At 42.0% G+C, this 274,744-nt stretch overlaps 5 protein-coding genes and 1 long non-coding RNA gene across 15 annotated transcripts; 3 read left to right on the top strand and 3 right to left on the bottom strand.

The window, feature by feature from the left end:
• Nucleotides 1–51,002: 51,002 nt before the first annotated feature.
• On the bottom strand, nt 51,003–52,984 carry POU4F2 (POU class 4 homeobox 2). 2 transcript variants are annotated; one of them, XM_040064981.2, is made up of 2 exons: nt 52,688–52,984; nt 51,003–52,231 (listed from the first exon to the last, which is right to left on the bottom strand). In XM_040064981.2, exons 1-2 carry the CDS (start codon nt 52,982–52,984, stop codon nt 51,290–51,292), a joined length of 1,239 nt encoding a protein of 412 aa, XP_039920915.1. In that variant the 3' UTR covers nt 51,003–51,289. The 2 variants fall into 2 exon arrangements, with proteins under 2 accessions (XP_039920915.1, XP_039920916.1); XM_040064982.2 differs by having other exon boundaries at nt 51,003–52,241; nt 52,692–52,717.
• A 7,839-nt stretch (nt 52,985–60,823) lies between these two features.
• Nucleotides 60,824–73,613, top strand: LOC120753159 (uncharacterized). Of its 3 annotated transcripts, XR_005700992.1 has the most exons (4): nt 60,916–60,959; nt 63,841–63,992; nt 67,667–67,826; nt 72,613–73,613. It is a non-coding gene; the product is annotated as an uncharacterized LOC120753159 (long non-coding RNA). The 3 variants fall into 3 exon arrangements; XR_005700990.1 differs by lacking the exon at nt 63,841–63,992 and having other exon boundaries at nt 60,824–60,959; XR_005700991.1 differs by lacking the exons at nt 63,841–63,992; nt 72,613–73,613 and adding an exon at nt 71,574–72,437 and having other exon boundaries at nt 60,824–60,959.
• A 7,057-nt stretch (nt 73,614–80,670) lies between these two features.
• SLC10A7 (solute carrier family 10 member 7) lies at nt 80,671–222,128 on the top strand. Of its 4 annotated transcripts, XM_040065448.2 has the most exons (12): nt 80,671–80,793; nt 84,136–84,218; nt 88,268–88,404; nt 92,613–92,688; nt 127,798–127,836; nt 173,766–173,801; nt 183,860–183,943; nt 194,620–194,785; nt 197,692–197,743; nt 199,303–199,376; nt 215,148–215,293; nt 218,564–222,128. In XM_040065448.2, the coding sequence occupies exons 1-12, from the start codon at nt 80,694–80,696 to the stop codon at nt 218,606–218,608; spliced, it is 1,038 nt and encodes a 345-aa protein (XP_039921382.1). In that variant the 5' UTR covers nt 80,671–80,693; the 3' UTR covers nt 218,609–222,128. The 4 variants fall into 4 exon arrangements, 3 of the variants coding, with proteins under 3 accessions (XP_039921382.1, XP_058276757.1, XP_039921383.1); XM_058420774.1 differs by lacking the exons at nt 215,148–215,293; nt 218,564–222,128 and adding an exon at nt 200,524–201,059; XR_005701074.2 differs by lacking the exons at nt 88,268–88,404; nt 194,620–194,785; nt 197,692–197,743; ... (1 more) ...; nt 215,148–215,293; nt 218,564–222,128 and having other exon boundaries at nt 183,860–183,923.
• Nucleotides 222,129–228,131: 6,003 nt separating this feature from the next.
• Nucleotides 228,132–231,512, top strand: LOC120753126 (acrosin-like). The gene is made up of 5 exons (XM_040065067.2): nt 228,132–228,244; nt 229,211–229,417; nt 229,746–230,011; nt 230,225–230,370; nt 230,831–231,512. Exons 2-5 carry the CDS (start codon nt 229,257–229,259, stop codon nt 231,479–231,481), a joined length of 1,224 nt encoding a protein of 407 aa, XP_039921001.1. The 5' UTR covers nt 228,132–228,244; nt 229,211–229,256; the 3' UTR covers nt 231,482–231,512.
• Nucleotides 231,513–237,880: 6,368 nt separating this feature from the next.
• On the bottom strand, nt 237,881–246,565 carry REELD1 (reeler domain containing 1). Its single transcript, XM_040065396.1, has 7 exons — nt 246,541–246,565; nt 245,176–245,396; nt 244,152–244,374; nt 242,306–242,457; nt 241,313–241,580; nt 240,365–240,388; nt 237,881–238,432 (listed from the first exon to the last, which is right to left on the bottom strand). Exons 2-7 carry the CDS (start codon nt 245,393–245,395, stop codon nt 237,994–237,996), a joined length of 1,326 nt encoding a protein of 441 aa, XP_039921330.1. The 5' UTR covers nt 245,396; nt 246,541–246,565; the 3' UTR covers nt 237,881–237,993.
• A 6,691-nt stretch (nt 246,566–253,256) lies between these two features.
• Nucleotides 253,257–259,439, bottom strand: LSM6 (LSM6 homolog, U6 small nuclear RNA and mRNA degradation associated). 4 transcript variants are annotated; one of them, XM_040063959.2, is made up of 4 exons: nt 259,419–259,439; nt 258,131–258,243; nt 255,030–255,143; nt 253,257–253,520 (listed from the first exon to the last, which is right to left on the bottom strand). In XM_040063959.2, exons 2-4 carry the CDS (start codon nt 258,222–258,224, stop codon nt 253,486–253,488), a joined length of 243 nt encoding a protein of 80 aa, XP_039919893.1. In that variant the 5' UTR covers nt 258,225–258,243; nt 259,419–259,439; the 3' UTR covers nt 253,257–253,485. The 4 variants fall into 4 exon arrangements, with proteins under 4 accessions (XP_039919893.1, XP_039919889.1, XP_039919890.1 ...); XM_040063955.2 differs by lacking the exon at nt 259,419–259,439 and adding an exon at nt 259,155–259,212; XM_040063956.2 differs by lacking the exon at nt 259,419–259,439 and adding an exon at nt 258,973–259,043.
• Between the last annotated feature and the right edge of the window lie 15,305 nt (nt 259,440–274,744).

Genomic DNA, 274,744 nt, shown 5'->3' with positions numbered 1-274,744 from the left:
GCTACACACGACATTATACTCCAATCAATACCCTCCCACTGGCTGCCCCACTGCCCACAAATAAATACATTGCAGTTCAAGAATGCAGTAATTGAGTTGGGGCAGTGAAACTGCAGCTCGCAGTCAAGATCTTTCTCTGAAGATACAAATGTAATGTTTGTTGCTCTGATAAAGAAATCAAATCCCTGTATTGACAGCTGTCAACAATTTGCGAATGGATGAAGTCAGCAATGGGTCCATTTTAACCTTGTATTGAAGTGACAATAAGAGTTTATTTTCAGAGTGGATTTTTTTTTTTCCTCATTTGAATAAGAGATCTAGAGGTTTTGCACCCAGGTGTATAGATTTTATAAGGGCATTTTGAACTCGGTTCTTCAGTTACACCTACAAAATATATAAATACACACATCATTGTGTGCATGCAACAATATATCTCATATTTACAGCTGCTTGATTATTATTTCTTTTTAGTTTTGTAGGCTACAATTACTCAGGCTATTTCTAATTTCATTTAGGTCTTCCTGTGGTTTTTAAGCATCAACTTAGAGTTTACAATTCATTCCACAATAGTACCTTGTGCAGTAGATCTAGGCCTTACATTTCAATCATTGGAACCTTATATTTAAGTTCTGTGTTTAGATTCTTGCAACATTTCTCTTTCAAATTAAATCCCTTATTCCCTTAGCTATCTGGAATTGATAATCACAATCTGCAGCATAAAGTAATACTGTGCAAACAGCAGTAAAATTCTTTCTTCATATCAGTTTTGTTACCACAGAATCAAAACAGCAGGACACTGTTACACTCTTCTTTGTTGGACTGAAGACATCACTGTCAGTTTTTTGGAAGTACTAGAAGAAGGTTCCAACGCAAGACATGACATCTCTCCATCCCTTTCAGTTACAGAGAGCACTGAGTATCAGTTCAGGAACTGAGATTCCTTGCAGCGCAAGTTTGAAAACATTTTTTGGATGCAGATAAATTGCGTGCTGTGACATCTGATATTTGCAGAAAGAGGCAGCCATCCCTATTGATGCTCTTCATTGTCGTAGTGATACTGTGGCAATTTCAGCATGGCATTTCTTCAGATGCAGTTTGTTCAAGTGCTTCTTACCTGCATAATTGTAGAACATGCTGTTATCTTGCCAGGCTGAGCCTTGAACCCTCGAGTCAGGCTTTATGTATGTGGAATAACTTAACCTACTGCTTGTGGCTCTCACCATTTAACAGCCTGTCTATATCTGGGTAAGAACAGTGAAAGCTGAGTGGAATCAGTAAGGCCAATGCAGCAACAAATATTTTGCATCTTTTGAAATTGTAAGCCAAATAACAACAAACTGCTACTTTGTTGCTTCTTTCCAGATGTATTTTAATATTTTAAGCTTATTAGTAAAATTACCATCAATGTTAACTCATCTAATTTGCTTCCCAATATATTGTAAAGCACCTCTCAGTCACCTTCTTTGGGTATACTCCCTGGGCTTCTTTTGATACATGTTTAATGGTACTGTTAGAAAGAAATTTGTCCTCAGTAAGGTCTGTCAGGGGAAAATAATTGTCTTCTGATGGAAAGATTTGGAATCTTCACCACTTGTGAAGATGCAAGTGCCTCAGACTTAGGAGTTGAATATGGTAAGACATGGAGACAGGGGTTTTCCTTTTTATAGATACTTGGATAGGACAATCAAACCTACATTTAGCTCCCACATAGGTATGATCTGCTGTTTAAAATAGTCTGGTTCTAACACTTGTCTCTGTGGACTCTGGGACTTTGATTCTTTTCAACACAGAAGTGTACAAGTTCAGTCTTACTTTGACTAGATGCCAGTTAGAAGGATCAGAAGCAGGCTAGGGAAAAAGCAGAGAGCAGTTGGCACTCTTTGTGTTTCTCAGTGCCAAAGCCTGTGGGGTTAATTTGAAGATGCCCAAATCACCTTGGCAGAATCATCTCCAGTCTTTTCCAGAACTGTGGAATTTAATGAGCCAGGACAATAAGCATAGGATCATAGAAAAAACAGTAATGGAAAGGACTTCAGGAAATCATCTTCTCCAGCCCCTATACATGAGCAAAAATACAAAGTATTTTTGTAATTTCGGTGAGGAGTTTGTCTTGTCTGTTCTTAGAAAAATCTGGCAATTGATTTTCCACAGCATCCAGAGGCAATCTGTTCTACAGGATAAAATTATGCAGAAAAAAGGAGTGAACCAGGAAGTTTTTCATTTGTCGAAACTTGTCTGTAATTGAAACTCTGTGTCTGTTCTTCAAATTCATCCCTTCCATGTTTGCAGTAAACTCAGAGACTGGAATTATCTGGCGCATACTAGCATTTAGAAGAAAATTTTCTGGTGATTTCTGAAGAGGATGGTTGTAACGATTACTTAGCCTAAGTATAAATTATATATGATGGAATGTAATTCCTCGTTATGAGCACGACTGATGGAAGGAGGTAGAGAGCAGATGCAAGGGTCCTGTTTCCCCTTTTGCTTATCTTCCAGTTCTAGTGCCCAGTAGGACTAGTCCGTATCACTCAGCTGAGCACAGTAGGTTGGTATCCACTGCAAAAGGGCAGGAAGAACCAGGGCTTCATGTCCAAGACATAAACCAGTGCAGGGGGGAGGGTTGCTGCATATTCTTAAATGGTCTCCCTAAGTGCTGTGAAGCTTTGTTATTCAGAGTCTCGTGCATAATTCAGGACTCTCCTCCTTACATAAGTTTCTGAAGCAAGGAAGCAGCTAGATTTCTCCATTCATTTTACTGAGTTAATCCACTCATACTTCAACTCTTCCTAGAGATGCAACTGATCTTAAATAAAATGCTTTAGATCCTTATTTATGATTGAGGATTTTTTTTTTCCTATAAACACAAATAGAAGAACTGAACAGACTCTTTATCTGTTCTAGATTAGACGTTTTGATACTTCAAAAACCCAGACTGATTTTTCTTTAGTTTCAGAGTTCACTATTTCAATCCCTATCCTAAAAAATAAAATACAATACTACTGCATGCCTTCACAACTTTGAATTATCATAAATCTATACCAAGTCCTGTTTGCCAGTTTTCTGCAATGAAAAATCAAAATACTTACAAGCCAGATAGCTCACCTTTTCAACCCTTGTCAAATTCTTTTATTTCCTTTTCATTAATTCTGGGTGTGATTTTGTTGGGGGGGGGGGGGGGGGGGGGGGTTGGGTTTTGTTTTGTTTGTTTTTTGTTGGGGTTTTTTGGGGTTGTGTGGTGTGGGTTTTTTTGGTTTGGTTTTTTGTGGGTTTTTGGGTGTGGTTTTTTGTTTGTTTGTTTGTTTGTTGTTTGTTTTTGGGGTTTTTTTGCCCATTCCATAGCAACTTAATTAAGGGTTTGGGATATTTTCTCATCTTGGAATCTATTTTAGAACTATCTGCCATAGCTCCCTTGCTCCAATTTCTCAACTCAAATTAATTTCTAAATGTTGCTCCTTTTTCTATCCTAGCTAAGAGCTAACAATAGCTGCCTTCATTAGTAAAAGTTTCCTACAGAGACGCTTCAACCTAAGTTAGAAGCTGGCAAGGCTCTTGTTTGCTTAGGACTCATTCATGGAAAAGAAAATCTGAGGCTGTGTTTGTCTTCTGCAGAAGTTATAACTAAGGGAAGAGAGTACAAAAAGCATCAATCTTCAACTAGATCAAATGATCAATAAACCCCACTCAAATCGCATCCAGCAAACATTCTGCTCAAGGAGACTCTGCTTCAGAAAAATGACTTCATCATAGCTGAACAGAAAGTGTATCCTGTGGAAATAGTTATGGCCAGGCAGCGAGCTGATCTTCCGTACATCCTTTCACTCCATGTGAAATAGAAGTGTGTTTGATTTTCTTCTACCAATTTCAGTTGTCTCACTGTGCTCTGAAATCACCAGATTGATTAATGGAGCTTCTCTGGAGAAAAAGGTTGTTTCTCTCCCCTACTTACATGTACGCTGTGCGCTGCAGAGGCGCACACTGGTTTGGTTGTTATATTGCGTTTGGGGACGTGTGTCCTTAATGGAAAAAAAAGAAGAAAATCGTCAGACTTAAAATGAAATATATTCTCCATTATTGATTTCCATAAACTTGAGCTTCTTGTTCAAGTTTTCATAACCATTGAGTCTCCAGTGCCTCTCTATCTGTAAACATTTTCAAGTATTTGTCTCTGAGGATGCATGTGTGGGATCTGCTCATGTCTGACATAAACAGTTTCAGTTAAGGGGAAAACATTTTTTTCCCCTGACCTTATGAATACTGTGTACACAGAACTTTGTGGTCTAGATACTAAGGAGGCTGTTGCATTTCATTTTACTAGACTGAGGTTTCCTATGTGCCTGAGAATCTCAGTTTCAATGGATAAAGCAAGGGCTTAAGAGCTTCTCAAGTAATCGTGACTTAGAAGACTGTAGGATTGTGCTCTTACAGCACCTCTTACCTTGTTTTCCTGGAAACAGATGAAAAAAGTTTTCCTCCATCAGTGTTGTTTTAATTGTGATTCTGACATGTCTGCAGCTGATAAGTTTGGTTGCTGCAGGAGTTAGCCAAAACTTTATATTTTTTTTCATATTTTCAATAATAGTTTTGATTTTAAAAGGGATTATTCACAGACACACTCCCCAGTAAACTCATTTTATTTTTAACTTTTATTAATCCTAGCTCTTCATAGATCTTTCCTTATTCCAAAGTTGTCTCCACTGGCTGATTTTGGTGGAGTGCTCTACCCTGTACCTCCTGACTGCATGGAAACACATATAACACACCACATCTCTGCGTGGTGTAACTCCAGTGTGCGCTTCTCTGTATTGGCACAGTGTGAGACAGAAGTGAGCAACACTCCCCTGTTGCAAAGGCACTCTTTATCCTCGTTTTCCTGTCATATGAGCAGCACTGTAAGCAGAAATACTTGATACTACAAAGCGCGTTCCTTAAATCAGTTTTAACTGAAACTGCAGCCGCTAATGGTAATTTTTTATGTACTGCATGTCACTACAAGGAAACTGAGAAGGTTTCTGAACCTTCAACAGCAGTCTCTCTGTAAATGGGAGATTCTTTTCAATTTAACCTTAAGGTAATTCAGAATTTCATGGCTTTATTATGCTCACTAGGGGGATAATTGCTGTTATCATTTAACTGCATTTATACACAAATCCCTTACACAAGCTCAGTCTCGTTTACATCAATGCAGTTATATACATGAGGAACTGCAAACTTTTACCTAAAAACTTGGTCTGTCTTGATGACCAGAGAAAACCATGAAACAATTTAACATGTACTTACAACCAATTCATGGTATCCTTTTGAAAAATTACAATTTTTATTAATCACTATGAAAAGTAAGATGTTTAATAGAAAATTGTTTCTTATGAACAGAGTTCTGTGTCAGAGAGCAAAGTGTAAGAGATTTAACATGACAGTATTGTTCTGAGGGGAATTTTGGTGTTTTGAGGTCAATTCTTGGAGTAATTTATATAGAAAAAATAGCTTAATACTCTTCTTGCCCCTAATTAAAAGAAATTGGTATTCCTTCACACAGGTGCTTTATTTAGCAGGATGTGAAACATGAGAAAAGGTGCAATAATTTCATTGTAAGCTGAAGAAAAAGGTCCAGCTACATGAGCCTTTACAAGTTGCTTTGTCTTACTCAAATGACACTTAAAGAACAGTTAATTTCCATTCAGCAGTGACTCTCCATCATTTAATTGGAAATATTCTATACTAAGAAATTGTCTTTCAGTAAGAACCACAGATTATTGCTTTCAGTTCTGGGGTTCTCAGCACAGGGACTTGTTGAAGGGAGTCCAGAGGAGGGTCACAAACATGACCAGACGGTTGGGGCACTTCCCGTGAGGAAGGGCTGAGAGAGAACTGGGTTTGTTCAGCCTGGAAAAGTGAAAGCTCCTGGGAGACCTCGTTGCACTCTTTCAGCACTTGAAGGGACCCTCTAAGAAAGACAGGGACAAATTGTTTAGCAGGACCTGCTGTGACAAGTGGCAATGGTTTTAAATGGAAATAACATAGATTTAGACTGGATATAAATAAGGAGGTTTTTACAATAAAAGTGGTGAAACTCTGGGACAGGTTGCCCAGAGAGGTGGTGGATGCCCCAATCCTAGAAACATCAAAGGTCAAGTTGGATGGGCCTCTGAGCAAACTTGATCCGGTTGAAGAAATCCCTGCTCATTGGACTGGATGAATTTTAAAGGTCCCTTCCAGCCCAAACCGTTGTGTGACTCTGAGTACTGAATTTAGTACATCCCACTGGGGGACCGTGTCTTTTGGCTTTGCTTCCTCTACGTTTGAAATTGTGATCAGCTTCGTGATGGAGTCCAGCCTGAGCAGGGCATGACCCTTACTGTAGGCAGGAGTGAAAAAAAAATAATTTCCACCCCCCTAGAGTCCTGGAGAGCAATGCTACGCAGGGTGCGCTCACAAAAAGAGCACTCCTTCCCTTCTAGCATTTTACACCGAGACACCAAGGCAAAGCTGGTGTTTGAAATGCCCTCTGATGACTGACTGCGGTCATTTTGTTCGCAAGAGGTGACGTGGGGCCGGAGAGCGCCCGCGGCTGCGGGCAGGGGACGTGGGTGCCGTGCGCGGGGCCGGGCTTGTGTTGAGCCTCTAGAGGGTGCGCTTTGATCCCTCTCCATCGCACAAGGATCTGCCGGGACAGAGGCGGCGAGCGCTGATGCAGCAGCATCACCCAGCAGCACGCTCTGCCCAGGCGAGGCTCCCAGCTGATGTCATAAACCATTCCAGCTCCTGCGTGCCCGGCGCGGGAGATGGAGCCTGCCTCTTTATTTTTTCCGTCGCTGAATGGGGGGGGTTAGATATTCGATCAGCATTCAGATTTATGCTTCAGACGCTCACGAAAAGAGGATGCTCTCCTCGGCGCGCCTGTCAGCGGTGATGCGTGCGTGCAGGTTTTTGTGGTTTTGGAGGTTTTTCCTGAAAATGTTAAGGCAAGCGTCCTGCCACGTAAACAGATCTGGGGAGATCTGGAGGGTTAAGAGACTTGCAGTATAAGGTTTTACTTTACCCTTTGACTTCCTAATAAATCCTTTCTTCTTCTTCTTCTTCTTCTTCTTCTTCTTTTTTTTTTTTTTTTTTTTTTTTTCTTTAATGTGAAAGGTGTCTTCAGGAACATAGCTTATCATCTTCCTGTGATAGATGTCAGCCTTAAAATGTAGTGTAAATTTGCTGGGAGAAAATCGTATTCACGATCCAGTAATATAGTTGCATTCGAGACAGAATAAAAGGCTTATATTGCTACATTTGATTCAAAACAATGGCTTAATTGGCCAGGAAAATGTAGTTATCAAATGATAAAGATATGAAGTCAAGGGCAAGATATGCCTGAAAACAAGCTTTTTCCTGCCTAAAATTAGGCAAAGTTAATAGGTTAAATTTTGTTTATTGAATAAGAGAACCCAAAGTTGATTGATATAGTAATTTCAGTGTTTGCTATGGCAAATATTTAGCTCATTATCAGTTTTAATAGCATTTTGCAGAACAAGCCTTTTCTTGACATGCAGAAAATACTATTAAATTTCCTTGCATAGATACATTGTTATGACATGCAATAACTACTTGAATATAAAGGGGATTAATAATTTAAAAGGTGTTAACAAATTAGGGCCATCATTAAAAATAGACTTTGAACCATTTTGTAGAAAAATCAGATTGAGGTAATGCTCTGCTCTTATGATAAAGAATTACAGCATTAATTCTGCAAAGTGAACTTATTGCTCCTATTCGTCTCCAAAACCCTGGAGCATTAAAAGACAGGAAGAATGAAATGATCACTGCGTTTTTTCAGGCACAACAGCTCTAATATTTCCATCACAGTTTCACAGCTCAGCTTGCATGGTTGTGCTAGAGAAAAAAAAAAAAAAAAAAACCACAACAACAAAAAAACCCATGAACGTCATGCTTCCCTTTGTTTTGTTTTTGCTGGTCTTATGGAATCGGGTCGAATTTTTTCAGACAGTTTATATTAATATACTGAGAATTTTGCTTGTACAGCATCTGTGCAGAGTATAAAGCAAACATTTCTTTTGTATAGAAGCTGTTCTTTTCTTGATTTTTAAACGTAATCCCCATGTTCCTTTTGCATTTTGTTTTTCCTTTCTTGCAACAATTGATGACCAGAGGCATTTCAAGGTTGAATTCTTGTTGCTTTGCAAATTATTAATTTGTTTTCTTTCCAGCTTGAGATAAACAGAAATAAGATCGCTTTTGAAGCCTTTTCTTCGTTGTTTCAGATTGCATCCATGAAACATGCAGAAAAACGGACCCAATTTTTTTTTTTTTTTCTTCAAGTGTATTAGGAAATACATTTGTGATTCTTTCTCATGTGAGTAATCCCTGCCCATATAGTTTCACTGCGGTGAGGGTCAGGTGTGGACCCTTATTTTGGAAATAGCTCTGTCAGAAGATTTAAATAAGATTTAAAAGGCTAACCTTTAATCAGTGCTCATTTGCTTGTTGTTTACTTTCAGATGCAAGTTGGAGAAGGGAAAAAAAAAATTATGGGATTTAAGTGGTGAATTTCACATTTGAAGGACAGAGATACCAGGAGTTCTTAGGAAGCAAAACATTTGTTCTGCCCCTCTCTCTTATTCCCACTTGCCATGGCAGTCTTCTCCCTTCATAATAATATTTCCTTCTCATTCCCCTTCCTGTGTTTTCCCTCCCCTTCCCCTTGCACTTTCTGAGACCACAGAACCCAGATGGTGCCCTCACTGTTGCCAGACCCTGGGGGAACTGCTTCTGTTATACCCACCTCTCAGTAGCTGTACTAAGAAGCACGCCAAAAGTCCAGTGCTGAGATATGTTTCATTTTGATATTATTTCCTTTCCAGTGAATTTGTTCGTCTGCACCAATTTTTATCCCTAATCTCAAGTCTCTGATACTGGCAGTGGTGCAACATCGAATGTAAATAAAACAATGAGTTTCTAAACATCTGGTTGTGATTTTAGCAGAGTCAGATGTTGTTAAAGCACCAATCAATAAATGGTTAAAACATTGTTTATATAGCACCTCTATTCCTGCTAATACTGAAAAATTCATAACATCAGGACATTTTCCAGGCAGACGTGTGTGTTTTGGTGCATTCAAGAAGTACATCTCCTTTTATATATCAATATAACAGTGTTTGGGGTTTTTTAATTACATGGAATGAAGAAATGGATGGAGAAAGTAGAATATGTGGCATTGGAGGAAAGATTCATGTTCTGATAAAATATAAAACAAGAGTAGCTGTGGTAGAGATACAGTTATCAAGGGCCATCAATGATAACAAATTATTAGCATGTTACTAGCCAGTGGAAGATCAAGGACAGTATTATCTGCTCTGTGACAGAGTGGAGAAACTCTTAATAGATGACCTAGGGGAGACCAGTGTGCTTTAATGCTTTTTTGGCTTCAGTCTTCACTGAAAAGGTCAGCTGGGATCACGTGGCAAACAGAGTTTATGAGTGCTACAAGAAAAAAAAAAAAAAAAAAAAAAAAAAAAAAAAAATCAGCAAGGTCCTAGGCTAGAATAAGAGAAAGTAGGCTAGAGAGTACTTAGAGGAGAGTACAAATCAGATGGGCTGCAGAAACTTGATCCTACAACCCTTAAAAAACTGGCTGGAACAATCTCGAGGTCATTAGCCCTTTGTGCAAAATGATGGAGTTCAAGTCAGGTTCCAGAGTAGTGGAAAAAGACAAACCTTATGCCTGTTTTTAGAAAGGAGAAAAGGAGGAGCCACCATGGAATTTCAGATAGATCAACTTAAGATCCAGTCTTGGAAAAATGCCAAAATCTACAATCAGATGTTTAATAGATATCTAGAAGAAAAAAAAGGAAATCTGCAACAGCCAAAATGGGTTTGCTAGTGCTAATTGTGTCAAGCCAAAATAATCACCAAGCAGCAGGACTTGCAGGTAAAGAAGTTAAAATAAGGAGAATATATCTGATATAATCTGTCTGGAGCTTTTGATATAGTGTTACATGCAACATTTATAAGCAAGAAAGGAAGCCTGAACTGTATGAATCTACTATCAAGTGGGTGAATAATGATTATTAAAAAAAACCCTCTGACAAATAAAAGCTATCTGTGGCTGTTGTTAGAAATGGAAAGCTGTTTAGCTTGCTATTCTACAAGGACCTGAGTCTGTACTGGGTAGTATTTCCATTCCTTATCTGGAGACTGGAAGAGTAAGTATGCTTTACCTTGGAAGAGAACACAAACTAGGGAAGGAACATAAACATTCTGTTCATGGTGGTGCAGTTCTAGAGGATCTTGGCAAACTGAGAAACACACATAATGTTTTCCACTTTATGTGTGTGTCTGTGTGAGTATAGATAATAAGGAATAATCAAAGACAGAATTACAAAAAGGGAGCATGTATCAGTTCTGTAGAGGGTGGGAAAAAATCAGGACTAGCAGCAAGTCACAAGCTGAACCTGAATGAACAGTGTTCAGCTGTTGTGAAATCTGCAGACATCTTCCTGGGGTATTAAAAAATGATGACTCCTCAAGTAATCCTTCCGCTCTACTCCACACCAGTGAGGTCTCAGCTTAGTATCATAGCAGTGCTGGCTTTCGTGCTTTATGGAGTATGCAGAACAGCTGGAGAAGGTGCAGGAAGAATGAGAAGGAGCTAAAAATCATGACCAAAAGAAAATATTGATTTAATGGTAGTTTGAGCTTCTGTGTCTATAGAAAAGACTCAGGGAATAACAAAATTGCAGCTTTGAGCATTGCAGAATTTGAAGAGGGGTGTAAAATAAAAAATTATCTTTTCTCTTTGTCCATGATAGGTTGAACTAAAAGTAATGGGTTGAAAAATTGCGGTTAATTGAAGGATGCTTCTGATTAGCCACTGGAAAAAGCTTTACAACATTATAGGAACTTTTTTTTCAGTGGTTTATGAGTTGTCATTATGATGAGGGTGATTTATATATCTATTTGACATTCATATCAGAATACAGGCAGCAGCATTTCCCAACATGCTGTCATTCTGGAGATAAGCCTGTGAAATGCCCATGACAGGATCTCATGGCCTAGAAAAGAGAAAAAGGAATGATTTTCTGTGAACAAAAACCTCCATTTTGTTTGGCAGTAAAGACTTGTTTGCTAAAAAAGGGTGGGTAATAAATTTCATTTCTGTACATCTCATTATGCCCATCTGTGAAGTCAGCTTTAAGATGTTGGTTTTTTAGTAAATCAGCTTTCCAAAACACTTGTTTTGGAATTGAATAGGATATTGAAAGATATTCCTTGCCTACCCCAGTTCATCTCCTCATCCTTTGCTTTCTGGAAGTTCTCCAACTCTTTCTTCTCTTCTTATACACACTCCTCCTCTACAGAAACCATTCCAAGACTACCAATATATCAAAATTTTCTATCCCATTGATTCTTATGGCAACAATATTCATTTTTTCTGGTTGCTGGAAAGCCTGGAATATTCAGGTTTAATGTGAGGGAGGGCTATGAAGACTGAGAGTGAAATCCACATATCAGAGCAAAGCTCACAGCTGCAGTTTGGACTCTTCCCTCCTTCCATTGCCTGTTTCTTCTCTCTCTGGCTAAAATAACAAACCAGCATTTTTCATCTCCGCTTTCCAGCCCAGGACCATTTCACCTCTTCCCATTACTGGAGTCTTAGAACCTGTGGTAATTAGCATTCAAAGATGACCGCATGCTGCAAGTGAATTGCCTGTTCCACCACTAGCTGGGGTCAGCCAAGAGATCCATTTTCCCATTCAACATTTTGTGTGCACTCACAAGATTGTTTCTCTTGCTTCCAAGTCTTCCAGTGAAGTATGATGTTCATTAAATTTTATTTTTTCGATTTAAAAGTGTTTCCTTGTAAACTCAAGGTTAACCATAGGTAGCTAACAAGTGAGATGAATTTGACAGAAATTCTATTGCATCTGTAGAGTTTTCTTCTTCTACTCAATATTAAGGAATCTGTAACCTAAGAAAGGGCTTTTCAAGGGAAAACAAGCAAATAGAAAATTGGGGCATGGGGTGTATATTTGTAAGATATTAAATATTTGAGTATTTTTCCATGTCTTTTGGCCTCTGGAAACTGCAAATATTTATAGATTTGAAATTCAGACAACTATTTGAAAAATGAATTGTATGCAGTGCCTTATGGTTAAACTGTATCTATCATTTCAGTTTCCTACAAGCATTTAAATTATTTGCTTACATTTTGGAGGAAGAAGAGAAAGAGAAAAGGGCTACAGACTGATGGAAGTTTTTTCAGAGTCTGACTTAATAAATGTGACAATCAAATATGGGGATTTTTGGAAACAGAGATAAGCGACGCTAGCCTGAAGGCTGAACTTAATGTCAAAGAGGGTGTTCATGCAAAGCAAAACAGTGTATCTAGTAAACTAGAGAAATATCATCTTTGGAGGAAAAAATCTCTAAAGATTTTATGCCACTTTTAACAGGCAATAGCAAAAAAGCCCTAGCTGTACCTCAGGATATGATCAGTCTTTTTGAACTGCATTTGTTCAGTGCTTTTTTGTTCTTCAGTGCTGTCTGCAAGCATTCCCTGTCTCAGTCACAAGGCTCAGAGTTTGGCAGTTTTATTTCTTTGTTATATTTTCATCATGTGAGATAAAAAGTCACGGATGAGTGATATAATGGAAACAAATGTTACCTGTGTCTGAGCAGCAGAAAAAAAGCCCTCAGTTGCACTGAATCCGTGCTCTTATTCTTTCATAAAATTGTTTGAAATTTTTTGAAAATGATAGGTGATTTTTTTTTTTCCCTTCTCTGCTCAGCCAAACTGCCTCTCTAGCAGAAGGGGAGTTCAGTAACCACCTTAGGAAAAGCATTTCTCAGGATTGCTGAGGTTGAGACTGTTGTAGGCGTGAGCTGCTCAGACTCTGTAGGGGGGGATGAAGGCTGCATTACTCTCGAGTAGCCCCTGGAGGTTAGCTCAGAGCAGCAGTACAGCTTTGGAGGGAGCTGTCAGCCCTCTGGGCTACAGGGATGTGCTCTTTTTAATAAGTACATTGCACAAGACAGTACCTAGGAGGTAAAGGGCATTAAAGGGCATTTTTTCACAAGAAAGTCTTTTTTTTAAAATAATGATTAATAAGTCCAAAGCTGCACAGTTAATTTGTGAAAAATACAGTGTGTTCAAAATACCAAGCAGTCCTAGATGTTCTACATGTGAATAGAGCCTAAACAAAGTACATTCTACAGAGGGGAAGTTTGGTTCTTCCCTTGCTCAGAGATTTGAATTTAAGCTCTATTTGTTTTCACCAGCTGTGAAGAAGGGGGTTAGTAATATGAAGATCATTTAATGCTATAGTGTCTCTTCAGGTAACCAATATTTAATTTGGTTAGTCAGACTATTCATTTTGAGGGTGGAGGAACTGGGAGAACTCCTTGTTTAAAAATAGGGAATACAAATAGGTATGCATTTGCTAGATACCACAATGCCTTGTTTCTTCAATACAATTGCTTTTCAGAATGTGGCATGTAGCAGAATTTGAGGGTATTGTATGGAATTTATACTTCCTTGTTTTTTGTTTTTTTTTTTCTTGTACATGGTTGTGGCAAACATTTCATATATATCATGTTTTTTTTCATGTTTATCTACTTCATTTAGTTACTGAAAGGTTAGTCTTTTTTTCTTGGACACATATTAAGTAAACACATCAAAAAGTTGCTCAAATATTAAAATGGAGCCTTATGTCATTGACACATTGAGCAAAACTCACATATTCACAGCCCGCAATTAAGTGAGCTAGATCAGCCAATACTTTAAATATGAAATGACATGGCAAAGAGTATCTTGGATTTTCTTTTACATATTTTTCATTAATCTAAAATCTTAACATCTGGTGTTCATAGACATGATTCACTGACTTGCTCACTGAATTTGAGCAATTGTAATCAAAACATCACTGATGAACTAGTCTAAAATGAAACTGCGAGATTGCCTAGATTTTTATTTCCAAATAAATGCATGTCTGCCAGAAATGAAGGATGAGGTTCTGTTTGTCCTAAAATTATTATGGGTGGGAGATTATACGGACATATATGGTAGTGATGAACAGAGATCAGAGAGACCGGAACATCAAGGGGAAGGAGAAATGGGAATTAAGAGATCAAAGACTGTAGAGGAACTGGAGGGAGAGTTGGCTTTGTCTTCACTGCCAAAAAAGGTGTGTTTTTTGTGTGAAAAAAATAACAGTAGCTGTAGTTATTTTGCTGTGGAAGACAACAAAACCCTTGTAGCTTTTACTGTGATCTGGAGGAACAAGTTCAACTGCAGAAGTGAATTGTAACACCTGTCCTTTGTCTACATTTTACTTAACAGTAAGGTAATTTTTAATGACTGAATGGGGAAAAAATTACTCTGTCTTTGCTCTATTTCATTGAACACTATTCAGAGAGGAAAAGCATAACAATAAAGAGCAGCCTAAATTGGACAAAAGTCTGATTTTCATAGTAAGCAACATTTGTCACCACAAGAAGGACGCAGACTGCAAGAAAAGCACAGGGAGAGTAATATCTGGAGAGGATAAGGCACTGAGGGTGTGCACTATGAGACAGGAAATTATTTCACTCCATGCCACTGATCTGCTTTGCAAATATTGACTCACCTTTTCTCTCTGATGCATCTTTTTCTCTTGTTTCTTAAATGATCACAGAAAAGCACAGCTATTCATTAATTCTTCTCTTAATCTTTCATTATTCAAGGAAAGAGCTCACTGAAACCTAAGGTCATATCTCTTCAATACTGACTATTTATAATTAGGCAGTGAAAACCATACCTAAATATTTAAAGCAGTTTGAGATGTTGATTACCCAGAACTCCCAATTGAAATATACACTTTATTTGTAAGAAGCCTAGGGAGAGAAGGAGATGTGTGTGATTTTGGAAGTTTTGAAAGTGTATGTTAAAAAATTGTCTGACCGAAATGATCCAGGTACAGTTGATTCTGATTCTGAACAGCAGTATTATTCCAGGACCATTCTTTAATATCTTGCACTTCTTGGATTTCAGTCAAAGACGTGGAATTAAATGCTTAAATGGAGCAATCCAGTTTTAGAGATGCTCTCCATAAATTATAGCTTTTCATATACTTTCTCATATAAAATTAATTGAGACTTTTAGGAAACCTGTCTATGATTTCCTCCACCTCCTCAGTAGCAGACAAGACTTTGACAGAAAGCTTTGTATAAAGAAGAACCTGTGAGAGCACAGTTATACTGGATCATGTCCTAAGTTTCCTTTATCATAGAAGTTTCTGTGGAAGGAATTTGCACAATAAGAATATCTTTATGACAGTAAATCCACCAGAAGTAGAATTTATCACGCTTGAGTTACATTGGAAACAGTTGTTTCAGTTTGGGGAAGTATTTTAGCTCTGTTAAATTTTCATCTACAGATGTGTACTGGGAGGCAACATATCTACTGCCATAGGATATGGTGTATAATTCTCATTTCTAGTATCTGAAAATGATTAAGATAAAAATATCCTTATCCCTGATGTTTAAAAGCAATAGTAATACAGCTAAGCTGTAATAACTTTGTCTTCTGTTCTTCAGGACAGACCTCCAAGTAGCATCCTCTTGAATTCACAGCAAAAGAATAAGTTTTTTAATAGAGTTAATTTTCCTCTAGGATTATGTGCTTATGTCTACTGCCTAGCTTATCAAGGGACTTGATTCTTTGTTTAGTATAAGTAGCATTGGGATCACAATAAAAGAGAAGGCTGGTCTCCTTTGCTGTCTGCAGACTAGATTGCCTTAAGAGACATTGAGACCAGTAGAGAAAAAAGAAATTACACTGATCCAATAGATATACTGCTGAGAGGTTTCTATTATATTCTTACCTCAGACATTGTACCACCATTAAATTCACACTTTCAGGCCCTGGGAATCAGGTCAGCATGACAGAGAAGTTTGGCTAAAATGAATCTGCTATATTAGTTTTTGTGAAAATGATTAAGCTCCGCAGGTTCAAGATCAGGACTATTTTTCAAGCAGTCATTGTTTCAAAGCTAGGCAAATAAACCCTGATAGAAAAGAGAAAATCATAGGGAGTCAGAGCAAGATGAAATTGAGTATCAGAGTAAACAAACTACCTGAATACATGATCTCGAGTAGGAAAACAACAAAGTAATTCATTTGGCACAGTTTAAAATCAGCTGGCAGGCAAAAAAAAAAAAAAAAAAAAAAAAGTATTTTAAGTAGACTGCCCATCAAATAAGCATAATTACAATCAAAATTCTTACAACGTTCTCAAAATTCCTAAAGGCAATCAGCTCTACTCAAATTAGTAACTTGGATAAATCACCATTAATTAGCTAATATAAGCCAGCAGGTGGTTTTGAGCCCAGAGAGATTCCCTGGTTATTTAAATTATGTATACTATACTACACCAAAGATATGATAAGTGAAAGGGGAACAACAGGCACAAGTCTGCTAAAAACATCAACAAAACAACAAAAACACTCTTTAGGGAGGACATCTATCTAAGATCTTCTCCAACTCCTACACCCTACCCAAAGCAATACAAGACATCTTTGACCCTCAGCTCCAATAGAGTCATCCAGGAATGTTCTGTATGGTTCCTATTTCAGCTCTGAAATATATGCAGGAAACAAAATCCACAGTGGAAGCTTGCTTGGAAAGGTTAATTCTGAAGAGTTTGTGATTACTGGAAGGACGGAGAGGGCAGTGACGGTGTTGTACAGAAATGTACCACTGAAACCACACTGATAGGCTTATCACACACACGTTTATCCCAAAAACGGCAGAAGAAAATCAGATTTTTTTTTTTTTTTTTAAATACTGGTACCAATAGCATCATGAAATCCAGATATTCTTTCAGAAAGCTGACTCAAACCTGCCTACAAAACTATTGTCTTTCAATAACTCCTACTTGCATGGTGTGTTGTCCTAAAAATCTCAGGGATTGCCATAAAAATCTGTCATAATTTACTGCCACGCTTATGCTTGGTGGTCGTCCACAATCAAGGCTCAACTGTATTTTAGAGTCTCTGATTGAATAAAATGGCACTGTGTAGGAAGGAACAGCAAGATCAATTCAGATATTTGTATTTATCTCACTGAAATCTGGACAGTGATGCAGTAACAGTACTTGAAAGATTAAAACCCCTGCCAGGTTTTACTGAATGATCTGCAGGTCTGGTAGTAATACTTAATCCCAAAGCGTGCTCTGGATTCACCTGTGCCTTTCCCATCAATCAGCTCAGTGTAATGTTCTGTTTACAAAGAACTGAGATTGTGTATCACACTGTACTCCTGCCCCTGTGTCTGGCAGAAGCTCTGTATTGCTGGCCTTTTCTTTAGGCTGGGTGATGTATTTTGATGAACTTCTTTTCTTACTTTCAAGCAGGTTTCTGGTCTATCCCACTTTTTTCCAATGTAAATGATAAATGTAATATAAACCCATTATCCAATAACTATTTAGCATTTTCATTCAAACACAAGTTTCAGTAAATTGAGCCTGTTCAATATGACAAAGAATATAAGAGGAAAGAGGTTTTTCATTGCCGTATTACTTACCTAAGTCCCTCCCACCTCAGCAATAAATACATAGGAATTGGGCTTATTCCCACATTAGTGGGGAGTCAAGGCAGTTCCTGAGTTACTTGAAAAAGCCTCAAGACATGTTAGCAAAGTATGTAAAAATGGTAACAACCATAGCTAGTTGTGTAGGTAAAATTAATTCCATATGCACACAGAAGGGATATCACCAGTTTTTTAAAAAATGTGTCTTACATTGTGTTTTAAACTACCTTAAAAATTCTGGTTTTCACAGTATAGAAGTATACAGCTGTTTGGGGGGAAAAAAAAAACACCCTCAGACTTGTTGTTCGACACAGGCAACAGTGCCCTTTGATATCTTTTTTTGGACTTTGTAATAAAGCTGTAACTACCGCTGTTCCCAAATATTTTATTTATAAAAACTGTCCTCTCACAGGGCGGCTGCAGATGATCTGCAAGCTGAAGACCAGTCTGCAAACTCCTCTCACTCTAGGAAACGGTGCTCCTGTTTGTAAATATCAGTGCTAGTCTTGGGATTTTTGACAACTGGTGTGCTCCCAATTTCAGTATGCTAAAACCACAGAAAAAAACGTCTGAATGTCTTTACATTAGCACCACAGGCAGAATTGGTGTTACTCTTGCAAGAAAAAATAGTCATTTGATATCTTGGAGGGATCAGCACTCACAAACCATCATTTGTTAGTAGCTTTTGAATGGAATGTTCAGAAAATGTCAAGTTTGATAGAATGAGTTTTAGTCATCAAAAAGATGAAATTGAGAGAGTGATGAAAAGCCCTGGTAGTGTTTAGCAGTGGTCATTTAAGGCTTGTTTCCTGCATGGGACAATTGGAAGAGCTTCTCTCTAAGTTTTTTATGCAAGCCCTTCTCAAATCTCCATGATTAGAGATCATGCTTTTCTAATACTAATGTGAGGTATGGAAAAAAGATTGTAGTAAGCTGGATCAAAGGCCTGATTGTCCTGGTGTCTGTCCAGCAGTGGCTAATAGATTAGGGAAAAATATAAATCCAGGAAATTTGTAAGGAAGACCTCTGTGAGATATTCCTTCCGTATCTTCAGCAACAAGTCAGAGACTCCTTGAAGAAGTTGAATCTAGATCCCATTATATTTAATAGGCTTTCCTGTATTTGTCCATGGACTTCTCCAGTGCATTTCTGTGTACATAACTGGCAGCCAAGGCACTCCATTGAATTTGGCAGCTAAAATGCAGCTTCCTTGGATCTGCCCTTAGCCCCTTAGCCCGTGGTTTTGCAGCTTCAGTTGTGACTTTTGCTCTGTAAGAAAGTTACCGTTTCTCACTCCTTTTCCTCATGGCACTCATGAAAACAGATGCATCGCTTTATATCCTGCCATCAGTCATCTTTCTACCAAGCTGAAGGTTCCAATCTCCCTGTGCATAAAGACATTTTACATACGTGCATCAATTTGCATTTATCAACACTGAATTTTATCTGACGCTTTATTGCTCAGTCATAAACTCTTTTTGGAGTTCTTTAAAGTTTTGATTTTGATCACCCTGTATAACTTTTTTGTCAGGAGTAGGTTGTGTCCCTTTGCTGTTCACTAAAATTTTGAGTCGTTGTTGGGGTTTATTTAAACGTTTGCGGTACAAATTCTGCCTGAGATCCCTGCTGAATTCACTACTGATGTTTCTTCATAATGAAAATCAATCCATCAATTCTTATCTTTATTTTCTACCTTTAACTAGATGTTAACCCAGGGAAGATATCTGAAGCATTCTGAGAATCTAATCAACCAGGTAATAGCTATCCAGATCTCTTGTATTCCTCAAAAGAAAATAACCTCAGGAGACCTCTACAAAAGCCATCTTGATTTCTTTTCCTCTTTATAACATTTTAATTTACTTATTTAGGATTGTAACCTTTATCACAGTTGTAGCTAATTTGCCTGGTATGAAAGTCAGATTTTTACTGGTCTCTTCTCCCATGGCACATTCTTGGTTTTAATTAATGTCTTGTTTAGCACTTCATGTCACTCTTGTACTGAGGCTGATCTAAGCAATACCTTTGTACGTGTCCTCTAAACCTCTTGAGCAAATACTACTTTCTTGCCTGATTGATTTCTCAGCTTGTTCTAATCCAGCTCTAACAGTGTTTTGGTTTGGGACTGTTCCTCTCTTATCTAGAAAATAAAAATGCTGATCTCTGCTGGAGGTCTTCCTTATCGGTAAGGAAGATTCCAAGAATACATTTCACCTTTCTGCTGTTATCTTTTATTCCTTGATCTCTCGTTCAACTTTTTTGTGTGTGTGTTTGTTTTTCTGAGGAAAAAAAAGAAGAAACATGTAATTGTGCTTTTTCCCACTATTTCATCCTTAGGGACACAAATAGAAATAGGAAAACAATGCAATCTGTGGAGATGTGATACCTGATATCAGTACTCTGATATTTTTATGTGGTCATCATAAAATAAAGCACTGGGTTAAGTTGTACTTTTATGCCCATACTGTGAAAACTTCCAGCTGTTGTATTTTAGAAAATTCTCTCTGATATCTTGGCACCATGAAAGTTCACATTAGAGTTCACTTTAAAGCCAGGGAGTCATCAGCTGTTCACACGGGCAGTGAGGGGGTCAAGTTGGTATTTGTGGGGTGTAGCAGAGAGCAGCTTTCTGTATCAGTGGCAGATGAGCAGGATACAGGGTAGTTGCAAATCAGCTCCATCCTCCTGGGCTATCCAGGGGAAATTCTGGCAGGCACGTCAACCTACAGAGGCCCTGATCCTGCTTTTGATTGAGAGCTGTATATTAGAGACTTCTTTCTTGCATTTTCAAAGTTCAGGGGAAGCTTCCCCAGTCATCACTGTCAGAATTCGACATCATGTGGTTACTGAACTTTTAGTCACTTACTGGTTTTCCCTGTATTGTCTTGTTCATTAGGGTTTGGTGTTTTTGGTGGTTTTTTTTTTTTTTTTGGGGGCGGGGGGGTGGAATCTGTATTGTTAATGACCATTTCCACTCTTTTTCCTTCATCATCTTTTCACAATTTTGCTGTCTTCAGGGTTTTCTTTCATCTTTTCCCTGCAGTGCTTTCCTGATAGGAGCTTCACTCCTTGTACTCTCCTCACAGCACTGGTTAAATGATCAGAGATGAAGTTTGATTTGATAGATAAGTGCCATTATTTGAATTTAGAGATAACATGCTAATTGAAATGGGAGTCGAAAAAGAGGCTTTTTCAAGGATAGTGCTTTGTCTGCAGAATCAGGCGAATACCATTGCCTTAGATATTGGGAGAACATTCAAACCTCTTTGAGGAAACAAATGGAGGGAACAGTTCAGTGAAAGTGTTCTGGAAGGCTTTGGGTACTTGAGAGAAAGGGAGAGACAGAAATAGTTTGGAATGCATAAATATGATGAAACAGTAGAAAGCACCAGCACTTTAAGAAGGAAAGAATTCTATCTCCTGGAAGTTTTACCTGGTAGCCCAAAAAGTAGGGGCAGGGATTTGAAAGAACCAGAAAAATTCCATTTGTGATCCTTTGCGGCTCACATTTACCAGGTCTTCAGTTTGTGCAGGAGTCCTGAAAGGTTCTAGGCTCACTGGTTTGTTTTGGAAATTTCAGAAGATGCAATGTGTGCTCTGTGGTATCTTGTGTGAGCTTTTCAAGGTTAGCTTCAAAGCTGGCATATTACATTTTTGCCAGGTTGTATTTTCTCACAAGTGTATGATGTATGCTTGAGTTAAGATGTCATGATTTATTTAAATGTTTGCAAAAAAAAAAAAAAACCACAAAAAATTCACATTCTTTTTTCAACAGCTTAACTTTTAACCCTTTATTTCACAGTGTCCTAAGACTGCTGTTACTTCTATTTACTTTCTCCGTATAGTGAAAACCCACACTTATAAAAAAAATACATAAAAGTACGTAGGTATAAATGTACACTTTGATTGATATTATACCTCCTGTGGTTAATAAAGTGCCTTGGGAAGTTTTACAAAGTCAAGATTTAGTCTAGACCTGAACCAGTAGTTTGGCTTATATTAGGTTGTTTGTTTACACTTACTTTTGGTGAATAGGTAAATATATTATATACAAAATCCATAATTAGCATTGTCTTACTAAATTTAGTTGTCCATTAACAGATCCAGAACTCTTCAAAATAAATCTCTTTTTTCATAATTTAAACTTCTCTACTAAAACTACTTCTTAGGATGCCAGTCGCTGTTGTCTTTATTGAATTATAAATATTTTGTGTGAGAGATTTAACTTCAGATGAGGTTATAAAAAAGTACTTTGCTTTGTTAAAGCATTATTTAAAAGCTCGTGGGGAACTGAATTGTAACTATTTCTATCTGTGACATGTTATTATTATAAAGTCAGAAAACAAATTTCATACTAAACTTGCCTTTTCACATAATTGTTAATTGTGAAGCTACTTTGCCATCACAAATAATAATTTGACTGTAAAGATAAAAAGGAAATGTGTATTTGAGATGTCTATAATTTTGATATAGGTGAAGTTAGTGATCTCTAAACTAACAGTGTCCTAGAAGACAGAGTGATTCCTCTTTCTGAATGCTATTTTATACCAATCTTGAAAGAAAAGTACAAATAATGGATGCAAGATTGAGATCTTTAGTGTCAGCAGAAAAGCAGAAGAGAATATTCCTTTTTTTGAAGTGGTATTGCTTCTCGCCCCTGCACTCAGGAAGGAGTGAAGCCATACGGAACGAAATACTCATCACAATGGTCTGACTCGTTTGCATATGGATAAGGTGCACAAATTAATACTTAGGTTTGGAGTAGTATTTGAAAAGTAATCTGAAAGTTATTTTATTAGCATGTTAAGCAATTCTATTAACAAATAACAAAAAAGTGCAGTTTAAAGTTCTTACCGAGAAGTAGAACGCACAAAAACTAACATTGACTTCTCTGTTCTTTCAAGTAAACAAACTTGCAGATAGGCTCAAAATGTTTAATTTAATTACTATTAAAATTGAAGTCAATGACTAGAAAGGGAATCTAAAGCAAACGTGCACTGCAGCTTACCCTAAAGGAAGAAATATTGAGCCAATGAAAGCAACCTATAGAGAATGGGAAATAACAGGCATGTGCTGGCATATTAGGAATGTCTCTCCATAGATGTGCAAGTTTTATTTCACATTGTCCTCACCCTTCTCAATAAGAATGACTGATAGCTTCACTTTGTGATTTCCCAGCTTTTAAGAGTCTATTTTTATTTATTTTTTATGACCAACCTTGCACTTGTTAAATGTAATTTTTGCTTTATGTAACATAGAAAAAAGCACATCTGCAGTATGCTGTCCCATGAATTAACAAGAATGACTGGACATAAGACAAGAAATCCTTTAAAAACATATGTTCACATTAAATATCCAGGCTAGCTCAGTAAAGGAGGTCTTATGGGGTCATTTTTGATGCAATGCAAGTAAACCATTTCTGCTCTTCTGAAATAGTTTCTTTCAGGTTTATATTGAGCTTGTATAACGACACATTACATAAATAAGGGCTTAGTTTGTACATTAGTCTTTTACATCTTGGATTCTTACTAAATCCTTGTTTTTACTAACTTGATGCTTAAGAGATATTGATTTCTGCCACACATGCCTGTGGTGTTTATTTTGATATGTCTGGGATTTAAAAACAAAATTAACACGCATAATCAGTTTTCTTAGAATTAAAAGGGGTGCTTTGGTACCTTTGGTTACACTCCTCTGAAGAAAAAGGAGAGCAGAAGAGATGTGATAAAAAAAAGGGATCGATTTATTCAATCACTAGGTATAAAAACATTAGCCCTGGGAAAGACCCTTCCTCTAAGAGCTTTAGCTGCCCAGTCTCACTTGTGTGGCACAAAATAATTTGCATTTTTAGAGAAAATTCATGTCTTCTGTGAGCTCTAGTGAAACGTGAATAAATTGCTTTCTTTTCCTCTTTTTCTGATTTTATAAAGCTGAATCCATTAGGGGCTGAGTCAAACTGTAATGAAAGGAAGGCAACAACTGAGATGATGGAAACCCTGGATTAGATTTCTTAGTAGTCCAAGCCCAGCTGTCATGGCCTACGTGTCAAGTTAGTGCTCTTTGGGGAGGCCTGGCAGTACATGTGAATATTTTTTTTTTTTTTTTAACTGCTACGTTACAACAGGTCTCTAAAGCAGCTAGGAATTAAACGGAGATTCAGAGATTAAGAATTAAATGGAGCTACAGCACACAGTCCACCAGGGAGGCTTGCAGTGGGGCAAGTAAACCTTCCCAGGGTTATTGCCTACCGCCATGCCTGCCTGTGACCTGGAGACTCTGAAACCCCCAAGCAGGGCTGTCTTATTCCAATTTATAGTAATGCTTTTTGTCTATTGCACCTTGTGAGCTTTGCTGTGAGGTAGGACTGTGGTTTGATCAGAACACAGAGATCCCAGCATGGATTTTAAGCCAGTTACTGTTTTTATTAGGAAGACCCGGTATCAAAGTAGCAAACATTCATCTGAGTATAGACTGATGTTAAATTATCAAATCACTGACACCAAGAGTTTTCTACCTAGTGCTTGGAATTTATCCAGCTTCTAAAGAGACTCTCCCATCCTCCCATGAAGGGACATAGTGGCACAGTCAAGGGGTCATCTGGTCTGTAATAGATTCAAACACCTGAAATCATCTCAAGTTCACCATTCACTTTGTGAATTTGGGGAAATTGTCATATTTTCAAACCTAAAATAATTTCGTAACAGATTTCCTCAACTGTGGGAACAGTTAATTTAAAAAAAAAAAAAAAAATCTGCCAGAATCATTTTCAGACTTGTGCCCTGGGGAAAAATCCCTTCCTTATTTCTCAGCTGGTGGCTTTGCATGATTTCTGTCATCTTAGGAAAGCATTTCAAACCAGCAGCAGCTGGTGTCTGCCTGCACTTTGACTGGTGCCTTTTTGAGGAGCAGAACTGAGCAGAACACAGGGTTATTCCCTGTTTCCTTTTCTCCCTTTGCATTGTGGTAGTGGAAAAAAATCCAAAAGCAGCTAGGTCACCCCTTGCTGCTCTCCTTCCCTTGCACCTAGAAGTCCATGCCTCCCCTCAGCTCTGTTAAGTGTCTGCCACCCTGGGAGCACCTGCTGGTGACTCTCGTCACGGTGGCAGGGTGGCACCTTTTACTTCATGAAGACATTTTGGTTGCCAGCCGCACGTTTCTAGTCTCTGCTGTTCCTAGAGCAAAACAATGTGACTGGTATGGCATAATTCAAAGTGAATTTAAGATTTCTGAAGTCAAATGTTTTCTAAAAAGATCTGTTTTGAAGCAATTTGGCAAAGCTGACATAACCATGCTAACTTCACTGAAGCTGCATTGGCTGAATCACTTGAGAATTAGGCCCAGACTAGCCAGAGCATTTATTTTTAAATTCCGGCTTCTACTGGCTTTTTCTTAAAAGTCTCTGTAGTTCTATAACTTTCTGAAGTAGCTCACAAGTCTTGTGCTACTGCTAATAAAACAGAGGATCCATTTCCATTTTTCAGTGTAATCTTTTTTTCATGCGAATCTATTTCTCATCAAAAGAAGCGGGTGACTGGCGTGAAAGCTGGAGCTCTCTACTTATCTGTAAAGACAAGCAGTGGCCTTTCAAGTTGTCACATGTTGTCTGGAAGAACGTGGCCATAAACTCAAAAACTAGGAGGGAGAAACTAAACACCCTGTGTTGCTGTGGCCAGCAAAAGTATTGTTCCCAATGCTTGGTGAAGAGAATTAGGTCTGATCTCTGATTCTGTGTTCTCAATCTGTTGGTAAAATCAGCAACAGCAGCTGAGACAAAGAAGATTCTCCCAAGTGCCCATGGGAAAGGTGTGTCCCATAGCACACCAGTGTCAGCACATGTCAATGCAAGGACCCTGCATAAACCAGAACCTTTATTTCCAGCAGCTGTTTTTGTTGGTTATTTTGGGAAGATAAGTACGAGCATTTTGCTTCAGTCTTAGAGGGGAGCAATATTCTCCCTGGACGAGCTCAGTCACAAGAAAATTGATACTTTCATAAGGGATTCCATAGCTTCTTTTTAAAGAACATCATCTCCCAGACACTTCCCTACATCTCCTCAGCCAGAGAGCATGCTCTCATGCCTCAGGTGCCTTAGAAGATGTAAAGCTAAATTCAGGTAAGGAGAAAAAAAATCTCCGTGGCATAACTTTTTTTCTTTGTAGCAGATGCCTTGCTGGGATTTCTCTGCTTTGCTAGCTTCTACTTCTGTACCCAGATGATAGTTTTGGCTAAGCTCTTGGAAGAGTTTCCCAGGGGAAAAAACCCTGCATTATAGAGACCTCAGATGACAAAAAGTTTGCAAGCCACCAGGCAGAGTCGTCACTGGAGATGCTGAAAATCTCAGCCATGAAAAAGTGCACTTACAAATGTAATTATAGAAGAGCAGGTAAACTTTTAGAGACCAGAAAACAGCAGAGCCAAACCAGAACATAAAGAATGAGAGCTGCAGAACAAGAAACTCTAAACAAAATTACATGGGATGCTCATGTCAAAATATAGAGATAAAGCAAAAAGAACTAAAATCGGAGATATTTTAAGTCAGAGCAGTCTGATACTGTATTTTAACCTCAGTATGATGATGGCATACAGTTAAGCAAGAGGACATGTTTAAGTGATCTGTGTTTCCCAGCTTTCCTCCCCTGGGACACCTTTAAGGAACCTGAATTTCAGAGAAAGGGGTGCTAACCACTCTGTGACAGTCAGGTCCTTTGAAGACACATCAAGCCGCATATTCAGAAATAAATATTACGCACTGCCAGTGAGCAGCTCCTCTGCTCAGTATTTTGCTCAATGGGTAGAAGATGGTGTTCACAAAAGGCAGGTATGTGCTGTCTTGCTATGCTGTCTTGCAGGTTTTAATTGTGTCTTTATACCAAGTACTTAACAGATAAAATGCATGATGTCTGAGTAAAAGAAAAAGGACAAGGTTTTTTGTGCAGTCGTACACAAAAGTTGCACAGTAAATGCAAAAAGTAGATTCTCCAGCTGAGTATTTAAATTTACAGTACAAGGACTGTAATGAATTTGGGGAAGACAGCAAGAAATTTTCAGTGTAGTGGCTTTGTTATGAATTGCTGTCAGAACTGTCACTGTGCCTGAAATCTCTTTTCACAGCTACTGTACTGTGTTTATTTACTGAGCACCCAATATACCTGGCTTTACTCTTTTTTTTTTTTTTAATTGAAGTAGCCATGATAATTCTGCACACAAATTAGGAACAAACATGCCGCTTCTGTTATGATCAATGTGTTGTCAGAAACATCAGCCCGCTTACTGCTTCTTTGTCCTTTGCAATGAGAGTAGATTTCATTCATAATTCTAAGGATGTGTGTTAAAACTTTGATGCATATATCATTGAGATAGACCCATTTCTGTAAAAGTCTGTAGGAATGCCTCTAAAAATACTGGCAGACGTTCTTTGAGATAATAAAACGCCACTTCTGTGAGCAAGGTAAGGGTTTCCTTTCATATGGATTTCTGAGTAGATTTCAGGCTTAATCTTTAGTGATAGCTGATGTTGGTAGAGGTAGAGGTAATAGAAGTGTTTTTCTCCTCCTTGTACATTCTCTCCTCACCAGCTCCTCAGGGTAGCCAAGAGTGAGTTTGGCTTCTACCACGAGAGTAGACAGACGCCCTTTGCTCAGAAGTTTGCTTTCCCAGCAGGTCCCCCCAGGGCTTGTCCTGTCTTTAGGAGACAGCAAGTAGGTTCCATTCTGCATCTGGATGGGGGCTAAAGAAAAGAAACCCTTCTCTAGGCCATTTGGGAATTCTGCTTTGCACTGTGGAAACTTTGATTAACCAGCTGGGCAGATGCTCACCTACTCTGTGTTGCTGGAAAACTTTGACTGGGAATGTTTCAAGACACTGAATGGCAAATACAAAGTAGAGCCAGAGACAAGATGCTGTAGTGAATTTTTAAGCTAATAGTTTGGATTTAATGTAGAATTTGTTGACAGTAAAGGTAAAACTATAAGCTAAAAATTGGCAGTGATTTGTTTAGGTTTCTTCATGTTTAAGTGATCTTCTTGATGATTGTTTTCCAAAGCTGATTTTTCTGTGTCACCAGTATTTATGTAGAATTTTTGTGATCTCTAACTTCCGGATACACAAAAGGCACAGTGTCATATTTTGGCCGTAAGAAAAATCCCTGGTTTTCCATCTGCAGTCAGCAGTTTGGCCTGATAGAGCTGGTATTTAAAACTGATACTCAACAAATGGTTTGTGCAAAAGGTGTCACAGATGAATGTATAACAATGCACAGGACTGAAAAATGGAACATCAAGAGAGATTTCCATTGTTGTACAAATGACTGGAACATGCACAAACTATGTAAGAGATGAAGATTAACTTTTCTGAAAATTGTTGAATATGAATAAGTAAACAATGGAAGTTATTAGTCAGGGGAAAACTCATATTCCTGTTAGGTTTTCTCACCCAACCCAGAAAAACCTTTCACTTCCCTTATAGTCCCATAGTCTGTGTAGGCTCTTCAAAAGCTTATAAAATAAATTCTGCTTCTCATTCATAAACTTGCCCATCTGTGAAGCCTTTATTCAAAGGAACCTACCTGCTCAAGTGCTTGCCGTAGTTCATTAAAGGCTCCCATTTGTACTCATAAAGACTCATTCATTGCCCTGAATAATATATATGGTGTACTGAAAGAGAACCAACTCCTGCTTTTCCAATCTAAATTAAACAACTTTGTCTAATAAAAGAAGCACTGTCTCACTTCCAGCTAGGCCATAAGTCCTAAGGGTCTTGTGGGTGCATATTTATTATTTATTTATTTTTGCCACATTGTCCTTCAAGGATCTGAAAGCTGAGACAACCGAGCCGCCTAAATTGTTTCATTCTCTGCCTGCTTAGAAAGACAGAGGCAAGCACGGGGACAACTGTACTAGAGCAAATACTCATCCGTAAACTTATTCTGAAATGCAATTGGATGTTCTTCTGTCTTTTTCTCACTCCCACCTTCCAACCATCCTAATCGTGAGAGTCCATCTCTGTTATGTGAGGCTTTTCCGAATGCCCGTGATTAGTAACTGCTGTGATTCATTAGCCTGTGTTGTTGGCGTTGTTTCCCCAATGGGAGCATTTGCTATCTAGGGATAGCCCATGATTGCTCTGCCTCCTGGAACAGTAAGATGCTTTCAATCTAATGCGCTGTCCATGTTTTAGCATAAAATAATATTAAGGCGTCCACATAATGGAAGCGTCTGAAGATCCATTTTATTAAGCACTGAAAGAAAATGTGTGTGTGTTTGCATGTGCAAGGGAAGCATAATCAGCAAACCTATTTCGCCAGAAACGTTGTTTCTGCGAGGGTTTCATGTAAAGACACAGCTGTTTTGAGGTGCAGTTCTTTGTGTGTGAGCATGAAAAAATACTCCATAGCCAATATCTTACCTGGCGCAATTAACTTACTCAAATTACATACAGCCTATTCGAAGAAGGAAAAATAGGAAACAGAGGTAGGTTTATTGTACTTATTCCATTTTGCGGGTATTTATTTTAAATGCAATCTACCTTCAAGTACAGAGCTGCACTGCTCTTAAAAGATTACTGCTTCAAGTTACTCCACATACCTTAACATAGCATGGACCCTTTTTACATTATACGATCAACTTTTTGACAGTGCAGGGCCAGCACAGCTAATGGAATAATAGCCTGCAGGGTCCAGCTAAATGATATACGAATATAATCAACCTTTGTGATGACTATTCAAAAGTAATCCCTTTAGCTTTCAACTGCAACATATATTTCAACCAGGCAAAGCCATATGAAGAAAATCTCTGCAGACTCCACTGATACAATATGGCCTTCATATCCCTACAGTGTGTTTGCTGCTCACAGTGAGTTTTAAATTTAAGGTAATGGCTACTGTATATTCATGTGAGCATAGAACAATACCTTTGATTTGTTGGAGAAATGTTACATTAGCTACCAAGGGCCCTATTCAGTAAACTTTGACACAACCCTTATATATGGTTTACTGCTTATTCTAAATGGAATATGCCTGATAGAAATGCTTTGCATGTCCAAATTGTACAAATTCATTAATCTTTATATTAATAAAACCTCCAAGTACAACTGCCTCCATTCCAAGTGAACAGAGTCAGGATACACGGATAAACAGGTAGGCCCAACATGCTTTTAAAAGGCATTTCATGAATTTTCATTTATCAAGACAGAAAAATACGTTGGAAAACCATCTAGAAGTATGGGATGAGCATGTTGTTGGCAGCCGTATTATTTTCTGCTCTATCTCTATTCTGACAACATAAATAAAACATCATTCTTCAGGTTATGTAACTCAAAGCAGCTGACCTTTAAAAATGCAAGAAAATTTGAAAATACAATAATGGGTTATATCTCATCAGCTGTGTTACAGAGCTGTGTTACCAACATGGTAATGCACTGACATGGTCTTGCTTTCTCTCCCTTTTGTGACAAAAAATGCGGTGTTGGCTACTGGTGGATCTGAATACATGGAAGTAATTCTGTTAAAGGAAAATAGGTGTAATAAACACACTATGTTGCCTTACATTACTACTTTCATGTGTACACTACAGTCAGAGTTCAGTCCCATTAGCAGGAGTTGCAAACTGGGCTTGTTTGTGTACGTGCACCTGAGTCCGTGTGAGAACATAAAACCGTATCTTGTTTGAGGTGATGTGTTGGAGGATTCTGCTTAAGCAGGGGAGCTAGAGAGGAGGAGGAGGAGAGGCTATGTGCTTTCCCTCTATTTGTTTGCCATGGCACTTCTTGAGCCCACAGAAAATTACTGCATCCTCAGCATCCTGCAGCAGGGAGTTCCAGTGATGAGGTGGCAGTGCACGAAGAAGCCCTTGCTTTGTGTCCAAGCCCATCACCTCCCCCTTTCAGTAGCCCCTACCTCATTTTTTTTAAATTTGGAAAACACAATGAAAAAATGGTTTCTGGGTCACCTTGTACATGCTACGCTCATTCTTACTTTTGTCATATCTTTAAAAAAATTTCTTTTTTTTTTTTTTTCCTTTCAAACTAGTTTCAGTTGCCTGAAACAATAGTCCTCTTATTACTTCATCACTTCATGGAGTTTTCAGTGTAATTCTTGTTTAGTAAAGCCCAACAGTCTTTGAATAATGCAAACCTTGGATTTGAATGCTTTCCCATCACATGGGCATGCAGTCTCAGGTGTTATCTCTTTCATTTTATTTATAATCTTTTGAGACAATAGTGCCTAAAATTCCTGTCCTCTCTGGAGTTAGTTGTAGCTTCAGCTTTTGTGAGTGTGGCCTTCTTTCTTTTGTATGGCTTTTCACTAATCATATAATGTAAAGGACTTGCAGCCCTGCATTGTTTTCTCCAAAAAAATCATGAAATAATGAGATTTTTAGCATTCTTTGGATAGACACATAGAAACAGAAGGAACAGAGATGCCAATTCTAGCTGCACTGAAAATCCAACCAGACAATTTTAATTCTATTTTATCAACAGCAGTGATAATCTGTCAGGGACATCCTATTATGATTAATTATATTTGCATTCTATTAATACATATTAATGTTATCTCCACATTTTGCGCAATAAGATAGAAGGAGAATGCTTGATGGTGTGATCTGTGGTGGTATATATGTATTATCATTATGACTATGAGATGCTTTTATTGTTTCCAAATAGCATAGGCCAAACAAATGCCAAGAAAACATTTATGGCTCAGTATTCCATCAGTTATCTTTGATATGCTTAATATGTGCTGGGAGGGCAGAACTGTTAATCAGCCAATAATAGCCTGGTGTCCAAGTGTGAAGACAAAAGGCCAAAAGGTGCACGAGAAAAGCAATTTCTGCTGTAACTCCCCATCTGTCATGTGCACATCCCCACCATCTCTTGCACGTGTCAGTGTCTGTAGCTCTCAGAGACAGGCTTTTCTGCGTGTTTGCCTGGAAATACAGATGTTACTCTACCCAGCCACATTTTGAGCTTGAGTCACCCACTTTGCACCACTTTTCCACCGAAGTGCATCCACTGGAAAGAGCAGTAACACTGCACTGGTGTGAAGCTGGGGTGGTACGATGCAGTTCTGACCCCTGTGAGCACTTCTGGACTGCCTGAGGCTCTGGGTTCCTTCCCACTCACTGAGTTCCTAAACCAAACCGAGTCGTGCAGGTTTTATTAGATTTTTTTCATTTAAGACATGGTCTGCTAGGAAAAGAATTCCCATTCATTTATTTTAGGCCTGGCTTCAGAATGTGTCACCTGGAATAACTCCATTGTTAAACACAGAGCAAGCCACTAACACACACACTGCCCTCATACAAAATGAGACTCCATATGAGAATGCTAATTCTCAGATATTCTTCATAGATTTACTTGTCCTGTTCTTACCTGCATACAACTATGGATAAATCCTAGTTAGCAACTATACTTAATAAAAGCCCATGAAATGACAAAACATAATTTTTATTGAGTCATGAGTGGTCCAGTAGTTTTAATATGTTCCAGACATTGCACCAGCAGAGACACTGCTTCAAATATTTTTTTTTACCCCCACCAAAACTGGATGATTTATTTTGGCCGTGAGCTAATTTATGATGCCTGCAAACACCATTGATATTGCTGTGGCTGAGAGCTGAAGTCCAGTTTTAGGCATCAGAGTAGAAAGAGGTAGTGACAAATTGAGGAGGATACAGTTAAGAAAACATGAGTTTCTTTCAAATGTTGAAGAGATTGTGTTTGCTTAGCCTCCAAAAGGGAAGACGAGAGAGAGGAAAATAATCTCTCAGGCTATAAGGAGCTATTCTGAAATCCATTGCTCTTCATATCTGCAAAAGGTAGAACAAGAGAAAAATCAGTTTAATTTGCAATAAATATTTATCTTAAGTATTAGGGAAGAAACTGAGCAACAAGGCTGTGAAGCACTGAAACAGAAAGATTAGGGTTGTTGTGAAACAGCCTCCATCAGAAGCCTTGGAGAATAGAAGTCAGGGATGGACTAGATATCTAAGTGCTCTTTCTTCATTTGAGGAGGTGAAGCAGATCAGTAGTTCCCAAAATAAGGAACAATGCCCTAGGGATGGTGTGGGTGGAACAAGGCAGAGGGAGATGTGTTGCTGGAGAGTTCCTGGGAACAGAGCAGAAAGTGCAGCCAGGAGGTGGGAGTTTGGAAACTCTGGAAACAGAGTGAGGAAGGAATGAGACAGCATCACTGGAGCAAATGAACTCTGGCTGTCAAGAACTGCAGAGTCCAGCCATGGCCTCCCAGCCACCTGTTCCCTGGATCACATCCCATGAGGAAGACCCCATTGAGCTCTTGCTTCTTGCACTGCTCAACTCCTCCCCTGCATGGTGTTCCTCCTGCCTGGCATCTTTCAGTGCTGTCTTGGCCATCATCTTTTCCCAAATGCATCTCCCTTGTTGGCTCCCCAGCTGGTCCCACTCAGACGTGTCCTGTTGGAGAGCTGCTGCACAGGAGTGCAAGAAATGTGAACAGAAACTCCTGTCAGTTCTGCATTTCTAGGATTATGTCTTATGTGACTTACCTCTGTGTTTTTTTGGATTTCTTTCTCTCATTACTTTTTATGGTCATGTGTTTCAATTAAATCATCGAGGCCTTTTAACCATTGAAGGTGTTGTAAGTCTAAAACACTCATGCACTTTTTTCTTCTTCTTCTTCTTTTTTTTAACAGAACATGGTAAAGAAGCAAGTGCCTCAAAGCCACTGTGAGCCTCCGTCCAAGACACCAGTTCTAGATCTTCCTGGTACAGTATTTGCTCTTAATCCACAGACTTTATACCAATCTGCCAATTTTTACAAAATGTCATTGCTATCAATACTTACCCTTATTTTGACAGGCAATTACACATCATCTTTGTCTTACTATGTCTAAATTATATTTTTCCTGCTCATAAATGAATGAATTCACACTTCCCTCAGTTCTTTTACACATATTCCCAGTTTTGGAATTTAGTTGCCTTTGATCGTGTAATTACTTTTAATTTACAGAAATAAGCCTTTGAGACAGAAACAAATCTGATTAATCAGATGCCAACCCCATTTATAAAACATGTAGATATCAATGCATATACATAAACTTCTGACATTTTAATATTTTTCTATTTGCTGTTTTTTATTCTAGAGGATGCCTGCTTATTGACAGAGAAGCTGATGTAAAATGAGTACGGGATGATCCTTGAAGAGTAGTGCAACAAAGTAGGAATTTCAGCAAGGGTTTTGTCATTAAAGTGCTATTATCAAAAAATGCATCTATCATTGAAGTAATTTTAAGAAAAGACAAAGAGTAGTAGAACAGAAAGGTTTTGCTTTGTGTCCCCATTGCTTCATGTCTTCTGAAGTGTCAAGATCCTCCTGTTAAGATAATAAACATGAATGGGAATCCAGGATGCTCTGTGCCTTGTAAGATCAGGCTCCAAGTGTTCCCTTTCAGAAAAACTTATTCATAGAGCTGCCAGTGATTTTAGCATGTCTGTAGTGGTTGGGGTTCAGCTGTAGCTGAAATAGAATAGATCCTGCCTGGGTGGAACACTGTAGTGCAATTTTGATCCAACCTTTACCACAGGTTGGACTCAAAACACAACCACGTTTGTTTAAAATCCGTCTAGATGCAATCCAGTGCCGTGTGCTGTGGGATAACCCTGCCTGGAGGTGGGACCAAGTGTGGTCCCTCCCAACCTGACCCGTTCTGTGACTCTGTGCTTCGCACCATCAGGTAAACTAAAATTCTGCTTAGGTTCTTTCTGGTGAATAATCTGAAGCACTGATTTGGGGCTCTGTGTTAAAAAATTGTGTCCCATTTTGAGCTGATGAAACTCCTGACAGCGGGTTCCACACGTGACCCACTGACATCTGTGGTCTTCACACTCCTCAGAGGACTCAGAGTCCTCAGAGCCTGCTGCTATCACTGTTGGCTTGGGGAAGAGTTAGAAGACAGAAGATGGAAGTTACCCCTTTGCAAAATATATGGAACCTTTGAATTTTATTTAGGAAAATTGGTGATTCATAATTTCACATATTAGAAAACCCCTTCTTTTAAACTAAACAAAGCTTTATCCCTCCTGATAGCCAACCATCCCTTTCTTTAAATGGAGGTTTCCAGACTCAGAGTTTGTAGCGAGGTCCATTAGACCTATAACCAGGTTTTATGATGGTGTTTGAGCAAGCATTAGCTTTTGCCAGAGTAATAACTCAATTCACAGTTTTCTTCAGGATTGTAATCCAAGTATTTGGTTGGCATGTGACAGTGGAGTTTCTCCCTGTTAAAGAATAGTAATAATGTATCATTAACCAACTCTTATTAGACTGTTTTTGATCCAAAATGCTGTATATGTGCAATTTAAATACAAATAGCTCAATAATTTTATTCTTTTGTTTATAGGTCTTCGTTGTCTGAACACCATGCTTATTATAACAATGTTAATTTAGAAGGCTTTTGCAAGGCTGAAAAGTTGTATAGAAATATTCTCACATGCAATTATGCACGCACAAAGGCAACAAATCTCTTTGCTGAGTGTTGAAATGAGGTAAACATTTTATGGAAATCAGAAAGAGAAACAGGACTACGAATTAAATATAAACAACATCTGTATTGTTTACCTCTTAAGTTTCCCCTGAATATTTGAATAGTATTGATATGAAATAAGAAAAAACATTAGAAAACCAGCACAATTTTGCAAATAATATCTTAAAATCCTGTTAACCTACAAGCTCTTCTGATCTTTGTGTAGCATGACTGCTAATTTTAGATATTTGGATATTTCTTTTATCAAAATACTGTCGAAAGAAATGACATAATTGAATTTGGCCCTCATATTAAAAAAAAAAAAAAAAAGTACATAAAATAGCAATAACTACACCAATATTCTAGAAAAGACAATTATCAATTTATCAATGGCAAGTTTCTAAATTCTTAATGGCTTTTAATCCCATGTACATTTCTGCAGAAACTGAACATTTTGTTTATGTGTCTCAAAAATTATTGCATAGTTATGTCAAATAGCATCCATGATTTTCACTATTTTTTGCCAATCTGTACTCATTACTACATGATAACTCAGATATGTTTGTGAAAAATGGTCATGAATTAATCCCCTAGAGCATTAACTCTCCCATACTTTTTAACACTTTTACATCACGCAGCTTCATAAAAATAAGGGGAAAACTATCATCCTATAGCAAGGTAAGTGTGAGTTCTGTTCATGAAAGTCAGGAAGCTTTGGGAGCAAATTATGTTTTTTGTGCTAAATATACCTGTCTCCCATCCCAGTAACAATTTGCCTGATGAGTAACTCTCGGTCTGGCAGAATGCAGAGTTCAGCCCCTCACAGACATTTTCAGTGGGAAAACGAAGGCTCTTCCCCCTCCAAACGAATGGTGCCGGGAGGTTGGCAGGATGTTCCGTACATCATCGTTTGGACAGGATCCTGGAGTGAAGCTCTCAGCTGCTGGAAGCAGTCAGAGCTCCACGGGTCACGGCAGCCATGGTGAACACCTCACACAGCCCGGCTGAAAACGCGGTGCTCACTGTACTCGGCTGAAGTATCGACCCAGTGCTGGTGCAGAAGAAAAATCACCACTCTCTGCATTAGCAGTGCTCTCCCAGCATCACTTCCCTCGGCTGATCTCTTGTCAGACACAGCCCTGCTCGTAAGATCTGCGGGGATCAGAGCTCACATTGGTGTAATGGAACTTCTGTCCTTTGTCTCTTTTCATGAGAGGTGCTTTCATTCCTTTAAGGAGCTCCTCTTATGGAACACAGTTAATCTCCACCCCAGCTCCTTCTTTATCCTCGCAATTCTTCCTCCAAGTTTCACCAGAAAGCACCTGATCCCTTGACCCTTAATTTGCAATCAGGACGGAGGAGTCGTGAGAGAGTATGGGTTGCAGTTCCCACCTTTCTCTGTGCTCTAGGAAATCACAGGCAGAGTTGACTCTAACAAAGTTAGGAAAGCAGGCAGATGGATTTAGCCTATAATGCCAGTCCATTTCAAACCACAGACTTGTCAGACATATAGCAGATGAATATCTGAATAGTTCTGAAGTGTAGTGTCTCTAAAATCTACATTTTGTGGGTGCCTAGGATATGTTAGGCTGGCAATTAAGATTTCTTTTTGAGTCAGGCTTTAGTAGGTTTTGCTCTGGATCTATCCAATGGTATTGACTAACAATTTGTAGCAGAGAGGAAGGTTGTACCTCAGAATGGATTCTGTTTATAATTATGAAAAGCGTGTTTTCTGACCATTAATAGGGTGCATCTTTTTAATTATGATGATGTATAAGGTATTTCACCTGTGATGCCATTTAGAAAATTAATGTTTGAGTCGGAGAAAGGTCATTGCCATTCTGGAAGGAATCCATTCATCTCTAAATAGGCCATCCGAATATAGACTAAGAAATACTCTATATATAATTACCTGGAAATAGATGGAATAAATAAGATTGATGATAGGTATTACTAAAGCCAGATGTTAGTTTCCTGCTAGGAAAAAGTAGATTGAAACTGGAAGAAGCAATAATGTGCATGTGAAAATACAAGAAATAGGTTAAAGTCTTGAGTCCTTCTGTGAGGTTCAGCTATGACTCTTGAGGTGAGAACTCAGCCCTCAGAAGTGGTGTGCATCAAGGACTTTATCCTGAGATTCAGGCAGGTATTTCTGAAGACAGCTCCTACAAAGAAGAGAATGGGGACTTCTTTTTTTCTTTTTTTTTTTAACAAACATGTGTCCTGTTTGACAACATAACCTCATAATATCTTATATTTGCCACACAAATGCTTACAAGTCAGTATGTGCTGTCTTTGAAGAAAAACATATTAGTGGGTATTCCCATGTGTGAGTCCTCTTTTGACACAGGCCTGGAGTCTCTAGGAGCTGAGGAGGATCCGAGAGGGAACAAGTCTCAAGTAGTCCCAGCAGCTGCTCATTCTCCAGCACAGTTCTGCAGCTTGGTCTGCTGCAGCATGGGAGGTGTGGGACAGAAAACCAGTGCACAGCAGATTTTCAGTAGCACATGGATGAGCCAGAGACTGGACCTCCTAAGAGAAGTGTCTGGGAGTGGCAGTAGCTCCTACCCAGCTCCAAACCCAGCTAGGATTGAGATCTCCTACACCAGACAGACAGATGAGAGGTAGCCCTTGTCTCTGGGAGGCAGCTTTTGTAACTGGCACATGCAGCCCTTCATTTGGGACATACTTATCCATACACAGTGCTAAGTAGGCTTTGAAAGGCTGCTGCCTCCTGCACTGAGCTGTGCTATCCCTGGCAACATTGCTCCTGGTCTTCCCTGGACTGTCAGAAAACATTGTCCCATCTGGCCACAAGTTCACAGTTTGCAATTGTAGTGACTTAAATCTGGACTTAATCATAGCAATGCCTCTAAAAACATCTTCAAGGAGCCCTCTCTGAAGCCTGGTGGTCACTGTTATTCTTTGCTGTTTGCTTTCATAAGAGTTGTCTGCCTCCTGGCTCCTCAGTGTCACTTGGCTGAGGGAATTAGACACTCTCATCCCACACAAGCACTGGGAAAAGGTTTCCTTGGCATTGCTGGCTGCTTGCAGTACAGATTAAACCAAAATTTATTTACGATAAGAGAAGTTCAGGATGACCTGCTTTCCATTTCCTAGTTGCTTCTCTCTCACAGCAACCCCTTTGACTTTAACATTCTGAATTGCAATGAGCTTTCACATCTGCTGAGCCTTGATACCCTCAGAGGAGCTCTGTGATATTAGAATATTTTGATGAATTAGGGCTTTGCTTTTACTTCACCTCTACAAACTTCTGTTCTTGGAGGGCAGCATCACTGACACATTCAGGTTCTGCACTGCTTTTGGTAGAAACATGTACATTTGCTCGAGACTGAGCTTCCACACACCTTGGAGCAACCACCTTGGAGCAGGTGATGTTTAATCAGTGTTCCTGGGTGGGCTCACTCATATAAGTCATGTTCTGGGGTTTTTATCTCCTTCTTCCTGACTAGAAAATTCAGGATCGTAGAACCTGCCTAGAAAACAACTTTCTGAAATTATCTGTACCACAAACTTCATAGTTTATACAAAGTAAATTAAAAAAAAAAAGAAAAAAAGGCTGTAAGGGTGAGGAAAATAAAAGATTAAAAAACCTAAACTAATATATTTGCAAGAAATGTGCTTGCCTTAGTCACCCTCTCTGTTTCTGCCAGATCCCACATCCCACTGCAGGGAGCTGGGGTATTTCCATCAGTGAGACAATGCACTTTGCCTTGAAAGCTGCTGGGTTTAATCTCACCATCAGATGCTGTGATTCATTTCTGCACTCCCTGTTGTACGTTTCTTAATATCAGACAAGAGTGAAATATCTTCAGGACTGTGAGACTGGAGTTAACTATTTTTTCAAAGGAAAAAGGTGCTGAAAATATACAGTGGCCTTCATCAGCTGAAAGGGTCTGTGGAACCAAACCCAAACTCAGGAGCCTGTCATCGTGTTGACTACATGAGCCAGGAAGAGGCTTTTGCGCCTCTAAAACAGAGTCAGTTTGTTTCAGGGTCATCTCAGGTCAGAGCTGTGTTGAAGGAAGACAAGAGGAAGCTATTCTACTTTTTCCTCTGATTTCTGAGCCTTTGAAGACTGTTCCTGTGACAGCTCTCCTGTAACAGAAGGACAGGTCAGCTCTTGACTTCCGAAGCAAAGGCTCCAATGTCTTCACAGGTATTACAAGCTGAAGTAAAAACCTGCATGTGGCAGCCCCAAATTATGGGTCACCATACCTTTGCTTCCTGATCTCTGTACTGGGGCCTTTTGAATTTCTACCTGGAAATCATCTTCGACACCATTAAAACACAAGTATTCGTAACAGCGCTTTGAGCTGCAGAGGTTTATTTCATAGTGTGACATGTTCCTGTCATCATTAGCTGGTTTTTGGTTTGGTTTTTTTTTTGCCTCCCTGCATGATGATCATTCATCTGGGAAAGGTATTTTCCATGTTTTGTCTGGTGTGCCATGGCCAGTCCTTGGTTAGGAGCTTGATCCTCTTCTTTCACCATTTTCCACATACAGCGTTTCATCATTAAATAGAAATAAATCTTTTTTCATGTAGGTGGGTATTCGCAGCAGAACTAAGTCAGAATCTTACCCCCCAGCTAAAGGGATTTGGGTGGACACACAAATACAAATTACAGTAAATCTGATGGGTTTGAGCCTACTGTATCTTTTCCTCATTTGCACTTTTCATTAGACTCGTCTTTTTTTCCTACTTCACCTTAATTCACAGTCTTCCCTCTGTCTCCACAATTCCAATGCTTCATAGCTTTCCTTTGTTTTATCCTTGCTGCTGAATGAAGACGTGGTACAGGTGAGAAGTAAAAGTTGAGGAGCTCTTTCAAATTAAACTTTGCTGAAAACATCTTACCTGTAAAAATTGCATTACAGCCTCAAGAGAAACAAAGGTGCTTAAGCCTGGAATGTCACTGATCTCTGGACACTGGCCTGCTGCTAGATGCCTTCCAAACTCTGCCATTCCACAACTTGACTGGACCTCCCACAACTGCCCCTTCAGGCCTGGCTGTGGATTGTGCATGTCTGTGTATTGGAACAACCCCAAGTGGCAGTGCTTTTACCCAGGATCATCCACAACAGCTTCCCCGTTAATTCCCTCTGTCTGGGAGCACCCCGATGTCTCCTTAATAAGGGTTAGCATTATTTATAGCCATTTACAGGTGTGCTGCTAAAAGCTGGAACTGTAAATCACCTCAGATGTTGTTCCATGATGAAGTGCCTCTACATTAAATTGTCCCAACGTGACCGAATGGCGCACAGTGGAAGAACTTGCCACAAAAATGTAATATTGTAATGGACACATAAATACGTATATTTAGTTAAGATTTGTAATTGAAATTTTTATTCTTATGGCAGTTTTGTACTCCAGGAGGATTTTCTGCATCAGAAAAGCGGGGTACTTCCAACCAGGGGGTGTCAGCAGGGCAATGAAATGACTTATATATGTGACACTGTCATCAGCTGGCTTTGCAGAGGTGTTTGGCGCAAAAAAATACCAGGTTGCGTGTGTGCATCTTAGTTATAGCTCACTGCCTAGGGTGTAAGGTGGCAAGCAATGTTGTTTTACAGTGTATCAGAGTGATTCCGCCTCAGTGGAAAGAAGATTGAGGTATGATGAAATGCCAGCCAAAAGTGCCTATAGGTATCTCAAAATAAAGAACTACACATGTTCTGAGATGTTGGTTTATCGTATTTGCCCATAATCTGAGCCCAGTGCTTTCCCAGATCAAGGCAAGGCTTGCAATTTTGAAGTGAGAGGAAAGGTGGAGCAACATCTTCTTCCTGGAAAGCCTGGATGGAAAATTAACCACATTCTGTGTAATATTTCTCCTATAATTGCAGGTGGTTTTCCTCCTTTGGATGTCAGGTACCATTATGTGAGAAAAACTGCTGATTTTTCCCTGTTCAATCAGGAACAGTTCAAAGATTGTCATGCCTAAAACATGCACCTGGTTGAGATCTCACTGAGATCTGACACAAAGCCCAAGGAATCAGCTCAGCCAGCTGATAATTTCCTCTGGGCAAGAAGACTTGGCTCACGAACACCCAGAGGGGCAAAGAAGGGAAGTGATCTGGAGGGCTGAAGGGAGAGTTGGTGTCAGCACCACCCAGGGATTCAATTTGGAGGTGTATGAGTCAAACAGTCTTCTCTAAAGTTGAAAAATGAACAGCCCCAGCAATTCCTCTGTTGCTATTCAAGGAGTAACTTTTTTTTTTTTTTTTAATTTAACCTTTTGGATTTTCCCTGCTCAATTTTTAACATGTCAGAGCTCTCTTAATGGGAAGCCCAAGACATTCTAAAACTGTTGCTGAGGATGTTTAAAATGTTAAAATGAGTTGTCCTGCTTCCATGTGGGTAGCAGGGCTGTTTGTGTTCGGGTGCGTCCATGGACAGGAGGAGCCACGTAATAAATGCCAGCCTCGGCCATCAGAGCTGCATTCGGGCTGCTGCTGCACTGGGAGGATGAGGATTGTTGGAACAGAAGCTGTCTGGGAGGCAGGAAAGGGTGAAGGAGGTGCCCCAGGTGCTGAAATGTCCACACGAGCAGCATCTCTTCCTCAGCTGGCTCAGTCGTGGATGGGACCTGGCTTCCTGGGGAAACCACACTCCACATGGCTGTCCCTGTCTGTTGGTGCCTCTGTTTGTACCTCCCCAGCCTCAAACCAGTTTAAAAAGTGTTTCAAGCCTACTTCAGGCCAATGGAACAGATGGGGAAGGGGTTTAGCTGTGGATATATCCCCACGGGTTTTTGTGCGGCAGAGAGGACAACAGAGGTGACAGACCTCATGTGTGTCCCACACAAGGGAAAAGGCAGGAAACCACATGGGCTGAAAGCCCCAGGCAAGAGGATTTATTAATGCCACATCCTCTGATGTCAGCCGGAGTTTGTGCCTTATTTGACACCAGAGAGCCCAACATAAAGGTCCAAATTCAGGGGAGTCAGCTTTCACCTCCCCTCTGCAGTACACCTGAGGCTGAGCTTTAAGAAAAACCTGCTGTGCTTCTGAGGGAAATGGGTATTTCATGAGTATCTCATGCTGCCAGTGTCCTCCTGGGAGTGAGATATTTAAGGGAGGTACTGGTTCAGTTTTTTGGAGGTGTTGTCAGATGGGGCAGGGTTGATCCCAGGTCTAAAGAGCCCTCTTAGGACTTGAGAAACTTCTTTCCATTTCCTCATCCATCCTGAACTTCTCTGTTTTCCTCTGCTATAACGTTGGATAGCAGCACATCCCTACTTCCTTATGGAGATCAGTATGCTGCCATCAGGGAAGGGTAACACACTGAGTTGCCATCATGACCCCAAAAGAATTGTAGAGCTCTAGAGAGATGCATCCTAATAAACATCCTAAAAAACAATGCAATGGAATGCAGCTTTACATACACTGGCACTCACCCCCAGCCTGGTACTTCCTTTTCCTGCATGAGCTCTTCCACACTTTGCCACTGCTCCTGCCATTGGAGCCTATGACATGTGGAAAAGAGGACTCCTGCAGCACATGCTGGAGTTTGGACCGTGTGTTTTCCTTCAGAGAGCACCTCTGCCTCAGCACTGGAAACCTTGTCAGCGCTGTGTTTTGCAGAAATAAATAAATAAAGGAGCAAACGAAAATGTCATCTACATAAATATGCCACAATAAGTTTAGTCTCTGGATCAAAGTGCTGAAAGCGACACAGCTTTGAAACAGAAAGGTAGGAATCAAAATTACACATCCCCGTGCATCAGCCCGGGTGCCAGCTGTTTAACTGAGCCGTGCGTGCTGCGGCTGATTAAATGAAAACATTTTAGCAGCTGTCTAAAAGAAGGAAAACCCTCTCCCCACCTTCCCAGGGCTGCCTCCTGCTCCATCCCCATGGGCTGCCTGGGAGAGCAGTCCTGTGGCTCCATCCCAAGCCTGAGCTGTCCCTGTTCATTAGCACCTGTTTGGGGCCACTGGGATGCAGGGCTGTTGTGCAACTATCCAAAGGACAGGCAGTAGAGTCCTTGGAGAGGCCGGAACCTCATCGAGTCATGGCGCCATTGCCTGGCAAACCTGCATGGGGGCAAGAACCCCTTAGCTGTCTGGCTCTAATCCAAACTATTCCACAAGCTGGAAGTACTGCTGGGTCAGGGAGACAAAGCAGCTCAGCTGGGTGCGGGAAGAGGCTCTGGTCTTCGTATCCAGGGCAAACACATACCGACCTCCCCAGCAGGAAAGAGGCTTTACAGAAGAGAGAAAGCTTTAGGTAAGTGGTGGGTGGTCTCTGGTGGCTGCATCCCTGGCAGTCTGCAGAACCGGCTGGGAGCCGTTCTCCAGCCTGGGACCAAGCAGCGCTGCGTGACGGCTGATTCCCTTCCTGTGTTCCCCTGCCTCCCCAAAACAGCGTGGGCACCACCGAACAGCCTGCTTGGAGCAGACGCTGCCCCCAGCCCGTGGCCCGGCATCGCTGGGGCTGTTCACTGCCTCCAGCCAGCATAGAGCAGGCAGAGCTGTCTGTTGGGCAGCCTGGTGCCTGCCCTGCTTCCTTCCCTGGTGCAGGCACCGCCAGGAGACGCTGACCTGTGCTGCTGTCCCAGGCTCCAGCGGGGCTGCACTGGGTGGCCTCAAGGATCCCTCAGTTTCACTGGGAGGGTGGTAAGATTTTTGTAGCAAAAATTTGGGAGGGTCACAGTCATTTTTAAAGATGCTGCATGTTAAGACTCTATTCTTTAAGAATTTGTGTTTTTAAAAAAGAAGAGCAATCAGGAAAAAATTTACAGCTCAGCAGCTGTAAAAACTGTTTCAAAAGGTGACACCTTTTGCTTTTTTTTTTTATGTAACATCTGCAGTGTCTGTATGTTTGTGTGTACCTGTGGGGTGGAGGTTTTTATTATGCCCAGGTTTTCACAAGCCCTGCTCATCACACTCTTCTTGGCCCAGGGGCTCCCTGCTGCTGCCCAGTGGGCATTGCCACATGTGTCACTGCCAGAAGCCCCCTGAAAAGGGTGTCCAGGGTGAGAATGGGACATGGTTCATTTGCTGCTGCCACATCCAGGAGTCCTGCCCACAAAACATGGCAAGAAACTGGACTGCTTTTTAATTTGGTAAAAGCTGCAGCCTCTGCTGCTATAAAATGTTGGCGTGGTCACAACATGAGGCCCGTCCATGGGTTTCCCTCCCCATCTGCCATAGGCAAGCCTGTGTTTGACCTGGTTTGCAATGGCTCTGTTCAATACAGACAAAGCTATCTCCCTGTAACTGTCCTCCCTAAAAAATGTACGTTCTCAAAGTTTATCCCGCCGACTCCCATGCTGTTTCCTCCAAAATAATGTGGCGCCACAGGCAAGAGAAAAGCTATGAGTGAGTGAAAAGATGGGTAAGAAATGACTTCCCATCACACAGCCAGCCTTGCTCAAATCCATCAGGCCACCCACACATGCCCACAACATACCCTGAGAGGACTCTGTCCCCAAATGCCACACTCAGACAGAGTGAACAGAGGCCAGCCTGCTCAGGGCAATGTGCCGCCGTGCTGCAGCTCCTGTGAGCTCCTGGTGACGATCACTAAGGGCACATCTGCAAGGGCAGCTCATCCTCGGGCTGCCTGGTGGCTCTTTGTGCCACCCACGGTGGTGTTTTCGCTCACTGCCTTGAGGGTATTCTTCTCTTCCTCTGCCCGGAGAGCTTTGGGGACCAGTATAGAAGTGGTGGCTCTAGAACAGGTCATCTCCAGGCTCTAGGACTAGGACGCCTCATGCTAGAGGTGCAGAAGTTGTGTCCGGCTGGTCAGGAGCAGCCATCCATCATGTGAGGGCCAGGGCTGGATGTGCCGCACTCTGCTGTGATGGGGAGCACCTCTGGGCCCCACTGCCCGAGAGCTGGGCAGGGCTGGATCACACATGCGGCTGCTTACACACCCCACTTCTAGGAAAAACACCTCGGCTGTCCGTGTGTCCCGGTGACGTGGGGTGAAGGAGACACCCCTTTGACAGACGCCTGTGTGATAGGCCACTTGGAGCCCCTGCGAAGGGGTCGTGGGGCTGCAGCGGGGTCTGAAAGGCTGCTGATACCTGCAGCAGTCCCCCCCACGGCAGCCCCTCTGCCCTGGCCCTCGCCCTGCACGCCCTGGGGGTTCCGGGGGCCGAGGGGACTCTGGTGGGTGGTGAGGCCCTCGTGAATTGCCGGTGCCCTCCGGCCGCCGGGGCAGCGCGCACCCCTCACAGAGCCTCGGGGCTGGCACTGCGGGGCTCCTGTCCTCATCCCCGGGGGCGTTGCACGCCTGTCACCGCCGCCTCCTCCCCGTTATTTACATCCGTCTTTAGCAGTCTAATTACCCGCTTTATTGCTTTTGCCCGGGGGAAGCCCGGGGACGGCGGCGCAGGGGGGGGATCCTCCCCGCCAGCCCCCGCAGTGCCCGGGGGAGGGGGGGACACGGAGCTCAGCCGGGGCTGTCCCCACAAGCGCCTGGTTTCGGCAGGGATTGGGGCGGGGAGGGGCCCGGAGCTCCCCGGAGGGCGCTGCCCCACAGCCCGCCCTCGAGGGGCGGCTGCGGCGTGTTGCACAGACGCCATCTCCTCCAGCGGAGGGCAAGGGAAAAAATTTTTTTAAAAAAGGGGACAGGATAGATGGATTTTCAGAAAAGCAGCGGAGGTAATTTATTGGCCTTTATGCTCTTCCGATGGAGTGGGGGAGAGGCGGCGGAGTCACGTCTGCGCATCGTTAGCCGGGTTTACTCCGCCTCGGCCCAGACACGCTCCCCCGGCCCCGCCGTGAGGGGACACCGTGAGGGGACACACTCCGCGAGGGGACAGACACCGCTGAGGGGACAGACACCGCTGAGGGGACACCGCGCCGGGGATGCTGCTCCCCCGGCCCCGGGGCCTGCCCCAGCCTCTCCCCGCTCATCCAGGTTGTCCGCGGCGCACTCGCTCCTCCAAACTCATCTAAATTACATCAATAACAGAGCGCACTCTTTAATGAGCTCTCAACTTTAAAGACTTGAAGGATATTAACAAGCCGCTTGACAAATGGTGCTTAGAAGCACATTAAAGACGCTGCTAATGGAGCGCATAATGACGGCTAATTTTCGATCAGATATAAATTAGAGCCCCAACAGTTATTTGCCTTAAGGACTTTATGTAAATGATCCTGTTCTGTATAAACGGGGAGGCGAGCCCGGCCCGGCCCCGCCGCGCCGCCGAGCGATGCCGCAGCCCGACGGGGCGCGCAGCCCCCGGCCCCGCGGCCGCGCAAACTCCGCGGGCCCGCCCCGCCACCCGCGCACGGCGGCACCGCTCCGCACGCCCCAGGGCCGCCAGGGCTTCCCGGGACGGGGGGAGGAGGAGGAGGAGGAGGCGGCCCAAGGCTTGTCCCGCTGGGGCTGGTGACGGGGGCAGGGGGCGGCTGTGCCGCTTGCTGGGACCCAGACAAGCGCGGCCCGCGGAGGGCTGGAGCCCATCTGCGGAGCCGGATCCCGCACACGCACACGCTCCCGGGGTGTCCCAGCTGCCGCCCGGAGCGCTGCGAGCGCCTCTTTTTTCCCTTCGTTGTTTTCATTCAGGGGTCGCGGCAGGTTTGGGGGCAGGGTCTTGGTTGGTTTGTTCGTTTAGGTCGGTTTCTTTCTATTTCTTGCTTTTAATTTTTTTCCCCCCTTTTTTTTTGCCAACAAGTGCCAGCCGAGGGCCCGGCCCCGGGCCAGGGAAGGCGTGACCTACCCCGCGCAGCTCCTGCCCGCCCACCCCCGGCCATGCCCGGCCTCCGGGACGCTCCCGCACGGAGGAGCCGTGTCAGCAGGTCAGCAGCTCCCCGCCCTGGGAAGGGGGTCCCGGCTGTCTGGGGGAACGCGCGGGTTTTCCTGGGGGAGATTTTTTGCCTGGTGGGCTGTGATTCTTTCCCTATCCCCCACCGCCCCGCCCTGCTGACCTGCGGGGTGTCCTCGTCTTCCCTCCAAGCCCCTCCTTTACCTTTGCGGGGCGCGCTGAGCCGGGGCAGGTTCCCCTCGTGCGCCGCCGGGCTCCCTCCTCCGGGAGGGCTCGGGGGTCTCACCTGCCAAAATAACAACAACCATAAAGGAGGGAGGGGAACGCGGTCCCTTCATCCTCCCGCACGGTCACCGCGCCGGCATCACAAATCAGCCGGGCCGTCCCGGGAGCGGGCGCTGCTGGGGATTCATCCGAGAGAGGATTTGGGGAGGGAGAACGACGAGCCGCCCCATCCTCAGCGGGGCAGGGACCGGCGGGCAGGGGCGGGAAGGGGAGCGGGAGTTGCGCGGGAGTTGCGCGGAGGGCCCCGCTGGAGGCCGTACTCACCCGGGCGGCCCCGGGGCTGCGCCTCCTGCTCCGCGCTCGCTGCCCTCATCCATCGATTTGTTCCTGGAAAAGCGCGGCGCATTCTTATAGCAGCTAGGAGCAATTAATATTGCATTAACCCTATTAAAAAAAAAAAAAAAAAAAAAAAATAAAAGGAAAACCCGCACCCCGGCAAAGACATTTATTATTAACGCGAGGGTAATTGGAGACCCGAGACGCGGATGTGTGCGTATCGTGGGGCAAGGCAGGCAAACACAGGCGTGACAGTGTGGCGGGAAGGAAGGGGAGCCGAGGGTGGCTAATATTTAATTTCAGGTCTGTGGTTTTCTAATTCGAGATTAAAAGCAGTCACGTCTTTGAAGCCAGACACTTGGTGTAAATGTACAGTTAAAATATTCTATTCCACAGTCCCCAGACAGAGCTCTGCTACTCCCAGGCTTCATTAAATTTTAATTATCATCCCAGACTGGAGCAAGGAAAGAGGGGGAAGACTGTCCACCTAATTGCAATTGATAAAGGCAAAGAAGCCGAGATATTTTTCCTCGCCGCGCACGCACAGCGGTTGGTTTTGTTGTTGTTGTTGTTTTAATGCGGGCGAAGCCCGGCGAGAGCAGCGTGAGCATCTCCGCCTATGGATCTGCTGTTTACAAAAGATGCACGTGAAGGAAAGCCTGGAAGTGATGCTGTAGACGGGTGTTTGTTGGGGGAGAGGGGGGGGCTCCTGGAGGATCTGGCGAAAGATCAACGGGAGAGGCGAGGACCCTCATTAGAGCTCGTCAGCTTATTGTCTCCCGAAACAAAGCACGCTGATGCCTCAGCCCTGCTCGGCCCGGGCAGCGGCGGGGCTGTCCTGGCACCCGGCCCGGTTCTCCCGGATTCCGGGCACCTCTGCACCGCCACGCACCCCTCAGCCCCCCGGCTCTCCTGTGCCTTTTCGTTTGTTGATCATCTGCAAGTGCGGGACCGGCAGGTACTAGGAGAAGCCGGCTAATTGCCCCGGGTTTTTAATTTGGCTAACTAGAGAGCGATCTATCTCCAGGCAGTAAAAGGTGAAAAATAAAACCCGCCGCGTTTGCTTTCTAAGCAGCTTCCTATTATCACATCGCCACTTAATTTTATTTCCATTCTCTCCAAGTTAAATAGAAAGCCCAGCTCACAGGGGAGCTGCCATGTGCCTACAGACTGGGGATGTCAAGCAGAGAGACTCACAGTGCAAAGTTAATTTCAATTCCCGAGGAGGATTTCACATTCTCGCTCGCTCTGACCCACAGTAATTAGCTGAGATAACTAATGATTACTTACTTATTCCTTGTAATTATCTGGATTTAATAATTCGCTGTGTAATTTATTAATTCGCCCGTAATAGCCTTTAAGTGAATGGCTCATTTAAGAGGGCGCAGCGGCGGTTCAGGGGCTGCTCGCTGCTCTCTGCCTTTGCCTGCTCACGGCTCTGGGGGTGCTCTGCCGCTCTCGGGGTCCCCGCCGGGCTGCCTGACCCTGACCCCCTGACGGCCGCTCCCTCCTGCCCTACCTCACTTCTCAGAACCAGCCCAGCGCCAGCGGAGGTTGCGCGGCAGCCCGGCCCACGGGGGAGGCGTTCCCCGCGTGGGGGGCCTCGGCGGGGAGCGCAGGCTGCGCGGCACAGCGCCGCCCCCTCCCAAAAATCGGCGGCCCCGGCCGCGGATGGGGGAGCCGTGGGCCCGCCCTGCGCGCCCGCGGGGCCGAGCCGTGGGGCCGCCGCGGGAGCGACAGCGACAGCGGCCGGAGGGGCCGCGGGGTGCGGACAGCGGCCGGGACACGGCGCCTGTGCGCACCCGACCTCGGGACAGCAGGGAGCCGCCGGCACCCTCGGCGTGTCCGGGCGCTTTTGAAGCTGCAGCCGGAGCTGGTGGCTGGGCGGAAATATGAATATTTAATCGCGGTTCGTGTACGATCTCCCTCCTCCCCCCCTCGCCCGCCGCCGTCGGTTTTTTCTTTTTTCCCCCGGCTTTTGTGAAGCGTCGCGCGGGGAAATTACTTTTCCCTTTTCAAATCTGGGGTTTTTTTGAGCGCCTTAGCCTGAGGGGCACCCTCGGACACCCCTCGCCGTGGGAGGCGGGGGGGACAGAGCGGCTCGGGGACACCCCGCGGCCCCACAGCCCCGTGTCGCCGCTCCCCTGCGCACACGCCGGAGCTGTCCCTGGTGCTGCCGCCGCTCCCCGGCCCGCGGGCGGCGCGGAGCTCGGGCGGAAGTCGGCGGCGGAAAAACACAAGTAGCGGCAAACGCGCTTTGCCAATGAAACGTAAAAAAAAAATCCTGTTTTCTTTTTTTTTTTTTTTTTTTTTTTAATGAAAGACGATTTAACAACATTTAAAAAATAACTTAGTACATTACTAGAATAAATAAAGCTCCTATTAACAAAACAAAACCAACAAAATTTTTTAAAAAATTAAATAAATAATAATAAAAAAGAAACCCAAACAAAAGCCAGCGAGATCGGGTCATGTACAGAACTTAAGACTTCAAACAGTCTCGGATAGAATAGCGATACAGCGAAATCTGTAAGAATATATCTATATGTGCGTCAACGCCAATGAAATATTTACAATACATACAGGGACCCAACCGAGTAACCCCCGTTTATTGTTGTTGTTCCAAAAAGAAATGTACCAAACCAGTTGTGAATTTACAAGCAGTGCAGCCTCGCTCGCTCCCCTTCCCTACAAATTTTAATTTGGCTTTTCTACAAACAGGCTTCCGAAAAAGGAGGAAAGTCCGTGGAAAAGTGTTGCAATTAAAGGCAATAAATAATCGAGCAAATAAATAAATAAACAAACAAATAATCAACCGGATAGATAGACAGATAAATAAATAACCGAGCTGGTCTGAGTACCGTCGCGATACACCTTTGAAATCGAGAGAGACGGATATTGTGCTGGCAAGGAACCCGAAGCGACAATCCCACCACCACCCCCCGCCCCCCAGCACTGTCACCTCCGCGGCCACGTCCTTTCTCACTTCGGGAGCAGCGTGTGCTGGGGACAATGTGGGAATCCCCATTAAATATGTAACGCGGTAAACAAATAACCTCGGACAGTGAATCAGGCTACACAAATAATGTAGGACATCTACTACAGGGTGCCGACGCCGTACGAATAAAGAATACTCGCCAGAGAAATACCTTAGGTTCAGGTGACAATTTACAAATGGCCAAAAGGGACATTCAGAAGAAGAAAAGCTCACGTCCATAAATCCTACCAACACAAAATATTTGATTCTCACTAACAATTTTTTTTTTACTTTTACCAAGACTTAGATTAAAGAGGTGTAATTAATTAGAATGAGCACAAAATGAAGTTGCTAGAGAGATAAATTAATAATTTACAAGGGGTTGTTTGGCAGTAATCTAATAATAGCTTTTGAAGACCAGTGAACACAGCAGGATCAGCTCTTTCCCTAAGCGTTATAACTTCAGAGAAGGAAAAGGATAATAACCACAGTAAAAATATATATATATTTATATATTTATAATACGCAGTGTAAATGCAGAAAAACCTGCCATCTCTTTTTTTTTTTTTTTTTTTTTTCCCTTTTAATCGTCATTAATATTATTATTATTATTTAAATCAAAATACTTTTGAGACGTCTCTCACGGTGCGAAGCCTCAACTCTAGATTCAAGTTTGGGTCCCGAGAAAGCCATGGCATCGTGGCCACCCCGCTGCCACCCGGGCGAGGTCTGTTAGGAATAAAAACCAGCGGTACTTGCCGGGGCGGGTCCGGGCGCGGCTCTGCGGGGAAGTTCCCCCCGAAAGCTGGGCGCGGGGCGGGCGGCGGGGTGGGCTGGGGTTGCTTGGGGTTGTTTTCCTCCTTTCCTTTTTGTCGCTCTCGTCGTCGATGGAATTTTCTGTCGGTGACGGCGGCGCCGGCGCTGTGGGTGCCGCTCCGCGGCCGGCTCAGATGCCCGCCGAGTACTTCATGCGCTTCTGCTTCTGGCGCTGGTTGCAGAACCAGACGCGGACCACGTTCTTCTTGAGGTCCAGCTTCTCGGCGATGGCGGCGATCTTCTCGGAGGAGGGCCGGGGCTGCAGGGCGAAATAGGCCTCCAGCGAGCGCTTCTCGGGGGCGGCGATGGAGGTCCGCTTGCGCTTCTTCTCCGCACCGCTGAAGAGCTCGGGCTTGGCCAGTTTCTCGCGGTGGGACTTCTCGGCCTCCTCCAGCCACGCCTGCAGGATGGGTTTGAGGGCGATCATGTTGTTGTGGGAGAGGGTGAGGGACTCGAAGCGGCAGATGGTGCTCTGGCTGAGGGAGCCCACCCCCGGGATCTTCAGGTTGGCCAGCGCCGAGCCCACGTCGGCCTGGGTCACCCCCAGCTTGATGCGGCGCTGCTTGAAGCGCTCGGCGAAGGCCTCCAGGTCGCGGGGGTCGGCGTCCACGTCGCTCATGCAGCCCATGTGGGCCGGCAGCCCGTGGGCGTGGGCCATGCCCAGCGCCGCCGGGTGCATGGGGTTCATGCCGGCCATGTGCGGAGCGTGGCCCGGCGTGGAGACCACGGCGCCGTCGGGGGCCGCCATGGCCCCCAGCGCCAGCCCCGGCGTCAGGTGCTCCAAGAGTTCCCCCTCCAGCGCCTGGTGGGGCTGGTGGTGATGGTGGTGGTGGTGGTGATGGTGGTGGTGGGTGCCCGACAGGGCGGACGGGTGGGAGATGGGCACGGAGGAGGAGGAGGCGGCCGAGGTGCAGGGGATGGTGTTCATGGTATGGTACGTGGCGTCCGGCTTGAAGGGGCTGTGGTGCGGCGGGTGGTGGTGGTGGCTCTTGCTCGGGGAGACGATGTCCACCGCTGCCAGGGCTTCGGCGCGGGCCAGCAGGCTCTCGTCCAGACCGCCGAATATATTGCTCTGCAATTGCAAATAGAAGGCACACATAACGCTCAGCAGGGAATTCGCCTCCCCGCGCACTCCGCCGTGCCACTAAAACCTTCCCAGCATGTTAAAAGAGAAATCCTGGAGAAGGGAGGGGGGGTGGGGTGGTGGGGGGGGGAGGAGAGGAGAGGAGAGGAGAAGAGGGAGCGAGCGGGGCGAGGGTGCGGGCGCGGCGCGCAGCTGCTCGCACAGAGGAGCCGCGGCGGGCGGGCGGACGGACGGACGGACGGACGGACACACGCACCAGCCGCGCGCGGCATCCCAGGTCATAAAAATTAATACGAGCGGCAAGAGCCGCCGCATGCATAAGTTGGGCGAGCGCCCGGCGGCGCCGGGTGATTTGCTGCACGGCCATGAAAAAATCATCAGGCGGATCCGGGGGGCCGCCGAGGGGCTCCCCTTAAAGTGGGGCGGCGGGCGGCGGGCACCTACCGGAGGGGCGGGCAGGCAGGCCCGCCGCATCGCCTCCGCGCCGCCGCCGCTGCCGCCGGAGCCCGAGCTGGAGCCGGAGCCGCCGCTGCCGCCGGAGCCGGAGCCGGAGCCGCGTCCGGCGGAGCCGCCGGTGCCGGTGCTGCTGGGGGAGCTGGCGGCGGGGGCGGCGGCGCCGGCGGAGGGACAGGGCGAGGCGGTGTGCAGGGCCGAGTACTTGGTTTCGTGGAGGCCGCCGCCGCCGCCGCCGCCGCCGTGGGGGAGGCCGAAGGGCTGCTTGCTGCTCAGAGACATCATCATGGTGCTCGTCGCCGCCGCGGCCCGGCCCGCCGGCAGCCGGCCGCCGGAGGAGGGCAGGGGCGCGGGGCCGGGGGCTCGAACCCCCCGGAAAAGCCGCAGGAGCCCCGCGCCCCGGCCCCCCAGAAAAATTTAAAAAAAAAAAAAAAAGAAAAAAGAAAAATATATCCCGCTCGCCACCCAGCCGGATGCCCGAGCCCCGCCGGCGACGAGAGGGAGAGGTGGCTCCGGCCAGCCGGGGATGCGCGGGGGATGCGCGGGATGCGCGGGATGCCTCCCGCCCGCCCTCCGCCCGGGCGCTCGCCGCTGTCCGCCGCCGCCTCCGCTCTGGCGCCGGCCCTCGCCTCTCGCGAAGTGCCCTCCCTGCCGCCGCGCCGGTGGGTTTTACTCTCTCCCCTCCCTCCCCTCCCCTCTCGCCTGTCACTACAGCCCAACTCCTCGGGAAGGGCCCTCCGCGCCTGCCTCCTCGGCCCCGGCCCCCTCCTCCGCCGCTCCCTGCCCGCCCCCCGCCGCTCCCACGCCCACGCGTGCTCCCACACTCACCGACGCGCCCCGTCGCCTCCCGGAAAGGGGAGGGAGAAAGCCAAAAAGGCAGGGGAAAAAAAAAATATATAGGAGGGGGAAGCGACCACCCCACCGCCTCCATGAAAAGAAAAAATCATTTTTTAAAAAAGGGAGAAAAAAAAAGAAGTCCCGTCCGGGCTCAGCACGCACCTGCAGCCGGAGTGTCCCGCCGCTGCTCCGGCACCGCTCCGGGGGGCGGCAGGGACGAGGGGAGCGCCGGGCGCTGCGCGGGGAAAGGCCGGGAGCGGCGGCCAGGGGCTGCCCCCGCCGGAGGGATCCTCCTGCAAAAGCGCACCGCTATCCCGCCAATTTCCCACGCCTGTCTAACAGGGAAAGAAGAAAAGGAAAATCGGGGAGAAAAAAAAAAAAATAAAACAGGGAGAAAAGAAATCGGGGGAAGTCAGTTTTGCTGGAGGTGGTCGGGTTTATTTCCATGAATTTCACTTCGCAGAAGAAAGGTTAAAATAAGTGCTTAGGTGTTTAATTTCTCACCTAAACAGCAGACTTGGTAATTTTACGGGAAATAAAAAAAAAAATTACATTGTATCAGCTCTCACTGTCGCCAGCTCGGAGAAATGAAATAAATCAAAGTTAAAAGCTTGAGTATCATTTAATTATGGTGTGAATAGCGCTTGGAAAGAAGTAGAACAACATCTCTAAACAAATTATGGCCGGGCCAGGAAGGAATTATTAGATTGAAATTTCATTTAGGCTCGGGAGACACGGCGCTTCAATATGTAATCTGTTATGCCTCATCTGATTTGTATGCTTAATTCAGCTTGACGAATTTATTAGTTTTCATAATAGTAAAAAAATTGAGCAGCACTATGGGCTAATGCATTGTGTGTACTATAAATTGTATGTCACCGTTGAAAGGCTGAAGTCTATAGAAATCTTTTATTAATGACAACGTAGGAAAGAGGATTTTCTCGCAAGCCTTTAAGGAGTTCATGCCAAACCTCCGCGCTCCGTGTCTCGGTAGGCTATTAACATATCGTCATACTAATTAGGCTACTTCATGAGTGATATAATTTCAAACTTTAAATTATGTTCTAATTAACAAGGGTTGTCCAATTTGCTTAATCTTCAAAAGGCTTTTGGCTTGTCTAATTAGTCTAAAGCACCGAGCATCTCCAACGCCCAAGAAAGAGCCATCAATAATATTTCGCGCGTTTTGAGGCGATCGCGGGCCGAGCCCACGCGGGGTGCGGGGCAGGGCCGGCAGGGCTGGCAGGGCTGGCAGGGATAGCAGGGATGGCAGGGATGGCAGGGATGGCAGGGATGGCAGGGATGGCAGGGAGGCCGCTGTCCCCCGCCTCCCTCCGCCGGGGTCCCCGCAGCGCGCCCGGCCGCTCCTGCGCCCCCGCCTCCGCCTCCCCGGCAGCGGCCGCAGCCCTGCGCGCCCCGGCGCGGGCGTGCCGGGAGGTGAGCGGGAGAAGGAGGGAAAGCTCCAGCTTCCCGGGGAAGGGAGGAAAAAAAAAAAAAAAAGAAGAGGAAGAGGAAGAAGAAGAGAATACCTCGTTGGCACGGGGAGGTCCGAGGGCAGCCAGCCTGCCGGGTGCGCTGAGCCGGGGAAGGGGCTCTGCCCGCCCGGCTTTCCGGCTCAACTTTGGCGGAGAGAAATGCGAGGAGGAACCCCCCTCCCTGCTATACATTTAACCCCTCCCGCACTGAGTTTAATTACTCGCAATAGTTGTTCTAATGTATGCTGTCACACGGGAGAATTGAGAACGCATATCGTTAATATGAATTAATCTTGATTTTAATGGCAACTGACAGCCGATCTCCGAAACGCTGAGCGCTCGCCGCCGCTCCGAACGGCCGCCGCCGGGACGCGGAGCGGCGCGGCCGCATAGCTGGGCCAACTTTCCCCGGCTCCGGGCCCGGGGGTGACCCCGGGGGTCCCCGCCGTGGCTCCCGGCGCTGCAGGGACTCTGCTCCGCGCCCCTGGCCCCGCGCAGCGCTGCCGCTGTGTGCCCGCTGCCGCCAGCGCTTCGCCCGCGGCTCCTCCGCCCGGCACCTTCCCGTTTCCCCCCGCTTCTCCCGGTGATTTTTTGTTTATTTGTTTGCTTTAGGGTGTCGGAGTTTTTTCGCGGAGCCCCCGCCCGGAGTCGGGAGGGGCTCCGGGGGGAGCCGCCGCAGCCGCGGAGCCTCCGCCGCCCCCCGGCACCTCGGCGGCCCCGCGGGCCCCGCAGGCGGCTCCGAGCACCGCTGGGCCGCCTAAATAAAAGGAGAGCCCCCCCTCCAACTTACCCACGCCCACACCCTGACCCACGCAGACATCTGGGGAGAAATCACTGTCGCCTCTCATGTATCTATGTTCTGATTTACGATTAAAATTTAAAGACGCGCATTCATATTTTACCGAACCTAATGCGCCCAATGAATTTTTAATCCATTAAGATGCGGGCTACACTTTGAGCAAACTCTACCTTTGTTTGGAGGGCGGGGCAGCGCCGGCCCCGGCCCTGCCACCCGGTTCCCCCGCACCGCTCCCGGCCCCCGCCGCCTCCGGGACGCTCCCCCGGGACTCCGGGCACTGCGGGCCACCCGGCCCCGCCGCCGCGGGGGCTCCGCGGCTGCGGGCAGATGCACCGGCCCGGGACATCCCCGCACTCCGGCGGCGCCTCGGCACCCCCCTCTCAGGGGGGGACGCTGCTGATGGTGCCTGCTGCCCGGCATCGCCGCCCGCACCGGCTCCTGCTCCCCCTCTCCCAAATCTCCTCCCCAGCTCCAAATCTGCGGCCGCGCCGCCGCCGCGAGCCCGAGTCAAGTCACGAAGTCAAACTTCAAGCCCGGAACGATCAATGAAGAGTTTTGCCGTCCGTGGCGCCTCGTGCTTCCTGGCACTAAAATAAATGCAAGAAATCGAAACTTAATTACTTGAAAGAAATCCAGAAATCCCTCTGCATAATTTATCCAGGCTTTTTTTTTTTTTTTTTTTTTTTTTTTTGGTGGCGTTTGTGTTGAATGCACGCGTTTGACTCCGCACGCTGCTCTCCCCAGCGCCGCCCCCCTCGGCAGGAGCGGGCGGGCGCGGGGTGCGGGCCCAGACCCCCGCATCCCCGGACCCACGGACCCCCGGATCCCGGACCTCCGGACCCACGGGTGAGGGCGGAGGAGGGAAGAGAGATCTTCATTTGCGCCACTCTTCTTTCCCCCCATCCGAGAGTATCTCCCGGGGCAGAGTGGCAAGCGGGAACCTCTCCTCGCAGCCTGCAGGGTCTGAGCCCTGAGCCAGGCACTCCGCAGATATTTTCTGATCGGGAGCGCCTGGAGGAACAAGCTGAGTCTCCTAAGCGTGATGGAAAGTGCCGATAAAGTAGCTCAGTTATTATTCTGACGAATTTCCCCCCCTGTGCTGCCGCCCGTGGATCCCATGCTCCTCATGGATGGAGTATCACACCTGGAAGCAGGGGGTGGGACCCTGACTGGGAATGCAGCCATCCTCGTCTGCCATCCAGCCTCCTGCCTGGTGAGCCCGCCGCTGGATTCACCAGGACTGGAAGTCTGCCGGCTCGGGAGCAAACTTTATCATAGACACCTCATCGAGGACTTGAAGTAATGTTATGAAGGAATGAAAAATACATTTGGGAGCTGCCTGGAAACTGAAGTACATTTTGATTTAACTTACATTAACAGAAACCTAATGTAGAAGTGAGGGGATCTAACAAAACCATTAATAATTTAAAAATAATTACAGATAGTCTATCCTTACTATTCATAACCACTCAACATTTTAGACAAAGAAAGCTGAATATTCTTCGTGGGAGAAGGATGCGAGCAGACTGCTAAGCAGGAGCCATCCAGCTCGCACTGCCTCTCCTCTGCTCACACACACTGCACATTCTCCACAGCACCCAGGACACCGTTCCAAAACTGCTTTTCCAAGTGGAGGCAGGGCCTGTCTTTGTACAGGGCTTTTTGGTATTCATTCTGGCACTGGTCTCAACCCCTGCTCTTTGTTGGAGCTGCTGTTTGAGGTGGGCCCAGAGTGGCAGGGGACACCGAGAACACTCGTACACCTCCTCAGGCTCCTCCAAGGCTCTGCCAGCCCTGGAGTCCTCAGGAAAGGCCTTTTTCATCCTTAGCCTTGGCTAACACCAGGGGCAGTGGTAACTCCTGCCCCCTGTTCTGTGTCATCTAGCTGCTATCAGCACAGCAATCTGTGCTGGCTTGGCTTGCCGTGGCGCTGTACAAAAGTTATCTTTAATACATCCCTTTTAATTCAAATTTCCATTGGGTGCTTTATAGCTCAAGGGTCGCGAGTGTCCTGCAAGGTTGTGATTTTCCCGTATTTCTGATTGTTTGGATTTGGGTCTGGGTTTTTTTCTTTGAGATGCACCTGCTGTGCAAACACTGTAAAATCAGAGCAGCTAGACATGCAGCGAACCTCACTGCTCCTCCTTACAGATCAAGATGAAATTGTAAAGAGGAAAATCCAGACATAGAGTGGCTTCTAAAGGCAAAGAAACACTGGGTAATACAAAGCAGATAAATTCAGATCTAACTCTCACAGGAACATAGGAACCCACCTTACAAACTCTCTCACAGGTGGGAGCCCTACCTGACCGTTCCCAGCTCCTACTTGTATTGAAAACATTAAGACCTCATGGATCATTAAAAAAAAAAAAAAAAAAAAATCCTATAAATCACACTGTGAATGTCCTTGGGACTCCACTCTTGCTGATTTAGACAAAACCCTGGTATCTTAGATTAGCCTTCATTAATTATTTTCATTAATTCCCCTTGTTATAGATGTATTATCACAAATCATATTCCAAACACATTCCCTAATTAAGCACGAAATTCCTCTCTCCCTCGCTCCGTATGCCATTTAACTGGAGCAATGAGGACGCGTGTGCTCAGCCTGGTGCCTGGAGGCTGGTGCCAGGCACTCGGTGCAACGAAAGATGGTGCTTGCATTTCAGATATCTTTCAGGCCTTGCAGTAACTGAGGGAAAATGCTGTGGTTTTTAATTTGATCACCAGCACGGGCACGTCCTCAGCACGGAGCTCTTAGCCCTTGTAAATTCTCAGTGTCTTCCATCTACTTCTTCAGTGTTTTCAAGAAAAATATTTGTTTTTCTCCCCCTCCTGCCCTGCAAGGCTGACCTCTTTCCACGTTCCTAGGATTCACCAGGCAGCCTTCTCCTTCCAGCCAGGAATTAAAAAACTGTGACAGTTGATGTGCATTGGAAAAGGTAGTGAAAACCTCGTGATTCTGAGCAGGCACAGTTGTGTCACTGGGTTGGTGTTGTACCTCTGAGCCATTAAACAGTGTGCTAAAATTCTTCTTTAGGGAGACAGGGTCGTGTGGCCTGTGGTATTTGGTGTGTGCCACACCATGGACTGTGCCGTCCCAGTATCCATAGTTTTGGTGAGGTCTGGCACAGACTCATCCTCCTCCATGAATGGGTGGTGGAAAATGTCTGGGAATTATTCTGTTTTCACCCTTTGATTCAATATTCACACAATCAGAACCCCACTGACGGGGAAGCCCCACCAGGACCAGCATCTCCCGGAATATCGGATGAGTGCTGGAGCATCCGTCCCTGCAAGGCCAGGCACGCTGAGCTCAGACCCAGTCCTTGAAAACCAGGCTTTAATTCTCAGTAGATAAATCTGTGCATAACAGCAGTGGCAATGTTGGGGGTGTCCACCTTACATGTGGGCACAGATGCTCGGCTAAGTTTTATTCAAAGCTGACCACAAATCCTCTTCGTTTTATATTGGTTAAAATTCAGCGGAAATGCTTCCCACCTTTTGTACAACCTCCAGGCACTCCTCAAAGCCCTTCCCTTCCCACACAGAGCACGGGCAGGCATCCACCCGTGCTCCCTATCCCTTTTTATAAATGAAGCATTGTACGTTTTGAAGACTGTTAATATAATGAAATCGAGTTGTGAAGCGCCTCTGCAGCTTGCATCAACCTTTCCTGTTGGAAGCAGCGGGTTAGGGCTGTGCTATCACGTGTCTTCCCCAGTCCTGAGACAGCCATCGAATTCCAGTGAAATCCCTTACAAAGGCAATCAAGACGATCAATGGGAGTTTTGCCAGGAACATCAAAGCTTATTAAATGGTTCTGTGTCGAGAACTGCAAACACACAGACACGCAGGGAAGAAGACAGCTCCGAAAATGGTACTGTGAAGGTAAAGAAAAAAATTGAAGAAAGAAATGATGCCCAGGAAAAAAAAAAATGCAGGAGATTAATAATTGACAGATGTATGTACAACCAGTCCAAAGCAGAGTTTAAAACGCAGACAACTCAGTCCATAACATGAAACGCAAACTTCTGTAGGGGGATGTACTCACAAGAGCTTCTATCCCCACATCCTGCTTGAAATATTTTGCTGAATTAGAGTGAACTAAATTCATGCTTAACTTCTTTACTCTTTGTTTTGACGGGGGAGACTTGGTACAACCCAAAGATGCCGTCATATGAAACCTTTCAAATCATTGAGCTGCACGTGTGTGACTCTGTGTCTGTTGCTGTGTATGTATAGAAAACGTAGAATCAAATCATGTTTTTACTTTTTAATCCCTTAGCAGTTCTGTTGCCTGGTAGGTGCCCTGACATGGTGAACTTACTTGAGTAAGATGCATTTTGCTTTCCTTGTTCAGGCCAGCATGTTTCCTTGGGCAAGTGGATTTGTTGCTGCACACCCACGAGACGAGGAAACACTTCCTAACAGATCCAGCATCCCTGTCTTTCCCAGGGACCTGGGCCCCCAGTGCGCTCTCCTCCCTGTCAGAATGTTCCTGCTGGGTCTAGACACATTAGCCCAAAGTAGGCCAACACGGTGGGAAGGTTGGGTTTTTTTTGTTGTGGTTTTTTGTTGTTGTTGTTGTTTGTTTGGGTTTTTCTTTTTTTCTTTTTTTGTGTGTGTGTGTGTGTGTGTGTGTGTGTGTGTGTGTGTGTTTGTTTTGTTTTAATGAAGGGTAGAGTTTCCGTGTTTTTTGTTTCTCCTGATACAATTTTTAATAATGTTCGCGCATGTTTCCCGATGAGGACGTTGGATCCGAGGAAGCTTTTACAACCATTTGAAGTTGTCTGCTGTAAGTGCTGACAGCTGGTGGCTTTTAGTGAGGGGGGGGGGATGCACTCGGGAGTGCCCTGCTTGGAGCGGGCGGGTCCCGCGGGGGTTTCCAAGGCAGAGCCGGCAGGGGAGGCTGGGGTGGGATTGGATGGGATGGAATGGGATGGGATGGGATGCGCCGCCCCTCCCAGCCATATAAATACAGCTGGGGCACTCAGGATGTTAAACGCAGTTTGTGGTAGTGAGTGGAAGGTTTGGGGCTTTGGGGAAGGAGTGGGGCGGGGTAACACGGCGTGTTTTGGTTTGGCTTTGCTTTGTTTGGTTTTGTTTTTTTTTTCTCCCGGGACGTCGAGGCAGCCCAGGTACTGGAGAGGTGAGCTCAGGACCAGGATTCCCCTGGCCTTTCTCTTTCTCCCTCTTCTTCCTCTGTAGTCCCAGTGATACTTTAGGGACCAGCGACAGACAGAGCTCCTCTGTGTTCCCGTGGCCCTGGGGAAGCACTGAAAGTTTGCTTTGGGAGGGTTGACTCCTGGAAGTGCTTCCAGAGGGCTGGGCTGCGTGCCCTGGTGTTGGCATCTTCCTACTGCCTGTTTATAGGAAATTAGGAAAATTCTTCTCCTCATCCAGAGCCAAAAGCAAATCCCCCTTCAGGTGCCCAGCAGAGTGTTGGGACTCCCCTACTACAAGGATCACACCAGAGGCGAATCCTGCAATGAAATGTGGTTGTGTTGTTGCTTCATGTCTCCCTCACACCTGATGCCCTTCCCTGCCCCCAGAAGGATGCTTCATGGCACATCACAGTATTTTGCAGGGTGTGTGTCAAGTGCAAAAGAAGGCTTTTGCTCAGAATGTTTAAAAATGGCCCAGAAGAGCAGAGAAGGTCAGGAAGCTGACAAGTAAGGGTTACACGCCTGGAGGTAAAGGCGCTGAAGTTAATCAATTAGCAAGGCCCAGGTGCTTTAGATACTAAAATGTGGTGGTGAGAAAAACCCAGAACAGGTGGGTAGAAGGAATATCTTCCTGCAGGCAAGTGAGGGAAAGGAAGTGATGGAAAGGGTTTTGCTCTGTTTGATTCCCAGTCAGTTGCGCTCCAGCTGTGGGTGGGAGCCTGGCTTGGGAAGAGAGGCAGGCAGGGCTGGTTTGGAAGCTGCTGCAGAGGTCAGAGGACTTGTGTGGGGTTTGATGTTCAATATTCATAGAGCTGTGTTTTAGCAGGGAGAGCTCTCTGCACATGGCTGTCATTTTCACAATTTTGTAGATAAGCTGTGTCAGCACAGCTTTTATAAATCCCATTTTTACCAAAGATTTATGATGTAGCTGTAAATGTGTGCTCGGGTCTGGTGTCTTCTACAGAGGGTTTTAGTGAGGAATCTTATTTTTAGAGGGTTAGTGCATTTATTTTCCATGCCTAAGATACAGGAAGAAAAATGTAATTTATAATGCAGCATAATAAAAATGGATGGTGTTGCAGGGGCTAGCAGAGTTTCTTCTGCACCTGCACAATCTATCTTTCTGGCAACACTTTGACAAAGATTTCACACGTGCATTATATTGGTGTGGGAGGTGGTGACAGGGGGTCAGGCAACAGAAGGAGCTGCTGCTGTGTCAGCCTTGACCCTAACCAAGAGCACTATCCATGTGTAAAGAAGCCAAACTGGTTAAAGAGGGAGGGAAGAAACATTGATTCAGCGAAGGTACATAACTAGAATTTGCTTTTATTTATTCCACTTTAAGTCAGAAAAAACTGAGTGAATTGGAAGCATCTTTGCTGCATTAATACATGTGAGTGCTCCAAACATTTCAGCGTTCTTTAAAAATTCAGCCAGACCTGGGAATAGCTGGGTAGCTTTCTTCTGAGAGCTGAGATGTGCTGCTCTTTGGCAAGACTATCTGGTTTTTTTAAAGAGGCAGTCCAGAGTTCCATTTGGCTTCAAAACAGGCTGCAATTCACTATTTGAGTTTGTGTGGCATTGCCTTACCTGTTGAAAGGTAAGATTTCCTTGCAATAATCAACTTTTTTTTTTTTTTTTCCCTTAAATTGAGCTGCTCCATGTAAAATGGTGGAAAACAACAGATTTTTGTATCTGTATAAACAGTTGCTGGTTTCCCTCAAACTCAGGGAGTTAAGGTGCCACTGCCATCTGCAGAGCCCAAAGCGGAAATGAAAGATGAAAGCAGGACTGGTGCATTTTTGGTGGGCAAAGCTCCTGCCAAGCCAAAGGCCAGCTATCAAACCAGAGTTTGAGCTGAACTGAGAGGAAAGAGAAGCTGTATTAGTAGTACTAAAACTGAGGACCTGCTAAGTGGAATTTGCAGTCTTATTTTGGTGGGGAAGTTTGCTTGTTATTTTTTGTGAATTCTTCCCGTTAAAGAAGCTGCTGATGAACCAGAGACCACAAAAGCTCAGTCCTTTAGTGTATGCACACATTTACCTCTTGAAATCATCATCTCTCTATGTTATGCAAACAGAAATTCCTATGCAAGTTAGCACTTCCCTAGTTTGCTACTAAATGTATGTATGGATTGGACCTTAAATCCTATCCTGGCACCCATCAGAGTATTAAGATTTTGGGTTACAGCGTTGCTCAGGTTAGGGCTGTAACATCAGTTTTTGAAACCTTTCCAGTAGCAAATAACTTATTCCCAACTATAAGTTAACAAAGAAATTATTTTGGGTTTTGTGATGTCCTTGGCAACCCCTTTCTTCCCCCTCTTTGATAGTTTGGCTAAGTAGGAACAAGGAAGAAGGAACATCATCTTTTAGATAAATCACCCCCAACACTCATTATGGCACAGGCCATAAATAAGAAATCTGGCCTTTATCTAAAAGAGAAGCAACTTTGTCTTTATGTCTCTTTTAGGTTGTTAAAATTCTGCTGTTCATAACTTGCTTGAAGTCTAGCAATAGTTTATGCTTCTGTGCAAATAACTTTTTCTTTTTTTAATCTGCTTCTGATTGTTATAATCTGTCATGAAAAGTGGGAACAGCATTTTGAAGCAGGTGGAGGACAGTGGGATCACAGGTGATGGCGGTATAGGGTGTGAGGAGGAAGCAGATGCCTTCTGAGGGTAACTTTATCTAGAAAGGTCTGTTTTGTAGGAAAAGCAGTAGAGGACAGAGAGTACTTGGTGTGAGAAGGTAAAAAGTAAACCACTTCTTCTTCAGGATGAAGATTTTGTTCCTCTGGTGAGGTGAAAATTAGTGCACTGAGGGATGGGGTTTTTAAAATTTTTGTGTGTCCTTGACTCTGCAGAAGGAAAATCTTCCTTCAGGACTGGACCAAGGTATGGAATATGCACACCCAAGAACTGGGGACTGATGCTTACTCCCTTCCACCTCAGGTCTCAATCCCTCTTCTGACTTGCTGATACAAGAATCTCATGCCCATCACCAAAACAAAGTCAGGTAGGAGAGCGCTATAGAAACATGAAAATATACGCAGGGGGGAAAAAAAACTGAGCATCAAAAAAAGCCCATCCTGATGAGTGGCTGGGATGAGGGTAAGGGAGCAGAGTAACCCTATGGAAGTTATAACTTGCACAGCTTTAATGTGCAGTACGCAGCAGAGCCTGGATGCTCCAGTTCTGAGCATTGGCACTGGGGGGAAAGGAGAGATCCCAACAGGCCACGGATACAGGCAGGGGATGGGAGGTGCTTGCTGCTCCTGTGAGCTGCCAGGACCTTGTGAGGAAGGTGAGCTGCCATGCAGGAGGATGAGTTTGCTCTGGGTTAACATGGTGGTTCTGTTATGATAAACTCAGCTGGTAGAGAGGGAAGTCTGGGGTTTGCACAACTGCGAGGGAGAGTCCTGAGAGGAGGTGTTGGGTGCTCAGGCTCAGCCTGTCACACACCCAGACTGTGGTGGTTGGGGTCTGAAATTTTTAGAAGCAATTAACACAAGGATAAAACCCCTCTGACTTAGTGAGGTGAAGCAAATATGCATTTCTGTGCTAATTCAAATGGTTTGTTCATCTTTGCACTTAGCTAATGCAGTCTAGGAATTCCCTTTTTTTTTTTTTTTTCCCCTCTAATTGGAATTGAATCAAGCTTTTAATCCCATTTATTTCAAGATCATGCTCCAGAAAATCCTACACAAAAATGCTGTGGCTACTGACTGATAAACAGTGGGTTCAAGGTTTAGAAACCAGCCTCTCATAGCTGTTTTCTGTTTGAACTTTTTTACTGGCTCCAAGTTTTGGGAAGTTCAGATTTCCTAGGCCCAGCTGTTATCCAGCCTGGTAACCACCACAAACTCATTTTTTCCTGTTGTTACTCTGTCATGTCCAGTGAGAGTCTGATTGCAAGAAGCTGAAATCAGATCCTGTGTGTGGGGCATGCTGGAGCCTTATGTCCTGTTGGTCTTGGAGGAAACTGAACACAGGAGATTTGGCAGTAGGTGGACTTGATCACTTTGATTTTCACAAGAAGCTGGCCAACCAAAGTCAGTGGAGGACAACTCCTCTTAATTATTGTAAATCATCAAGCAGCCTTAGTCATGAGGGTGACACAGAAGCATGAGGCTGCCTGCTCTTTCCCATGGCAGAGCCCATCCCTGGCTCCTGGAGCTCAGGTGCAGGATGGTGCTGAGCTCTCAGCTCCTCAGAGTGACTGCTGTCCTCTGGTGCACATTTATGTGCTGAGAGGCAAACAAGTGCTGGCTTCTGGCTGGGGTCTTCAGAGGCCACTACGACAGCAATAAGTAAAAGTTAATTGCAAATTTACTTCTACGTAGCAAAAAGGGAAAATCACTTGGGGCCAGTTTCCTTTAAAGGAAGAAGGGAGGAAAAGCCTGTTCTACACCCAATTGATTAACCTGTGCTGTTAATCACTGCCAGGTTTATGGACCTCTATAACAAACTTGTTACTCTAAGGGGTTTCAGTTCAGTGGTTGAAAAACAACTTTAAGGGCCTGGGTTGGTAAGAGCAGCAAGAAGCACAAGTAGCAGCACTGAGCCTTTGAAGAGGTGTATAAATAATTAGCAACATATTTCACGTGGACTCTTTAGTCCAGATATCCTGTCAGACCTGTGATTTTATCAGAACATGACAAAAATGTAGAAAGAGCTCTACGTTTATTCCAGCATAACAAGTGTTGATCTCTGAAATAATTTGCTGCATTAGAAGCTATTTTAGGTCACAGGTAACAGCTCTGCACCGCTGAACTGCTCTTTCTGCTGAGGCTTCTTCAGAAAGCAGAAAGTGTCTGAGAGGTTCTTTACACTCTCGTGTCTTTTGAATTTTCAGATCCTTATTTCATGGTTGCAAAACATACAGCGTAGGTGAGAACCTGAACTGCATCTTAATAAAGCAAAGTGATGAATAAATAGTAACCCATGCAGCTTGAGGAGGTGGAGGGTAATACAGCAGGTAAAATAGAAAAAACAAAGGTGGGAACTTCTCAAAACCCTCCAGTGGGTGGTGGGGAGAGCACAAACAAAACCCCTAGGGCACATCCTGCCGTGCACATCCCTGCCCATGGCAGGGGGCTTGGAAAAGGATGATCTTTCAGGTCCCCTTCCAACTGAAACCATTCTATGATTGTTGTACCCACACATCTCACTCAAAGGTGACAAAAACCTTCTTATTAGTAAACAATAGGCACGAAGCCTAATGAAAAATACTGATCTGGAAGGTGATGGTATTGGAGGTGTCTTACATACCGAGCCCCACGCTGCTTAATGACAGTTTGGTTTAGCATCATTCCAGTGGGTTCAACTTTGCTGTTTATTCTGTTGTTTTGGTTGTGTGTGTGTGTGTGGGGGGGGGGGGGGTTGTGTTGGATTTTTGTTTTGTTTTTGTTTTTCCTGCTTATGTGGAGAAGCAATTTACTTTTTAGGGCAATTCCCTCTGCTCTCCCATTTTCGAGCACTAATCCCAATCTCTGGGAACAGCACCATGTCTTTGCATATGTCTTTTTCCACTGGAGAAGCTCAGTGGGCTTTAGTGGGAGTTTTGTCTGAGGAAGAATTAATTTAATTCACTCAATGTCACCCAGCACCTGCTGCTATATGTGGGACCCCTGTGGGCAATGCCTGCATCCAGATGTAGAGGTTATTTTAGCAGAAGTGTGTTGGTCTCTGATACTTTCAGAAATGCTAATGGGACTTCCATGAGGTCAGGACTTGGAATTTGGAAACTCAAGCCAGGATTAACATCAGTTGTCTAGAGTACCCTCTCTACTAACCTGAATAGAATCAAGATTTCACTGTTTGCCTTTTCTACCAAGGCTTTCTGCCCAGCTTTGAAGTCTGGAAGAATAAATCAAATTCAAGGACTAAACTTCATTTTTACCTCAGTTCTGGCTGAATGGTGGTAATGTAAGTGCAAGAGCAGAGGTCAGTGAATCCCTAAGTCGTGGGCATGAGGCACTTTCTGCCCCTTCTGCTTCCATCGGGAATTACACAGACCTGTTTAAATAACAACTACTGTTGGGTTTTTTTAAATCTCTTTAGTGCTTCAATCGTTTTGTGTGCATTTGTGTTTTAAGAGACTAGTGCTTATGCACCAGGCAAAACACCCAGATAGGTACGAAGGCGGCGTTTCTCCTTAACAAAGCTCATCCTTCCCACCCTGCTTTTAACCTGGAGGAAACGCTGTAGAAATCCAGGGGCATTACCAAGGCCAAGTGTGTGATGGAAAAAGAGGTCTGTATTTTTTGCTCTAGCTTCTGTCTTTTCTGCTGTCTGCTGACATTAACCTGTGTATTTCATATCCCCCCATCAGGCTGACTTATTTGGTAGCCACCTCTGCGGTGAGTTTGGGTGCTGTTTCCACAGTAGCCCACAGGGCAGGTTTTCCGAGGGGAAGCAGTGCCACTGAGCCATGACTTTTTAATATGCTAACCAGGGAAATGAGCCTTTTAAGTGCCTGACTTGCAGGAGGTCATCATTAGTCTGTCAAGGTATTCCTCTGCTGCCATCTCCTATAAATGTGTTTGATATGGCAACTCCCAGTGATGCTGTTTTGAGCAGACAAGACGTACTGTTTATGAAAACAGACTTCTTAAAAGCAAGCTGTGGTGGTGGGTAGAGGAGGAGAGGTTGTTTACAATATTTTAAGCCAAACGGTTCCTTTGGCAGGAGCTTTTCTGTTACAAGTGAGAACAACAAGAATTAGCTCTCTCAGCACTTCAACAAGCGGAGATTTTTGTCTGTAATGAGGAGAATGAGACTGGTTTGACATAAACTACAAAACAACGCGGCAAAGATGAAGAAGGAGGGCAGAAATACATTACTGAAGGTGAGAAGAAACAACTTCACTGCTCTATTGTGAATTCAAGATTCTTGCTCATTATAATGTATAATTACAGCTGGCATCGTTCCAGAGGAGGGGTTGTTGAAAGAAGGTAGGTCTTACCAACTGTGCTAAATCCTGTTGGGGAACTGACCACAGCAGCAACCCACCTGAGTTTGTGTTATCCAAAAGATTCCTGCTTTTTTCTTCTGTACCAGGTCCTTCTTTATGCAGATATGCAAATTCTCCTTGGACTCCTGAGGGTTGAAAACTGATTAGAATTTTTATGTTCCTTCGTTAAGGGTAAAAATAGGCTATCCCAAGATAGACAGCCCCCCAAATTATATACTGATCTGAGAAAATGGGAATAGCTTACTTTTGCCATTAAATGAACAACTTCTTTCAGCAACCATAGCTTGGTTGTGCCTGTTCCGAGGTCTTTGCAGTCTTTCTGAACTTTTTAGCTGATTAGCAATAAATTTGGAGAAAAGGAGGCTCAGGGGAGACCTTGCTGCTCTCTACACACCCTGAAAGAAGGTTGTAGCCAAACAGGGGTCAGCTTCTTCTCCCAGGTAACAAGTGACTGGACCAGAGAAAATGGCTTCAGGTTGTACCAGGAGAGGTTTGGGCTGGATATTAGGGAACATTTCTTCTCCAGAAGTGTTGTCAGGCATTGGAACAGGCTGCCCAGGGAAGTGGTGGAGTCACCATCCCTGGAGCTGTTTAAAAGATGTGTAAATGTGACATTTAGGGACATGTTTTGGTGATGGACCTGGCAGTGCTGGGTTAATGGTTTGACTCGATCCTCAAGGTGTTTTCCAACCTAAATAATTTAATGATTCTATGATTCTAACTCTTATCTGTGCAGCCTTCCTTCTGTTTGGACAACAACTGTGTGCTGCTTATTAATATTTCATTTGTGCACATGCATGCTGCTCAGAGTGGTGCTTATCTATGCATAAAAGGCTATTAATAACTGATCCTGTTTGTACCTATTATTTGCCAGCATCTTATTACAGAAGCAATTCTTTTTGCCCAATTCCACCCTGGTGCTAGAGGCTCCACCTACTTATGCTTATATTCTCTCCACGCCAGCCCATTATTTTTTGATTAGGCATATGAGAATAGCTAAGAAAATCAAGATGCCTAAGGATCTTAAAGCAAGGAAATAATTTTTTAAAGAGTTTAAGAAGAATTAGCTGGATCTGTTTATTCCTTTTATTTCCTATTAGCAATGCTCCTCACTAGAGATACCTGGGGAAAGTAAAAATGTGTGCTAAAGCCAAAGGGGTGTGCATTTCACTGTGTTTTACCTACAGTCTTTGGTTTAGGCCCTGGTCCTTTACAAAGCCATAAAAAGAGTTAATGGGATTGTAATCTAAGATGCAAAACAGGTCCCCTAAGCAAAAAAAATTATCATTATGTTGAAGTAAAGGTTATTCCTATTTATAGAGGAGAAAACCATGCATGCCTTGTGTGAGCATCTGGATATATATTGGGATATATATATATATATATAAAAAATGAGGTTATTTTATTTTTTGTCTATATGATAAAAGATTTATTAAAATCAGCAAGAGAAAAATTCAGGGTTCTTGCAGTTTCAGGTCTACGGTGTCAGTTTGGAAAACAGTATTTTTTTGTTATTGTTGGATGTTTTCCCCCTCAACACTGATATGAACTTTAATTAAACCAGGTACCCATATGTTTACATAGAAAGACAAATAGTCTGTTTATTTCAGCAACTGTTCAGCAAGCCACCAGCACAATCAATTAGATTAATCCCAGGAAATAAAACTTGAAATAAAGATGATATCTGAAATCATTTTTATTCATGGTTAGAGACCATGCAGATTCTTTTGACAAGTTGAAAAATCTTATGGGTGATGTTGAAAACTTCAATGTACAAGTGCTAATTCAATTTGAGGGCAAAAAAAAAATCCTGTCTTGATAGCCTGGTTTCTGTAGAGATATTACTAGGATGGCAAACCCCCAAGCAATACAAAGGCAGCCTGAGTATTGTATTACCTGAATTTTCAAACACTTAACAACTGTGAAAAGTATGAATATGCAAAGCTTCCAGACTCTGACCAACATTTTCCTTTTCCCCCTCTGCTCCTGGAATGAAAAAGCCAGCGGTTTGTGCCAGTGCATGTGTCTATAACTGCCATTAGCTCAGTTTAAAGATGCATATGGTTTAAGGTCACAGGTCTCTAACTCAGCAGAGCATTTAAGTAAATCAGCCTCTTTAGCAGCTGCAGCGCCTGAAATGTGTGTGTGACTACCCTGTTGAACTGGGGCTGAAATTTCACCTCTTGTATCTTCACAGCTGTTCTGCAGGGGAGATAAAAGGGGGACCTTGCATAGACAGCGTGACAATAAGAATTTATTGGATCACAACTGGGGGGATTTAAAAATGCTAAAATGGGGATGAATTTTTTCCTTTAATGGTGAGGATCCTAAACGCTCTCACTCTTCTCTAGAAGAAAAGACACAGAAAAGAGAGACTTACACTGAATGTCTCATATGAGGGAATGGTTTGAATAAGAATTGCCATCCCATGTGGAAGACCCCTTGACCTCCGTGAGGATGTCAGGGACTTTTCTGCCAGGTTGTGTCTGAAGGCTGCAAAGGCAGTGTTAATTTGCCTAATTTTAAGTTCTGGGCTGGATCATGCAAGCTCTTGTTTGCATATCTACTCCATGATGTCTGAATATTTTGTGGCAGCATTTTATGACAGATAACATAGCAGTCCTGATGTTGTAACTGAATATGAGAAATACCACAAGGTGCACATCACACTTACACTGGAATTGTTGCCTGACCCTTGTCTTTTGCTTTTTCTCATGTGAGCAGTCTCACGAAATGTTGATAGACAAAAAACCAACCAAACAAAAAAACCTAAATAAAACCAAAAAAAGCACAAAAAGCCTGAGATTTCCATGCAAGGCTTGGTGTCCTGGGTTTACTGATGAATGCTCAAAGCTTTAATATCTAATCCTGAACAAGGGTCTCTGTTTTTTTTTTTTTTTTTCTTTTTTTTAAAGAAGCTAAAATGATGCTCCAATAAATAAAGGACACCAGTCTTTGCAGGTTAAGCTAACAGGTTGATAACAAATCTGTTTAGATTAGATTGTCTCCTAAATATAAGAAAAAAGTGTTCTGAAAATTAAAAAGCTGAAGAATGGTGCATTAAAAAAGCATTTGATGCCCAATGAATGCTTTTATTTTTTACAGAATAAGTTTTTATTCTGTACAAGCATTAAAGGATTTATTCTGGGCATTTTCTTTCCCTGAGAGTTGTAGTCTTTCTCTTCCCTGCTAATTCTTGCTGGTGTTGCTTGTGACTTCTCAGATGCTTGAGTTCCTTGATCACAGAATCATCTGGACTGGAAAAGACCTCTAAGATCATCCAGTCCAATTGTTCCCCCAGCACTAAGCCGTGACCCTAAGCACCACTTCTACGTGTCTTTTATAGACCTTCAGGGATGGTGACTCCACCCCTTCCCTGGGCAGCCTGTTTCAGTGCTTGACAACATTTTGGATATTAGAAAAAAAAATTCTTCACCAAATCTCAGCCTCTCCTGACACAACCTGAGGCCATTTCTTCTTGCCTCTTGGGAGATGAGATTGACCTGGCTACAACCTCCTTTCAGGTAGCTGTAGAGAGTGGCAAGAAGATAAATATTCTAGGTTATGACAAAAATTTTGAGGCTCCAGGCAAAGAGGTGGGAACAGCTGTATTTTCTCCAGGCTCCCAAAGTCCTGTGGATGCTCAACATCGATGGGGCTTGTTGGAGCATGTGTTTGCTCCTCCTGTGCAGTCTGAACACTCCTGCTGTCTTTCTGTGGAAACCCGGAGGCCAGCTGAGCACCATGGGCTTGTGTTTCATTGTGGAGAGAGGCGGTGATGTGCCCTGGGAGCTAAGAAATGCTTCCTGGTCCTTAGTGTACGCTAAATTACAGCGGAGGAGTGGAAGGGGAATGTCACTGCAGTCCGGAAATGTGGCTGGGATTTGAAATAAGACTTGCTAAAAGCACAGCTGCTTGCTCTGGCATCTCCACACTGAATTTTCTCAATGGACTTTTTTTTTTTTTTTACTGGAATTTTTCATGTCTCCATAACTTTAATCCAAAATGTGAAAATCAGTTCAAGTTTCTGCTTGAATGTTGTCTAAAAAATGTGCCCACCTACTTGCCCACTGTAAATGTATAATAATGTATGAATTAGCAGCCACGTACACATTTTACTGAGCTCAAGAAATTAGGTAATGAGAAAAGAAACCTGGTGGGTTTAGGTTTGTAAAAAAAAATAAAAAAAAAAAGGCAGCTGGTGAATGAAAAGCATGGGGGGGAATGGTGTTGCTTTTATGTTCCCAAAGTTCAGAGCATGACTCAGTCCTAACTACAGTGGGCACTGCCAACTACTGCCAGGGATTTAAGGTTTTAGCTGGTCTGTGCTTTCCTAGCTGACAAATGACAAGTAAGGTGAGTAGTAATCAATATGTTGCTGCTTTCTGGAGTTGTACATATTTCCAAATAATTCACATTTCTGTCATTGCTAAAGATGACCAGAAAAAAAGGGGCTTGTGAGAATAAATGAAGCATCCTATTGCTTCAGACTGTGCTGTGTCTGACTTGTGCAAAGTGACTTTGTGTTAACTCTGTAGCTTTCCTTTTGCATAAGAAGGCTGGCTCTGTACTTTGGAATGCTGAATAGAAAATTAAAAATGCAGGCCAGTCTTCGGGAACATTTTACTTACTGTTTTAATAAACTTTTGTTTATGCCTAGAGGTGCCATTAAATTACCAGCCAGACATTAATATACAGTACACAAGGGACCTTGTATATAAGCAATGATTATTACTGTGTGACTCAGATGGAGCTCGCTGTGCACCCAGAGAGCTGCTGGACGGGAGGTGAAGAGGGAATACCTGTCTGGATGGAGACTGGTGCTGCTTAGGCAGTGCTGGATGTGCCACTGGGTTGGGTGTTTAGAGGAAAAATTTTCCCAGAGCAGGAGCATGACAAGGGGACAGTGGTCTGTCGTGGTAGAAACACCTCTGCTTTGTTTCACAAAATAACAGAAGGCAAGCACGTGGTGTGGATGATCCTGGAGCTAAAGGTACTAAGCCATTTTAAGCCAACTATTACTCTGGACCCCCTTAAAAAAGGAGTCTTCTTCCCCCACCCAGCATCTCCTTCAGCTGCTGATTCCGGCTGTGCAGGGATGCTGGAAATGGTTAATTCCAAACATGGCTTTCCTTCCATGCCACTGTCTCCAGAGCGAGAACAACACCTACAGAAAGCAAAGACTGCAAGAACGAGCTGGAGTTAAGCGTGGGCTGTGGACACCACACTGGATAATCTCCAAGTAACAGGGTGGAGAGGTAAAATCATGTCTTGTGATTGCCTCCTTCCACAGGCAGGTACAACTTCAAATGCAGGAGTGTTGTAAGTTCATCTAGAAGGAAGAAATTCAAAATCCCTCCAGCTCCTGAAAAAATGTATGCCAATTAATTCTGAATTGGGATTTTCCTTTACATTTGATCTACTTAAGAATGCACCACAAGGAGAGCTTCCTATGAGGAAAGCTTAGAAATGCTCTCAGGGAAAAGGCACCATCGTAACTCTCCCACTTCCTAAAGGGATCGGGGTAGAGCTCTGCTTAATGCACATCCTCTAAAGGAAATATAAGCCTTGCCTAAAACAGCCTCTTTAGGTTCTGCTGAAAAAAACCCCAACCAGATGATCCCTCCCCGTCTCTGCTCTGTTTTTAACTTCCCTACTGCGCTTGATGACTGACTTTTACCTACTAAAAAACATAAATTAGTTCCTTCCCTCGCTTGCTGCAGCTCAAGGCTGTGACATTAAAGCTGCTTACGTGGAAGGGAGCGGGGGAGATTGGATGAGACCTGTGAAACGAACAATACAAAATCGCCCAAGGATGACTTGTGTGGCATAAGCTGGATAGATGTCAGGAAGGGCATAGTGCTGCTTGGAAGTCTTTGTCAAGCCTTGATTATGTTGTAGGAATATTTCAGTTTCACAAAGGAGTAGTTCTTTGCTTTCCCTGGGAGCAGGAAAGAGAAGGCAGAGTGTCCCAGGCATGGACCTATTCAGCAGTGTCCTGGTACGGATGTGAGGCAGATGCTGGACATGAGAGAAAGGAGGATGAGTGGGTTTAGCAGCTCTCTTGGCTGGGCCAAAAAGCAAGTGTTGGATGTTTGAGCCATGGATGTGTCAGAGGTGCAAAAGTCTTGTCTCCTGGTTAGTGAAGCAGCAATAAGGGAAATGAATTCACAGTGCAAAGAGAGCAGCAGGACAGTGGGATTGGATAGAAAAAGCTTTCCCTTCAGCTCTATCCCTCATGGTGCTAGTTTTGGGACCCAAACTATCCCAAGGTGAACATCTCAAGTGTCACCTTTATCCTCTGCTCCCCTGCCATCTCCTTCTCATTTTTTAAATGAGCAGTTTGGGCTGGACACTTCTGGAATAACAACTGCATCCAAAACTTTCATCAGATAGTGCTGACTTCATGATTTGTATCTGGTTAACTGCCAAAGAACCGAGGCAGTCATGTTTTCCTTCTATTTGATGGTTGGAGGGGTTGTGTTTGTTTCCGTGGTTTTGTTTCTCATTTATGTCACTATTTGCCAGCAAAACACAATCGTGTCCTTTGTTTTAGCTCAGCTTTATTCCCTTGTCCTCGTGTGATGCTGTTTTAGGCACAAAGCGTCCCAGTTTTTTTAATACTTCATGACTTATTAATGCTGCAGACTGTGGGATGAAGAGTTGTCAGCAACCTCATTTTTTATGTATTGACAGATATAATATCTGATTTGTTATTAGATGGCTTTTAAAGGATTTCTTCCTCTCTGGTTATATTTTTCCTAATTATTTTGCGCATTTGCCCATAGCTTTTCTCCCTTCCTGGGCTCCACATTTTTTCTTTTTACTTTTTTTTTTCTTTTTTTTCTTTTGCATGTTCTTTATCATTTGAGATTTTTTCTTGTAAATGGGAATCTGATCAACATCAGACAGATCAGAGCCCATCTATTAATGTGCTCTCATGCCTCTCTAGGAGAGGATGTGTGGGAACATTCCTCTCAGGACTGACATGTGCAGCACTTGGAAGCACTCAGTGTTCTTGTGGCATCACTTCCCAGTCCATTTTAAATCAAAGCAATAGGCTTTATTTATATCTGAATACATTTGCAAACACTGTGGAATTTACTCCAGTGCAGGTCAAGTTATGTGTCTGTAAGATTCCTGTGGAATGAATGCACTTTGCTTTTCTCCAGACTGGTGGAGCGCTGGGTCCTGGCCTGTCGTGAAGACAGGACACAGCAATGACCAGCAAAGATCCAAGAGGTGTAACAACAGCTGCCATTAATGAGATGAAGTCAAACTGACAAATCTCAGGAAGTGTAAAGCCTCCTCTGGCATTCTCCCTCAGGGAAGCTGGTGAATTGCCCCTGTTTCTTTGAGTCTTTAAACTCTTTAGTAATACTAAAATCAAAAGTGGGACAGATGCAAGAGAAATAAGGCTCTACCTTCTTTCCAGCTAAGAGAACGCAAAAATTTGGAGCATGGGCTGTCCTTCCTCTTGGACATCCTAGAAGATTAAGCTGAAACTCCTAAAAGCCAGCTTTAAACAACCTTAAGACAAACCTCCTAGAAACTTCTAGCAGCTGATTTCTCTGGTGCCTGCTCCTTCCAAACTCGACCTTTGTGACAGGTCCGTGATTTCAGCACCAGAGGGGCTGGTGTGACGGCTCTCCTCTTTCTGCTTTCTGTGATTTATACACTCTTCCCATTTTGAGTGGTTAATTACCTCAAAAGCTTTGTAAAACGTTTGCATCTGCACATCTGTGCATCCACGGCCGGAGATAAATCCCCTGCTTCTCCCCTGTAAAAATGCAGCACAGAATTCTGTGGTGAAAATTCTCACGTTGCAGGTATTTTGGTATAATTATTATAATATTAGAAGGTTATTTTTGTAAGCATAAGTAGAGAAAGGTATGATGGTATCCCCATGTTATCTCTGAAGTCTTTTATTTAACAGGTTAAATCCAGTTGTTTATTGTGAAATTATCCAGGGAAGCCATTTCCTGGTCTTGCTTTCATTTTTCAGGTTTAAATATGTATGGCTTTTCATGGTTTTACAAAAATAATTTTTTTGTCTTCCGTTTTTGAATAGCAGTTGAAGAAGCCCATAATTTGTACCAAGAGCTTTAGTATGCCAACTTTTCTTTTCCCTTTTTTTTTTTTTCTAATGCAACCTTCTGAATACATTATAGCTTTGCTGCCTACTGGGAAACCGTATTTCTGTGAAAAAGTGCTAAACATGAAAATATCTTTAAATTTATATGGTCTCTTGGTAGTCTAGAAGTCAAGATAATATCATGAGTGGAACATCAGTAAAACCAGGTTCTGTTTCTGGTAAGAACAAGCAGGTTCTAGGAAAAGGATCAGCAAACCCTGCCCCCCTTGTTGTCTTTTAAATTTTCTTCCTAATGCCTGAGATTATCTCATGAAAATTTCACACCGTGCCCTTAAGTAAAAAAAAAAAAAAAAAAAAAATCACTTATTTGTTGAATAACTAAATATTTAAGAGGACCTTTTATTGCAAGTTAAAAACAAAAAAACATTCTGCATTTAAGGTTTCTGGGGAAAAAACATCATAGCATTATAATAAACTCAAAGATTCACAAAACCTTTCATTATCTCATAGCTTCTATTTAGAGAAGCACACTTATATGTGCGTTTAAGTCCCATTAAGTGCTGTTCTAAATTGAATTTGTACATAATTCCTGCTATTGCATTATGCTAAGGGTAGTAAGTCCTGCAGCTGCAATACCTAAGTGTTTATAGGTATTCAATAATATTCAGTAGCAAGAACCAAAAGATCCCTTGCAGATGCCTAAAGCAGTATAAGTACCTAGGTCAAGACACAATAAAGGCTTGTAAATTCCTCTTCCATGAGGAAATCCAGCTAATGGGATCAGTACAGCAATCTCTTCAATTTCCTCTGAGAAAATCTGAGATCATGCCACTAAGTGCTTGTGAGAAATATAAATGTGTTGTAAACCGCCTCCCATATATTTCCACTTTTTCTCCTCAACTTTCCTATTTATAATTAACACCTCTCTTTATCTTGTTCATTCTGAATATCTTTGTTCTTTTCAAGCTAAATTATTAAATACTATCTCTTCCTATCGTTTAAGCTCTCTTTATCTGGTGATCCCCTCTCCTTTATATTAAAATCTCTCCTGTCTAAACTCATAATCAGACAATATCTGCCTCTCAGGAGCCTGAAAATCCTTGCACATTCCCTCAAATAACTGTGCAGGTATCAGGCACAGAGGTATGTGGTGCAGATCAGAGGCTGGGCACACAAAAGGAATAGGCTCGAACCACACAAAAGTGGTTGTTCAAAATGCGAAGCCCAGAAATGTCCTGTCTGCTCCTGCGTCTTTGCAGACACGAAAACCAACCCCTGCTCACACAAACGTCCTCTTGGCTTCAGCAGGCTACCTGTGAGCAACAAAAACCTGGTGCCACGTAGCTACACATGTCACAGAGCTCTTGTATTATGCAGAAGGAAGCACGAGGGCCTTTGGAGGCAGGAAAGCATCTGTTTGCAGTTGAACAAAAACGAAAATTTGGTCATGTGAAATAAGAGAGAAGCTAAATTCTCGTTCCTGTACTATGTCTAAGCCACAGCTAAATATACCCCAAAATGTTTGTTGTACAATCTAACAGAGGATAAACGTACACGTGTGCCAGACTGTTCCAGACCTGTTTGAATCCTGGTGTTTAATTAGAATATATGTATTACCTGTATAGGAACATGAGGAGGAATGTGAAATGTTGCAGGAGACAGCTTTGGGTGACAGGACAGATGCTGGATTGTCCCCCTCTAACAGGGACCAAATGACTCCGTATGGATGATAAATTCCTTGATAGCAACAGAGATGCTGTCTTGCAGAGAGATTTAGGATGTGTGTGTCCTGCCAATTATAAAATTCACGTGTCGTGTTTTCTTCTCTTCTGCTTCACAGAAGTGGTGGGACACAGCAGGGCTTACAGAGTCCTCTCATTTAAAAGCAGGAGCAGTTTCATCTATTTAATCTAAGAGCCATATATGCTTACCACAGTCATAGCAGGACAGCTAAAACCCAACTAAAATGTCTTTGTACAAGTCTTTCAACACACAGAATAGAATATCTGTTCTATTAGAATATAGATAGAATAGAATATCTGCATATGATTTTCAAGATTACAGAAGAAGAGAGCCTCGTGAACCCAGGTATTTTGTAACTCGGATGGCAAAAGATGTTTATTACAAACTTCAGATCTCTTAGAAAAAAATTAAAGGCAAAGCATCATTAAATAGCAAAAGAGAGCCTCGTTAAAGCTCATCTTTTTATTTTGAGTGTAGACAGAAATTCTGTTATATCTGATAATCATTTGGTTTTGGGGACTTTTCTTGTTCGTTTGTGGTTTTTAGTATATATGTATTTCTTAACTATTCTAAATGTAATACCCTGGGAGATATCCTTCTTTAGAGAAAGAGAAACAGGCTTGGGACTGTGCACAGGGGAAATTGAGAAGCACCTTCTAGAGCCTAGGACTGAACCTGAGGTTTGTAACTTTTGCCAATTAGATCTGTTGTGAGCGAATATCTGAAACTCCTTGGCAAAATTAACTGGAATTAACTTGAACAGTGAGCAAGATTAGAAATTCCTGATTGGTATCCACTTGCAAAGAGTGAGGAGCAGGACTACCACCATGTAAGAACGATGATGCAAAAGCAGGGTGAGACTGTTGTCTTTATTGCATGATTGAATTCTATTGGCAGACTGATCATCTTCCTTATCTGCCCCTTCTTTGCATCCCTCTGCAGCTCCTGCAGCACTTTCATTCACTGTGAAATTCAGCTTCTAACTTCTGAGTGCATAACTTTTGACCTAAACAGATTGTTTATTATTATATTTTTTCCTGAATTATGCTGAATATGCTCCTGCCTTCTAGCCTTGCTGGTGCTGTGTGAGGCCTCTGCACCTTGCAACTCAAAACTCTCCTTCCCGTTTCTGTTAGGAGCTCCAGGGCTGTGTACACAGCGAAACCACCTGGGAAACCATGGACATCTGCCTGGTTTCCTGCTGTGCTCAGATCAGAGGGCCCATGTCTTCTGTGTGCTGGTGTGCTTTCAGAGCCACACAGGAAAAATGTGCATGCTCTGAACCATGAATAGGGCAGATGTCCTGGAACTAGGGCCTCCTGTGAGTGAGTGTCCACAGAGAGATTTAATATTGTTTATATGATAAGCATTAACTGTACATCTTCATCTGATTTATCTCTCCTGTGCTGCAATCAAATCCTGCAAGTAATCAAATCCTACACTCGTTATAATCACAGCTTGCTCTAGGTGAACACATTATGCATTTATTTTCTCCCAAAACAGCCAACACGCAGTGATTGCACAGGGCGAGCGCAGTGAGGTTTTGCAATCTGTCTCTCTCTTCTGAGAAGGGAGCCAGGATCGACATGTGATCTAATAAACTCTAGCAAAGCAGTGAAATGTAGAATCATTTCAAACCGCACGGTTTGGATCCTCTTGCCGGTGGGAAGAAGGCACGTTCCTTCCCATTTCCAAACATTTCGGCTCTGATGCATCCCTGTTTACACAAGTGAACTTCCCAGGACACGCAGGGATACGCACATCTCCGAGATGAGCTGAGCTTTCAGCTATACACATTTCTTTCCTTGGCAGCAGAAAGCCGGTGGCAGGGCTGTTCCTCGAAGCCTGACTACAGCGGCAGAGGCTGTGCAGGATGAACTTCCCCAAAGTGTTCGGGAATCGCGCAGCGGAGCTGCCGTGCGTGGGAGAGCCCCGCGGGCCGGGGCAGGGTGATGAATCCATCGGGGAAGCGCCGCAAGAGGGGAATAGGGAGTGGGAAGCGCGGGTGGAGCACCAGGATGAGGTTTTACGATACCGTTTTAACGCAAGTGTTTTTAGCACGGAGGTAAACCAGGGAACCGCCCGCCGCTGGGAAGCGGCCGGCCCGGCTCGGGCGATGCCGTCGGCGTGTCGCGACAGGCGCTGAACAGGCGCCTTTGGCTCTGCCCAGAACGGGCGGGCAGGCGCTCAATGGGAACTCCGGGGCGATCCCGATCCACGTGTCCCTGGCGGGGGCGGCGCGGCGCCGGGACGGGCGGGCGTGAGCGCGCCCCGCTAACAGGTGCGAGAGGCGGCGCGGCCCCCGCCCTGCCGGCGCTCCCGGCCGCCGCTCCCGGTGCCGCGGGGAGCGCAGCTGTCGGTGGGCGCTCGCCCCGCCGGCCCCGGCCCGCGCCGCCCTCCCTCACGGAGACATCCCGGATCCCGCCCCGGCTCGCGCCCGCCCCCCCGCGCGTCGAACGCCGGCCGTCACGCGGGCGTTGTAATGTACCAAAACGGCGCGCACCGCCCCGCCGCGCCCGCCCCCAGGCACCGGCTCCGTGCCCGCGCTCTCCCCGACCCGCCCGTCCCGTTCCCGCCGCCTCCAGCCGCGGTCCCCGCCTCGGCGAGGGCGTGCGGGGCGGGGGCGGCCGGAGCCGGCGGGGGGCCTCGGCTGGCCGCAGCCGAGCGGCCGGCAGCGCGGGGCCGCGCGCCTATTAGGAGGTGCGCGGTAGCGATGGCGGCCGTGGGTGAGACTTTTCCCGTCAGCGGATCCGGCTGGCCCTGCCGGCGGGCGGTGGGGCCGCGCCCCGCCCCGCGCCCGCAGCAGCCCCGAGCGGCCGAGCCGCGCCGGACCGAGCCCGGCCGAGCCGAGCCGAGCGGCGCCGGGCGGAGCCCATCCGCGCCGGGGAGCGGCGGGCAGCGCCATGGGGCCGCTGGAGCGGCTGCGGAAGGAGTGGTTCATCCTCGGCATCGTGCTGGTCATCGCCGTGGCGCGGCTGGAGCCCGGCGTCGGCGTCAAAGGCGGTGAGTGCGGGCGCTGCGCCCCGGCGGCCCGGCGGGGGCACCGGGAGCCCCCGGGACTTGGGCAACTCCCGGCGCTGCCCCCGCGCCCCGTCCCGCCCGTGCGGGGTCCCTGCCCGCCGTCGGCTCCTCTTCTTCCCCGCTTCCAGGCGCTGCTCCGCAGGAACCCGGGAATCGCTCCCGGGTGCGTTCCCGTGTCTCGGCTCGGCGCTGTACCGGTGGCTGCGGGAGTGTCCTGCTCTTTGGGGATTAGGAGGGATGGCAGCCAGGTAGTGAGTAGCTCCGAATGTGCTCCTGTTCAGCTAAGTCATAACTTCCAGAGCGGTGGGCGCCAGGTCCTGGCAGCTCAGGGTGTGGATTTCTGCCGTCTGGGAGCTTCCCGGAGGCGCAGCTGAAGGTGTATTGTGGTAAACTCTCAGGTGCTGTGTGTCGGCTAGACCTTTCCTTTCGCTTCATAGCAGAACACTTGTATTTTAAAGTTTTGGATTTTTGTTTTGTTTTGGTTTTTTGTCTCGTTGTTGTTCGTTCTTACTTTCTCACGAAAGGTGGGGGAGAACAGGGAAACTGATCCTGTGCAAAGTGGTGGTGTAAAAACTGCTTTCAGAGGGCAAAGCAGAGCTGTCCTTTGCTAAGCAAGGAGGGCTGGTATGTCTAGTATGTTTCCCGGACAGGGGCTGATGAAATATTCACTGTTATTTAAACATAAACAATGTATCTTTACGTGAATATGCTGGGGGTGTCTGCTGGTTAGTTTCCATCGGAGCTTCAGCTCCGTGCGTTCGCAGATTTCAAGAACAAATGGAATTTTGTATTTCTTCTTCCTAATTGTTCTGTGATGGCTTGAGAAAAGGGATGTAGAACACTTCAATAGAATTCCTCTAGCCGTTCCATGTTATGTGAGAGGAGGAAGAATCTAGCTGTGCTTTTATAGGCACAGGGATTTTTTTTTAAATTTTTTTTTTTTTTTTTCCTTCTTAACAGAACTGAAGTTTGAGGATAGACAGCTTCTCACTGAGGAGCCAAACTTTTCCCACCTCTTAGTTCTGGGGAAGGAAAAAAAAAAAAAAAAAAAAAAAAAAAAAAAAAAAAAAAGGCTCTGAACACATGCTGTGGCAACTAAGGCTCCGGTACTTCATGGAGTTCAGGGTAGGCAAATTCCTGCTGTGCAAGGCTCCCTTCTAACATCTGTGTGCTGCTCTGCATAGAATAGAACCCACGTGGAGCTTCTTGTAGGATCCGTACTGTGTTTTAAGCAGACCTTATCGGCGACTTGAAATTGATAGGATCAGGTGTTTTGTCCCTTTCTGCTTTGAGTGCCATGCTAATTGTTAGCAGCCGTGTGGGAGATCCTTTTATCTAGAATAGGAGATGGTTTTTCCTCGGCTCGCTTCCTGCATGGAAGCACTATGATGGAGCGCTTTGTTAAATTATCCTGCTGCAAAGAGATGTCAAGCTTTGACACAGTGCTGTTCCTGGGACAACTTGCTTGAAAAATCTTGGAAGCGTTGATTGAAAGTAGTGAGCACACATTCCCCATAGTGGTATCCCCCCCCCCCCCCCCTCTGAAACTATGGGATCTCAGTGCTCTGAGGAAGAAAAATATTTCTTTTTAAAAGCAGAAGGAGGTGAGGGGTGGGAAGTATCAACACATGAAAAAACCTTAGTTTGTCATCTTCCAGCTGACAAAGCCATGCACGGTAATTTGCAGCGCCTTAGTGAATGGATGGTCCAGCTTCCATTCCTGTGGAAGATTGTGCCATAAATAACAAAGATTTGTGTTGTTGTCACCCCACAATGTAAGCCAAGCCATTTTTGTGTGTTTTCCTATTTGATAAATGAATCCATTTAGTTCCTTTGTGAAAAGAATTTTTCTGTTGTGACCAGAGTTTCCTATGCTCCAGAGTGGTTGCTCCGGTGGTAGAGGTTCCTCTTGGGAGAAGGAGTTCAGGTAGCCCAGTGAAAAACCATAAACCAGAAAAAACTGAGTCCTGGAAGAGCCCCTCTTTTAGCCAGCCTAACCCACGGCATGTCTGCTGTATGTGCATGTACATAGATACTCTAATCTTCTGAAAGATTACAAAAAAGAGGTAATTGTGTCTATAAAATGTAGTTTCGTCCTCCATCTATTCAGTTAACATGCCATAATTTTGCAACTAGTCATGTGCTTTGTTGCAACTGTAACTCTTGCATTTCCTGTCTTATTTTTACCTTAGTCTTCATATATGTAGCTTAGGGGTGGTTTGGGTTTTTCTTTTTGTTTTTTTTTTGGGTTTTTTTTGTGTTTGGCACACACGGTTTTAGTGCCTTGTCAACAGAATCCTCTCTGAGAGCAGGATAAGGGAGCTGAAATGACTAGGGATGCACATTTGACTTGTACAATCAAGTCCCTCTGATTTGAGGATCATTGACCTTACTCCAGTGTGACCGTCAATGTATCATTCATCCCAGGGAGCAGAAAGGTTCCTCCTCTCTTCTGGAGTGGCGAGTCAAGGCTGCTGCAGTTCTGCTCATGACAACATTGGGTCACTTGTAGAGTGAGGATATTACTTTGGTCATAAGTAGACTGCTAATATTTTCTTTCTAACATAATATCTGGTGGAATGCTCATGAAAAAATGAGCACATACATTTTATGCCTGGTGGCCTCTGAAGGCAAAGTGTATTAAGAGAATTCATCATTTTTATAGGAGCGTAAAAATAGACTGTATTTTAATCTCCCTGAAAAAAGTATATAAATATATACAAATGTAAGCCTTTAATACAGAGGAACCCTTAGTGGTGCAGGCATCTGCCCTTGCTGGTCTCACTGCAGCAGTGTCTGAAATGTGTTATTGTGGGGCTGGAACAAACCATTTTGAACCATTTTCTGTTTTCAGGGGAATAACACAGAATTGTATTGCCTCCAGGAAATGATTGCAAGGTGTGATTTGGGTTCTGCTGTGCAGGCAGCCAGACAAGTGTGTGTGTTGTAGGGCAAGAAGTAAGAGGTAGCTGTGTGAGGGATGTCAATGGCCCTGTGAAGGTTCCAGCTAATATTTTTATTTGAATGTATGGTTTGAGTTTGCTGCTGCTGTAGGGATACTCTGATGGCAGGACTGTGATAAGACTCCCCATTTTTAAATTTCCAGATTTTACCTGTGGGTTCCCAGTGGTTTACTTTTATTTAAAAATGAGTAGCATGCTTTATGTAACTTGATAGAAATGCCATTCTCTTTATTAGAGACTTTACTGATTAGACTTTCTCCAGGTGTTTTTTTAAGTATTCTCATTTACTCTGATGTAGTATATGCATGTCATTATGCCTTTGACTGTAGTTCACTTTGTTCTCTATGTCTGTATTTTTTAGGACCCTTGAAACCAGAAATTACCATAACTTACATTGCCGTTTCAGCTATATTCTTTAACAGTGGACTCTCCTTAAAAACTGAGGTACTGTAATTTCTCCTTGCTTCATTCCTGTTATGCTCTAAAAAAATTGTGTTCCTTTTGCTCAGATTTGAATGTAATTGGAATGGTGGTGGTGCTGGGAGGATGGCTAGCAAGAGAAGATAAATGTTAGATGTTTAAGGAATAACCCTCCTTGACTTCAGGAAGTCCTTCACAAAGTAATGAAGATGATATGAAGGATAATGTGAATAAATGCCACCTATCCACAGAGGGTGTGTGGTTTGTCTCTGCACAGCTTTACCTAAATGGAAGCGATGAGCTCAATTTGGAGACTGGATCTGCACCATGATTGTGTCCCAAACGCAAATCAGGGTGAGATGCAGCTGTTCACTGCTGGATTGATTTAAACAAAGACCTGGGGACTTTAAGTTCCCTTGTTTGGTAGGCCAGGACAGCAGCTGGGATCAGCACAATAGAGTACCTATGCAGATCCACTGTCAATATACAAGTGCCAAGTCTTGGCAGTCTTTTCCCATAGGATTTCATTGTGGACAGCTGGATTTGAGGTGCCTACACTCTGGTGCATATCACAGGCACTGAGATTTGTTTCAAATTTTGTGTCATGTGTAATTCAAAGAGGAACAGTCTGGGATTCAGGATTGATGAAGGGGCATGTAAAGGAATCATGGAGAAAGGAAATGATGGCTATATGCCAAGAAGAGAAGGAGCAGTCAGAGTTGAAATGAAACACTGCACGTCTCAGCTGGTCTAGTTTTCTGATTCCTTTGTGCTGTTGACTAACAGGGGATGCTATTCATAAGTTGCTTGATACTAATGCCTGAAAGAATCATCACAATTTTGTTCAGTTATCTCCTGGTGAACTGGGATGGGAGTGAACTCACTGTGCATTCAACAGCAGAAAAAGTCTCTCCACCTGTATCATGGTTATAGTGGTGAACTTTCAAGTGGAGGAGGGGTTTGAGTTGATGGCTGCTCTCTCCTTTGCTGTCTCCTGGCAGTTCTGGCTCGAGGAACTCTAGTTCTGCCAGGACACAGTGTAAGTGAGCTGGGGAACTTTAGTCAGCTCTGTAGCAGCCTTATGGGGATGCAGGGAGAATCCTGTTATCTGTTTGCCTGGGATGGTAACTAATCCTCATGGAAATAGGCTGTGGAGAAGCACTCTTTTCCACAGAGAAGAGAACCCAAAACACAATCCTGAGTAGTATTAAGAGAGTGGAGTTTTCCTCTTTCAGGCTTAGGAATCTTTGCATGCAGGGGAAAAAAAAAAAAAAGTAAAATTTCTTTCTCTTTCAGTGGTTTGTGTCCTTGAAACCTTGTATTTGTTAAGCAGCTGTGGGAGAAATCAGTAGCATTGTCAAAGTCTCGATTAGATCCTCCATGCTAGCTTACATCTAACTTCCTCCAGTTAAGGTGAAGTGACTGGCAGTTTTCTGGGCAGTGTGTCATGTTTTACTTTGAACTTAAATAACTTTTTTCCATCTATGGTACTAAAAGCAATATACTGATGTAAATCAGTACAGGAGCTGATGTTTATGTCCAGGTAGCTGATCTCAGATTGTTTCGGGAGCAGCAGTTAGGCCTGGTGCTGTTATCCAGCTTCAGGAAGAAGGAAGGCTTTTCCTGAATTTCTGCCATGAGGGTAAAACGCAAAGGAAGAAAATAATTTCTCACATTGTACCTTGTGCTATTACTTTCATAAGTGTATATTAAAAACAATCCTTATATGTTTTAGGTGGCCAGCTCATGTTCTTATTAAAATACTTTGAGGCATATTTTAGTTGTTTAAGGCACAACCTAAAGATGGTATTATTACTCAATATGCCTTTTTTATTGGATTGCAAAGTATATGGTTTCTGGTTTTGGCTTTATTTGTTCTTGACCTGTGCATCAGCTGTTCCACCTTAGATAATGTATTAGTTAAATGGAAACTAGTGTTTGATATGCTTTATGACAGGATGAAAGATTTGTAAGTGTTAACAGAGGCCTTCTGATAAATCTGACAAAATTAGAAATAACTGATGCTCTTTTAAGGTTAAACTTCTGGTTTAAGCTGCTGTGTAAGTGCACGCTCAAAACATTTTGCTAACGTGTTCAGAAAGCATTTTACAGAATAATTGGCAACATTCAAGGAAAGCCAGTCTGTGCGTAGCCTTGTTACACTTTCAGAACCAGAGGTGCCCAAGGTCCTCTTAGATTTGTAGAAATACTCGGTGTTCTCTGACAGGAACATTTGATTCCACCTTAATATAATGCTATTTCAGTTTGCAGTGACTGGATAGCTTGGTCTCTTAAAGCAAATACCTCCCGTTGGGCCCCAGAAATTAAATCACATACTTGAGTTATCCGTTTCAAGGAGGAATTTGGCAAGCCACTGAAAACACTGTTTGCTCTGTGTGGGTATTTGCTCAGAGGGGTCTGGCTGTGACGATCGGAAGCTGGACGGCAGCAGGGACCCACACCAGCCAGGGAGAGGCTGGGATAAGCTCTCTGGAGGGTGTGAAATACTGGGGGAGACAAGGTAACCTGTTCTGTCGGGTGTGCAGAAACAGAGTCATAACCAGCAGCTTCCAGTAACTTTTTTTGAGGTGGCAGATGTATTTTTGGCCGAGCCCTTACAAATTGTTTAAGAGGGTGAAGGCTATTTGCCTCAGTGTTTATTCTGTATTCATCCAGTCTAAGGCATACTTTTATAAATATAATTATTCTAAATAACTGTTACTATTCTCAAAGGCCATCACTGGAGACACTTTCAAGTCTGGTAATTTAGATCTGCAAAGATTTGTTCCATTAAAACAGCGTTCCTCCATGCAGTACGTTGGCTGTGTAGTATCACCTTCCTTGCTCCCTGGAAGTTACAACGAGGCTTTCTTTTTGTCTTGAGTTTTTGTTTTGGAAGTATCACAGAGTCTTCTTGAAACCCTCTGGTTTTGAGGCATTTTCCAATTGTAATAATATGAAATCGAAAGGCTATTTCTGTACGTGAGATATAGATAGAGAGGTAGATAGATATGTTTAATACATCTGGAGCGTCAGCTGGAGAATCCCAGAAAATTTTGAATGAGTGCCATCAGTTCTTTTGCACTGTTTACTTGAAAAGAGTGTGAGAGAAACGAAGAGGAATTTCTATTCTCAGTCTGCAAGATTTGAAATGAGTTGAAATGTGAAAGGCTCTTTCCTGGTACTCAAAAACCTGTGTAAAAAGTCCTTGAAATGCCCGAAAAGGCAAAAACTGAGAGACACACGCCTAGCTGAAGAGGTTTTTTTTCTTTAAGGGTACTTGATAACCTCTCTGGAGTGCTCCTTACACTATTTAAAATTAAAATTTTCTTTGTTGTTTTCTGCATCTCCAGTGGTGCTTTACACTTTATTTTTCTGAAATTTATGACTTAACAGTTAATGTTAAGTTCTAGCTCGTTATGAACTTGGTATTCCTTCTTTGTTATTCTTCATTAGCCAATTTTTTTTTCCTATATATTTCATATCTGTTGACACAATAAATAATCAAAGTATGCTACAGATTACTTTGCTTTTAAGGAAAAAATAACAAACATTAAAAAATAAAACCTGTCAACACCACAAATGAATGCTTGGTAATACAAACACCCATAAACATCCCTTTTTTTTTTTTTTTTTTTTTTTTTTTTTTTGTGAGAATCACAACTTGTGGCTCTCTTTAGACAGAGGAACCTGAAATCATGTGCTCACTAACTACAAGTCTTCATGCCTTTTGATATCAAAAGTCAGTAAGGTAAACAGCCATCTGTGCAGTTAACACAGGTTTTGAAGCCGTGACAAAGTGCTAAGGCTGCCTGCTGAAAAGCTGCTGTTCTGAGAGCTAGGCTATTATTGAAGTGGTGGACAATTCTTGTGGAAAAATGCCCAGGAGCAGACAGCTTTTATGTTGTCTGGATGTACTTCATTATTAAAGAGGAGATCAGATGATCCCTAAAGGTGCCTTCTTGACATGCACTCCTTTTGTATTCTAAAGCTGATCCTAGTTTTAAAAGCACGAACGTGATCTTACTTCAGCTGTTATGACTGCAACTTCCTCTCTTCTTTTTCTTTTGCAGGAGCTGACAAGTGCTTTGATGCATGTGAAACTACACCTTTTTGTCCAGATTTTTACACTTGTGTTCTTCCCAACAGCAATCTGGGTCTTTCTTCAGCTGTTATCAATCACACCTATAAATGAATGGCTTTTAAAAGGGTATGTTTAAGCATAATGGAGTGAAATATATTTGTAGCTGTCGACTTAAAGGGCTGCTTATCTTGCAACTGGTGTTTTGTTGTACTGTGAACAGATTTTGCTGGTTGTTTTTCGTGCTTCAGCACTTTGCTTTTGAAAACAAAGCACATGCACAAGATTATCCCTTCAGGAACCCAGTCTCATTTTTAGAAAGTCTGGGCAGTCTTACGTGTCGGGAGGTTGCAACAAGTTAGCTCTCTTTTTCACAAAACACAGCTGAAGCCATATGTTGGGTCTCAAGGAAGGTGGGGAGGAAAGAAAAGGAATGCTGAAGGAAAAGCATAAATCAGTGAATAAATATTGTGGATGCCACATACCGGTCTTCTGCTTTTAAGTAATCTGTATTGAGAATTTCTTGCATGGGTTCCGTATCTGCTTCCAGCTAAATGGAGGGAAAAAATAGTGAAGTTTTTGTAGGACACGAACTTTGTGATGAGCAGAAACTCAGTTACCATGAAAGCAGTGTGTTTTAAATCTTGTGTGTACACTGGCTATGTGCAAAGCTGCATTCATGGTGTACTAGGGATAGATGCTCTGTAAAATAAAAAGAAAAAAGTTAGAAGTTTTTTGTTGGGTTTTTTTTTTTTTGGAATGAGAGGTCAATACTTAGTGCCATGCAGGTATACTGGAATGTTTGAATGTAAAAATCAATTACCTCAGAAAACTACTGAGAGAATCCCCATTCTTTCTTCCTGCTTGCTGAAACATTGCTTGGGGAGTTCCTTGTCTTAAAAGTTTAATGAAAAAGCTGCTCATGTTTATGTTTCTACAAGGCCTAAACCTAAAGGAGCATTTCATTTTGTTTGTAAGAGGCTTCTCCTGGTGCTCCAACAAACGTGAATTGGTCCAAATGATAGTGAAAAGGTGACATTGCGACATCAATTAAAAGTTAACACTTGCTTATTAACAGTGTCAGTAAAGCAAGGAAATAACAAGATTGCTATATGATAAGTTGCGTTTAGCTATTTGTAGTAAAAGGTATTCTTTAAAGTAAAATAATTATGTTTTTTCTCAGCTAGGACAGAAATGTGATTTTCCTCAGTAGCCAAAATTCCTTCCTAATCCATGGAGTTTCAGTTTCTGAAATGCAAGGTGAAAGAGATTTTTGTGGGGTTTTTGGTTCCATGAAGCACTTCTCATTCCTTCCTTCCCATGAGTCTTATGCCACTTTGGTTCTTAGTGCTTCAGTGGCATGATCTATTGCATGCATGAGTATAATTGTGTGTATATGCATGCACACCTGTGAAACTGTCTGTAAAACCAGTGATGTATGTATTTTTGTGAAGGAAAGAAATGCTTGTGCGTTTATTTCTCTAAATGTGGAGCCTAAGCCAGGCTCATTTGTCATGTGAGTGTGTCTGTGTCTTACTAGTGAGCTGCTGTACCTCTGTTTGCTCCAAGCTGCCTTTCAAGCACTTGTTCCTTGAAGCAGCTCTTCTGATTTCGCTGTTTTATCTTTTAGTGCAGTAACTCTGTTGTATTGAGGGCTCATTGAAATAATGATCAGATTGAGGAGTTTAATTAAGGTGGTTTGGTTGGTTTTTTTTAAAGAGTGCTTTCTTGAGGAATACTGCTGTTCAGGACATGCTCAGAGCAGCAGCCACCGCACTGGGAGCTGTACAAGTGAGCTGCAGGTGCAAAAGATGCTGAGCTCTGTCCTAATTCTAGAATAAAGCAGGTCCCTATGTGTGTGTGAGGAGCTGATGTGAGGGACTGTGCTATGGCAGCTCTGTGCAAACAAAAGTTCATCATATTGCCCCACAGCTGTAGTTTTTATTCCCTTAGAAATGCTAAAGTACCTAAGGAAAACAGGGAAGGGAACAAGACAGGTTTTGGCAAAGCTACTTCCTTATCACACGTGTAGCACAGCATGCAGTGGAGTTGATGGCCCTCAGAAAGGCCTGGAAAAACAGACATGTGCTCCCAAGGGCACGCAGCACCCTTTGGCAGGGTGGCTCCCCTGGGCACTGCAGCTCTCCACCACTCCCTACACAGGGTTATGCCTGAAGGGCACAGCCCCCAGCACCTTTTCCATCCTGCATCAGAATGCAGGTAGTTTCTCCCATCCTCTCTAATGGTCTGTTTTGCTGTGTTATTTGAGAGGCAGATTTGGGTGGTACCAGCTTTTCACCTGCGTTTCTACAGCTGAGTGGGATTTTTTTTCTTTCCCCTCTCTCTGTCTGGGATGATATAAGGAGGTTTGTTGCTTTGCAATTATTTTGAAATGCATAAAATAGAGGAGAAACTGACATCCTCCCAAGCATCCTATAAGTTATTTTTTTATTAGCTGACCAGGTTTTGCATTGACAACATTTATAGAAAAGGATCGTGAAGCACGTTATTAACGTTGGGCAGATTCACCTCTTCTCCAGTTTTAGCATATAGCATTTGCAGCACAGGTGGTAAGGCAAGAGATGCAAAGATTGGGTATAAGATATGACTTTGGAGCTCTCACATCTATAGCATGTGACTTCAGACCCTGCTACTCAGTTGTCTGTAGTGTTATCAGCAGAGCAGCAAGTGTTTGGTCCCCTGATGTTAGTACTCATAGCATGGCCTGATCCAGTGGAATATCTTGGTTGGTTGGTTGTTATCTCTAGTAGTCTGTTGGGCATTAGAGGAATCTGTTTGTGTATTGGTAGAATTGTGTAGTTGATGCAAACTGAAAAAAGAGTTCACAGGTGCATGTTTCAATACACTCAATTAAAAGTATGTCCGTTTAGTGTTTACCAGGTTTCTTTGGATTAATATTCCTTGATAAGGATTTCTATTTTTAATCCCAGATGTGTTATTTTCAATTTGAGAAGGTTAACTGAGATTTTATGATTAAATCTTTCCCTTATAGTACGGAAAATCCCTGCCAGCTGAGATGAATGCCCTTGCACACATTTTGTACCTCTCTGGATAACTCTGAATTTAATCCACTCCTTATTAGAGCAGGTGAGAAGTTCCAGGAGCTGGCTGCCACATAGAAGAGAGATAACAGTATCACAGTGTAGGGGATGGACATCAGAATTGCCATGTGTTTATTTGTCTGATGTATATTTCCTTGTATGTTTCCAAACTTTCCTGCACCATTTCTTTTTCCTGTATTTCTTTCCTTTTCAATATCAGCTTGTTCTGCCATGTGCTGACAACTCTCTGCTGCCATAGCTTATTTCACTGTGAGCTGAAGGTGCTCCGTGCCTCCAAGGTGGCACTTGGCACCTTGTGGTTGGATTTCTGTATTGCTTACATTGGTTGCCTCTTTCCTTCCCCACAGTGTCTGTAGCTGACAAAGGGAACGCTGTCATTGTCACTTACCTGTTTCTTCTCTTTAAGCCTTTTGTATATTTGCAGAATATCAATTGCACTGTAATGTGCACCCTGGTGCCTGGATTTAATACTTTTGTTTGCTGCAGCTTTTTGACACTGCCTTTCTCGGGGGTTCTGCTGACATGGTTATGAATGCAAAATAGTTCACCACTAGTAATTGATTGTTCTGAATTAGAATATCAAGCTCCAATACTTGAAATCATACATAGATTCCACACTTCTGGGGATTTTGCAATCTATTTTATTCCATGCATTACTCTTCCCTCCAAGTCAACACAGTTTTTCTTCAGAAAAAAAAAAAAAAAATTACTTAGCCCCAAATTTAATTGTAATTTATTGTGGTGTGGTTTTGTGGACTTTCTTTGAAAACAAAGGAAAGCTCACCACTCTTTTCTTACTTTGCAACAGCATTTACTGTACACATCAATAACTTTGCACAAACAGCACTAAACAATGACAATAATAATAATAAATCTTGGATTTCTAAACTGTAAGAAAAAGCTGTTGATGATTTGATGGCAATCAGGTAATTTTATCTGGAAGTCTGTGATAGATGTATAGAGACCTTTGTGAGTGAGAGCTACAGTACTAGAGATGGGGAAGTGGAGTCACAAAGAGGTTGTTTGTGCTTTTTACATGATGACACGAGTCTTCACTGTGGTGGCTGGTGAGAGATGGCATAGAAATGCTGCCAGCAGGAGTGCCCTTCCTAGTGCAGGGCTGTAGCTGATTGGAAACTGATTGCACTGCACAGGTGATAAGACTTTCTACTTGGCTATTTGGTATTTTAAGGTTTGAGGTTGCTTAGTGTTTGCCTCCTGTAAGGAATGTAACGTTCTTTTTGTTGTTTTCAGCTTGCAGACGGTGGGCTGCATGCCACCTCCCGTGTCTTCTGCTGTAATTTTAACCAAAGCTGTTGGTGGGAATGAGGTGAGTTTGCGTTTTGGCTTTTTTAAACAGGCGTTCAAACAAGTATTTATTTATGACGAAGTCAAGTGGCAAAGCACAGACAGAAATGTGATGCTACTGTGGTTTGTAAAGCATTCTGGAATTAGGGCTTAACTATTGTCTTGATGTCAAGCAAGGAAAATAGTGATATCTTATGTGCTGGCATTGGTGAAACTGAAAGAAACTCGCTTCTCTGAGGTGATAAAAGGGTTTTTGACGTAAATTAGTGTTGGGTGATTTCTGCTTGCTACACTGTAAGTCCTATAACGTTCCTGTGCTGTGTTGTAGTTATTGCACAGACCAATAGATTTGCAGTAAGTCGTGCCCTTGCAGAGATTCTTTGCATGTGTTCAGTATTAAGAGGTCCTGTAGCAGGAATTTCTCAAGCCTGAAGCTGCAAATATGGCAAGTGATATGGCAGTACAAATGTGGATTTCAATCTTATATTGTTGAGACTGCATGAAGGGAAAATTCAGGGAATGTGGAGTTCTCTGACAGTGATGCAATGCAAAGTTCTCAGCAGATAGGAAATGCTGGAATAGAAGTTGTTGGTGTAAACTCAGTTTGGTCATTATAAATGTCTGCTTTAAAATGACATACTCTGATATAATTTCAGACTCTTTCTTTATCTACAAAGCACTTGCCGTTTTCAGGGAGGCCAGGTAAATGGCATTTAGGAAATTAGTCCAGCTGTGCTAATTAATGAGCTTGTTTCCTTTAGATTTGCTTCCTCATAGCTGCTGAAGCTAGTAGAGACCTGGTAGGTGAAGAAAGGAGGGAATTAACATTGACAGATGGGATTTACACCTGGGGCTGTTGGATGCTATTCTGAAGGGTTAAAGGCAAATCTTAATTCAGCCATAGAACTCCAGTGTGAGGTTGGGCAGTTCACTTCAACCACATGTTTTAAATATGGCCATTAGTTGTGAACTTCTCATTTTCTGACTTCAGGCTCTTGGGACCGATTAATGTCAGCTTTGAAAACACATGATAGTGCTGAAAGAGATTGAAGTTGTACTTTGTACTGACAAAGTGCTGTTTAATTGCTTTATCCTCTGAAGAGAGACCCGAAGCATTTCAAGTCAACCTTCTCTAATTATGGGCAATCCTGATGCACATCACTGTCTGCCAGTTTGCTACCTTGAAAAAAGAACCATAAAATTGTCTGATGGAGGTGCTGGGGAGTAGTTACTATAAAGAAATAATTCAAAGTACTAATAGTGATCAACAGAGAAATGAGAGGTTTTCCAGTTATGATTCTACATGTAGATGCTGTAAATTACAAGACACCACACAGTGAACAGTGAGTGTTAGATGAGGTATTGAGTGCTCATTCAGCCCTGTTGGTACTATCCTTTGAACAGGGTAAAGATCCTCTGGAAAAAAACTACAATATAATTGGTTAGTTGAAAGCAATGTAATACAGTGTGCAGGAGGGAGAGAGGTGCTTTAGTTTCTTGACCATTAGAATGCGCTTTTTTATGGTAGTGTCCTTCAGGGGTGGTGAGGGTGGGTATATTTTATACCAGCTGAAAAAGGGCTGCTTTCTATTTCATGATTGTATAAATCACAAGGTAGGATTTAAACTCTGATTCTTCTGTGCCAAATTGGTGATGGAGGAACATAAAAATGCACACCTGGTAGTGAGTAGAGATATCTGCTGACAGCAGAGAGGATGAATCAAGAATTGGGTCTTGGGAACTGAGGGTTCTCAGTCAGGCTCAAAGAGAGTCTGTAAAGAAAAAACCTCCCTTTAAAACAGCTCAGTGTAGACAAAGCATGTGGCAAAGTTATTGCCAAACTTGATCTCATTTCCAATGCAAACATATTTTTGGAATTTGATGTTTCTTTGTCATTCAGACTAATTTTTCTTCTGAAGATCAGCAAATCACATCCCTCATGCTAGGGGAGAAAAACAGTTTCGCATGTCTCTTTGCCAAACTTCACCTGAGCTGTTACTAATGTATTTCTTTTTCTATATAAGCAGAACACTGCATTTTTTCCCATTTCAGTTTGAATCCATTCTGATATACAAAGAATTTAAACCTGGGAGTTAACTGGAAATGCAAATGATTACACCGTGAGAGCATTTGTTCGTAACAATGCTTCTTAAACTGCTTTTTGCCTCAACGTGTGTGTATCCCTTACCTAGAGAAATTGATTTGTCTGAGGATGTATCTACTCTGTGTAATGTAATATGAAGATAAATGAGCTTGCTCAGAAAGAATATAGCAAGGAAGCTCCACGTGAAGTAATTAGTCTGAGAAGCGTCCTGCTGCTGTGGAGTACAGCACACCCTCAATGGCTGCTCTGAAAACCTCTTTGGATGTCTTGAAACGCAGCACTTAAGAGCTGCGGTGGTTGCCTGTGTTATGACAGTGTAGAGGGGTTTAGGTTTCTTTGTCTAAGTAGAAGTGGCTGTTAATTGTCAGTCTGGACTTGGGTTATTCTCAAAGAAATATCAGGCCCTGTGTCATGGCAGTAGTAGTACATCTGGGGCTGGCAAACATAGTCTCTATTTTTAACTCTGTCGTCAACCTTTTGGGTGAAAGAGCGAGTTATTTTGTCTCTGGGGTTGACTGTGATGCATAATAGCACATTTGTGAAGTGTTTGAAGATCAGTGCTGGAAAAACCTGTTGCGTGATCTATATTTTCTTGGCCTGGGACAGGGTAATTAAGTATTTGGTCAAGTGCTTAGAAAGTGACCTACATCATTAGAGGCTACTTGGCTGGTGGATTTTGCTGCCTATTAATTGGAAAATTTGGTTGTGTGATAATAAAAGGAAGGCTTTCTTTCTTCTCTCTGTTTCTCCTTCACCCTGATTTTCCATCATTCCTCCTGTGATCTTTTCCTATGTTACTTCCATTAACCCCACAAGCAACTTTCTAAACCGACCTATTCCTAGCTTTTGTCACAAATACACTTTGTTCATTAGCAAAGCCAGTTTGAAGCACTGAATGTTAGTTTGATACATCTGAAGCCCTATATGTACAAAAAAAAAGTTCATGTGTTGACTGTTGAGAAATGAGGAGGGATCACCGTAAGAACCAAAATCTAATTTTTAGTTTGTTGATATTTTCTCAATTACTTAGTTGTTTCTGTCAATCAGTCTCATGGTTTGTGTAGAGGACAGTCCATGAAGCTAAAAAAATTGGAATGAAAACCAGAAGGCCTCACATTTGCCCTTGTACTGTGAAGGGTCAGGATTTTAATGGTGTAGCTTGACACAGCACTGAAGGCTTTGTTGTGTCATTTTTTTTCAACGAGTCTTGTAGTTTTTTGGTGAAATTATAAAAACAATTTCTTTAAAAGTCTGCAATAGAGACAGATAAATATGTCATAATTTCAAGGCACGGTGAAGACAAACCTATTAAAAGCTCAGAGATACTCAGAAAGGAGTGCTGTAGAGATGCCAGATATTACTACAAAGTATTCAGACAGCAAAATGTCATACTCTCCTTAAGAATCAAAGTAATGAAGAAAAGAGATTGAAAATTAGATCTATAAGTCTATTATCAGTTTGGGAGAAAAAGCAATTTGTGATGACTTTTATGGCAGCTTAATGACATACTTTTGAAAAGTGTAACATAACAGGCAGGAGCTGTGATGGAATTGTACAGATAAATCGTTGCAGACAGCTCATTTTGTTGAAGAATACTTTGGCTATTTTGCTATCTCATACACCACACAACCACTGAGGGTTTTTTTGTTATTGTTCAGTTGAGCTATGGTTTGTATCAATCCTCTTAATCAACATGATGCTTTATTTTTTTTTTTTTTACAACTTTAATGTGGCTCTGCTATCCCCCTTTGTAAAACAAGGTGCTGCATATGCAAGACAAGATTTTGAAATATAAGGTAGGCTGCAATGACGAAAGCCAGAAAGGTGTTCATGAAATAAGGTACAAAGTAAAGAAGTAGTTCTATTATTGATTTTTAGATTTGTTTGATGAAGCAGATGTAGAACATAAAACTGAATACAAATTGCAAGGTCCACAGCTAGCCTTTCTGGGAAAGAATTGAGGGAGAGCAGCAACATTCACCCAACAAATGACATACAATAGCTTTAAATGGTATGTTGAAAAACATAACACATGAATAGTTTCTGAGAAATGAGGACTGGAAAATTCCTTTGTATCTGTGTTTTTGGGTTGTTTTTTTAAGTAGAAATAAAGAAAAAGTGAACTCTAACACTACTGTAAAACCACAGGAAAGATATTGATTTCTCTAAAAATATCTGGAGTTCTTTGAACTGTATATACATGTACATTAACCTTTCAGAAAAAGAAATAAAATGAAGAAAAAGGACTACAACCTCTAATGGTTTGTGATTCATACACTGACTGATGCACCAGTGTACCATGAGTGTTTACCCTTGGAAGGTAACACATAAACATTATGAAACAAAATTGTTTAAGATCTTCAAATAAACTAAATGTGTCATGATGTTTAGTTGTCTTCTATAATATAGTTTTTCCTCTCTAAATATAAGTCAGTAGTGTTGCCTGAAATTTGATTTCCAGATTACTCTTAAAATATTCATGTGTCCAGCGTTTGTTTATGAAAGGATAATTTAATTCTGTTGCTTTTAAATGTGCTAGTGTAAAAGGAAAAGAAATATCATGATTCTTTTTTCCTTTCCTAAGTAGTAAATTTTGTCTGCCTACACAGATTAAAAAATTCTAAATGAAAATTAAATGATTCTACTATTAGAGACTACACTGAATTCACTTGGAAGTGTCTGAGCGTTGGAGGACAAATTTAGCAAGATGTCTGTACTTCACATGTACAAATATAAAGAACTGTGTCAGCATAAGCTTTGTATGTACATAGGAGCTGTTGTGCTATTAAACCCACCCACTCTGTTCTAGTATTGCAGTCTAATTTTTAATGTATCCTAAGAGTTGAGTTTTCTTTTATTGTTGCTGTGCTTTGAGCAGATGGTTTTTATTGAACTATTTATTGATACTTAGGGTTTTTTCCTTCCCTGAGTTGTGAGTGCATTTTATATCCATCAATGCATAGGAGGAGCCCAAATTATTACTTACGATATGAATTTCATCACTGTAATGTGTCCCAGTCATGCAGCTCCATTATCTCGAGTTATCATCTTCTCAAGTCTTCTGTAACCCAAAGCAATTGGGAGTCTTTGGGGTTTTTTCCTTCTCTCACTGATCTCCTTTTGTTTATCAACAGCAGTTGTAATGCAAACCCACTAGTCAAACTGTTGAGAGGGAAGGGGATTTTCAAAGGCATGCAGCTCTGCTCTTAATTCAGCAGAGCAAATCCAGGCTAATATGAGGTGTGTGAAATCCCCAGTCAAGCGCTTCAAGCTCTTCACTTTGTACGAAGTTGCAGATTCTCCAGCACCTTTGAAAAGCAGATGATTTACTCACCCAAGATGTCAGTGCTTGAGTTAGACTTGGGATAAGATTTAATTTTGGTTCTGGTTGCCATTGCCTCCAGCTGAGGGTCTTTCATATGGCTCATAAGGTGTCCTGTGGAAAAAGTCCTGGAAGTGCAAGACTCTTAGAGTTGTGCAGTTAAGATGCATAAAACAGAACTTGCAGTCCTGTGCATGTTCAGCCTTCCCTTGTAGCAGTTCTGCCAAAATCTAGAACGCTGTTAAGCAGCCTGTTTAAATTGCACTAAGCTGGGCTGTGGCTGGAAGCTACCAGGAATCATCACAGCTTTGTGTTTTTACGGCTGTGTTTGCACAACTGTCCTAGATCTGACTTTGTAAGAGTGTTTTCAGAGGCTTTGCTGTTGCTCTTCTGTAGTGCTTGGCTGGGAAGCCAGTTTTTTGTCTGCTGTGGCACAATCACTGACCCTGAAAGCTGTTTGTGCCATGAAGAAGCCAGGACAGAAGGAGAGTCTTGCTCTCACGCTTGACAAAAGTGGCCTTTTAAAGAAAGGTGGTTTGGAATTTGTCTTGGTCTGCAGGTTAATTCAGTGTGAAGTTGCACTGTGCAAGAGCTTCCTTTATTTAGCAGTGAGTGCTGTATGAACTGCATTGTGTATGCAAAGCAAGCATTTTTAACTGTGAACAATTCAGAGACAGTGATATTAAGGTGTTCACAGAGAGAGGGGTCTAGTGCTCTAAAATTCAGGTTCTGTACTCTTTGCTGTTTAATGCCTGTTTGAGAGAGAGCAGGTATTTTGCTAGCAAGGAAAGTGTTATCTGCTCTCCCTAACTCAACCTTTGAAGGTAAAGGCTGTTTTGGAGGGCAGTGAAAATTGAAATGATTAATCAAAAATTTACAAGTGATTTGTTTTCAGTGGAGTGTTTTTTACGGTCTAAATTCCACTGAGCACCTGCATTCACTGTGTGAGGGTGGTTTTGTAATGAAAACCCTTCTTTTGATAGAGCAGTGCAGTTGTTTGCTGGCACTGAACCCCAGGGATGTGCTGGGTTCTGGTTCCACTGTCTCTCACCCTCACCTGTTGCCTTACAGCTCACTGCAGATACATCAAAATCAAACAAATCTATTGAGAGCAAAAAGTGCCGTTTAGGAATTTCTTTAGTGGGTTTAGTTAAGGAGAGCGTTGCTGTTCGAGTTCTGAACACTGACTTGCAAAGAGATAATGTTACATTGTTTCCTCTTTCTTGATTTTATCCTTTCTGTGTTAAAATCAAAGCTTCAGCACATTTCACTTGGAAAAAAATTTATTCTCTCCAAGCACTGTTTTAGCTGGCATGAATATTTTTGCTTAGTGGCTAATAAGAATATATGGAAAATAAAGCAAATTGAACATTTCCATAATTTCTTCTCTTTAGCTCTCTTTTTGGGTGTGCAGTATTAAGTCCTGATTTGTGGAAATCAAAGCTGTAAAACATGAAGCAGGAGTTTCAGTTAAAATAGTTATTCCCTCTAAATTTCATTCCTTTTTGAGAAAATTAAATTTATTCTACTATTCTTTTTTCATCATTGTGAGTATGAAAGAACATTGTGAATGTTTTTATCTTCTAAATTGTTTGTCAATTTATTCAGTATGTGTTAGGAAAACATGTTTTACATTCTGTAAGGAATGCCTCATTTGTGTGAAGACAGGATAGATTCCTAGGATGCTTTATATACAACTAAATAAGCCCAAATTTATTTAATTTTTTTTCATAGGACAAGTTTGGGTATTTTAGGAGTGTTTTTCATTTGTATTTTTCTGTTAAACTGCCTTTTTTGTTAGTTTGTTAGTAAGAGCATGTGGCAAAAAGTGTGAAGGGCAGTAGAGCAGCAAATTTTTACTGATTCCAAAGCCTTTTTTAGGCTCCAGTTTTTGGAAAATATTTGTCCTATGATGAAGTCTGAGAAGAGCAAGCAGCTGGTAAGCTGTTTCTGGCTGTGTTGAAGTAAAGCCACGTGTTTCCTGGGAACCCTTTTTCAGACACGCAGACCCCATGCTCGGGTGCTTTCCTGCTCAGCCAGGATTTTTTGCACCTGTTCCCTCGTGCATATGTCCTCTCCTATTTGAAATCCAGTACTTTGCTGCCACTTCTAAATTAGCAGAGAGAGGGGAATAGCTGGTGCAGAAGTTTAAACTCTTGTACTAGCATGGGAAGCCCCTATGGGAAGATGGAAGTTTTGAGGGGCAGGAGACTGGTGAAGGAGTGTCCTGGAAGCAGAGCAGCCGCTGATAGTTCATCCGTGTGATGGGGGAGAAGCTGTTCTGCTGTTTGCAGTGGTTTAACAAGTTCACTGAATTTTGGTTTTAGTACTCACTTTTTCTGTGGGAGAGAGACTAGGAGAAAAACAAAGCAGGCTCAGCTTTAAAATTAACAAATAGTTTTATTAACATACACTAAAAGAATAGGAAAAAAAGTTGGAAAAAAACTAAAACAGAATGAAACTTTAAAACCACTCTTCCCTCCCCTTACAAACTGTTCACTTCCTTACAAAACAACATGAAGAGACAAAACTTGTAATTTTCAGTCAGTTTCACTATCTGACAATAGTCTTTCATCAATTCATTAGGGGAAGAGTATCTTCTAGAGTCATGGGTCCCACTGACAACTTAGAACAGGTCTCTTGTGGGTTTTAAACTGTCACAAAAACAACCGCCTGGAGAAAACTGCCTTTGTGACCCTCCCAGGAGCAGTTTCCCAAGCTGCTTATGGGTCATGGGTCTTAGACTCTTGCATACTGGAGTGTCACCTTTTAAAGATGAATAACTCTAAAGCAAAGGATTCTTCACTTCAAGGTACAGAGATACCTTCTCACTTCTTCACTGGCGCAGGCGGCTTCTCATCTTTATCTCTGTTCAAGCATCTTATAAGATTAATATTACTTAGTCCATCACAAACACCTTTGCTCAAATCCACACACAAATTAAAACCATCATCTCCCCAAATGCATATCTTTCCCATGATTTAAAGGAATGATCTAAATATAGAGTTCATTTCCATGGCTCAAGTAAGAATAGAACAACCAACTCTTCAACCCTCTGTCCTAATAGTCTTCACTCTTGCTCTACTGACTTCATCCTGTTGTTCTTTATGTTCACTCTGTCCTTTCTTATTCTCTCAGAGAAGGGCTAAGCTCTGGAAGCTTCATGTTGCTAAGAAAGAGTTAAATCTGCTCGGAGTCTTTGTCTCTCTCTGTTGCTCCTGGTGTTAGATGTTCAAGGCTGCTCTGGTGAGGGAGGAAGAACTCACAGAAACATCAGAGATCAGAGCACTCAGGCAGTCCGGAATCACAAAAACCAGGCAGGATCATAAATGCCTTCTCAGCCCATCCCTCTGTGTAAATCGGGGTGGCCTCGGCCCAAATAGTGCCCATAGCTCTTACCAGGGTCCAGCAGAGATCTCTCCCTGCTCCAGAGAAGTCTGAAGAAAGTAGCTGTTGTAAAACAGCAACCTCTCCTTCCCCCGCTTCACCCGGGAGCCAATGGAATCCGGCCAGGCCTCAGGCCAGCTCACCCCAAAAGGGGGAGCAGCAGGCCCAGCTCGATGTTACCTGTCTCTCTCTGGCCAAAGGAAGAAGAAAAAGGACCCACCTACAGGAAATCCAGGGGTTTTATATGGTACTTCCCAAAGTCGCAGCTAACAACTTCAGTGGTCGGAACAGATGCCAATATTCCAACTAACCCTCTGATAGGTCCCTGTCTTTTCTAAAGGAATTCCCAGGTCCTGACCTGGAGAATTATTTTACATTTTTCTGTAATTAAAAAACCAAACTGTACTAACCTATGGCGCTGTTAAACATAATCTTTGCCATCCCATCCAATACCTCATGGTGTATGTACTCCCTATACAAGCTGCATTTGCAGGCTATTTGCTTCTCTGGCACTTGGGGTCCCCTCACCAGCCTCAGCCTGGCCCCACCCGGTCCGTGCTGTCTGCCTCCGCATCCTGCCCTGCCCCAGGCCCTCGGATGCATCCCTGGGGAGTTGGCACCAGGAGGAGTTTCCCCCAAGATTCAGGGGAACAAAAAACTTTGCCTTTTATTGGGTGGATACGGTAGATCTGACTTCATCTATTTGTTTTTAGTACTAAAGACACGTTTAGTAAGACCTGCCTGAGCAAACAGAGAAGCTTTGCTTATCAGCAAAGAAGTCAGCAGCCATATGCTAACCAGGTAGTCTAATGCAGTAAAGAGGGTGTTCCTGGGCTTGAACTGAACTGTGTTTGAGCTGGTAAGCTGGGAGCAATTTCTGGAAACTAATTTCTGGAATTAGTTTGCCAATTTATGCGTGTTACTTCAGTGAAATTTTGCAACTCCCTGATCTAGAAGATATTGTGGATGATTGCAACAGGATTCCTAAGGTGTTGAATTTCTAGCATGTGGATGACTTTGCTTAGTTAGACCTATTTTTTATTATATTTTTTTAATGATCTAAATTCATTTTGTTTAATGGTATGGTTGCAAAATGTCTGTAATGTATATGGGGATATATACTTGAGGCATGCTGTGTGAGTGCTCCAGCTCCAACTGCATATCCAAAACCTTTTAAAATGAAATCTCAATGAGCCCTATGGGAAAAAGTAAATTATTACATGTGGTGAACTCTTAAGTCATAGACCAAGGTCATGGCAGTGAGAGTGTATTTCAAAAAGGTTTTATCTGTGCTTGGAAAGCAAATGAAATCTCTCATCATTAACTTCAGAATTATAGTTGTAAGAGGATTTTCACTAGAGGTGAAAGATCAAGTTCATGGCGGACATAATGGAGTCTGAAAAGTTATTTCTGAGACATAATACTGGGGCGTGAAACATTCACTGAGGTTTTCACATTATTGAGTTTACAGCCTGTAATCCAGCTACCGAAGATCAGAATGGTCGTAATCATTGCTGCTGTTAGGGCTTGATTCCAACCTTTGCAAAGGGGGAAGAATTTTAATTTAAATTATATTGTAAAGACTTTAACAAAAAAATCCTAGGTTTTCAGGTGTGTCAGTCTCTGCCATTGCACACAGGCTACAATAATAATAATAACAATAACAATAATCTCTCTATAGGAAGATAATTTAGTAAACCTGAATGATCTTAATGAATCCATCAAAGCATGTGTGCATGCAGTGATGTGATCTCTGTCCTTATTTGCTGATGGTTCACATAAATCAGAAAGAACAAATGGTGAAGGGAAACAGGGCTGAAAAGCATAAGTAGACCTAAGGCTCTTAGAGACCCAGACTTTTATCCTGTCAGTGAAAATAGATATTCACTTGTCTGTTTATTCAACACAGTGTTCTATTTTGCTGAATTTTGTGTGTGTTCACGCATTCCAGTGGTACCAATGAGCAATAGAAACCTGCCCAAGAGGAGAGCCTGAACTCTGTGTCTGCACCTTGGGACTGGTTTTGCAAATACCCCTGCCTGTAGCAGCACTTACTTACAGAGTTTATGGTGCTCAGCCTGTTTGCTTGGAGGAGTGGTGAAATCTGCCAGTGATGTGCTGCATTTAAAAGATGAGCATTAAACAACCACCACCAAAAATGAATCTGTGTGTGCTTTTGTTGTCGTGACGGTGATTCCATTTACAGGAAGGTTTCAGCTGTTGCAGTTTTATTCAGAATAGTCTGCTTAGTCCTCTTTTCATGCCATTTCACTTTTGGGGTAAAATTCAATGTTTTGTTTTCTTAAATCCTTCTATCTCCTTAAGAAAGGGTGTTTGTTCCTCTAGTTACAACTGCAAGTGACAAGCACATACGTATTCCTGGCAAGTGTTATTTTAATCTGTTGGAAAATATTAGCTAATTCTACAGTAGTAAGGTTTTGTAACTGGAATTACAGCAAGTCAGCTCTATGGCTATCAAGGTGTGTTCTACTTGAGCAAAGCATTTTGTTTCAAGTGAATGTTTCTTGGGAAACCTTTCATATATTCAGTGCTTACAATATTACCTAAAAGTCCTATAGGAAGAGGAAGCATAAACTGGCTTGATAGGTTACCTGTAATTCAAGAAATGACAGCATTAAAATTAGACATAAAATCTCAGTTCTGATCTATGGATGTGTTTTATGTTTGCTTTAAAATGATGTGGTCCTGCAATTTAGGAAATATATCCTATAACATTTTTTTCTGTACTGTTAATGTCATGTATGTTATCTCAAAAACACTTGCTGTCCTTTCGTTATCCAAATGGCCTGGAGTATCCATGTTGAGTGAGACTTTCTGTATATGGTTATGTCCCCTAAAATGTATGTTTTAATAATTTAGTCAATGGCCTCTCTTCTACCTTTTCTTCTCAGCCAGCAGTGCACTCTTCTGTGCAGTTGTGAGGCATTTCTGTTTCTAAGCCCAGTCACAGATGTCTGTGACCTGTGGATACTGGGATGTTTCTGCTGTTTGCAGCATCAATGCCATGACTTCTGCATGGCTCGGTTCTCTGTAATTTATGATCTGAGGAACTCAGAACAATAGATGGTATTTGTAGGTATGAAATACACAGAAAGTTCCACGGTTTTGTACAGTGCTGTCCTCAAATCCCTTCTGTGAACAAGTCTCTCTGGGGCATCTCTGCTTCACAAGGGGTCTGCTGTGATGATCCCTGGAATAACAAATGCCTCCGTTGCTACATTTGGGCTTCCAAACCTTCCTGAAACTCCCAGTAGATAAAACTCACAGTTTTGTCTCATCTTCTGCAAATAACTACAAAATATGTACCTTGTAACCTCGATTTCTTTGTTTTAGTTGATTCCTCAGCACTTTCATTCCATTTTCTCGAAATTTAGACAATTCCATTAAATTAGTTCAGTTCTCTAGGTAACAATGTATACATGTGTATAAATTTAAAACACCAGCCTATGCGGTAGTTTTGTGTAACTTTGTTTCATGTAAATATGAACACCTGGAACATAAGGATACTTTATAACTGAGGTACATTGTGAGTATGACAGCTGTGCTCTCTCTGTGATCAGGATTCAGATGTGCGTGCTTGCCTTGAGTAAAATCTTTTGTAAAATCTTCCTCATTGTCTTAGCAGCACAGTTACGCTTACCACCCTCCCAGTTCTTCCCCTCTCTGGTACTTTTGCATAATATAAGTCCTTGTGATCAAACTGATTTTAATATCTCCCCTCTTCCAAATCATGAGCCAGTTGCAGCGTGCTGTTTGTCATCTCCCCTACTGGTATAAAACCACAGTGTAAATCTGTAGTAGTCTTCTGTTTCCCTGACTGGTTTTAATACCAGTCAGTGCTTCCACCTTGCAGGAGGATTTTGCACTCAGACGAATGGCTTGTCGTGCTAACTTATCACGCAGTATCTTGTGAGGTGGATGGCTCATTTAGCAACACTTCCAGCAGGCTGTGTTCATGGTTTCTTTATCAGCTTGTGGGTGGTTTTGTTTGGTTTGTGAGTAGCGGGAGGCAAAAGTGTCTTTTAATACTCTTAATATATATATATTTTTAGCCTAATGCAGATCTGCCATACAAGCAGATTTTAAAGAGATTTCCTGTCTTTCAGGCTTCAATTTCCTTCTAAATTGTGTGATGCAAGGCAATGGAAAATTTAATTTTGTAAGGTTATTTCCTCCTGTGGAATATATTGTAATATGCTGAGGCTTTATTCTGAGCCATCTCATTTCTTGGATGTTTTTACAAAACTAGAAATAGTTGAATTGGGTTTTCCTTCTAATTAGCATATGCCAGCTGCTGCCAGCAAAAGAACACCTGTGCTGCTAGTGAAGATACCTGGAAGCTTGGGCACGATTCTTCTCCTTTATCCTAGTGTAAATTTGATATGCTTCTGATGAAATCAAAGCAATGGGCTGGATCAGTGTAGGTGAGAGTCACAAAGGAAAATTGGATCTTTATGATTTCTAGTAGGTGGATTCCAGAGGCAGTTATTGGTGTGGTGTCCTTATGCAAAAGTGTGCAGCTGACATAAATGCTAAGTGAGTGCATAAATAAGTAGAGCACAGCATTTTTGTCCACTGTATTCTCATGTTAAATACTTCCTTTTTGAAATATTTATTGCAAATAACCAAAGCTGCCTGTAATTTTAAAACAGAGAAGTAAAAACAAGCATCAGTATTGTTCATGCTGAAAATGCTTTTAAAGATGGAGCTCTATCTATGGGCTGAGCTTATGTCATTATCTTGAAGTTAGAGTAACTGTACTTATCTCTAGGAAGTGTGCTCCTCTGGAAACATCACTAAGCTTTCCCTCTACTATCTCCTTATGCAGGTATTAGAGGACTGTAAAATCATTTTATTTGCTGACAATCTGCATAATTCCAAGATAAGAAGAGAGTTTGCCCAGTGGAGGAAATGTGTAGTTCTTTCATCTACATTCAGAAGCCTATTTCCTCTAGCTTTCATTGGAGACAAAGGCAGCCTCCAAATGTGGTTTATGGATATTTTCTGCTGGGTTTATTCATACAGACAGAAATGAAAAGCAGAAATAAAATACCTAAACCACAAAAAAGTGCATAGTACACATGTAGTCAGCAGTGAACTATAGAGCTATACTGTTAAATGCCTTGGATTTGGAAGAGAGGAAAGAACATGTACTATCTGTATAGACAACCTTTCAAATATGTAGGTTGAATCCTATTTAGTACCTGGGGGGGATTAATGGTTCTGCAGTGAGATCAATGCTTGAACTATATGCCATTTAAAATATTACTCATTAAACCTTTTTTTGGTGTAGTCTAACTAGGTTCTTGGAGGAATTCTTGTTTGTGGTGGTGTTGCTAATATCCAGAATGGCTTTTCCTCCCTCTGTTCCACTGTAATGACAGAAAAATGGGAACTATGCAATTCCATTTCCAAATTAGAAGAAGTGTTAACATGGATTTTGTTTGAAGATCTTTTTTCTCTGGAGTTTGTTTTCATATTTGATTTGCTTTTGTGTGGATATCTTGGCATTTCTGTCATGCTACAGTGCTTTCTGCTTGCAGCTGTGGAGCTTTTGGAGAAGGGCTGTGGGGAGCTTTATTCACTATTAGAAAAACTCACTGAAGAGCTGTAATTTCATAATAGATAGTGCCAGGCAGCATTAGCTACTGATGTTTGGATACCCACAGAACATAAATCAATACTCAGGGTAAACAGAGGCGTGTTTATGTTCTGGAGCATTTGCTCATTTGCTGTTGGAGTCCTGGTGATGGCATATGGCCTTGCAAATAAGGCTTCAGCACCTATATCTAGGCTGTAAATTGCCGTATTTAGCACAATCTTACAAAAATGTGCCTTTAGGCACTGTGAGAAATGTTCATTCAAACATATATATAATTTGGATTTTATTACATTTGATACGTAAAATTCATGTGAGGTTTCTTTGGCTTTTGACTGTCTTTTTCTGTGTGTTTTTGTGAAGTAGATAATGTGGGGTTTTGTGGAGTTTTGCTTATTGTTGATTTAAAAGGAGTAGAGGGAAAGTCAGCTGTGTGGGATGCACCATTTGAATTCTATGGCTGGTGAAGACAGAAGGTATTAGGTATCTACAGTGCATAAAACACCAAAATTAAAATTCTGCCTAGTTTGCACTTCATTTCTTTGTTACTTGTATTGATGCCAACTCACCAATAAAGTCACATGCTTTTTAAAATCACCTTAGTTTGCCCTGTTCTGCCTCCCAGCACTTTTCTTGTTTCACTGCAGTCTGGATTGTTCTGCAGTAGATGATGTGCTGATAAGTATAATACAAGTTTTTACTGTGATGGTATGGAATATTTTATGACTTTTTCTTGTTTCTGTTGTCTGAAACATCATAGCTTCTTGTAAGATACAGCAGTCACAGAAGTCATCAATTAAACTCTAACAGGCTGATATCATAGCAAAGCTTTTAAGATAAACATTTGTTCAGCACGTGTTACATAGAGAGAGCATAAAAACCAGTTTATGTTGTCCTGGTGCTGCCAGTACTTTAAAATGTCATTATTTGGACTAATCCACATTCGCTCTAACAACATACCATACAAACACAGGACAATTTGCTTAGTTCATATTCAGAAAGAAAAAGCTCTAGCATCTTTCTGAATATCTCCCAAGTACACTGAATTTTTCAGGAGTTAATTTACTGTTAATATGATGCAGCTAAAGACAGTGGTGCACAAGTTCTTTTCTTATTGGTCCAATGGTTACAGGGCATTAGGAAACTGCTAAAATACTTTGGGGTAACTTTTTCGTGTTGTTTAACTCACTGGGAATGGAATGTTGTGGCTGGAAGGAACCAGGATAGCTGTGGTGTGAGAAATGAGGAAATAAAGAGAGTAGGATGCTCTGTAACAGCAGGATCACCTCTAAAGCACATGATTTTCAAATTGCTTCTGTCTGTAGCACTTGCTAAAGGTTTTCTTTGGGAGCTGGTGTGATATGACAGATTATTCAGAGGTTTTGTCATAGCTTTGTTCTGAGCACTTTGAAAATATCCTGAAATGAGACAAAGTTTAGTCATATGGGCCTGGCTTGAGAAAAGCATTCATTTATTTCATGTCCATTCTTTTTTAGCTTGCTCTTTCCAATAGAAGGGGAAAAAAGGTGTGGTGGCTGATTTGAAACAAAAGGACACCCACACAGGAGTGAATTCTTGCTGTTTTGTGCCACTCCTGGATTTTAAAAGTGATGCTTATTGGAATTACGTGGCTCAGATAACGTTCGTCATTATGGGCGTGTTTAATTGCTCTCAGAAAAACACAAGTGAGATTTCTGTTTGTTCCAGGTCTAAGTGCTCTGGTTCCTTGTGTTGCTGAGTGCAGGCAGTCAGTGGGCACTGGGACTCAAAAGCAGAGTGTTTGAGGTGTTGGAGTATTTTTTTTTTTTTTTTTTTTTAGTAGGCTTTGAAAAACGTTGTTTGATCATGCAGCATGTCTTGGTCTTTCAATGAAATCTTCATTAAATCCACCCATTCCTTAAAGGATTTTTTTTTCTTTTTTTTTTTTATAACTTGTGTTTGCCTTTGTCACATGTTCTTGCTTGGGTTATCATTCATTAGCTTCTCCAAAAAGATTAACAATTCCTTAAAACAGGATCATGTGCATTCTGGTGTTCTGTGTGAAGGCAGTGCTGGAGAGCCGAGAAGCCCCAGGATCCCTATAGAAATTTACAGACGATTTTGATACTCCAGTCCACTCAAAAAATCTGCTGATACCGTAATGTTTTTTCCCTTGCCAGGACCCTCCTTGCCTGGTGTCATTTCTTGAGCTCTCCTGGGATGAGATTAGTCTAAAACAACAAAGTAGCCAGATGTCTGGTTCTGAGAGAGTCCCAGAGGCCAGGGTATGGTAGGCAACAGTAATCGCTGGGGGCTGAAGATCAAAGATACCTGAGAATTACTTATGGGCACATACTATGTGTCATTCCCATTATTAGCAGTCTGAGAAAATTTGTATCCCTAATTAACCCTTTTGTTGGTTAAATTTTCTTGCCAGTACAGTCCTGTCTCTAAGAACTATTTGTTCTTTTTGATACCATTACATGTTAGTTTAAAAAAAAAAAAAAAAAAAAAATTCTCATAGTAGCAAATTTATATAATTCATTCAGATATTTTTTATCACGGTCATTTTTAAATGTCACAAGTGAGCATGATTTCTCTTTGTTTACTGTGCCATTCTTTGGGCTGGTGTCATTCTTATCCAGAACTGTGTCAATAATGATAGTTAACTTGTCAGGGTGGTGATTTTAGTTAATTGCTTCCTAATAATCTAAAATGAATTAGTATCTAAATCCAGGGACGGGATGTCTGTATATCATTGCCTTCCCCCTTATTGGTATTTCTAATTAAACGGTAATTAATGCTTTTAGTTATCGTTTGTTTGTGTTATACATTCTGAAATAACACCGAGACTGTAAATGCTGACTCTGGGCTTTAGGAATGAGTGACTCCTAGAGAGAGAGAAAACAGAGACGAAAACCTGATTGTGGCCTTCTGTGCTTCTCTTTTTTTTTCCTCAGGTGAAAATAGGAAGGTTGTGAGTTGAGTATCTATTTTACTAAGTAATAATATTCTCTGTTGTTGTAGAATTGAAGATTGAACAATTTCCCCTGACTTTTGAATAATAATGTATAGTTATCAGAGATACCCGTTGTTTGTTCTGATCACTACAATTTCATTATCTTTAACATGATACAATAATACGTGTGGCAAATACTGTATGTGCATGTTTGGTTTCTGCTCACACTAAGTTTATGTGGTTCAATGTCTATATTGCAGGTGTTTGACTATTCTAACAGGCACTTTGGAGTGAGCAGTAAGTGAAGAAAAGATCCCTGGAGTGCTTTAAAGGGTTGAATTGATTTGTCTCTTTCAGTCTTGACAGTCTCACCTCAAACCATTTTATTTGAGCAAGAAACCCCAAAAGCTGACCTGCCTGAAAGTCTATTGTGGTTTTTTAAATACTTTCACTTTTGTCACAGGTGGCGTGACGAGATGCTGTCTGCATCTTCCAACACAGCCATGGCTGTAGCTCCATTGTCCCCATTCCTGTTCAGCTGCACACCCAAAGCTTTGTTTAAAACAAACCACCATCTAAAGAAATGAGGCAACAGCTTTCTGGTGAACCAGGGTTATTTAACCTATGGCTACCAGCAGGTATAGCTGATCACTGTCTGAAAATTCCAATGAGGTTCATAATATCAATAGGATGGAGACAGGTACGGAGCTTGTCAGAGGTGCACGGGAAGGGGGAGCTGCACAGGAGGGGTTTGCAGGCAGTAGCTGTTTTCGTAAGGATGGTGGCACCCTGGGCTTTGGATCATTTGTTGCAATTTGTGTGTCACAATCCAGGTGCAAGCACCATGCTTAGCAGCTGCCTGCTGCTCAGAAGATTCTGTCTGGCTATCCTAACAGAAGAAAATTAGGTCTTCATAATAACATTTCAGTTCTGTTTTGCACAACCCTTGCAGATTGCTTTTTTCCTTACTTTTCTTTCTCCGTTGTTTCTTAGGCAAGCATTGCAGCAGTTTTGTTTGTCTGCAGTGCTCTGTTGAAGGTTACAGTCAGAACTGGAATAGGTAAAATCCAGGTGTCCATGAAGTTGTGTCAGCAAAGGCCAAGTATGACCTACCTTTGAGTTACCTCACACAGGCAGCAGGGTGCTTCTCAGGAAGGTGTGGAATCCCTAGCTGAGGTTATGGGGAGAGCCCTACTGGATGGACTCACAGCCTGTCAGAAACAGAATTCCTTTCTCTTCATTCTCTTTTGTTATCTGCCTAGAGCTCTTGGAAGCCATTCCACTACTGCTGACAAGCAAGAATGTGACACAGTCAGCAAATACTAGGTGAGTTTGTAGAAGTAGAAGCACAGGCATCTCCCTGTGTTTTCAGGCTGGTAAAATTCATATTTTGATCACTAGTGCCACCTCACCAGTTTAAGTCAAAAAGGTGACTGCATCTGAGGTGATGTGGGAGATTCCAATGCAGTGCAGGAGCAGAGTAAAGCACTGCAGAACTACTTCTCCCTGACATGCTTGCAACTTTTTATGTTGAGAGATGAGGTTATGAGATGCTAGTTGTTATTAAACAAGTACTTGGAATTTGGAGCTGGTGAAATTACTGGTATCTTCTGCAAGTAGATTGTCCCCCACTTTCTTGTTCATGTGGCACATTTCTGTAACTGTGAAATGTCATAAGGACCCGTAAAGCAGTTCTTTATTTGGATTTACAGAAAACTGACTTTAGAGCAATTCTTTGAGTGGACTCAGAAACTGGTGTAAATACTTTTTACAAGTGTATTGGATTTGTGTGGCAAAGCCAGGGTGCTACAGGGCGTAGTCTGTGAGAAGCTCCTGGAAGCATCTCCTACCTCTGATGCAGCCAGTGCCAGCTGGCTCCAAGATGGACCAGCCACTGGCCAAGGCCCATCAGCAGGTGCTGGTTGTGCCTCTGGCATGACATAGCCAAGAAGGAGCAGAAATCTGTGCACAACAGCAGCCAGAGGAGAAGAGTGAGAACGCATGAGAGGAGCAGCCCTGCAGACATGAGGCCAGTGAAGGGGAGGGGGCAGGAGGTGCTCCAGGTGCCAGAGCTGGGATTCCCCTGCAGCCCGTGGTGCAGCCCATGCTGAGGGTGCCAGAGCCAGAGCTGTGCCCCTGCAGGCCATGGAGGTCCATGACCATGGGGGGGTCCACCTGCAGCCCATGGAGAACCCCCACTGGAGCAGAGGGATGCCTGAAAGAGGATGCGACTCTGGGGCAAGCCTGCACTGGAGCAGGCTCCTTGGCAAGACTTTCAGGTCCTTGAGAGAAGAGCCCATGCTGGCAGGACTTGTGACCCATCCTGGAGCAACCTGTTCCTGAAGGACTGCACCCATGGAAAAGGAGCCATGCTGCACTTGGATACCCCATGCCAGAGCAGGGGAAGAGTGTGAGGAGGCAGAGGCAGTGTGTGATGAACTGACAATAAGCCCAGTTTCTCATCACCCTGCACCTCTGGTGGGAAGGAGGCAGAGAATTTGGGAGTAAAGTTAGGCCTGGAAAAAAAGGAGGGGTGAAGTGAAGGTGGTTTAAAGATTTATTTCTTGTTATCCTGCTCTGATTTGGTGGGGGGAAAAAAAATATTTCTTAGCAAAGTCAGGTCTGTTTTGCCCATGACAGTAAGTGGGTGAGTGATCTCCCCCTGTCCTGCTATCAATCCACCAGTGTTGTGTTATATTTTTCCCTCCGCTGTCCTGCTGAAGAGGGGAGCAATAAAGTGGCTTTGGTAGGACTCTTGGCATCCAGCCAAGGTCAACCCACCACAACAAGCTGAATAAATTTGAGTACATTAAGGTGTTCCATTGCATATTAATGAATACTGCTTCATTCTGGGTGCTTCTATTACCAGAGAGCCTATGAATTTGAAATAACTTTTGTGAAGGAAAAAACACAGGAAGTAAAGACACAGCCCCCTAGAAATCTGTGGGAACAGTGTTCTCTGGTTAGGGCTGTTGGGTATGACAGGGATGAAAACAGTCGTGTCACTAATATGCTCCTGTCTGGTATTTAAGAATAGAGCCATAGGAACTAGGAAAGGGGAAGGGCTCTAGAAGCAGTCAGCAAGAGTGAGTGTTGTAAAAGAAAAGTAAACTAGGGTTGAACTGAAGGGGAAATTATGCAGAAAATGAAAATTCAACATCTGCATGGACCTGGTAGTTTGTTACTACAAGGGAATATGTAGGTGTTTTGTAGTTATGTCATCAAATGAAATGTATCTGTATATATTTTTCTCCATACTGCAATTGTTACATTTAGTGGCTGTTTACTCTTTTAAACAGCCCATGACAGCCCAAGCTGTATGAGTAACTTAAGCCATAGCTTTGCTTTTTACTTACCTGAGCCATTATGACCTTGGGCTGTGTAAAATCATATTAAAAATCTCATAGTGATGTAATTGAGGCAGGGGCATGATCTAAAGGTCACGTAATGAGATAAACTGGAAAATCATTGTTTCTGTTCACAAGTTTATTTCCAGTCTCATGTCCATTCACAACACTGAAATTCACAGGAAAAATGAGGAATGTAACTAACATGGCAACTTTTTGAAAGGTGTCTGCACATGGCAACATGTGAATAATCACAAGCAAAAGCCTCTTGGTGACTTGATTATACTTAAATTCTTGGCAGAGAATTCTTGCTGTAGAATATCTGGTTTTCCAGCATGTCAAGAACAACTTGCTGTTATTTTAGTTTGTGGATCTTTTGAGTTCTAATGTGGGGAGGAAAGGAAATTAATTAGAGCAAACTCCAGAAAGCTATGAGTGTTCTTATGATCTCTTGTAATTAAAAATGCCAGCTCCTTTTCCTGGTTTTTGTATGAACAAAATCATCTATGTTTAGAGGTGTTGAAGTAGAAAAGCTGTAGTGAATTTTCCAAGTGCTATTCAGTTTTATGCCAGCAGTGATGGAAGGATCAGAAGCTGGTTGACAAAGCCCTTCCTCTCTAAACTGCAGATCCTAAAATCTAAATCAAGTCATAGTAATATATGTGCTCGTGGCTGTATAAGAAGTCTCCTGACTATATAACGTACTTAGCAAACCCCTGGGTTATCCTGGTGTTTTATTGGTGACCCTGTGACCCAGCATAAATTCAAGGCAAAGGGCTTTTTTAACTGTGCCCCTTCCCAGCTCAGAGGGGCGTGCTGCTAACAAGTTATGGCTGCGACGGCAGAAAAGAACGTCTGTGTTGGGAAAATTAATTGCTTGTAAGCAAATGTTTTTAAAATGTGACATGGTTTTCATAATGTATACTTTTTGTTAGTGCTATGTATTCGAGGAATAGTAATAGGCAGAGCTTGCCTAAGGATTGCTTTCTAAAATATTTAAATTACACAGCTAATGTTGTTTTCCGTGGTCTTTATCTGACAGGCTATTGTGACGTGGATTACTATGCTTAACACTTCTTTGTACTGATAATGTAACAACTGAGCATTTAAAATAAAATGCACATTTGCTGCTGAATATTTCCTTCTTTGAGAGGGCTAGATTAATGAAAATTAATGAGGTTAGGGAAATTTTGCTTCACAAGTGATCAAGTAAATTGGGCTCTGCACAGTCTGCAAAACGTTATTTTAACAAGACTGTATTACATTTCTGTTGTGCCTTCCATTGTTAAGGGTAATTAGAGAGTATGCATGTTTTAATGAGGATAAAAGTTATATTAGAACCAAAAGCTTTTCTCCTAGTAGTCTCTGAGGTTGTCTTGTATAATATGAGGAAAATACTGGTTTTTACTGGCAAGTGTGTTTATTTTTCTTTTTGTTACGTACTTCGTACAAGCAGCATATATACTGCAAATAAAGGGTTTTTACAGAATTGCACTGAAATACACTGCATAATAAGTGTATATATATATATATATATATATTTATTTTTTTTTAAGGGCTCAATAGAGGGTACATGCAAATTAACATTCTGAGTTGCAGTTTGCTACCGAAAGCATTTGAAATGTGGGGATGTTTTTTTAGGCATTAAGAAACGTTAGCTGGTAAGAGTAGTACAATTCTAAGCCTTCTTTAAATTGGACAATTTCATAGGTCTCATGTCTGAAATCAGCGTTATGGTGATTCTTGGAAATGTCTAATATGTGTGTTCGTACGCTGAAATCTTGTTATGGGCGCTGTTCCTTAATCAGTAGCGGTGTCCTGTGAGGTGGCAGGCCTTGCACCAAAGATTGTGGAATAACTTTACTGCTGAAAATCCTCCGGCATTCCAAACCCCAGCAAAAACAAGCGAGCCCACCCTAAACGGGTTTCCTTGGACGGCACGGCACAGAAATTACAAAGGCCTGTGTCTGCCTCTTTGGTTTTTCCTGCTCTTTCTTTCAGGGAAGAATCCAGAGGATAGGTAGGTAAGGCAAAAAGTTGCATCTGGAGAGCGGCGCTTTGTATTTGAATTCTTGTTCCAAGGTCTGGATCCTCCTGGCAGCAGCGGTAGGTCCTGTTGCAATCCCGAGAGTTTGCAGAAGTTGAAAGGGAAGGAGCGAGCCCGCTGGAAGCGGCCCGGCAAGGTTCCTTGGGATGGAGTCCCCGAGGATGCGCAGCAGGCGCCTTGAGGCGTGGGAAAGGGACGCGTGTCTTTTTTGGGGAGGCGATTGCCATGGGGCTCGGCAGGAGCTGGATCGGCCGAGCTGGGGGAGGCTGCCACAGGTTGACGGGCAGGTGATCCGGCAGCCTCGGCCGGGCGGCGCGGCGGGGCTGCCTAATGCGCCGTGTGCCCTAAGGGCCTGGGGGAACGCAGTTGGATTATTATGTTAATGCCGGAGCCTGCTGCCCTCTTCCTATCCCAGCTGGGCTCCCTGTTGTTAGGAACTGCTTTGCTCTGACAGTGGAGTAATATACTTCGTGATTGAAAGGGCAAAGGGGCTCGCAGGAAAAAAAGAGCAGGCCTGCACAGATATGTAAATGAGGGGGGGAAGGCCGTAGGAGGGTTTGCGTGGAGGTGTGGATAGAAAGATTATTAGGAAATGAGTAATAGAAATCTGCTAATTGAGTTGTTATTTACAAGTCCCGTTCCCTGATTTGTTTCTTTGTGCATTATCCCCCCCTAATGCTGATGTACGGTGAATTTGAAGTGCTTACCAAAGCAGGCACTTAGGTGGATTTATTTGAAGCCGAGGTGCTATAATACACTGGTACCAGTGTACAGTGCTGACAATGGTGTATTTTTCAGGACTTTGATTACTGTTTCACGCTTTGCCACTATATTGCTTATAGCGGTGATGTGATTCTTTTATGTATTGTAGATAAGTATATCACTCTGAATTTTGTTGATACTTCGAGAGTAGGATATAGATGCAGATTACAGGAATACATTTGTTACAGTGTTAGAGCAAATTGAACTTTGATTCAACGAGACCGTTACGATGTTGTGGTATTTTTCTGAGGTCTTTCGTGCAGTACAATTGTCTGAACAGCGACTGGGTTTTAGAATGAATGTGTGTGAGAGATGAAGATGTGTTCCATAGACAAATTGGGGGGAGGGGGGGGGGCTTGGTGTTTGTTGGTTGGGTTTTTTTTTTTCCTTCTCATGATATGGCCTGATGCACCGAGTCTTTCTCTGCCTTTTATCAAGCTTCTATCAGTGGCAAAACATGATTCAAAATACCAGTCAGATGACATTTCTAACATACTTATTTATCTGTTTTACATCCCAAAGTGCTGATCACCGACTAGTCAAAGAAATCGCTGTTCTCTAAATTGAACTTTTAAAAGTGAAAGCTATTTTTACCAAACGCAGCTAGTGTGTCAGGTATAAAGTTTTTTTGATAGACGAGGTGCTGCTCATGGAGCTGATGCTTGGTGTTTGTCAAAGATGTGATCTTTTCTACTCTTCACACATCTGGGTATCGCGGTTATTGCTCCTTACCTTTGTGTTCACACGTATTGCCGCTCTGCCTTGCTCTTAGGAAGGTGTCTGTCTTGGCATGGGTGCCTCCTGCTGTGCAGCAAAATCGGCAGCTCTCACACTTCTGACCTGGCAGCTGTGAATGCTCTTGCACAGTGTTGTCCACTTAGGCATCTTGTGTTACTGAAGAACTGTGTGGTGAAAAAGAACTCTGGATCTAGATTGCTTCTGCAGACTTAGTGCAGATACAGCGTGTTCTGGGCATGACAGAGAATTTCTCTAGCCCTTACCTCACTGGGTGCCCATAAATAACCATCACAGAACAGGTAGTAACATTATCCATGTCCTGCTAGAGCCTTTGTACTTAACACAAAATTGTTGATTTCCTTATCGAGGTGTCCTTGGAGTTCTTTGTAGGCAAATCAGAATGTGTTGTACCTGTCTGTACAGCTTATGAGTTAAGGTGAGAAGATAGTTTTCACAACAAAATGCTGAAAAATAGGAGCATCAAAAGAATTGCTTTCTTATTGAAGCAGTGTATTTTTCAAAAACTGCATTTTTGTTTTTCTTTGACATTGTATCTGCATGTAGTTCTCAAGTAACAGCTTTGCGTATATGGAGCTTGAACTACACACTGTCTCCAATTGGGAATGTTTCTTTTTATTTTTTTTTTTTTTCCCCCTGTTTATGCAGTTTAAACTTTGCAGAAATGTTTCTTGTTTCTTTCAGGAAGATCGATTTGTAAATACTGTTCCAGGTCAGGTTAACTTTGGTCAGTTTTGCAAGCAAATCCTTTTCGTGTGGTCCACATTTTTTCAGTATAACTTAAGTGTTGCCTGTTTGTTTCTCATGGTAATCTGATCTCCCTGGCTGTGTCTTCTCAGTACATCGTAAGAATTTAGTAACAGTGCTGCATTGTGGATCAGCTGGAATGCTTTTTGTGGCATCACAGAGGCCATCTTCCAATAGGCATGGGAGAAATTCAGCTGAAAGCAGCAAAATAAAAAGATGAAATTAAGAAAGAAAATATCAAACATCAAACAAATATCAAACAAAAGCAGTGATTCTAAAAATAGGGGGAACTTAGGATTAAAGCACATGTTTAAATACTGAAATATCCCTTGTACTGCGTATTCCAGTTTTCAGCCAGCTCTGGATGTCAATGGAAAATTCAGTGAATGCTGCCACAAAGTGCATGTTCAATGTGGCAAGCTTTGAACTTTTTGCAGTAAAACAAACTCACAGCTTTTGGTGATCCTCTGCTCTCCACAGAGCAAAAGTAGAATTCTGTACCTAAACCCCATAGGTTTTAGTATTTTCTCTTCACCTTTTCTTTAGAGAAGTAGTGGTTATATAGTAGTCTATATGACCCATTAGAAGAGTCAAGTAAATTTAAGGAAGTAATAAAAATATCTTTAATTTAGTTGCTAATATACATATATGAAGGAAAATTCTAAAGAACAATTTCAGCATCTTTGTACTTCATGATGTACTTGTGCTGCTTGTCAAGTAGTTGTGAAACCAAGTTCCTGACCTAGACTAGATCATCATTTGAGTGTTAATCCTTGCACTGCATGGAAGACAAGCCCCTTCTACCATCTTTGGATTAGAGGGTGTAGCAGTCCACTTGAAAAATGGGGGCAACCATTTGAGTAGAATTTAAAGATATTTTGGGCGTGATTCAGAAGAAGGGTGGTGGTAACTAACTAATGCTGTAGTTAATTTGTTGTCAGAGAAAAGTAGCTTGGACCTTGGTTGTTACTGATCCACCGCTGAATTCCTTGAGCATTTTCTGGGGATATGTAATATATAAAGATGCACACTTAGGCACTTTCTCACTCTGTGCATGTGTAAGCTGTAGTTGTATGAATTGCTAATATAGAGGGTGAAAGTAGCTGAGCAGCATTTCAAAGAATGCAATTGCATGCATCAAGACTGTTCCTTTTTATCTTTCATGCAGTGGCTGTGCTTTTGGTCTCTTACTTATTGTGTGCAACTCTTCTTTTCCTCCTCTCTCTAATTCTGCCACAATATTGCAGTGTGCAGAGCTTTGGCTGGGCTCATAAAAAGGGAATTTCCAGTACCATATAATACTGGCTTATAGTAAAGCCTAACCTTTGGGCTAGGTTAAGAAAAAATAAATTATCCTTCTTCGAAATATGGACATTAGTTGATGAAATGACAAATCCTGACACGAGCTCCAGAGCTCAGGATTCATGGATCTGTGCAAAGGGCCACACTTAATTTATGTTTTACGAAGCTGCTGTTTCAGCCAGCCTCCCCATGCTGTGGCCTTCCTTGCACTAGTGTTATGTTTCCAGTCTCCTGGCGTTACACAGCTGATAGTGAAGCTGCTGCCAGTGGTAGCAGTGACAGGGACTTTCATAACAATGCTATTCCGAGCTGGTTTTGAAGGCATAGCAGTTAAAATGTCTGGTTCTGCTACTTACAGCCCGGGAAACAATATGACAGTGGGATATTTATAGAAAAATACTGGTGCAGGCACAGCCTTCCAGTTAATGCAAAGGGCACCTTTTAAAAAGTGGCCTTGTGCTTTCATTTCACTTCAACAGGGAAGTAATACTCTTTGGAGTTGTGGGATGCATTGTTTAACTGGACCTCTAATCATGTTATGGATGATGTGTCTCCAGGAGAATCAGGGGACAAGACCTTTAAGTGTTTTTATCACATCTTAAGATCTCAGAAAATGTGAACTTAAATAAAAGTATGTTCGGGAGGTTGTTATTGCTCTGTATCCTTTTGAGGATACCTTCCACAGTCTCTCTTTTTTTTAGAGAGAAAGTCTCTTACAGTTATGAAGTGCTTGACCATAAGAGAGGAACAAAATACTTGTTTACTACTGTTCAGCTGAGCCTCCTTTATTAAATCACCGTTCAGCAATCAGTTTGCTCTGGTGTGAGACCCAGTGTTTTCACTGCTGAGGTAATAAACCTGGAGTCTCTGAGAAATGCATGATGTGCAAAAGGCTTGTGGGTAGTTTTGATACCAAAGTGCCAGTGACTGGTTAAATTCTTAACTTTTTTCCCTCTAATCACGTTTCACTGGCCAAATGTGTGGCAGCTAAGGCTTGCACTTCACAATATATGAGTAGAAGGGAGAAGTTACCTTGATTTTCCCTGGTTAGGGAAGTGATGGAAATGGGCTTTCCATCTGGGGAAAAATACATACAAAAAGTTAGGCTAGATGCCTTTCCAGGAACTAAGAGCTTTCTGGTGTGTCAGAGCCACATGAACTTTGTGAAGGACTAAGATGCTGGAGCATGGTGTTTATGCATGTGTATTTGGTATGAGAAAGCCTGTGTTGTAACGAGCCCGTCAGCTTTAAATCACTGCTTTACAATGTTTACACTGGCACTGGGCAGTCATCCTAATGCTTGCATTTGCAAGTTTTAAGTGGGGGGGGGGCGGGAAAAAAAGAGAAACTGCCTCTGTTTATTCATGTGCGTGTTCAAAAGTCCACTGTAGGTGCTGAGGTCACTGCCCCGTTGGGGTGTGTGATGGAGGAGCCAACAGTGGAAGGCACTGTGTCTTATGAGAGCGATTTTGTGGTTTGAGTTGCAGCTGACAGGAGGATGGGAAAATTAAATTAGGTCTTCAGGATACTCCTGGGCTTGGGGTATGACTGTCACACAAGGATGAGGTGAGAGTATTGGTGGCTGCTTACAGCCCTTCTCATTGTCGAAAGGAAGAGGATCACCGTTGCTGGAAAGAGGAAGGCTCCTTTAACCCTGGCAACCTGAAGGAATAAACAAGGCTTTGCAAAAGCTGTGTGCTGCCTACCTTTGTGTTTCTGAGTGTGGCTTAGATGGCTTTCTTTTCTGCTTTTCTTGTGAACATCACTCAAGGGTTTTTTTGCTACACAGCCAGAGGAGCATCTGGTGTGGATAAATCTTTGCCGTTTAGGATGAAGCAAAGTATGAACAAAGTGATAACATTGTACAGCTGATGGCGTGGGCTGGTCAGGCACTGTGCACTGTTCATGAAGCCTCTCATCTCTTCTGTACCTGAGGAGACCAAATCTTGGTTCTTTCCGTGCGAAAATGGACATTCCAACTCCTGACAGAGGTTCTTTCCTCCTGGCTTCATTCATGTGATCTTTCTGATGACAAAAGTCTTTATTTTCATTCAGCTCAGTTATACAAGTAATCTCAAGTAAAATGAGATATAGTAGTGTTGCTTTTCAACCTTTGCTACACACGTATTTCTCATTGCTCATCTATAAATTACTATTGGTGGAAATTTGCAGAGTGATACATAAACGTTCGTGAGACCTGAATGACTAATGTTTGCCATTTGAATTGTTAGCAAATATTTACATTCTGGGGGGGAAAAAAAACCAACAAAACAACACTTTGTTACATATACTCTCCTGGTTTTAGTCTTTCCTCACCTTCTTCTGCCTCTGAGTGAGAAAAACCATGCTGACACTCCAGAACTCCCTTAAGTCATCCCAGTTGCTGTCAGTAGAGACAAGTTAGCATTTCTAACAAAAAGAAAGTGAGCAGGATAATTTTCTTTATCTGCCTCAGTATTGCTGAAATTACTGGTGAAACAGAGAAATCCTTCAGTGAGGGAAGAACCACATAATAAGTGTATCCGAAAAGCTTTCCTTTTAACAGATGTTTTTGTATTTGTCAATATTATTTATCAAAAAATGGCGATGGATATGAGGAACTACAAAAACTGGGGAATGAAAGACTGGTTTTCAACAGAAACAAGGGGCTGGTAAGGGGCAATAACTTTCTGCCAGCAGAGGCCCCAGCTTGTTTCTGTGCCCTGCTTGTGACAGAATGCTGTGCCTGCCTGAAACAGCACCAGCTGCTGCCCAAGTGATGGCAACCTCTGGCAGCCTGGAACAGAGGGCTCAGCGCCGTGTTTTGGAGAGCATCATTCTCTGGATGATGTTCCCCTGCTGAAATGCAAGCAATCAACAGATTAGTTATTCTGTTTTCATTTTCTGGTGCCTTTTCAGTGTTGTTTCCACGGAACTGATGGTTATTGAATATGGTTGGAATAAAGCGATGTTTTTATGTTGTCACCACAGCTCTAGGTGCAGGCTGGGGATTAGGTGATATCTTTGTTAGCTTTTTCCCAGTCAGCAAATTGTGTTGGACCGCAGGGGACATGGCAGGGGATGAATACATGATCCCCTCCATACTTTGGGTTTTTTCTCTTGGTATACTGGAGGCTTCTTGCTTGGTGGGTGTAGATTTTTTGTGTGTGTGTGTGTGTATTTGTCATTATCTGGATTTTTTTTATTTTTTTTCTTTTTTAAATAAGAGCATAAGGTCATGTACATTTCTACTCTACTAAAGTAATTAGAGTAATTTGTTATTTTTTAAGAGACTTTTTGAACATCACGCTTTTTTTAGAAGATTTCTTTGGACTCAAAATTTAGTTGGTATCAAAGTTTTGTGGGGTTTAGTTTGCTTTGTTTTGTGTGGGTTTTGTGTTTTTTATATTTTGTGTGTTTGGTTGTTGGTTTGCAGTTGTTGTTTTGTTGTAAACATAATACAGCTGTTGTGGTGCCCTGTCACATATACAGCACGTGGGCTGGAGTGGTGTAAGATGTATTCTCCAGCCTCTGTTGAATTCAGGACGGGGTGTGCTTACATCAGAGTCAAATCTAGACCCTATTTGTTTCCCTGAGATGATGCTGGAGTGTTAAAAAGGCACGTGCTTTGCCTTGAAGGGGGCAACTGGGCTTCTGGAGGTTTGGTTGAGCAGTTAACACTGCCTCTTTCATTTTTGCCACGCCAGAGCAGGACTTTTATATGCATTTTAACAGTTATTTAAGAGTCCCCATATGCTTAGAAAGGAATCTGAATATATGTGCCTTTTTTAAAGCTGCATCATAACTAGGTTATTCCATCAATACAGTAGAATGACTGGGAGCTGCAGTTGGAACAATATGTAAAAATACAGCTTGTAAAAGATTTCCTTTATTAACTGTCATCATCCACAGAATATATGTTCAAATAAACGTTGTGTAATAACTAAATTTGAGATTAATAGGCCCCTTAAGAAACAGCGAAGTCATTCAGGATAGTCAGTGAAAAATAGCCTGTAAGACTGTAACATGCACATATTGTCCTGCTTACATGCTCTCTCTGGTGTCATTCCCATTTATCAATGTCGGCAGGCTCTGTTCTCATTAAAACACTCTTGCACAAAAGCAACTTAATTTTCTTAAGAGAAGAGGACACCTGATTCAATTTAGTGCTTGAAACCAGGAGCTTGTATATATATATATATATATTTTTTTTTTTTTCCTGTCTGAACTCAGATGAATAGTTATGAACAGCAACACGGATTAAACCTTATTAGGTATATTTATATTCTGTTTGCAGTAACAGTGCTGTGGCAAATAGCTTTCTACAGAGATGTAACATCTTGTTATTGGAAACAGCAGTTAAGGTACAAGCTGTGGTAACACTCACATGAGATTTTATTTTTAAATATGAGATTGAAGGAGCTGTTTAAGGGGACTCTGCCAACTCTTTCAAGTTACTTCTGACGTCCTGCCTTCTTCCACTTTTTCAAACTACACTGATCTCTCTGGGTACATAAAATTTCCTTTTCTGTCCTGTTTGATCAAACCATTTCCATCACTTTCTTCAGTCTCTTTTATATTTTTTGTTTCACCTTTCTTCTTCTGTCAATAAGAGACATGGTTGTATTAAATTTTGCAATAATAGTATGGATTCTGTAAAATGTTACACTACCACATTGTGTTTTCTGTCCTCTGCTGCATAATCCTGCACTAGAACTGCGAGAGTCCTTGTCTCTCCCCAGCTTTTTTTTCTGCTCTTCTGGGTTTTTCTTTCTTCTTCGCTGTGCCTTGTGTGTTAAATAGGATAATTAGTCTTATTGCTGATGCTCGGGCTGTATGTCCCACTAGTGTGTGGTACATCCCCCTAGTGCTCAGGTTTTAACTGCGGGGGATGGCAGACACGCACAGAACAGCTGTGTCGGATGCCCAGGCTGCTCCCTTCCAGGATGTTCGGAGGCTCTTTGGTTTCATTACTCTGCATCTGTGGCCTTGACCCTGGAATGTCCTTTCCTCAGAGCAGGGATGACTTGGGGACATGCCCTGGTGTCCATGGCGTGTGCTGTCCCAGCTGTGGTGTGCCTGGGGGTAAGTGTAGGCTTAAATACATCTAGGAAGGTTGTCTCCCTAAAGACTGCCAAATGACACTCGAGAATCAAATGTTTTAGTATTGAAGCAATATACACGTATTGGTGAGAAAATACCTTGTTGTTGTTGTTGTTTTTTCCGGAGGTCCACATACCAAGCTGTGAGGAACTTCTCCTTCCCTGTACTCTGCAGTAAAGTTCCAGTTTAGTTGTGCGTAACAATTTCTTTGAAATTCTGGTGGTAATGATAAAATGTTGCTGTTTGACCCAGGTGTTCCAAATGTGGCCAGGGTGTCTTTTCCTGTTGTTTAATGTAGTCTGGATACGTTGTTATCAAAACAACATCTAGTCTAATGAATTCCAATATAGTTTAACTTGGTACCAAAAACAGGGCAATGGGTCAAATTTCAGAATGTGTTCTGTATTTAATACTTGAATTCTAAGCACCCTTGTTTGATTTGCTACCCAGTCACACATACTTGCTGCAGCATTTGGATCCACACCTGGGGGGAAATGCTCAGCCCCTTGGTAGTGGCTTTGCCTTTTTCTTCCATCTTTTACCAGCCTTTGTTGCCAGGAGGATGGTCTCAGATCTTGTTGCTGTCACTGTAGAAATCTTAGCAGTGTTTTCCATCCATATATTCCAGGCTAAGGTGAGAGATGAAGGGCTGAAGCTTTGTGCTAGACTCTGGTATGAGAGGAGGAAAGTTTCTGCCAGGTGCTGCCAGGTGTCCTTCAGAGGTGGCCTGGTCATTTCTCTTTTGGAATTCTCCCTGGAAATGTAGAGCACGAGAGCATTCCCTCAAGCCCGGTGCCATACAGAGTTGACTGAAATGGTACCTGCCTAAGTGAATTTGTTGTTTAATGGAGCTAATATGTACAGCTGTTACCTCAAGTGATGCTGTCCATGCTCTTCTGTACTTGCCCTGTTAAGAGTCCTGGCAGTGACTTTCAGTCATGTCTCTCGAGTTGATAGAAACAGAGAGAATTTGTGTAGTTGTTGATACGGCTGCGTTTGAATGCGGTCTGACCTTGCATTGCAATACATGGCTGTGCACTTACCTTTTGTAAGGACCTCACTGTGTGTTTTATAGAGAGCTCTCCCCTCATACTGATGGTAAACGCAATGAATGGTTTGGAAACACATGCAAATCTGAACTTGGAGTATTATAAAGGCATCCGAATGTTTTCATGTTTTATTGTTTCATTTAAGCTGACTGCAGACAGTCGAAGCGCGAAAAGAGCAAACACTAAAAAAAGTGATGCAATAATAGTGACTAATGAATGTTTCAGCTAGAAAGTGAAGAGCCTGGCTGCATCATGTGTCAGCACTAATATTTATTTGTATCATCCCTCTAAGGATTTCAGAGTGCTTTTTCAGGAATGAATTAATTTTGACAATGCCCTATGAGGTATGCATCCCTTTGATAGAAGGGAGTTGGAAGCGCAAAAGTGTTTAAATTCTAGAGGGTTATACTACTAGATGTGTTTAATTGTAAATTGGAGCAGTTGATTCAGTTTGCTGTTTCAGTTATTCAGTTTGTTTAAACTGAACCAGAATCACAAATATAAGCCCCCAGGTGTGTGTGTACAGGAAGAAATTACTTCTGAGTTTATTTTGCAGGGGAGATCTTTACAAAGAAAACTGCAGATAGAGTAATTGACATATGTAAGTCCTCTCTCACTGGGGCAAATAATCTGAATGATTGTATCCTAATTTGCAGTCTTCCTGGGGGTTTTTGTCTTCTTTTGCCTGTAATGAGTGTTTAATCGTCTCCTAGGGATAATTTCTGATACTTCAGAGAAAAGGAGTTAAAAATTGTAAACTAATGTACTCTGGAAGTGGTTGTGAATTATGACATTTGCTCATGAGTGGCTAAACAACTGAAGCATAAAATTTGTCCAGGATTGTTGTTTTATTTCCTGTTACATGCTTGAGATTATTTTAAAAAGTCCTGGTGTCTTCCAGATGGATCAGGAGAGAATAAAAGACATTTGATAATGGGCAAAGTCCCACCATGAAGTATCTCTCCTTAAAACATTTCCAGATACAGAATTTGTCCTGGAAGTGGAATTGCAGCCTGTTACAAGTAAAGTAATGTCATATCTCTAGATGATCCCCAAATCAGGATTGGTAGCCATTCTCTAGGTTTGTGCGGATGGGTATAATGTGTCTTTACTTTGCTACATGAAAGTATCAGTTGCACAGCTTCAAATACAAGTAGAAAATCCTGATTTAATTCACACTTGTTGAAGAATTGTTTGTACTACTCACGCTTCCTTTCAGCTATGATCTCTGGCAAGAGAAGCTGTTTGGACGTGTGCCTCTTTTTTTTTTTTTTTTTTTTTTAATGTTCAAAAAAGAAATGCTGATGAGAAAGAGGTGTTGAAATATGTTACTGTAGTTTACAACTGTCAACTGTAATGTTTTATTTAGCTGTATCTATTCAGACGCTCCCTCCACAACATGGAGTGCCATATGCCATTGTCCCTGTTAGTAAGCAAGTCAGCAAAGGTTTCCCAGTCTGCATTTGTTTTTGTATTTGGGCCACTGAGGAGCTGTGGTCCAGTGCCATCTTTTATTGATAGGGCCAGCAGAGGAAGAATCTAATGAAATTATCAAAGCTTTGAATTAATTATGAACTTGAATAAGAAAGCTAAGCTCTCTAGAGCCAAGGATCTCATTACCCATTCATTTTCATTGCATCCTCTTATGGAGCAGAAGGCAGGTTCAGCTACTGCTCCTACCCTGATTTTGGACTTTATTCAAACTTGCTCAATTCACTAGCAGCCTCTTGTTATTAATCTGTGGCTGGAAGTGTCCAGGGTGATTAATTTGACTCTAAATCGGGATGTAAATGGTAGATTTCCCTCTTCCCTTGCCTCTTACCTTTGCTGTGTGGCTTCTCATCATCAGACTGGCTGCCATACAGGAGTTTCTGTTCTTTCTTGGTAATTGGGGAAAGCTATGCAAGACTCAAGTTTTAACTTCCTGGAATTTAATGAGTTCATATTAAGAAATAATACTGCAGCCTTATATTTCCTGGATATTTAGGTAAGCACAAACACTTCTTAAGTCATTATCAAAATTATTTATTTTCTTATTTTAAAAGACTATGGAGTGAAAAGTAATGACATTTTGGCCTCAGAAGTATGGGATCATTGCTGGGGGGAGGGGTTTGGTTGGTTTTTTTTTTGTTATTCCTATTTTAAATTTGTTCTTCAAGCTACGAGAAATTCTCTCTGTTAATACTTTATTACGATGAACTATTAAAGTAGCTTATTTACCAGATTAATATTTAATTAAAATTGTTAAAAGTGTATGAAAACGCAGTATTTTAGTTAAATCAGGTAACGTTTATTTTAATTATTAGGTCAGCATATAAAAGTGTTCCTGGCAAATTAGAGCACGAATAGTGAGACCAAGCTCCTGTGTAATATTCTTGGTTCAGGGATATTCCTCTCCAGTCTATCAGCAAGGATTTTCTTCTCCTCTTACATTTGTCCATTTCAGCACGTTATTTATGAATGCATAAACCAGGATCCATCGCTCTTCCTAAGTTACAGGCAACTGGCAATTTTTTAAGCAGTGGGTAACTGCCTAGTAGTCTCTGTGTGTGTGTGTGTTTGGAGAATCGAATAGCTCGGTGGGTGGGGGAAGAACATTTTGTTCTTGCACTGTAGTTATTTTACTATTGGTGGTATTTATCCTTTTTTTTTTTTTTTTCCTCTCTAGGCAGCTGCTATATTTAATTCTGCTTTTGGAAGTTTTTTGGTAAGTAACACAGTATTTATAGCAAGTGCTTTAATAGTCTCATTTTTAGCAGTATCATTGGTGTGTTTGTGTTTTGTCACGTCATTGTTGGTGGAATTTTGTCCATTCAGGTGGCAAAAAATTTGAATCATCTTTATGTCACTATACCCTTAAATACAGATATTGCAATTTCTTTTTGATAAGCTCTCTAGAAAGGTAGTGAATAATTGTCTCTGGTCCTGGTAAATTAATAATGTGTAAACACATCTTAATTTTCTCCTTAATGGGTTAACAGAATCTATTATTATGCAGATGTTTCAGACATGGGCATCAATATATTGATTTTTCTAATAAGGCCCATCAAATACTCATTATTTTCTATCAAGAGGGCATGGATTTTGAAAAGAAAACATGACCCAGCTGATCAGAGAGTAGATGCTAATTTACTCAGTGACTTGTCATTTGTTTAGCATATTTTACTGTCAGTGGAGCCACTCAGTGTCTCTGAGGAACACGCTAAAATAGCTGGATGTGGGGAAGCAATCAATCCAGCTGTAAATATAACTGTTTCTTTAAAAAAGCAAAAGCAGCACTTGTGGTCTTGATGGTCTACAAACATTTGGAAAGGACACTGTAAAGAACACTAAATATATTTATGGAGGTAGGAAGAATAGATTTCTTTTACTGATGTGTTGTTTAGAGAGATATTAATGAGTATTAAATAAAAAATTATGTGTTGGCAAACTACTGTGACTGTTTATTTAGGCAGCTAATAATGAATTTGTTCTTACTAAAATTTATGCATGTTTAGAAGTATGTGTTTGTGACACCCGTCTTGTGTCCCCATTCTATACTATGATGTAAAAAATGAATGTTAAAAGAATTCAAATTAGGAAATCAAAATCAAATCTGCGCTGCGAGTGCAAAATAACTCACTTTTTATTCATGGCTCATTTTTCGGGTTTTTTGATGAAAAGTTGGTTTTTAGGAGCTTAAGCATATGGAACTGTATTAGCAAGAGGTAAAGTCACATGGCATTTTGAAGTTGTGTTGTGCTACTGCATTTTTGAGGGACTAGGCTGAAGTTAGAAGGGTGGATGTAAGCTTTTTTGGGGTATAGATGACCACTCACATATTTAAAAATCAGTTCCCAAGTACTTGCCCTTTTTTGTGTTACCTGTTATGTCTTCCTTCCATGGGTCTGCCTCAAACTGTGGAAGTGTTGGAAAACCTCAAAAGTCTGTGTGCGTGATAGTTTCTCTTGTTGCTTGGCTCGAGCTCCTGGTTTCTCTGTTGTCTCCAGCTTCCAGTTCAGGAGGTTTCTGTGAATACCCAAAGGATCAGTTCAGCTGCCATTTGGAGATATCTTTTGGCTTCAAGTAAGAATTTAGACTCCACTCCATCTGACTACAATGCTGGTTCCTAGGAAATCAAGAGAGACATATTTTCAGGTTTTAGTAGCTGCTTGCAGCTCTTTGATGAAATCTGAGCTCAAGAAGCTAAATTAGTTTTTGTGTTCATGTAATACTCTTAATTTTTACTTTGTTCTTATTTCATGATCATTGGAAAGTTCTGCTTACATGTAATTACCTCATTTCACTTTTTGTTCCCTACAGATCTTTTTGCAAATGTTGGAGCAGCATTGCAGTAAACATCATTCTTACAAAGTTCCCAGAAAAGACTTTTCAAAAATATTAAAGATCAGCTAGAATGAAACCATAGTACCAGCTGATTTTTTTCCTAATTACTGATTTTTTTAGAATAACATGGTAAAGACACTGGTTACTATTAAATCACAAATATAGCCACACATTTAAACACTTGTTATGGTAATTCTACTTTGAAATCACGATTGCGTAGGGAATACGTGTGTATGACACAAAACAAATCACAAATATGCTTACTGAGTGCTTTGTTCTTACAAACTTTTCCAGTTATGAAGTTGATAGGATAAACTCCATGACTGAAATGTCATAGTAGGCATGGGACAGTAGTAAGTAGACAGAGTTGTTTACCAGTAGTTTCACAGTGGTGTGGGTCTACAGGACCTTGAATCGAGCAGCCCCGGATGTGGCAAGTGTGTGGTCACTTACAAAGAAAATTTGCCGTTAAAAAGCTGGCAAAGCATTAAATACATATGTGGTTTTGTGTGTATATATATATATTTTTTTGTTTGCAGTCAAAACTGTTCTATAAAATGTAAAAATAATTGGCTTGTTTCTGAGAAGATAATGGAAGGTCCTGGTGGAAGTGGTTTTGGGAATCCATCAGTTCATATTGGTGCCTAACTTATGGATTTGGCTATGGGGGGAGAACCTGTGTCCTGTATCTTCAATTCACGAGGAATCTAAATCACATCTGCATTTTTCACAGGGGTGTCTAATGATGAGCTGGATGTGTACCCACAGGCTTAGATGGAGTTATAGACCTTTGTGACCAGAACTTTGTACTTCCATATGTCCTGGAGATTATTTGGTAGGCTCTGACCTCAGCAAGGCTGAAGTTTTTCTTATGGTCCTTGTCTTACCACGTGTAGCGTGTGGGCAGGTTGTGGCACTTGTGACAAAGCCAAGACAGTGTTTTCTCTTCAGAATATGCCCTGTGGGCCAGTGCCTGTGAGCGATAGTGTCAAACAGGCTGATTTAAAAGGGTTGAAAGATGTGCTGCGCTGATTAGCACATCTCCTGCCCCCACCACCTTTTTTTTTTTTTTTTTTTTTTTTTTTTTTCCCCCTTAAGACTAGGAAATAGTGCTTGAGAAGTGAAATTAAAGTAAGTTGCGGAACAAAATGTCTGCAGGAAAATACTCAGTATAATGTTAGAATGATACTGAGATCAGCTCATTCAGATGAAACGGAACATCTTGTGATGCACAAAATGTAGAAATGCCAAATGTGTCTTGATGAGCAGAAATGCACTTAGATTAAAAACCTGGGGGTGTTTTCACTGTTAAGGAGATTCACAAAAACTACCAGCCAACCACAAAGTAATTCCTTTTTAACTCCACGAAAGCCCATATTGCTATAAATGAACAGACAAAACAGTGCACGGCATGATGCTTACATTATTTTATGATATTTACATTATTTTATTGACTTAGTTTAATAACGTCCCAGGTCTAATTAAAACACAGTGTTTGAAAAAAAATAATTGTTACAGAAAAGTGTTTTTATATAGCTAGATTAGTAATAACTAACGATAGATTAATTCAATTTACATAAATTTAGGCTCATACCACAGAGGATTGCTCTGAGTTGGGTAGTTAATATCATTATCTCCTCCCCTCGTTTGAGCAGTTTGGTTTACAATAATTGTGGAACATAGGAAGTGATTTCAGATTTTCCTCTTAACGGGGTTTTTACTATAACTGGTAGTGTTTTACTCACACGGAGTGGTTGGTTATTACAAGGTTGCATAGAAGTCACCGTGTTAGCTGCTTCCACGTGGAGCAGAGGATACTTGTGCACCTAAAGGCTAAAGAAATTGCCTGGAATGTTAGGTGGAGGTCTGCTGAGATTCTTAATTAATTCTTAATTCTTGTACGCACTGCCATGCTTCCTAAGCGTTTCTATTCTGCTTTTAAAAGAGGAAGACAAATACTTTCAAATGTTCAAGTCACAGAGCAATAGGCAGGAGGCTGCAGAACGTGCTGTGCTGATGGTTGTTCCAGGGCATTTCCCTGAGTGGTTCAGCGTCTTTGGCTTTGTCCACGTATCACTGAGGCTGCTCCTGCACTGGAGATGTGCTGAGAGCTGCACTCACTTTGCAGTGACAATGTAATGCCCTGTGCGTGGGAAATGGACTTCCAGAACACTGTGTCCTCACCAAATGCTCTGCACTGCTACACTAGACCAGTCTTGTTTACTCTTTCTACCTCTCATTAATCTCCTTTCTGCTCGAGACTATGGGCTGGGAATCCCATAAGAGTATCCAGCCTGTGGTGTGAGTCAGTGTAGGCTGGTTCTTCGGAGCCTTGGAGTTATGAACAGTTAGTGTGAAAGGCAAGGAACAGCCGTCAGCTTTGCCTTAAACAAAGAACTGTAACTGAGATCTGAAGGTCTGTGGTGACAGGAAATCAAAGGGAAAAGAGAGGATTCCAGGGACTCTGCTCTGGTGACCACTGGACTCCTGAGAACACTGCAGAGTGCTGGTTAACGCTTCCTCCAGTGTTTCCTTGGATTAGCTTTTCTTTCTCTGTTGAAACACAATAGATGAAATAAGACACATTTCAGGTGCCCATCATTCCTTTAATCTCCTTTGTCCAAACTAAGTATGTGTGGGTTTGTTCTGTTACCTGACCATCTCTCAGAGGGGATGGAGCTGCTTCATGTCATTCAAAAAGCTCAAATAATTTTTGCAGCAGCCACATGGATCATCAAATCAAGGCTGGTGTTTTTATTTATATTGTCTTCCAAATGCAAAGCTAAAGTTAGCTTCTCACACATACACAAAGCTTAGCTGGTTAATGAAAATGTATGGAATTCTTATCTAGTCTGCTTTAGCAGGCATAATGATTTACACAGCCTGACAGCACTAGTGCTGCAAGTAAATGCATTAGTCATACTGTCCATTTTTCTTGCAAATTTGTGACACAGATTTAATTATGGGAATGACCAGCAACTTACAAATCTAATTTTGGTAGGCTGAGCCAACTTTTTTATTTTAATAACAATGGATTTTTTAGAAATGATTTCATTACTATTTAAAGAAATCCAACCATATGGAAATAACCAATTGGCTGAATTTATTTACTTTATTTTACCTTAATGGATGTTGAATGGTTTAGGTTTATTTGGGACTTTTTTTATTATCACTTCTATTATCTTAGTTATTTCTATGATAAATATCCTTATCTGTCTTAAGTATTTCTAGTACAAACATTGTAAATATTTTTCTAAAATCAGGCATATGTTTGTATACCCCTTTGTTCTCTCTTAATTTGCAGTATGGAAAGGGGCAGAGCAGTCACCTGGGATTCCCTTTTTACTCTGCTAGCTGTTTATGAGGAAATCTTGCCAGGAAGTCTGTTCACAACAGGTGCTGAATTCTAGATTCAGTCTTGTTTAATTTCAAAGCGGAGCTGCTTTATGGTGAGCCACTGCACTCTCAGAAGTGTCTCCTCTTGCTCTGTGAGCTGTGCAGAGGTGCTGCTGGTCTGTGCTCCCAATTTGATCGGAGTAGTTCTCCAAGTCCTGAGCAAGTTCTCCCTCTTAATCAGCCACTAGGGAAGGCACCTTGTCCTTGAAGGATTGTTTTTTGCATGAGCGGAAGGGGGTGGCAGATCTCGGCAGCAGCGAGTGTTTGGGTCAGATAGTATGAACCAGGCAGGAAAAGTTTATATTCCATGGAATTTAAATAATCTTGGGGGCCACTTAGGTTGCCTTACCGTAACTTTTTTTCTGGTTGGTGCTCAGATCTCTTGTTGTTACCTAACACCTTCATTTTGATTTCTGCTAGCTGAAGCTGAAATTGGGCATCATTGGCTGTTTCCAGGTTTGCCAAGTAACTTTTCAACGGGTGTAGACCTTCACTCTTATTGTGTACTTAAATTTCCAGTGTATAGCACGCTCAGTTGAATAGCTAAATTTTGGTTAGTTTGTACTATTTTGGCACAAGCAAGGCAGAATAACAAGACTGCCTGTGAAAAACACCCTTCAACATGGGCTTAAAAAAAGAACCTTGACACACATGATTATTTTGAAGGATTGCTAGGCATGTGCACCCATCCTGCTATTCCTTTATTGATTGTCTCTCTCCCTCCTTGATTGTCTCTCTGCCTCCCAGAGCCGAACTGACAGTGCAGCTGTCAGAATGAGGCGTAGAATTTTTTAATAAAATAATAATAATAAAAAATCTGCCTTTCTATGACTAATGCTGAACGCCTTTAAAATAATAAAAAAAATAAAGTATAAAGGTGCAGTACTCCAAAAGAAGTAAATGGGATCTTGCTCCTAAGGGATTGAGAGAAATCAGGTAGAGGGATAACTGGAAATGTGGGTGTTGTAACCCCCATTGTGTGGTCTCAGTGGTGATAACACTTGGTCTGAGCAGACAGTCAAGTCAGTCGGGATTTGCAGAGCCAGCCAGCACAGAAAGAATCGGTTAACAAATAACAACACTGCTGGTGGTTATCTTTGAAATGTTACAGAGAAGGAGGGTGGGTAACAGTGACCAAGAGGAAAGAAAATGTGCTGTGGAGATCTCAAAAAAGAGTGTCCTTTAGAAGGCCAGTGATTAGTCCCTGTATTTTGTTTGTTTTACAGTGGCCAAGAAGAAAATGCCTTGAAATCTACCTAATAAGAAAAAAAGAAACCATTAGCTGTCAAATGTGTAGAAATTATGTGGGCTGTAGCTGGTCTTAGGGCTTCCTCTGTTTTCCCATTAGCTTTTGCTACTGATCATTTAATTAATCTTGCTTGGTCTCATGGGATTCACAGTCAGTTCTGCCAAAAAAAGTTTGTTTAAAGGTAGCAATAAGTAGGCCATTGAATGCATCTCTTTGTATTATCTTTGAGGCCAAAAAGTAAGTAACTGCTATCTTTCTAAAGATAAATATATTTGGGTGTTTTGCTTTTCCCACTTCCTCATATCACAGCAGACAAGTAGGATTTTTTTTTTGTTGTTTCCTTCACCCACTTTTTTTGATCAGCAGCCTCATCTAGTGCACTTGCTTGGTGTGGTACTTGGTGATGGCTTTTGAGACAGTAGTTTGAATCCTGTCCCCATCATTACTGTTTCCATGGCTGAGCAGGCTTTTAGGAAAGGAGAGAGCTGAGGATGTATGTGCCAGTGGCATTTCGACAAAAGTGGATGTTGCTGGAGAAAATAGAGGCAGAACTCAGGGTGTTGGTTGCACTTTGGAAAGATACTGTGAGAGTTGGAACAGCTTCATTCTTCTAGTCCAATTGTCACTTAGGGAATTGCAAGGTCAAAGGGAGAGGAGTTTCTAGAGCCAAGACTGGACACTCAAAGTACCTTGAACTTTGCCATCTGGCATCTTTCTTTGGATCGCTCAGCTTGAGGAAGCTGGAAATGAAAGTGCCTCTGTGACTGTGGTGCAGTCATCTCTCTTGTTAATGGAGACTGAATACTGGAAATTTATAAAAATATCCATTTTAAGTGAAACAAATGAGTCACAGAATCAGAAGAGTGTCTGTCTTTGGTAACTATGATTTGGAGAAAATGTAGAGAAGGAAATATATGTGTTTAATATTATATAATCAGGTGATTGGTTGGATTAGTATGTAAATCAAATCTGCACTGATACAGTTTTAGCATAAAATCAGTTTGTCTAAGATTACTTATGTCATAATTAGCAAGATTTGTAATTGTCCTCTCTAGTGTGAAAGTATCGCATTTTTGTCAAAAGAACATACTTGTTTTGGGCTATGTTTTTTCTGGTTTTGCTTGCATACTGTGGTTATTGGTCTGAACTTGAAAGAAAACAAAACCAAAAACTACTAATAAAAACAATTGTCTCAGAGTGGAAATTGTGTACAGATCATAATGTTGAAAGGTCCTGGGTTTAGTTTGTGTTGTTTTCTTGTCTTATGTATTAGAATGGTTTCCTATTTTTTCACTCCAAAATAAAGAAAGTGAAATTTACAGAAAGAAATATCACTTATTCTGTTATAAAGTAAGATCAAGGTGTCCGACTCCTACTTAAGTCATTGAACTTTGTATCGCGGAACGCTGTGATATCCCTTAAAATTAGTTTTAAAAAATGTTTGCATTGAAAAGCTGCTTTATTTGTTTCTGACAACTACTTGGAGAAATATATGTGTGCTTTTTAAAAAAAAAAAGTGAAAATGTACACTACAAAATTTTGAGCAGTTTATTTGTAAAGCAAGAGATTTAAAATTCTTGCAAGAATTTAGTTGTATCTGTGGGAACCTAATGTTTGAATTTATTGGTTCTTTATGTTAGGTAGGGTTGTTGTATCAAGGAGAAATTGAGAAGGGAGGCACTGTGAAAGACAATTTGGTTTTTATTTTGCCCTCTCTAGTATCTTTTAATACTAGAAGAAGCATTCCTCTGCATTCCTCTAGGGCTGTGGTTGTACACAAACATGTAGTCATTTGGCCTCATTTGAGGGTAAATGTTCCCTGCAGACAGATTTGGAAATGCACAAAATATGTAATTTTCTCCTTCACTTTTAAAAAATTCATCAAAAGGAAATGAAAATGTTTTTAGAATCTGCTGTTAATGTTCTCCCCCAAAGTTTTAGCTTCTGATTGAAATGGAGCAATGTTCTTTCCTCTGTGTTGCAGCTTTTAGTTACCTGCATAAGAAAAGTGTGTGTGGGGTGGGAGGGAGTGGAGAGAAATCATCCCTTCCTTAGGAGCAGGGATATTTAAGTGGCTGTTTTGTGCTTGATTAACACCTTGAGGTGGTGCTGCTGCAGGGAGTTGTTTCACCCAGCAGCTGTGTGTGTGTGTGTGTGCTGTAAAACACGAGCTGATGTGCTGGGCAGTCTCCTACACTAATCCATCAGGGAGCACAGAGCTCCTTTTCCTTCTCTGTCCACCAAATGTGGATTCAGGAGCTAGCAAGGGTTGAGTTCTAGCATGCAGAACAAACAGCAACACCAGTGCTGCTTTGCTCTATACAAACCCTCTTTTACCTCTAGTTGACTCTTTGCGGGAGGAAAAATAACCTAAACACATTAATTTATTAAGCTTTGTGATTTTTTTAGCCCAGAACAGGTTAAATCACTGCCTGGATTCTTTTCCTGTGGTTCTCTGTCTGACTGAACTGTTCAAAACTCGGCAGTCCTCAGTCTCTGGGGGTGAAAACAAGACTGATGTCATTATTACTCTAAGGTGAGGGGCCGGAAATCATTCCCCTTGCTGTCAGGGTGACAAATACTGTCTTAGTGGAGGTGCCAGAGGTTAGGTCAAAAGCTCTCACCAAGTCTTTAACTCAACTAGCAAGCAAGGCATGGTTATAAAATGGGGAGCTTCCTTTGGAAATGGTGTTTATTATTTATTGTTGGCTTTTTAAAAGTTAGTTGTGGGAAACCATTGTGACCCTTCAGTATGAGGCAGGAGTAGTTCACGAATTCTTTTTTTTTAATAGGTGTACTTGTGTTGTTGTGGAGTCTCTCTTCATTATTATTATTTTGCCTTTTCTTTGTAGGTATCCAAACAACCTTCAGCTTTCATCCTTAATGACACAGATTTGAAAAGACCAGTGATTGTGGAGGAGGGAGGGAACTGTTTTAGTTTATGATCTGTCATTATTTGGCTTCTTTTAACACTGTTCTGTCAGTGGCATAGAGTTTTCATTTTAACTTATTGTAAAACAAAAAAATAAAACGTAAATGCCCAACTAAACAAAGCACTCCAAAACACCAGCCCAGCAAAATCCAAACCATCTTGGAGGTAATGAGTCTCATAGGCTTGCTTATAGTTTATCACCTTTTTGGCATGGCACATGAGCAAATGCACTTCCCAGCATCTTATTTCCTCCACCTTCATTCCAATTTTCCACCCACCTCCTCCTGATTGCTTTCCTGCAATGATAAATAAACAGTTAGATTTGTTGTTTCTACTTCCTAAAAAGAGATTGTATGACAAAATTCCTTTTCTAAATTATTTTCTGATGGTACCTTCTTGGTTGCTCCAGCGTAACTAGTTGCAAGGATGTTCCTGTGATGTCATTTCCCTGAGAGCTGGTAGAAGATCAGACTAGATGAACGTCTGACTTTATGACAAAGTCAGCAAGCTCTACAAAGGGTGAAATGACTGAAACCTTGCCAGTTTTTACTTTCCCAGAAGAAGAATTATTTATACTCATACCTAATTAGATGACCATGTCAGATGGAAAATTTTGTACATTAATACATGAGGATAGGTTTTTCGTATTATCTTGTCTTTCAACCAGTGTACTGGAAGCTCAACATGGGACACTTTCCTTGGATATCTTTATTGATATTGAGTGTTTAAGTTGAGTGAGACTGTGCATGACTGTGGGAACAGCTTTTGGCCTGACATAAACCTGCTGGATGAAAGCTGCATGTGGTTTCACCCTCTGTGTACTCTCCATATAACACCTTGTGCTGTGGTAGCTACAGGTGCCAGCACTGATGCCCACCTGAGGGGAAAGGTCATTCTGGCTTCTTCCTCCTGGTACATTTGAGGCAAGCCCTGATAGTCTGAAAAGGCACACCTTGCTATGCCTCATTATTTGATTGTGCTCTACTTTCTTAACCACATTTTTGTTGCTCTGTGGAAAGCAAATGTTAACTATTTGAAGGAGAACTATATTATGTAGAATTAGATAACGTGGATAGTGGGAAAGGGGTTCTGAAAAACTCAAACCTTTTAATAAAATGGAATGTCAAATATATGGGCATGTCTTTCAAGCAGTGATCAAAAAACGTGAAAAGTTTCGTATCCTTTTAAAAGTCAAATAATTATCCACTATCGTATTTTTTTTTCTGTTGGATGGACAGCGCAAAGATGAAAGAAAATTTTATAGATAACGTTGCACTTCACAGCTGACTGAAGCAGGTGTTAGAAATGCAGATTAAGTATACTGACTAAAGACTATATAAATTTGAAGTGAAAATGCCACTGGTCTACTTGCAGTGCCCTGCACATGTGAAGTTTCAGATTGTTAAATTATTAATTTTATTGTGTGAGATAGTGCAGCAGTTAGGAAGAAGGTCCTTGTGCATTTATGATTTAATTTTTCCCCTGTAATCTTTTTAATATTACGTGATGAGCAGCTGACAGAATTTGCTTCCTTGTGTGAGTTTTTCTTTGAAAGAGAATACATAGTGCAGGTAGATAAATGCACAGCGTAGGTTGCTTTGCCAGGTAGGTGTTTTACAGGAGCATGCAGTGCAAATACACAATTGTGGATAAACGCAATTTCTGTAAAGGAGGGAGGTTGAATGTTAGTAGGGTTGCTGTACAAATCTGCAGACACTGGGAAATCTGAATCTGGTCCTTCCACACACAGTGACACAAAGTGTTAATTTTCTTGTCAGTCTTTTTTGGACTTCACGGGCTTTGTGTAGACATTATGCTCCTTGACGTACACCTGTATTGTGTGGGTGGTGTGAAGCATGGGAGGAAGGCATTGGGAGAGGAGTGAGGGTGTTTTCTTCCAACAGCTCAGTAACCTGCTAATAAACTGTACTAGACTGTGAATTTAATTTTGTCATGACTTATCAGGTGCCTGGAGCTAGTAATCAATCTGTAAGAGGTCTAATTCTTGGACAAATTAAAATTGGAAGTGGATTGGAAGACGGAGTCTCTTAAAGTGAGGAGCAGTACAGCACACAGACAGCTGGTGGTTTTCTCACTCTGGACTGTAGTCCCTGGATCTGCTGGTTCTGAAAGTATGCTGTTATGCAAGTACTGCTTCTTTGTGGTTTTGGTTTTTGTTGGTGTTTTTTGTTTGTTTGTTTGGGTTTTTTTTTGGGGGGGGGGGGGGTTGTTGATTTTTTTTTTCCCCATAGACAATACTGTTTTGTCCATCAGCTCACAGGGCATAGTGTTTGTATTGGCAGCAGTTTCTGCTCTGACTGGAAGAACTAGTCCATGGTCTGTAAATATACTGTATATAGTTGTGAAAGCTTGATTGTAATACGAGGAACAGTTATTCACGTGTCTGTCCAGTGCATCCTGGCAAGTAGACAGCATGCAGCTGGCAAACCAGTCTTTGGAAATATGAAAAGGCTACAAATGGGTCTAAGTTTTTACATGCATGTACTTTATTTTTTTTCCCCGTAAGAACAAATAAATCCCAGGGGTTGCACTGTTTTCCCTAAGCATCTAGACACAGCTCAATTTCTTTCTTATTTCTGATAACTGTGCTTAGAGACACATGCTTTTGCTCCTTCGGTGGTGATCATTGTATCCTAACTTGCTACAGAACAGAGTTCTCTACAGTGGGTGCAAAATCATATGAAGTTGTATTCAGTCCCCAGAAAGGCCACTCTGTGCATTTGTAGCACAGATAATCCATTACAATGAAGCATTAAGCAAAACAACAGTGTCAACTTCACTGTAGCCTTAACCCTTGTTTAGCATTTTGGTAAGGTTTTTGTGGTCATTGACTTCGAGAAGGGTCTTCTGTCCATCTTTCTGGCTTTTCAGGCCAATTAACACAGAGTCAAAGACTCCAGATTCATTTCATAGACTGTGTAGTGTCCCCAACAATGAACTGGTACGTGAACTCATGTATAAAATATATTTATTACTGTTGCTTTCCATATTTTTAGTAGGTAGTTAAAATACAAGCTAAGAGCATCACTATAACAGAAACAGCTTGCAAAATAATAAAATCTAGATGAAGCCTAATATTTATGGAGTACTGCCTTACTGCCTAGTTTAGTCAGTTAATAAAAGTATAAGTATGGTTTTGCTGCATGCTTTTTCATTTTCCTCTTCCCCTCTCTCTTCCTAATACCAGTGTGGGCTTCCCAGCAAAGCTGGCCCATCTGCCATTTTGTCTTGCAGTTTCAAAACACAGTCAGCGTCTATATGTATTCAAGTCAGAGAATTAAGATAGAATTTCGTCATTACTATCATTTCAGTTTACTTTTCCCGAAGCAGAGGAATGGAGGGCTGTTCCTCCCCTCATTCATTAATGTCTGTTGAATTGGGATATGTCACTGCAAAGACATTTGGAAAAATATATTGCGAGAGTCCTACCACATCAAGCTGTGGCATAATTATTGCACCATAAATGCTTACAAAGCATTATACTGGATCCTTTTTTATTTTTCAATCTGATTTCTCTTAACTCTTGGGATTAAAATCGTTATGCTAATTCAGACAACTGCACAGTGTGGTGCCAGCTGAACTTGTATTGAGACCATCCCAAGCCAGTGTTAGCAAATAATACACAAAAAACTATAAGGACTGTAATATATGGTAGGAGGTATAATTTGGTTTATTTGCTGTTGGTATTATTTTATAAGCTGGTAAAAAAACCCCTCCACAGCCTCTTCTAAATAATCACTGTGCTTTCCTGTAGGAGCAGTAAAAGGTCATGGCTGGTAGAAAAAACCACTACAGCCTTATCAATCTGTTTCATAAAGCTGTTCAAACAACCTGGAGTAGTGAGATCTACATTAGGACTTGTAGGTGTATGTTCTTCTGCAGGGGTACTTGCTGTCCAGTTAATGTTTTGGTAATGTATTTGGGCCATGGATTTCTCAAAATCCTGTCAGAGTAAGAAGTTTCTTTCTCTTTGGAGAACTAGCGAGGGGGTGATCCATCAGACATCAGGGCTCAGTCAAGCACTGAAATGTCCAAGCAGATTACAAAGAGGTTTGTGACAAAGCAGGATTTTGGGACAGGAGAACCCTGGAGAGCAGGAGGTCTAAATTAAGATGATCCTAGATAAGCGAGAGAGGATGGGCAGGTCTCTGGGGATTGTGCTGGCTTCCATGCAGAATGAAGAACAGCAAGTGCTGGCTCAGGCTGAACCAGGGTTGTCCTGAGGCAGCCCCGACCTGGGGGCTCCTGTTTCAGTAGCAGGACGCGCACACCTCAACTGTCCTGCAGATTTATTCCCTCTGTACCATTGCCACACATCCTCTGCCTCCCTCTTGTTCTTGCTCCTGTGGTTTCTTCTTCTTTTCCATCAAAAACACAGAAGGCCTCATCCAAATAATCATTTGAGAGCCAGCACTAGCATAACTTGTTTATGCTGAGATGGGAACATAGCTCTTCAGGGTGTCAACATCAAGTAAAAGCTGCTACAGTGAAAAACTTTTGAATTACATTTTCCAGACTGATTCTGTTTACAAATATCCCAATAGAAAAATAATTGGTTTATGACATTACACGATAAAATTCTTGAACTGAACTCAGAGTTCAGTTTTCATGGGCAATCGGGCAATAATCTTGTAGAGGATTTGGATGCTGTTCTCTAGGTGTTACAGGGACTATTTTAAATCATGGTGAAAAGCTAATCGGCTGGACTAAGATGTTGAGGCATTCCTTGTGCCATTAAGATCCTTTCTGACCACCTATATATTCATATTATTTCAATGGAAATAAAGCAAATAAAGGAATTATTTTGAGGTGTTTTCCTGCACTAGCTTCCCTAGCGCCCGATCTTTGTAGGGGAACATTTGTCATTCTGCCACTCGGGAACTGCGGTGCACATCAGGTTGTGCATGCCTGGCATAGTGAAGGTACAATCTGGGTACATTTAAAAGCATGTGGACAGAAATGTTTTTCAGGTTTTTTTGGTTTTTGGTGGGTTTTTTGTTGGTTTTTTTTGTTTGTTTGTTTGTTTGTTTTTCCCTGCAAACTGTGGTCTAAGAAGTAGGGCTTGGTTGTGAAAGGAAGGTTTTTTTGTCTAATTACTTTGTAGCCTGTTTGAGTGGAGGTGTCTATACCTAGAGTTTACTTTAGATTGGCTGCTGTAGAAATGCCTGAATTTACTCTGTACTACTCAAATACCACGAGCATTTGAAAAAGGATTTGTTCTTTCCATGCTTTCCACTGGCATGTGCAAAAGGGGATTTTTGCTCTGCCATCCCGTAGTTGTGCATGTAACTGACTGTGTTATATACAGAGCTATTAGCTTTGCACCAGCATAAATATTTGAGTCATTTAGCTTTATTTCTTGGGTCATAAGCTCGTACGCTATCTGTGCTGGCAGTGGCATCTTGCATAGACAACATTACTCTCAGGAGCTGCATTCCTTTCTTCCCATCTCATTTCATAATGCGTTGAAAACACCACTGTTCATGCACAAGTAATAGAGAGGGGGAGAAAAGAAGCCTTTCAGTGTAATTCTTACAATAATATCTTTATAGGACCTGGGATTTTTTTTTTTATTAGAAATGCTTAAAATTTTTGTTGTGCAGATTACTGAAGAAACATTCCTGTGGTCCTTAAGAAGGAACCATTTTCCCCTGCATCATGATAAATGTAGCAATTGTGTGTGTATACTAGAATAGATCATATTGAACATCCCCTGAGCTCCGTTTGCAGACAAGTCCTATCTCCACCATGACAAAATTCCCATAAGAGTTTAAATTATTAATGCCCTGGAATCTGCGGGGTTCAGCAGATATGTTCAACGTTATTGATGGCAAACTTTATCCCTTTATTCCTAAGACACATAATGAAATAGGGAGTCCCTCAAATAACTGCATTTCGTGTTTAGGCTAATTTTGTAGAGGCCAGTGGGTTTTGCCTTAATGTGTGTAAATACAATTTTTCTGGTTTACAGCAGATTGTGTGGTAGCTGGGAATGAGACTGATTTGGCACTAATTTATGAATCCTTCCAGCATTCTCTGTGTGCTGCACCCTGTGTGGGCAAGATGCTCTAATTACACCTACTCTGTATAATGAGAGCTTTTAATGACAATTACTGATTGTAGTTACGGATGTTTAGGGACCATTTTTTTTCCAGCTTAAGATGATGTATTGACTTTTATAACAGGAGACTTGTATTTTCACTTTATGCAATATCTCTCCTTCCTCCCCCCAGCCTTCTCAACTGATAGGCTGACTGGTGAGGCTGCTAAAGTATTGCCACAGAGAATTTTTATTCAGTTAATTTCACTTAAGCAGATGTAATTTTTCACTCTTTTTTATTTCTGAATCCATATAGGCGCATTCACATGTTTTTCATAGCAATTTAGTATTTGGAGTGATGTTATACAAGTTGCATTTGTTTTATGTAACAAGATAAAAATACTTCACACTGAATATTTCACTGCCATGTTAAGCAAGCCCATTTACAAAAGCTTCATTTTTTTCTTAATATGCTGGCATAAATGCTATTTTAATATGAGGCTGTTGATTTTAAATGGGAGTAGGTTTTATATTTGTTCCAGATTTCAATTAGATTAAATTACTGTTCACTGTTGAAATTGCTATTGAAAACCAGTGATTCCACTTGCGGTCCCAGATTGCAAACTTGCTCTGCAAGGGGCCTGCTCACTTTTTTTTAAGTAAGGCTGTGAGACTTCTCATTGACTGTTATCTTGAAGTACAAATAAAGATATGGGCAGCTTCCAGTTTAGTGGCCACTCGAGAAAGTGAGATCGCAAGATATCAATAATTGAAAGATCAGTTTAACACTTGTGCAGAAGAAACAATCTAAAGATTTTTTTTTCCCCCTCTTTCACTTTTATTTGTTAGTTTTTAGCTGGTTTAGGGATATCTTTCTTTGCTTTGGCTTCTGCTGCTGGGAGTCTTGTTTGAATATGGGAAGTGAAGCCTTCTTGTAACTCCAGAGAAGCAAAAGGAGAGTTGTTGTAATGCCACTATCAGTGGGATGGGGCTGGGAGGCAGACCTGGTTTGAGCATTAAAATCTCCCTTCCCATGTTTGCATGGCTTTCTTGTGCTCTGTTCTGTTTTAAAATCCTGACCATGGCAGTAGCCGGGTTTATCAGAGAGCTGTCTTAGTGAGAAGGTGATATTCCAGAATGTGGGAACAGAAGTATGAGATTACATGGAAAGGAGAATGGCACTAGGATCAATGGATTGAGCCTCATTTATAGAGAAAACCTGGGTCCTGGGCCATGGAACCGGGCTCTCAATCCAGAGAACAGCAATGCACCACACAGGTGCCTGGGAGAATGGCAAACACAAGGGAAGTGCTGGCAGGCAGAGCACCTCAAGAGCTGTCTGTGAAAAGTGACGTCTCCCACTTGCTGCTTCCCAGTAAAACTCACGGTTAACTGGACTGTTGAATTTCTGAACAGGCTTATATCTCTGCAAGCAAGCTTAGCCTCTGGTTTCGAAAGTGGAAATGCAACCTCAGAGAACAAGGATTTTGTTTGAGGCTTGGCCAACCTGTTCTCTATACAGATTATTTTTAGTTTATCTCACCTCCCTACCTCTCTTCCCCCCAACTTAGTGATGAGTTGAGGCTTTGATTTTCTAATTACCCTTAGCAGGGAACACTTTTTCGGGAAAGCAAAGAACCACAGACTTCAGAAAATGAGTTTATTTTTCACAAGTTGTACGCAACGAGAAATTTACTCTCAGTAAAATCAGACTCCAGTTCCTTTGTTCTTCTGTCACTGCTTTTGGGAGCCTTGCATTTGTGCCAAGCCATTTTTCCTGCCTTCTTGGGTCAGAGCGCTTATTTTTTGGCGTTGTTTGACTTCTCTTGCTTACAAAAGAACCAGCCTTTTCAAAACTGACTGATTCCCAGGACTCTTTACGTGCCACAGAAGATGTAGAGTGGTCGTTTCAGCTCTCACCCCATGTCTCTTTAGTTCTACTATTCTCTTCCCAAGCCTTCCACATCTAAGTAATTCAAAGGCCATGGCACAATTAGTGGAAAATATGCTGTTATAGTGGAGAGGAGTCACCCTGGTGAGTCTTCTTTGTTTGGTGGCCACACTTTGTTTGGTATCAGCTCTTGGTAGCACAGGGAGGTTTCTGGGTGGGTTGGCAGAAGGTGGTGGTGGAGGTCAGTGTAGCAGTGGATCGTCAGTAGAAGTTCTCTTCACTGCCATCCCTAATGGACAGGCAAAAAATTGTATCACAAGGAGAATGGAGAATTGCTGTGTAGGACAACAGAGTTTTAGGGAAGAAATATACTTTTGAACTTAGACATGTACTTATATGCTTGAATTATTATTTTTCTGTGATTAACAGATGTTTTTCTTCTCAAGGAACACTGCAAATGTGTCTGAAAAAGTAAAACTAAGTGTGAAAAGTAGGCAGGGATTTTCTGTTTTACCAGAAAGAAACACTTTGAAATAAGTCTGTGGAGTTAGCAAATTTTGCTGCTGGAAGTGACATCTTGGATGTCTAATGCCCTGTTTAGAGAGTTGTCAAATTTTTCCCTGTAACTGGAGGGATAAAAATTTGGTTTTGTCTAACAAAGATGTGGTAGCCTTTTCAGGAATCAAGCTGGTGAGCAGGTCTGAGGGTCCATCCTTTGCTTGCTAGTGTAACTGGAGAGTGTTAGGCCAGACAATGATTTTATGGTGGACACCACAGTAAGTTCTTTTTCTGGGGTCCTGCAGGAGGCTTGAGTGGTGCATGTATTATTTTGTACAGCCCTGAACAGTGGTGAAATGGTTGGGACAGAGGTTATTTTCATAGAATGCTTTGGATAGTTACACCAGAGTTGCTTTAAGATGAAATTAGGTTCATTAGAGATGCATCAATTTCCATAGGTTTTTCAGGTGAGTGGAATTACAAAAGTGAAAAGCCATCAAGCAAGTCAAAAAGCAAACTTGACCTTTTGAAAGAGATGTTATGAGTTTGGAACTAACCTTGTTTGGAGAAAATGTGGCAGCAGAATGGGTTCTAAGATGGCTCCAAATGGCATTTGGCAGTTCTGTGTGTTTCGGTGAGGACATCCCAGTGGATCACAGTTCTCTGCTGATGCCTGGAAACACTGAAGATCACTAAACTTCTTGCTTTGCTGCTCACAGCAAGAAATGTGCTTTAAATGCTGCAGTTCTGAGGGATTATGTTTCAAATAAACCATATATTTTCCTAAATGTAATTATTGGCACACTTCTGGTTCTCAGGGTCTTTTCGTAGACAGTAGCAGGGTGCTCAAAAGGACAAATGTTTGTGTCCAGCAACTGTCAGAGTTTTTTTACAGACACGTTTGGGTTTGTTGGTTTTTTTTTTTTCTTTTAACAGTGCTTTCAAAAGGAAAGTGTGATCCAGCAAAACAGGATATATTTTCTTTCTTTTCTTATTTTTAAATCTGAGGTGCGATTCCTCACAGACTTCTCTGGTGACAAAGTCAGTTTAAGAGGTGACAACCCTGCTTTATGCTTCTCTCATGCTGCAAAAAAAAAAAAAGGTGCCAACATGTTGGTTTCTTGGGCTGTGTTTCAAACCAGAACAGCGAAATGAGCAGAGTTTTAAAACAAAAACCAGGGGTTTATTTCCCCCACTCAGTCACGTCTCTGATCCATTTTAGAAATAGTCTCATGTGTGACTGAAGAAGAGAAGATGGTTAACTGTGGCTGAAGGAGAGGAGGCTAAAGATGACAAATTTTGCTGGAGGAGATTGAAGGGAAACTGTGCCTTGTGTAAACTTAAAAGGTGGAATTCTGCTCTGATGAAAAACCAATGGAAAGGACCAGTGCCAAAGTGCAAGGTTTCTTAAAGTAATGTTTTGCTACAAAACAGAAGGATTAGAAGGAGCAGTTACTTTTTTTTTTTTGGTGGAATTGTTCTTCTGGGTTTTTTTGGTAGTATATTTTGAAGTTTATCTTGTCAAGTACTGAAGTGCTCCAAGCTATAGCCAGAAAAAAAAACCAATCAAGCATGTTTCATATCACTCTCCTATCGACCTTAATCTCTCTACAACTACCTGAAAGGAGGTTATAGCCAGGTGGGGGTCAGTCTCTCTGCCAAGTAACAAGCAATAGAATGAGAAGAAATGGCCTCAAGTTGCACCAGGGGAGGTTCACATGGATATTTAGGAGAAAGTTCTTGTTGGAAAGGGTGGTTGGGTGTTAGAACAGGCTGCCCAGGGAAGTGCTGGCGTCACCATCCCTGGAGGCATCTGACAGACACACAGCAATGGCACTCAGGGAGAAGGTTTTTAGTGGTGGACATGGTAGTGCTGGGTTTATGGTTGGACTTCATGAACTTAGTGCTCTTTTCCAAACTAAATGATTCTATCATTCATTCCATTCTTATGGATAAAAAAATGGAAATGCTCTAAGTTTATACGCTTGTCCTGACATAGTCTTTCTGATAATGTCCTTCTCATGATTCTACTGGGTTCCCTCCATGGTCCAAATAACAAACCATGTACAAAATATTCTGCCTTTCTATAAATAGGATGAGTACCTTCCAGCTGGAGAAATGTTACTGCTTTCGAACATCTTTTGCTTGAATGGAACAACTGCCAATATTTTAAAGATACAGTTATATGAAATCACTTACTTTTCAAATGCTGAAGTTCAGAGTTTAGATAAAATATATGTAGTACCAAATGGAGGTATAAATAGCACTTAATATATTGTTGGCACTGCCTTTCTTTCTTGCCTTTTTTTTTTTTTTTTTTAGCTGTTTAAGGGCTTCCAGTTTCATTTTTGGATATCTGTGAGATATGTCACACAGTTTGATAGCAAAGTTAAAGACTTGGCGATGCTTCTGAAAGGTATGGATATTACAAGAAAGAATCCAAAGAAAATCAAATGGGGCCTGGACTCTTCTGCTTTTTGTGTAAGAAATCAGGGGAGAAATGCCCTTTGTGGGTACCAGTGATGTATCAGTTGAGTGTGGGCTGTACTGCTCCAGAGAGGACCTCTGTTCTATCTTATCTGCTCAATGAAGCAAAGGGGAAGAATTGTCAGTCCTTATTTATTTACAACCAGGTGTTCTTATCCCCTAAAATATGAATAAAGGGATAATCTTCTCTGTATTTTTCATTGCTAATATGAGCTATGGCATACTTGTGACACAGATGGAGTGTTCTTTGTTTCTCCTTCTAGTAACCGGCTTTATCAAATGCTGCCTCCTGACTTCCTGATGATCAAGCAGTGGCAGTCAGCGCAACAATAACACTTTGTATTTAACTCTTCCTTTTAACCCGTTGTCTTCGCCTGTTACACATGTTTTTGTGTTAAATGCTTTGAATGTTCTGGGTGTGCGCTTTACAAAGCTCTGTCTCAATTCCTTGAATTCTGTCTATAAATATATACTTAATCCATTCTGTTCTGGAGCCCAAGAGCAGACAGGTGTGCTTGTTCACTTTGTGCCATCACTTGTAACTTCTGTGACTCTTAAGGGATCTTTATTAAAAACCCAGGCTGAAAAAAAAAGCAGGGGGAGGGGGCAGCAACAAAACCAGACAAACACCATCATATATCTAGCTGTCTCTTGGCTTCCTTTTCTGTCCTCTGGGATTTTTTAATGTGTGTCTCATAAGCCAGGTTATAGACTTTTGTAGGAAGAGACTGCCTGATAAATACATGCAGTTCACTGCACATTGGTTCATCTAACCATTTAGTGCTGTTGTAAAACAAATAACATAAATAACTGTTCTAATGCCGAGTCTTCCCTGATAATTTGTAGGTAAGCTCTTATCTGGGTGATTTCAGTTTTTGTTTCTCCTGTGTGTGTGTATGAAGGTTGCATACAGATGAAATAGGAGACTGATTAACTGGCAGTGTAGAAAAATCAGTGCAACCAGCTACTCTGGCAGTTTGACAACCATTTGCATACTAAACTGAACAAAAAGGAGAGGTGCTCTTTCGCCTGTTTCAGTCACGGCAGCCTAATGAATTGTCCATAGCTATGGAAGTTATCAGACATAATTTGTGCTCAAGCTTTTTTAAAAAGAGTTTATAGTATTCCCTTTAAAGATAATCTGCTGCTGCTTTGGTACAAAAAGAAGGATTGATGTTTTCTTGGTACTGTTAAATAATTTGAGCTTATGCCATTCTTTAACATACTTGCAGAATATTCCTATCTGGCAATTTCATTATACAGAAGATTTGAGGTGGGCGAGAGAGTGGTAAAATTGTGTACAAGAGCGTTTAAGAAACCTCATTCACTTGTTTGATAAACATTTAGCTGCCTGTGTTCTCTCCATGTGCAATCAGGGCAACATTTAAGAAGATACTGTGTTCTAATATGCCAGTTCACAGAGGAAAGACAAAGAGAGTTTGCCAGGGCAAAGGGCAAGGTCATCAATTTGTATTCACTGAATGTGACATATATTGCATAAAGAGGATTTGATCAAACCTTTTTAATGTACTTTGTTCAAGAGGTTGAAAGGAATACTGCTGTAATTGCCTACATTTTATTGGCATAAGAAGGACAGATGGCTACTAGAGAGCTCTTCACAGTTTTCCTTTCAAAGGCTTGCAAGTAGATGATAAGTGAAATCCTGGTTTTGGATGGGAATGTGTTGATACCAGTAAGATAAATACATCCATCTGCAGAATTTCACCTCATCCAGATGCCTTAATGTAGAACTAATTGATACCATAACTCATGTACTTGGGGTTGTTTGGATTTCAAAAAAGAACCAAACAGCCAGCAAGTTATTATTGTCCTTATTTTTGAGGCTAAACGCATTGTGGGATGGGGATAAATAATTTCAATACACAGATCACCAAGTTTTTTATATCTTATTGACTGTTGACAGTCATACAATTACAAAATGCACTTTTTGTCATGTCTCATTCACAATGCCATTTTCAAAAACTCTGTCAGTTTGTGGTTTTTGTCTTGGTTACGCCCATTAAGTGGATACTTAGCTTTTAAGGTCACTTGGAACAAGATTTCATGTTTACACTAGTGAATTTTCCTTTTCGAAGTTTTCCACACTTTATGAGAGTGAATGCATTTTGCATTTTTTGTGCTTGTGTCCCGGCCATCTAAAATTCTGCAGAATTTTGCAGTACCTGAAAACCTTTCCCCGTTGAACACCTTTATTATTCCACTGGGTATCAGATTTTGTTCTACAATTTCTTTTGTATCCATCCTCTTTGTCCAAAACAATAACTACCATGTACAGGAGAATCTGATACATTTTGCTAGCAGGCTGTAATACCGGAGCGCATCGTTTGGGAAGAGCTTGGGGCTATTCTCCTAGTGCTCGGACACTTTCCATCCCTCAGCCGCCAGCAGCACATCCTGATTCACCAGGACACAGTGCAGGGCCAGGCTCTGTTCCCTCTGCAGCCTGGGAATGGTCACTCTGTGCCCTTCTTGGCTGCTCCACGCCCAGGCCCTAATCGTTAACATCCTTGAGATAACCCACAGTGGCCCTATGGTCCTGGAGGAGGTACCTGCAGAAGTGCTCACTGGGACTCGTGCTCTGCAGGAGTTTATTTCTGCATTCTGAGAGCTTCAGTGGAAAGGGGCGTTCTGTGCCGTTTTGGCCTTTTAGCCTGGGTTTTGAACTCGCTGTTCTTTCATGGTTCTATCGTGCTATTACAGAGCTTTCTGCTGGGTCCGTTATTCTTCAAAGACGTAATTAAATTGTAGTGTAATTAATCTGTCTTCTTAATTTTTGAAATTCTCCTAGTCTGTAGGTAATAAAACAACAGGGAGAGATTCCGTGGCTGCTCAGTTGTATTATGAGTCTGGGGGGAAACAGTATATTCCTTTGATGAAAATAACTTTATACCTGGATGGCTGCAACTGTATTGCAGCAAACAAAATTTGTTATACTGAAACTGATTAAATATTCCTTCTCTATCAGTGGCCTAGAGGAGATAGTTAAGGAGCACTGTATCTAAACTTCAGGTTATTTTTATATATCACCTTTCCCTCACACTCTCCAGCTCTGTATTTCCTAAATTACTTATAATTTCTGTATATGCAATGAATTTCAACAGGTTTATCTTCTGTGAGCTTGTCCTGTTTTCTCTTCAGTCCCTTATATGTGCATCCAGTTGTAGAAGAATAGTTTTAAGGAAATACATGAGGGTTCTTCTGTTAGATTTAACCAGCAGATTTTGCCATTTCTCCATATGTTAGCTGTGCTTCCCTGCTGCTACTTGAGGCATTGTATTGAGATAGTAGGGCAGTGGTATCTCTGTGTCTCACACATCAAGAGGAAAACAGGTAACTGAGTGCAAATCTTTGGAAATAATACTACATGCAGGATAAAGGCACAGCTACATAGCTCAATAGAGGTGGGCATCAGGAAAACTTGCATTTGTTTGCTGCTTGCTTAGGACTGTCACTCACTGAGATCATCCACTTCAGGAGACCTGTCTAAAGTTTTGGGTGAGGAACAGACAGGAACAGTCTGAGCAAAGCCTTTTGTATGTAACCTGTCCTTACTCTGTTTTGTCCATTTGTTCCTTTAACTATATCCCTTCTGATAATTTCAGTTATATATCTCGATTTTGCAAACAAAACTTCGGTACAAAACTGTATCTTTCAGCAGTCAAAAGCATGTAATTTCAATTATAACTTTAAAAAAAGGTCGCATGGTGCTTGTGTGCACTGACAGGCTTATCTCATAAGGTTAAAAATGTGTGAGGGGGTTTATTTTGGTTTTTTTACGTTACTATTGATAGCAGAGGGGAATACAAATGTAAGGAAGAATGACCGAATAGGCTCTTTGAATCTGACTTCACAATAAACACCAAAGAAAAATGCACTGCTACCTGTTAACGTGGTATGAAAGGTTAGCAAGTGTGCATTGCTCTCTGCTAAATTATTTTGCTCTTTTGAATCAAAGTTAACTAGTTGAGTGTTATTTTAATAGGTGGCTCTTTTAATTGCATTACTTCTGACATTCTTCATGCTGTTGTTAGGGTGGGAGATACTTTTCAGTTTTGTGCTCATTTAGTCTTCCTGAGGCACTGAGGAAGCTGAAATAATAGCTTTGTTTAGCTTGGGGTTTTTTTTTATCCAGTAGCCACTTAAAAAAGGTAATTAAGTAGAAATATAATTAAGCACAGTGCTTGTAAAAACCATTGCTGGTGCTGTCTGTGCTCGCTATTTTGAGCACATGTGTGCTAACAGAACTCATAAATACCTTGTATGATCTGTGGGATAGGGCAGGAAGGATGACATATCTGAAATGACTCGGGCCAACATGAAGTTTGTTTACTCTGCACATTCTTTAGTTCAAATACAACTGCTTTTATTGATATATTTCTTTTTGCTTCATTGTATTGTCAGCTCAATTTTCATACCTGTACGTTCGACCTTAAAAGTCTGAAGGTGTGGAAGCTTTTCATCGGCTGGCCCTGAGCCCTGCATTACAAACCTGTGTGCAATTCTGAGATCTTTGCAGGGTGAGGGAAGGTGGTCACTGCTAGGGAGTGCCAGGCTCAGGAAATATGGCCAAAGCCCATAGCACGACACCAGCGCAGTGGTTTGATCCAGAATTAGCCTGTGTGCCAGGCAGAGAGCTGGGATGAAGGCTTGTCCAAGCATCAGGGCAGAGCTGTGGCTCCAGGGGCACGAGGCTCAGGACAGGGACTCTCCTTTTCTGAGGAGCGGGCAGGACTGGAACTCCCTTTACTTGCTGACTCACAGGTGTCCAAACACCTAAACTAGAGCTGCTGTATTCCACTCCAGGTTGTGAAAAACGCCATTCACTTGTTTTTGAAATTTTAAAAGTTTAATAGTAAATAAGATTGTTATAAAAATAGAATTAGAGTAAAAAAATTGAACAATTAGAGTTAGGACATTACGAGACAATAAAAAACAAAGTTACAGACGTCTGGGTGCCTCTTCCGAGCAAAAAAGCTCCGAAGAAGGACCCCTGCTAACAAAGGACCATCTCTTAAAAGCAATAGCCTGTTGAATATTCATATATTTCATACATGATGCATAAACTCTATTTAAACAAAGAACCGTCTCGGGTTAGTATCACTTTTTTTCCTTTAATCTCTGTGGCATTCTCAAGGCTGAGAGAGGCAGGAGGAGTTGGTTTCTTCTGATAAGGAAGTAGGAAATTCTTTTTTCTCTGAAAGATTTATGTTTTCCTGTGGTTGGTACATAAAAACTACATTTTAACTACAAAACTTCATTTACTATACTATCAAAATATTAATACAACACCAACAATCAACACAACACAACACATATAGTAAATATCTTGCGTAGAGCCATATAATGTGCACTTTTCACAAGGTGTCTGCAGGCAGCTCTTCTGTCCGAGCTGAGAGGGAGTTATTCGGCTCGTGCAGCTCAGACATGAATGAATGTGAACTCTCGTGTGAAGCACTCCTGTTTCTTCGCCTTTTCGTTCCTCTGGACAAGGCTAGGTTGCATAAAGTCACCTTTCTCTATGTGAAATGGGATGTGTTTGCAAAGAGCACTGTGATAAAGATAAGCTGCTTTCTGTCTCCCTCCCTGCACCTGAAATGCAGGTGGGTAAATCTCTAATGTAAACAGGAGCTACAGAAGCCGAGGAACAGCAGCTTCTCCTAAGCAGAATCTCAAGATAAGCTGGAAGATAAATGTTTTTTTTTCTGTGGCCACACTTGGCAGTGCAGTGGAGATAGCAAATGACTTGAAGCATACGAAGGCAACATAGCTTCTGCTTGCAAATATAAATTACTTCATTCACGAAAAGGTAGGAAAAGTAAAAAAACTTAATTTACATGGTTATTCAAGTTACGTTAACAGGATAGCAAAGAGAAAAAGTGATGTTTACCTTATGTCTGCAAACTTCCCATTGTTTTCCTTATTAGCCCCATGTAATTTTAAAGTAGCAGCACACAAGTTGCATCCTGATTTGACCTTAGGAGCCTCGCTGTTCAGCTCAGTGGTTTCCCTGTAGAAACAGAAACTGACACTGCCTCACTGGAATTTTCTTCAATCAATATAGCGTGGCACAGGACAAATTATACAGCAGAATGGTATTAAAGAAAAGCTCATCTATTGATACAGTCGGCTAGAGAAACAGATTATTATTTAAGAGCTTTCAGAATATTTTTTACAAGTGAAATGGGACCTTGTGGAATGAATGGTGTATTTTTTACTTTTATTTTAAGATGCAGATATTCTTTTCAGCTGGTTTTAGCAGTGTAGAATTCCTTTGTATTAGAGTCTGTGTAGTAAATAACTGTTATTGTACATCTCAAATGTAGCTATATAACAGTATTTATGCATGTATTTCTGTAATTTTTGGAACAAACCCTCAGAGGTTACGTATTGTGTGAGTGCAAGTCTTCAGCAGCCAAACTGTTAATTTGCCTGACTAGAAATATTAACCATACTATATCAAATAACTGCCAGGAACAATTCCCCACCATTCCCTGTGACTTCATTTTAATTGATTTTTTTTTTTTTTTAAACTTCCAGCTTCTGAGATTTCGTTTACTCTGACAGAATGTTTATTAAACGTGTAAAAATGAAATGGTTTTGTAAATTGTTTCTGAGGGTGCTTTTATCTTCCATAAATTGGTGGCTCATTTAACATTTTCCGCCTACCTTTGTTTTCCACCCCTGTGCTCTGCCTCATTTGTTTCCTTATTGGATTTGGTGATTAAATACTGATCAGCTGCTGGTCTGATCAGCTGTGCGCGTTGCTGCCTTTTAAACATTGTTCATAAACACCCCGAGGGCAGGGTTACGTACACAGCGCTAAACAGGCTGGGGGTGTTGAGTGGGACCCTTTGATCTGTTTTACCAGTGATGGGGAGCTCCACAATGAGCATTTACAGAGCTGGTCACTGAACACGGACCTCTGCGTTGCGGCAGAAATTCGCGACACCCAACTGTCCAAAAGGGCTCTCAGTTGGGAGCTTTGCATTGCAGAGCTGCAGTTTGTGTTCAGGCCTCTGATGCTAAACAGAGAATTGGTAATGCTTTCACCAGGGATTTTTTTCTGTCTTGTTCTCTTTCCTTTTTCCTTTAAGATACTTTATTTTCGATGATAACGCTGTGCGGTCTGTCATGCATTGCTGTGACAATCCATGAAGGAACATGGAATTTACATATGAATCTAAATGATTATTTTCTCTTTGAAAAGCAGAGATAATGTATGCAAGCGCTACCTCTGAACAAAAAGAACAAATCAGGACAGTAAAGGAAATCGTGTAAGGATTTAGATTGTACTTCACTTGAAATATCAGTCTATTTGCTGGGAGATATCAAAACATTTTATTTCTGCTTGAAACAATTATTTCTGGGTAACCAAGTTCTCTGAAATCACTGGAAGTGTAACAGCAACAAAAGGCATGTTAAAAGCTGGTATTTTGTGCAGTTAATTCATGCCTTTGGTAGGCTTCTTCCAAGGACCATTTAAATCTCTTTGTTGCTGGCTTTGGTACAGTAATGCTGGTCTGATAACACGAAGTTCTTTTGCTGTCAGGATTTCAATACATTGAGATTTTTTGCACATATTTACAGTATGTGCAATAATTAATATTATTTCAGGAATACAGTTGTCTGTTGAAGCACACAATTAGCTTTTTGTGTTTTGTAAAGTCATGATAGGTACTTTTCAAGCTTTTCAAAGTACCTAATTCGATTTCAAAGGGAATTTCACTTCTAAGCTCCTTATTCGATTTTTGTTTGTTTGTTTTAAATGTCTCTAGGCACCTCTGTCTGTCTTTAGTGAATTGGGTAGCTTCAAGAAATCCAGTTGGTGGGAGTTATGCATTTAAGCCACTTGATAACCTAAGGAGCAAGGTGTAGTCATGATGATGCTCAAAGGCATTGCCTGGCTCTTGCTTCCAGCTGCTGATGAGTTGGGGTTTTTTATTGTTTCTGTAATGTAAGACGAGGTTCTGGAACATGATACCCAGTCTTTGGCAAATCACCTGCTTTTTATTTACCAAAAATTTACCATAACCAAATTTTACCAGGTTTAGGTAAATCACGTGCTTATCACTCTGTGTAGAAAGTAAACACAGAGCTGCTGTTCTCAGTCAGGACAGCAGCCGCTGTGGGCATGCAGAAGAGAGGAGTATTAGGCACCTCTGGCATTTTGCTGACAGGTTATTTAGCAGCTACAGACTTGTTTACACTTAGATTACAAGATTTTATTAAATAGCACTTCAGATTCAGAAAACTCAATTCTGCTCTGGTAGCATGGTGAGTGCTTGAACAGTTATGGCTCTACCATTTGCTTGTCTTTGGTAATGTTTTTTGGGGGTTTTTGGGTTTTTGGGGGTTTTTTTTTGTCTTTTCTTTTGGTGATTTGTTTGGGTTTTTTTAGACTTTAATCATGCTGTGATGTTTAGAAAATGCAAAAATTCTAGGCAACTCTGGGCTCATCTTGCCTACTGTCCTATCTGGCTGTTCATTCTGACCCAGGCAGAACAGGTGGTTACAAACAAGGACTGAAATCTTCATAGCTTCAACTTGAAGTGGGATCTTGAAGGCCTTTTCCAACCTAAAGGATTCTGTGATTAATAGGTTTTTTTCTGTGTGCTGTGGGGAGAACCATTTACATCTTCTAACTTCAGAGCCCAAGTTAGATTTCTTATGGGCTTTGAATACAGAACCTTCCTAACCTCTGTGCTTAAATTATGTTAAGGGGTCAAATATCTTTCTCACCATCACATGTGTTTAAAAGAGTAGGATCTACCATACCATAAATTGATAATTGCATGTTTTAGATGTGTTATTATAGTTGTAGAAATAGGCTCAAATTATTTGGGTTTTTTCCTATAGTTTGAGCAGCTTTTCAGATTTTTTTCTATTCCTAATTTCTCAGCACAATTGTATTTGATAGTGATATCCTGAAAATTATTTCCTGCTTTTTTTTTGGTTTGTTTGACTGGTAAAAATACTAACCATGGGAACCACAATAAACATGTTTGTATAGCAACTGGTAAAACTTGAATTGAGTGGGGTTTGTGTCATCAGCTGTCAGAGCTGGAGAAGATGAGTAGTTAACTGAGTAAGTAAAGTGTAAGGAACATTTCTTACCATTAAGCCTTCAAACTCTTATTCAGCTGTCAGCACATGGGCACTTTCTGGAGCCAAATTCTCTCACGCTGTGCACTGCCTGCAGCTCGCCTGAAGCTCAACTTTGACTAAAAGTGTTGATTTCGCTTCTTTTAGCCTTGTTCTCATTTAACGTTAAAACCTGCTCAGAGCCTGCCTTTTATTCTGCAAAGTACACACGGATGTATCATCTCATCCCTCGCACACTTCTGATGTGAAGTTAAGGCACTCCAAAGATATGCTCGTAATCTTAATGAATAATTGATTAGAGAGGAGTCTGGCAGTGTTAATTGTGAGGTGCAGCTGAGTGAATGCCAAAAACAAAAGCTTCTCTAAATGTTTCCGAAAACCTTGTAAAGTCTTTAGCATTGAGCAACAGGGTCAGTGCACTGAAGTGGAATTTAAAGGAGGTTCTTGAATGTAATGGATTTTGACTTCCCTTTGTCATGTGCCTCAGTGCATCATTGATTGAGCACTCATTTGTTAAATCAGCTGTATTTTTTGCCATTTGTCAGAGCATGGACACTTACTGCAGCCTTTTTCCTTCTAAACACGAGTTTCTCGGCTTAATAAATCACAGGTGTGAATTAGTTTTTATCTAAGGAGATCAATTTTTCAAGCAGAAAGGCGCGTGAAGATGGTCACAGAGAAACGTATTGTGAGCTTTTATTTTCTTAACTATTAGGAGGAAAGGGAAAGATCAGGGATACATTTTAGCTGAAACATCCATAATTCATGTCTTTAAATTCAGCTTCCAGCAAAATACTCGGAAATTATTTTATTTATTTGGAAAGCTCTAAATAGTCTGCATTGAAAGAGTAGTTCAAGGTACCCAGTGTTGAGCCAGTCATCTTTGAGAAACGAGCGAAGGGAACCTCAGGGTTAAGGAACAATCAGTGTCCTGTATGTTTGCAGCAATGAGAGATGCTCTCTGATTAGTGGAAAGGCTAATTACCTGGAGTATGCAGGACCACTGTAGGTGCTGTGCATAATGAGAGTTGTGACAGCAGAGCAGAGAAAAGACGACCTTGAGAATATGCCAAAAATACCCCTTTATGTAAGCAGATGCTATTACCCTTGGAAGAGAATAGTCACTTACCCAGAATGATTATTGCTGCTAATTATAAGAATTCTGTGGATGGGCCATCAACCTGTGAGAAATGTACTCTTATGGTATTTAATACAGCAATTACTTGTCAAATCTGGAAATGTTCATCTTGGTAATCACTGCTTGCTGGATAAATGACCAAAGCAGATTTATTTGCCAATTGTCTGAGTGAGTTGCCAGTAGTTGCGAGGGACTGAAGACAAGCTAATGTTGGGAGTTTTTTCAATGTTGTTACTAGTAATGGAGTTGGAAGGTGTCTCTTGGTCTCATGATTAAGTAAGAGTCATTGAAAAAACATATATATGACAAAAAATGCAGAGAGCCTCTGTGTCCCGCTAAGTATAGGCTTAAATGTTGGGTACTTGGGAGTCAGCTCCTTGAAGGGGTTGTAGTTTTAATCTTTTTGGAAAAGATTTTGAGGCAAGACAAAAAAGAAAATAAAAGAAGAGCCTCAAGAAGACTAGGGAAGGGAGAAGTCAGTCATGTTGACAGAAGAATTTAAAGCTTCTCATTAGCGTGTAGTTTAGCACTGTTACTGCCTAGATGGAATTAGAGTGAAGAAGGATGGAGTAAGAATCCTCAGCTCTGACAACACCTCTGTTAAAGAACAAACCTTCCTGCTAGGCACAGAGTGCCTCCTTTCTCTGGGAGGAGCTGAAGTTGCTCAGCAGCATGGGCAGGCTTGGGTCCCTCATTTACCCCACAGGGTAAATTTAGATGTAGATTTGCTGGTGAGTAGAATGACAGTGTATTTTCAGTGAATCATGCAAAGCAATTAAATTATGACCCTGATTTGACGAGTGTGTTTTGTTTTGCCGGCAATGCACTGCAGTGATGCCTGCTAACACTGCAGAGTTTGTTGCCGCCACGGCAGAGCCCCTTGCTCCTGGAGCCATTCTGCAACTCAAGCAGCTGTTTTCACTTTTGTTACTGTCAGGCGCTGGGGACACTTTCCTTTCTTCTCTCTCTGGCTCCCTAGGCTCTATCAAAAGTGTGAATCTGAAACAAAACAAAGTAAAGCTTCAGTCCACATCTTTGCTCAGCCTTTACATGTACATTTTCCTGTTTTGACTTCTTTTAAACTGCAGCTATCAGAAAGAATAAAATAGTGCATCACCTAGGCGAGTATTGAAGTGATCATCCAAGCAATTTTCTTCTCCCTGAAGCCAGACAGCCAAAGCTTTTTATTACTGACTGACTGAACTTCCTGTGTCTGTCTGTCTAGGTTGCTAGGCCACCTCGTTGTCATGATTTGTGATGTTAAAGGCTTTTGATTGTAGGCAAACCAAAAATGCTAATTTAAGTATAATATTTACATTTAAAACCCCCTCTTACATAAGATATATAAAAAATAACTCAGCAGTTTTATCTTTTGTGTAGGTGTAAAACTCTAGTAGGCATCTAGAAAGGAATCTTTCAACTCTTTAGTTTGTGTACCTTCTCAGTAAAACAGTGTGGATAAAAAAACCCAAAACCAGTATGTCTTTAGATAGCTTGTAGTTTGGGAACGACCATCCCAAGTTCTTGTTACTTTCAGCCTTACTGGGTGGTGATTTTTGCTCTGTGTGGTGGTGATTTTTGCCCTGATGTCCTTTTTGTCTGATCCAGAAATGAGGGATGATGGCGTTGTGGCCTTTTGGTAATAGAGCCTTGTTTTGCCCATTGGCAAATCAAGGTGTGCCATGGGTTTTTGCCAATTGCCATTGGCAAATGGTGTGCCAACCTGTATTACGTGCATTTGTGTTGCCTGAAACTGCTTTGGAAAAGAAATTAAATAGCTGTGTGTAATTGAAAATAACCAGACAGGTTATTTTTGGCTTTGTCGCCTGTGTGAGAGCATACAGTAAGACCTAAAAAACAAAACCAAAAACAAACAACAAAAAAAAAACCCCACAACCCATGAAGTTGTGGCTTTTTCACATGGAAATCACACTTAAAATGAGAAGGGCTCACAATAAACTGGTGGGTCTGGATCTGTTCTCTGAAGAAACATACTTTTCATACCTAGGCAGACAGGAAGTGTGTTTCTCATTTTCAAGCAGAACCAATATTCAACTCCGAGATGAGGCTGTTGAACTCTTCCACGTTATGGGTATTGAAGCTGCCCTGTAATGGGTAACTATTGGTTATTATCAGGTAATACCGAGCTGAGTGATGAGCTGCTTTGGTGATTTTCACAGTGGTAGATCGCAGTCAGGTGTAATGTGTTATTAGCTTGCATATCATTGATTTATGTTAGATCAATGAGGCAAACAGAGCATCTGAGAACTGCTTTGAAAATGTGTCAGTTATTTATCTTGGGGCGAGTTAAATCTTGCTGTTGTCCCTGCAATTCCCATATTCAGGGTAGGGATAGATAGCAAGTGATTCAGTTCGGTGTCGTACAACTTCCGTGGAGAAGTCCGGTCTGCCACCCGCCAGGTGAAATGATTTATAAAAAGTTTTAGGCTCACAAAATAGACACAAACAAATCCCTTGGTTGGAAAATCCTAGAAAACCTCAGTAAAAATCAAAGGCCTTAGGGATCTGTTTTGTCCCTTCAGCGAAATGAGGCTCTGTGAATGTGTGTGGTGTGTGAGTGATTTAACTGAGTGATTACAAGGGATTCCACTTTTTAAAGGGAATTCTTGTAGAATGAGAATTATTCTGGATCCAGAAGACTGAGGCTTTCGTAAATTTAAGTACACTAATGGTCTAATCCCATACTGTGAGCTTCCAGCCTTGGCAGTGGTTCTTCGGGAAGAGCTGGGGCAAAGCCTGAGAAGGAGTCTCACAGGAGCCACCTCTGGAGCTCTGGTTCCCTGAGGACAAAGTAGACTCAAGGCTCTTGCTCTGAGAAGAGGAAGGTAGAAATCTTGGATAACATCTTTTAGTCATTCTCTTGTTTTACCTCCTGTAAAATAGAAACACCTTCCAAGTTAACACTGTCTTGCCATTTGAGCTCTTTAGGGCTGAAACCAAAAAAAGCCTTTGTTGTGCGGGCTGTGAGGGAAATATTTTCTCTTCCTTTGGTTCCAGTGTCACACACCAGCTCCCTTCCCTGCCTAGACAGTGTCTGCTGGACTAGGACTGTTTTGTTTTCAGAAACAATTTTCCCCCTCTGGAAATATTCTGTTATGTTACTAATCAAAGAGCCACATTTTGGGGCAGATGATTTAAGTGCAAAACCAGTATTCATCTCAGACAGGGGAAAAGCAGCTTCCTTCTGATGGCGGGTTGGAGCAGCACAACCCATACAGGAAATGGAAGTACAAAGCCAAGTTTTGTTTGCTGCTTTCCACACCCCCCCCCCCCCTTTTATTTTTTTTTCTTTTCCTGTTTGTTTTCTTGTTTGGGTTTGTTGTTGTTGTGTTTTTTTAAAGCAGTTTTTTAGGATGCCTCTGCCTGACTTTTTTTTGCTTTCCACTGTCACTTGAGCAATAGTGTGATGCTGAACAAAGGCACTTGTCTTTTCTTGAATGTGAGATCTGTATCTAGTGAATAACACACCAAAAAAAGAACATGTTTGAAACAGATAGACTAAAAAAAAAAAAAAAAAAAAAAAATACAAGATGCTCCAAAGGTCATATGGCATTGATAACAAGAATGAGGTTTTGATTCTACCACGTATGAGAACCCCCCTGCGTTTTCTTGTTGCAGATGTGCATATTCAGCACTTTCAAATGTGTTCCAAGTAGTCTGTGTCTTCCCTGGGGATATTCAAAGCAAGGCAGAAGTTTTGTGCCGCCAAACCTGGGTTTGGGCAGTAGGCTGGAGGAGGGGTATCTGAGCGTTCACAAAACCACCAAAAGATGTCACTAGGAGGAAAGAACTTCTTACTGACTGCATAGAATTTGCAAAATGAAAGCTATTTAGTGTAGTCATGCTAAAGTGCATTTGGAATTAGAATGGAGAAGGAACTTTATCTGCCATGAAATAATTTTGGAATTCTTTAAATAGGATAAAGTGTCTTTTGTAAGTAGATGATCTCAATTTAATCAGCTAGTTTAAACAGAATCACATTTCTGTGGTTTTTTTTAACCTTAGTGTGCTGGAGTGTGTACTTACGATTTTGAGGCAGTTATTATCTGCCACAGAAAGGTGGTTTATGGTCTTTTTTCCTTATTCACAGTCATTAATAACATATTCAACCCATGAACGTTCAGGGATTTATGCACACTTGAGCTCAGCTGAATACTGTAATATCCCACTCTAGCCATTAAAAACAGTTATCACAAGATAACGTTAGGTCAGAACGCAGAGTAGGCTGGTTAAATTGTGTTATTGATTGCTGCTTTCTGAAGATTTTCCTCAGTTGTGTTTAAACCGTGTGCTTTTTCTTGTTGCTGGCTCCTAGAAAAGGAAGCCTGGCAATGTAATCTGAATTGAGATGTCTTGCTTTTGATGCCAGGTTGGAAGTTGGTGTTTATATAGTTTCATTTCTTACATAAATTACCTCAATTTGTCTAGTTCCAGGTTTTTTTGAAAACAAGGGTGCATCTTCAGTTGAGTCTTCCAAAGTGGAGAATATCTACTCATCTGCTACTGATGTTAATGTTTCTATTCATTACATATATTAATGCAGGACTTTTTCTGGAATTTATGCAGATGTAGAAAGCAAGAAAGATTTGGGTTTACTACTGGGTTTTCAATCAGTTTAGTTTGTGTTGTGTCCTGTGGACATTTTGTAGTCTGCCACCCACCTTCCCCAGGGGGTGGATTGGTAGTGTACCAGCTGGTGTGTTCTGTTTGTAAAATGTGAGATAATCACTCCTGTAAGACCACAGTCATAATGTCTGTAGAAATGTATCTGGGAACATCTGAAAAGAAATAATAAATACAGGTACCACCTTTTTTTCCCTCCCCCCTTCATGTTTTCTAGCCCGCTCATGAGGATCTGCGTATTTTTTAATAATGCCATTGCTTTCACTGACTGTGTGTGTATATTTGTTTGCGTGCATTAAGTTTCTCCTTCAAGAACAAGATTTATTTGATTTTATTTGAACTTTCTGGATTCCTAAGAAAATAAATCCTTTTCCCCTTTATGTAAACTGTGGTATTTGACTCCTCCTGAGTATGTATTCATTATTTTAAAATAGAAAAAATCTCTCCTCCCTGGGCTCAGAATCAACATTATTGTTGAATTTTCAGGCCTAGGCGAATACTGGTTGCATTGCAAACAAATAATTTTCCAACCTATGTGTCTGAGGAAACGCTTCATTTCATACAAAAAAGGGTTAATCACATTACCCCTTTTTAAATACCACTTTGCTTTGCCCTTCCTGCGTTTGCAGAAGAAGACACAATCAAATGGCAGACCTGTGTTTTTGTTCCTTTTCAAAAATCCCTGACAAGCCCATGACACAGGCTACTGCTGTAGCTGTACATTTCTATTCATTATTGATGACTTGGGGCCAGGCAGGCAGCACAGAACACAGGCAATATGGATTACCATATTGGGGGCTGGGTTTGGGGGGCTTGTGTCTATGCATGGGCTTCTGTGCATTTGGGTTGGGTTTGGCCTTGGAAATGCTCAGTGCTGAGTGGAAATCCTGCCTGAGAATAACAGTGCAAACAGATTAAATGAGCTTTGGCTTACATTTTAATAAAACAGTTCGGGAAACTTAGACTAAAGGTAAAAAAAAAAGAAATGTACGAGTGAGCTCGCTTTGAAACTAATTGATGATAGCTTAACTTTGCAGCAGACTTGGGAATGATGTTGAAGGATCCTGGGGGATTTGGAGGGCATTGCTCACCTTACAGAGTGCAGGTAGCACTTTGGCTGAGACGTTTTCCTGATAAAGCCAATGTAACCTATCTCATTTGTAACAATCATTAGAGACAAACTGTGCTGTTGGTTTGATTTGGGGTGAGGGGGGTGGTATCTCATTTCATGGATGCTGCAGATAAAACCCGCATTTTGGGGGGGTGGAGAATTATGCCAGCACTTTAGTGGTAAGTTTCAGTGGTATTTCTGAACAGCAGGTCACCAGGAGACCTTTGCAATGCAAAGTGTTTTACTACTACTGATGCATAATTAACCCTTACAGGTTTTTATTGGCACAGCGTTCCTGCCCATTATACAAAATTTTTATTTTCTTGCATGTGTCAAGGAGGGATTTTACAGTGTTTATACTTGCACTGTTTGAGGTTCTTGGCTTGGAGAAGAATGAAGGAGATCAGTTTATTTAAACATAGTGTTTATGTTAACGAAATGTGCTTTGCTTTGTGTTGTTGTTGGTGTCTTTATACAGAACCCGTTCTACTTGAATAGTTTTCAATTACATGGAAAGCTATACAAAGAAATAAGGAGAATCAATTTTGGTAACTGCTTATAACTGCTCATTTCTCTAGATTTTGCCATAGTTTTTCTCTCAGGTTTCTATAATCATTCCTTTATGCTTCTGGTTTGTTTTGTTTTTTCACACAACCGATCATCATGTCAGGAAAGTAAATGCACAGATTAGTTCATTCAAAGTTTCCTTAATTCAAATCTTATTGTGTCAAAATAATTTTTTAATCACTGACCAGAATAAAATGGTGTCTGTTAAAGGGTGGTGAGGTCCAGTCCCAGAGAATGATAGAATAGTCTTGTGGGGACCTTGCCTGTTGGAGCTGTGACTTGGGACTCTTTCAATTCTGTTTAGAACCCGTTAAAGCAAGGCTGGTGTAGAGCGTAAAAACAGCATCCTTTTCCTTTGGGAAGGAGAGGCAAGAAGTTTTCCAGTGGAGGAATGGCACTTAGCTACTCCAAACAGCAGTGCCAGTCAAAGCAGAATGTGTACTTAGTGTCTTCCTTCCGTTTCTGTGGCTCTGGTTTCTTTTTTTGGGACTTGGTACTCTTCAGTCTCAAAATACAGCATCAACTCTCTGGCTAATTGAACAATACAGTAACTTCTGTTTTATGAGGTGATTGTTTTCCCTGGAAGGTCCCACAGCACCATCTAGTGCCATCCTGTCCTAGTGCCACATGGCTTTGTGGGAGCAGAGGCTGGCACGCTTTGCTGGGAATGGCTTGTTAGTAACTTAAATTAAGAGTTGCCTGTCACTTGGCATGGAAATAACACAGGGGAAATTTAGATTCTTTTCAACTTTCTTCTTCAAGAAAAAAATACTTTAAAATTTGCTCCAAAATTACCTTTTCTCTTGAAGCGTATTTGTTACTGCTACTGCGTTTTTATTTTCTATGTACGAAACAGAGGAGAAACTGTGGCACATCCTTAACACTGCACTAATATACCTTGCGCTTGCAGTACACCCCAACACACGTAATTAGCTTTATTATATCCTTATTGTATCTTAAAGCCCTTTTCAAGGAAGGGCTGTGCTTACAGCTGGACACCCTAATCCTACAAGCTCTGTGCCTTTCCTCCTCAGTCCCACTGAGGTTATGCTCTGCTTGCAGTGGTAGAAATTAGAGGACTGTGTCCAAGTGGTTTTTGTAAAGACAAGGGAGTCACTCTGAAAAGAGTAAGGGTGTGATTGAAAACTTCCTTTCTCACTTTTGTGGCTCCTCTAACCCACGTTCACTTAATGCCAGTGTATAAACACCTGTCCTGACACACCTTAGTGATCTTGTTCTCTGCTGACACCCCATGAGAAATTGGATTGAATAGGAACAGACAATGGTTTCATCAGCTGGAATTAGGAAAAATATTTGCATAGGATGAAGTTTTAAAAGGCTCCATTGAGGTGGATGGTAAAGGAGAGGCAGAAAGTTTTGTGGCCAGGAATGACAGTCAGCAACTGAAGAAGAAATGGGAAGAGAAAAATGTAGCTCCAGCAGGCTCGACAGCATCCTTGAACTCAACTGGGGATGGCAACAAGACAGCTGAGTTAGATGCATTACACAAGAGAAAGGCAAGAAAAAGTTAGAGGAAGGTGTTACAAGTTTGGTGGATATGGCTTGCTCCTGTTCCAGAAACATGAGCCCACTGGAATCTCCTCGGTCACCACAGAGCTGTGGAGGCTGCAGCACTTGGGAAGCGTGGCCAGGAGCAGCACCCAGGATCCCACCTGTTGGAGAAGCTGTTCCACGGCCTGCCAGCCAGCTCCCACCTGACTGATGGTTTCAGGGTGTTTGATGGAAGTGGTCATTTCCAGCTGTGCTTGCGACTTGTGTTGTATCTTGTGCAAAATTCCAGGTGTTGCTCCTGTATCACCTGCAAAGCAACAAGAAGTTTTCATAGCTGCTTTGGAACTTCAGGGTCATTACCACTGTGTTCTGAGCTATTCTGTCGCTGCGTAGGAAACAAATTTCTAATGTGTTTAAGATGCCCTCTGCTGGGAAAGCCAGGCAAACTGGGCTTGTCTCTAGTTTTATCTTTTTAAAATACTCTTTTCTTATTCTTGGTTTAACGCTCAATCGAATACCAGAAGCTCACCCCTTAACCTTACTGAAAAAAAATGCTCTCTCCTTTTGGTTTTATTCTTTACACTTTATCTGTGACAAGTGTGGTAGTATTACTGCTGGTAGTTCAGATCACGGTATTTCTTGTTTCTCTCATCTGTTTTGTCGAAAGAACTGAACTCTGGCTGCTCATGTTCCTTTTGATTCAATTTTTTTGACACTTGTATAAAATGTAGGCAAGAGGAACATTGGCAAATAGTAATTATTAATAAATACTGGAAATGCTTTTGATTTCTACTGTTATCTGATGCTCTGATGCTGGTAAGCTTTTCAACATCACCTTTTTTTTAAATTAATGTCCGTTCCCACAATTGGGGGCACTAGATTAATACAACAGAACAAAGGTGGAACAATGTCTGGAACAACTCACAAAGCCCTCTGTATAATCTTGTAGCTGATATGAAATCTGGTTTATTTTGCCCCCTCTGATAAATCGAAAGCCATTTTGACGTAGTGCTTCTAATTTCATGGTTTTGTTGTTAAAATCTAATATTGGCCTAATTGGATGAGTTACAGCTACTGTTGTAGTGTTTATTTATAATTGTAGCTGAATTAGGGTTGCATAGAATTGTATTTTAGATTTTGTATTGTAATTTGTTATCTTGGTGGGGTACAATGTTTATCATTTTACCAAAAATGTGTGAATTTCGTACTATTTTCAATATCTTTTCAGATTTTCCTATTATTTAGTATGGGGAGAATGGGTATATTCAGCATCCTGAAACACATCAGTTCATAAGCCTTTGTTCTCCCCAGCTTTCAGAACAGTCATTTCATATAGAACAAGACATAAAGAGCTAAATTACATATTTTATTTTGAATAATTGCAGTTGTATAAGCCTTCTCAGAACCAACAATGTCATTAAAGTAGCTGACAGAAAAGGAATGTATATAGTAGGAGTTTTACACTTGAAATTATTTTTAAAATAATTGAATTGGAAAACAAAAGGCAAGTAATTATCTGACACCAGGAGCTTCGGTGGTGTCCATAGGGGAGCAACACAGGGACACAAGTTGCATCTTGGAGAAATGACTGAAATTACAAGACTATGAGAAAGCTGTAATTGAATCTGTGAGACTGCAAGAGATAAAACCAAACATTTGTCATTTGCATGGGGACAAAGTTAGAAACAGGAAGGAAACCTGTTTTATTGTGAAAATTAATTTTAATGTCTCAATCAACAGAAATTTGTTATCTCTGCTGCCATCTTTAAGTAAGCCAAATGAACAGCATAGCTTGTATAGCCATGCTTACAAAAATATTTAAAGCAGTTTAAAGAACCCATAGAAAGATAATCTCTCAGTGAAGCTCCTGCAGCCACTGGATCCAAATACTAAGGCACTGAAATGTTTTTGGAATAATTTCAGTTGAAGAGTTGAAATCTTCATGCTCAAATGATTTAAAAACTGAGACAGGTAAAATTCACAGTTGCCTCTGCACTTGTTATCCAGCCCCTTTCTGTTATGCCCTTTCTGCATTCAGTGCCTATTTGTGGTTTCACAGGAACTTGGTCCCAGCCTGACTTTTAGTAGGTTTTGCTCTTCTGGTTTGGAACCAAGCATGTATATTTAGCATAGGGGGTTTTATCTTGATCTGTGGTGTCTGTCAAGAGGTTCTGCACAGTTCTGAAGCTATATGGGGACAGGTGAAAAAAGGGAGAAGGCAGCTAATTTCTGAGGATTTTGGTATGTGAAAGCTGTGCTTTAGCAGAAGGAATCATTCTGCATATGATATCTAAAGTTAAGTTTACTGCAAAGCAGTCTGCCATGGGAGTACACTTTAAATCAGTTTATTCAAGATGATGAGTAATGTGGTATCACAGGTAACAAACAGTGTGTTTACTCAGGGGTGATGCTGTGGAGTGGAACCGTGGAGCTGTGACCAGTCTGAGCAGTGAGGGTAGTGGAATTCTTGTGCTCCTTGATTTGAATAGACCAAGAGCTGGCTCTGAGTTCTGCTGTGGTCTTTACAATCTGTCATGTTAGTGAGAATACCGAACAATCAACTTTTCCATCTTTAGGAGTGCCTTCTTTCTTTCTTTTCTTTCTTTTCTTTCTTTTCTTTCTTTTCTTTCTTTTCTTTCTTTTCTTTCTTTTCTTTCTTTTCTTTCTTTTCTTTCCTTTCTTTCCTTTCTTTCCTTTCTTTCCTTTCTTTCCTTTCTTTCTTTCTAGAACATTCTGTCAGAACTTTGATACTAGCTACGCTGTTGCTCACAAACATGCCTAATTCAGACCTAGAAGCACTTTTCTAGAGTCAGGATTCTCTTTTTAAAATGTGAAACGTTATAAAGTTTCCTGCAAACTTGTTAAAAATAAGGGAAAAAAATTTTAAACACACTTCCAAGCACAAAATCAAGGAAAAAAATGCATAAGAAATAGAAATAATACATATTTTGACATAAAGTTTCTCTCTCACTGTAATCATAAAAACTACAGGTTTGTGTTTGGAACGTTTGTTTGTTGGGTGGTGAGGTGTGCAGGCTGGGTTTTTTGATGTTATTGACTCCATACTCCTACCAACTGAGCTAATCTTTTTTTGGTTGAGCTTTCTTTTCCAAAAAGTGCCAGCAGCTCTGGATATAAAGTCATTTGAGAAATACTGCCATACACAGAAGACAACTGAGTTTTGTTTCTCACTTATGCTTGTCTTCTGATGAAGCTATCCAGTGTTCCTAAGCTTTTTTCTCACACTTTACCAATCAGTAGCGTGGAGATGCTGCCCAGTAAGTTTTTACATAACATTTCTTACACTTCTCCTTCTTTTGTGTCCTGCTCTAATGAAGCATTCAGGAACCTCTGTAGCATTAAGCACGAGTAGGTAATTGAGTTCAGAAAATAGGCATTTGTGTATTAGACCTTTATTACAAAACCCTTTTTTTCTTTTCTAGCCCTGGTTCCTTAGACGTGACTTTGGTTAAGGTTTTTCTCACTAGCAGTTGCCACATGCTTGTCTTGCTGATGACCTGTAAGAATGATGAAAAATTGCATGGGAAATTTGTGGGTAAAGAAAACGAAGGAAACTTCACATGTATTTCATGCCTCATTACAATAATCCCTACTTGTCTCCTACCATGTGTCCCTCTGGATCTGTGCCCACCTCTCTCTTCCTATTTGCATAATTTCATTCTTAATGATTTGCCACAGTAGTTTCAAATTCATTAGGTGACTTCCCTTCCCTGTCTGATTTGGCAGCCAATTCCATGTATTGATTTTAGATATTCTTATGGAGGATAAACACCTCTTAATACCTGCTCGACAGCAACGATGAAACCTATAGAAAACCTCTTAGCAACTTTATCTAATCAAAGCAAACAACAATCAAACGGATCTCCAAGTGCATCCTTGTTAATATGTATGTTCATGTACATGCTTGCACATACAAACCTATATTTAAACTCTCTTAAATAAAATCGGTTTCATGATCTTTACTGTAGAGAGATATTTCCAAATATCTGCCTCTTCAGACTCCTAGGTTGTGTCAGTGTCTCATGGCAGGCTGAGATTTTTTTTCCTGCCCTTTCCACTAAAATCATTGAAATATATTCAGTCAGTCTTTCACATCAGAGGTGTAAATGGATTTCTTGAAAGTTTTTCTGCAGACAGCAAACGGCAGTCACTTTACAACTTTGACTCCATTGTGGGCAGCAGTCGGGAAGCCTAACACTCCCCCCGAACTTTGAAGATGCTAAAACTGTGTAATGGCCTTGCATTCTCAAGGGCAGATGCTCAGCTTTTGCTGGAAGTGCTAACCTACAATCTGTTTATCTCCATACACTATGTGTTTGACAGCACTTGCCTGGAGAGCAAGGCAGGAAAAAGCGTCGAATTTAGTTCCTTTTTCCTCTCTGATAGTCTCAGTGTTCAATGGACTTAGAAATGGTCATCTTAATTTTTAGCTTCCTTTGTGCTTCTCAGACAGTTGTAATCTTAGCAGCTACAGTACCAGTGTCAGAAAATTGTCATCTTCGTGAAGCTTCTGTAGGGGCGTGAGCTGGTCTCTGGAGTAACTGTTTTCTTCCACATTTTCTTTATTCTTAGTGAACCAGACTTTGGGCTTTACCTTCAAAATGTAAATTGTCCCCTGTATTTTCTGTCAGTAGGCTTTAGACTGGGAGTGCCCCATTTGTTACTCTTTAGTGGGTATGGACTGAGATGCATCACGTAATGCTCACGAGCAGATTGTGGAGCGTGCTCCTAACGAAGAGGTAATGTGTCAAAGCAAGGTGCTGTGTGCAGGGAGAGGTAATGCCTTTTGTTAGACAGATACACCGTGGTTGGTGAGCCCTTCTTTGTATCTGGGGCAGGAACACGAAGAGAAGGGCTTCAGCACATAAAAGCACATCAGTGTTTTCGGCTTTACATCCTCAAAGTTTGTTCTTTAGCAATTCCATCGGTTGGTTGGGTAACAGAGTTCCCCTCCCTTTATAAATCGTGCTTTGCTTGCACCTGTAAACCATCACTGCCACCACTGCACTACTGACTGAAGAAAAAAACCCCTTTGGTTTTGATGTAATCCCTGTGGTTTTTCAAACTGGCACTCCTTATCAAAATAAAACATTAACATCAAATTACTCTGATTCAGCAACAGCATCTATTTTTTTAATATGAACTTGTCTGTTCTGTCAGGTAATTGTTTAGCTTCCTAGGGGATTGTGTGTGTTGCAAATGGAAAAGTTCAACCTTGTAAATCCTTTCTGTGGTGAGGCAACAGGAAACCTACTTCTGATTATTAAAATCACCAGGTTTAATAGCAAAATTTAATAACAAATGGCTAAAATGGACCTTTTGAATGCTAGATTTGCAGCATGCTCAGTCAGGAATCTCTTTATGATGTGTAGGAGGATTTTCCTGCTCTCCACTTGCAGAATTGCAAGAAGTGTTACTGTCACAGAGGTGCAGTTTGCTTTTCTGGGAAATGCTTTGAGTTAGCAGTGCCTGTTGCCCACTGTGTTCCTATGGGCAAGCTTCTAAAGCCATTAAGTAGCAAGTCCCAGCTCCCATCCCAAGGGGGAAGGACACCATCTTGATTTATCCCAGCTCCCATCCCAAGAGGGAAGGACACCATCTTGATTTATCAACAAGATAAAGGTTGCTTTGGTTTGATTTTTTACCTCTGCTTCTTTTGAGTTCATTCAGGTTCAGAGGAGAGCTGGCTGTGCTCTCAAGCTGGCAGTGTGCTCTCTTCTCCCTACACTCAGTGCTCAGTTGCAGTACGGGATGCTTTTGGAGCACCATCTCCTCTCCATCCATGCTCCTCTCTTGTGCGAAATCCTGAAGGTGGAACCCTGCTGCAGTGGTGCTCTGCCATCCCAAAATTAGAGGAGGCTAAGGGAACACTCAGGCACTTGGAAATGTCTGGTAGTATTTGTCTGGTAGTGTGCAGTGCAGGCAGTGGGGAAAAGGGAAGAAGGGCAGAGTCTGGCTCATGTGCTCTGAGCAGTCGTCCCTAAAAGCCGAAGTTTGGTCCCTCTGATGAAGTGACTGTGTTGTCCCTACATTACACAGCTCTTGCAGTCAGTTCTTCCCCATAGACTCTGCTGTGTGCAAGTGTCAGTTCAGCCCTTGATGCCTCCTCCCTTCCTCAACTTTTATTTCTTCCTCTCCAGCTGCTGTACATGAACACCTATATTTCTTCATATCTGTTTTCTGCATTTTGGTCAGACCTCCTGTAAATAGTGAGTGACTCCCTGAAGCAATTCTTACTGCTTCTACTTCTCTTTTTAGTCTTTTATGATCTATCTCAATTGTGACATTTGCAAAAAGATAAATTATTATGGATAGCTGGGCTGTGGGGCAGTCAGATATGGCATGTATTATTTATTTTGAAATATGTTTTTAAATTCTGCAGAGCCTTCAAGTTGCACAGCTTAACTGTTGCCTCCCTGATCCTTCCTGTCCGCTATAATTTGTGGCATTTATTTGTTGCATTTTGTTTTAGGAACATAATAGGAACTCTCTGTAGCTGACAGTCCATCTGGATCTGTGATTTTTTTGTGGACCCAGAAAGCAAATACAAACTTGCTGTTTAAGGGTTTTCTTTATATTTTCTTCCAAGAGATTGAAGTAAAGCCATGTTACTTAAGGTTAAGTGAAAAGTAGGAGACAACTGTTTGGGGTTTTTTTTGTTCCATTGTTTTTCAGTTGTAGCTAAATAAAATATAAATTAAGCACCCTTTTAGCTAAATGTGAGCGTGTTTTGGGCCTTTGTCCTTTAAAAATAAAGTTTGTGAATAGCTGAAAACTGGCCATTCTTGTGACCTATCTGGATGAAGAATAGTCCTGGCCTAGAGAAGTTCTGAGCCAACTCCATGAATTAGCCTGCATTAAAAGATGGAATCGTTTTATTGAGCAATAATAAAATATTGAAGTCAGATGGAAGGGTGATGGGGAATTGCTATTTGCAGCTATGAAAGTGATGCATGTCATGTTAACTCCCAACCCAAACAACTCATTCTAAGATTTGCTTTCATGAAGCTTAAAATCCTCTATTTTGTCCAATCATCAGCTTTAAACCTGTTCCTTGTCAGTTGAAGACAACAAATCTTTTTGCTTGCATCTGCCTGGGGGATGTGGAAAGCCGAGGTGGTCCTGTGTGATTAAATTAGATGAAAGACTTGCCTTCTACCAGTGAGACATGAAGTCTAATCAAGTGAAATGAGTTTTGAGATCTCAGCTCATTTCCTTGGGGAATATCTGCTTACATTACATAGTCACGACACCTAATTCATCACAGTTGATGCAGCTTTTGCTCAGGAGAGGACCTGGGACTGGGTGGCATGGGACTTGATCAAGTCTCCCCCTAAGGAGGAGCTGCTTAGTGAAGTTAAGATACAGCACACCGAGGGGAGAGCTTTAGTATGTGGGATTTAAAAAAAAAATAGATGATCCATGTTTCTATATATCACATCTTTTAGAACAGAGGGGCTTAGGTGCAAAAAGGTAAGAAAAGGTACTTGGTACTGATTATAGTTTATAAAATGATTGTTGTATAAATGTTAAAGAACATTCTCAGTGAAGAGCAGAGTTGAGCCTGTTACTTAATTTCTGTGATGTTAAATGATGTCTGTGTGTTTCCATGTACTAAGGTAAGAAAAAAGGTTATTCTGCCTCCCTGACTAACAGATTGTTTTTGTTTGTTTCTTCCAGGGCATTGTTATAACTCCACTTCTGCTTTTGCTTTTTGTAAGTATCATTATATTACTATATCTTTTACTGGGTAATCTTGCACCTATTAGACATTATATTTAAGATCCAAGTTTGGATGGTTTTCACAATGCATAAATAGTGAAGATTTTTCTGGTCAATATTTGAAATCATCTGTCTCCCAGGAATGCCATCACAATGTATCGTAGTGACTGTAAACACCACCTACACTTTATTCTAAGATGACCAAAAGCTGTTGCTCTTACAGAAGTGTAAAATCATATGCTGTTAGTCAGGCTGGGCAAAATACCCACACTTGCCAGGTAAGGAGATAACTCAGGGGAGCTCTTGGAAACCTTCACTTGCAGGAGCTGGATGGGATTGTACTGATCTGAAGTGGATGGGAACAACTGGAAAAGCACTATTCAGATTTACTATTTAGTAAATCCCTTGTCAGACAGGAAGTCTTGGTGCTTGAGGATTTGCTGGCAAAAACCTTGTGATGTGGTGCAGATTGCTGAGGCCTGTGGCTTTGTGAAGAGCAGGGAATACAGGCTGAAGCGCTTCTAGGATTTCAAGGAAGACATATATTTTCTTTTACGTTTGTCTTACTGATGGCTTTGTACATGAGCCAGCACACTGGAGAGGGGGGGAAGTGAGAAGTTGGTCTGAAACTATTTGTACATGGCATGTAAGGGGTGCACTGTTTATAGCAGGGATGCCTAAACATAGGGACTGTATACAAATACAGCAGTATAAACTGGGATAAATAGTACTGTGAAGGTGGCTGTAACATCAACTACTTCCTCAGAGTAACTGTGTGGGAAGATTTTTATTTTACTAGAACAAATTGTAAGTCACTGATGTAGCTGTGTTTACACACAAACTGCTTTGACTGTATTGTATATATTGGTACACACCAGCAAAGATTTCCTGGGACCATGGACTTACTGTAGGTTTTTTCTTTAAAAACAGATGGGTGTTTTGTTATTCTTGCAGTGGATATGTTGATTCAGGACGGTCTGCCTCGCTGTTTCCCAATCCTCCTCCCTCTAGTATATAGAAAGTGTTTCTTCCACAGGTATTTATTCCCAGACCTGTGCCCTTGTTTGTAAGTGAAACTTCAGCTCTTTTTACTTTTGCTCACTGGCAGCTTTTACCATGCTTTACCTCACTGAGTTTGCTGTACTGAATAGTAAAAAAGGGGTATTTTCTGCAGAAACTGAAACATTAAGGAAAGGTGTGCATATCTTTTCAAGCAAGATAAAGTTCTTTGCTTTGGTATCTTTATAGGCAGATAACAAGGTAGTCTGCCCCATAAATTGCAGTTTTCACTGTTACTTCTCAGAAGAGGTGGTAAAATTTCATGTGTGCAAGAACAGGAAGACAAATCGTGTCTCTGTTCTTCCCACCAGCCCTGGAAATATTTGTAGGAGGAGTGTGTAACATTCAAATTAATTGTTGGGTGGAATTTTCAAGTTTCAAAATAAAACTTCCATTTACCTCTACAATAACTGAGCTGAGCTGCTGAATGTGATTCATGGACATTTCAAGTCAACATCATCAATGAATTTTAGTTCCTAATTCTGTTACTCTGTGAGCATTAACTCTTCCACAGAGTTGTGCTGTGATAGTCTGAATGCTCTGTTGCATTAGTGTTCATATGTGTTATTCTCCCTGTGTACAGTGCATAAAATACCTTTAGTGCTGCCAGAAATAAAATACATTGTTGTCTATTAGCTTGTTATACAGCTTAACCTGAGGTAGCAGTTATTGTTTATATTTTGTCCTACCTGCACCAGAGAATATAATGTTCTGAGCTGCCTTTTTAGTCACAATTGCCCAGTAATGTAAGTTTAAATTGGCTAAACAACATTGATAAAGGCATGTTGAAGCTATAATAAATAATGCATTTAATGCAAATAATTTATCATCTTAAATGAATGGTGTTGAGGAGGAAGTCAGTTACATTTCTGAAAAGTATATTTCTGCTGTGAAACTTCTGGTGTAGAGCTTACTCAAAGTTAACATTCTAAGAGGTTTGGATTAATTTAATGAAGCCTTAAATACTATGCCTGTCATTACTGGACTGTATGAGGATGCTTAGCTAAACTTTATAAAGACTATCCGAGTTTGTCACAGACACCTCTGATTAACATTCTGCCGAATAAGAAGATACTGAATCTTCCTTCCCAGATACGTTAATCAGCAATATCATCATCCTCACGTTAACCCTTGTTATTAACAGTTAATTTGCCATATTCCCAGCAAAGGTGTCACAGAGGGCCAATGTCCCATAAACTGTATATAACTGGAGTTCATCGATGTGGTGAGCAGAAACAAAGCAAGTTAAATCGGTTTCAAGTTAGCAGGAGGTTATGCTGTTTGATATCTCTTTGCAGCATTCTGCAATGCCTCATTAACAACGATGAGGAGGCTGTGTACCAAAGCATTCAGAGAGTGAGGCTGTCCATCTCCCCCTTGTCACTTTGCACACTTAGCTGAGGCCAGAGTAACGGATCGATCGTGAGCATTTTTAAAGCAGAAGAATAAGTTTTGTTTTCTCCAAGGTTAGTTATCAAGGTAGCAAAAGTCTAAAGTGTGTGAATCTATGTACTTCTATTGAAAGCCGTCAAAAAATATTAGAGGTGAGTCAGTATTCTACATTTTTATGTACTTCACGTGCTTCAGAAGCAGTTAATGTGGCATGTTAGAGACCCAGTACAAAATCCATGTGTATTTTTAAAGATACACATGGCAAACCCTCGGTATGACTGTCAGGCATTACTCCCCCATTAGCTCTTTTGCCAATAAAACTACCGTGACATTTGTGTCAAAACAGAATCTTCCCAAGGCCTCATCAGCTTGCTCCTGTTCTTGATTTCTGAATTTTTATGTTGGATTTGTAGTGGTGATGTCATAAGTACTAGAAAGTAGCACTGCTGAAATAATTCAGGAGTAGACAAGTGAAGGAAATTTGGTGCAGGTAGAGCAGAGAAAAGTGAAATAAATAAAGCAAGTGAAATTAGAAGCTGATTTAAATGCTGAAGAGCTTTAACTTATACTCACAATCTTTACATTAAAATATGGGTCCAAAAGTTGTTGGTGCTTCTCAGATTTTTTACCGAGTCTACTCCAATCCTATTAATTCAGATAAATCTGTTTATTGAAAGCAGCTGTCAGTACTTTTTTGTTTTTAAACAGAACTTCCACACACTATGCCTTGATTTTCTTCTCAAGCACTTGGTAAATGAGAGTTGATACCAGTCAAATGAATCGTTAAATATGCAAATATCTTAGTAGCTGGAAAGCCTTGGAAGTTGATAAGGAAGTTGCAGCTAATGGATTTCAGTGGTATGTGACAAAAGGCTGATTACAGTGGGAAGGAAGGGAGGGTGAGAGGCACAGTGCATTAGCTATTAACAGATCAGCTCATTCATGTGGAAGATTTAAAGTGCATCTCTATTTCTACCTGGTTATTTACCTCACCGTTTCCTTTCTTCTTTAATCATTGGAAAAACAAAATTCTCTGATCTTATCCAAACTCTTACAATTAACTAGAACTTCTTAATGACTGCTGTGAAATATTTACTTAATCATTTTATTGCTTTTTTTCACATTCACTTTTATGGCTTTGTTATTTAAATTGAAAAACAAGTAACAGAACAGAGAATAGGGACCCTTCTTGTTCCTGACTCACACACAAAACACTGTCAATTTTTCTAGGCGCTTTTCTACATGTTAATTGCTCTTGAGATTTTCATCTATATGAAATTAGGGGAGCCTTTCAAGTGCACAACCTGCTTCAACATGAGCAGAAGTTAACCACACATCTTTAATAGGATTATAGAACCAGGCTACCAGGAGAATCCCATCCTGACTCACACAATCCACCTCTTTTCCATGCTGTGCAATTCACCTCAGAACTGAGCATGATCCAACCTAAAAATAAGGATTTTTGCTCTCCCTCCACCCTTGCAGTACTAGAAACTTGCGTCTCTGATAAATAGAAAACTAATTTCCAGCAAATGCTGGTTAAAGATGTGTAATCCCTTTGTCTTTGTTGCCAGTGTTGTACATCTGGATAGCTCTTCTCTGAAATTTATCACCCTGGCTCTGACTTTCTCTTTGCCAGCCTTCGGTCAGCTAGGCTAAACAAGCCATGCATTTCTAATCATTAAATTCATAAAACAAATCCCTTAATCTGAAGCGTTTTGTGCACGTGCTCCAGTTTAATTCCTCCTTCAGCCCAGGTAATACAAATCCTGCACAGTTGTGCAATTTGCTTCACCAAGGGCTTATCCAAGCCTCGTGCAATGTCTCCAGTATCCCCTATCTCGACGGATTTATTTCTTCTGGTACCTCACAGTTTTCTTTTTCATGGATAAATAATATTCATGGTGCTTAACTACCCTGTATTGACTAATCTGTGTCTTTCCAGCTAGTCAGCCCCTTGTTTGCAGCAGAATTTTTGGATGCTAGTCCTTAAATCCCAGCTCTCCAAGGGTATTAATCTAATTCCCATTTGGGGGTTTCTGGGTTGTAAACTTGATCTTGTTTCTGTACATTAACCCTCCAGATCATTGAGGCACAGTTATGTGGAAGAGTAGCTCTGGTGTATTTCAGATGAAGAATACCTATGGTTATTTTTAAAGCTCTATAAAAGGCTTTAAAATCCACAGGTGTGTTTGGATTGGCTTGGTATTTTTTAATGTGTCATAGGGGAACCCAAGGGGGATTAGGCATCTGTGATCACTTTAACAAGGGAAACCCAAGATATACAGTCTCATTGCTCAAGCCAGGAAATAAAAAAAAAAAATTAAAAAAAAAAAAAAGTCAAGATTGTCAGCTTTTGTTTTTCCATACTTCTGAATGTGAAACTTTGATTTTTTTTTTTATTTTTATTTTATTTTATTTGACAACAGAACTGGAGGGTATATGTAGACAAATAGATACATTTTCATTTGTGCCAAATCAACTCCCACAGTCACACAAGCATATAGAATATGTAAGAATTTGCGAAATATATCCAGTTATTTAGCAGAACTGGGGACTTAAGTTTAATTTTTAAGAATAATAGCGGAAGATCTCTTTGTTAAAATACATGACTGCCGAAGCATTGGACGCAATCTCTGTCGTGCCTTCGCCCCTTTCTGAGGGAAGAGACAATCTGCAGGTTTTGACATTATTGTTAAATTTAAACACGTTATTTAGAAACTCCATTCTCAGTGGCATGCCCTCCCTTCCCTTCCACCCGTTCCAGGTGGATTATTTCAGTACTGATCAATGGCTCTTGGCCAGTGGCTGGGAGCTGGCATCTCTCACACTCCTTCCCGAGGTGTCCAAATGCTGTATGTGCCTGTAAAGCAGGGCGGTGGGAAGGACACCCAGTGACCTGTCAGCTCTGCTTGGATGCTGTGTAGGAATGACCTCTTTCGACCTCCTACCTGAAATCTGGAGCTGGGCACTGCAGAGCTCACAGGAGCACGTCAGCGCTCTTCCGAGTGCTCCCTGCTTCCCAGAGCCTCAGCATCATTACTGCCCATGGCAGTTCCCATCACAGCTTTTCCACTTCTGGCTTACTGAGGGAGACCTGGTTATTCCTCTGCTCTACTGTACCATGCTGCAACGACTGGGTCATGGCTCTGCAAAGAGTCCCAAGCAAGGGAGGGCATTGTTCAGCTGGTAACTCTTGTTCATTGCCCCTCATCACTAAACCGGATCCCATCCACACCTTTTCCAAAAGTGCCTTGCATTCCGTGGCCTTTCTGTAAAGGGCCCGCCATCCACAACAGGATGTAAAGGGATTAGGGCATGGGGTGTTCCACACAGGCCTCTGAGGCAGCTGGATCTGGGCTGCTTGAGAGCAACCAGAAGCAGTGACAATACAGCACTGAATGCAAAATTTAAAGAGGGTGTCAGAGTAGCCAGACCTTTTCACCTGAATGTGGAAAAGAAAAGCTAAAAATTGAATATCTTGTGTAAAAGAGCAGGCTGTAGTGCCCCTCCCCATCAGTTCTGCCCTCTTTTCACCCCTGCCTCATTTCCTCCTCTGTGCTGGTGAGGCTGAAGCTGGGTGATGGTGTGTGAAGAGCACAAAGACACAACCCGAGGAAGCAGTAATTGCAGGAGTGCTCAGGGAGAGTAAAAGCCGCCCCCAAAGGACAGCCTGCTCCGAAGTGGACGCAATGTGTGCAGCACGTGTGTCACTGGGCTGTAATTTGGTGGGACTGGGAGGATGTGTTTCTTCTGAGCCCCTGGCAGTGTAGACATGGGAACATCCACTGTGATACCTGCCTGGTCAGCCAGAAAGATGAGAATGGAACATCTGGCTTGTGGAGACAGTCTAGGCTGGGAGATGGAATTGTTTTGGTTTTGAGCAAGGAAGGTTGGGTTTTGCTCTTTGTTTTTTTTTACTATATCCAGTTAAATATAACCTTTTAATTAAGGCTAAGCCAGTGTTTCTACCACAAACTCATAAAGAAACCCACTAAATTATTTGTTGGGTTTTTTTTTAAAACAGGCAGTCTCTTGAGAAGAAAGGTCAGGACTAAATTAGCAAGAATGCTGCAGGTCAGGATTGAAGTACTGCATGGTGACAGAATTGTTTGGAAAGATTTACCTGGAATTATCTTTCTGCTTATCTGAGTTACCCTGCTGAAATCACTCAGATTATTCAAGTAAAAAGTGTCTTTCCTCAATTGAGAATTTTCAGGGTCTTTTCTTGAAAAGTGAGTCCATTAAAGCAGGGCTGGCTTATTACTAAACCTTTACCTGAAATGCTTTTTTTCCGTAATGGTGTGTAACAATCTCTTCACAGTATCAAAAAAATTTAAAAATGTTCCTAAATAAGCGTAAACAACATGGTGGCATGAAATTTTTGATTTATTTTTCATTAAGTGGTGCATTTTATCTGTCATTCCAATCAGATAGGGGTGAGGTTTTTTCAGCTATATATCGGCTGATTTTCTGATGTTTTTATGCCAGTTCTTACAGCAGGTCTGTTTGCCACTGAAGAAAGATTCGTTTTTACACATAGAGATATTATAGCAAGGAGGGCAGCCAAAGATAATCAGCCATTTTAACATAATACTAATTTCTGTGCAATGCACATCATCTAGGTAGGCAGTTTCTAAAAACACCTTTCGTGACAGATAATGGAGCACAGAACTTAGCTTGAGCCACCTAAAACCCAAGCAAAATCCTATTTATGCATTCAGACAAAATATTTGCATTTTGTAAGCGCGTAGGAAGGTTTCATTAACATCACATCAAGGTTTTGTTTCCTCTGTTGCTCAATTCTCACTTCTCTTTCTCAAAACAAGCGTGGCAAACATATCCAGATCTGTTCAAAGGAGCTCTGGGACCCAGGCAATGTCTGAGAGTCCATGGGACGCTTAGAGTTGTGAGCCTGATGAGTTTTCATGCTGCAAATGTTGTGGAGGTCCTGGTCAAAGTATGCTTCAATCAGCTCTGGGTTCTTTGGTATTTCTGATTCCTCGTGGTTAGCCACTGTGTGTCCAGAGTCTGGGTTAAAATGTCCTTATTTTCTGTGTGATTGGGAAGTTCGTGCCTTCAGCCTATGTCTTCTGTGTCTTTCTCAGGAAAGAGATTTAAGGTTAAGGTAATACAAGAGCTGATAGACATAATCTAACAGATTTTGGTGAAAAGCAGCCCACTGAAATTATTGTCAAAATATACAGAGGGAAACCAAGCTTAGAAATCTGTTTCATGATGTAATATCAGTACCTTTAATTCAGTTTGTAATTGTGTAAAAACCACAGCAGGACAAATGCCAAAAGCCCCACATCCAAAGCAGAACATATCCTTATATTCACAAAGTGCTTAAAAATTCCCAACAGTTTGAAGACGCTACGTTTGAAGTAATATTTTAAAAAGCTGGCAAGACTGTGCCTTTTTCAGCAGTGTTATGCTCTTGAATAGTTTTTCATTCTTGACTTAGAAACTGATTATGCATCCACTGAGCATAAAACTTAAAAGTAGTGAGCAAAGTCCAATCAACATTTTTATAGAAAAGCACGGGAGTTACTGCCAAAGTGTCATATTCTTTGAAGCTGTGCAAGTGTCCTGGCTTGCTTAAATTGACTCCTCTGTGGCCCAAGCAGATTTTAAAGTTTAAAAATCTTCATATTTCACTTGAAAAGGCTTCCTGGAATAATACTTCCTGGTAAGTAATGCTTTTAGCTCCTCAGCACGTAACAAAAAGTCCAAATACAATTTGAAAAACTAAGAACCTTTTAAAAATTTACAAGCTCCTTACAAGAATTAAAACAACAAGGAGACGGTGCGTGGGGGATGATGGAGGTCTGTGCTCTCTGTAGGGGAACACTCAGAGTGCCCTGTGTCCCTTGGGAATGGGGCTGCACTGCCAGACTTTTGGGTGCTTGTGGGTGATCTGAATCTTCTTATGCAAGCTTTTACTTCTCCCTCTTGACTCCGTAGGAATTTAGGCTCACTTAGTCCCTACCTGCAGGCCAGAATTCTCAGCTGTGGCCTCATCCTCAGGTCCCCTCCCACGTTATTGAAGTTGGAGGTGATGGTGATGAGATGTTGCAATTTATGAGCGGTCAGACTGAGTCTCAGCTGATGTTGCCAGTTAAGGTAGCACGAAGACAGCAGCCAGATCCTGTATGTTCCTCCTGAGACTCTCCACCCAGAGCGTATTCAGAAAGGGACTTAGGAAGTCTGCTGCCATTTGCCTGCCCCAAAAGCTCAGTTTGCCCAGAGAATCCCCCACAGGCATGTTCATCCATTTCCCAAGCAGTGCATATACAAATGTACAGGTACAAAAAAGCAGTGCACTTGTACATGTCTGCCTAAAGTAAAATACTTCACTGTATAAAACTTCTGATTTTTCTGTTCTTCAAATTTGTGAAGAATCTTGTTTCATGCCAAACCCATTTGTATGGCCATATGTTGATTTTTCAAGGCAGGCTTATAAAAAGTTACCAGATTGCATGGTCACCTTGTCTGTCATGCAGGTGGCTCGGAAAGGAAGGTAAGTGGGAAAAGTATAATCCAGTCTGAGTATCATTTATGAGAATGATGTATGTAAGAATGTTTTAGGAAATCAGCATCATTTAGATGCTGCTGAAAAGATTCTGTATTCTGTTGTCATTTTGAGAATCTTTAAAGTGAAATGCAAAATATAAAATAGAGTGGATCTGTGAAAACCTTAATGTTGTGTCCTTTTCTTCATGTGAAGCAAGTGGTTGTTTATGGGTGATCTGACAATGCTGTTCAGTCTTCTAAGTGTATGTTTCTTAATGTGTGTCCCATTGCTGTCAAAGAGGTGTTAAATTACATTAAAGGAAGCTTTCCATTTACTTAGCCTAAAACAAATCCAGTCAGAATGTTAAAAATACTGTGTATTTTCCTAAGCATCCTGAAGCACTGTGTGTGTTACTGTTTTCTACCTGCATCTTAAAAAAATTACTTCTAGCATTTACAATTATAGTTATAATATATCTCTGTAGTTATATAGATATCCCTATAGCTCTATATAATATCTCTATAGTTATATAGAGATCACCTGTTTGAGGACTTAGCCTCAGTTCATTTGTCTTAACAAAAGATTAGTTCTATACTTCCAGTATATCTCTCTTTTAACAGCACTGAAATAAAACATGTGAATGTTGCCTTCACTATTTCATTTTTTTCATTTATTTATTGAAGTAACTACACTGACTTCTGTTGCTTGATGTTTGTATAAACGGTAAAGTCAAGCTAACTGTTTAGTTACAGGATTCACTCCCTGTCTCTTTAGACTATCATCCTACAAATGCTTATATAATTTACTTGGCATATATGTGTAGCAGGTTTTCAATTAAATGAATATTGCTGGAAATATTACCCTAGGTTATAAAATAATCAGAGATTGGTTTAGCTCTCTTTTGTGGAACACCAGATGCTTTATTGTGACTTAACTATTAAACGTGTGTGCAGCTGCTTCCAGGACACGTAGTTCCCAGTTTTTATGCGTAAAATAAAATGCATATTAATGTGTGATATCTGTGTATGAAATTTGCAGATACTAAGAGAAAGTGCAATGTTAATGGCTTGTCTTTATTTTGCAGCTTGGATCATCCTCCTCTGTGCCTTTTACATCCATATTCTCGCAGCTGTTTATGACTGTTGTAGTCCCTCTTATTATTGGACAGGTATGTCTTTTAAATATACATTCTTATTTAAAAAAACAAGATAAAGAGAGCTATCTTAAAAACAGACTGGCAACCTGATAAGCTGCCACATAGGAACAGCCTCAGGACAGTGAAGTCTAATATCAGGGAAAAGATGCTGCAGTGCTCCCTGGAGCCACATTGATCTTTGTTGAGATTGAGCATCTGTCCCTCACTACCACAAACATACGCTGCTGCAGAGCGAGGAGGGAGCTCGTGAACATAAAGTGGGAAAGATGGCAGCCCAGGCTGTGAGGAATTCCAGCCCCATACAAATGAGCTTTGAGAATACTACACAGTCCTTTTGTCACGTGCCCTTTGCCTGGGGGCGAGGGAAGTCCTTCTTCCCTGTGTAGTATCTGCTAATAATTACAGGAATAAAAAAATCTCCACATTAATAAGCATATAAAGGCTAAGCGGTCACAAGTTAAGAAATCATAAAATTAAGGCTTCTCGAGCCATTTTGCTTATGCTTTGCAGTAAGAGGTTTAGTTGCACAACTGCAAATTATTTTTACGTGACTTTTCTATCATGTTACACTGGGTGGAAGATATTTGTGCAATGTTATTCAATACTTAATTTTATCCTCGTTCATGTGTTCACATAAAGCCTTATTTTTCATGGCATATGATAGAAAACTTCCACTGAATGTAAAAAATGCTAATTGCATATATAAGGTTTTCTGTGATCCTTGTCTCTGAGTGCCTGTTTGTTCACAAATGTTAATATTTGTTATTTTTTCCTCCCATGTCATGGTGGGAAACCACAATACTAAGACCAAAAGTTGTCATAATTGTTGTCACTGTTCTCGGATACTAAAACACCTTAAGTCTAATTTTTACTAACTTGTAAGTATTTGTTCTCAGGCATTCAGAGTGTACAGAAGGAATATTAGTGGGACTTGCAGCTCATTCTAGCATCCAGTTGAACTCCAGGTTCAGTTGGAACCTTCTGAATTCTGTCATCCTGAAGCAGACTTTGAAAGGGAAGGCATGGTTAAAATACAGGCAAATGAAAGCAGAGGCTATAAAGGAGCACCCTGGACAAGGTTTAGAATATTTGTCATTGCCTGTGCTACGCAGGACAGTCAATCAGCCTTGTATCAAACTGTAATTGCACATTTTAAAATCGGCACGTACTGGAAATGAACAAATTCCTTTTGAAGTTTCTTTTGATTCAAAACAGACACTGAAGTCTGATAAAGGGACAAGCATGATAAGCATGACCATAGTCATCAGCATCAGCACCCTTGTAACCCCTCTGCAACCATATCATCTGGAAAATGGACATTAGCTCTGTGTCCCTGAAGGCTATGGAACTGCTCTCAAGCTTTTAATTAAATGCCGAAGAGCTTCCTTATTAATTAGGACAAAGGGTTGTTGATTAGCCTACCCTCTGTGTTGCGATCTTACCTCATCAAAATTGTGTCCCCCAAAAGCAGACAAGCAAAAGTACTTGAATCCTCTACTGAAAGATCCAAGCACTGGAAGCTCTTAGTTGGAAGCCTTAGGTGGAAATTTCTAGGAAACAAATTTGTGGCAGCAGATTTAGCAATAAAGTGTCCTACAGCCATGGAGTATCAGCATCTGTGCTGCTATGTGATAAGCTCAGAGGTGATGGTAGGTTGCTGGACAAAGTGATGGCAAAATTTCAAGAGAACTTTCATCTGTAAATATGATGGAATGTTACTTTGGAAAGATGTTATAAGAAATCTCTGTGTGAGCTAATTGGTGGAGTTGGGTGTTCTTTCAGCTGTAAGAAGTGATAAGGCTGAGTATCATGAATTGAGCAGTAGGCACATTAAATAAGTGCTCTGTGTGATCACAAGATTGAAATCAGAATTGTGATGAGACTTAACTGAGGTAGGATTTAGAAGTTCTGATAAAGACTGAAAGAAAAATAGAGAATCTTAAAGCTTGTGTAACCCAATGACAAATTAATAGTTTGGGTTTTTATAAATACACTTCAAGAAGAAATAGGTTGATACGTCTTTAAAAGAGTTTGAAGCAGTTGCTGGAAGTGAAAGGTCAACAGAAGTAGCTCATGTTCCTCTAAGCATTAAAACTTTGTGTCTGAATTACTGCACTTATATCTGTTCAGAGGATGTGGAAGAGAAGAAATGCTAATGAAAGCTACGGATCAGAAATGCCATTTGTTTATTTACATTGATTGTCTTGATTAGGTAGAGCTGTGCAAAGGTAAACCAGCCTGCCCAGATAGGAATAGAAGCCATTTCTGAAGCTGGATATCCAAAAGTAATGGGCAGGAGTCAGGGAAGACAGTAAGCCTGAAAAGGACTGATACCAAGAGTTCCAGTGATAGGTCTCCTTGCCCTTCATCTGCTCCAATTAAATGGGAAGTTTAGCTCATTGTTCATGGAGCAGCATCATGAGCTGTTCCCCAACATGTGGTACAGGGACTTGTTTGTGAATCACAGGCTGCTCACTCTGGGGTTCCAGATGTGTTAGGAGATAATGGACCACCATTCCTGAATGACACCTTCAGCAATTAATTCCAACTTACCATTTCATGCCCACATCAATTCCTTACCACTTGCAGCCATACTGTTCAACAGAAAAGTCAGTGGAAGAAGGCCTGGAAAGGTTGTTACCTGATAGCAAAGAGCTTGATTGGGGAAAAAAAAAATTAAAAATCCCAAGCTTTAGACCTTGCCTGCTTGGAGGATTGCTTCTCCTCAGCCTTCCTAGTTCATCTGTGATCAATGGGGGCTTTATGCTCAAACCACATCAGTGTAAAACAGAGGAGGCTGCTTAAAGGAAGCGTTTTCTGAGGGCTTTATTTTCCTTAAAAAAATTTTTGCCTCTGGGAAAACCTGTGTTGCCTAAATGCTCATTTCCTGAGCAGGCTGCAGAGCTGGCTGTTTCAGCAGCCCCTGGGATATAAGCAAAGCAGATAAGAAGGTGCTTTTAGATTTGTTTTGTTTGGGGTTTTTTTGTTTGCTTTATGGCAAAACATATCAAGAGTTGTGGTTGCTTGGCTGGCTTGTTGGAATTTTTGATGATGGCTGGGAGAAAGAAGCCACAGTAGTGTAATTGATGCTTGTTTTCTACTGGTTTTTGAACAATTTTTTTTAGCTTTTTAGGACTACTATTGACAGGAGTCAAACATGCTCTTCTAGCTGCTGACATTGAAATTTGTAAAGGGTACAGGCTCTGCTCCGGTGGTGGGAAAGAAAGGGAAAGAAAACTGTCAAAGGAGGCAGAAGATACTATGTTATCAGAAAGGCACCGAGCCTCACACCGAGCAGTGATTGATAGATGGTCCCCCACAAGGAGAATCGCTCTGTTCTTTGTCAGAGACGTGCAGGTTGTCTGAACCTAAAACATGTTATAGCCAGTGTCCTCAGAGTCCACAGACATGTTCTGCTAATTGACAGGCTGATGTTACTCAAATCAGTATTGATCGTATAATATTGCATTTGTATTTGTAGAGTAACGAATAAGACCCCTCTGACAAGGGGTCTCAAACAGGGACACAATCTATAGTATTTTATAAAGATCTAATTTACCATAAGCCTTGAAGATCTGTGGTGGGTAAGAGCTTGTTATTTGTGCATCACTCTTGTATACCTCTAAGGGGAATCTGAGAATACTTGTTATACGATAAACATGGTAATAGATATTTTATGGAAAAGATTTTTGAATCTGCTCTGGCAGCTTGAAGTTCTGATTATTTTTTATCTGGGTAGCAGAGTCCTTGGGTAAGATTGCTGCTCTCAAGCTGTTGTGATTTTCCTACAGTCATTGTTTCCCTGTCCGTAGATATCAGTAATCCTTTTAGTCATCAAAATGTAAGGTTTTGAGAAATATCCAAGCAGTTTCATCATGACCAGTAGTGAGATTTAGCTGGAGAGTGTTGTTTCTTTTCTTATTTTTTCCTTCTGAAGTGACAGATAACAGGAGCACTGAAACCCACTGCAATGTTTCCTTTCCCCTTTTTGCAGACTTTCTCCATTCCCTACACCTAAGTGCTTATGACAGACTTTTATTTTATGTTTTATATTAAAGAGTGATTTATGATTAAATGTTAATGAAATAGAATTTTCACCATGCTTTCATTATATTCTACTAGTTTGAACATTTTTCAAAGCAGCACACCAAAACCCACTGTTTTCTATGAATAAATAATAAAAAGCTTGTCTGTACATTATCATTCATGCATTCTCTAGTTGCCCCACCGGTGATTTGTCTGCCAGCGTAAAGTGGGCACTTCACATTAAACAGACCTTAACTAAAACTAAAATTAATGTTATGATTCTGTATAGTTCTTCTTCCCAAATCTATAAAATGATACCAGTTGTACAGAAATCCTCACTGAATCTAGTCACACACACACAAAAAAATCTTGATGTCCTACAAGTAAAGGATTTTAAGTGCCTTCTGCATCGTTGCCCAAAATGTTCCAGAGGAGCCCTATCTGCATTTGGGAGCTGTGCTCATGAACACAAGTCTAAAAGGGTGCTATGTTGCAATACAAGTTGTAAGTGAAATTGAAACTAAAAAGCTTAGCAAGGTATTTATTTTTAAAGAATGAGAAATGGAAAGGGGAAGGTAGGTGGCAATCGACAGGGAGCAGAAGGAACTATTTAACTAAGGTGGGGGAAACAAAAATTAACAGAACTGTTATCAAAAAAAAAAAAAAAGGGGGGGGGGGGGCGGAACAGTGTCAAATCTTTCTGTTCTTGTAAATTAAATCCACATAGAAATAGCCCTGATTCTCTTCAAGGTCCAGGGGAGCTACAGGGAGGAGAGGTACCCTGGGAGATGAGCTCTCCTAGGAGCTTGGTGCAGAGGACCAAAAAAAGCAGATAAACAGCTTTCAGAGCACAATACACTCCCCACTGACACCTGACTCCAACAGGCAACAGAGCCTCGTTTCCACAGAGTGCAAAGTATGAAGGGAACATGCTGCTGTGCAGGCACCCTTCACGTTTTTACTGTGTTGTACCTGTTCATAAGGTTTTAAAGCAACAGTTGTAAATTACCCCAAACTGTGAAAGTTAATTTTGAAAATGGCCTCATGTGGTTTTTATAAACCTTGCTTTAAAGGTGTGCATGTGTTGGGAGCTACCTCTTGGGAGAAAGCGAACTGACATAATGGAGTAAGATAGCTTTTAGGAGAGTTTGGTAAAGCTGAAGGGAAAAAAAAAAAAAACAAAAAACCAAGATGTTTGTAGAAAAAAAAAAAATTTTCCCCCTCAGATTGCAAAAATGGCTTTTTTCCACTCCATCTTCAAAAAAGAAATGTTCAGAAAAGAAACATTAGATTGCACCCACTGTAGCATAAGGATAGATTTGACATTTGTTGATGTCTTAGGAAAGCAGGTGAGCCTTCACAAAGTCTGAAACTTTACAGCAGTATTCAGGAACATGTGGGGAATTATGCCTTGACACAGGTAAAAATCCCTCTAAAACTATCAGGACAGGGTCTGGCTGAAGTGGTGCAAGTTTGCTGTGTAAAAGGGTCTGTGCATTTGAACTGGCATGCAGACCTTGTATATATGGAGGCTGGTTATGCTAGAGAAATCTGTGAAGGATGTCCATCTTAGCATCTTATTTCATTTCTGCAACCCAATTAATCTCTCTTCCATTCCAGGATCTGATTCTTTATACTGGCTTTTACAGCTGCTGTCATCTTAGTTGATTGTCTTCCCATTTTTTTCACCTTTTATGTCTTACAGGCTTCACTTACGTAGTTCCCAATATTCCATGCAATTGTCTTTCTTGGTTTGCCATCACTGTATAAGAAATGTGGAAAAATTACTGGACAGTTGAAAATATCTAGCCTGACTCAAAGATTTTCAAAAGAAAATTTTGCAATTTTAAGTTCACTGCAAAAGCCTGTGCCTATAGATAGTAATAATATTAATTAAGAATGAGTTAGGAGTGTTACCTCAGAAGACAAATTAGGTAAGGTAACTGGTGCATTTAGGTGTGGTGATAATCCAGCAGTTTCAGCTTGTTTACTCATGTGTTTGAACAAAGGGAAAAGGTGACTTGTGTTTCTTTGTTGTGATGGTTAAGCCCCAGGTGTTTAGAAGAACATACCAATCCACAATAAACGAAAGGAGCAGAAGTGCAGTAAAACCACTGTAAATTCTGTTAGAGAGAAAATCAGTCCAAAAGAGTTGGTAGAATCAAGAAAAATCTATTTTACATAATGATGTAAATACCAAGAGACGCTCTTGTGTATAATGGAAGCAGAAAAGGTGACTTCCTATCTGTTCCATTGGGGGGTTTTGGGCTTGGGTTGTTTGTTTGGGTGTTTTGGGGGTTTTTGTTGTTGTTTTTTTGGTTTGGGGTTTTCTTTGTGTTTGGTTTTTTGTTTGTGGTTTTTTGTTTTAGTGGGTTTCTTTTGGTGTTTTTTGGGGTTTTTTATTTCTTGGGTTTAATAAAGAAATAAGTTACAGATCTAGGTAATTTTTAGGAGATGTACTGCGTGACTAACACCAGAAATTATTCCATTCCATATTAAGGGGAGGTGGGAGGGAAGCTCCTTGCCCTATTTAGTTCAATTAATAATGAACATTAATGAATTACATTGTTCATTGTATTTTTTACCTTGTGTGTCCAGCACTTGGGCAGACAGGTGGAAACAGTCTAGGTGTATTTTACTGACAGATTTCTCTGGGCATTGTGACTGCTTTGAGGGTACAATTAGAGAAGTGAATTGTTTTTGTTCTGCTATTTTCATGTGTGATCTAATAACAGATGAGCATTATTTACCTGCTTTCCTGGAATGGCAGATCGTGTTTCTTTGCCAAGGATGTTAAGTGAAATAAGCATTTGAGCAGTGAGCCCGTTTGCTTAGGGAGGTTGTGTTTAGACAAGGAGGTTATGGCAGGATACAGAGCAGTCTGTAGGAAAAAAATACTGTGGATATGACTATTCTGGTAGAAGAACTAAATTGAAATGGGGACACTACTGTTAATTCAAGTGTAATTACATTTCTTTGTTGTTAAAAATTAAATCCTGGGCAAGAGGAAAGTTTGAGCCTGAAACTGTGTTTTGAAGCAAATTTGAGCTGATGCCTTTCCAAAACCTTTGGAGAGTGCCAGAATGTAGTCTTCAGGAGGTGGTTGCCTGCTGGACACATTTATGCTCTTTTATTGTCTAACTTTTCTGTGAGTTTATCAGCATCTTTCACCATGCAGGTTATTTATAAAATATCACCTATGTCTGAACATATGTCGCTCTAGGACACGAAAGAAAGACGAAAGACTCCAAGTATTTCAGAAGGCAGAGAGTATAGAAAAGCTTTATTGTCGAATTCTTACCACCTTTTATAAGGTGTTCCAACACAGATTTAACATGATTGGGGACTAGGAACTACACCCCTCTAATTCCATTGGTGAAACTAGAGAAACAGCAAAACACCACCTGGAGAAAGATTGTTTTGGGAAAGGATAGTTGTTTTGCCAAGATTATTTTGAGAAGAAGCTTTCTTGAGAACTTTTCCCTTGGGAAACAGTTAGCACTGCTAGCGGGATAAAATCCCTTCAGACTTAGAAATGTCAGGCCCACACACCTACGATGAAGTTTTGCTCTTTTCTCCATTAAACTGTAGTTTGAGGGAAGGATTCACCTTCATGTTCTTTCATGTGCAACCTATGGGTCAGCCTTTCCCTGCTCCTTGGGGCTGGCATTTGAATCTGCACAAAAATCCTTACAGTGCATCGCTACCAGCATCACTGCTGAGCTCAGCCTTGGCCAGGGATGGATCCATCTTGGAGCTGGCTGGCACTGGCTCCATCAGTCATTGGGGTAGCTTCTGGCAGCTTCTCCCAGAAGCCACCCCTGCTGCTTCTCCGCTACCAAACCTTCCACAAAACCCAGTACACCCCTTTTTTACTCTTTTCCATCAGTGTGATGTTTCTATTTTGGATACCAGTGGCTCATACTAACATTCAAAAATGACTGTGTTAGCTTTTGCTACATTTCTGACAAATGAAGCTTTGGTATCTCAGCCCAGGCTCTGAATGTGTGTTGTCTTTATTGTATTCGTGGCATTTATCGTTATTTAACTACAAATATTCACAATTTTGGTTTTTGTAGTTCCTTGTTTACCCTGAAAAGTTATAGAATTGGGTTAAGAATTAAAAAGCTTTCAAAGCATCCTTGTCCTGAAGCAACTCTGCCAGGCATGAATAACAAATGGATTGTTTTCAAGTCAAAGTGAATCAGCTGACATGAGCTTCTGTAGGGTTATATTTCTCCCCTCAAGTTATACAAGAATTTAGGTTACCTTGAATCAGTGATTATAGGCTGAATTGACTTCTGAAAACAGAGATCATGTTGAACCTTGTGAGAAGATCAAAATGGAAGGGATTCTGCATTAGAGAAGATGCATTTTATCTGTGTTTTGGGCACATTTAGCATGACACTGGGTTGATTAGGTGATTTCCTGAAGCCACAATTTAGTTCAACAGGGTCTGACTATGAACTTTTTTTAAAATACAATGTGCAGTAAGAAGCTGTACTGGTATTTATGGTTGTTGATTCACAAAAATTCCAGGCTAGGTAGAGGTGCATATTTAAAGAAGGTATCACTCAATTGACGATTAAGAGGGGAAATAATTGCAATTTTTTTTAACCTTTTTTTTTATTTCTCTTCTATGTCAGTCAAGGATAAATATGTGTATTATGTTATTATTGTCATGTCTGTTATAAATAGAGCCTGAACAAGCACAGGGCTATAGTTTTTCTGTTAAATACTTCTACTAGAAATTGTACCGTGGCATAATGAACCATCACTTTTCTTTTTCAACATCTTGCTACTTTCAGTATAAATCTTCTGGAAGGACCATAAATTAATAGATGGCCTTAAGTAGTTTTTCTTCTTCCCCAATGTGACAATTTAAGGGATAATAGGATTTTTTTTTAACTCTCTTTTAAAAACCCACTCACTTTAGAAGTGAAAGACTTTGGGTTTTGCTTCTGATAATTAGAGTCCCGAATTTGCTCAGACTTAGACTAATCTGAACTTCCTATTAGATATCTTTCGCATTGCTCCCTGCACGTCTTCACTTTCTTGTGTCTCTTTCCTCAGTGCAATGCCTTATTCCTATCCAGTAGCTGAAGGAGCTCCAGTGGAGGCTCTTTCAGAAGTCTGATCTTATATTTTTTGTTATCTTCTCTCTTTAACATCTGGCAAGTGTGACATTTCAAAGTTCAGTGTTTTCACCGGGGCGTTGAGCATTCCCTGAGATATTTTCCTGCAAATTTGTTATTTTTCATCAGCAGGAAGCCCACAAGTGCCGGGAGGTGAGTGCTGATCTTCAGCCTGCTTAGCTTGGCATGGAGCCCACGTGCCAAAGTTTTAGTGTGTGCCCTGATGGAGTCTCATTGCTGTGGTGACTGGGATAGCTGCTCCCAGGACTTCCCTGCTGAGAAGCTTGCAAACAAGCCCGGAAAGCAGTGAGGAAAACCAAGAGCAACTTGATCTCATGGCTTTGGCATTTGTTATGTGAAAGGCTCCTATAGTAGCGTTGGTGATGATGCCCTGATGTTAATCTTGAATACCTCTAAGATCTTCTGTGTTATTAAACCGGTGGTGGTGATGTTTGCTAATGGCACCGCTAAGGGAAGGCCACGAGATACCTTTGGAGCCCTTTGGCAGAAGTGCTTCAGGATCCCAGGCTGTGATTTCCAAAAGAGCGTGGTAACAGAGAACATCAGGAGGCCTCAGGAGAAATTAGGCAAGATAATGTGATTGCTGAAAAATTAACACAAGTTGCAGCTGTATGATAAAAGCTTTAAAAAGTTTTTTCAAACCGTATCAAGTAAACAGAAGAACTAAAAGCGACTCCCCAGGCAGGACTGAAATAGATGCATTGTATCTGCTGAGGCTTAGTGCTGTGGTATTGAGCATAATTTGGAAGTTGAGGTTGCTTTAAAATTTATAGTAGTTCCTAAAAAATTCTTGAAAAAGGGCTTCATATTCTGTTTTCTGAAAGTGCAAAAGTTCCACTAAGTACATTAGGTTTCCTCGTTTTCATGTGTTAATTCTGCTATTTTAAAAGCGTGCAAATGGCATTTGTCTTTGGATTTACAAAAACTCCAGATATTCAGAGTTTGAATTATTTAAACTCCCACAACACATGCACTTTTGCTTTTCAAGCTTGAGTTATAATTTAATTAAAAACTTCTGGTGCATCGCTAGCTATTTAAATATTAAAATGTTCCATGGATCACTTTCGATTATCTACCGTCATGAAATTCCTGAAGATGTCAGATTTTTAAGATTCCCAAAGTTGCACTTGGAATTGTCTGTTGATGCAAAGGGGACTGTGATAATTACATACATCCATTAGTATCAGCAGAGGAGATAAACTTTGGGGAGGCTTAATGGGCATGTCTCAGTGACAGCTAGCAAAGAACATTTGGCGTGATTAAGGATGGATTTGAATGTACTTGAAGATATACTCTCATTATGGACGCCCAGTGGAAGTTGCACTACAAATGTTAAATTCCCCAGAAGAAGAGTTGTGTGGCAGGGAAGCTTTGAAATCCACTGTGGCCGTCATCCAAATTACTCTCTTCTCTTTGTGTCTTTCCGCTGTCAGATTCACTTTGTGATGCCCAACTTGGCTCCCTGCATCTCTGAAAAGAGGCAACCTGTTGGTTTCTGTGTTTCAGATTGTCCGAAGATACATCAAGGACTGGCTGGAAAGGAAGAAGCCTCCATTTGGTGCTATCAGCAGCTGTGTGCTCCTGATGATCATCTACACAACCTTCTGCGATACTTTCGCCAATCCCAATATTGACCTGGATAAATTCAGCCTGATTATAATCGTGTTCATAAGTAAGTTCAGCCCTACAGTGACTCTTTTTTGTGTTTCAGGTCTGTGACGAGCTACACGTAGTGGGGGAGCTGTGGGGGTGCTGGCATGGGGTTAGAGCTTCTGAAGCATCCAGTAAGCCAGATTACCAAACTTCTTAGGAGCTGGATGCATTTAGGGGATCGAGTAAGCATTTAGAGAGGAATGAACCTGTTTAGGTGTGTCTGAGGTTGCACTGTGGTCCTTCCTTTCTGAAAGGGCGTAGTAGTACTTCTGAAGCATTTATTGGCATTCTGGTTTTGGCTTCTTTGTTACTAAATAGCCATGAAATACACAGATGACGCATTCAAAACAGCAAGGAAAGATTTGAGGTTGAGCTGTTACTCAGAAGCACTGTTATAATTTTTAAACTGTTCCTCCTTAGCATATTATAAACCTAGAAACTAGTTGGGAGTTTGAATGTGTTGATCTGTTTCTGTGGATGAGCACATTCCTTAGAGTTTGTTTTAGAAGCACTCAAGTCATTCAGCCTTAAGTAACATCCACGTGAGAATAGGCTGCTGGTATCCTTTCCATCAGCTGGAAACACTCCCGCAGATCGCTCCCTCCCAGGGAAAGGCAGTGCTGTACAGGCACTGTCTCCTCTCCCAGCAGGGAATTCCCATCTTGCTTCAGACTGTCCACAGACAGGAGTTTCAATTTGCATGGGGGAGAGGTAACTGCGGTATACTTCAGTGTAAATCACATCCCATACTCTAAAACCCTTAGATTTCAAGAAATCAGTCCATCACCTGCTTTGAGGTGTGTGTGTGCATATGCTTCTGTCTAATAAAAATGCAGCTAAAGCCAGTAGGAAATATGCCCCTGCCCTTTGTGCATCGGATCTTAAATCTGTCCTATTTTTGGCTTTTTTTTTTTTTTTTATTATGAAGCACTATACCTGTGTCAAATAATACATGTAATTATAAATGGCACTATATAAATGTTTTATTCTGAAAGCAAAGATGTAGGAAGCAATGCTATGGAGCTTTTTTTGAAATGGAATAAATACTTCTTTGCACTGGCACCCAAGGAGGACCTTGCACTTCAATCAGTGCAGAGCTGTCAGCAAGAAAGAATGGCACACAGATTTTCAACTCAGACTTAACATGCAGAGAAACTCAGAATGAAGTAATTTTATGTTACTCTGCTGACCACTACTTTGGGAAAAAATAATGTTTCTTTTTTATTTTTTATTTAAAAAAGACATCTTCTTTCTAGAACAGCTGATGTACAGTGTTTGCTTCTGTTGCCTTGCTTTGCCTTTATTTCTTTCCAAGACAGCTCTGTACTTGTGCCATGCAGAATGAAATGTACCATTTGCTGTGGAATACACTGAAAATATCTGTGTGTTCATTGCCAGTGTGCACAACTGGAATGTCTTAGTAAGAACATCAACATGAGCATTGGAACTGCTTGGAACATATTAGACAATTGGCTGGGTTTTTTTCTGGAATATTTATAAAACCAAGAACCAAGGAAGTTTTGGAGATTGGTATGCACATTGTATTCTAGAAAAAAATTCTGTGTCACCTTTGGGCATGTTGGCTGGATGTGTGTATTGTGTTACACCAGGAAGTGAAATTAGCATGAGGAGTTTGAGGTAAAACTTGAGTTTGTTATTCTGATTAATGTTTTTATGTAATTTTTATGCTAATATTCTAGCCACGGCAAAATATTCACAAGGAATAATTGGTAGCAACGCATGTTTATTGCTTTACAGAATTACGTGTAATAAGGGATTGGGTTTTTTCTGTGCATATTAAATTATTGTACTTAGTTGGAGAAAAATTGTAATTCAGGAACAATGGATTGCTCCCTTAATTCATGAAGGAGGAATGAAGTGCATGCTGAGGTGACATTTATACATTCTAGGAAATGTATGTAGGAGGATAGAAAATGTCACTGGTAATAGCTAATATCCCTGCCATCTTTCCCAGTTGTAAACTGGGGTCAAAATCAAATGCATTGTCTTGACTTGCACTGCCCTGTGGGGCATGTCAGCCTTATTGCATTCACAAGCTTTGCCAGGAACAGGGAGAGGACCCACCCCACATTCTGCTGCAAGTAAAAGCCTTTCCCCCAAAACCCACAGACTCAGAAAAGGCCTGTGCAGGTGATGGGCTCTCTCCTCCAGCCTTGTGGGGAGTCCCCGTGCTCTGGGGTGACATTTGTTCTCTGCAGCTACTCATGGGAGCCACTGGCTTCTCCTCACTTCTCCTCATATCTCTGCAGTGCAAGGGAGGGCTCTGTGCCCCCCAGAGCCCCTGTGGGTGTCAGCAGAACTGGCAGAGAGGAGAGCTCCTCTTGGGATGCTCACAACTCCCTGCACTTACAGAGCTGACTGAGCCTGAAGGAAATGTCTGACACACACTGCCCAGCCCGGGAATTAGCCTTTGTCTCAGAGAGGTCAAACGTCTTTGAGGATCTTCTCTTCCTCTCCCCATGAATTATCATGATCCATATACCCAGGGCTGAGAATATTTATTTGGATCATCTTTGCACACTGTGCTTTCTCCTGTAAAACAGCAAGTCAAAATGCCCAGCAACCAGAGTGTGTCTGACAGATTTTATGTTGTCAACCCAATATGCAAAACTTGTGCAAAGAGATGCTCAGCCTGTGCCCTAATTCCTGCCATTCACTGTGTCAAGAACTACTCGATTCAGAGGAGTTACCCCAGGAAGAACTTGTGCAGCCATAACATTAATTCTAGCTTCCCTGGGTATAATGATCTGTATTGTTCTTCCAGGCAGTCTTTAAATGCTGTCTGTCAGTGGATTTCTCTGGCTAGGCTTGGTCCAGCCTTGTTTCTGACCTGTAGTTTGGGAACAAAAGGCATGGACACGGTAATTACTATTGTGCTCTAATTTTAGCTTGTTTCTCTTTCAGTATTTTCCGTTCAGATGAGCTTCATGTTTTTGACTTTCCTCTTCTCCACCAGGTAATTTAATGTGCTGAATCACAACCTTTGAATATTTCTTTTGTGCGATATCTTTGGTTTTGGTGACAAAGTTTATGCAAATGTGTAAAGGCAGGTTTCTGGATAGGGGTGACCTCATTTTGGTATTTCACATTGTACTTACTGCATTTTCTCTGTTAGAGTTTCACAGGCTAAGAGAGCAGGACCTGAATTCTGTCCTTTCTTGTGTGTTAATTACAGAGTTGTTAAATCTCAATCAATCACTGCTATACCTCATCCACTGAAAAAAAATGGATTTGTACAGATGTCACTGGAGGTATAATTTGCCCTGCAGACATGCTGATGACATATGAGAGAGAGAACTCAGTTTGACTTTTTACATCTCAAGATACATTTGCTGGGCTGGCAATTCACTCCTCTCTGTATATGTCAAATTTGCTACATTTATATGGTGATTCTTAAAAGGCAGTTGTCCTGAATTAATGTTTGGTAGAGTCGTTTTGGGGTTTTTGTTGGTTTTTTGGGTTTTGGAGGGGGTTTTTTTGTTTGTTTTTTGTTTTTTAATTATCACCCAGGAAGGACAGTTGTACACTCACTTCTCAAAAGCTAGTACTGTGAGAATGTGGTAGCCAGTGGCTCAGGGCATCACTGGTGCTGGCTGGAGTAGCCACAGCTGTCCTCTCACTTAGGCGTACTGAAATATTTGTTTTAGCAGCTCTCTGCTGAAAGGGGAGTGCCACAATACAGCAGACTCCAGGCATATGCTTTATATAAATTATACAATATCCATAAGGGAAAATCGCTAAGAAGGGTACAGTGTCTAAAGCTTTTTTTAGTGCCACAAGAAAATTTCTATGTGACAAGATCATATCCTGGCCTTAAAAGGCATTTTTAAATAACTTCTGAACTGCTAGACCTGATCTGGGGGGAAGATATGCCCCAACTGTGAAATCTAAAATGCCTTAAGCAGTGACCAGCGCTCTATGGTGAATATTTACAATCTCATAGAATTACTCCTAATTTGGACCAAGGGATGATCCATTGGCCAGTCATATCTCTCTCTCTGTATATATGTCATTTTCCCACCCCTCCTGGCCTTAGTCCCAGTGTTTAAACCCTTAGATGTAGTTTTTCTCTGAAATGGAAACTAACTCCGTAGTGTAGACTCAATATATTGTCCAAACTGAGCATCTGGTTACTGTTCCATACTAGGAGAAGAAATCATAGGTCATTCTCTCTTCTTTTGTGGAGGCAAGTGGCCCCTGCTGTGATATTTTTGTGTGTTTGACACAATAAACTTGGCTGGAATAAAGTTGTGTCCTACACACCATGTCTTCAAAATTCCTCTCCTTCACATGGGAGTGTAATCATTGGAGAGATTGCCACAACAGAGAAACAATTCTGCATAAAAAAAAATAAATCAAACACTAGTGTTCATTTATGGGTGGAATTATTTCTATCACTAGACTGATCAAAGTGATGTGAATGTGTATATGGATCCTCAAAGTAATAAATTTGATAGATGCTGTTTTAAGAAGGTTTTTGCTATCAGAGGTTATTAAAACACTCTTGTTTTGTAGGAGTAACTCTACTTTCACACCAGCAGACACAGTGGCTATTGTCTTCTGTTCCACACACAAATCCCTCACCCTGGGTAAGTCAGGAGATGAGCTCGTGAACAAAACATCAGTAACATCCTTGCCTTGCTGTGTTGGAAAAAAAAAAATTGGTTTAGTCACTGGTTTTTCTGCTTAGATGGTTTTGGGTTTTGTGTGACAAGTACTGCTACCAGTATGATACTAATAGTGCGATAATCTTGCACAGATGAAATAAATGCTTCCTATAGGGCAGAGAACACAACCTTCTCAGCTGAGATTTTAGTTGTTGTAGAGTGAGACCACCTGATTTGTGGACAGCTTTATTTGTCTTTCTGTTCTTATTCTGTTCTGTTGCCTAATCCAATGCTGATAAAATTTCAGGTTTGTTTCTGAAGAGCTTGCAAGGTGTGTCTGCCCAGTTTGACAGTAAAATCTTACATCTAAAAGCTGGGGTGCACAAGTGAAAATCAAAGGGCGCAGTGTATTCAGAAATCACAAATAGTCAGTACTCTTTTGCTTAACATGAGCAAAATGTATGTGTTGAAGTCTGCAGGTACTTTGGATAGCTTTATCTCTTGGAATTCATTTATCAAAACATCATGGAGATATTTGTCACTTACGACCCCATAGTGATAATAGAATACTCTGATGGATATTCACAAAATACTGTTAAATCAGAAAAGCTTACAGCCACTTGCTACTGGTTCAGGGACACAACTGGACTGTTTTCAGATTATAAGAACAGGTGTTTGGTAAATCATATATGACTGAATATCTGACTCTTTTCAAGAGTGTACCTGTGAAAAAGAAACACAGCTAGTATCAATAACAAAGGCAAGAACTCGGCCTGAAACAGGGGAAGAACAAGTTGGGACTTAGATGTTTTCCAAGTTGGTTTGATAGAGCAAAACTCACCTCAGAGTTCATTGCTTCAGCCAGGGCTGTGCTGCAGAACTGTTAGCAAGTGCCTTTGAAAGTCTGTGGGAAGTGGAGGAGTTCCTGGAAGACAAGGAAAAGTCAAACAAAATGTTTCTTTTTACAGTGGAAATGAGGAGGGGATGAGGAATTACATATCAGTGAGTTTTAACTTCATTTTGTAGAATAGTACTGAACCAAGCCATTAAATAAATTATTTTAACAGTGTAGGAAGAACATGTGTCAAGTACATAGCGTACTAAACTAACCTACCTTCCTTTCACACAGGGTCCTGTGGGTTGCAGAGAAGTAGCAAAAACTGTGTGGCTTTAGAGTGTTATGGCTTCTGATATTTGCCCAATGTTTTGGGCTCCACAGTTCAAAAATTATGTGGACTAACTGGAAAGAGGTCAGAAGAGAGTGACATGAATGATCATAGACCTCAAAAATGTGACTCCAGAGGTAGATTGAAGCACTTGGGATTGTTGAGAGAAGATAACTGAAATACTGCAGTGATCTTCAAATGCATCAAAGGTTGAGGCAAAGAAGGAAGGAAGTAACTCTGTCACAGTGGACTTTGTAAAGGGAAGGACTTTGTTGCAGTGATGATGATTTAAGCTAACAGTCAGGGAAACTTGTCTAGTGTAAAACAGTTCAGCTTTGGAATATGTTGCCTATTGATGTCTTCAATCTCCTATCATTGTAGACAAGCCTCAGATGGGAATTAAATAGCTGGAGTTGATCCTGCCTTGGAGCAGAACATAGATTAAATGACACTGGTCTTTTCCAGCCAAATGTTCTATGAAGCTGAGCTTGGACTAATAAATGAGCATGTATTCAGTGGTTACACTTGTATTTGTAGAAAGCAACTGCACACATAAGTCATACCACACTGCTGTGCTTGCTGTTTGAAGGTGTGTATGAACTTAGGGCACAACTGGGATACTACAGAGGAAAAGCTGGAGAAGCTGGTTGTGTTTAACAGCACAAATATGCAAGTTTCCCCTTCTCTCCCCGGTGAGAATAGTTTAATGTATGCTCTGTTGAATATTTCTGCCAGCTTGCCATGACACTGAGGAAGTAAGCACAAAGCCTTTTAAATATTTAAGTCCTAAAGGGGCTTGCCATCACCCCCCAAAAAATGAGGACTGTTCGTTTCTTTTACTCACTCTACCAAGCATCCTTATGCAGCCTGTCTTGACCTGACACTGTGCACACAGCTGAGTCAGTTCACTTTTCTTCTGCTACTACACTCTCAATTTTTTATTTTATTTTCTTTTTTGGAAGAACTTAGTTTGAGGTTCCTAGCTCCCTTGACCTTTTGGCTCACATTTTCCCAATTCCACATTACTGCTCATATTAGCATAGCCTCATGAGCCAGCTTTTCTATTCTGCAGCTTTCTTTGCCCGAGTACACCAGCAAAAATACTTTGGCCACTTTGACTTCAAGGACTCCTGCAGCTCCTCCCTGGCCATAAATACCCTTTTTCCCTAGTGCAGATATCTCGTGTCTTAAGTGTGCAGGTTGAAGTGAAACAGATAGATAGTGGAACGTGCTGCTGTGGGGCTGTTTCTCAGCTGTGGACTGTTCTGTCAGTCAGCTTTGGGGCAGGCTGCTTTCCAGTCATCCTGGGAGAGGGATGGGGAAATGCCTCTTTTGGCAATCCTCTGGGAGCCTGTCCTTGGTAAGCCCAAAGTACCTGCTGTTCTTGTGTGCACCCCTGCTCTTGTGTGCACCCCTGCTGTGTTTCAGATTCCAGCTGGATGAGTTTGGGACCACTGATATTTCATTCTGTTTGGTCTTAGTACCAGTTCCAGACGATCTAGAGCTGTATAAAAACAAATAAGGAGTATTGGGTTTTACAAAGCCAGGATGTGATGAGGCATGGCCCTGAGCTGATGATGCAAACAGATATGTTAACCGGAGCAGGCAGCATTTTTTTCCTTCACTAAAGGTGGGAGCAGAGGAGATCTAATTAATTTTAAAGGATTAGGTGTTTCTGAATGACACTTAAATCTTTCCCTGTCCACCCTGGTCTTAGCAGAAACAAGACAAACACAGGCATTTTGGCCCTTACTCTTTTGCTGTTCTGGCACATTTCTGCTAGTCCATAGGTGTCGATAATAAACCACGCAATGAGAGAACTTCTGCTCGCTTATGGTGGAGAGAGCTTTTCCTTCTCCTTCTGTCACTGCAATGCCTGAAAGCACAAACACGGCTCACGCTCTCATTTCACATCTGTGGTGGAGCTCTGCTTTGTTTGTCTTCAAGATTCCAGTGGCAGTGTATAAATGACCCCCCAACACTTGTTCTTTCGCTTTGAAACTGATTTCTCTCAACTTGGCAGGTGAAACTCCAAATAGGTATGTCTGGCCCATCCCCTGGGGAGCTGAGAATGGCACCAACTAAAGTGGGAGAAGAGCTGACAGCTTTAAAGCTTTAGAAGTGGTAATAAGAGAGGCATGAGAAGACTTTTGTAAGTCACTTTCTCCCACACCATATTATGAAACCAACTAATTCCCATGCAGTGTGTGCTCCTGAGGCCAACTGCCACTTCCACTGTTGCATCCATGAATAAGTTCTTGCTCTGCGCGGAGATGAGCGCTGTTCCCATATGCTGGGGTTTATTTTGTAGACAGAACAGTCGACACACTTTTTTGTCTCAAAGATCAGAGTGCAGGGCGTGTTTGTGTAAGGACAAATTACGCAGGGTAGGTGCCTTTGTGTTCCTTGGTTGGGAGCACGAGCCGGTAGCTCAGCGTAGAGGTGGGTTTTGAATGCAGGCCATCGCACGTGCGGAAAAACCAACGTTTATTTGCATTTCGCCTAATGAGCGAAGCAGGATAGAAACTTGCAAGGAAGCCAAGATAAATATAGTATCCACAATGGCCTCTGGCGTTTTCACCCCCATGTTGTTCCCTTTCTCTCCTTCTCCCCGCTCACGTATATGCACAGGACATGTGAGCACACACATATGCAGACGTTTGATGCATGGCTTTTATTAGTGCATTTGCCATTGATTGATTAGTACTTAGTATTAGTACTTCTTCTATTGATTGATTGCAGATGAAGTGACTATTTGACCTTTAATTATGAGCCTTGCTATTGAAAATGACATTGAGCTATGGCTTCACATAATCCATCTGGAAAGCCCGACATGATGCCATTCCCTGGAGTTCATTCAGTGAGAAGAGAAGAGGCCTCAAGGAAGTGCAAAGCTATCACTGCGGCTCATTTAAAAGCATACTGCAGTTGTTGCTTGCACTTACACAAAAGTTGCAGGCAAATACAGAACGTTATTGTATTTTTTTCAGAGAGTGAATTGCTAGCTAGAAGTTACAACTCTGAAAGGAAAATTCAGGATTGTCAAAAAATATATATTTGCTTTAATTCTACGTAAAATTATTTTATCAGCAAAAATCAAAGTACTGTTACCTACTTTGACTACCACAAGGGCAAATATTAATATTGGAGGTATGATGAACAGCAGATTGGTAAAACAAAACAGCAAAAATAACCCTACCTAATAATAAGATCAGGGTATTGTTTGTGATGGAGGATGTATTTTTTCGCATTTAGATTCAGCAATGTAGCAGTTCTCTCACCATGAAGCCCTTCAAGTAATACAATCAAAGTTTCTAGCCTACCAAATACTTTCAGGCACGAATAGAATTCATTCTAGAAATAAATGCCAAAATGCCAGCTTTCTTTTGTCTTGTTTTAATTTCATTCAAATTTATTTTTTAAATACTCAGCTTCTTACTGCTCAGGTACTTGAGCAATGGCCCGCACTTGAACAATTCTTAAAAGCCTGATGCAGGTTTAATCAGCCTGTGCCTTCTCCCCAGTGGGACAGAGGGCATCATGCTCACATAGAGCTCCAATCTGCTCCCAGCTATCTGTTGTTTTCTATCGTGCTTTCTACAGATATCACCTCATAAGATTTTTCAGGATAAATAATATATTGAAATGCTGTGGTAATCCATTGTAGACGCTTTTTATTGTATGGTGATAATCACCTTTCTCCTTTAAATAGAAAAATGCTAAAATGTTCTAACTTGTGCTGAGATAAAAGGTGGATGGTTTTAAAAGGGAGGCATCTCTTAATCATTCTGTAATAGAAAGGTAAGATGGTAAAATCATGTGTGTTGCCCTAAGCAAGTATTCAGGCTATTCTCTGGTATTTTTGGAGCGTAGTGGTTTTTCTCTGTTCCTGGAAGAGTACTTTCCTCTAAGGCAGTTATTCATCAAGGTTCTCTGCCTTCCACATAAAGATATAGAAAATAATCCTGGTTAACTGCTCTCTGAAAGTATCCAAGAGTAAGATTTTGATGCTGTTTTTCACCTTCAGAATTTTCCCCTGAGTGCTGGACAGGTAACTGCATTCTGCATACTGCATTCTGTCATACTCTTGGCTTGGTAGTGCTTGAATTTGCATTTGTATCTTTTACAGGCTTCTAGTCTCATTCCTTCCCCAGGTGTCTGATAGGGTGATGTATGTAAAAATGATCTGGCTACTCCTCTGCCTAGAACTGTGGGTGCTGTCCCTTGGGGCAGAAGGGAAGCTCATGGGAAGAGAATACTTCAAAGAGTGAGTGTCTTCTAAAGGCTGTGTCTGGACACCTCACTGCTGCCCAGACACTGAGGAATTCTCCCATTTCTGCTTCTAAGATCCCCCAGGAATGGGCTTAATGACTGCTAAAACCTTTTTTTAGGTTTTGATACAGTGGTTATTTGGGATAAAATGAAATCTTTTTCTCATCACTTCAGTCTTTGCCCAGTATTTGCTTGGAAGGAACAGCAAGTTATTATCTGGGCTTTTTCCTCAGGTCTTTGATTCTCCTCTCTGTCTCTGGAAAATAAGAACCAAGGGATTTGTGTTACAAGAGATGACAGTGGGGAGAACAGAAGAATCTTGATCTACTGCCCTTTTCTCATGTTAGCATCTTTCTTTTGTGGGGAGGTGAGTCACATTTCCTAGCTTGGCAGTCTTCTAGAGCCAACATTTGATTCTTACCCAGTAGTATAATCAGTCAGGTTGTCATCAAGGATCTGTCATGTCTTCTTTCTCAGTGGATCCCAAAAAAGGCCTGGGAAATACTTCTATCTATTTCCAGTACAGCTGCAAACCCACGTATATCTGGATATATATATATAATACAAGGTTTTATAGAGATACGTTTATCTGTGTTAGAATATTAGCAAACTGAAATATAGACAGAAGATTTCTGTAACTGGGTGAGTGTCTCCTGCTTGCACACACCAATCTCCCCGAGGTGAAGTGCTATCTTGCACATGAATTAATTTCTGCAATACTTACACCATCCCTCACATGGGGAATTATCTTCACAGGGAGCCAAAGTGACAGTTTTGGGTAGCCTGTGGTCACTGGGATCATCTATGCCAGAGCATCTCTTATTTTCTCTCATTACTCATGTGGCTGGCCCCTGTTTGCCTCCTTCAGAGCAGAGCATCCCTGGGTCTGAACTTTGCAGAGCCAAATGTGCTGGCAGGCCACTCTGACAGTAGGAAATGGCATCATCCAGTGAGTTGTGGTGGCTTTGTGGCACAGAATACCTGGTTCTCCCTTGGGGTTTTTTGACCACAAGTATCACAATCTAGTACATTTAATCTGTTGTAGTTTAGTCAATTTTGACCTCTCTGTGATTCCAGAAGGGGAAATACCAGAGCAAATTAGGGAATCTCCTTTTCTTTCTGACCTGAAACATGTGTTGCTTTGATTAGACCTCGAATGAGGCAAGAAATTCTCTACCAGCTCCCAGGGCTTCCTTTTCATCTGTATAGTTTTTTATTAATATTTAGAAAGTTTGCCTGCAGCAGTACTAAAATGTGCATCAGAGGACAACAGTTGTTTACTGTGTTTGAACTGAAGAATCTCACCCAGGAGATCTCATTCACTTGAAGTTTACATCTCTCAATCTCGACTTACAGAAAGAGATCGATGAATAACAATTGTCATTTCAGAGTTGCACCTCTCCAATTATTTATTTGGTTGTGTGTCTTTCCAGAAGCACACCTAATTGGATCAGACACTGAAAACCAGATTGCAGGTTTTTAATGACAGCAAGCTCATACCTCTTTATAATGAAATAAAAAAAAGTAAACACACATATCCATCTGTAAAATGATAATGACGCAGGAGCTCTGCCTCCCCACCTAAAACAGTTAAAGTTAATTTATCTACTTGAAGAAACTACACTACATTCAGCAGACAGCTGACAGGTTACCCTTGGCAAGATCCATGTTTGGACATGACTCAAGTTGGGGGTTTTTTTGTACCTCAAGCTGGCAGGGGCTACGAGTGTCACCCATACTAAAGCTGGTGACTATTGAAGATGATGTTGAGTCTCCCTGAGCGGGTTGTATCCACATTTGCTGCTCTCAGTGCACCTTCTGGCAGCCAGTCTGAGCTGCTGACTCCAGACACTTCTAAAGCAGTGGGTGCAAACGCGTGAGGAATCCAACAGCAGCAGCGAAATCTAGAAATCTCCTGTTGCAGGATAGTTTGGGAGTTTGGAACAGGGATCCAGCTCTAAAAGCTGCCATGACCCCTGCAAGCACATAACCCTGTCCACAGAGTTTTAGAGTAGGAGATAGTATCCCATAGGATTTCAAGCTCTAGGGAGCTGTTTTCTCAAAATGCCTTCCCAAATGGAGCAATAAGGTTTTTCTGGCCTCATATATTCTTTTTTTTTTTTTTTTTTTTTTTTTTTGGATACAGAAATTAGATGAATAAAGGAAAATTTGTAGGTTTTTCCTTTATGAAAAGAAGGGGTTTCCTGGTTTACTCTTTATAATGAATTTTTCTGTCGTGTTTTCCTTTGCATCAAGGTGACAGGGTGGAGAAAAGCTTTAAAAAAGCTGATGAAAAGATAGTGTGAAACAGGTTGGAGCATAAAGCTTTCCTGCCTGTGTTTACAAATATAATAAGAACTATAAAATATGTTTAATTTTTTTTTAATAATATGTGTAGATAAATCTATATAATCAAAACTTAAATACTGTGAAATTTCAGTCTCAGCTGTGTGTGGAAGGGCAGTAGTCTTCAAGGAAATAATCAAATCTCAGCTTGGTGGGTTTAGGTTCCAGAATTCCTTTCATTAGTAGGTTTCCTTTTTTCTAAAAAGAGGTTTAAATTATATTAATTTTAGCTTTGTAGCTTGGTTATTGTTAGCAAATTTGTAATTCCTTATCAGTTTGCTGCCTGTGCTTTGAGTAAGGTGTGTGTATGAAGAGTGAGCTGATTTCCAAGCAATAAAAAAAGCACTGAGGTGTGAGCGTGGGCTTACAACGTTGCTACATTCACATTGTGATGCCAAATTAAGAATAAGTCACATATGAAAAATGACTTACCGTGGTTCAAATCATTCCTGAATTCCCTGTTAACTAATTCCTACCACCATATTGCCAGCCAGGTGGAGGTGTTCTGGGGTCTCAGGCACCAGCCTTCAGTTGTTGGTGTTAAATGTTTCATTGTTAGCAGCTGGTTAAGATTGCCTATGCTGCTCATTAAACATCACTTCCAATCTGAATGCGCCCGTTGAAAGCCCAGAAACAGACAAACTGAACTTTCTTTCTCTTCCTCCCAGCTTTTGCAGTTTTATTTCCTTAAAACTTTGTTAGAATCAAGATATGTTGTTCTCTGGTAACTGTAGTTACCTTGCACTTGAATTACTGATTTCTGTATTAGTAGGCCAGTTACCTGAAGAAAAAGAATGAGCAAAAGCATTCAAAGCATATAAGGTTTTTTTCTTTTTTAAAATTCTTGTTAGAGTTACAACAAAAGAAAAATCCTCTTTCTCCTTAATTTCTTTTTCTCTTCCTCCTTTATTTAAATATTAGACCAGTCCAATCTCTTAAAGCATAAATTTCAGTGTGGGGCCACATCACTGATTAAGAGCAGAGCTTCGCTGGTAATTCTAGTTCAGCAAAGAGGTAAATTAGTTAATGTAATGCAAGGGGATTGTTCTTTCCACAAGAGAGGGAAATGGTTTTGAGGATGCGGGTCCACACCTCCAAACTGAGCGAGGACAGCCTCCATTTTGCAGCTTTCCCCTGCAGTTCTTCCAGAGTCTCTTAACATCCCACAGTCCCTTGTGTAATCTCCCCCTCAGATGTTTGTTTTTACCACTCCATGAGCCTGGTTTTTGCTTTCCATTACACTTGTCACTGACCTGAAATATAAAAAACATACTGAAAAAAATGGTCTTTTTTTTTTTTTTTTTTTTTTTTCCTTTCCTTTTCTCCTGAGAATGTTTTAGGCATGAGTCTTTTTCATACAGCACGTATGTGGGCAAAAGGGCACAATTCTCCCTGCAGTGCCAGGTGATCTCACACGACATTGGAAGGTACTTTCTTTGGCTGGAACAGTGGAACAGGAATACTCAGTATCGAGCAAATATTTGCATTTGTTAGAGGTTGTCATTTAGCTATTCCCATACCTGAAAGAAACTGCTCCTTAGGGAAAAGCATTTAGCTTGAATCCAGGGTGTGCTTTGGAGAGGGCATGGATGTAGGAAAAAGAATCCAGTTAATCAAAAGCATCTTCTTCTGTCGTGATCTCAGTATTTTGTAGCACAGTCTGAACGAGGGCAAGAAACAGCTATCCCTGGTTTGGCTTCACTGGGGACAGGCATAGTGTGTGACCTTGTGCCTCCTCAAAACTAACCACAGCAATGATTTGCCTGGGAAGAAACAGGGAAACCCTTAAGGAAGTTTTCAAGTGAGATGAGCAGCATTGTGCTGTTCTGGCAGCTCTCTGCACGAACAACTATTTTCTAATCCCCTAAATTGGGGAATTCTGCCTGAATCTCACCAGCCCTTCCCACCACGCAGTCGCTGGGCTCTATGCAGAGCTCTTCTGAAACTTGGCAGTCAGATTTCAGGTGCGCATTTGGCTCTGTCTTTGCAGCATGAATTCAGAACCCCCCCTGCTCTGGCAGCTTGGGGGAGGTTCAGTGCAGTGTGTGCCCTTCTTTATGGGCCTTTTCTCAGATGAAAAAACAAATAGCTGTTTGACCAATAATGTTCCTTTCACATCAATCCTTGAGAGGATCCTTCAGAAGGAAAGTAGCACGGAGAGCGTCAGAGAAGCTACCATCATTCACTTGATTCATTTTGTGCGTTACACTTGAAGATTGTGGCAAGTGAGAGTTCTGCAATGCATTGACAAGTACAAGAGAGAGGTAAAAATTGGGAGGGTAAAGCTTTTCTTCCAAGTATTTCCATTGCTTCTTTGTGGGGGTTCTTTGGCATTCTGATCCCTGAATGCCCGATGGTTCCATAGCCCTAGGATGCCTTCTTTGTTTTGCCCCAAATCTCTTTTCCTGAGAAGAAATGCTGCAGTGTTTTGTGATTTGGAATGTGGTTCAGTAATGTAGGCAATCAAGGTTTAGGAGAAATTGTTTGTTATGAAGACACTGAAGGGAAAAAACCTATACAGTGAAGGATGGAAGTAGAGCACTAGCAATAATTCTGCTTTGGGTGTGAGAGATAATGGCCTGTGTTTTGGTGGTAATAAAAATGTTCTGTTAAGTTCTCTGAACCCATTGCAATGTGCTAGAAAACAGCAAATGATGAAACAGTGCTTTAAGGGGAGCTTACACATCCAGCGAGCATAAAATAAACATATTAAAATAGAAAAAAACCCCCTGATTTCCAGTACTTATTGTTTTATCATTTCCATCATGGGTATAGGATAAAAGAAAACTCTTACTTGCTTGTTAGAAGAAGAAAGCTCCTACTTGAAGTTCTTACTTGGCAGATGTCAGTTGAAAGCTCTGCTAAGGAATATGCTGCAATGTCAAACTCTGTTGGGTAATTTTAGACAAATGTGTCATGTGTGACATGGAAATATGGCATGCTGTACATTAGTGATTTCCCAAGTGTTTGGATCAGGTAGTAATGTGCTGAGAAAGTGCTCTTTATCTCTCCACACTGTGTACTTGTATAGCAGTGGGGAAAGGCTTTTGGTAGAAATTACTTTAGTCAGAAAAAGAATCCATTTACAATATGCGCCTTCTAACATCTTTCAGACAATGCATTGTATTAAAGAGGCATTTTTTGATTAATGTTTTATAAACATTTTTCAGCATGACAGCTTAAAGTCCCTGTAAAATTGTAAATGCGTGCATAGTGCTCACTTCCATAAAGTCAAATGCCATCTCATAAAGTCTAGTTGGATCCTGTCAGCGACAGTGACACAGAATCAGTACCTTGGAGCATTAAAATTAATTTTTCTCATTTATATTACTGCAGTGATAGCTAGATGAAAAGAGTCCTATATTTAAATTATCTTTAAAAATACCTTCAAATCTTTTAGGGTTTTTTATTATTACTATTATACAGTTAACTAAATGTAGTGAAGCGCAGCATAATATTTTCATGGGCCTTTTAGGAAATGTGAAAGTAGCAAAGGGGAGGATGTGGGGTGCAGAGTGGGGGAAGGATTAAGTAGCTTTCAGTTGAGCAGGATTTTAGAGAAGCAATGGCCTTTGGCCAGGGTTGATAACCTACAGCCCTGGAGCCAAACTGGAATTGTTGGAGTCCAGGGCATTCCTTTGGTTGCCCTGGAGGGTCAGGGACCTGGGCAGGGGGGTCTGGGACCCCAGCCCAGAGCCCAGGGCTCAGAGAGACACTGGATTTGATTTCAGTCCATGGGAGAGGCTTCTTGCACTGCAGGAAGCATTGCAGGCCACAAGAGTGTGAAAAATAGTAGTTTAGAATATCACAGGGTGAAAAAACAGTGGGTTTGAGATTCTTGGCATTGAAGTGAATGGGGCAAGATGGAGAATTCGGGGCGTTGTCTCCTTCTTCTTCCTTCTTGTTCCCTCACTCCATTTCTGCAGTGACGTTGGCACAAAGTAGTTAGTGAGGATTGGGTCAGAGTAAAGATGACCTTTCTAGTAATAGTGATAGACATTGGTAATAAATAGTAAATAAAGAATACGTAGCAATTAGTATAAAAGATAAGGACAGCCCAGAGACAGGAGGAGTCACCAGATGTCCGAGCTGCAGCAAACATCTTCTGGACACTGAGAAAATTGTAAGATAAGAACTAATAAACGAAGCATGTAACCTTGAAGACTCCGTCTTTTCCTGCGTTTGGCACAGAGCTTTGCAGAGGGCCAGAACTCTAAAACCACCTGAATGCCGGGGAATTTAAACTCTTGAAAAGGAGCCCCCGGCAACTGGCGTCTCTGAGATGGGCAGAGACGACTGCCGTCCCCCAGATGGGACAGAAACAACTGCCGTCCCTGGGACAGGCAGAAACATGGAATGCCCTGGAGCGACAGAGAGCAAAGAGGGCTCTCCTATATTGGGGAGCAAGAGCAGTCCTATCACTCTTCCTTGCTGCTGTTGAAGGTCATGATAAACAGTGTTACCTTTGCTTTCCTCAGGTTTGCAAAGTGCTTAATGCGGGAAAAAAAAAAAAAAAAAAAAAATCCCTTAGTGGAGCTGGGTGATTTTACTGGAAGTACCCAAAATTTACATGGCTGCAATGAGTAGAATCAAAGGTCTTGGGAAGCAAACCCTCAGAGGCTTGGAAGCATGGGAGTGGAGAAGGGAAGAGGAAGAAGGGAGAAAGTACAAACAGAAAAAGAGCCTCTGAATACCAGGGCCAAAGAGCATGGAGGAAGATGGGAACGTGGGGGAGCACTGGTAGGAGAAACATACCCAAACAAAGGGGAGGAGGGAAATTTGGGGTAAAAAGCTGGGAATACCAATGATCTTGTTTGAAAGGGATACCTGTAGAAGCATCTTTGTTTGTTCTCCCTTCTGCTGCAGCTCTCTGTAGTTCTACTCAGGTGGGGTGGTGCTGTCTCATCCCGTTCCTTTCTTTGGAGGAGGATGGGATGCTTGTTAAACCCCTGCTTTGAACAAAGTGGACCAACTTAGCACCAAAGCACGGAAGAGAACTTTGTTACTCAGGTCTCCTGGTATTCACTGAGTGAGGGTCTTTGGCAGAGAGTAGAACCAGATTGCTGGGTGCTCCTAACTCCATAAACCACAGCAGCATGAATGGGTGTTTGTGGCATGAGCCTTCAGTGTTTGCTTTTTTCCCAAGTGCTTATATATGTATATTTAGATACATTTTTATATGAGAAAAATGTCATTTTTGTGTTCCATTTTAAAAGAGGTAAAAGTAACTCTTAGAGCATGTTTTTTCCTAATTAGATATTTGCATGGGGTTTATATGTTTGGAAAACATTAGCAGTCATACCGATGCTTGCAGCTACTACGTATTGCTACTAAAAAAGTTGAGATGGCATTTTTAAAAATAAATACAACTCATCCTGTTTAGCTTTCTGGTAATGTTACTGCCACAAGCATTTGTGACTACACTATGGGGATCTCCGTCACGAAATATTTTCTGAGAGAGTTGCACGCTGGCAAAGTTAGAATTATAAAGATCCGAAAGGTCATAAAAAGGCAACAAGGTTGGGTTTTTTTTTTTTTTCTTTCCATTAGGCTTGTCTTTACCTGCAAAAATGATTATTATTTCTTCTTTTCACCAGTTAGCATTTCCTGGTAAATAATAGGAACTTTAATTGCACATTAGTAGCTTCCAGGAACCTATTGTTGTGACATGCATTTAAACAAGCTGTGAATTAAGAACCTCTCTCTACCCAGTGATCTAATTATATTGTCATGCTAATTACAGTATTTTGTATTTATATTTGACAACTTTAATTTTCTTTTCCTAGTTTACAGAAATAGTTTTCCTCTAGAGAATTTACCTTTTAGGCTGGAATTTCTGATATTTCTTTCAGAAAATGTACAGTTATCTAAAGCATGTCTCAGTCACTTTGGATGCATTCTGTTCACGTCTCTGCCATTAGTTTCTGTGTGATCTTAGGCTAGTCATTGTAGTGTTTCTGATTCTCTGTAGGAGCCCTCTTCAGCTTTCTAAAATGTTTTTGGATCTGTGGATGAAATTGCACTACCAAAACACCAGGTACTGTCTTACAAACAGAAATGCAGCATGTTCATAGCTTGGGACTCTAGTGCACTCTTCTGTGATTAGAAAATAGAAAAAGGACCTACGAGCGTCAATTTGAGATGTGGAAACAGGCAATAAAACTTTAATCTGTTTAGAAAACCAGCATGATGGGCATTTGAGGTAAATTATATGCCTTGATATACTGCAAATGTCCATTTAATTTCTATCTAAATACTATTTATCCCCAAGCCCCAGAAATTAGTGTTAACAATAAGCAATTGTGTGATAGGTTCATTATGTTGTTTTGAAGGTAATTATGATACACACAAATAAAGCACACAAGCCTTTATTTATTTGATTTAATCCATCGCTGCAAATACACACATAGGTAAAGGCTACTAGCACAGGCATGATATTTTTAGTGGTCTAATGTGATGAAGCTAATAATAATAATTATAAGAAATAGTGCTGTGGAAACATCATGAAGATTTCAGCAAGCCTAGACACATGTCAACAATAGTGGGGTGAAGTGGTAATATTCAGCAAATAAGCTGTTTGCTCACAGAGGGAGGTGTCAACTTTTTTAAAGGACACCTGAAATGGTGTTGAGAATGGAAGTTATCCAAGATATAAAGAAGAGTTTCCATAAATATGACAGCTCTGGCTGATCTGAAACATCTGCTCCTGGGGAAATGGAGGGTATGTGGCACAAAGCTCAGTGTTTTGCCTTTACTGAGAAAGGAGACAAGGCAGGCTGGATGGGGGTTGGAGCAACCTGGTGTGGTGGAAGGTGTCCCTGTGGCAGGGAGCTGGAACACGATGGTCTTTGAGGTCCCTTCCAACCCAAACCACTCTGATTTTATGAGACGCTCGGATGAGCCCTGTGAAAACTGTGTGTAGTCTGCTTCGCTTCAAGGTTGATGCTGGCAGAGGGTTCCTGAGTGACATTTAAGATGAGAGAGAAAATAAGGTGCATTCTCAGGAGGCTCCTGAGGAAGTGCAGCTGCTCTTGTTGGCAGCTGTGCAAATATCTGGTCAGGCAAGACAGAGCTGGTTGCAGGTTTTGCCCACACCTGTACTGCGTGGAGCATGGTAGCAAAGTTCCAAGATTCAAACAGATTATTCTGAGCAGTAATGTGCTCAAAGTAGGCATTATTGGTTTCATTACTGCAAAAGGGAATGAAGCTTAATTTCACTTATCACATCATCAAACGGGAAGATTGTGCACAGAGGTGTCTGATAGAATTAGCACTGTTGAGTGCTAATTAAGAAAAAGGGCCCATCTCTAGGTCTTAGCACTCGCTTCTTCCAGCATCCAGCTACTTCTGTATCCAGCTGCTGCCTAGCTTCGTGGGCAGGATCACTTCATATTGCTCACCCAGCTGACTGAACCTTTTCTGTCTCATGGATCAGTCAGGGGAAGCAGGGAAGGTTCTCATTTGTATTCTGAATGTGTGAGGAAAACATGAGCCTCCTCCAGTGGAGAACAGACCCACGAAAGGTTGCAAAGGTTACGAGCAGGAGCTGGGCAGGTTGGGTGGAGGACAATCACACAAACAGCCCAGGGAGAGGATGTTGTTAATAAGCAGTTCAGAACTGTGCTCAGCAACTGAGCAGTCATGCTCTAGCGGAATGTATTGTATATCAAGTCTTCAGCAGCACTTTTTATTTACTGCAATATTAGCAAAATTAGAAAAGGTCTTTTATGGCATTCCCTACTCCTCCCTTTCTGCCATAGAACTTTCTCTGCCACGTATTTTTTGGTTTCATGTTTTTGCTCGTTTGGGTTGGATTTTTAATGCATAAAACATTTCAGTTCATTTTGGGATTTTTGGGATTCTTTTTTTTTTTTTTTTGGTGAAATGTCAGTGCAGCTTAAAATGCTTTGCTTTTATCTGGAGCTCAAAGCCTGAGGTGAGAGTCTGTCTCCTGTTTTTGTGCCTGCAGGGATTCCCATGCTGAAGATAGTATTTGCAGGTTATGAACACCTGTCCTTAATTTCCGTCCCTTTGCTCATCTATCATCCTGCTCAGATCCTTCTTGGCAGTCTGTTGGTACCAACGATAAAATCCTGGATGGTTTCTAGGCAAAAGGTAAGAATTGCTGGATTTGATTTATAATGACAAGTGTATTGTGAGGGGAAAAATACCTAAACACATGTCCTAAACTCCTGGGGTTCCTTCTGTGGTAGGGATTTTTCTGTTTCCTTGCTTCCTCTATAACAGTGATAATCACAGCAGTATCAAATTAAAAGTGCAGAACTTTTAATCTTTTAAACTTTTATCTAACTTGAAAAGGGGATTGAAAAGACTCTGGAAAAGTTCAAAGCATGGAGTTAGACCTCTACAGTTAATTCAAATTACAAATTCATTCAAATTATGAATTCAGAATATGCCCCATAAGAATGTCTCCATCCATTAGCTGACTAATAATCACAGCTTTGGATCTCCTTCATGGAGAAGTGGCAAAGAGATGTTGGCTGGCACGGGAGCTGGGGAAATGAGGTAAAATAAAGACACTTTCTGAACTGGATTGAAGCAGGATGAAAACTTTTTTTCTCTTCCCCTGCACTTGGGTCATCCTTTACAATAGCAAGAAGTCTACAGCAGTCTGGAAATCCCATTTCATGCCAAAATTAAAGTATGGGATAACTTGTAGGATTAGAGACTATAACCTAGAGGGTTCGGAATCAGCATCACTGATTCAAATTATGCTTATTTCAGTACAAATTGAAGATATTGACATCTGACAGCCATTCTGCGATCTATGTGAAATAATTGCAGTGGGTTTAGCCAGGTTCTCACAATAACCACCCTGCAAAAAGCTAGTCCATGAAATCAAGTTTAATGCTGTCTTTTAACGTTCTGAGATAATAAAGATCAAGAAGCTGCAGCAACTGAAGCAACTTTTGGCAGCCGTTTTCGGTGATGGTTGAGACCTACCGTGGGAAGCCCAGCTCCATCAGCACCCTGCATCCTCCACTTATCACTGGAGAAATTTTATTGCTAACACTCACATTTCCAATTTTCAGCAAAACCCAGTGGCTGTCATTTTACAGCTTCACACCACTAAAGTAGCCCTGCTATGTTGAATGCTAAAACTCTCCAAATCAGAGATTTTCATGTGTTACCTGAACTGTAAAAAGCAGGAAAACTCTCAGTTTTCAGAAACTGTGTTCAGAAATGAGACCTTGTTAAAATATACCAATCTGAGTATCTGAAAACAAACATCTGAGACTCCAGTGGCAATTATCCATCAGTCTGAAAATCATGGTTTTTCTTTTCATCAGAAATTATCAGGAGACTTTACTGGTGGCATAAAGAAAATTCCATGCTACTCCTGTAGAAAGACAGCCTAAAGTTAATGCTGCTGGTGACAGAACAATCCCTGCAATGCTGACTTCTCTTCAGCATCTCAGGAGTGGGGCTGGAGCTCATCCAGACCTCCCTGATTCTCAGGGCAGTAATGGCCTTCAGGGGCTGCTGTCAGCTACTGCAAGTTAAAACAGCCTTTAAACAGAGCATCAGAACAGTCAATCAGTACTGGAGAGATTTACAGTTCACCAGCACTAGTTTCTTATTCATTAAGCATCAAATAAACCTCCTGTGCTAAGCAGACTGTAATGCCACTGTAGAACCACTTTGGGGGATTGTTGTTCTGTTGCTGCAGTTTCTTCAGTTGGTCTTCTGTATTATTCACAAATGTTATTTTAATTACTCTTTGAAAAAAAATCAATGAGGTTGGATCTGGTACAGTTGCAATAAGTATAATAGAAGTGAATGTTGTGACTGGATAATGGTCTCCTGCTTTGAAAATAAACATGTCATCATCACCCTTGATGTTTATTTTCTACAAACACCTTGGCTTCATTTTGGCATCTCTCTTGCAGGGGGAGGCAGTTATCCAGTCACAGTACTCAACTGCAGTGACATTCTTACTTAATTATGATAGTACATGTGATCGGGTTGTATGAAATCGAATTTAAATATTTAGAGGCTCATCTACACTAAGGTATTTCTACTTTGTAAATATGGTAGCAGAATCTGCCAAACTACAAAGTCAAAAAATTGTTTCCCCAAACAAAGGGTGGAATGATGTCTCTCTCTCCAAAGTCTCTTGCTGAATAATATCCAAAAGACTAATCTCAAAGGGCTGGATTTAACAATAGTTAAATGCTGGTGTTTCTGAGGAGAATATAGCCCATTTATTTTTAAAGGTTTGGGGTTTTTTTAAGGGTTTACATTTGTGCTGCAGTGATTTTCAAGCAGTGCTTACAAGCTTTAAGTGTACAATATTAAAGGTTAATATCTACAATAAGAAGCCCCATCAGGCATCTTTCAGACTGAAAATTGCTTGTAAAGCCAACCCGCTGGAAACGAGAAGTCAGACAAATGCCAGCCTGTCAGGGCTCTTCACCCAAAAGACTTGAGAAAAACGGAGGTTCCAAATTTCAGGAACTGGCTAATTTCTCTAATTTCCTCTCGCCTGGGCCAATTTGTCCCACCTGAGAAGGCACAGAGCTTTGTTTGCTGCTGAGCACACCAACAGCCAGCATCCTTCCCAGTGACCACGCTGCTGGACAGGAGCAGCAGAAAACCGAACGCCTTCTTAAGCCTAGCACATTTCTCTCCTTAGCTAGAGCAGCTGCTTCCTGCCAAACTGGAAGCACGAGCACTGGGTTGCACTTGTCACACACTGAATGAACAGCTCAGCCACCATAACTGGCCAGCCCTGTGAGGAACACGGAGCTGGACCCTGCTGTCAAAAATGAAAAGGGTTTCTTTCTTCCTCAGCGACAATAGAGCTGCGCAGATGTCAGGTGTCCCCTGGCATGAGATCACCTCTGGGATGATGGACTTTGGCTTATTCTTACCTTTCCTCAGAAAGGAATTCTAAACATCGGAGGTGCATGACATCCACCACTGCAGCAGTGATTATCCTCTGAGCAGGCTTTGAGCCACGTGGAAGGAAGCCAGGGACGCAAAGGTGTTGGCACAGATTTTCTTCACCGTCTTTCCTTAAGCGGGTCTGAAGCTCTCCTATCTGTGCCACGAGTGGTTTGAGTGGGGTCCAAATAGTTGCTTTTTAAAAGGCAACTGAGACCCATCTCTGCTTCCTTCACTGGCGCTGTAGCCATGGTCCTTGTGGTTCCTCTGTTAAGGCTCTGTGTAAGTGGAGGTTGTGATGGGCTGTGAGAGACAAAAACATCATCTCAGAACCCACAGCCCGTCAGCTGCACGCTGACTCCTCTCTCAGAAACACACACAGTGTTTTGCTGCCCCTTATGAATGAGAATCTCACCTTGTGCTGTTGCTTGTCTTTGAAGGGTACAAAAAAGTGACTGTCTCGTTTCCTGTTCACAGGCACTGAAATTAACCAGGCAGCCCAAAGCGCCCGTGAAGGTGTAAGTGTGGAGATGGCCTGTGTCACAGTGAATGTATATATGTACTATACTGTACACACGGACAATTGACACAGCTGGGGTTTGTGAATGTTGCTTCGGTGCATATTTTATTTTTTTATATATATCTCTATATATATATATCTATATATATTAAAAGATACCTGTTAAGTGCCTTACAGATGCATTTTTGGCAAAAGCGTTGTTTTCAGAAGCCGCTTTGTTGGTTTCTGCAAGAGGTTGTACAGTATTTTGGAGTCCTTTAGTTTATTTTTCTAACCGAGTGAATGGTCATGACTGACAGCTGGTTCTTCCATTGCCCCTGCTTTGAAGCCAGGGTGCACCGGCTGCAAGTCTCTGTTTTAAACTAGCCAAAATGACCAGAAGCCTATCCCACTGCTGGCTTGCCCCGGGGAAGAGCTTTCTGAAGGTTTTTTTCTGAGATTGACTTGAATTTCTGTGTGACTCTGTTACACTCCCTAGTCATATGACTGTGACATGCCTTTTTCTTCTGAGTTTGTGTATACTCAGCATGGGGCCATCCAATGGATAGAAGCTGAAAAGCATGAATTATTTGCATTTGTTGACACAGTTGTCTAGACATTCCTTCAAAGTTAATGGTTTCTCAAGAAAATTCTTTCAATTCCATTGTATGATATTGTGCCATTGTATATCTTAAATGCCTCATAAGCTTCTTCAAAGAAATGGCCTGGTGCTTGGGTTATGAGTGAAGTATTTGTGTTTGCAGCTAGGAGATCTTTTTATAATTTACCCCTGAAGATCAGAAATTTTTGGTTTTCTTTTTTTCTTTCCCTTCCCCCTGTGCAATGCACGGAGACCTGCACGGAGAATTTAGGATGCTCAGAGCCTTTATTGTAGTAAGTCAAGCTATGTTTTCTATGTTGCTGCATTGGTAATGAACAGTAGCTTATGAGGACAAGAAGTTGACTTTTTTTCTTTTTTGCTAATTAAAAGGATCCTTATAGTAACAGAAACACTATCCTAGCTCACTTGACAATCAATCACAACTTTTTAAAAAATAGTGTTACTCTTTCTAATAGGCTTATATAAAAAAAGAATACAAAATACTATTTCTAGGCGTTGAAGAGAAAGGAATGCAGGCATATATTTAAATGTGCAGCCAGCACTACATCTTGTCTGGGAGACAAAGATTTCAGAATTGTGCTCTAGTCCAGACTGGGGGATGTGCCCATCTGCAGAAACTGTGCTAGCAAATGTGCATTAAACTATTAAGTAAGGAAAGGAATAGGTCAATGTGGGATCGATAGAAATGCAGAGCTTCCGTGTGTGTCATGGCTGACATTGCAGCTAACGGCGTGGCTGAGTGCAAACACCTCGGAGCAAGTCTTCAGCAAATGTCGATCATCGGAGCTCTGATAGGGCTTTAAGCCTTTATATAAGCTGAAGATCTTCTGTGTGACAACAGGCATGTGAAATTCATATCCTTTTGCCTTATTACAAAAAAAAAATAATATATATATATATAGTGCTTGGTTTACCTAGTCTGTTACTTCCAGTCCTGTGAACAACAGGAAAAAAATAAACTGGTACCAATCCTCGGTGCTTTACCTGATGGCCACTCCCTGTTGCCATTTGTATGAGAAACTATGGGGAGCTGACAGCATCACCCTGTCCAGAACTGGCACACCAAGAACAGGACCATGTGACAAAGGTATGGGAGGTGGCAAATGCTGAATCCCTTCCTTCCCTGGAGGGGGATCAAGCTCTCCCTGCTGAGTAGGTGAGAGGGCTGGGGACACTGTCCACTGCCCATGTCCCCAGGGCTCTGCTCTCTTCCCACTGGGCAGTGAGCTCAGTTTGATCAGTACATCCATGCCTAGATAGCACAGGCAGATCCACCAACAGGCCTGTGAGGAACTGGAGGGTTCCTGGGTCAAATTCAGGGTTCCACTTCCTTAAGCATTCTAAGTGGTAACTGGTTCCATATGGGAAAAAAATTCCTCTGGGTTTAAAAACCCCGCTTGCAGCAGAGGACTGCTTCCAAACTCAGGAGAGTTTCTTTTTGTTCTGCTTCCATAAACCTGAACTTCCAGAGGATATTAAGACTTAATCCCAATCCCACTGAAATCGATGACTCTTTCTGTTGGTTTTGAATGGTGAGACAACAGGCCCAGAGGCGGTGTTCCCTTTTTTAAAATACATAAGAAGAGTCCAAGCAGACAGTAGCTGACTGTGCTTGTGTCAGTGCTAAGTAGTCAGAACACTGCAAGTACCCTTACTGAGCTACCTCTGTGTACTGAATCTCTGCCTTTCAGTACTTCCAACAAATTGTTTAGATTCCATTGAACACATCCTTTGCTTTGGTTTTTTTTTCTACATTTAAGAATATTTCAAACTGTTTTACAATGTAGTTTTGTTAGAGTCTTTACAAGGTCTTTGTTGATTGCTTTGGGGCAGCTTAAATATTGTGTATGAGTGTTGGAGCTGTTGGTCTAAAGGGAGTATCAAGCTAAACTGAAATACATATTCTAAATCCATGCTTAATGAAACTGAATTGTGCACATCAATTCTGTTAAGACTGTTAAGATGTTTGTTTTATGACTTGTTATATGTCTTTAATAAACAGAATCGTTTTGAATTCAATTTTGTTAAAAGGAAATCAAGATAAAATTATTTATCCTCTAGGTCACATTTTTACCTCTGTTATCTGTTTTATTCTTTTGTGGGTGAGCTTTTAAACTGTTTGCTTGGGTTTTTTTAAAAAAAACAAACTGCCTGGAAATACTGTATGGACTTGGGAAAAGTAAGTCCTCAGAGTACTGCTAGTTGTCATCAATTGAAAATTAATGCATTGAACCTAACCAGGTTTTCAGTAAAGACTTAGAACAGTTGGGAATCTTTTCAACTTCTTGTCTTTAAACTTAACCGATATTAAACATAATCAGACAAAACTGATGGCAAATGAGAACTTTGCCCATGTTACAACATGAAGATTTTCTTGATCAACACTTCTGATTTGTGCATCTCTGTAACTCCATCTAATGATAGCAGAGGAAAAAAAAAAAAAAAAAAAAAAAACCCAAACAATAAAACTTCAGAGGTCATGGGCAATGTTAACATTTTGTGTTGAGTTACTCAAACTTTTTATTTCCCTTTTTGTGCATTAAATTGAAAAGCTTTTGATGACTCCAGTAACTTATCAAGGTAAACAATTTTTAATGTAGTTAAAATCAAAGATGTGGTTGTGTTTTTTCTCGTTGATCCTTTAGTTAGCGTGAACAGGTTACGTGGTAGAAAGCAGTCTCAGCAGACGCTGCGCAGTTGTGCTTGTTCACAGAGCAGAAGGAGCTTGGTTTTACAGAAGTAGTCCCCTACGTTACTCTGGCAGTCGGGGAAAAAGGAGCTGTTAGTTTTATTTGTGTACATTTTTCTGTGGCAGTATCTTGACAGCGGGAGGTTAGAAGGCAAGGTGAAATATGGTCTGTCTGCAAGCACACTGATTTATGTGCGAGTGCATACGTGCATAAGAGATGAGCAGTTATATGTGTAGAAATGACTAGAAAGGGCCAAGTCCCTGGGATACTTTTTTTTTTTTTTTTTTTTTTGCAAGACTGCGTATGGAGAAAGAGCTACTTTTTTTTGATGTTATTCTGCCATTAAAAATGAAATTTCAGACACTGAATTGTGTTTTGTATTGAATCATAATCTCATACAGAACCCTTACAGCAGACAATCGCAGCTTTGTTATTTGTAAACTGTAGGCTGTTTTGCACTTAAATAGATGTTGATGCATTTGGGAATTACAACACATTAAAGGGCTAAATCATAGTTTCTCCATTTGGTTATAATCCAAATGCATTTATATTACTATTATTATAAAGTGCCAGGAACACAGGCAGTCCCTCGCAAACACGTTAAATAGACAAGAGACTAAATTCTGCCCTTGGTTACACTTGCACATCTCCAGTGCAAGGTTGTTAAGCTGCAGAGCAGCCTCCCCAGGGAAGCTGTTTGAAGAGCCCTGCCATCGTTCTAACAAAGCTCGGGGATAATGTCGCACATGATGAGAGTAATGAAGAGTATTTTACTTCAGATTTGATGGCCTGCGCTTCCCAGCATCTTGCAAACCGATTCTCTTTTGTCCCTGTTTCCGTGGGGTAGCCCCAAGTCTCCCAGACCAAAACTTTACAGCATCCTGTCAGAACAATGTCAGGAGAGGGATGTATTCTCTGCTTTGCCATTTTCTTGCTTCAACCACATTATTCTTCGTGACCATTAGGCTGCAGCTTCTACAAGGTGGCATTCTGACTTAAATTCCTCCAAGTTGATGTGTCCTGTTCCTGTACAATTCTCATTGGACAGAGAGCACCCTGTGGGGTGGTAAGGAAACTTCTGGAGTTGCATGGACGAGCAGTGCAGGACTAGAGAAAGCAATGCTGGGAAATGCAGGTTGGAGGCATTGCTCCAGGCAAGTCTGCTTTGTGCTGGCATCTAAAGCTGCAGCAGAGGTCATGAAAGCAGCCTCTGGATTGCTTCTCTTGCCAGAAAGGTGGAGAGTGAGATCTTCAGTGAGAAGTGAAATTAAATTTATTAGTGATTAAAAGGACAAGGGAGCTGTGTTGGAAACAAAGAATGCCAATGAGGCCCCCCGGCTGCTCCCCTAAGCAAATTGCGGTCTCGGTGGAACATCAGCTTCTCAGTCCATCACATTGCAGTAATCGAGTCTGGAGCTGATGGGAGCATGAGTCACCACTTAATTTTCTCATCAGTGGAGGCCAAGTTCTCAAAATATTTTTAGATGCATTTCCACAGAGATTTCTGCCAGCCAGTGACCTATAGAGTGACAAGGAAATGAGCAATAGCTGCTGCTGAATCAGGCTTTGCTCCCTGCCACCTATCCTCCTGCCCATAGGCAGGGGCAGGGAGGGCAGGTAAACCAAAGGAATTATTTGGAATTATTATGCAGAAAAGAGCCCTGGTGGGCTGATAGGAACCCCTGAATTTGTTAAATAACGAACTAAGCCCTGAATTCTTGGGCTGCCTGGTCGGTTCAGATGAACTTTGACTGTGTTGCTCGCCCCAGCCAGAAGCAGGTGTGAGATTAGGAACTGATTTTGGTCCATGCTCCAAGGGCTGGCCCACACCCAGCAGCTGCAGCCCATGGAAGAGGCCGCGCATCTCCGGAGGATCGCGTGCTGCTGCATCTCATCCGCTCTTTGCCTGTGCTCCAAACTGCCGCCTGGCACAACCATTTGACACCCAGGTAAGAGAAAGGAAAAAAGCCTCTGCGTGGCGTCCTGTGTGGGTGGGCTGCATCTAGTATAACAGTCACAAAATCAAAGACTTGCAGATGTTGGCATGCTGGTGCTGGTTCATCTCTGTGAGAGAAAACTTACTATTCATGGTCAGTTTTCTTATGAAACAGTTCCAACTTCTAAGGGAGATCAGCTGTCTTCAAAGGGAAGAAAATGGGCTTCCTTGAAGGAAAGACAATTTCATTGATAGGATTAAAAAATTATGGAGGTCATGTGAGAACTGGCCTTCTGCCAGGAGAAATGCAGGAAATAAAATTTGGGAGTCCTGTGACAATAATTGGGTATGAAATCCTATTGACAAAAGCTCTTGCAGTTCTGTGCTCCCTCTGTTCCTTAGCACTGTCACTGCAGTCCTTCCCTGTTTCTATCCTTTGTCTGCTGCACAGCCCGTACTCAAGATGTCACAAAATTGTTTTATTTCTTGGTGCCTTCCCTGTGTAGTTTTGCCACTTCTTGTCAACAATGCTTGACAGAGTAAGTGACAAAATACCCCCCCCCCTTTTTTTTTTTTTTTAATTTTAGTTCTCCCAGTTAGCTGTCCCTAACTGAACCTGGTGTCATCACCAAGATGATGCTCTCATCTGTTCTCCAGGCTCTTAGAGACCCTGTCCCCAAAACATGCAGTCTTTCAGGTACCTCACAGTGAGTTGCATAAAGCCTTTTTTTAGAAAAAAAACTACAACACCTGTTTAGGTCCAATTCTCTGATAAATAAAATATATCCCAGAGGCATAATAGGGTGCTAAAAATAAGAGTATGACACAATTTGAGCCAGCTAATCTGTGTTTGCTGCAGCTCACAGAGTGTTAATGTGAGAAGCCTGTATCTTTCCAGCCCGGCTGGCTGTGAGCATCGCGCGTGGATCTCTCCCGGAGCCAGAGCCAAATCCCACAGTACTGTGCTGTCCTGTGCTCACAAACCTTCTCCCTCTGGCCTCTCCAGGTGTAAAAACATAGAAAGAATTGATATGTGAGGTTTTGTGCGAGACAGGGAACGGAACAGAAGCGCTGCAGTCAGCGGAGCCCGACTTGTATCGTGTTTGCGATCAGGTGACGCTTATTGGTGACACAAAACACTAATGTGGAACCTCTCTGATTATAAAAGGCATAAACAGCTGTATATAACTACACTCTCACATATCAATGTTCCAAAACATCTCATTTCAAGTATCTATCAGGGCATTTTCCAAAAAACCCCGACAAAATTCAAATCTTGCCAGTATCGGTGTTTCAGATTTTTCGGTAGGGTTGTTTTTGGTGTTGTTTTAAAGTGAGGTGTATAGTACATGCAGAAAAACTCCTCCATGTGTATCATGATGTATATTAAACCATTATCTTCTATGTTCTATCATTTGATGCTTCACATATTTTTGGGAATGTATTTTGCTTATCTAACTCTCTGCTTTCAAAGCTAACTCATCCCGTTTGAATTTTTAGATTTGAATTGAATGTGACCCTTGAATTTTGGTATATGCATAAATATGCGCCAGTGTATGGCAAGCAGCAGCTTCTTATGTTTAAAAAATAAATTTAGTGAGAAATTTCAATATTTTTAATACTATTGAAAATAAAATTTAGTCTGTTAAGATGGCACAGTGATATTCTTTGAATAGCTGCTACTTTGAATGTGTTTTATTTTTTTTTTTTCCAGAAGCCTCAATTTAGGAGCTTATCATCCTAGTAACAAAATATTTGCTCTGAACAATCCCAGAAGCATAATACATTAGTAGAGAGTTTTTATAGCCAATAATTCAGCTGTTATAAATTATGTCTATAAAGAAAGAAAAGGGTTCCTTTTTAAAACTTGCTGCCAGATTCTGGTACAGTGATGCTGAATAAGATAAGTAATGGTCTTTTGATTAACAGTCAAATCTTGAGTAGTTTTCATTTAAAGAAGACTTTATTAAGCATTTTTCTCAAACTCATCTTTTTTGTTCTGTTTTTAACAGACTTCCATCTGAAGAAAGCTCTCAGTGACTTTTTAGCCTACATTAAATTCCCACTGACAAACAGATGAGAATTATTATTCATTTTCACCAGAAAGAACTAATAGGCTTTGCCAAATAAATCATGCAGATCCTACGTGTGCTGTTCATCTCTTCTGCAGATTATTGCTTCAAAGCCATGATAGTTGTCCTTTAAAAATCAAAAGTCAAATCAGTCCTTTGACTTGAAGTGAAAAATTTGGACTGACTGTTGTCCTGGGCCGCCTTATTATTTGGTTTTTTTTGCAGTTTGGCTGGCAGGCACGATTCTTAGTTTCTAGGGAACTCGACCATACCTGGAGACTGGAGGTAACTGGTTTGTGTTAATGAATGGCTCAGTTATCTATCCCTCCCCAGTATTATGGAGCACCCCAAGTCTCCTGAGAAGCCAGGGCTGACAGTGGAGTTGAACCTCTTCAGCTTGGACACCCTTTGTGTCCATGCGTCTGTCTGTGTGTCAGTCATGGCCCAGGGCCTTGACCAGGTCCTGAAATATTCCAGCATCTTGCACTGTTTCAGTTCCCTCTGTTCTGGAAGTTGTAGATACTTTGTGTTCCTCTTATCTTTCAAGAATACGTTGTAGGTAATTACTATTTTTATTTAATTAGCTTTTTGTTGATTTGAGCTTATTTGGTGCAGTCACTGATGCCTCTGCAGCACACATTCCATCATCTCTTTGATTTCTTCCTAATTAATGGAAGTGTCTGATCACCCATTTGCAATTAGTTTTTAAGTACCCTTGATTACTTTTTTGGCTGTTGTTTGGGAATTGATTTAGAGTTGAAATATGTCTCAACTAATTGCAAGACATAATACCACAAAACTGTCTGAATTGACAAATACTAATGTGTACTTAACATCTGCCCTAGATACCAATGTTTGTACCCACACACAGAGGATGCTGCTACAGGCTGAAAGTGGAAGACAGGAACAATGTATTTTATCCAAAGTCTGTATTTCTCTATTAAATCTCAAATCAGCATGAGGCATATATCCCATTCAGATAGTCATCTGTTTGGCATCTTCACTAAAAAGAGAACTTTCTAGATGACCCTTATGGCAGCAGAAGTTGTAGTTCTAGCTGACATTACTCAATTAACCCTCTGTGAGATTTCTCCAAAAGTGTTGGCTGCCATATCCATCTTAAAAGAAAAAAAAAGCCAAAAAAACCCCCAAACAACACTCCCCCCCCCACAATCCAAAACTAACTAACCAAAAAAATCCCCTAAAGCAACAATAAAAAACACCCACATACTTCGAATGTCTCCTGTTTGTTGTCAGAATGATACATTAAAAATTTGCCAAGTCATGCAAACCAGCGTCCTTTCATATTCTGGGCACATCATTAATTTTCGCAGGAAAACATTTAGAATCACGAGGTGATTCTAAATATTAGTGTTTCAAACCACTAGGTCTGCTCAAACATTGGATGCAGTTATTTTTCAGCATCTTCCATACATTAAGTTTAGCTACCTTGTTTTATTAAAAATCCAGCTGTAGTGGCAAACAAACAAAATTTTTAAAAAATCAGGAAGAGAAAAAGGGGAAAGAAGCAACCCATGTGTGACCTCTGGTGGTTTTACGACTTACTCAGAATATTGTACCTTCATCAATAATTAAATGACTCTCCCTTTTAAAATGTATTGAGCCCTCATTTTTATGTGGATGGGTATTACTACACCAAAAATTCTACCTCACACTGAGAAAAAGGATGATCATAAGAATGGGAAAATAACTCAGATAAATAAAACCAAAACCAATGGAAATGCAAACCTTTCGCCAACTCCTTGAAAGAGATTGACAATCTGAGGAAGTGTAAACACGTGGGGCCTACATTTCCCAAAATAAGAAATGATGGCAGATGCTCAGCTGGCACTGACATATCAGGTAACCATCACTTTGGAAGGACAGGTACTCTCTGAAAACTGGCCGCTTTCAATAAGATTGAAAAGAAGGTGCTTGAAGACCGAGGTGTTCAAAAATTTAATTTGCTTTGCAAATACAGATTTTGACTAATTTTCAATTTTCTCATTTTTTCCTTCTTTGTTAGTATGTATATATACACATATTAATTGTGTACATCTGTATCAGTCACCAAGTCAATATTTAGCTGCCATTTTGATTACATATTTTCTTTTGTGTTTGTTTGGTTAAGGATCTTCAGGAGGTTTCCAGAATATATGAGCTGGCATGGAAAACAAAGCTACGTTTTACCAGATGTATCTCGATGCTTCTTAATACCATGTGTTTCATCATTGTTTTCTCTATGCCTTGTTCTTTGCAGGCAGCACCTAGCACTCTATAGTCCTTCAGAGAGACTGCTGGCCATGGCTGAGAAGTCATCCTGGAAAGCAGGGACACAGGTATTTCCCATTTTAGATACACATATATGACCAAATGGACTTTTACTTGGGTGTATTACACGATAGCAATACCTAAAGTCAGTCAAACTGTCATATTTTAAAGAATGAAAGCAAAACTGTCTATCTTGCTGATAAATGCATCTGCGCTTCCCTGTGCCCCAGCACACCCTCATCCCGCAAGGAGAGGTGCCTGCAAAAAAGCTGGAGAGAGATTTTTTTGTAAGGGGCAAGTAGTGGTAGAAAAAGAGGGAATGGTTTCAAACTGAAAGACAGCAGGTTTAGAATAGATACGAGGAAGAAATTCTCGACTGTGAGGCACAGGCACAGGTTGCCCAGAGAAGCTGTGGCTGCCCCGTCCCTGGGAATGTCCAAGGCCCCATTGGATGGGGCTCTGAGCAGCCTGGTCTGGTGTGAGATGTCCCTGCCCGTGGCAGGGGTTGGAACTGGATGACCGCTAAGGTCCACTCTGACCCGAACCATTCTCCAGTTCCACGTTGTGCCAGAGGCCGCAGTGCCCAGAACGTGGAACCGGCTGCTCTGTGACATCAGCCCGGGCTGAGGGCACCGCGGGAGCTGCGGGCACTGCGGCTGCGGCTGTGCCGGCGCACGGAGGCCTCGCTCCCGCAGCTGACACGAGCCACGGGCGGCGATGCTGCTGCTCTGCCTCCTCGTCCTGCTGGCCGCGTGCAGGCCTGTGCAGGGCACGTGGAACTCCTGCGAGTAAGTGGCCCCAAGGCTCTGGGAGGGAGCTCGGGCAACGCTTCGGGGGCTCCCTGGAGAGGGCCCGCTTGTCCTCCGTGGCCAGGCCACAGCTTCCCAAACCCCATGGGGAAGCCTCAGTTCCTTGTGGGCGGGCGCACACCCCGCGGCCCTCTCTGGCCTGCCGTCCCTGCACACCTTGTGGGGAGCTTCTGCTGGAGCAGCAGCGCGCCGCGGAGCGGGATGGAAATGGCTTTCTACTTGCAGAGGGAGCTGCGGGCTCCGGCCCTTGACTTATGATGATGAGCGAGGCATGACACGCGTCGTGGGTGGCACCAGTGCCAAGGCAGGGGCCTGGCCCTGGCTTGTCAGCATCCAAGATCCCTCGGTTGCAGGCACGGGACATCTGTGCGGAGGGTCCCTCATCAGCGTACAGTGGGTCCTCACAGCAGCCCACTGCTTTGCCGACTCCAGGTAAGGAGGAGTGGGAAACAGGGACATCCCACAACATCAGCAGGTGCCCTGTCAGCAGTGCCATATGCTGTCCCTACTCATTTCCTTGCAGCGTGCCCAGTGCCTGGGCAATGCAGAGCCCAGCTGAGAAATTGCTTAGAAGGCTGGGCACATGCCACTACTTCCTAGCAGCCTCCAGCTGACATTCCCAGAGCCTAAGGCATGCTAGAGCAGTTACCGCCTTCATAATGCTGCCTTGCTCTCTGCCCTGAGAAGAAGGCTGCTCACTGCTGGGCTGCCCCAGCTGCAGGCTCTGCTCCCTCTCACCCCTCTCTCCACGTGCCTTCAGGAACATCAGCGCCATGCGCCTGCTGATCGGGGCCACCCAGCTGACTGAGCCGGGCCCTGGGGCCGAGGTGCGCCTGATCAAGCGGCTGCTGGTTCACAAGGAATACGGTCCCGCCGACCAGAGCAACGACATCGCGCTGCTGGAACTGAACGAGCCTGTCCAGTGCGGCCCCTACATCCAGCTGGGCTGTGTGCCCAACGCCACGCTGAACGTGGCACTGCTGGAAGACTGCTACGTCGCTGGCTGGGGTGCCACCACTGCCAGATGTGAGTTTCCAAAAATGGAGGGCAAGATAAGTTGGGCTTCCCGACAGTAGAGGCCAAAACAAGTCAGGCTGCCCACTCCCTAAAGGCAGACAGCAGGGACAGAGAGCTCCAGCCCCTCTGTAGAGGCAAAGCAAGCCCTAGGAAAGGGGATCACCCCCAGATGGGGAAAGTGGCAGCAAGCTGCTGGGTCCTCATTCCTTTCTCTGCTCACAGCTCAAAGATCGAGTGACATCCTGCAGGAGGCCAAGGTGCACCTTATCAACGTCCAGTTGTGCAACAGCAGCAAGTGGTACGATGGGGATGTCCACACCCACAACTTGTGTGCTGGCTACCCGGAGGGTGGCATCGACACCTGCCAGGTAGGAGTGTGTGACAAGTCACTCGGCCCCCAGCAGCGCAGGCAGCCCTGCCCCAACACAGTCCCCACTTTCCCTGGCTAGTCACTCTCTCAGCCCCGGTTCCCCGTCAGTGCTGGGGCTTCCCACCCATTCCCCATGTGCAGGGCCTCCCTTGTCCCAGAGGCCTGGCACTCTGCCCAGAAAGCCCTGCTAGTGCTCTTGGCAGCCCAGAGGTCCAGACACCAATGCTGGATCATCTGTCCTCTGCACATCCAGGATCACTGTGCAGAGCTGAGTTGAGAGCCTGACTTCATAGGCCCTCAAACTGCTCCCAGCCAAGCTTCTGGAGGCTCCAGCACCTGAGCAGAGCCTTGCTCTGCTGGGAATACAGCTCTGGCAGGGGCTGTGAGAGAGAAGAAGGAAGCCCCAGCGCTGACAGGAGCCACCAAGCACCACCTTAACTTTCTCTGCTCCTCTGCAGGGTGACAGTGGGGGTCCACTCATGTGCAGAGACAACAGCGCTGACTTCTTCTGGGTTGTCGGAGTGACCAGCTGGGGAAAAGGCTGTGCCAGAGCACAGCGGCCTGGAATATACACTTCTGTTCAGCACTTCTATAACTGGATTCTGGTCCAGATGGAACTGCTCCCACAAGTAGAGGCTTCTCGGGCATGGGGTCATTATACAACTGCCTCACAACCCTGGGCTCATCATACAAACGCCCCATGGCCCACTCAGAAGCCGTGGCCGACAGCGCTCCCCACTTCTAGGCCATGGCCAACAACACTGCCCACTCAGAGGCCGTGGCCAACAACACTGCCCACTCACAGGCCATGGCCAACAACACTGCCCACTCAGAGGCCATGGCCAACAACGCTGCCCACTCACAGGCCATGGCCAACAACACTGCCCACTCAGAGGCCATGGCCAACAACGCTGCCCACTCACAGGCCATGGCCAACAACGCTGCCCACTCACAGGCCGTGGCCAAAACCAACCCCCACTCAGAAGCCAAGTTTGATACCACCACCAGTGGAAGAGATTAAGAGCTGCCCATTTCCAATCAAGAAGCTGATGGAATTCTTCGCTCAGATCCAGGAGCTCCTAAAGAATCTACAGGGAATTACAGTTTGAGCAGGAGAATAGACAGGATTCAGTGCACGTTGCATGGGACCGTGACCGTTTCCTGCTGAGGCAATGCCTGTTGATCCAAAGGCTGCCCCAGTGCCAAAGGCCTGCTCTGTCCTGCCCACATTGCTCCTCTGCGTGTATGCAAACGCTCTTGTTGATTTAGTTGCTGAAATAAAGTTGCCTATGTTTGTGGTTAACCATGCTTTCAGTCCAGTTTGGTCTCCTGGGCAAGGATAAGACTTCCTTTCCCAGAACCTGCAAAATGAGGCTGCACCAGAGCACTTGGGCACAAAAGGAGTCACTCCAAAGGGCTGGAACTGTGCCTGGTGAGAGGAGAATGCTCAGAGCCACCACAGGATAGAGAAGACTGGCACATCAAGGCTAGGAAGAGGACAGGAGAAGACAATGCCACAGGCAGACACCTTGGGGGAAACACATTGAGGCACACAGGCTGGTGACTAGGGCCTGGCAAAAGCCCTAGCTAATGGAGCAGACCTGGGAAACTCCTGAGCATGACAAGCAAAATTGCCAACTGTCACAAAGTCAGGGAGAAGCTGACAGGAGCTACAGTGCACTAAGGAAGAGCAAGATTTCACAGGTAGCAAAGGGACATTGGTGTGTGAGGTGGCCACATTTAGAGATGTTTGAAGGAAGAGTGTGGGTCATTCTGGGGAGAAGAACCTGGTAGGAGAAGAAGGACCTAGGAAACTGCATCTGTAATGCTGCGGAAGGCCAAGGTGAGCTCGTTAACAGCACCTGCAACACCAAGTCTGTTCACAGGTAAGACAAGCCTTGGATTCAGGGGGAAAAGATAGCAGGGAGGAGAGAAGAGTCAAGGAAGATGAGGGGGGATGTGTAAGCATGGCAGATAGGGAGAAGGGAGGATCAAGGATTCAGTGTCACAGACACAAGGCTGTGTCCTTGGCCTCGCATTGCAGGTCCACAACTGCCCGTGTCAGTGTGGGCCCAGAACAGCGCTAGCCCTTGTTGGCATCAAGGACAGAGAGCCTCGCAGAGGCTGTTGCTGTGGCTGCCGTGGCCAGCATGGACTGTGCTGCATCCATGTTTCCCATGCTTTGCACAGTAAGGATGACACTGCTTGGCTATCTCTGGCATATTTAACTTGAGCTGCATTGCTGTAAGCAGCCTGCAGTGGCTGTAACCAGACTGGACATGTGTATGCTGTCTGCAGGAGCCTTGTGCTCTCGTGGGTGTTTTTTGGGAAGGAAATGTTGGCAGGCAGCTGCAGAGAGTGGGGTGGCAGTGAAGCTCCCAAAGAGAGCATGATGCTGCATAGGGTACTTTTCTGCAAGCTGTTAGCAGGAAGTTCTGGGAGCTCTGCAAATAGAGGGGCTAAAATAAAGCTGGAGAGGGACTTTTTTACAAGGGCAAGCAGTAATAGGATAAGGAGGAATGGCTTTAAAGTGAAGGTAGGTTTAGAATAGATATTAGGAAGAAATTCTGCTCAACCAGAGGAACTCGGTGACTTCAAAGTTGCACTCAAAGCAAATGTCAAAACCATCTCCTCCTCAGAGATGGAAAAAGCCTGTCACAGCCATTACAGTGACACAAGCACCTACCAGCAGCTCTGAACTGCTCATTCAAATGCCAAGTGACAGGCAGATGTTTCCAGTAAGAAATACAGCCCTCTCAGAGCCTTTGGTTGCATCACCCACCAGGACAGCATTGCCTCAGCCTTCCCTGGCCAGGGCTGTGACCTGCTGGAGTCACTTGAGCTCAGGCAGCCTCAGACAGAGCACAAGGCACTGATGGAACTGGAGAGAGCTTGGATTTTTCTTGTCATAAATGTCTTTTTCAGTAGGGAGCTGGCAAGGAGAAGCGGACATAAGACAACTTACACCCTGCTTATTGTTGTCCCATCAGGGTTTGTGTAGCGGGTTTCTAGAAGAAAAAGTCCCCACAAACTGCAGTTGGGAATTTGAAATAGCACTGAGGACAACTGCGTATGCTCCGTAGTGGCTTGAAAATTAAGACAGCGCTTAAACCACGCAAGCCGCAATGTCTCTGACGAGCGCAGGGAAGGATTCCAAGCCCCCTCTCCGCGGGAGCGCTCCCGGGGCCCGGCCCGGGGCCGCCATCGCCGGGACAAGGCTGCCCCCTGGCGGCGGGAGCGCGGGGCGCCCGGCGGGAATGGCGGGGACGCGGCCCGGGCACGGATCCGCCCGCGCGGCTGCTGCGGGATTCCGACTGCAGGCAGCCGCTGCCGCCGACACGCCGCGTCGGTGCTGCCTTAGACACCGGCAATTACTGGTGACACCTCGCTTTGACTGGGTTAAATATTTTCCCGCTCCCGGCCGTGTGTTCGCGCGGGAAGGATCGGCAAGTCGCGTCTGCTGCCGTTCCCTCTGCGCCAGCTGCCCGATGTCCTTGGTACCTGGCCGTCAGTTCTTAATGTACATCAACATGCGCTGATATACAGCCGGGCTGATCTTTGACTCACCTTTGGAACGGCGACACATTTTCTCCACAACAAATTATACTTTGACGTTAGAAGGTGGCAATCTGTAATGGATATTGCAATCTGAAGATTGAAAGAGACTATCTGTGATCTTTGTCCTCAGCCGAGTAAGCTGGAGTCTCTCTTCCCTCCTACACATTATTTGATTGTGGGACATAACCTTGGAATGTACTAATAATCATCAGTCAGAGCTGATGTATCCGTTACGGGCCTGCCCTGCTCGGCGAGGGAGACGTTCTCTAGAACAGTAGTAAATCAGCAAAACATGCACTTAAATATACAGTAAAATGTGGTTTGAGACACAGTCCTTCATACATCACGTAGCAAAATGTTTTATTGAGAGAGTCACACGCGCGCTAATGAGGAAATAGGGCTGCCGAGACAAGACCTGTGAAGGGGAAGCAGTTCCGTGGCAGGATGGGGCTGGGAGACATCTCTGAGCAGCTCCTGCTCCAGGGGAGGTTGTGACTCCCCAAGTCCTTCTCTGCCCTCTCGTAGCCTTGGACGAGCTGGCAGGAGAGAGATGGGAAGGCAAAGGAAGGAAAGGAGCCCTGTAGAGCTGTCCAGACACAATGGGCCTTAAGGGCCCGGCAGGGCCCGTGAAAGGACCCACCTTGCCAGGAGGAGGGAGGGGTCTGTTCTGCTGTTCACCAGCTTCGCAGGTCAGGCTGCTATTTTGTCATTTGCTTTTGCTGCTAAGCAGCTGCCTTTTTGGAGCTGAATGTTGTTGGAATTGTCTCCTTTTCTTTTTTACAGGCATTTGTCATTATTATTTAAATCTGAGTGAATAAATAACACATGCATCTGCTGAACGTTTTGCTCTCCAGGTTCCTGACCTTACTGTTTTGCCTTCCTTGGTTTTTGTGGTCCTGAGTAGTTGCAGAAACTGTGCCAAAAGGGCTGGCCAAGCCAGCCAGATCTCTGAAATGCCTGGGGCTGCATCCCACACTGATCTGGGAGAGCCTGAGCTCGCACATCCCTGCTGACCGTGATTGCTGGGCCCACAGGGCCCTGGGGCTTCTCCTGTGAGTCTTGTCACCCTTTTGGGAGCTGGCCAAATTGGTGCATGTCTGGCTTTTTTTGCCTACTAGTGACAGTTCAACCAATGCAGGAAATGTCTGTGATCTCCAAGCTTTGGATCAATTGTCTTGCTTAGTGCAACCTCTCCGCATTACATTTTGTTTTTTCTAATTCTTTTTTTTTTTTTTTTCCCGTTGAGTTAGATAGCTCAAGCATTGCAATAGTCATAGACATTTTTACTGCCAAAACTATGTTTGATGCCTTTTTGGCTGGTGGGGAGATAGGCTCAGGATGGATGTGCATTAGCTGCTTTCAGTACCTCTGACCCCAAACCATGTCACTTCACTGAGGGATGAAGTCACAGCCTGACGTGGGCCATGGGTGACTGCAGGCTGAGCTGCCCTGGAGGAACTGAGATCCCCAGTTCCAGCAGAATGTCTGGGACCAGCCCAGTCATGCACCTAGGAGGGAAACTAGGCAAGTCTTTCACTTGTCTCTCCAGTAAATATTAGAATGGTTTGTGCCTTTGTTTTCTTAATTCTTACTTTTTTTTCTCGGAAACCTGTTACAAGCATGAGCACAGACTAATTTCCATAAAAGACAAGTCAGTTAAGAATGGGGATGTCTGGGTGGTTTGCCCTTTAATAAATTAACCAGTGCTCATGTTTTTAACAACCTTACGAAGATATAAGACCTCCGTTCCTCCTGTCATGGCAACTGCAACAAACGGAACATCATTCAGAAGTCAAGAAAAAAACACAGGCACTTTAGGTCTCAGCCAAGAGAGCAGCAAAGCAGCAAAACTCATGACTAATTCAGAGGAGCTGTGTCCCTCAGATCCCACCGTTACTGGTCTCACCACTAATAATACTGGAGCACGTCGATTAAGCAGAAGGCAGAATGGTGTTGAAGTGCCACTCTCCCAGTCAAACACCTCCATGAGGCCCTCCCTTGCTCTAGTCAGCCTAGAAAGAAGCAATGCTGGGTTGTGGGGAGAGAGCTGAGGAGAGGAAGGTTCTGGTTTTATAGCCAGAGCCGTCTGGTAACATTAATCCTAGAGAGACAGTGAAAGAGGCTATAGGTCTTTGTAATTTATTCATAAACAGCTATGCCATCGTAAGAAACTTTTTAAAATAATATGTGATAGTTCTTTAAATATTTAAGAGTTTGTTGACCTATTTTCTCATTTAATTAGGATTTTTTTTTTTGGCTGCATTAACAATGACTTGAATGCAGTCTCTTTTAGTCACTACACAGTTCAGCTACACTGGGTTGCAGAAACACGATTTCTTTCTAAGGCACGTGACACGGCAGAGGAATGCCGTTGTATCTAGATTTGTGCTTAAAAACCTGGAGGCTTACTAGTAGGGAGGGCATAAGCTCAATTAGTGAATATAAAACCATTCATCTAGCAAACTTTGTCTTTTAGATTACAGCACTACCCTTGTTTTTTCTGCAGCAAAAGGCTACGGTGCAGTTGTCCTTCTCTTCAAAGTGCAACGATTAAGAGCATCAAGCTCATGTCTGCAAGCTACATTTGTGAGTACACTTCTTTTCTTCCTCATTTATTTTGCCCAGGGCTCACTGGGCCTAGAAGTGAAGGTGATAAAAATTTGTCCATGTGTGCAGAACAAATGTCACTGATCACAGTGCAGCAGTATGGTCAGAAAACAGTTCTTTGTGAGTGCTAAGGAAGGCTCTGTTAGCAAGAGCTGCACTCTGTGCATCGAGCTGGAGCAGGAGAGCTCATGTCCCACCTGTCTCCCCTGAAGGCCGTGGTGAGGTAAGGGAGGATGTGAGAGCAGGGCTTTGACTGGCTGTCCAGCATGGAGATGGGCAAATAGAAGGAGATGGCCACAGGGCCCTCTTGACAGAGGGGAAGCTGTCACCAGGAAGGCTGGGTGAACCATCAGAGTCCTGTCATTACATGCTTGGTTCAGGGGGATTGCTGTGGGCTGTGAATTAGGCGGCAGCACCAAAACGTAAGTTTGTTCCTCACTACGTGGCTTGGGAACGATCAGCTCTGAACTGATCCAACCTAGAAAAGGACACCAGAAGGGTCAATTCCTGCTCTCTGAAAGCCTCTAAAATGTACATCTCAAGAGGATCATGATCAGGTCTATTTCTGGCTCTTTTAAAGCTGCAGTAAAATAAAACTTTATCCTTGCTTTTGTCACCTCTCCTTCTTAGGAGGTGTCCAGGATCATGCTGTTTTCCACGGGCTGCTTTAGGAGTCTCCTGCAGAAAACCACACGGTCAGAGAGAAGTTTGCACAAACTCAGAACACAAGGATGTGTTAATTTCCTGTGCAGCCTTTGCAGGGCATCTCCAAAGTGACCTGGAAAGGTACTTCTCAGTCTGTGTTTCTGCACAGTGTCACTCAGCTGACTCAAAATAAAAGGCTAAATAAATGTTGGCCGTCAGGCTTCAACAAGCTTCTTCATCAGGTGCAAATGGACAGGAAAGATTTTCTTCCATTTGCACCTGATGAGGAGGCATGTTTCTCCCCAAAAAGCTGGTGTCTGCCATCCTGTGTTTCACTCCATGGATCAATTCAGCGTTCTTGGGATCAATGTTCTCCACTAATGAGTTATTGCTTTTTATTTTCAAATTGGAACTTGAAATCTTCTGGCAAATATTTGTCATCCGAGGGATACCAAGTGCACAGAGTCAAATCTGTAAGCTCTTAAATGAGAATGGTTGGGTTTGTAGTTCCTAGAAAGAAATACAGCACTCAAAACTTTTTTTCTGAGATTGAACAGGAGTCAATACCACAGTGCAGAGGAAGAATTTCTATTTTTGGCTGCACCCTTAAGGCAACAGGAGAAGCGTATGTCATTGCCACTGTGACGGCTAATGAGCAGATATACAATATTAATTGCAGTAAGTGTAACACACTGAACAATCTATCAGCTTCTGTCTTCTCAGCAGCTGTAGTTTAGATACTTTTGCCTAACACCTCTGTCTGAACGGGCTGCTTTGGGTTTGTTTGCCTGAATGGCAGCACATAGAGGGTCTAAGCTACCACCGCCTTCTTCCCGCCGCCCGAGGGGCTGACCCAGTTGTACTGGGCTTGCACCAGCACGAAGCTGTTCTCCCGGATCTTTCGGAAGTGCATCACCTCCCCGTTTTCCGTGATGGTGATGACATCGGGCTCGGGCTCGCTGAAGGACACCTCGGCCCGCTTGTGGCAGTGCTGGGCGCAGACACAGCGCATGGCAGCCGCCAGCGCCAGGCCCAGCGCGGCCGTGCAGACCAGGAGGATGCCAAGTTGGGCTGCGAGGAGTCGGGTTCCTCTGCCAGGGCCTTCCCCTTTCTCGGGAGCAGCGGATTCGGGAGCTGCTCTGGTCACCCATGGCAGGGTATTCCCAGCTGCCTCCTGTTCATCCTTGTCCTCCTCGCCCCTGGTGCCTGCCTCCTCTGGCTGCGGCGCCAACTCTCTTTCTGCCGTTTGCCTTGAAGCCGAGGACAAATTGCCAGCGGTGCTGGCATCGCCAAGCCCGGCTGTGGTCGCAGCAATGTCACCCAGGTGAGTGCGTGTGTGCAGGGCGGAGGGTGATGCTGTCACACGTGGGGAGGCTTTCAAGATGCTCCCACTCTCGGTACTGCCCTTTGAAAGTAAAAACATGCCAAAATGTGCAGTGAGGGAAGAGAAAAGGGGGCCGACTAAGTTTCCACTCCTTACCTCACAGAACACTTCAGCTCTATTTCTGAAGCCCATGTTTCCGTCTGGCTATAGATTAACTCTTTTCTATTCCCTGTTTACTCAGTATCTTTTAGAAAATGAAGCAGATGCAACCCTGCTCCACCCATACCAGAATTGCCACGGGAGGAACAAAGGCATTCGAGTTGCTCCCAGGGGCAAAGGCAGTGTGGGTTGGAGGGGCAAAGGTGAAGGGCGCAGGTAGAGAGGAAGGTCACTACTTTGCCTCACTAAACGTCTGCAGTTCCAGTTGTGGTGGTGATATTTTTCACAGGCATCGTTATCACAAAATAATATCACTTAATAAACTTAAATTCCCACCTTGAGTGGCACCAGGGTCATGCTGAAAGGACAGGTGTGATCTTCCCAGCCAAGCTGCATGTGTAGGCTCACACAGACCCACTGGGATTCAGTATTGCCCTTCTGAGGCTATGGAGCGGATGGAGACTTGGGATGGCCTCTGCCATCAGCCGTTTTGGGGCGTTCACATACAATCTATAACCTCTCCCCAAAACCTCTCTTGCTTTCTCAGTTTACACAGCCAGGCTTAAATCCTCCACTCTTCTGTGTTGCTTGACCACCCATTTTAGAGGGAATGACAGTTCCTGCCTGGGCCTGCTTCTGGGGACTGCCTGTTTCCATGCACCTTATTTTAACTGTCACAAAATGCCAGCTGCTCCACGCCAGTTCTGCAGCCCAGGCTTTGCTGCAGGTATCATCCAAGACTAACTGGGGAACAAGCATGCAATTTAGGAGGCCCCCAATGAATTTTTCCATTCCCACTATGCACCTGAGCCCCCATCCAAAACCTGTAAAACGTACTGGAGTTTTTAATTTGGCTCCATTGAGATTTGGATCTGGCCCTCAGTAGCTGGCACATCTCCAGGCTGTCCAGCCCAGCAGGCTTTTTCACACATCCATTAATTACACCAGAGAAACTCTCACCCTCTACCATCATTAGTGATTTCTAAAGCTTCCTGGGAAGACAGTGTGGCAGGAGCACAAAGCTGAGGTAGGGAGCCCTGGCAAGCTGTGAAGCAAAGTAGTGGAGGGTCAGAGCATCCTTTGTGTAAGGGATGGTTTCTGAAGGCTATTAAAATACAGCAGTAAATAGAAGACTTTCTCAACTGCAAACTGTAAAGTAGCAGGCTGGCAAAGTTAGGATTGCATGTGTATGGATCACTTGCCCTCAAAATGCAAATGCCGTACTGTAAGGATATACTGCAGGATTTGAGACATTGGGATAGAAAATGGAACTGCCTTGCAAGTCCTTGCTCTACCTCAACTCATTTCTCCTTTCTTTTCATACTCCTCTCCATTCTTGCCTAATTTCTCAGTGTTTTTGTTTCATTATGTTCTTCTGATCTTGCCTTGTGCAATAACTCGTCCTTCCCTTTGGTTTCCATCTACTCCCAGTTCTCCACTTCTCTCCATGGCTGTGCTAGGTGCTCATGGTACACGTTTCTCCTTTATTTGTTGTCTGTCCTTTGCTCCTTCCTAAATATTTCTGGCTCATTCTGTGCTGTTTGTCCCCTTTCTCTTTTATTTTCTGTGAGATTATTTCTCTTTGACATCCGGGAAACCTGGTCTAGTTCTTTCTTCTCTTTGTATTTTTCTTCTCTCCATTGCCTCCATAGTGGAGCTATCCCATTAACTCTGTATCCTGTTATCTCTAAGCACATACCTTTCCAGCAACTTGTATTCCCGTCTACATAAGGGAAAGCAATTGTTTTTACAGTGGGCCTCTTAAAAACCCAGGCAGTGGACCCAAAAAAACCAAACCAAACCAAATCCAAACTAAAAAGAGATATAAACCCCAATTTCCAGTTAAGGAAAATAAAATCTAAAACTTTCAACAGTCTCAGTGTAGTTTTAGTCATTTATGACACCTACATGGGCTGCTAGGTGTCCCCCCTGCCCCTGGTGCTTACCTTCCTGTTGCCTGAACACATCAAACACAAGTGTAGGGTGGCAGCACTGGCACTTCTTCCTGCTCTGAAATACGAACAGAGGAAAGGCAGGGTTAGCAAGTGACACCTGTGGCTCACACCACTCCAAGAAGTGCTGCTCCTCAGAGCAGTTTTGGGATGCATGCAGTCAATGTAGATCATACAAGCTGTATATTGAATTGTGCCTGATCACTGATTCCTATCCCCATCATTTTCACCCACAGTATGAAATGTTGCATGGAAGCTCATGGAGCCCAAACCTTCTAAGACTTCTGAGCAGACATCCTCAAGCCCAAATTTCATAATTGTTTTACATCCTTTGTTTTCCTTTTCCCTGCAGATGGAGAAATAGGTCTGCTGAGTTCACTGTTTCACTGAATATTTGTATTCACTTTCAGAGAAATGTTGTAACAATCGATAGGTTTTATCACATTTTTCCGCCACCTGGCCAGTCCCCCACTGTGCTGAGCAACACATTGTTGGGTTGTTCGGAGTTTTGGATTTTCTCTCTGTCGCTGTCTGTCATATGCAATATCCAAAGAATTATTTCTCAAAATCTCAGCAAACACCCTCTCTCCTGCCCCCCCTACATGCAGACACCTTCCTGTATCTTCCTTGTTCGTGTGCAGGGAAACTTCCCCATAAGGACAGGAGAAACAGCTTTTCCCACCATCTAGTTTTACCCATTGAAGGTGCTGTAGCTGGAGGCATTGTCCTGGGAGAGGGAACCTTGCAGGGCATCCACCATTCCAACATCTTGGGTGGGAAGGGACGGCTCCAGCCCCCAGCCTCTGGACCGGATGCTCCTGCCGGACACAGCCCGCGACGTCCGGGCCGACTGCTTTGGCTCAGCAACGGGACGAGTGTCCGACCCCACACCAAAATCTGGCTCTGGTGCTGGTGTTGCCACGATGCCAGCGGGGCTGGTAGGCAGCAGGGAGCCAGTGGCAGCTGCGGGAGGGATGGGACCTTGTCCAGCAGAGAGACAAAACAAAAATCAGGGAGAGGGGAGAAGAAGTCTATTGTCTTCGGTTTGCTTATTTCAAATCCCGCTCGATGCCAAGATTTGCCAGGAAGGTTTGTAACAGCGACTCTTTTGTTTTCATGTCACTTATTTTTAAGAGGGAACCCAAGTGGAAATTAAAGCAGCAAAGCTCACTGCCTATGTAACGGTCAAGTAATATAATTAAAACTCAGCCTTGGTGCCATGCCAAAAATGCTGAGAAATACATCTGATTTGGGTATAAGTAAATTCTTGGAGCATCTTACTGACCAATGACTGCATAAATACAACTAAATATATACCCGGAGGGCAATAATCACAATCAGAGACAAATACGTTCCTCTTTTTAGGAAACATTGCTAATTGCACTTCTTTCTTTTCAAGACCTGAGGTTTTAGGTAAAGTATTTTAAGACTTGCATTGAAATCATAAGATCTGGCAACCTCATTTAACTGTCTAGTGCCCTCCTTGGAACTGGCTCCTCAAATACTGACGCACACCTTCACTTCAGGGAGCTCACCATGGCCATCACTGATCTCCTCAACAGACACAGGAGTTAAACGGGTCCCCCCAGCTTGTTTGGGCCACTTGTGTTGGACACTTACCCAGAAGAAGCTGTAAAACTACTCTGCTGGGGGTGTTGGTAGGAAACAACAAGGTTTGCTCACCATACCTGTGGGGTGAGGGTCAGCTGGTCCCTGCGGGGGCGCCGGGACTGCGGTGTTGGGCTTCTTGTCAGCAAGAGACTTGTTTTGCCCTCCCTGAGCCACAACAGCAGATTCAATCTTTGCCCAGTAAACAAAGTATGACTGGACTATGGAGATGCTGTTAAAACATAATCAGGCAAGAATTTACCGGCTCTGTAGCATTAATAAAACATCTGACTGCTTAGCTAATCACAAAGACTGCTTTAATCTGAAAAGAGAACCAATGCAAAAGTACTTTAAAGTATTAGCCTGTTGTACGTTTTCTATTACAAATAAAAGGTACCACGTCCCGTAAGAAAGATTCAGGGTGAAGAATCACCACTCAGTAATTAAATTCAGCAAAAAAAATGTGTGGGAACTTAAATAAACAAACAAACAAAAAAAATTAAAAAGCTGTATTACATCCATCATGTTGATAGAAGTAGATTTGTAAAACTTGGACTAACTATGCTTATAATCTTCTGTAGGCAGGGAAACAACAGTGGTATTTATTAATTAAAACAAGCCAATGTAACTTGTACAAACAGCAGAATAGGTAAGGTGAAGAAAAAGTCTCTCTTCTCAGCCCTCTGATATTTGAGCCTGCCTAATCCTCTGCTTTTTGTCAGGTGCCAAAACTCTGTTGGCCAACCTTTAACTTCACTCCAAGAGCTTTATTTAAGCTGGAGATTTTGGGAGAATTTCAGCTCAGATTGCTCAGCTGTTTCTGAGAATTATCTAAGGGGAAACCAACCTGGGTTTTCCTGTGCCAGATGACACTTTCAAGGCATTTTTAAGCCTAACAAGGCATTTTTCCAGATGCTGTGGCGGGGTAAAAAGGGAGAGTCTATCAGATATCAACTCAGAGGATCAAAAGCCAGAGTGTTGAAGGAAGTATCAGAGTGGGTGGCTAAGACTAGGTCTTGTTGGGTTTTGTTTTTGTTTTTTTGGGGGTTTTTTGTGTGGGGTTTTTTTTTTTTTTTTTTTTTTTTTTTTTGTGAGTTTAATAGTATTTCTCAAAACATTAATAGCATTTTCTGATCTAAAGCAATGGCAAAAAATTGGAAATTCCAAGTAGCAATATTTCTGTTTCAATGAATTTTCTTGAATCACGATGAGACGTTCAAGCCACAATGCTCAACAGGACACTTAGGTTTTGGGAAGCAGCCAAGGATCTGGCCAAGCAGTTTCTAAGTGGTTTTGTAAAGTTGAAATACAACAATTTAATCTCTTTTGAAATGAAAAGCCACTGTGCTTTCTATAAGGCAGTCAGTTAGAAGACGTTTAATTTCATTCTGAATCAGAACCAAGCTACTTGGACAGTTTGGGACTTTGGTGCAAAACAGAGATGTCAAGTTCTGACACAGTGCTCACTTCTTTCTATTGCGAGTAGTTTTGTTTATGTTGATTTTTTTTTTTAATTTTTTTTTTTTTTTTTTTTTTTTTTTTTAAGAAGAAGAAGAAGAAGAAGAAGAAGAAGAAGAAGAAGTGATATACAAGCTTATCCTGTAGGCAGGGAAGTCCTGTGGGCTTTATTATTTACAAAGACAGACACCATGGTCACGGTTCTCCCTTTATGCCTTAATATTTCTGTTTCCTAAAATGCTTAAGCTGTCACCTTCCAGTGTATCTATTCTGAGAAAATAGTGACCATGCAAATAAAAAGCAGCACTAGGCAGCAGATATTAATGGTGATTTATGTACCAGCTGGGATACTGTTGCAGCATTTGGTAAGTATTTAGCTACATTGAGTACAAGATACATAAACCACTGCCCTGGACAGCCTGTAACGGAGAAAGCACAAATTCTGATTAGGAACCAGCACGTCCTTACAAAAACTTGATGTCTCCAATGGGTTGGTCTGGTGCTTTCCATACGAAGGACAGGTTTCTCTTCAGTGACTTGTCTGAGTGTGTGACAGTGTCACCATCTTCAAAACAAGTCAGCAGCTTGGAACCAGGAGGCAGGAAGACAAACGTGCCAGCGATTTCGTTGTTGGACACTTTGCGAGCTTGCAGCATAAAGCCCATGTAATCCCGGGTGCTTCTTACTGTCACTTTTGGAAGACAAAACACAGGACACAAAGGGATTTGTCTTGCTGTTATGGAGTGAATTGCCTGCAGTGATGTTCCCAGAAAATACCTTGGGCAACACCACTGAAAATACCTTACTGTCTTTGTCCTCACAGTCTGTCTTGGACATGCTGGATACAGAAGGCCAGACTTTTACCTTTGGTTTTGCAATGTGTAACTGCACACAGGATTTGCCTGAGTCTTCCCCCTCCCCCTCATCCCTCCTTGATGATAAGCAGTTAACCACATTGGATCAGGCAGCATGCAGCCATTTTTGAGGAAGGAGCTTTGGACACTGCTCTGTATGTATGCAAAAGTCGTGTTCTGCTCTCTGAGGGGTTTTGTTTGGCACAGGGATGAACAGGCAAGTGGCCAAGCTGGGGAATGGTGCCTCTCAGCTCTGCCTGCATCTGCCTGAGGAGCAGCAATGCCAGGGATGGGGAATGCTGCCAACCATGCCCAAGAGTCACGTGAGTCACCCAGACCTCTTTGAGTGACACAGAGGGGCTGGGAGGGTGACTTTACCCACTGGAGGTGCCTCTCATGTGCCATTGCACATAATGAGGTCTGGTATGGTTGAGACACAGCTGACATAAATTAATCCCACTCAAAGCACTCGTGCTGCGAAGAGAATTCCTCTGTAAATACATCCTCATGACAAGAGAGGTGTTGTAGCTCACTCAGAGTGGTTATCCCTCTTCCCAGACCTCACAGAGGTTAATTCCATCACTTGAGATAAGTCACCTTGTATTTTTCGGATGCAGGAACGAGAAGCTGTTCCTTACCTGGCACCTTGTCTCCTGGGAAGTAGAAGGACACGTTGGTGTGGAGAGTGACGTAGTTGCTGTTGGAGCTGTGCAGCTGCACCCTCAGGTGCCTGGGCATCATGTCGGTGCAGGCGGAAAGGCTCGCGCCCTGCGAGAAGGCGGCCGCGTAGGAGACCAAGCACAGGGTGGTGCAGGCCCAGCCCACAATGGCAGCGTGGGCTCTCCCGCCATCCTCCATCCTACAGCGGGAAACAACGTGGAGTTCAAGCCAAAGCAGGGGCTTCCCAGATGGTGCCATTGATTTATCTGATCTCCAGAGCCGCCCTCCCCACTGCCTTTAAACAAAAGGGAATAAGGGACCTCTGTGGCACCTGGGGCCACTTTGGGAATCCGGTGTTTTCATTCTGAAGTGAACTGTTCAGGCTGGGAGAGGGAAGAGCCCCCCACGAGAGGATGTATTTCTTGTGCAGCTGCCAATGGAGGGAGTGGCTAGAAAAGATTTACTCTAAAAAGTCTTGTGGGTTTTAGGAGGAGGAGCAGGCTCTGTACAGCCACAGTCAGCACCCTCCACCACTCCCAGCCCAAATGTACAGCCTGATCAAGAGGGGAAACATCTGCCCCCTGACCTGCAGAGCTGCTGCAGGCCCCATCACATATGGGGCTGATGCCCAGGGCACAAGACAGCACAAAACACATTTCCAGATTGAACAGAGTATTCTGCCATTCTTCTTTTTCAAAATGCACTTTCCAAAGTAAAGCTGAAGGATGAGCGTGCAGCATTCTTTGTAATGGATATCGCAAAGCAGGTGCTTCTGATTTTAATGTAGCACTCTCTACCACCTTCTTTTCAACGTGCAGCCTTTCCTGCCTTAGATGTCATTATACTTAATCAATTAGTAAACATAAATAAATCAGAAGAAACACAGGCTGAGGAGGTCTAGCTTACACCTCCCTTTCAAGCACTTCTGAAACTCGCCAGCCAGCTAATAAAGCACCACTGCATGCGAAACAGTTCATGCCCAGCCTAAAGCAGCAAGTAGATGGATGCAGTTTAACCTTCCACAGCCAAACATCTTGCCACTCCAACCAGCTGCGTGCCAGAAGATGCTCGTGAGAATCACAGGAGCCTTCGCTAACTCTCCCAGCTCTGCTGGACCAGCGGCAGGATGTCTCCTTTTCATGGAGCCAGCCTCCCTTGCTGGATAAGATTTCTCGCAGGAGCTCATGGAAGCAGCAGGAGCAGCAGCTCTTTTCCTTGGGTGTTGGCCCGGCTGTGCCGTTCCCCATCCCAGCCCCGCCGCCCTCCTGTGCCCATCCCCGCGGGGGAGCAGCGCTGCTCCCGGGGCTGCCCGGGCTCCGGCTGCCGGTGCCGCCGGCGCTTACCTTGGGACACGTTCGCTGCCGGGCTTGCTGCCACCACTGCCCTGCCAGCCTGCCGGAGACCCATCCTTTCAGGGGCCTTCCTCGCCTGCTCCTCTAATGGGAAGCGCAGCAGCTGTTACTGCTAATACCCACCACCCACAGCAGCTCTCTGCCAGTGCCCAAATCCTGCTTTAATCACATTAGGTTTTTTCTTCACATCCTACCCCTTTTTGTCCTTTTCTTTTTTTTCTTCTTTTTTTTCCTGCTTTTTTCTTGTGTGTGTATGTGTTAAACCTCCAAGTTTCTTCAATGAAAAAAAAGACAACTATTGGGGAAGGGAAGGGGGAGACCCACAGCAAATCACAGGGTTTGAGTGGGATACCCTGAAACTCCTTTGCAGAGGCGCAGGATGACAGGACTTTTTCTTCCCTGTTACCCTCCCCCCTCACACATCCCCTTGTCCATGTTGAAGCAGAGCAAACCAAGCCACATCAGCTCCCTCCATGACCCCCGAGCAGTGTGCCCTGTCTCTCATGCTTACATGGGATTAATTTTGGCAGTAAAAGCAGAATTTTGCTACAAAGGCTGGCAAGGTTCATCCCATGTGCCAGCCTTGCCAGAAGGAGCCATCGACACCCCACAAATGTCCCAAAGCTGGCACAGGGGACCAAACATCTGATAAGTGTGACTGTCCCCCGGCACGTGAGCTGTATTCATGTCCAGGCTGTCAGTGCTGCTCTTTGCCCAAGCTTTGCTGCAGCTGTGCTGGCAGTCTGTGGCAGAGCTGATCCTGTCCCTTGTCACTGCAGACTGCTCTGGTGATCAGAGCTCTCTGATGCCCCTGGCCACTGACTCCAGGCTTGCCCTGCTCCCTGCCAGGGGCTCATTTCTGCCAGTTGTGCTTTATCTGTAAATCCCGCCTGGAATCTGACCATCATGCGAGACTGTCCAGAGGGAGCATTCTGGTGGCCTCTGCCTAGGGCACCCCCCAAAAACTGGGGGCAAGCTTGCAGAGGCTTCACTTAATAGTGCTGTTCCCATCAGCCTGCCCTGCTCTACAGCCTGTCTTTCAGAAGAGATACAAAATGCTGGGCTGGCATTGAGGTTCTGCTGCCGACAGCCCAGCTCTCAGCTGTTAAACTGCTTGGAAAGTATGGAAACATGCTACTGGGCTCTCATCAACCTGCTCTCCTCTGCATTTGAAAGATGCCTCAAAATCACTGAATTTCAAGATACAATGTAAGTCTTGTAGTTTTCTTTCCTTTTCTCAGTGGAAGCAGAGCATAGTTCAGGGGGAGGGAGGACAAGTTTGCATTCTTGGTTCTGTTCCAACTTGTAATTGCCCATCCTTCATACAAAAAAGAGAATACCTTTATGCTGTATTATGACTAATCCTTTCCTGAAACCAGCCAGTCTCTTATGGTTTTTCCTTCCTAACTTAATCCTAAAATCAGTGAGGGCCATTTCTTCACTGATTCCCACCTGAAAAAGCGGGAAAATCGGCCAAGTGCAGACCCTGAAACAGCAGTGTTAGGTGTTCTCTGGAGCAAAGCTGTGGGGAGAAGAGGCTTGAACAGATCCAACCCATGTGTAACAGCAGAGGATGTAGGGCAGCATTGAACTGTCCATGCTCACTTCCAAGGCTGCAGCAGCCTCTGGCAGGGCAGGGCATGCTGCTGTTCACAGGTTCAGCAGCACCAGTCAGATGGCACTGCCTGGACAGTGTTAATTGCTGGGCTGATCTGAAATACAGCCTTACACAGCATTCATCCTCACTGCCTGCTCTGAAGCACAGGAACTCAGTGGCTTCAAGGCCACAGTCAAAGCAAATGTCACAACCATCTCCTCCTCAGAGATGGAAAAAGCCTGTCACAGCCATTACAGTGACACAGGCACCTACCAGCAGCTCTGAACTGCTCATTCAAATGCCAAGTGACAGGCAGATGTTTCCAGTAAGAAATACAGCCCTCTCAGAGCCTTTGGTTGCATCACCCACCAGGACAGCATTGCCTCAGCCTTCCCTGGCCAGGGCTGTGACCTGCTGGAGTCACTTGAGCTCAGGCGGCCTCAGACAGAGCACGAGGCACTGATGGAACTGGAGAGAGCTTGGATTTTTCATGTCATAAACTTCATTAGTAGGAAGCTGTGAGGAGTAGGGGACATAAGACAACTTACACCCTGCTTATTGTTGTCCCAGCAGTGTTTTTGTAGTGGATTTCTAGGAAAAAAAAAAAAAAAAAAAACCAAACCCACAGACTACTGCTTGGAATTTAAAGTAGAGTATAAACCATGTAACTTGAAATGTCTCTGATAAGTGCACAGAAGGATTATAAACCCCGTAACATTGCAGGTTCTCTGGAGCAGAAATTCTATCCTACTTGCAGATTGTTTCTACATCTCCACATCACCAGGGCACAACAGGGACAGCAGATGTGGAGCAGGTGCAGTGGAGCTCAGTATGCAATACGGGCATGGACGTAAGAAACTCAGAGCTGACACTCCAGAGTAAGTTAGTTGCTTCATTGACAAGTTGGGAAATACTTTGCTGCTGCAAGATAATAAAGGTTTTAATGAGTTAGAAGTCCCTCCCGGTTAGCTGGCAGCCACCTGCGTCCTGTGAACAAAGTTTGAGGGGGCCTAGGGAAGAGTGGGCAGGTTGATCAAGTAGACAGCTTGAAGGTAGCAACAGTTGAGTTCAGATCACAAGGAACTGATAATTAAACCAGCAAAGCTGGCAGCACCACCTTATTTAAGAATATTTCAAGTCATCTTTAAAACAAAGGGCAGTGTCCAGCTGTGAGATGAATGGTTAAAAATCCATGGTAGTCCCACAGGGAGAATGGTGTTCTCTACAAAAAAAAAGAATGATCTCTACAAACTGGCATCTCAGGGGTGACCTATGCACGTTTGCGCCTCTGTGTTTGGTGAGACCAGGATGTTTTTCTGATATTAGTTAGGCAGAAGGTTGGGAAAGCACTGGCAGGTCCTTCCCCTTTTATCCAGTTGACTATTCTTGCTGTTCTTCTGTCACTTACTAAAGCGTGACAATGTCTAAAATGTTGCTGCTGGCAATGAACTGGCACATACACAGGCATGCAATATACTTTATGAGCCTCTTTCCCTTACAAATTCAAACCAAAATAACCCTTTGTATTATTTGGTAACTACTGTAACCCAGGCAGCTGCTCTGCTCTAGAGAAGGGGTTGAGGGGAGGGGAGAGGGGGAGAGAGAGAGAGAGAGAGAGAGAGCGAGAGAGAGAGAGAGAGAGAGAGAGAGAGAGAGATAAGGTCTAGCAACAAATAGCTTAATGATTGCTTTAATAAGCCTGAGTAAGATGAGGAGTACAGACATGAACATGCCCTCAGATGCTGGGCTCCTCACATGCACATAGCATCAGTCAGGGCCCGCATGGATTTTCCCACAGTGCACTGCGCAGAGCAGATGCAAACCATCTATGGAGAGCTGCTCTCCCTTTTCACCACTTGAGCTGTTTTATAATTTCCACACACAAAGCCAACCCTCTGTTCTACAGGATGACCTCTTGTTGCTGCTGTTAGATAAAGGCAAGAGGCAGGTGGTGTGATCACGGCACCAAGTGGGAGCTGCCCGTGAGCTCCGTTAGGGTGACCTGGCTGGGGGATCCTGGCCGAGAGTCCCTCACTCAGGGTCAATACAGCAGCCCAGGAAATGTCCCCTCCCATCTGATTTCAGGCCTTGGAGAACAGGAAACTGAGAGTTTGAAACTGCTGACTCCATAGCTTGCTTGTTTTCAAAACCAGCCCAGGGCTGGAGCTGGCCATGGGTGTGAGCTGGGACGTTATAGATCAGGCAGGCATTGCTCTGGTACCATCAGTAACATGTTGCAAGGCTGTCACTTTGCAAACACTTTCATGCTTTCTTATATCCCAGGAATGGCACAGCTGTGGGGCACAGCTGGCTTTCAGAGCTGTGAAAAAGCCTGAGGAACTAATGGCCAAGTCATACTCAGAAGGGCTCTCAGTAGCTGTTTTGTCATTGCAACATTGAAAAAAACCATAGAACTCGAATGAATGATGTTCAGATGGTTTGCATTAGATTCCCTTTAAACTAGGAACCAGGTGGAAACATTGTAAAAGTGAGTGGTCATCAGGGTATACACCTTTAAAAGAAAACCTTCCTAGCATGCTCTGCTCCTTTTACATAGGGGCTGCTCTCAACCTTCAGTAGTGACTTGGCTTTGGCTGCTCTTCCACACAGTGAGTACTTGCTTCCTTCTTCCGGGCTTTCTCTAGTTTCCATGAGGATGTTGTGCTGCTGCTCCCAGACAGGCTTTTGTTTTAAGAGGTGGCTTTTCAAGCGCAAGAAACTTGTGCTGGATGTGGGCACGTAGTAAATTTACAGTTACTGCTCTTCATAGGGTGTCTGTGAACTGAATATGTAGCTGAGGGTGGGGTAGTGGTTGAATGGCCATGGTTTCGCAGTGTGATCTCATTGCACAAAAGTACTGACTGCCAACATGAGTGTAGCTTTAGTCTTTGAAATTCAGTAATTTTTGTTACTTCTGGATTACTTGATTTTGGGTACATGCTTCTAAGAAAGTGGTGGACAAATGCTTGCAGGTTGTTCAAGGTATTGATGTTTCATGGTCAGCTCTGATCCCAATGAGCTTGATCCCCAAGTCAAACTGTTTTATACACAAGGTTTGGGGCAAGACCATCAGGATATGGTAAACTATGCCACATGGAGAAATTATAAGGTAAACTGCAAGTCAGTGATTGTAGGAAGTAAATGCTTCATTTCTTTTGCTACTTTTAAAATTTAAATATGAATTATAACAGCTGACCTTCAATGCAAAGTCTTCCTGTCTACCTCACATAGTGACTTCATAACCTAGAATACATTAAAAAAACCCCTGTGTAAGCTATACAGTATTTGTATTTATATTTATATAGAGTTTAGTATGTAATTAGACTACCAGAAGCAGCAGATTACAACTGAAACATGTTCTATAACTAGACCTGTAGAAACAGAACCACATTTAAAAAGTTAATACAAACTTGATGTTAAATCAAAGTCTGCCAAATGTGTTGCTATACGTGGGTAGGTGTGTGGAGGGGGAGAGAAAGGTGGAGAGAGGGGAAAAAAATTAACACTGCATTAAAATGAAAACAAAAAAACCAAACAACCAAATCCAGACAGTCTCCAGGGCTGAAAGCAGACAGTTACCTGCCAGCTACATATAGATGACAAGGCAAATGAAAGATTGCATGCCCCACTTGGAGGCACATCCTCATTTTTTAAAAAAAGTCACTTACAGAAGAGCAAGTTGGTGATTTGTCTTATATCCTGGACCTTTTTCAACCCTTGTCAGAAAATGATAAATTTTTGAAGCATATTGTACAGTAGCAACTCTATTTGTGTGTTCTGTCATGGCTTCTGAAGTGCTTAATGTGGAAAGGTTAACTGCTGACTGCAAAATAATTTAGAATTATTTCTTCATCTCAAAAAACAGTAAAATTAAAAATTTGCAGTTCACATTCTCTCCCTTTGATAACTGGAATGTTACTGTTCCCTGCTTGCATCAGAGCTACTGGTACTTGGGAAGAATGGGACAAGGCTGTAGTCACACAGTTGTCTTGTGTTTATCCATCCACAGCTAGAAGTACTTTTGTTCCTGGAGGCATTATAAACTGTCCAAATAATAAAGCCAGGCTTCAGAGAGCTCAGGTAAAAAAACTTGACTCAATAACCTCACCATGAGGTACATTACCCCAACTTATAGCTTTATCAAGAAGAAGAAGAAAACATTCTGAGTGTGTGATGTTAAATGCAGGAACACTCAGGTGAAGGAGTATCTGAATTTTCAGAGTTGGTTTGGATTTTTTTCTTGGCTGACTGCATGTAAAAGAAGATACACTTTATAAATTGGAATAAGTATCCACGTAAAACAGTGCTGCTTTGATTATCTGGGAGCACTGTTGCAAAATACAGACAAACAAATTCCCTCCCTGCTGTTGGCTCAGAGGTTCCCCTTCCCTAAAGCACACCCCAAACTCTAATGCACTTGTTCTCATTTCTGGCCAGACAGAGGGAATATAGAGATGCTACCAGGTTGTGGGGGCAGTGGATGGGAGAAAGAAGGAACGGGCTGGAGAGGACACATGTGGCATGTTTACAAAAGCTTTCAGATTCCTAGTGTGTTTTCAGGAGTAGATTTAGGTATTAGTTAAAATTGCTTTTCACTGAAGAAGTCCATTGTGTTTGGTAGAGAAGCACAAAAAGGTCACCCCAAGCAGAGGAAGGGTGGGGGGTACACATGCAGGAGGTGAAGTATCTACTAGGCTGTACTGACATACCAACTGAGAGCTCTTCACCTCTGACTGACTTCCTCAGCTGGCACAGAGCTTTCTTTTCACCCTTAAGGCTTTTCTTCCATTTGATTCAATTCTTTCCCCACCCCTAAGTGTTGAAGTGTCACTGTTACATCCTTTGATTCAGTCCACAATTCAAGATTTTTTGGACAGCTGAACTTTTTAGTCCATGACTCTTACTAGACTGGCATTTAAAGCTGACCCTGTGTTTTCCAAAAGGGACAGGTCATAGTCACCAAACCATTAGCATCTCCCTTCCCATCATCAGTTAAACTATTGTTTTGCCATCAATACAGGGCTCCGATTTGCAATTACTATGTGCCTGCTCACCTTCCAAACAGTATTTTTTTAACTGTTAGCATAATTAAATGAGCTGTTGCTTCAAATTAGTCTTGCAGCACTATTACATGCTTCTCTTTTATTTTTTTCCTGTACAATGGAACAAAGCAATGCTTTGAAACAAAAGCATTCAGGCAGTTTACACTCACATTTACATTTATTTTAAAAAAATACTTAAACACTTGTGTATTTCACCTGTGGATTTTGAGCTACAAATCAAATAGGGCTTCAAAGAGGTTCACAAATACAAAAAAATCCAGCCTCCTTCTGGCATCTTCACATCCTCCTCTTCTGGGTGCTTATGTACAACACTGTGAAAGAGAAAGTGGCACACAAAGAGGGCTCTGGTAAATAACATGCAGAAGCCTTTTTATTCAAAACATCTTACTTCCATGGCATAGAAAATGACACTGTAACAGATCCCATTCAGCAAGAACAAAGCCAGGCAACCTTTAAGGTGCCAACCTCCAAGTTTCAAAAAATGCCAGTAGCTCTAAACATTATGAATTACTTGGTTCAGTATTTATTTTATTCATAGCCCACCTATGCTCCAGCAGCTGTAGGCTGAACAGAGCAGGAACAAAGGCAGTGCCCTGCAGTATTACTGAGGGGAGCATGAGAGAGTTCCTTAGGAGCAGAATTAGGTGTCAGTCACTAATGCTGTGATCTTTCAATAAAAGCTGGAAATCCCAGGTACTCAAGGCAAAGCTAATGATTAGTTATGAAGGAACAGACAACCTCTTCCTCCTTGGCTGATGATATCTCCAGAACAGATCCAGTCACAACATAAAATGATACTGTGCTCCTAAACCTGCCACATGTCTTCAGCCTGTTCTTGAGCCTTCTGCCTCTCATCCATTTGTTTTAACTTTCATAACAGATTATTTCCTTCATCGATTCTCCAGCTGTAATGTCACTCCAGTCCTTAGCCTAACAGTCCAAATGCCTGGCAAAAACCAAGGGTTGGCCTCATTTCAAGGATTATTTCTCCACCCAAAATGCTCTTTTACACTGGTGCCACATTCTCTTTGACTAATTCTAACATGGGATTTGGTCCTTGTGTCTTTTTAATCCATCCCTCCTTGCTGAGCTCCATTTTCTTCCCAAGCAATTTGGGCAAACTCTGCTCCATTTACCTCCTCTACAAGTCTCTTCACATCCAACTTGTGAACCTTTTCTATTTTTAGATACTCTTCTCCCTGGCATGTCCTGCTATTACAGCCTGATACCACAGAGTAATTTCAGGAGCCTGGGATTGTCCTTGAAGTGCACTAAAATCCACCTACTGCACTTGGATATTCAAAGGCTCAATATTAAAGCACGTGTGATTTTTTTGACTGGTGGTAAAATCTTTACTCAAAAGATGAAAATAGCCTCCAGGACTAAGAATAAGCATTCATTCAGTCCTGGAAAACTGCTTCACCGTAAAATGTTTGTGTCACTGTAATATCTGCAGTGTAGCATCTATGCAGCAGCTTGCCTAAAAACCACAAACTCTCCTGGTGCAGAGGCCACCTAAGCAAGCAGTAAGTGCAAAAGAGCAAACCTGTCAAACAGTAGAAAATAAGCTCCAAGAAGGCTAGAAAAGAGCATGCTTCTCTAAATGAACTTCAAGTTCAGAGGAAAAAAAGACCACAGGAATGCAGAAAAGCACAGACCCTGGAAAGTGAAACTGTAAAAACCAAACATTGTAAAGATTGCCAAGAAAGAATATTAGTTTTAGGCTTACAGGCAGCTTACTTACACCTCAGCCACCCCTGAAATTCAGAACATCAAAGCATGGTTTTCTAATGTGCAGTAACAGAAGGAGTAGGAATTACCATTATTTCCTCGGATAAATGCATCCCCATACTTGTTCTTTAACTGTCCATTTACATATTCCTCAGTCTGCTCCAGAGCTATGTTCATATATCCATCCAGGCAAGCCAGGACACCTGAAAACAGTGGCAGTTTAAAAAAGAATCAGCTTGAACTTCTTTTAAAAGAAACAAAATTGCACTGTGTTTGAATAGCACATGTACCACCCTGTATCCTTATAACAAACTGAAAACCCAAGCATGGACAGATGTCTTCACAGAATTCAGCTGGAAGAAAGGAATCCCAGGTACTCTGGTAGCAATGTTATCAGTTGGTGTAAGAGTTGCGGGAGTAAAAGAAAAGTTATTAAGGCATTATTTCAAAAAATGGACAATTTCCACTTTGAAAGTTTAAGCTGTCCCTTCTCACTTGTGTTTTAAGCCCACACCAAAAAAACACCTGTGACATTAAGTGTAACTGGATGACCTAAGGACAAAGCTATGTAAGCTGAGTTATCAACAAAACTTGTGAAGGATATAGCTGAAAAACAACCCTTTTAGTACAGGGCAGTGTACACGTATTTGTCTTCATGTTTACAGAGCTAGAAGAACACTGGCTGCAAGTCTCTGTTTTGATGTCAACAAAATTCTACACATTTTTCAACAAAGGCCACTGAAATCTTCCCACAAAAATAAAATTACTCTTTTGATAATGCAATTGATGAAAAAAATCTCTCATTTGTAATATTAGATGATTCTTTTGGATTGGGAAAATATGCATTTTAGCAGCACATAGGTAATACAGCTTTTTACAAGTTGTTTTATCTTCCTCTTGCATGATGTTTTCCTGACTTCATCCTTGCACAGACAATACTACTTAAATAATTTTTTCATCTGTTTGAAAAACACCTAGCTATTTACCTAGCAGTAAAACTTGGAATATAGTATATTGGCTGCACTTAGGAAGAGGGAGAAAACTCAGGACGCATTCTCATTTTTCAGAAGTGTTACTGCAGGATCTTCTGGGTAATAATCAGCAATTCAACTTCTTCTGCCAACTTGTCATGGCTTAAAGAATATTATTTTCCTTTCTGTTTTTCTCTCCTCTGCTTCCACAGACATAGGAAAAACTGCTCACAAAGTGCCACTAAATGTACCAAAAAAACCCCAAACCAAAGTCAGGATTCTTTTCCATTCCAGTAATCCCGAGGGATCCACACCACAACAGAAAACAAAAACGGGTTTGTCCAAAATTAAAATTGGATTATGTGGATTTACCTGAGCTACAACTCTGTAGGCCATAAATGCAGTATTTTCAGACTCTTTTGTTCCTAGAGTGCAATCATGGTTGTTTAATCCTCTTCCTCCTTTTTTTTTGTGTTTACTCTTACACCACTAATGGCAACAAATATTATCACTGCCCATCCTGGCTAGCAATTTGTCTGTATGTAGAGAAGTTTTAACGTACATATCCATATTTACACACAGAAACCATACATTAATGTACCCCTGATCATTTCCCAGGGCTTCCTGCCTTGGACATTTGCAGCACTTGGCAAAGGTTCAAGACATTTCAGTGACACATCAACACTTGCATGAGGCCACATTGATGCGTGTGGGGCCTCTGAGGGTGGAGGCAACAAAAAAATCAGCAACACAGCCTGGGGGAGAATGTGGACAGATCTGCAACAGCAGCCTGAGATGCTGTTTTATAAACGTTTGGCTTTTACAACTGGTGGTCACATTTCTGCAGAAAACAAACAAAGTGCATATTTCCCAAACTAAAACACTACACAGATTTTCTGTTACAAGATCAAAGGAGTGCAGGGAAACAAAGAAGGGAAGGGGGGAAAATCCAGTGACAAATAAGGCTGTCCAAGGAACTCTTGTTCAATGAATGTGGTGTCTGACTGTAGGCACATTGAACTAGCTTTGCTGAGGGGAAGGTTGAGTAGCTCATCCACAGCATTTACAAATGGATCTTACCAAGGGAGAGGTAGCAGTGGTCTTAAAGAAAACAGGAAGTGCAGCAAAACCCAAATCTGGTTTGGCCCTGCCTTCTGTGTGCCTCTCAGGTAAATGATGACTTGCTTTAATTGACTTTAATGAGCTCTCTCTATATCCTCCTGCCCTAAAGAATTTACAGAGAGGCAGAGAACCTTGTAACCCCCCAACCCCACCTGAAGTGCTCAGACTGCAAATTTTGTCAGCTGAGTGACACTGAAGAGAAACAGGAAGGGATAAGAATGCATGGGTTGTTCTGTCAGTGAACAGAAACAATTTAAAACCATAATGTTTAAGTCATTAAGTCAGAATAAAATTTCTTAATTGAGCAAAACAGAAGATACGTTATTAGTTTTGACTGAGTTTGGATACTACTAAAAAAACTGGTCAGGTTGATACTGTTATCTTAATGGGAGCAGGACCAGGACATTTCACTGCACAGCAAAGTTTCGTCTACTGGTTAAAGAATATCTATAATCTTATATACATTAAGGTATACTGATAAACTGAAGAAATCAGGAATAAAGCTGATAGGCTGTGTTAAAATGAAGTTGGCAAAAGCTACACAGAACTTTTTCCTGTATCTCTGTGAGTCTTGATCCAACACAGGTCTAAGCAGTTGTTTAACCAAGAAGGTCAAGAACGCTTTCATCCCTTGTATAAGAATTCTACTGTGACTGACAGCATGGTTTACTCTGAAACTTTCCTGGATCAAGATCTATATTACATCTAAATCCCAATCACAAACTGGAAACAGAAAAGTGAAGAAAAGCCTAGTTCTGTCAAGGGGTGTTCTTGGCCATTTCAGGAGTTGTAATTCCACACAATCTCTCAAAGTATCAGTTTAGAAACTCAGAATCATCCAGTTTAATCACCTGTGACCAAAGACACTAATAATTTAGATCAGTTATTTTAATCTCTAAACCCACTGTTGTTCCCCCCCCCCTTTTTATCACTTTCTCCAGGGTTGATTTTCTATTTGCACTGTCACATTCTGAGATTTCTATTCTCATACTCCGTGATTCTGGATCACACTGTTTTTCTTTTCAAAATCAATGCATCTAGTCCAGCCTCCTAAATGAATTACTTTACTCACTGTGAGAGACAGATGGAGAACTTACCTCGATAATCAACTCCAGAATTTAATTTTACAACAACTGGCCTTCCAATGATTTGTTTTAGGAAGTCACTGGGGGTTTGCTTCCGTAGACTCATCTTGATCTTCTCTGGTAAGCTGAGAAGTGAAGAGAAAACATTAGGACGTGCTTCTGTATTATTTTAAATACTCTGTACAGACAGGCAGAACCCTGATCTCTAATGCTTTCAGTAGGAGAAAATACTGAAGGAGATGAAAGCAAAACTTTAAGGTTTGAGGTGGGGAGACAGAGCTCCTATAGCCATTGCCTTAAATGTTCCCTTTGGCATTTTTAATGCCATTTTAATAACTTTGGCATTTACTAATACTTCTGGAAGTATTAGTAAGAATTCTTGCTTGCCACACTGTTCATCTTTTAAATTTCAACAGTGCCAAGGGGCTAAGCCATAAATAGGTGTTCCATTTCTTTAGGGGCGGAGGGAGAAGTCCATCCACGCTCCACACACGGAAGTCTGTGCGGGAACAGCAGGAGTAGTTTTGATCTCAGCTCGCAAATAGAAGAAAACCATAGATTTAAAAGCACGCCTTCAGATAACAAAACAGACTAAGTTAAGGCTTGTGATCAGATTACAGAGCAAAGATGCCGTGATTTAAAAAAGCAGCAGGCGCACCCAGTTTGGTGCGAGATCCCCCCTCAGTCAGTATTCGCTTGATTTCTGCTCTAACATCGCTTTGTTCCGCGTTTTAAGCTGAAGGCAGAAAACACCCGCACGACGCCGACTTCACTTGGCTGCTCCCCGGGACAAATCGCAATGGGCAATTCCAGCCGTGAACCCGGGGATCCTCAGTTTCCCGGCCAACACCCACCGCCGCCAGCGACGCGTGCCTTTCCCGGACCACACACGCGTTCGGAGCCGCTCCCCCCGTGCGGAACCCTCGCGTTCCCGCCCGGCCCCGGCGCCCCGGCTCCCCGGCGGAGGTCCCGGCCGGAGAGCGCGGCTCCACGGCAAAGCAGGGGAGCACACGGAGCGGGCCGGCCCCGCACTCACCGCCCGCCGCCTCTCCCGGCGCTTCCCGCGCCCCTTCCCCTTCCCGGCGCTCCCCGCCCGCCGCGGCCCCGCCCCGCTACGGCGGCCGGGCGGGACAGCCCGCGCAGCGCCCGCAACGCGCGCCTCAGGGCGCGCCCCTCAGTGCGGGGCCGTGAGGAGGCCGACCCGGGGTGAGCCCCGGCCCCGTCACGGAGATGCGGGAGGTTTTTCATGTCTTGCTTAGAATTCCGCACAAAATAATGGCCCATCGGGGAGAAATCTTACAGGAAAAAGATGTCTTGTGGAAGAAAAGCCCACAGGATCAGTTAAGTCGGGAAAGGCCTCAGGGATCATCGAGTCCAACCCGTTGCCCAGCACCACTCTGTCAGCCAGACCGTGGCACCGACGGCCACATCCAGTCTTTCCTCTTAAAACACCTCCAGGGGTGGTGACTCCGCCGCGTCCCGGAGCAGCCCATTCCAATGTCCAATCACCCTTTCTGTGAAGGAATTCTTCCTAATGTCCAATACGATCCAGTACGTTATTGTATTCTACTCTAATGAGACCCTGGTAATTCCCAAATGGTCTTGTCCTTATGGGAGACACGGTGAGCACCTCACAGGTGTCCTGTCCAGGACCAGACAGGAAAGGGCTGAAGGTTATTTCACAGAGGAATCAGTGAACATAGAAACATAAGAGGGGTTTTTTTTATATATAATTATTTGCTTTTTTTCAGGATTTAGTACTGTTGTGACAACAGTTAATAATCTGTGAACACTTCTGGACTGTTTTGTTACATTGGTGTGGTGGGTTTTTTTGGTGTTGGTTTTGTTTTGTTTGTGGTTTTTTTGGTTTTTTTTTTTTTTTTTTTTTAATTTGTCCATTATTGATGTAGTATCTTGCCAAACCTCTAAATTCTCATCCTAGAAAGAAAACTTACCATGGCTTTTCAGAACACAGATTTGTGTTCTTGCTTCTTTCTGGAGTTGTTTATCTTCTCTTTTTGAATGTGTGTCCAGTAACAATTTTTTCACCAATGCTCAGATAAAAAGGCTTTTAAGAGGCAAGAGCTGGAAACCCAACCTTATTCACCTGCCCGTCCCAGAGTTCCAGCACAGACACGGACAGGGAAGTTTGGCCACACTATGCCTGTGTTTCCAGGCAACCGTCATGTTAATCAGGAGCATCCAACTGTGCTTGATTATATCTAGTATCTGAAGCAGAAAAGGAACATAAAATAGTTACTCTGGGGAGCAGACTTGCAAAGTTTTATTTGGCTGCCTGGCTTCAGTGAGTAATGCTTTGATAAGGGAATATTCCTGTTTTCATTGTTATCCATCTCCAGTAGAAAGACGGGGCAAATAAAACTTTCATGTCTGGGCTGGTAAATTTGCATGGCAATTTTGCAAATTCAACCAGAGACTCTTTGTTTTGTGAGCCTTCCTCTTTGTTTTATTTTTTACGGGTTTGCCTTCAGAGCTTGTAAATTTTTTATTTTTTTTTTTCCCAAGCAATCAGAAACTGATGAGCTGTTTTGCCTTCTGCTCAATAGGCTGCTTTTTAGCTAGCTGAGGCTTTAATTGCAGTTTCTATGTGTATGGATACTTTGATTGTCTGCTGTCAGTCAACAAAATCCTTGTACTTTCCTGCCTCGCAGCCTGTGAACCTCACAAACACATTGTATTCGAATCACGGGCATTGAGATTGGCAAGTTCTGTATCCTTAGCTCCCACCGAGACATAAGCCCAAATCTTGGGTAATTTTCCTTGGTTTGCCAGAGGTCTCAAAGCAGTCCCATGTGCTGTTCCTAGAGGTAAATTAGCCTTAAATGGACTCCTTAAGGATTCCAAGTCTACAAGAGTGAAAATAGCATTCAGATGTCAGTGGCTAATGATTATCTTTTTGTTCGTTTGTCCTCTAGATGAAAAAGTATTTTGATCTAAAGTGTTGCATACCTGGCTCTCACTGGATTGTTTTAAATCCTGCATTGCATTATCTTTTCCTAGTGTTCCATAGTAGAGCTTTTTCAGCTGTATAGCTCATGGAAATCAGCGAGATGTTTGCCCTTGTGTTTTAATCAAGATGAACTTGAAAGGTGAACATTGTAAGTGATAGAAATTATTTATAATTTGGTAATAAAAGTTTATGTCTAGCACTCCAAATTTCATACATCAGCTATGTGCTGGCCTTGAGATATAGAACAATTGCAATTGCCTTTACATTTGGCCTCAGATGAAAGGTTATAAATTACAATGATAGAGTTCGTAGTCGTTCCCAGCTCACAAAATTTCCATATGAACATCTTCACCTCAAACATAAATGGTTACAGAGTTACAAAGAAAAGAGTTGTTGGCCTTTGTCAACTGAACTTTAAGATGGAAGTCTGTGGATCTATTGCTAACTCTTAAGCATAAAGCATCACAGAATCCTTGTTCGGAGGACGTAATTAAAACTTTACAGTTAACTTTAACATGGGATTTCACTTCTCTCTCTCTCTCTCTCTCTCTTCTCCCCCATCAATGCAATAAAACCCGCTGCAAAGTTAGGAAGGTTTTTCTCTCCAGCTACTTGAAATAAAAACATTTTCAGAGTGAGATGGCTAGAGAACAGAGAATGGGGCAGGAGTGTCTAGTTTCTCCTTTTCCTGTGAATTGCACATCGGTTTTATAAGTTAAGTGCAGATGAACAACAATCCAGATGACAAAAGAACGTCTGTGACACATTTTGAATTCAGTCTGAACAATTCCCAGCTGCACTCAGTAGGTGAATAAAAGCCACAATCTTTGCACAGTCCTCACCTGAAACTTGTGTCAGAGGACAAATCCATTCTGGCCCAGATCACAGCAGATCACATGATTTTAACAATTAACTTTGGTGCAGTCTTAGGTTAGGAAAAAAGCATTTTTTAAAATTCTGTAATGAAGTAAGAGGCCAAGATCAAGTTCCAAATCCAGGGGAACATTTCTTGTTCAGAGCCTTTGAGAACAGGGAGGTAGAAGGAGGTATCAGACTCTGTGAAATAGTGTTGAGGTGGAGAGGCTCTGCAATTCAAGATCAGCACTGCAATACTGCAGTGCTATTGCAGGGTTCCCTGAGGGCCCTGAAGTAGACATGATAGTGCATTTCTGGAGTTTGAGAGGTGGAAAGCAAAATTCTGCTCTCACTGAAGCCAGCAGAAGTTTTGCTAATTACTCCTCTGTTACTTAGGATGCCTCTGTAAGTTACTGAAAATACACCTGAGGTCTCAAAGCCTTCCTTCTGGAGCTGTGTTCTTTCGCTGTGATTTGTGCTTCTTAGAACTGTCTTCTTCTGATGTTCTGAGTGTGAGGAATAGGACATTGAGGAATTGAAGGGTGCATGAAAAACAAGAGAAAGAAAGGTAGTATTGGGACCTTCCTCCTTTTCCTCTGCAAACTTCCTGGTGGACAAGGAGGTGTCAGCAGTTCTTTCAGGGAGCTGGGGGGGAATAACGTAAGAACTCAGCCTGAGGCTTTCTCTCTGTCTCCTACACTTTCAGTTCCATAAAAAGGAAAGGAAGATCCTCAGTAGCTTTCAGAGTTCACTTAACCCCCTCCAAGTTCCTGGGAGTGCACTCCTTGGCTTCCCAAGGGACCAGCTTTTTCATGAGCATTAAGAGGTCTGCTATTCCCCTTTGCATGCATTTGGACAGGAGAGTTCAAGCCTCTCAGCGTGCGAACGATTGTCTGTGCCTATGCAGTAAAACTTCAAAGACGTTTTTCTCCGTAAACGGAGGCTTAGTTTTCCAGCATTATTTCCCATGCTGTGCTAAGATCATCAGAGTCACTGATTTCCTTCCATGTTCTCAATTAAAAAGTTAATGTATTTTTGAATGGAACCTTACTCTAAAAAGTATTGGATTTGTGCTATAGATTTTAGATAGAAGAGCCTAACAAAATTCTGTCGTCTTCAACTTCGTACACTGTGTTCATCTCCTCCTGTACAGCTTAAGTGACTCTATGGCCTTTTGTCACATGTTTGTCTCTCCTACTTTCTATCCAGTTAAATTATAGTGTGACAGATCATGTCAGGTTTGTGCTTTCTATTAAGCGAAGGATGGAAGCCCTCTTGATTCCTTTCACTCTACTAAGCTAGATTTTTTCCTAAAAATACGATGGAGTTGGAGCAAAGCCTTTAATGCTTAGACTCTATAGAATGTTTACATCAGGGTAAAGACACATTCTGTATTTTTTGCTCGTGGAGTATCAATTCCAGATGACATTTCCATGTAAACTTTCTCACATCCAGTTCGATGAAGCTGATTCAGTATTTCAGGTTGAAAACTCTGGTATCAAGTTTAAGAACAGATAGGAGTTGAAGTGGTCACTTTAAACTGACCTGCCGGTGCAAAACATTGTTGGTTCCCAGCTCCCTAGAAATTCTTTTAACGCAGACTTGGGGATATGAAGTACACATGAGTCAGATTTGTAGTGTGGTAATAACAATACATACCTTGCCCTGAATTTCAGTGAAAAAGGAAGATAAGTGTGCTCAGCCTCCTTAAGCACTTATAATAATGGAGATTCTGTTACCATCACCATTAACAGGAGAGCTCAATTTCTTTAGAAATAAAGTGCGGTTTAATGTCAATGTTAGGCCACTCCTAGTGCATTTGTGAGCTAGTGTTTTCCAATAAGCCCAATTTCTGGCTATTGACTAAAAAGTCATTATTTTGTGAAGGGAATGAAATGGAATGCAATTCTTCTGTAATATAACAACAAAAATGGGTAAAATCAAAAAGGAAGACTAGAAGGCTGTATCTGTATGAAATAAACTGTTTTGCTAGGAATAGAATAGCATAACATTCTGTATTAAGTCAAAAGTTAATTTTTCAGAGAATACATTATACAACTCTCTTGTCTTTTTAAACTCTAATATAAATTCAATGGATACACTGGTGAAAATCAAGATTCTATCTATAAATATAGATCTGTCAATCTGATGTGACTGCCTGTGGCCCGGTCCCCGGGGCCTGCAGTTTCAGATGTAATATAACCTCAAACACAATGTTCAGCTCTGATTCCCTGGCGTTCACACATGCCAGAAAATATTCCTCTGGTCTTGTCTGCTTTCACAAGAAAAAAAAATATATTCCTGGAAATGGTTACATGAGGAGGTTAGGTACTAACTCTTCCAGATCTGCAATAACAGGTTGGGAGGAATGTTATCCTCTAGGAGAGGGGAATGATGCAGGGCAACTGACTCACTGTTCCACAGTCTGGTTCACGCCTTTCAGGCAAAACTGCCATCTGTGCCATCAGTGCAGCTCCACCACTCCCAGGAACTGTAGGAGCTTTAGGGCAAAAAAAACACACCCATCTTTTCTCACTTACCTGATCCTACCTGGAAAATTGAGAGGACAGTAGCATAAAGTGCCTGTAGCCATCCAGACCACCTGGCATTAGAAATCTCTCTTGCTGCTGCTGCTGGACCTGCATGGATGTTGGAAACAATGGAGAGTGCTAGGAGAGCACTCAGCACAGACGGGGTTTGTGCCTGTGGAACTGCAAAGGTTCAGAAGCCTCCTCTGGGCAGAAGACAGATGATACAGAAGCCCGATCACTCCTTGCAGGCTTTTGTGGCCAGGAAGGTGTTGGCAACATTGCTGTAAAACGGATTATAAATCCTTATGACTTAGATCGTTAGAGAACTACAGCTGTCATTACTTCTCCCTGCTCTGCTCCACGGCAGAGGACTTCATGCTACAAAGAGGAAGAAAATCCTCTCTGCTTCCTGGAGAAGGTGGAAGATGAAGAAGCACACTGAGTTCACACTTTGGTTCTTGTTTCATTTCACTTCCAGCTCCATTGAGTCACACGTGTTCTTGGTTTCCTCCATGATGTGTGCAATCCTCTGGTCTTGCCTCATCAGATCACATCCCAACCGTGTCACCTCCTCAGCTACTACATTTTTCCTACATATTCACCTTCCTCATCCAAATAATTCCCTTTCTTTTTTTTTTTCCCTTTTCTGTTTTTATTTTGTTGGGTTTTTTCCCCCAAGGCTTTCACCTGTGTGCATGTCTATTTGGGACTGACATTATCAGTATTTCATGTAGTGCACCCAGGACAGCCTAAATATATATTCCTGTCTCTGGATGTAGGGTTTGGACATTAAAATCAATGCCTGGGGGATGAAAGGCTTCATTGCCCATAAATAACTCTTAAACTGCTCATTTTGGCTCCTCAAACAGAGCATCAACAATGGACGATATCATTTGGAAGATGAAATGTGAAAATACACATGCTATGCTCACATGCTGAAGCTTCCTTAGCTGGAGGGAATTCTGGTGGAAATGGGGAATAACACTGGGTTAGTATTTTCACACAAAATGGATAAGGAGATTTTTAATTTGTTTTTTTGTAATGATAAAGAAATATCTGTGATAATTTATCCCATTGTTGAGTAATGAATAATAAATGAATAATCACATGCTGTGTAAACACCTCAGGGTTACACCAACAAATGGTGCAAATTTCCAGTTGGAAATGAGCAAGTCAAGTGTGGGACAGATTAGTCCAGAGAGGGAGGATCTGTTCTCACTTCCACTGCTGAGCTGCTCTCAAATGTTGAAACCGGTCATCTCACCTCTCTGTGTTTCACCTTCTCCTCTGTAAATCGACGAGAATGATATATCTAAAGTGGTTTCAGATCAATGGATGAAAACTTTACGTAGTAGGAAGGTATTATTACGATTCTTAATGATGCCATGAGAAAAAATGGTCAATAATTATTTGTATTTTTCTTTGCTGTTCAGGAGGTATTTTTCTACTGTCTGTATTTTCTACAGTCAAGAGCACAAAAGCTGAGTGTTGTCACTGTCTTGCAGAACATACAAGTCTTTTTGTATCTATATTATATAAAGATGGAAAACAGGTTAAATTCTAGTATGTCATTTCTCTCAAGCCTGGAGGGCCAAAGTCAAAGGAAAATCTAATGATTTAGTGCATGAGCAATCCTAAATCTATGCATTAATAAATTCTACAAGACTGTATATGCATGCCTTACTCATCCTATATTTTAAGCTTGAAATTTTTTGGGAATTCAAATAAAAAAATATTCCTTTCAAAAATTGCCCCACATCAAGTAATCTATGTTTAAGGAATCGTGTATTTATTTTTAAAGGAAGCTCATTACTACCAGACTACTTTTTCCTTTTGACAGTAAAGCAGAGTGCTTATCTTCCATATTTTCATAATGAAAGCTCCCAAGCACAGGATGCCATGGCAGATTTACAGTCTGTGAGCAGCAGAACTGACAGGCATTTTAATATGAAAGGAGATATGATGTCTTTAATGTACAGTGATGTCACTTCTAACAAGGTAGAAGCGTGCTTTTTGCAGTGCAATCACCATAAGAAGTGAAACCTGTCTGCTTCAGGAGTCACCTTTTAACCCAGGAAAAGGTCACAAATAATAGAAAAAAGACAGGACTCTGCTTACTCAGGTGGAAGGGCACTCTGACGTTGCAGGAGCAAGGCTATTGTGGATGTGCATTATCTGCAGGAAGCTGAAGATACAAATAGTCTAGCTCGAGCTAACCTTGAGAACAGAAAAGGAAAGGATAATGAAAATCCTCAAGGGAGTGTTAAACTGAGAGCCAGATTGCCTGTTGACCACCCTTTTTCCTTTTATCCAGCATTGATTGGACCTAATAACTTGAAAGTGATATTGACAGCAATATAGTCCACCATTACCTGGACACATGATTATTTCATTGATAGAAAGGACAGGAACCCAGTACCAAAAACTTATTTCATTCTACATTAGACCAGAGAATTTACTACTTTGTCTAGGAAATATTTGTCAGTGATTTTAGAGGCTGATTTAAAATGTGCATTTCTTAAATGAGCTCCCAGCTCCTGACTGAAAGCTTTTCTCATGTCATTCTGAAGATGCATCATTCTTAAACATCATATACAAGAACATAGGATTAAAAGGCCATAAAATAGCAAGAAATCTCAAGGTTCAATAGGTACATTGTGTCAGCATTGGGCTGGTGACTTTGATTAGAGACAGGAAATTAAAATACGTTGTTATATATATAGATAGAGCTATCTCCTCAAGAGAGTTGCTTCCTCCAAACTAAAATTTCAGAAAACCAACTTCAGATATTATGTCTTTTGGTATTTTGGCAGTATGATCTTGAAGGGATTGCAATAGGGTGGAAAAGAAGTAATGACTTTGTTTTCTATTATGTTTACAGAAATCCTGATTTTAAATGAAAATGGTTTTCAGGAGCCTCTGAGCCATCATGTTCTCCTAACCAGGGTGCTGGGGCACAGAAACAGTGACAATCAGGTAAGGTAAAACAAGGAGCAAATCACAGCATTGAACAATTAGTACAGTGTTATCCCCAATGTGATGCGCTCATGTCAATACAGCTGCATACCTGTGTGTCCTGCAAAATCAGAAATGATGGTTGACTCATGAGGATGCCTGTAATATTCCACTGCTAGTCCTGTGTTCTTTTGAATTTCATTTTTATAGATTAGTACATTCTTAGACTTGATATGATTGGTTTTCATTTACTTTGAAACAGTGGTCTCCCTTCCTCCCTCTTCAAAATGGAGGGAAGAGAAACTGCAAATTCAGTCGTATAGAAACAATCAAGTCACATTTCAGTAGAAAATGTCAGAAATACTGGCAGTATTAATGAATTATTCTCCCCATTTTTAGCCTGTTATTCCAAAAGCAAAGGTACCATTTTTATATAAGCCCTGTGTATGCTTAGAGTTATGATAATATTTTAATTATATTTTCCAAAAAGTAAAAATCCTGGAAAATGAGATACAATGTGATACCACCGTAGATCCATATAGATCCCTATAATCCATATAGATCCATGTAGATCCCTATAAAAATAAATCTGATGTCTTTAATGTAAGGTAGTGGTTTGAAAGGCCCTGTAATAACTTTTAAAGGTCCCATGTATGGAGAGGAAAGCAGCTTGATAGACACAAGTCATGAACTGCTCCACTTTCCACACTGCCTCATATCTGTCAATATATTGGTTATGGAGCTGTGCCGAGGCCAGTCTCCAAAGGCAGACTGTCACATTTTTCAAAAGATAAAGCATCCCTAAGGGTACAAAGAATTCAGGGACACAAGCTGATAGACAGGAGCAGTGCTGCGACTCTAACATTTTATGGCTGAGTTCAACGAGTGAGCCCTTTACTGGATAATTGAATTGATGAAAGGCTTACAGTTGCCCTGATTGAGCTTATTCCTTCTCCATATGTAAGATTCAAGATAGTTTGGGCAAAAATTGAAGAAGAAATTTGGGAAGGAGACATTCATAAGCTCTTTGAAAATTGTTCTTGCCTGAAAAGCTTGCCATTTGTTACGTTACATGTGCTGTTTGTCCATACAAAGAATCCTGTTGTCCAAGATGTGCTATTTGCAGCAGCCTTTTTTTTTTTATTTTTTCTTTTCTAACTAAGGATTTGTAAATATTTTTAGAACATGTCTTGCTGCTTCATGACTCATTCCCCTTACGATCTCTGGTATTTTTCCCATTCGTGATCGCAGAGCAGCTCTGTGGCATATGGTCACCTGGGAAAGTATTATTAGGAAAGAAATTAAGGGATTTTAGCTATTTTTAACGTTTCTTGGAAGGCTGAAGTGTGGAAGAAGAGCCACATCAAAGGAATATTTTTCAGTCTTCTATATTACATTAACCAGTCTCGTTTATTTGTGCTTTCCATGATGGATCCCTCTATTGTATCTTTATTCATAATGGAATTGAAAATTATCTGGGCAATGTACTTTGCCTCTGCAATGTGCTTGTCCAATGCCAAGTGAGAGGCACCATTAGGTGGTATGATAATACAATTTTTAAATAATTGTATATTGGATCAGGAGCTCATCATTCCGTGCTGATGAAGGAGAACAGCCAGGAGATATTTAACCAAGTACTCAGGTAAGGAGGACACACCTTCTAGTGTGATGAAAGGGAAAAGGAAGTATGATCTAATTCTTCAAGCCTAAACTTAGATTTAGCACTGTAAGAATTAGCAGCAGGATGCCTTGGCAGTGAGAGGGTACAGTCAGAAGCAGGACTTGTTTTGTAGAGTTCAGCAGTAGATCATGTCCTGTGTGAAGTTATGAAAGTTGTCATGAGATCTCCTAAATAATCTTAACCGAAATTAACTTCTAGAAACACAGCTTCTTATTTATGAACACTAGCTATGGTAGGCTACTACAGAACACAGCTAACTGATGTAATAACTTAGAGATTTCAGATTTGTGACAGGACTTCCAGACCCTGTCCTTTCACTCTGTCAGGTTTCAGGGTAATGACTGCAAATAGGCCAATTTCAATTGCTTTTTATACTGTATTCCTCTTGTCCTTCTTAAGACATTAAGGGAAAGGGGCATTTAATTTGTACCTGAGCCTATTATTAATCAATAAGATCAACAGGCTGGCAACCACTTATTTTCAACATAAACTCCATGGCTTGCCTGTACCAAAGCTTCATTTTTTTTGAACATTTCATTTCCAAATTTCACCTCTAGAGACAGCAAGCTACCAAGAGAATATGGTGCTGACATCTTGACTTGGCAGTGCCTATGGTTTGATTTGCTCTTGGCATGCAGTCAGACAACATCCTTGCTAGACCTGCAGGACAGTCAGATGTACTCAGATTATCTGCACCAATCAGTGTGTCCCGTATAAGTAACTTACTATGGCTTACAAGTTAAAACACTTGGCTCCCTTGACTCTCTCCCTAAATATATATATATGTATGTGCTGAGTATTTTGATAATGTTTTTAGGGAAAAAATGATTTCATTCACAGTTTATTTTTATTTAAAATGTTTAGTGCAATATTTATATATGTTTAGTGCAATTATATATTTATACTACTCTCACAGGTTCGTGAAATACTATACCATATGCTTAATTTATTTTTCTTTAAATAAGACTGGGTTATAACTGTGATTTTTTTTCTTCTACCCAAACTGTTTTGGGATTCCTTCCACACATGTGGTAACATTTGCCATTCTGTTTAATTAACCAGATTGGTAAGAATGTTTGATTTATTTTTATTTTTTTTTAAAGAGCCTTCTCTTTATGGAGAATTAAAGGTCATAGGTGGAAAACTGGCCAGCTGAGGTCAGTAATTTCTAAGTGTGAGGTCTGAAATGGACTGATTCTGTTTATCAGTTAGGGTGCCCATGTTTAGAGTAACATTCAGAGGATAATGGTGATCATCCACAATCCTGGCTCCAGGGGAATACTTCAGTACTAACCTCAGTGCAGGGTCAAGCCCTGTCCCCTTTAATGAGGGATGTTAGGCCTTCCCAGGCAGGTGCATCTTGAGCTGAAGTGTAACATAACCTCCTCTACCTTGTCATGTCAGGTGACAAATTTAAACCACAGTGGGCTGAAAATGGCTTGCTCAGCACTACAGATAATTTAATTCTTCAGTCGTCTTTCCTCTTTATCTCCTGTTGACATGCTCCAGATTATAAAACAATGATAGAAACCATGTCCAGATGAACATAAACTTTATGAAGGTGACCAGTGGGCTTTGTGCCCTTCCCCTTGTTCATCTCTGTGAACAGCAGATTAGAGCTGGTGAAGAGGGAAGAGATGAAGCTGGAGTAATCTATGCTTTGGGATTCACCTGTCTGTGTGACAGGCCTCCTTCCAAAGCCTCAGCAGCCTTGCCCTGCCTCGTGTGCACCCCATGGGGTTTTGTGGGGGGCTCTTGGTAGTGGATGGGGATGTATGAGTTTAATCTAGCTTTTTTTCTGCATGGTGTGATTCTGCCAGTCTCTGTTTCCTTGGAGTTTTTATTTTTTATATCATATGCATGTCTCCAGAAAATTACCCAGTTAGGCTTATAATGAAAAGTTTCCTGGGAACCACCAGCTTTTTATCTGTTCCACAATGGGCTCACTCATAAAATAGGCTTGAAATATACCCCATTTCTCTTCAGGTTTTGGAGGATAAAAGCAGTTTATTTCATTAGTCATCAGTCAGAGATCAAACCTCATAGCTCTGAAAGTGCTGAACCCAAGTATTGTAATTTATGGTTGGGAGGCATCATGATTCAGTCAAATATGCTCCTTTCCTCAAGAGTTACATAAGAATTACCACTTTGATGTTGCTTTGGATCCTGTATAAGCCACCTAAACATTTTGTGACACCTCTTTTATAGAAAGTGCATAATGGGACATATATTGTCATTGTAAAGGGCTTGGAGGCAGTGCCAGGGCCTCTTTGCTATACTAACATTAGCAGTGATCTTTAAGGCAGAACAGCAGTGAGATACAGAAATTGTCAGCAGTGCTTGCTGTTGTGGTGTAACCCCAGAAATTCAGCCCCACTCTCTCCCTCCCTCCTGGTGTGATGGAGGAGAGAGCTGGAAGGGTAAGAGTGAGAAAAATGCAGTTTAATAGGTAAAGCAAAAGCCACAGGTGGAAGCAAAGCCAAACATGGAATTCATTCACCACTTCCCAAGGACTGGCAGATGTTTGGCCATGCCCAGGAAATCTGGGCTCCATCACATGTAATAAGGACTTGGGTGGACAGACTCCATCCATCACTCTGCACATCCCCCTCTGATTCTTTCTTCCCTCACCTTTACATGCTGAGCATGACTCCATATGTTCTGAGATATCTCTTGGGTCACTTGGAATCACCCGTCCCAGCCGTGTCCCCTCCCAGCTCCTTGTGCACCCCCAGCCCCCTCAGTGCTGGGGTGGGGTGAGAGGCAGAAAAGGCCTTGGCTCTGTGTGAGCCCTGTCAGCAATAACAAAATCATCCCTGTGTTATAAACACCATTTCCAGCACAAATCCAAAACATAAACCCATATCAGCTAACGGTGGAAAAAATTAAGGCCCCCAAGCCAAAACCAGCACACTTGCCCTGCCAGAAGCATGGAGAGGAGCAAGTCTGTTGAACAGCTTCCAAGGCTACAGTGGCTTGGTGATGCCAGAGGGTTCCTGTAGCCACTTGGCTCTCCAGGATCTGACTTCTGCTGCTTCTGGAAAGCCGACACTCAGAAAAGGAGAGCAAAGCTCTCTCCTAAGAGCTAAGATCATTAGTGGGTGTCTAAAGGGGAATTCTTGTTGCGACATTGATTTGTGCAGTCTTTTAATTGCATTAAAATAGGTGTAGCCAGTTTGATGTTTGCAGCAGAGTAAGTTTTTATGAGGCCAGACTAATGAATGAGCCCCTCTGCAACCTGTGAAATCGTTTGAGTCCCTCCCTTGTGTATAGATCGAAATTACAGCAGCAGCCACAGCACAAGTGTGGCAGTGCCTGGAGAACAGGCCAGTGCAGACCCATCAGTCAATGTCCTATTGGTACACTAACAAAAATGGACTGGTGGTGTGTTGGTGTTAAATGTTGTCCTGGTTTTATACGTGTGCATTTTCCTAGAGCTAATGTAATTTCAATGATATCGTCTGTGATCATCATTAATAACCATGTGTTTTATTAAATTAAAAGTGCCCAGGAAGTGTCAGTCATCTTTTTGCATATGGTACAATGGAGAGGGCTGCAGTAAATCCATATGGAGCCTAAAAGCCAGCTGAGAGAACTGGAAAGTAGTTACATTTAGTGGAGGGAGGTTCACAGCAAGAAAAATACGCTGATGCCGTAAACTTCATAATTGTGACACTCCCATTCCTCTTAGGCATGTTAGAGACAAACCTCCAATGAAGTCACTACTGAAACTGAGGAGGATAAGCAATAGCTTTGCAGACATGAGCTATTCCTGGTAGCTGATGATTGATTTTAGATGTTTGAATAAATGCACCTACCTATTTTCTAGTGGTAGAATCGTTTCTGGTGCATAAAAGTGTTGCATTACATTGCCACATTTCTAAAGTGCAGCGGCAGCAATAGCTGCATTTCAGGTGGCCTTCTTAATCATTCAGATCCAAGAAAAGAACATGCCTTTGAGCTGCCTGAGCGACAGCATGATTGGCATCAAGGATGAGTACGCCTCCTGCCCAGGCCGTGGGCCCGAGGTCGGTGAGAAGCTGGTGCTGATCAGTGGCCACCCAGACACAGCCACCAATAATAGAGGAGGTTCATGGTAGGACAAGGGCTGTGCCTCAGAGCACAAAGTGCCTCTTGTTAGCAGCACCGCTGTGCCCTGCGTGGACAAGGCATGGGCTAAGGAATAAGATGGATTCCTTTTTAGGATGATAGAATACAAGTTTTTGTCAAAATTAGTGGGCTGTGCATTCAGTTATTTTATAGCAGCAGCGTCAAGTGTTCTGAGTGTTATGGTTATGTTGTGTAACGCTAGAAAAAGTACAGAGCTGGTAGTTAAATTTGTTTTGCTAACTGTAACCTTTACTGTGAACCAAGAAGTGTTTATCTTGCCCAGTATTCACCATAAAACCACTCCTTTACTATGCAGAATTACACATAAGCACTTTTTCTTTCTTCCGCATCTATACAATACTTTGTGGAGAGCAACGTCAGCAGTGCTGCAGGAACAGGATTCAGGAGTGACAGATACTTCCTCTTACCTCTGCTGCTGTAATTCTGACAGGCCTGATCCTAAACCACTGGAAGTTTTTACAAAAGGCTTCCATTTGTTTCACTGATCTTCGCAAGAAGTCCCAAGAGGCACTTGTCAACCTTTTAGAGAAGTATTGTCAAATAATGGGAGTCCCACTTTGGTCAGTCAGGGGATGATCCTTAAATGCTGGTCTCCAAATGTTTTGCATCATATACCCCTATCAGCAAAAAAAAATACAACCCCACTCTACGTACAATCAATTATTTATTTATGAATTATATACATGTGCTACTGTACTAATTTTTATATATTATAAAACATGTACAAAATAGAATTTTTTGAAAGGATGAGTTGAAAATTAAATAGATTAAATGACTTTTTAAAAATTATTTATCAGTGAGGCACACAGAAGGAATGTCTTCCTTCATCCCAGTGGTCTGTCTTGTGTGTACTCCACTTTGGAGATCATAATTTTAAAAAGTCAATTCATTGGCAGTGGCAACTTTACATCATCTACCACCCAGAAGTTATCTATATACAGCTTCTTGTATGTGCACCTCTGTTTGGAATGCAGTTATTTATGTCACTCACAAGTTTGAACACTTTATAATATTGTCTGTGGCAAAACCCTTCTCAGGCTCTCCATTTGGAAAATGAAAAAAACCCCAGGGAATTTAAGAAGGTTACATACAGTGCAGGGGTTTTTTGAGAAGGTAACTGATGGACTACCACTATCGTTAAGCCTTACAGGCTGCTAAACTCTGTAGCATTTGGGTTTTCTGGACAAAAAATATCATGGGCAAACCATGGAGATTAGTAAATGAGCCTGATATTACCCTTTTACATCATAAGAGTGATCTCATAGGTATCATAATTTAAGTTATGATACCAGAACCATGCTTCTTCCACAAGCTAAATGATTCAGGAGAGAATTGTAATAAAAGGAGCATATCTGTCAGATTATGGTTTAACTGGAGTTGAGCCAAATTTTGGATTCACCCATTAAAGCAGCTGTAATCAGCCCTGGTTTAAATTCAGCTTTGTCTAAAAATCTGCGTTTGTTTTGCTTTGATTTTTTTTTTTTTTTCCCCCTAATGACCAT

The sequence above is a fragment of the Hirundo rustica genome, chromosome 5 (assembly GCF_015227805.2).
Source record: "Hirundo rustica isolate bHirRus1 chromosome 5, bHirRus1.pri.v3, whole genome shotgun sequence".
Classification (NCBI taxonomy): domain Eukaryota; kingdom Metazoa; phylum Chordata; class Aves; order Passeriformes; family Hirundinidae; genus Hirundo; species Hirundo rustica.
The sequence above is the reverse complement of the archived record's forward strand: the minus strand, read 5'-3'. Positions and strand labels throughout refer to the sequence as shown.

What these genes read in the sequence shown, in the direction of transcription:
- POU4F2 (XM_040064981.2), bottom strand. Translation starts at nt 52,984, where the DNA reads ATGATGATGTCTCTGAGCAGCAAGCAGCCCTTCGGCCTCCCCCACGGC. An exon ending in CCTGCCTGCCCGCCCCTCCG is followed by an intron (nt 52,232 to 52,687) that starts GTAGGTGCCCGC and finishes TTGCAATTGCAG; the next exon opens with AGCAATATATTCGGCGGTCT.
- SLC10A7 (XM_040065448.2), top strand. Translation starts at nt 80,694, where the DNA reads ATGGGGCCGCTGGAGCGGCTGCGGAAGGAGTGGTTCATCCTCGGCATC. An exon ending in CGGCGTCGGCGTCAAAGGCG is followed by an intron (nt 80,794 to 84,135) that starts GTGAGTGCGGGC and finishes TGTATTTTTTAG; the next exon opens with GACCCTTGAAACCAGAAATT. An exon ending in CTGCTTTTGGAAGTTTTTTG is followed by an intron (nt 127,837 to 173,765) that starts GTAAGTAACACA and finishes TGTTTCTTCCAG; the next exon opens with GGCATTGTTATAACTCCACT.
- LOC120753126 (XM_040065067.2), top strand. Translation starts at nt 229,257, where the DNA reads ATGACACGCGTCGTGGGTGGCACCAGTGCCAAGGCAGGGGCCTGGCCC. An exon ending in GGGTGCCACCACTGCCAGAT is followed by an intron (nt 230,012 to 230,224) that starts GTGAGTTTCCAA and finishes CTCTGCTCACAG; the next exon opens with CTCAAAGATCGAGTGACATC. An exon ending in GTGGCATCGACACCTGCCAG is followed by an intron (nt 230,371 to 230,830) that starts GTAGGAGTGTGT and finishes GCTCCTCTGCAG; the next exon opens with GGTGACAGTGGGGGTCCACT.
- REELD1 (XM_040065396.1), bottom strand. Translation starts at nt 245,395, where the DNA reads ATGGAGGATGGCGGGAGAGCCCACGCTGCCATTGTGGGCTGGGCCTGC. An exon ending in CCCAGGAGACAAGGTGCCAG is followed by an intron (nt 244,375 to 245,175) that starts GTAAGGAACAGC and finishes GTCTTCCAAAAG; the next exon opens with TGACAGTAAGAAGCACCCGG. An exon ending in AGCTGACCCTCACCCCACAG is followed by an intron (nt 241,581 to 242,305) that starts GTATGGTGAGCA and finishes TCCCTCCCGCAG; the next exon opens with CTGCCACTGGCTCCCTGCTG.
- LSM6 (XM_040063959.2), bottom strand. Translation starts at nt 258,224, where the DNA reads ATGAGTCTACGGAAGCAAACCCCCAGTGACTTCCTAAAACAAATCATT. An exon ending in TTCTGGAGTTGATTATCGAG is followed by an intron (nt 255,144 to 258,130) that starts GTAAGTTCTCCA and finishes CACTGTTTTCAG; the next exon opens with GTGTCCTGGCTTGCCTGGAT. An exon ending in ATTTATCCGAGGAAATAATG is followed by an intron (nt 253,521 to 255,029) that starts GTAATTCCTACT and finishes TCTCTTTCACAG; the next exon opens with TGTTGTACATAAGCACCCAG.